We start from the raw sequence: 243,403 nt of genomic DNA on the forward strand, positions 1-243,403 counted from the left end.
CCGTCGTCTTTTAAAATTTCACTTTATTTTGGAAATATAAACACAACGCGTTTCGGGCTAGCTGCCCTTTTTCAAGTGTATGAACTAAATAAAAATAAGAACAATAGCCCCCCCCAAAAAAGGGGGGGGGGAAGTAACAGCAATAAGCAATCCAATAGAGACTAATACAAAATATACATAAGTAAAAAGCATCCAAATGTTTTTTTTGACAAAAAAGTGTATTACACAACATGTTGTCACTATAGCATGGAACTAGCAAACCATTACTCATAGAGAGAATACCCTCCATATGTGTCCTAAGTCAATCAGCATGATAACAAACCAGTTGTTCATGACAATTTAAAATTATTACAGTGAGGAACCAACAGGCTATTTCTCATGGAAAGAATTCACTCCACATATGTCCCACATCCTAACAAACTACTTAGTTTGCGTATAAGGTGGTGATACAGATACATCAAATCTCCCAGGCTAAAATCAGCCATATAAAGAGACTAATGTTCGGGAATAAAATCCATGCATATCAAAAATATAATCAAAATATGGTAAGGGGATATTAAAAAGGTCCTACCTTATATCTCACTTCGAGCTGGATGCTTCATCCAGCCGACGAGGACTGGACCTTTAAATAACATTGGTGACAGTGGATGTTTGTGCGCCTTTTTCGGGCGCATGCGTGGACTGCCGCACGTGTAAGCGGCGTCCGGCAGTATGAGGTGCGCATGCGTTGGCTCGGCTAGCCGTGCGTGTGCGCACCAGAGCCCCGGGACATCGCGCGCACGCACCACAATGTGTGCGCGAATGGCCGGCCCCAGCAGTCGTCAGTGCGCATGTGCCGGCCGTCGCCGAACCGCGCCTGCGCACTGACACCAATGTAAGGAGGTGATTGTCCCGTGTTACGGGCTCCCAGCCAGCGCATGCGTCGAGACACAGGCTCTGCGCTGCTGGCTAAAAGCATGTGCAAGCTAGTGACAGCTGCACGATACATGGTAGTGTTCATAAACCACCAGTAGGTGGTGAATATAGACATTTAGCAGAAATGGTGTAGTGATAAAGCCCAATAGATATATATTAAAATGAACAAGCATATAAAAAGTAATAAATAAATACATGGACTCCTCCATAAAGACAACATAAAGAACAATATAAAAAATATATATAAATATGTAATAAAATTAAAAGAACATTCCCATAAAAATGCATTCACATAAAAAAAACGATCATATATTTATATTGGGACAGATATATTCATTTGTGTAAAAAAGACCGGACTCCCAAGTTACTAATAAATGAGGATGAAGCCCCAATCACCAAGGAAACCTATTCCCGTCAGTAGCATGTAAAATCTTTGGGTCTCTTAACCTGAGATGTCCTCTAAGGCTTCATTTAGACCCGCCGGTACTAGGGAGTTCATTTTATATATCCAGTACATCTCTTTCCTGCGCAGCAGGTTAAATCTATTGGCGGAGGAGGCGGGGATGTGATCTATCGGTACTACTGAAAAATTAGAAAAAGAGCCGTCGTGTGCTGTGGCTGCGTGTCTAGACACGCTGTGTTTAAGGAACCGGTTATTTACGTTAAACCGGTGTTTTGTAAGCCTTTCCCTTAGGGGCCGAATCGTTCGGCCAACATATTGGAGGCCGCATGAGCATTCAAGAACATAGATAACAAAGTTCGACTCGCAGGATAGGTGTTGCAAAATCGGAAAGGTCTCGCCGGTGGTATTGCTGGTTATATGTTTGGCCCCGTTCTTGATACTTCGGCAACATTTACATTTTTTACTATTACAACAATAACTACCTATTGGTTCCTGATTGGGGTTAACCGGTTGAACCATAATATTTTGAGTACGTAGTTTGCTGGGGGCCAAAGTACTCTTAAGTGTGCGTGCTCTTCGGAATGTCAATCTGGGTTGTTTCGGTAATAGAGGTTTGAGGAAGTCGTCTCCTTCCAAAATGAACCAGTGTTCTTTCAGAATCTTCCTAATCCTGGAGTGTGCACCGTTGTAGGTGGTTATAAAATTGATCCCATATGTCTCCTGATTGACCTTGTTCCTGGGTAGGAGGCATTCACGTTGAGTCGAACCGGAGGCGCGTGTCTTCGCTGCATTCACCAGGCTCCTTGGGTAATTCTTCTCCATAAATCTGTTGGTCAAGACTTTACTCTGAGAGTTGAAATCCATGTCATCAGTGCAGTTCCGTCTAACCCTTTTGAATTGTCCGAAGGGGACATTGTCCTTCCATTTTCCGTAATGTAGGCTCTTATAATCTAGTAGGCTGTTACAGTCCACTGTTTTAAAGAAAGTTTTTGTGGAGATCTTGTCACCTGACCCCACTAAAGTTAAATCCAAGTAATTAATTTCTTTTCCATTAGATTCGCCGGAGAAGTGTAAGCCCCATTGGTTGTCATTGAGGTAATCTGTGAATTCGTTGAATTCAAGGTCTGTACCCTTCCAGATAAAAATCATATCGTCGATGTACCTCTTGTATAATATGATGTTGTTGGTCCATTTGGTACTCTTGAGGATGAACTGTTCCTCAAAACTGCCGACATACAAATTCGCAAAACTAGGGGCAAATCGCGTCCCCATGGCTGTCCCCCGTGTCTGCAGGTAGATTTTTTCTTCGAAACTGAAGGTATTGTTCGTCAGAATAAATTGAATGCCGTTCAGAATGAACATCTTCTGTGCGTCTGGCATTGCATCGTCTCCTTGTAAGACCTTTGCAATATTTTCTATACCTTTGGAGTGGGGGATATTGCTATAAAGTGCGGTAATGTCTAGGGTAGCCCATCTGTAATCATTCCTCCACTGCAGGTCTAGCACGAGATCAATCAGATGTGGGGAATCTTTCAAATATGATTCAAGTTTAACGACATGTGGTTGGAGTTGGATGTCGATATATTGAGACAAATTTCTTGTGACTGAATTCAAGCCAGATATAATAGGCCTCCCAGGAGGGTTCTGGCGATTCTTATGAATCTTCGGTAGATGATAATAGATAGCCAGAGTCGGGTTCTTGATCCAAAGGAATTCTTTTTCTTTTTTTAATAAAATGCCATTATCGAAGGCCTCTTGGATCAGTTTGTAGTATTCTTTTAATTGCTCGGGGGTGGGGTCCTGTTCTAATGTTGTGTAATATTCTGAATCGGATAGAATTCTCTCAGCTTCGGCCAAGTATGCTTCCCTGTTTTGTATGACTATCCCTCCCCCTTTATCTGCATTGCGTATAACAATGCCCCTATTTGCTTTCAACATTTTCATTGCTTCTTTTTCAGATCTGGTAAGATTACCCGTTTGGTAGGTGTTAAACTTGGATAGGGTACGGAACTCTTTTGAGACCAAATTATAAAAAGTTTCAATTTGACTGCCTTTATGATGGGTCGGATTGAAAAGGCTTCTTGGTTTTAGATTCGTTGTAGCTGGGCGTATTGGGTTTGAAGGATTGTTGGACCCATTGGGATTCTCCATGTTCTCCTGATTGGTCTGGTCAGACTGGACAACCTTCTTCTTGTCCATTATCGCAAAATGTCTAGACAACGTCAATTTGCGTATATAATTATTTAAATCGATAAAGAGTTGTAAGTCATCCAACTTCTCATCGGGACAGAAGGATAGGCCTTTGGATAGGAGGCTGATCTCTGCCCCGGAAAGTTGGTAATCTGATAGATTGAATACGTTGGAATTCATACTCTGTTCCTCTTGGGGCTGGGGCTTCCGTTGGTTTGTTTTGTTTTTCTTTTTTCCCCCTCTGCAGCCCCTTCTTCGCCTAAAAAAGGAACCGCAGTGGTGTGGTTTGGCATGGTGGGTTCTGAGGTTTTCCTTTTGAGGCTCACTGGATGGTAAAAATCAGAGATCTTCGTGTACTGATTGGTTTCTTTTGCATGATAAGTCACTGGTGTGATGGCCGCAGGTAATTTGGCAAATGATGTTGTAACTGGAGACTGTGGATGTGTGATGTCCAAAAGGCGATTGATCTGAGTGGTTGATAAAGGGGTGCCATAGAGGGAGTCCTCAAAAATATCCGAGCCTGTGGTGTTGAGTGGAATGAGATTAGGGGAGAGAAGGGTTGAACTTTCCTCCTGATTGGTAAATACATCACTGGTCGGTTGGTCACAGTTTTGAAGGGTTGGTGCAATGGGGGTGGCACTCAGATCCGCAGAACATGCGGTCTGTGGGGCGTGGCATGTGTCCCGAGGGTAAACACCTGGATCCCTCTGTAAGGTGATAGGTGGTTGGGATTCATCTTTGTTCATGTGATTAGTTGTTGTATGTCGGCAGTTTTGAGGAACAGTTCATCCTCAAGAGTACCAAATGGACCAACAACATCATATTATACAAGAGGTACATCGACGATATGATTTTTATCTGGAAGGGTACAGACCTTGAATTCAACGAATTCACAGATTACCTCAATGACAACCAATGGGGCTTACACTTCTCCGGCAAATCTAATGGAAAAGAAATTAATTACTTGGATTTAACTTTAGTGGGGTCAGGTGACAAGATCTCCACAAAAACTTTCTTTAAAACAGTGGACTGTAACAGCCTACTAGATTATAAGAGCCTACATTACAGAAAATGGAAGGACAATGTCCCCTTCGGACAATTCAAAAGGGTTAGACGGAACTGCACTGATGACATGGATTTCAACTCTCAGAGTAAAGTCTTGACCAACAGATTTATGGAGAAGAATTACCCAAGGAGCCTGGTGAATGCAGCGAAGACACGCGCCTCCGGTTCGACTCAACGTGAATGCCTCCTACCCAGGAACAAGGTCAATCAGGAGACATATGGGATCAATTTTATAACCACCTACAACGGTGCACACTCCAGGATTAGGAAGATTCTGAAAGAACACTGGTTCATTTTGGAAGGAGACGACTTCCTCAAACCTCTATTACCGAAACAACCCAGATTGACATTCCGAAGAGCACGCACACTTAAGAGTACTTTGGCCCCCAGCAAACTACGTACTCAAAATATTATGGTTCAACCGGTTAACCCCAATCAGGAACCAATAGGTAGTTATTGTTGTAATAGTAAAAAATGTAAATGTTGCCGAAGTATCAAGAACGGGGCCAAACATATAACCAGCAATACCACCGGCGAGACCTTTACGATTTTGCAACACCTATCCTGCGAGTCGAACTTTGTTATCTATGTTCTTGAATGCTCATGCGGCCTCCAATATGTTGGCCGAACGATTCGGCCCCTAAGGGAAAGGCTTACAAAACACCGGTTTAACGTAAATAACCGGTTCCTTAACCACATGAGGACCGCCGTACGTAAATTTACGGCCTCATGTGCTGGTACCTAAAGACCGGACTATTGCCGAAATACATCCGGCCTTTAGGTACCTTTCTGGCGGGGGGAGGGGTGCGGGGGGGACAGGGGTTAGGTGTTACTAACACCTAACCCCTTCCTCCATAACGTCCAGTCGGAACTGAGTCCGACTGGACGTGTTAACCCTTTCGATCGCACCGTCAAACATCACGGCGCGATCGAAAGGGATCCGCCGACAATTGAAAGGGATCGGCACCCCCCGCGGCGAGATCGGGGGGTGCCGATGTCAGTAAAAGGTAGTCTGGGGTCTGGCCAGTGACCCCAGACTACCGGAGCCCCCACATACCTGGTGATCCTGCCAGGCGGTGGAGGAAGTGAGCGATGCAGCTCACTTCCTCTGCAGCTTACAGGACACGAGCAGGCTCATGTCCTGCTCGTGTCCTGTCTGCTATTGTGCAGAATCAGTTGATGCTTTCATCAAAGCATCAACTGATTCAAGTGTCCTAAAGGGACAGATGAAAAAGTTAAAAAAAAAAGTTAAAAAAAAAAAATTAAGTGTATGAAAAAAGTAATAAAGTTCTAAAGTCCAAAAATCCCTTTTTTCTATACAAAATGAATTATATAAAAAAAAGCACTAAAAATTAAAAAAAGCAATGCATATTTGGTATCGCCGCATCCGTAACAACCTGTACAATAAAACTGAAATAATATTTAATGTACACGGTGAACGTCGGAAAAAAAAAACGGAAAAAACTCGCCGGAAGTAATGATTTTTTGTCATCTCATCCTACAAAATATGCTATAAAAAGTGATCAAAAAGTCATATTCACCCCACAACAGTGCCAATAAAAAGCGCACATTTTCCCGCAAAAAATAAGCCCTCAACCAACACTGTCAACCGAAAAATAAAAATGTTACGCCTCTCAGAAGATGGCGATGCAAAAAACATTGATTTATGTCCCCATATGTGTTTTTGTTCAGCAGACTTAGTATTGCATAAAAAAATAACATAAATGAGGTATCGCCGTAACCGTACCGACCCGCAGAATAAAGGACACATGTTACTTATACTGTACGCTGCATGGTGAAAAATTTAAAATGTAAAACTCAATGCAGGATTGATTTTTTTTTTTTTAATCCAGCAAGAAAGAGTTAATAAAATGTATTCTATAAGTTGTAGGCACCCAAAAATGGTGTCATTACAAAATGCATTTCATCCCGCAAACAACAAGCCCTTATATGGCCGCGTCACCAGAAAAATAAAGAAATTATAGCATCTAGCAATGTCAAGGCAAAAACCCCCAAAAATCGCCAAATTATTAGAACACAACTGGCTGCGGCAGGTAGGGAATATATAAGCTGTGCGAGCGAATATCAGGGGACACCCCAGATTTACAGCTTATGAGGGAAAAGACACCAGAAGTGACCCCCAAAGTGACCCCCAGAGTGACTCCCCCAAACATAGGAGCTACTGGGACATAGTAGGGAATTTGGTGTTTGCAATGTTCTCCGCACAGCTTATATATTCCCTCTTCGCCATCCGCTGTGCAGTCACGCCTGCAATACTAATACTCACTACACCCCCTGATAAATTCTTTGAGGGGTGCAGTTTTCAAAATGGGGTCACTCCTTTGGGGAATCCGCTTTCCTGGTACCTTACAAGCTCTACAAACATGACATGGCGTTCAAATACCAAACATCCAAATCTGTGCTCCAAAAGCCGCATAGCGCTCCTTCGCTTCTGCGCCCTGCTGTGCGCCCAAACTGCAGTTTATGCCACATGTATGACACATGTATGACACTGGTGTACCCAGGATAACGGACGTAATGTCATATGTGGGTATAAACTGATATTAGGGCACAGCTGGACGCAAAAGGGAAGAAGGGTTATTGGGTTTTTGGAGCACAGACGGTTTGGTTTTTGGATGCCATGACACTTTTGCAGAGCTGAAACGCCAGTAAAGTGGAATCCCCTGATATGAGACCTTATTTTGGAAACTACACCCCTGAAGGATTTATCCAGGGGTAGAGAGAGCATTTTTAACCCCCAAGTGTTGCTATAACTTATTATCCATAAATGAATACGAAGCTGATTGTGAGAGGTGAAAAATGACAATTTTTCCAGGAATCCGTCATTTCAGTGCGTAATATGTTGTGCCCGGCTTGTATCAGAGATGAACGCTCTAAAAGCTGTTGTGCCCGGGATACCCGCTTACCAGTTTTTGGAGTGTCTCTGCTGACATAAGTTGGGCACAACATATCGGGCACTAAAATGGCGAATCTCTGGAAAATTTTCATTTTTAACTTCTCATTATCAGCTGTGATTTCATTTCTGGAAACTAAATAAATGCAACACTTGGGTTAAAAGTGCTCGCTACACCACTTGATAAATCCCATGAGTGGGCTAGTGTCCAAAATGGGGTGACATGTCTGCAGATTCCACTTTATTGGCAATTCAGGGGCTTTGCAAAAGTGGCATGACGTCCAAAAACCAAACTATGCTCCAAAAACCAAAAGCGCTCCTTCCCTTCTGTGCCCGGCTGTGCCCAAACAGCCATTTATACCCACATATGGCATTAAGTACGTTATCCGGGGTACACCAGTGTCATACATGTGGGTATACACCGCTATTTGGGTACCCAGCAGGGCGCAGATGTGAAGGAGCGCTATGTGCTTTTGGAGTGCAGATTTAGATTCTTTGTTTTTGGACACCACGTCACATTTGCAGAGGCCCTAAAATTGTCCCTACAAAATGGGGTCACTTCTTGGTGAATTCCAGTTTACTGTCACCTGTGTAGTTTCTAAAATGGGGTCACAATGGGGGGTTTCCATTGTATTGATACTTTAGGGGCTCAGCTAATGCGACATGGCACCTGAGAACTATTCCAGCCACATCTGCTTTCTAAAAGCCAAATAGCGCTCTTTCCATTCTGAGCCCCACCATGTACCCATACAGCAGATTATGGCCACATATGGGGTATTGCCGTGTTAAGAAGAAATTGTGTAACAAACTCTGGGTTTTTTTTAATTCTTCAGCTACTTGCAAAATTAAAAATATGGCGCTAAATGGACGATTAATTGGAAAAAAAAGTAATTTTTCATTTTTACGTCCCATTGTTAATAAAATCTGTGAATCAGCTGTGAGGCCAAAATGCTCACCAAACCCCTAGATAAATTCTATGAGGGGTGTAGTTTCCAAAATGGGGTCACTTTTAGGGGGTTTCCACTTTATTGGTACACTAGGGGCTCTGCAAATGCGACATGGCACCTGAAAAATATTCCAGCAAAATCTGCCCTTCAAAAGCCGAACAGCGCTCTTTCCATTCTGAGCCCCGCCATGTTCCCATACAGTAGATTATGGCCACATATGGGGCATTTCTGTGTTCAGGAGAAATTGTGTAACGAACTGTAGTGAGCTTTTTCTCCTTTATCCTCTTGTGAAAATGAAAAATTTGGGGCTAAATTGACAGTTTGTTGGAAAAAAAGTAAATTTTCATTTTCATGTCCCAATGTTAATAAAATCTGTGAAACAGCTGTAGGGTCGAAATGCTCACTCTACCCTTTGATATGTTCTGTGGGGGGTGTAGTTTCCAAAATGGGGTCACTTTTAGGGGGTTTCCACTGTATTGGTTCTCTAGGGGCTCTGCTAATGCGACATGGCACCTAAAAATTATTCCAGCAAAATCTGCCATCCAAAAGCAAAATAGCGCTCCTTCCATTCTGAGCCCCGCCATGTTCCCATACAGCAGATTATGGCCACATATGGGGTATTGCCGTATTCAGGATAAATTGTTTAACAAACTTTGGGGGGCTTTTACTCCTTTAACCCCTTGTGAAAATGAAAACTTTGGGGATAAAGTGACATTTTAGTAATTTTTCTTTTACACATCCCAATGTTAGTAAAATCTGTGAAACAACTGTACGGTCTAAATACTCACTATACCCCTTGATGAATTCTGTGAGGGGTGTAGATTCTAAAATGGGGTCACTTTTGGGGGGTTTCCATTGTTTTGGTACGCTAAGGGCTCTGCAAATGCGACATGGTGCCTGAAAATTATTCCAGCAAAATATGCTGTTCAAACACCCAGTGTCGCTCCTTCCCTTTCGTGCACTGCCGTGTGCCCAAAAATCAGTTTACACCCACATGTGGGGTATTTCTGTGCATGGGAGAAATTGCATAACAAAATGTGAGATGCATTTTCTCCTTTAACCCTTTGTGAATGTGATAATTTTAGGTCTAAATGAATGTATTAGTGAAAAAAAATGAAATGTCTAAATTTGACCTCCATATTATTTTTATTCTTATGAAATGCTTAAAGGGTTAACAAACATCCCAAATGCTGTTTTGAATAATTTGAGGGGTGCAGTTTTGAAAATGGGGTGATTTATGGGGGTTTCTATTATATAGGCCTTTATAATTCCTTTCAGAACTGAAGTGTTCCCTAAAAAATTAGTTTGAGGAATTTTCTTGTAAATCTGAAAAATCGCTGTTACACTTGTAAGCCTTGTAACATCCAAAATGAATTAAAAGACAATCAAAAGATGATGCCAATATAAAGCAGAGATATGGGAGATAATATTTATTCATGCATTTGAATGGTATGACTATCTGCCTGAAAAGCAGAGAATTTCACATTTTGAAAATTGCAATTTTTTCCAAATTTCCATCAAATTTGCTAGTTTTTTTTATAAATAAATACAAAAATATTGATTAGTGTTTACCACTAACATGAAGTATAATGTGTTACGAAAAAACAATCTCAAAATCACTTGTGTAAGTTAAAGCGTCTCAAAGTTATTGCCATTTAAAGTGACACATGTCAGTTTTGAAAAAAGAGGCCCGGTCCTTAATGTACTTCTAGGCCTGGTCCTTAACCGGTTAAACACAGCGTGTCTAGACACGCAGCCACAGCACACGACGGCTCTTTTTCTAATTTTTCAGTAGTACCGATAGATCACATCCCCGCCTCCTCCGCCAATAGATTTAACCTGCTGCGCAGGAAAGAGATGTACTGGATATATAAAATGAACTCCCTAGTACCGGCGGGTCTAAATGAAGCCTTAGAGGACATCTCAGGTTAAGAGACCCAAAGATTTTACATGCTACTGACGGGAATAGGTTTCCTTGGTGATTGGGGCTTCACCCTCATTTATTAGTAACTTGGGAGTCCGGTCTTTTTTACACAAATGAATATATCTGTCCCAATATAAATATATGATCGTTTTTTTATGTGAATGCATTTTTATGGGAATGTTCTTTTAATTTTATTACATATTTATATATATTTTTTATATTGTTCTTTATGTTGTCTTTATGGAGGAGTCCATGTATTTATTTATTACTTTTTATATGCTTGTTCATTTTAATATATATCTATTGGGCTTTATCACTACACCATTTCTGCTAAATGTCTATATTCACCACCTACTGGTGGTTTATGAACACTACCATGTATCGTGCAGCTGTCACTAGCTTGCACATGCTTTTAGCCAGCAGCGCAGAGCCTGTGTCCCGAAGCATGCGCTGGCTGGGAGCCCGTAACACGGGACAATCACCTCCTTACATTGGTGTCAGTGCGCAGGCGCGGTTCGGCGACGGCCGGCACATGCGCACTGACGACTGCTGGGGCCGGCCATTCGCGCACACATTGTGGTGCGTGCGCGCGATGTCCCGGGGCTCTGGTGCGCACGCGCACGGCTAGCCGAGCCGACGTATGCGCACCTCATACTGCCGGACGCCGCTTACACGTGCGGCAGTCCACGCATGCGCCCGAAAAAGGCGCACAAACATCCACTGTCACCAATGTTATTTAAAGGTCCAGTCCTCGTCGGCTGGATGAAGCATCCAGCTCGAAGTGAGATATAAGGTAGGACCTTTTTAATATCCCCTTACCATATTTTGATTATATTTTTGATATGCATGGATTTTATTCCCGAACATTAGTCTCTTTATATGGCTGATTTTAGCCTGGGAGATTTGATGTATCTGTATCACCACCTTATACGCAAACTAAGTAGTTTGTTAGGATGTGGGACATATGTGGAGTGAATTCTTTCCATGAGAAATAGCCTGTTGGTTCCTCACTGTAATAATTTTAAATTGTCATGAACAACTGGTTTGTTATCATGCTGATTGACTTAGGACACATATGGAGGGTATTCTCTCTATGAGTAATGGTTTGCTAGTTCCATGCTATAGTGACAACATGTTGTGTAATACACTTTTTTGTCAAAAAAAACATTTGGATGCTTTTTACTTATGTATATTTTGTATTAGTCTCTATTGGATTGCTTATTGCTGTTACTTCCCCCCCCCCTTTTTTGGGGGGGGCTATTGTTCTTATTTTTATTTAGTTCATACACTTGAAAAAGGGCAGCTAGCCCGAAACGCGTTGTGTTTATATTTCCAAAATAAAGTGAAATTTTAAAAGACGACGGATTGAGCGCAGAGATCCTCTTTTTTGTCCGGTCCATCCTTGCCATAACCAACTTTCTGGCAGTCGCGCAGCGACACCCGTTGCAGACTTAGGGGCCCCCCGATGCAGTTTCCAGCTTATCTAGCATTGCCTTCATCATCTGTATCATAAAGTGATTTTTCTGGTGCGGTATAGCCTCACTAGTAAGCGGTGCCCTCCCCTCCAGCTTAGCTAGCATAGCCTTAAACATATCCAAGACATCCCCGCCAGTTGAGGTCTGTGTAGACCATGCTTGTGAACAAGTCAACTCACCGGTCGGTATGACGGTCGGATGTGCACTGCCTGCGGGTGGCTGCAGCAGCATTGATCCTGTTGCCGATGGTTCCTGAGTGGCTGTGGGCTCCATTCTTCGATTCTTGGATCCCACCTGGCCATGTGACCTTATTGCCGTGTCTGAATCCCTCAAGGATGTGCCAGAGGAGTGTGATGCTGACCTCTCCCTGCTATAGACACGATGACGCCTTCTGCCTTGCCTTAGGGATCTCATGCTAAGCTGCCTCACTGGACTCCCAGCAGATGGTCCACTGAGGGATCTATGCCGACTACCGCGGGGGCTCCTACTGTTATATGTTGGGGTGCTGGACCTAATAGCTGCTTCAGCCTGGCGCCGGGAGTCGCAAGACCTAGTGGTCTTTCTGGATCGTCTAGGCGCATGGGGCGTTATTGGGGCATTATTGCCCAATAACAACTCCCCACCACCGTGGCCTGTGCCAATCAGCACTGAGTTTTCCAAGGGGTCATTGGCTATTGGGCCCAAGCTAGTCGCCTCCCTTGGGTTCCCGCCATACTGGGCCTGGGAGTGCGGGGTTAAATATAACTGCGTGGAGGGAGGGCTACATTGGGGCTGGCTAGGAGGGGGGGAAAGCTATTTGTGTCTGGCTTCCTGCTGACTGCCATGTGCTGACCCCAAGGCCTACCAGGCCCTTGGTCCACCTGGCCCTTTGGGCCTGTGCCTTTTTTTAGCTCCTTTTACAGGCCCGGGTTGCTCTATATGTGGGGGCTTTAACCCTGCTGCAAGTAGGAGGGGGACTTGGGGAGAGCCGAGATGGTGGCTTGGCTGTCCTTGCTGGGCGAGCCATGTGCCCCACTGCCTGCTGAGGGGGGGCCTGGGCTGAATCCCCGCTCTCCTGGAGCAGGGACTCCAGCCAAGCTGTCCCTTTCTGACTTACTTTGAGTAGCAGCTGCTCCACAAGTCTCTGATGGTATTGAAATTGTCCGTGTGCCAGCTCCATAAAATGTGGTTGGAAGGCAGGCACAGCAGGGGAGAGTTTAGTTGCTTTGTCAGCGCAGGCAGGTATCCAAAAGGAACTACCCCGCCCAGCGCTGCCCTGGATAAGCCTGTGGGCGCCCCTCCCCCCTCCCTGGGCCATCAATGAGTGGAAAGCCCCTTGAGGGGCAGGGACAACCCCTGGACACATGGCCACTCAATATCCAGCTGGCTTATACAGCCAGCCAGCTTGCAATACAATTGTTTCAGAGTTGTTGGCCCTCACTAATACACAGCGGAGATACTCAATGGCCGAATAAGATGCCTCAAACACAAGTCAAAGGGGGTTATAGTGATGGATGAACCTTGCAAGATTTATTTTGCAAATATTCATGAGGTCCACCCGCAAATTTCAGCTCAAATTTGGTCTGGAATCGAATTGCTATCTTTGTACTCTGGGGTATTTTCGGAACAGGGGGGTGCAGACAAAATAAAAACCACTGATACTCATCTCTCCTTATTTCTTTTCGGTATATGGTCTTCTTTCCTAAGATCTGTTATTCACCCTCAAGCTCCTGTGGTCTCTTTTGGTGTGTTCTCCCCCCACTCATCTCACGGAGGCCATGCAATTTGATTTTGCTGAGGTCATGACACTTTAATCTAAATGTCAGTAAAGTAGAACAAATGACGGAAAATGGTGAGGATAAGTGAGTCTTTTTTTTTTTTATTTCGTTAACACCTTCCCTATGCTTGTTATACTTTGTGTTCTGAAGAGACCCCAGAGTATAATAAGGGTTTGTGGGTGATGAAGCCCAAAAATCTTGGGTTCAGCTCAACCTAAAATTTTGGTAAACTTTGGAACAAACGTGGCTTAATAAGAAACTCATCTCAAGTGGGAACAATTTTTCTGCTAATGCTAAGACAAAGAACTAAACAAAAGTAATGTAGAAATATGAATACATCTAGGTGTTTCAGATTCTTGTTAAAACTCAATTTTTCAGATTGTTATGAGCATCCAATATCACATTGTTTCCCAATATTTTGATGCAGTTTTTTTAAAAAAATCTGATAGAAATTAGAATCAGTTGCTATGTAGGTATAGTTAGAAGTCTTTCTCTCTATATCTCTCCATATTATAAAAATGAATTCTTGTCTGTCTGTCCGTCTGTCTGTCTGTTCTCTAATGCAAACCAAACGACTGGACCGATCTTCACCAAATTTGGTACAGAGATACTTCAGGTATCCGGGAAGGTTTATGATGAGACTCCAACTCACTCAGACGTACCGTTGATGAGATACAGCATTCAAACACAATGCCCCCCCCCCCTTAGCCAATACAAATCTGCAAGTCTTTCACTCATATTCCAACTGCAATACACACGGTCACTCCACATGCACAATACAACACTGATATCCAAACCAGGCATCAGAGGATTAGATACACAGATCAGCACACAGTATCACACGCCATAGGATTAGATACACGCGTCTGCACACAGTCCCACACACCAGAGGATTAAATATGTGCTTCTGCACACAGTTCCACACACTGAAGGATTAGATACATGCGTCTGCACAAAGCTCCATGTGCCAAAGGATTAGATACACGCATCTGCACACAGTTCCACACACCAGAGCATAAGATATGCACCTCTGCACACAGTACCACATGCCGTAGGATTAGATATGCGCGTATGCACACAGTACCACATGCCGTAGGATTAGATACGCGCGTCTACACACAGTTCCACATGCCATAGGATTAGATACGCCCCTCTTCACACAATACCACACAGGGGAGGATTAGATACGTGTGTCTGCACACAGTACCACACTTTGGAGGATTAGATACATGTCTCTGCAACAGTAGGATTAGATACATGCCTCTGCACACAGTACCACAAGCCAGAGAATTAGATACACATCTCAGCACACAGTACCACACGGGGAGGATTAGATACGCACGTCTGCACACAGTACCACACGCCAGAGGATTAGGTACGCGCGTCTGCACACAGTACCACATGCCGTAGGATTAGATACGCGCGTCTACACATAGTTCCACACGCTGTAGGATTAGATACGCGCATATTCACACAATACCACACAGGGCAGGATTAGATACATGTGTCTGCACACAGTGATACAAGCCAGAGAATTAGATACGCATCTCAGCACACAGTACCACACGGGGGAGGATTACATACACGCATCTGCACACAGTACCACATGCCAGAGGATTAGATACGCGCGTCTGCACACAGTATCACGTCGTAGGATTAGATACGCGCGTCTACACACAGTTCCACACGCCATAGGATTAGACACGTGCTTCTTCACACAATACCACACAGGGGAGGATTAGATATGTGTGTCTGCACACAGTACCACAAGCCAGAGAATTAGATACGCGTCTCAGCACACAGTACCACACGGGGGAGGATTAGATACGCGCGTCTGCACACAGTACCACATGCCGTAGGATTAGATACTCGCCTCTTCACACAATACCACACAAGGGAGGATTAGATATGACCGAGGGTTAGATATGCACGTCTGCACACAGTTCCACACGCTAAAGGATTAGATACGTGTGTCTGCACAAAGTACCACATGGAGAGGATTAGATACGCACCTCTTCACACAACATCACACAGGGGAGGATTAGATACGCACATCTGCATACAGTTCAACACGCTGGAGGATTAGATACGCATGTCTTCACACCGCCAGAGGATTAGATATGCGCATCTACACACAGTACCACACGGGGAAGGATTAGATACACGCCACTGCACACAGTACCACACGCCAGAGGATTGGATATGCACATCTGCACACAGTTCTATACGCCAGAGGATTATAAACGCACGTCTGCACACAGTACCACATACCGTAGTATTAGGTACATGTGTCTGCACACAGTGTCACACGTTGGAGGATTAGATACGCATGTCTGCACACAGTACCATACGCCGGGGTATTGGATACATGCGTCTGCACACATTACCATATGCCAGAGGATTGGAAAAGCGCATCTGCACACAGTTCCACACACCAGAGGATTAGATAAGCACGTCTGTACACAGTACCACATGCCGTAGGATTAGATACGTGCATCTGCTTACAGTCCACACACCAGAGATTAGATACGCGTGTCTTCACACAGTTGTACATGCCATAGGGTTAGATACACGCGTCTGCATACAGTACCACATGCTGTAGGATTAGATACTCGCATCTACACACAGTTCCACATGCCGTAGGATTAGATACGCACCTCTTCACACAATACCAAACAGGGGAGGATTAGATACGTGCATCTGAACACAGTACCACACTTTGGAGGATTAGATACATGCCTCTGCACACGGTACCACATACCAGAGAATTAGATATGCGTCTCAGCACACAGTACCACACGGGGGAGGATTAGATACACGCATATGCACACAGTATCACACGCCAGAGGATTAAATACGCACGTCTGCACACAGTACCACATGCCGTAAGATTAGATATGCACGTCTGCACACAGTTTCACTTACCGGAGGAATAGATATGCGCCTCTTCACATAATACCACATGGGGGAGGATTAGATACAAGCATCTGAACACAGTATCACACGCCAGAGTATTAGATGTATGCATCTGCACACAGTACCACACCAACATAAATTAGATACTTGCGTCTAAACACAGTACTACATGGGGAAGGATTAGATACAGCTTTACTCCAGGTATCCATAACAACTGATCACAGGTTTTTCACTGACATCCAAAATGAGATACACATAATCGCATGACGCTTATGGACATACACACAAACCACATACAAAATACACCAGTGCAAAATTGGACAATTCTTATGGGGCCACTACACAAACATAAAATGCAATATACCCGTGCGAAGCCGGGTCCTCCCTCTAATATATATATATATATATATATATATATATATATATATATATATATATATATATATATTAAAGGGATTCTACCACTAAAACACTTTTTTTTCTAGTTACCACGTCGGAATAGCCTTTAAAAAGGCTATTCGTCTCTTACCTGTGGAAGTGCTCTCCGCCGCGCCGTTCGTTCAAAATACCGGTTTGTACCAGTATGCTAATGAGTTCTCTCGCAGCGATGGGGGCGTCCCCATCGCAGGAGCAGCGATGGGGGCGTCCCCATTGCAGCTCGAAAACTCACTGCAGCGCCGCCTCTCCGGTCTTCGGTGTCCTCCCCTTGCTTCTTCAGCGTACTGTCGGACGCCTGCGCAGTACGCTCTGTTCGACGAAGATTGCTGAACGTACTGCGCATGCGCGAAATAGCGGTCCCAGCCATAGTGCGGGCACCGCACTTTCGTGCATGCGCAGTACGTTCGGCAATCTTCGCCGAACAGAGAGCATACTGCGCAGGCGTCCGACAGACGCTGAAGAGGCAAGGGGAGGACACCGAAGACCGGAGAGGCGGCGCTGCGGTGAGTTTTCGAGCTGCAATGGGGACGCCCCCATCGCTGCTCCTGCGATGGGGACGCCCCCATCGCTGCGAGAGAACTCATTAGCATACCGGTACAAACCGGTATTTTGAACGAACGGCGCGGCGGAGAGCACTTCCACAGGTAAGAGACGAATAGCCTTTTTAAAGGCTATTCCGACGTGGTAACTAGAAAAAAAAGTGTTTTAGTGGTAGAATCCCTTTAATTAAATTGTAGGTAGAATCAATTCAATCTTTTTTTCACTGCACAAGCCATCTTTTTGTACATGTCCTGCCACCACTGAGCGCTGATCAGTGAAATATACATGACTTTTGGATATGGGATGTCCCTCACTCCTTCCTAAAACCACCCAAACTACAGTAAATAATGACTTTGGAATAAATGCACAAAACACTTTATTTTGGGTGTCAAAATGGCCACAGCTTTCTTAAACTCACAGAAGTAAAATAATGACAGAAGGAGGCAGGTGAAGTGCTAGACCATTGGGATTCACGAATACTGTGAGATCCCCAGCTGTCTGACATACAGCACCCGGCCAGACAGCAATAGATACTGTAAGTAAAGGGGGCCTCACGCTCTGGCTTGCAATTCTAGCAGAGCCAGTACACTTTAAGGGCACCAACGACCCTGCGCTTAACCACTGTGCCCGCCCCTGGATGACGTTACTATTATGACATCCTTCAGGCTGGCCATTTCTAAAGCTCAGCCTGTCACCACCATGAGGTTTAACCTCCTCTAGTTAAAATAAGTCCACAATAACTTGCCTGCAACGTCCACCTGACTCCTCAACCGCCACAGAAGAGGCCATTTGACACCTTAAATGGACTCGACCGCCACCAAACTGAGTAGGAATGCACTAGCCTCTAGAAACCTTATATACTATGTAACCCCTGCTAGGGGTAAAGTAACAGCAATAGACAACACTGTATGTGCACCCTGGATTACCTATCCCAGCCCCACCTGCTTCTCTGTGCCCCTGCCACCTAGGGGAGGAGCTGCAGAGGATTGGGGGAGAAGAGGATTGTGGGTCAAGGGAAAACAGGAAAGAGATGAGGGGACCGCATGGTTGGGAGAGCAGAGAGTCCAGGTCCTGCAGACACAGGGTAGAGCACTAAGGACAGTCCTGCCAGCACAGCAGCTAAGACCAGCAGAGGAGGTCACCCTGCAGCTAGACAGCTCTACAAATTGGCTCTGGAAAGACCCCTTGTCTCATCACACAGGCGGACCCTGCCCCACTCCACCAGGACTTGATTGCTGCAGAGCCAAGCAGAATTCTGGAAGTGGATGCACCTATGTGTCTGGGAGTTGTGAGTAGCCACTGCTGAACTGTGTTATAGACTTGTTGTGGGAACTATTTCTGAGGACAGTAATCCTAAGTGCACCAACGGTTCCAGCAAGCGCGCCAACGCCCGCGGCAACAGGGCCCCAACTGATGGACTGAGTTATTTATGTTGCTGCAGCTTTATTAGGGGAGATTTGGTACATGCAGCTAGTTATGTGGAGTGTGTGTGCCAACGTATCTGTGTGAGAGAATTATGTACTATGTGTGGGTCATTGTACATTAAACCTGTGTTCCCCAGAGTTTAGAGTATTAGGGGATCCATTTATATATCATAAACACATGGGTCTAGGGAAAACTAATTGTACACACACTGGGGTTCCCTAGTGGCAAATAACACTAATACTAAAATTTAACTTTTATTAAACTCTTTTAAAACGTCACAAATCAAATCACTTAATAAAAACAATATACACTCTCACTGTGTTCATTTGGAGAGTAGTACAGTGACTAATGTGGTCACTTCCTTGGATTAGGCAGTATTCAGTGTATAACTTTCAGTTTTTACCTATATACATTCCTGCCTTCCTTTATTCCAGTAATTCACCACCTAGTCATACAATGTAATGCTTGACTAATTCAATACAGTGAACAATGGGGATTAGTTAGTCAGTGCTCAGGAGATAAGGCTAACACCCTGCTCTACTTGATCCTGTGGCAACAATGGTCAATCCAGCCAGCAGCAGGTTAACAATAGTTCAATGCCCCATAGCCTGACTAATCCTCCTCTAATCTCAGAAATCTTTCCCCTACGTGTTTCCCTATCTTAAGTTCATCAGGGGGACAATTAGAATCTACACTCACCGGCCACTTTATTAGGTACACCTGTCCAACTGCTCGTTAACACTTAATTTCTAATCAGCCAATCACATGGCGGCAGCTCAGTGTATTTAGGCATGTAGACATGGTCAAGACAATCTCCTGCAGTTCAAACCGAGCATCAGTATGGGGAAGAAAGGTGATTTGAGTGCCTTTGAACGTGGCATGGTTGTTGGTGCCAGAAGGGCTGGTCTGAGTATTTCAGAAACTGCTGATCTACTGGGATTTTCACGCACAACCATCTCTAGGGTTTACAGAGAATGGTCCGAAAAAGAAAAAACATCCAGTGAGCGGCAGTTCTGTGGGCGGAAATGCGTTGTTGGTGCCAGAGGTCAGAGGAGAATGGCCAGACTGGTTCGAGCTGATAGAAAGGCAACAGTGACTCAAATAGCCACCCGTTACAACCAAGGAAGCCAGAAGAGCATCTCTGAACGCACAGTACGTCGAACTTTGAGGCAGATGGGCTACAGCAGCAGAAGACCACACTGGGTGCCACTCCTTTCAGCTAAGAACAGGAAACTGAGGCTACAATTTGCACAAGCTCATCGAAATTGGACAATTGAAGATTGGAAAAATGTTGCCTGGTCTGATGAGTCTCGATTTCTGCTGCGACGTTCGGATGGTAGGGTCAGAATTTGGCGTCAACAACATGAAAGCATGGATCCATCCTGCCTTGTATCAACAGTTCAGGCTGGTGGTGGTGGTGTCATGGTGTGGGGAATATTTTCTTGGCACTCTTTGGGCCCCTTGGTACCAATTGAGCATCGTTGCAACGCCAAAGCCTACCTGAGTATTGTTGCTGACCATGTCCATCCCTTTATGACCACAATGTACCCAACATCTGATGACTACTTTCAGCAGGATAATGCGCCATGTCATAAAGCTGGAATCATCTCAGACTAGTTTCTTGAACATGACAATGAGTTCACTGTACTCCAATGGCCTCCACAGTCACCAGATCTCAATCCAATAGAGCATCTTTGGGATGTGGTGGAATGGGAGATTCGCATCATGGATGTGCAGCCGACAAATCTGCGGCAACTGTGTGATGCCATCATGTCAATATGGACCAAAATCTCTGAGGAATGCTTCCAGCACCTTGTTGTATCTATGCCACGAAGAATTGAGGCAGTTCTGAAGGCAAAAGGGGGTCCAACCCGTTACTAGCATGGTGTACCTAATAAAGTGGCCGGTGAGTGTATGTCTTATCAAGCAATGTGTGGTAAAAACCACAGTTCACAAGGCCCTGATGGTGGACCCTGTTACTTAGAGATTGACACTGGACGTTTTGTCTCCCTGTCCTTTTGTATAGAAGACCAGGGAAGCCGCACATCTCAAACTCCGCCTCCTGCCCAGACACCACCAATCAGAGTGCTCCAGGTCTTGCTGTCAGCTCAGGGGGCAGGGTAGATCACGTGGTACAGCTCTATCAGAGCATTCACACATGCGTGAATTGTAAATAAAACACAGATCGTTTCTTTCATCATACGTTGTTGCATTGATTACATGTATATTCACTCTCACAAATAGGTAGGTATCACTGCTCATTCTCGATCCACATAGCAGAATACTGCTATACTCCATTTATACTATTATATCTGCCAGGCCTGGCATGCATTTATAGCTCATGGTTACAAAAGAGCAACTGCTGGATTGTTTATGTGTTATGTTATATGCTATCTTACCTTTCTACTTTTGCAATTTGCTCTCCTGAGCACATTCCTATTTAATTTTATCCCAATAAATACTCCCCAGTTGTTTTACCCCTACTTCTGTGAGTGTGTACTGAGCTTAGGCAGGGGTTTCCCGAGTCAACCCCTGGCAGAAGAGGACAACCCTCCTGCCTTCCTACAGAGCTCCGAGAAAGATTCGGGTGGAGGCACTGCGCCATAGCGAATTGAAAGATACACACGCCCTTCCTATAGAGTGAGGTCTGAAGGGGTGTTACAGTGGAGGCACTGCTGAGATTATAGACTACTACATGCACAGTTGCCATGGAGAGTTTAACAGAGAGAGAAGTATCCACCTGGTGTGAGGAGATGAACATTGCTGAGGAGCAAAGTTTTGCAATATGCGGAGATCTCCTTGAGGTGATTGATGATGAGGTTCTACAAAGAGTGAATAGACTTCATGAGATTAATCGTCCAAAGGTGGCTGACCGCAGGAATGATAATGGCACACAGTCGCCAGCAGCGCTTATAACTAATGAGAAGGTGTTAGAGCGAGAATACTTTGCATCTGTCATAGCGGTGCCACCTGAACATGGCCGGCAATGGAAAATTGTATGGCCATTGAAGCCTGCAGCCCCTTTGTCAGGATCCAAACAGACAGCCTAGAAGGCCCAGTAGATGTCTACCTCCTACTCCATCTAGGGCCCAGTCTGAGGAACCTTCTGCTACTGCTGATGGGCTTATAGCCGCTATGGAGAGGTTAGTCATGCAATTTGCAAAGATACAGCCTGAAGGAAGTTATCAACGACTGAGAACTTTTTCAGGTGTCACTCCTACCCCAGCTGGTGAAGAGGGGTATGAAACATAGAGAGATGTTGCTCTGCAGTACTGAGTGGCAGTGTACTGATTCTGTGAAGAAGCAGAGAATTGTGGAGAGTTTAAAGGGCCCAGCTATGGAAGTAGTACAGGCTGCTTGGCGAAGTAAGCCAGAAGCAACGCATCACGACTACTTGGCTGCTCTTGAAGATGCTTTTGGGTCACCAGAAGATGCCACAGATCGCCTTTATAAGCTCCGTATCACTTACCAAGAACCAGGCGAGAAGTTATCTGACTATTTATACCGTATTGACAAGCTTGTTCACAGGATTGTATCCAAAGGGGGACCTAATCTTGTAGAAGTGGATCAATGCCGTCTGGATCAAGTTTTACGGGGTGCTCTGACCAATGACCCCATCGCTCAAAGATTGAGGTGCTGTGATAAAGAAAATATTCCACGTTCTTTCCACTCACTACTTAAAGAAGTGCGACAAGAAGAGGTTACTATGGCAGCCCGAGAGCAAACACCAAAAAGGGTTGCCACTTTGACTTTAAAATCTGAGACAAGTGAACGAGAGGAAGAGCTTCTGAAGATCATTAAGAAGCAGTCAGAACAAATTTCCCAACTCTTAAAAAGCAAGTCAGAGGAAGTGGAGCATTTAAAACAGTTTGCCAAGGCGCCCCCTGATAGGCCACTGAATACCAGAAGGGCAAATTTGGATCAGCACAGAGATGACTGGAAGACAGAAGGGTGCTTTGTCTGTGGGGAACTCAGTCATATAGCTCACAAATGCCCAAAGAGGTGGAGTTTTAAGAAATCCTTTCCTCCCCATTCCGAGAACAGGATGTCGGGAAACGAGGGAGGGGGCCAGTAGAGTCCCATACTGGCCCCTGCTCAAGATCAAAGGCATACCCCACTGCTCCATCCACAGTCACACAATTGGGACAGCTACCTGAAGGCCTGGTGGGACCAGCTCCACATGTGTCAGCCTGCATTAATGATCAACCCTGCACTGTGTTGTTGGATAGTGGTTCTCAGGTGTCCATCATTTTTGAAAAATGGTACAAGAAATACCTGCCAGATGTTCCCCTTCAGCCATTATCTGGACTTGTTGTTTGGGGATTGAGTGAACAAAGCTACCCCTACAAGGGATATGTGTCTGTTATGCTACGGTTTCCAAAGACTGTTGCTGGTGTGGAGAAAGAATTACCCATCATAGCACTAGTCTGTCCAGAGGTTGAATCAGACCAAAGATCTGCACCTATTATAGTTGGAACAAATGCCAACATTTTCCGTACATTAGCAAAGTGGTGCCGAGAAATCGGAGGGGATGATTATCTACAGAACCTCACCATTCACCCAACCTGTCGTGCGGCTTATGTGAGAAAGGAGAAGGAAGAAAGAAGTGAGCTAAGTCCTGACTGTTTCAACTCTTGTTTTGAAGATAGTGACATGAAGGAGGATGAAAAGGCATCACTAATCCAAGCAATGATGGAACGTAGAGAAGCCTTCTCTTTGGGTGACTGGGATATGGGCTTAGCCCAAGGAGTAGAGCACCGCATTCGACTGTCTGATGAGAAGCCTTTCCGAGAGAGGTCCCGAAGGATAGCACCAGCAGATATTGAAGATGTCAGGCAGCACCTACGGGGTCTGCTCGATGCCGGAGTCGTCATAGAGTCCAACAGTCCATATGCTTCTCCCATTGTAATCGCCCGGAAAAAAAATGGAGATATCCGTATGTGTGTGGATTATCGAACTTTGAACAAGCGCACAGTCCCTGACCAATACACTGTTCCCAGGATTGATGAAGCGCTAGACTGCTTACAAAGCAGCCAGTGGTTTTCTGTGCTCGGTCTTAGGAGTGGATATTACCAGATTCCCATGAGTAAGGAGGATCAGGAGAAGACTGCTTTCATTTGCCCCATTGGGTTCTTCCAGTTCCAGAGAATGCCTCAAGGGGTGACAGGTGCCCCAGCCACTTGCCAGAGGTGCATGGACCGAGTGATGGGAGATATGAATTTCCGCGAAGTACTGGTCTACTTAGATGACCTGATCGTGTTTGGACAAACCCTAGAAGAGCATAATCAACGGTTGTTGAAGGTATTGGATCGATTGAAGAAAGCTGGTCTAAAGTTATCCCTTGAGAAATGCCAGTTCTGCCAGAAGTCTGTGAAGTATGTGGGACACATTGTCAGCCAAGAGGGGATCTCTACAGACCCAGCCAAAGTGGAAGCCGTAATCAACTGGCCCAAGCCCACCAAGTTGGGGGAGCTTAAGTCTTTTCTGGGATTCTGTGGATACTACAGAAGATTCGTACCACAGTACTCAAAGATGGCCAAACCTCTGACTGCCCTGACACAGGGATACCCACCTCCGAGAGGGACAAGGCAGTCTGAGAAATTAGAAAAGAGGGCTTTCTTCAAGGTTAATGAGCCATTTGGGGAAAGATGGACCCCTGCTTGTGATGAAGCTTTTGAGAAGCTGAAGTCCTGTCTAACTCAAGCGCCTGTGCTAGCGTATGCCGACCCCAGCAAGCCATATATCCTACATGTGGACGCTTCATTTGAGGGCCTTGGAGCAGTTCTATACCAGGATCATGCTGGTATTCTGTGACCTGTCTATTACATCAGTCGAGGGCTAACCCCCAGTGAGCGCAACTACCCAGCTCACAAGCTTGACTTTTTAGCATTGAAGTGGGCAGTGGTGGACAAGCTACATGATTACCTCTATGGGGTTCGGTTTGAGGTCCACACAGACAACAATCCATTGACTTATGTGATGACCACAGCCAAGCTTGATGCTACGGGGCACCGATGGCTTGCAGCCCTAGCGGTGTATGATTTCAGCTTAAGGTATCGACGGGGCACTGCCAACATCGATGCTGACACCCTCTCCCGTTTGCCCAGGCATCGGTTAGATGAGGACGAAGAGACTTGGATAGAAGTACCTGCCCCAGAAGTGAAAGCTCTGTGTCACAAACATCAAGCCAAGAATGTTTCGGTAAGGGGTTGTGCTAAATTCTTGGGGGCCTCAGAGAAAGCCCTTCCCCCATTGTTTTGCCAGGTGACTAAGGTGAATACAGACTCCCTACTGCAATTGACACGCGACCAAGTGGAAAAAGCTCAACAAGAGGATCCTTCTGTGGGAGTTGTTTGATGGTCTGTAAAACGGGGACGAAGACCCGAGAGGAATGCTTTAAGAACAGAAGAGGCGGTATTGCTAACTCGCCAGTTAGAGTCCCTGGTTGTGAGAAATGGACTGCTCTACCGAGAAGTTAAATGTCAAAATGGGGAGGTCCGAAGACAACTGGTTCTACCCATTAAATTTCGGAAGACTGTCATGAAAGCTTTGCATGATGACCATGGGCACCTTGGAGTTGAGAAGACAACTGGTCTTGTTTCAGATAGATTCTATTGGCCCAGAATGGAAGCTGACGTTGAAAGTTATTGCAAGTCATGTGCACGGTGTATCTTGAGAAAAACTCTACCAACGTGATCAGCTCCTCTTGTAAACATCACCAGTGATGGCCCACTCGACTTAGTGTGTATTGATTTTCTGTCTATTGAACCAGATGAGGGCAATGTCAGCAATGTACTAGTAGTTACTGACCACTTCACCCGCTATGCACAAGCGTATTGCACCAGGGATCAGAGAGCAGTGACCGTGGCTAAGATATTGTGGGAAAGGTTCTTCGTACATTACAGGTTGCCAGCACGCATCCACACTGATCAAGGAAGGGACTTTGAGAGTCGGCTAATTAAAGAACTATGTGAAATATGTGGGATCAAGAAGTCTAGAACTACCCCTTTCCACCCTCACGGGGATCCACAACCAGAGAGATTTAATCGCATTCTTCTTAACATGTTAGGTACGTTGAACCCCAACCAGAAGGCACACTGGAGCCGGCACATAAGTCAGTTGGTCCATGCTTACAATTGCACCAAGAATGAGTCAACTGGGTACTCACCCTACTTCCTCATGTTTGGTAGAGACGCTCGGTTACCAGTGGATATCAGTTTTGGAGTGTCATCTGACAATTCATCTGGGAAGACTTACATGAAGTATGTTTCACAGTTACAGCAAGAGTTGAGGAAGGCCTACAGGTTGGCTGATCAAGCAGCTGGTCGAGCAGGAATGCGGAACAAGACCTGCTATGACAGTAGAGTTCGAGAACACATCCTGCAGCCTGGAGATAGAGTTCTCATTGAGCAGCTGGGCCTTCCAGGAAAACACAAGCTTGCCGACCGATGGAGACCAGAACCCTATGTGGTGATAGAGAAACTGCCTGGAGTTCCAGCCTACAAAGTGAAACCAGAAGATGGAGGCAGGGTCATCAAGACTTACCACCGACAACATCTGCTGCCTGTAGGACAGAATATTAGGCTGCAACAGCTGCGAGAAAACCAGGTTCCGTTGGCCCACCGGCCTCCTAGAAGAAGTCGCCGGCATCAGCAAATGGTCAGACCAGTGGTTACCTCTGAAGGAAGTGATAGTGAATCCAGTGGTGAGTGGAGACTAGACTACAGATGGGTTGAAAATCCATGTCCTATCATCCATGAAGGTGCAGGGTGTCTCCTTGATGAGGACAATCAAGAAGAGAAAAGTTCAGAGGCCAGAATTCACTGTCCGCAGTTGGGGGAGAACATAAGAGAAATAGAGTCTCCAGGTGAAGGAGTCAGCGTCACAGAACCGCAGCCTATAAGCCAAGAGCTAGGGGTTGAGGAGGGGGCTCCTGCAGTACACACTCGCCCCAAACGGGACACTAGGCCACCCATGATGCTAACCTATGATAGGATGGGTCATACTAGTGAGGTCCCTAGAGTAATACACCCTCACTTCACAAGTTTGTGGCCATATTTTCCCCCTGTGCCCATGTTGTCAAATGATGTGTGCATGGCTGAGAATGGTGTTAGTCAGGATGCTTTAACACCAATTTGCTTTTCAGGTGGTGACTCTTCACTACATGCGTGGACTTTTGCTGCGACTCACCAGGGGGAGAGTGTAACCCCTGCTAGGGGTAAAGTAACAGCAATAGACAACACTGTATGTGCACCCTGGATTACCTATCCCAACCCCATCTGCTTCTCTGCCACCTAGGGGAGGAGCTTCAGAGGATTGGGGGAGAAGAGGATTGTGGGTCAAGGGAAAACAGGAAAGAGATGAGGGGACCGCATGGTTGGGAGAGCAGAGAGCCCAGGTCCTGCAGACACAGGGTAGAGCACTAAGGACAGTCCTGCCAGCACAGCAGCTAAGACCAGCAGAGGAGGTCACCCTGCAGCTAGACAGCTCTACAAATTGGCTCTGGAAAGACCCCTTGTCTCATCACACAGGCGGACCCTGCCCCACTCCACCAGGACTTGATTGTTGCAGAGCCAAGCAGAATTCTGGAAGTGGATGCACCTATGTGTCTGGGAGTTGTGAGTAGCCACTGCTGAACTGTGTTATAGACTTGTTGTGGGAACTATTTCTGAGGACAGTAATCCTAAGTGCACCAACGGTTCCAGCAAGCGCGCCAATGCCCGCGGCAACAGGGCCCCAACTGATGGACTGAGTTATTTATGTTGCTGCAGCTTTATTAGGGGAGATTTGGTACATGCAGCTAGTTATGTGGAGTGTGTGTGCCAACGTATCTGTGTGAGAGAATTATGTACTATGTGTGGGTCATTGTACATTAAACCTGTGTTCCCCAGAGTTTAGAGTATTAGGGGATCCATTTATACTATTATATCTGCCAGGCCTGGCATGCATTTATAGCTCATGGTTACAAAGGAGCAACTGCTGGATTGTTTACGTGTTATGTTATATTCTATCTTACCTTTCTACTTTTGCAATTTGCTCTCCTAAGCACATTCCTATTTAATTCTATCCCAATAAATATTCCCCGGTTGTTTTACCCCTACTTCTGTGAGTGTGTACTGAGCTTAGGCAGGGGTTTCCCGAGTCAACCCCTGGCAGAAGAGGACAACCCTCCTGCCTTCCTACAGAGCTCCGAGAAAGATTCGGGTGGAGGCACTGCGCCATAGCGAATTGAAAGATACACACACCCTTCCTATAGAGTGAGGTCTGAAGGGGTGTTACAACTACAAGTCCCCATACTACCTGCCCGACAATACCAAGCTATGAATGTTGCTGAAATTGCAACAAAAGTGATCTGGCTGTAGTCAGAAACTAGTAAAGAGAAATAGACTATAATACTGAAATTGCCATAAACCAGTATACATGGGGATATCGCCATACCACAAACTTGTAATTGCCAACCATATATGCAAAGAAGTACCTACTGCCCACTTATGAGGTGTGAGGTCCCACTTATGGTGGTAACTGTATACACATGATACAGATGTATATACCATGTACAAGATAACACCTCTTCAAGGAATACCTCTCCCACTAAAAACTAAAACTGTGGTTTTACATCCATTGGCAACCCTATACCCACTGATACTGCAAGGAAAGACATAGAGAGTATAAAGAAGGGAAGAGAGAAGTACTTGTGGTGCTGTGGCTTCTCCAGATACTACAGCAACCCCAGGGCACTTACTGGAGCAAAATAACCCTTCATTGTTGTTTGATGGGTCACAACCACATCATCAGCTAAACAAGCCATTAAATGATGCTTTGCATGATGAGAAGAAGCCCATGATCTGCTTGAGATACAATAGTCTCTGAAGGCAGTGAGAGACCCTGTAATGTAATCTCTCAATCATTTTCAGAGCACTTGATGACCTTTACCCTTAGCCGCATGCACCGACCCAAGGGCACCAAGACTGAAAGTAGAAGCTGAAATTCTTGTCTTTGCTGGATATGTACCAGCACCATCCTGATGCTGCCTGTTCCGCAAGGAAAGGGGGGGGGGCATAGGCCTATATAACTCCTGCACACAGAGCATGGGGTTATCATGGTAAGCAGCGCTGGGCTCCATTCACTAGCTGGCTGCGATAGACACTGTACTGCATCCATGGCCGTATCACACTGTCGGCAACCATAAGAGAAACATGAGTTGGTCAATATAAGCGGTCATATATCTTCACTAAGAAAAGTACAAATCATCAGAAAGGGTCCTTGAAGCTATTAGATTTTTATCAAAACATGACTTTTTTCTTTTAAATAAAATATTTTTCTCTCCCTCCAGCCGCAATCAGCCCCAGCTCCGAGGGCTCAATTTAGTGCACAGGCATGTGAAAAATGACAGCCATGACCCTAGGGACTTACCCTAACAGGATCTTCTTAAATTTAATTAGTTTGCCGTAACCAGGGGGTCCGTACCTCTGACGGTCACCCCTCCACACCAGGGGGCCATACCTCTGATGGTCACCCCCCCACACCAGGGGGCCATACCTCCGATGGTCACCCCTCCACACCAGGGGGCCATACCTCCGATGGTCACCCCTCCACACCAGGAGGCCATACCTCCGATGGTCACCCCTCCACACCAGGGGGCCATACCTCCGATGGTCACCCCTCCACACCAGGGAGCCATACCTCCGATGGTCACCCCTCCACACCATGGGGCCATACCTCCGATGGTCACCCCCCACACCAGGGGGCCATACCTCCGATGGTCACCCCTCCACACCAGGGGGCCATACCTCCGATGGTCACCCCTCCACACCATGGGGCCATACCTCCGATGGTCACCCCCCCACACCAGGGGGCCATACCTCCGATGGTCACCCCCCACACCAGGGGGCCATACCTCCGATGGTCACCCCTCCACACCAGGGGGCCATACCTCCGATGGTCACCCCTCCACACCAGGGGGCCATACCTCCGATGGTCACCCCTCCACACCAGGAGGCCATACCTCCGATGGTCACCCCTCCACACCAGGGGGCCATACCTCCAATGGTCACCCCTCCACACCAGGGGGCCATACCTCTGATGGTCACCCCTCCACACCAGGGGGCCGTACCTCCGATGGTTACCCCTGCACTGGGCTACACCCAAGGTGGTTGCCAATTACTAGCCAAATTAAAAATAACTTCAAGGACTCATTAAAAAACGTATTTAATGTCAATAGTACGAATTATATTGCACAACAATAGTTATAGTTTAGGATTATATTTAAGCTAAAGTTTTAAGAAAACACATTAGTAAATAACTATATTACATTCTGTTACACGCGTTTGAAGAAGAAGTGGCAAAAAAAAAAAACTTGTTAGTGTATCGCAAACCACCTGTTACATAGTGGCTTGGAAGCACTTGTATGCATCCCACTCCTAAGCAATCATGTCATTTAGGGTTACATAATAAGGCAAGGCCAGTGACAGTAACAAAGTAAAACACTGGCCTAAAAATTGGAGACCCAGACACATAAGGTCCTCTCTTCTACTCGTACTAGATCACTCAGCTAGTTAGACATTTGTGTACAGTATTGTACTTATGTTGGGACTATGCATGAAAATCCCTTTATATATATTTTACACGGCTCACCCTAAATACTGTACAAGCAATAATACTAAGTCATACCAGCTCCAGAATAATCCAGAGTCATGTAGGTAATAAGCAAAGACCTAGCAGCTGTCAGTGGGTACAAAATTATACTGTTATAGGACACCACTGAGAAATATCCCATCACATAGTATATGCCAAAGTAATGGAACCGGCTGCATTATATGATGTAAATAACATAATGATGATCCATATACTTATCTGGATACAGACTGTAAATGCTCTTAAGACACTGGCTACATGAAGACTAAGAAATACAATAATCCGGTGCAGTATTTGTCTGATATCCATTGTCTTAATGTCAGGTACACAGGTACATACTGGGGTTACTATACTTATTAATATCAGGTACACAGGTACATACTGGGGTTACTATACTTATTAATGTCAGGTACACAGGACATACTGGGGTTGGGCCCTAATACAGAGGTCATAAATAGATCATTAGACGCCAAATAAAGGAATACCAACACAAGCTCTTAACTTTTCCGGATACAAACCCCTTCTTCTTGAAGGGGAGCTCCTTGGAGCTACAAAATCTGTCCGCCAATCTGTTCCATCACACCAAATTACCCCCAGCCGCAAGCACTGGCTCATGTCAACCACCATGTTTCCCCACGGTTTACAATTTCAACCAGCTCCAAGAACTCCCCACCAATTAAAAATAACCTGTATACAGTATGGTCAGTATATACACTATGACCTGTATACAGCCCTCAGAAATTACATAGAAATAATCAACTTTAACTTATCCCCAGCATGGTCAGTATTAGCAGAGCTGGAGGCCTATACAGGGAGTATCAGTGCGGCCTCCATCACCCTCACCACACTGTACCAGGCTGTCCCTCTCACCACAGGGTCTCCATTACATGTGTCCTCTCAGCTCCACCATAGAGAGACCCTCAGTCCCCAGGACTCATGAACAATCTGTATTATATAGTAGTATATATGAGATATCAGCTATGTCTGCAGTGTCTATGGTAAATACATGAGGGGACTCTGTGGCTGTATATATCCTGAGGTAATACTGCAGTATATATGATATATCAGCCATGTCTCCAGTCTGTGGTAAATACATGAGGGGACTCAGCCATGTCTGCAGTGTGTATGGTAAATACATGAGGGCACTCTGTGACTGTATATAACCTGAGGTAATACTGCAGTATATACGATATATCAGCCATGCCTGCTTTGTGTGGTAAATACATGAGGGGACTCAGCCATGTCTGCAGTGTCTATGGCAAATACATGAGAGGACTCTGTGGCTGTATATATCCTGAGGTAATATTGTAGTATACATATGATATATCAGTCATGTCTCCAGTGTGTGGTAAATACATGAGGGGACTCTGTGACTGCAGACATCTTGTGCTAACACTGCATCATATACAGTATAGTTGTTATACTACACTAGTAGTGCTGTGTGATGTGAATGTGGTGACACCAGTGCTGTGTGAGGTGATAGACCCCAGTCTTATACTCCCTGATACAGCAGACATGCTTCATCCAGGTCTTGTGATGAGAAAGAGGATGAAGATGGGTGAGACAGGAAGTGACATCTATTCCTAACTCCTCCCTCCTACAGTAACACACTAAGCACCATATACTAAAGCAGAATACACAGATATACACTCCTAAAGCTGAGTATACACAGATATATACTCCTAAAGCTGAATATGCACAGATTTATACTCCTAAAGCTGAATATACACAGATATATACTCCTAAAGCTGAATATACACAGATATATACTCCTAAAGCTGAATATACACAGATATATACTCCTAAAGCAGAACATACACAGAAATATACTCCTAAAGCCGAATATACACAGATATATACTCCAAAAGCAGAACATAGACAAATATATACTCCTAAAGCTGAATATACACAGATATATACTCCTAAAGCAGAATATACACAGATATATACTCCTAAAGCTGAATATACACAGATATATACTCCTAAAGCAGAATACACAGAGATATATATACTCCTAAAGCAGAATATTCACAGATATATACTCCTAAAGCAGAACATACACAGATATATACTCCTAAAGCAGAATACACACCGATATATACTCCTAAAACAGAATATACACAGATATATACTCCTAAAGCAGAATATACACAGATATATACTCCTAAAGCAGAGTATACACAGATATATACTCCTAAAGCAGAATATACACAGATATGTCGATGTGAAATGTAGAAAACAGGGCACTCACCCGCCACGGGATACATAAAACATTCGTTTTTATTTCATCCTCTTTAAAAAAGGTCAAACCTTGACCATCGGGGTACAGAAGACGGTGGTATAGGGAATTAGGTGTAGACAATAAGAGATTTCTATAGACCTAAACGGAACAACGTTGTTTAGTCCTATATTATTTGAAAAGAATGAAGGGGAGGAGTTTAGAGTAGGCTAGGTTATTTTCCCTGCCCCATAGCACAGGAACGAGGATAAAGGCAGTTTATGTATGTAGTTCCTGTTTGGGTCCGTCTCTAATAGATTGATAATCAGGGATCACGACAAATGTTACAGTTTCAGTATAGGAATAGCAACGTAGTTCCCTTTTATAGATCCGTTGTATAGATGTGCTGGTGGCGGAAGGTGAATTAGGAGTAGCGCTAATTGGTGCACATTTAATAAAGGAATTACGCTCTATAGTGAAAAATGTCACAAATTGAGGCTAATAATGTATGATGTATTACATGTTATCAACATTACATCGATTGTGTATTTTAACTTGTTTTTAACTGATGAATGTAATTATCTGAACTTGGGTGTAGTAAGGTCAAAAGTAGGCGTGTTGACCTGTTCCATCTGGATAAATTAATGATGTTGTTAGCAGTTGAAGGAAGCCTGATGAAGTGCGCTTAGCACGAAATGATCGTCGATGTTTGTTTCTTTGCATCATTCCATCTTCTGTACCCCGATGGTCAAGGTTTGACCTTTTTTAAAGAGGATGAAATGAAAACGAATGTTTTATGTATCCCGTGGCGGGTGAGTGCCCTGTTTTCTACATTTCACATCGATATGTCACTGCCTGTCTAGGTTTTTTCACAGTGAGCACCACCCTGGGATTTAATCTATTCCATGGTTTTTTGGCTGTTACAGCCGGAAGATTTGCCAATACTGACACAAGATTGTGAACACGAGCGTTGTCGCAGTAGTGCCGCTGACTACTTCGTTCTTTGCAATACACAGATATATACTCCTAAAGCAGAATATACACAGATATATACTCCTAAAGCAGAACATACACAGATATATACTCCTAAAGCAGAACATACAGATATATACTCCTAAAGCTGAATATACACAGATATATACTCCTAAAGCTGAATATACACAGATATATACTCCTAAAGTAGAATATACACAGATATATACTCCTAAAGCAGAATATACACAGATATATACTCCTAAAGCAGAATATACACAGATATATACTCCTAAAGCAGAATATACACAGCTATATACTCCTAAAGCAGAATATACACAGATATATACTCCTAAAGCAGAATATACACAGATATATATTCCAAAAGCAGAACATACACAGATATATACTCCTAAAGCTGAATATACACAGATATATACTCCTAAAGCAGAATGTACACAGATATATACTCCTAAAGCTGAATATACACAGATATATACTCCTAAAGCAGAATATACACAGATATATACTCCTAAAGCAGAACATACAGATATATACTCCTAAAGCAGAATATACACAGATATATACTCCTAAAGCAGAATATACACAGATATATACTCCTAAAGATGAATATACACCGATATATAGTCCTAAAGCAGAACATACAGATATATACTCTTAAAGCAGAACATACAGATATATACTCCTAAAGCTGAATATACACCGATATATTCTTAAAGCTGACCCAGTCTGTATAAATCTACACAACTACTGCACGAAGAAGAAACTGCAGGAGTTATTGGTTCCCCATCCCAAAGTCATGTCCCCCTTTGCTGATGGCTCCGGTGGTGTCTGTCTTCAGAGTTGGGGAACATTGTTGGCAAAGTGGATGGGATTCAAGCGAACTCCATGCCCACTTTGTGGTAAAAACTGTCCCATGGGGCCTTAGCCTCAAGGATCCTATCTATACTGCTAGCATGTGTAAATTCAAGTGTTTTCCTAAACAAATTTCATTACAAATATGCTTTGCTTCGTTTATCTGCTATGTGAGATTATTTCTCTCATTGTTACATATTGTTTCCTTGGTCCTGGCCTGAATATGACATCAGGTCGAAAGACTTGACTCACTGCTCTCTGGTGTGTCAGATCCTTGTTCTCAAAGCTGTTATCTACGGGACAGGGCAATCATGTATTTATATTAGATTTCTAGTACCCCTAATAAACAATCTTTCATGGTAAAGGCAATGTCTGTATCTACTGAGGTATATGACATCAGGTCGAAAGTGTCCTGTCCATCAGTCAAAGCCTGCTCACCAGCTTGTTGATGAATACAGGACGTGAGAAGAAGAGACAGCAGACAACCTGGTGAGAGAAGGAGATGAGAAAACCCCTTAAGACTGGGGCCGCACAGGACGGAAACGTCACGATTTGCCCGCGGTGTAAACGTCTTGGGAAAAATCGCAGTGTTTTACAGTGCTTGCAAAGTGGATGGGATTCATGCGACTGGCACAGTTTTAGAAATCGCAGCATGTCAATTATATCTACGGAAACACTGACGGCTTCCCCGTAGATATAATGGTAATATAAAGTCAGCGGAGGAAAACTCTGTGAACGTTCTGCGCTGTGGGAAGAACTGCAATGTGTTCCCGTCACAGTTGTTCCCGCAGCGCTTTAGGCCCCACACATCGAAATGCAGCGTAGCGTTTTTTGCAGAAAGTTCGCAGCTTTTTCCGCTGTTAACTTTCGGCCCCTATTATACATATACAGAAAATGCCAGTGTATAATTGACATGCTGTGATTTTCTAAAATGCGGACATTTTTTCTGCAATGTGTGGATGGGATTAGCCTGAATCACATCCATTTTACAGGTACAGAAGAAGCATGGATTTTTCCACATCATTGGCACTACGGCCAAAAAGCTGTGTTTTCGCGGGGACCTTATGATGTTGCAGAAAAGCTGATTTTTTTTTCACATTTTTTTGCGTTTTGCATAAAATCTAGGAGTGGATTGAGCAGAAAGGAAAAGTCTAAAAGCTTTATTTATATTTCCCATTCCTTCTGTAGCCACAACTTGGTAGTGTTGCAGATTTTGGGCCTTTAGCCTAAAGGGTGTTTTCTGTTGACACCGGTATTGAAAGAATTGTTCAATGCCTCATATGTTATACAATATGTCTCTAGCATATTCGCAAGAGACCTACAGCAGTCTGAAGAGAGAAATCTGTAAAAATTACAAATATAAAGGATTGCAAATGTGAAACAATTCAACAAAAACTTAATCAGGAGTCCCAATAATTCTACCATTGAAAAAGTCTTTTATTGTCATTGTTGTAAGATGCATAGAAGCAACAGGAAAAAATATTACTGTACACATATAGCAAAACGTGATGTATTTAGTCCATCATGTATTCAGATCAAGTTTGATGCTATAAACGATCATCAAGTGTATTTCCTGAAGTCAGAGAGCTGAGACTAATTTGTCATTATAAATTATAGATAAACCTAAGAGTATAGTACAGTAATATATCCGTAGATATTAATATAGTATATATAAGATAATCCTTTAATAGACCCACCATGGGGAACATCAGTGTGTTACAGCAGCACAGATAAGCAATACACACACGCACATAGGAGAGAATAGAAGAGACGAGTGCTGCTGGGAACTTCCTGTGCTGGCTGGAATCTCATTAGCATATGAATAAAAACGGACTTATTCAGAGAACACTGAGGCAATTTACATACTAAAGGTAGGTGTGGAATAGCCTTTCTAAAGCCTATGCAAGGCTGTGCTTAGTTAAAAATGACTTTTCTCAGTGATAGAGCCCCTTTAATGTACAATATATGTGGCTGTTTACGTGAAAAGGGCCCAGATCGTCGATACTAATTATAGAGAAAATAGTCCAAAACATATTTGGGTAAAAAAAATCACAATTTTGTTTTATGCAAAAATTTTATTTAAAAATATGTCAAGTTTACAAATTTGTTGAGACTTTTAAGAATTTGTACACTGTTACACCATAACCGTTACAATGATACCAAGAACTCCATATCGACAGTGTGGGCCCTTTTCACATAAACAGCCACATATGTTAATGTATTGCCTTTTATCTATGGTTAAAAAAAATAACCAATAACCAGCTTTCCAGTTTGGTTAGAAGTCACACCATTTTATCATGGGGTGATAGATATTTGGAATCACATTGGATCTACTGTATAAGCTTCAGGACACTAAATAACTTAGTCTATATGGTAATAATTACATACGTTCTGTGATTATGCAGTACATTTTATTTTTAGGTTTACTATTTTTTGCTAATGCACGATATATTTAGAATTATGATAAAGAGTTACTTGGAAGCAAAAATATATAATTCACAATCGCACTAGTCACATAATAAACTATTTGTATTCCTGATAGACCAATAATATCTTACTGAAAGGAGAATAGGCAAAATCTTCACATTATCTGGAATGTGGCTCCTACTACAAAGTATTATATATGAAAGAGAGAAAATGGACAGCTTTACTAATAGAGATGAGCGAGTACTGTTTGAAGAACAGAATACCGAACGCAGATGTGAACCAGGCCTTAGAAATACTAGCTGATTTCAAACTAGATAAGTGAAAATGTGTACAGCCAAAGGCTACATAATGTGAATATATTTCACCACTGGAATGACTAGTTATTATGATGTATAGATTGGAACACAAAGGAATGTTTTAGAAACCACTGCCGGTCTCCTGCTCATACACATTTTAAAATATTTCATTAGACACTACACAATAGTACATACATTTATAGAAAATAATATTTTGTGATTTATGGTCTATAAGAGTCACATAATATGAGAAAACACACAAACAAATAGTTAAACTTGGTAAGTTTTGAATTGCTTCTTTTTCAATCCAAAGTTGGGTCATCCTTTTAGATGTAGCTTGCATTTACCTGTTCATAAAACACAAAAACACAAAATTAAACTTACAGAAGTAAGGGGGGGGGTAGTTTAATATAACATTTACGGTGCCTGAATAGCCTTTTTAAAGGCTATTCACGCATATGTGGGGCTCATCAGCATGATTTTGCTGATAGAGCCCCTTTAATATGAGGCACATGGAGTTACTAAACTGTAATGCACATGGCCATACTTTGTATCCACAATTGTGGATAATATTGTGGAGTATTATATTGTAATGGTCCTGTACATATGGCCGTTGTTTTTGCGGCCGTGTGTCAAGACCATATTGAAGAGCTGCAAATTATGGAGCAGGTCCTATATGTGTCCTGTAGCTGTCCTATATCTAGACTTTTCATGTCCTCAGGGATAGGTGGTATTTAGAGATGAGTGAGTACTATTTGAAACAAATGAATGGGAGCCGCCGGCACTTAGGGGTTAAGCGGCTGGACGCCGGCCCCGGCTGCGTCCATTCATTCCTATGGGAACGTGCTATTCGAAACTGCCGTTAGTGGTATTATATACTGCTAGAAAGACTGAATTCACTGCACTGCCAGCTTTCACAGTATGTGCCCCTTTGCTGGAGATAACGGTGCCTTTAATTTCGGCAGCAATATCTCTCCACTGTCAGAAGAGTGGGTCTTAGGTTTCAGTCACACGGAGGAAAATGTCGTTTTATTTGGCGCAGAATTTTCCACGTTGAAAAAAAAAAAACGCCTCCCATTGATTTTTTTTTTTTTTTTTCCACTAGTGGTCAGTGGGTGACATGACAGTATTTAGTCCTGGTATAGCGGTCAGTGGCTGGCGTAATAGAATTTAGTCCTGGTATAGCGGTCAGTGTGTGATGTGACAGTATTTAGTCCTGGTATAGTGGTCAGTGTGTGATGTGACAGTATTTAGTCCTGGTATAGCGGTCAGTGGCTGGCGTAATAGAATTTAGTCCTGGTATAGTGGTCAGTGTGTGATGTGACAGTATTTAGTCCTGGTATAGCGGTCAGTGGCTGGCGTAATAGAATTTAGTCCTGGTATAGCGGTCAGCGGGTGATGTGACAGTATTTAGTCCTGGTATAGTGGTCAGTGTGTGATGTGACAGTATTTAGTCCTGGTATAGCGGTCAGTGTGTGATGTGACAGTATTTAGTCCTGGTATAGTGGTCAGTGTGTGATGTGACAGTATTTAGTCCTGGTATAGCGGTCAGTGGCTGGCGTAATAGAATTTAGTCCTGGTATAGTGGTCAGTGTGTGATGTGACAGTATTTAGTCCTGGTATAGCGGTCAGTGGCTGGCGTAATAGAATTTAGTCCTGGTATAGCGGTCAGCGGGTGATGTGACAGTATTTAGTCCTGGTATAGCGGTCAGCGGGTGATGTGACAGTATTTAGTCCTGGTATAGCGGTCAGCGGGTGATGTGACAGTATTTAGTCCTGCTATAGTGGTCAGTGTGTGATGTGACAGTATTTAGTCCTGGTATAGCGGTCAGTGTGTGATGTGACAGTATTTAGTCCTGGTATAGTGGTCCTACTATAGTACTATAGTCCTACTATAGTGGTATAGTATTTTTCTGTCAAGATGGGGTGCTGAGTGTACACTAATGAGAAAAAAAATGTTTATTTTTTTTATTTTAGCAAATAGCTGCAATGAAACAAAGAGTGAAAAATTTCATGGGGTCTGAATACTTTCCGTACCCACTTTATGTAGCAAATGAAGCTCTGCTTTCTAATGGAAACCTAAATCAATTGAAAAATATACATTTGCATCTTTTAGTCAAAGAAAAAACGTATTTGTAGCTTAAAAGTATTTTCCCCATAAATATAACCATCTCTACATTCACAGACAATTGAAAATTAAACATGTAGTATCCCTGCCTGAAAACTTGCCCATAATAAGAAATTATGGCTGGATTTCTGACAAGTCCCAGACCCTAGAGAGTCCCTGCATTTATGGTTGTATCCATTGGCAACAGATCAAGACAGCATTAAGACTGGGTTCACATCTACACTTATTTACAGTTTTGCCTGCAAGCAAGCAAGGTTACTTCTTTTTAAGCACATTGGGTTTCCATTTTTCGGGTCCTCAAGCGGATCCCAAGAACGGAAACCCGAATGCTAGTGGGAACCTAGCGTAAGATGGAAAGAGAAAATCTTTACAACAAAGAAAAATGTTTAAATATTTATATTTGCAAAAATGTTTAACTTTTAGGGTCTAAAAATTTAAACATATTTATGTTAATGGGAAACCGCATTAACGGTCATTTACCGTATATACTCGAGTATAAGCTGACCCGAATATAAGCCGAGGCCCCTAATTTTACCACAAAAAACTGGGAAAACTTATTGACTCGAGTATAAGCCGAGGGGGGGAAATGCAGCAGCTACTGGAAAATTTCAAAAATTAAAATGGTCGGAGTTTTTGGGTGCAGTAGGTGCTGGGGAAGGGGAGGGGGTGTTTTGGTTGTCTGTCTGCCCCTTCCCTGAGCTTGAGGACTGATTTTTACTTCCCCCACTTGGAATTCAGTCTGGCTGAATATAGGGGATCTGCAGTGCTCCTATTAACCCCTTCCCGACAGAACAGGAGCCCTGCAGATCCCCTATATTCAGTAGACACAGGGATACCTAATGTGTTTGTGTTTCACAGTCATTTCCTACTTTTATATGTATTCTAGGGAAAGGAGGGATTAAGAACTTTTTTTTAATCTTTTTTTTTTTTTCTTTTGCACTATTTTATGGGAGATTCTATACATTGATATTGTGGCTGGTCATAGACTCCCCCCCCCCCTCCCCCTCAAAATTTTTTTTTTTTTTTTTTGCTGACTCGAGTATAAGCCGAGGGGGGATTTTTCAGGATAAAAACTGGGCTGAAAAATTCGGCTTATTCTCGAGTATATACGGTAAACTTTATTCATAAATCAGAAGTACAAGTGTATATAATAATCTTTGTAATATATTTTATTAGAGAAAATTGCTTCTTTTCCCAATTTACAGATTCCTTTCTTCTCTTCTTTTCTGACCTGCTAAATTCATTGATTGAATCTGTCTTCAGTAAAGACAGACTGCTGCTTATAGAAGTCTATGGAGAAGAGAGGGGTTGAAGCGGAAAGACACAAATGCCGTGCTGCAGCTAAGACTGGGTTCATGCCATTGTTGTTAATGTCCATTGCTGTTTTCTGTCATAAGATGAAAGCAACGGACATTAAACTGCACGCACGACTTTGAAAGGTAAACAAACATGGTAGAAGATCTTTGCTTCTTCTCTTTTAGGCTGAGGCCTCACATAGCGAGCCACAGCAAAAAAAAAAAAAAATGCTGTGGAAAATTTCACAATGGAATGCATTGCATTTTTTCCACAGTGTTTATCCCAGAGAGTCTGAAGAATTTGCCTTTGCAGCCCTCACCGTATTGTTTAATACTCTAGCCTTCTTTCCTGTATATTGCATTCATATATAATTCCGCTTCCTGTCTGCTTCTGAGCAGACACCATCTTGTTTCCTTGTCCTCTGCTATCAATCCCATGAAGTCTTAGCACAACATTACATGGACATCTAGAGACAGTGAGATTATCCTGCTCTCTATATTCTACTACATAATCTAATCATACATATATAGTTAGGGAGGCTGAACTAAAAAGCCAGTACAAGGTGAATTATATTTGTGGGTTTGTGTGTTTGGATGTTTGTTCCTCAATCACACTCGAACGGCTGAATGGATTTCCTAGAAATTTCACACACATCTACATATTGGCCAGGAAGGGGTAATAGGCTACTTTAAAAGTGTCTCACTCACCCCAAAACGCCACCGCGACCCTCGAAAGTTGTTGCCTGGTCCACTGTCGGCCCAGGCATGACGTCAGCGCAGGTAGTTAGACACCACTCCTATTGGTGCATGGCGGTGTGTGGGCGGGATAGGGAGCCAGCACAGCGGCCCATAGGTTGGCGCCGAATTGTGGGTGTGGCCGACGCGCGGGGATTCCTCGCTGAACATGGCCGTTGCCCGCATGCTTCCGAATGCCGCTGACATGCTTCCTGGCCACACATTGCTTCAGGCCGACGTAGCATGCAGCAGCGCATCCGGCCCGAACAAGCCCAGCGGCATCTACCCTTCAACTGTGCGACTGGGAAAGGACCGCACACGTGGAAAGGACACACAGCACTCCAGCATCTAAATGGTGAGTGCTGTGAGAACAGGGATTGCTGACTTGTTTAAGGGGGAGGGGGGAGGGGGGGCACGGGTGATCGGTCGGGGGAGGGGGGGGTTGCTGGTTTGGGGGAGGTGCTGGTGGTAGGGGTTACAGAGGGGGCCGGGTCTCACACCAGAGGGCAGAAGGCAAGTAGGGGGAGGGGGGCCAGATTGCACATGTGGAAAGGGGGGAGGGTAACCGAGGTCACAGGTGGGTGGTGCTGGGGGGAAGGGGTAGATGTAGGAGGTGACTGTAATGCTAAAGGGGGAAAGGGGGCAGGGGACGCAGGTGGGGGGTAAGGGGAGAGGCGGGGGCGCGGGTGGAGGGAAAGGGGAGGGCCGGAGGTGCAGCAGCGGGGCCCCGGCCCACGATGCTGTGGAGGTGACCGCACTGGCCGCAAGGAGAGGGCCATGTTGGGCCACGGGCCGTGCTGCAGGTGGATCGTGCAAGGGTGAGGGGACAGTGGACGAAGTTGCGGGTTATAGCTAGTACTGTATATAGAGAAAGATATGAGAACTATAAAAGACAAATATGTTCATATTGAAAGAAAAAAAAAACTGGGATGTTAAAGTATATTAACTTACCATTGTTAACAAGCTGTTGATCTTTTCCTTGTATTTCTCAGCTCCTGCATCTCTAGTCAATGATTTTAGGTGCTTAATCAACTGCTGCCAGATTTTAGGAGTGTTATTTGGCATTCGAAGCTTGTTAGTTAAACTTCTAAATCTGTTGAAAGAAAAACAATATTTCAGGATTAGCTAAACCAAAGTGGCACACATTGCTTTTAAAAGTTATTTCTTTAATAAACTTAATAATTTGAAGAAGCTTATTAAAGGTCTTCAATAGAGATGAGCGAACACTAAAATGTTCGAGGTTTGAAATTCGATTCGAACAGCCGCTCACTGTTCGAGTGTTCGAATGGGTTTCGAACCCCATTATAGTCTATGGGGAACATAAACTCGTTAAGGGGGAAACCCAAATTCGTGTCTGGAGGGTCACCAAGTCCACTATGACAACCCAGGAAATGATACCAACACCCTGGAATGACACTGGGACAGCAGGGGAAGCATGTCTGGGGGCATAAAAGTCACTTTATTTCATGGAAATCCCTGTCAGTTTGCGATTTTCGCAAGCTAACTTTTCCCCATAGAAATGCATTGGCCAGTGCTGATTGGCCAGAGTAGGGAACTCGACCAATCAGCGCTGGCTCTGCTGGAGGAGGCGGAGTCTAAGATCGCTCCACACCAGTCTCCATTCAGGTCCGACCTTAGACTCCGCCTCCTCCGGCAGAGCCAGCGCTGATTGGCCGAAGGCTGGCCAATGCATTCCTATGCGAATGCAGAGACTTAGCAGTAATGAGTCAGTTTTGCTCAACTACACATCTGATGCACACTCGGCACTGCTACATCAGATGTAGCAATCTGATGTAGCAGAGCCGAGGGTGCACTAGAACCCCTGTGCAAACTCAGTTCACGCTAATAGAATGCATTGGCCAGCGCTGATTGGCCAATGCATTCTATTAGCCCGATGAAGTAGAGCTGAATGTGTGTGCTAAGCACACACATTCAGCACTGCTTCATCACGCCAATACAATGCATTAGCCAGTGCTGATTGGCCAGAGTACGGAATTCGGCCAATTAGCGCTGGCTCTGCTGGAGGAGGCGGAGTCTAAGGTCGGACCTGAATGGAGACTGGTGTGGAGCGATCTTAGACTCCGCCTCCTCCAGCAGAGCCAGTGCTGATTGGCCGAATTCCGTACTCTGGCCAATCAGCGCTGGCCAATGCATCCCTATGGGAAAAAGTTTATCTCACAAAAATCACAATTACACACCCGATAGAGCCCCAAAAAGTTATTTTTAATAACATTCCCCCCTAAATAAAGGTTATCCCTAGCTATCCCTGCCTGTACAGCTATCCCTGTCTCATAGTCACAAAGTTCACATTCTCATATGACCCGGATTTGAAATCCACTATTCGTCTAAAATGGAGGTCACCTGATTTCGGCAGCCAATGACTTTTTCCAATTTTTTTCAATGCCCCCGGTGTCGTAGTTCCTGTCCCACCTCCCCTGCGCTGTTATTGGTGCAAAAAGGGCGCCAGGGAAGGTGGGAGGGGAATCGAATTTTGGCGCACTTTACCACGCGGTGTTCGATTCGAACATGGCGAACACCCTGATATCCGATCGAACATGTGTTCGATAGAACACTGTTCGCTCATCTCTAGTCTTCAACCATCTGACATATACTGTTACAAATACTGTTATGGTACTTTACAAGGAACAATCGTTTGGGGAATACTTACTATAAAATTGATCACAATTATGCAATGTTAGGTTTTACTAGATTTATATACATGAAATCATGTAACACTGATAGGATAAAGGGCAGGCTTCATGTGCTTTATATAATCTGAATATAGTGCTGTTCATTCCAGACAAAAATCATGTTTTTTTGGCATGCTTGTTATGTACAAAAAAAGAAAAACATGACTACTCCATCAATAGCATTGCATCATGTTTGTCCGTTCACTGTTCATTTGTTCTGTTTAATGACTATTATAAACTTTTTTTTCTTGGTGCATGATATTCCTTTTATATGGCATCCTATATTATTTCTAACGTGAAAACTAATAAATAAAAGAATTGAAAAGAAAAAAAAATGAAAAGACTGTGTTGTATATGTATACCATTATGGACAGCATGTAGGCTCACTGTTGCCTTGAATCCTTGGGTTCTTGGGTTCAAATATGACCAAAAGCAACATGTGCATGGAGTTTGTATGTTCTCCATATGTTTGCATGAGTTTCTTCCTCCAGTTCTTTCATTTCCTCCCACATGCCAAAAATATACTGATAAGTAAATTGCTCCCTGTACAAAGAACTCACTCTTATAGATGTTGGGGATGAGGGCCTGTATGGCAGCCACTAACTCCACTACTCCACAGGGTTTCCTGCACTTTGGATCTCTGTGAGAAAAGCACTTCACAAATGTAAGTCATTGTCATTATATTGGAGCATTCAGTTACAATTGGATGCCATAACTTTCTGGAGACAGTCTATTAGAGGAATTAACCTTATTTTTCATACTTTAAAGGCCTTGTGACTATTTGTATACCTGCTAATTAATTTTAACTGATAAATGACAGCGGCGGTCTATACAGTGTTGGTCAAAAGTATTGGCACCCCTGCAATTCTATCAGATAATACTCATGTTCTTCCAGAAAATGAAGCACAAAGCTCTTTGGTATGAATATCTTCATTTATTTTGCTTGCAATGAAAAAAGACAAAAAAGAATGAAAAAAAGTCAGATCATTTTACACAAAACTCCAAAAATGGGCCGGACAGAAGTATTGGCCCCCTCAGCCTAATACTTGGTAGCACAACCTTTAGACAAAATAACTGCGCACAACCGCGGCGCTTCCGGTAACCAGCAATGAGTTTCTTACAAGGCTCTGCTGGAATCTTAGACCATTCTTCTTTGGCAAACTGCTCCAGGTCCCCCCTGAGATGTGAAGGGGGCCTTCTCCAAACTGCCACCAAGAGATCTCTCCTCCCCCACAGGTGTTCTATGGGATTCAGGGCTGGACTCGTTGCTGCCACTTTACAAGTCTCCAGTGTTTTCTCTCAAACCATTTTCTAGTGCTTTTTGAAGTGTGTTTTGGGTCATTGTCCTGCAGGAAGACCCCTGACCTCTGAGGGAGACCCAGCTTTCTCACACTGGGCCCTACATTATGCTGCACAATGTGTTGGTCGTCTTCAGACTTCATAATGCCATGCACACGGTCAAACAGTCCAGTGCCAGAGGCAGCAAAGCAACCCCAAACCATCAGGGAACCTCCGCCATGTTTGACTGTAGGGACCGTGTTCTTTTCTTTGAAGGCCTCTTTTTTTCCCTGTAAACTCTATGTTGATGCCTTTTCCTACTTTTGTCTCATCTGACCAGAGAACATTCTTCCAAAACGTTTTTGGCTTTCTCAGGTAAGTTTTGGCAAACTCCAGCCTGGCTTTTTTCTGTCTCTGGGTAAGAAGTGGGGTCTTCCTGGGTCTCCTACCATACAGTCCCTTTTCAATCAGACGCTGACAGATAGTACGGGGTGACACTGTTGTACCCTCGGACTGCAGGGCAGCTTGAACTTGTTTGGATGTTAGTCGAGGTTCTTTATCCACCATCCGCACAATCTTGCATTGAAATCTCTCGTCAATTTTTCTTTTCCATCCACATCTAGGGAGGTTAGCCACAGTGCCATGGGCTTTAAACTTCTTGATGACACTGCGCACGGTAGACACAGGAACATTCAGGTCTTTGGAGATGGACTTGTAGCCTTGAGATTGCTCATGCTGCCTCACAATTTTGTTTCTCAAGTCCTCAGACAGTTCTTTGGTCTTCTTTCTTTTCTCCATGCTCAATGTGGTACACACAAGGACACAGGACAGAGGTGGAGTCAACTTTAAAGGGATTCTACCACTAAAACACATTTTTTTCTAGTTAACACGTCGGAATAGCCTTTAGAAAGGCTATTCGTCTCCTACCTTTGGATGGGCTCTTCGCCGCGCCGTTCGTTCAAAATACCGGTTTGTACCGGTATGCTAATGAGTTCTCTCGCAGCGATGGGGGTGTCCCCATCGCAGGAGCAGCGATGGGGGCGTCCTCATTGCAGCTCGAAAACCGACCGCAGCGCCGCCTCTATGGTCTTCTGTATCCTCCCCTTGCCTCTTCAGCGTCCTGTTGGAGGCCTGCGCAGTACGCTCTGTTCGGTGAAGATTGCCGAATGTACTGCGCATGCGCAAAATTGCGGTCCCAGCCATAGTGCGGGCACTGCAATTTTGCGCATGAGCAGTACGTTCGGCAATCTTCGCCGAACAGAGCGTACTGCGCAGGCCTCCAACAGGATGCTGAAGAGGCAAGGGGAGGATACAGAAGACCATAGAGGCGGCGCTGCGGTCGGTTTTCGAGCTGCAATGAGGACGCCCCCATCGCTGCTCCTGCGATGGGGACACCCCCATCGCTGCGAGAGAACTCATTAGCATACCGGTACAAACCGGTATTTTGAACGAACGGCGCGGCGGAGAGCCCATCCAAAGGTAGGAGACGAATAGCCTTTCTAAAGGCTATTCCGACGTGTTAACTAGAAAAAAATGTGTTTTAGTGGTAGAATCCCTTTAATCCATTTCCACTGGCTGCAAGTGTGATTTCGTTATTGCCACCACCTGTTAGGTGCCTCAGGTAAGTAACAGGTGCTGTTAATTAAACAAATTAGAGAAGCATCACATGATTTTTCAAACAGTGCCAATACTTTTGTCCACCCCTTTTTATGTTTGGTGTGGAATTATATCCAATTTGGCTTTTTCACAATTCTTTTTGTGGTTTTCCATTGAAGACAAATTAAATGAAGATACTAATACCAAAGAATTTGTGATTGCAATCATTTTCTGGAATAAAATGAGAATTATCTGACAGAATTGTAGGGGTGCCAATACTTTTGGCCAACACTGTAGGACTACATGCAACTCAGTGCAATTATTTAAACTGTCAGTAGCTTAATAGTTAAAATCAATTAGTAACATAACAAAAAGTTAGTGTAGCCGGGACCTTAGACAAACTTGATGAAAAGTTACACCCAAGTTCAGAGTGGTGAAAATATGAAAAGTATGACCAATAACATCCTCTGAGACAAGGCAAGACTGGTTTGTGTTATAGCTCATGTGATACTTGGGGAGGGTAGAGCATTTTGATGGCAAAGGACAGGATGTATAAGAAGACCTATGGGAACTATGGAATGTATGTTTGAATGCAGTTTCCAGAAGGGCACAAAGTCTCAGATGTAAAATCCAGAACAGTGCCAGAACTAGAACACTTCAGTCATTTAAGACATTTAACATATAAGACAGTTGAAGTTATCCACCTTCCCGCAAAAAAACTAGCCTGCTAAAAGACTGGAAACTTCACCAAAGCTACCAGGAAAGAAACTATTAATATTATTATGTGCACATGTAGCCTAAGTCCGGCCCCTCCTTTTTAATGGATGTTTACAGGTTTTATGCTATCTTTTTACAAATTATTCTGTTTTTTAGTAGTGACTATTATAGTGCTCCAGACTATATTGTTTTAGTGTCTTTTTCAAAGATACAAATCATGTGACTGCTACATAATGTATGAGGTGCTATTAGCTTGTGCTGCAGTTGGCGTTATGGAGCGGTCACACTGGAAAAGCTTGGTTTCATTGTTTAATGGCAAATATGTGAAATGCGTAATAGGAGGACCGGTACATTCAACTATCTATTCCCCTTTATTTTTTCTATTGGCTGGTCATGTGCAAATAGCTAGGCAAGTTTTTGTTTTTTTTCAAAACAACTAGTGTCGAGCGAATAGTATTCGTCGAATACCTCGCCGGCATAGGAATGCATGTAATTGGCCAAACACCAAGGGGTTAAACGCATCAAATCTTTGAAGCATTTAACCCCTTGTTGTTCGGCCGATTACACGCATTCCTATGCTGGCGAGGTATTCGACGAATACTATTCACTCAACACTAAAAACAAGATAAAGGGATATACTAACTGGTACATTAAGATAAAGGGATATACTAACTAGTTGTTTTGTGCCTATATGTGGCCACTCTGTGCGGGGTGGGTATAAAATGTGAAGTGCAGCCTTCCAAGGCTATTGTTAGTATATTGTGACTAGGGATAGTGTGAAAATTATGGTTTCATGAAAATTACATTAAACGGGTATTCCCACATTGCATACTCACCAGACTTCACTACTGTAAAATCTTCTTTCTTCCTGGTTTATTGCATCATTTTGTGGGCGGGGTTTCACATGCAACCTGCTGTTTAGCTCCACCCCCAATTAGCGTGTAGCTCCGCCCACCACATAGCGTGATCCTATGGGGCGGCTGAAGGGCCTGTGATGTCATCCAAGGTCCTTAAACACTATATGCACAATATTGGACTATGAAGTACAAGCAGGAGCAACTCCATTCTGTGTTACATACAGAGACTGCCTGTCTCTGCCATAATGAACACAATTGTATTAGCTAACCTGATAACTGGGAGAACAGAAGACGAGTTCAGAAATGAAAGCAGCTCCTCTCCCCTATCTGAGTGCAGGACCTAGGTCATGTGGTGTAGACACAGGAATAGCTAGAAACACAGGCTCGCTCCCGTGCACTTAGCCCCTCCTCCCTCCCCCTGAGAGCAGGCAGATACATCACTTGACTTTTGAGTAGATAAGTCAGGGCTGTGTCAACAATGAATTGAATAAAGTAAGATAGTGGACAAACAAAGCAGTTTTGCTGAAGCAATGTATTTAGGAAAAGTCTTACATCCACATTAACAAGCAGTATAGATAGGATCCTTGTGGTGGGACAACCCCTTCAAGTACCTAAACTGTAGATTAGTTAAAGCATATCTAAACTTTTGAAGACCTTTTGATTTTCTATTAACTTTTGTGTCATTAGTAAATGTTGTAATAAATTTTATTAAACTTTGGCTTCTTTATTTTTCACCACCAAGTTTTACAATGCTTTGGATATATCTGTTTGTAGTGACCTCCTGCATACCCATAACCCAATGGAGAAGCAATGTACAGATTTTAGCTGACAATAGAGAAATAGGGGAAATAAAGAAGCACAGAATTTCACAGAAAAGAGCCAAAGGTTTGTGAGGGAATGCATGGATACACATTCTTGTCATTTGTAAACGCCCATTTTATTCTTTAACCAATTATAATACTTTTTTTTTTAAATGTAGATTGTGAGCCCCACATAGAGCTCACAATGTACATTTTTCCTATCAGTACGTCTTTTTGGAATACGGGATGGAAATCCATGCAAACACAGAGAGAACATACAAACTCTTTGCAGATGGTTTTATGCCCTTGGTGGGATTTGAGCAGCAGGACTCCAGCGCTGCAAGGCTACAGTGCTAACCACTGAGCCACCATGTGGCCCCTCTATAATATATATTTCTATGTGATGTGCTCTGTGATGCTTAAACTGGCATAAAGCCATTATTTCCCTTTATAATCCTTTGCTTGCCATGTGTCTGTGTCTCTCTGCATCTCCTGAGCGCTCGACACTTCAGCACACCTTACTTTAATTCGGCACCTCACAACATACCTGGAGACTGTGAACTATGTGTCTGTGAGACAGGGACAGATCTACAGGCAGGGTTAGCTAGGGATTACCTTTATTTAGGGGGGAATGTTACTCACCCAGCTCTTTGGGGCTCCATCTGGTCGGGAAACAGTACTGCTACACGGAGAAGCGACAGAGCTCAGCACACAGAGATGCAGCAGAGCTGAGTGTGCAGCAGGTCACGGCCCGATGTAGCAGTGCTGGCCGATGTAGCAGTCCGATGCAGCAGAGCTGAGTGTGTAGCAGGTTCAGCTGAACCTCTGATTTCCTCTGTTGACTTTCTGTCTCTATTATACCTATACGGAAAATGCTGTTATTTCCGTAGGTATAATTGACATGCTGCTGTTTGTAAAAACTTTGTGTTTTTGAAATCGCAGCATTTCGGTTGCAGATTTTTTTTATTTTTTTTTTCTGCAATGTGTGGATGGGATTATCCAGAATCCCATCCACTTTACAAGTACTGTCAAACACAGTGTTTTTGTAAGGGGGCGTTCACACTACCATCTGTGTCCGACAGGTAGTGTCCGCTCCTAGTGTCTGCTCAAAATCTGGCACGGACATTAGGAGCGGACACTAGCTGGGTCCGTGACACTTGTCATTTATTTAAATGGTGATCGGGTGCGTTCTTTTGTACTCCGTGCCTGTCCTTCACTGTCCGCATGTAAAGATGTCCGACTTTTCAAGCGGACAGAAAAACCCTACATGTCGGGTTTTTCTGTCCGCTTGAAAAGTCGGACATCTTTACATGCGGACAGTTAAGGACAGACACGGACAGTAAAAGAATGCACCCAATCGCTATTTAAATAAATGACAGGTGTTACAGACACAGCTAGTGTCCGCTCCTAATGTCCGTGCCAGATTTTGAGCGGACACTAGGAGAGGACACTACCTGTCGGACACAGACGGTAGTGTGAACGCCCCCTAACATGGGGTTTTTTGATACTGTGGAATTTATACAAACCTGCTACTGATTAACCCTTGAAGAAAACTAGCAATGGATACATCTTGCATAACTATTGTAGTTATGACTAGAGACTGAGATAAATGTAGTGTATTTTGGTGAAATGTGGTGCATCGGTGGTGCAATAGAGATCGTCTAATTTAGTCTAAAATGTTTTGACATGCTAGACATGTCAGTGAAAAAAAAAAAGGGACCACACACCAACGTGTCAAAATAACGGACATAAAATTCTGGGTCAAAGTAAGCAAAATAAAGGTGGTATCAATGTAGACGAGACAGTCTAAACATACAAAAGATTCATCATCCAGCATCAATCAATGTGATAATTCTGGCATATTTCAATTGCACTGTCTAATTATTACTTATTCTGGGCCATAGTCTTCAGTTACCTGGCATCATGAAGATTAAGGAGATAACCAATGAAGTATTCCTCCACCTTCAGTAGACAATTTCTTATGTTTTTTCTGGTCTGGATTTAGAAGATGAACAGAAAAAAAAAATACAAACATATACTGTTTATTTTTATTGATACTTTAGCAGAATGCAAATCATAACTAATCACCAAGTTATTCAGTAGATAATTGAATAGATTTTATTTTCTTTCATAATCCCTTAGAGTTTGTTTACATAGTGTATAATGGTGTTGTAGTGGGCTATTCTAATATCACAAACAACAAATCTGCATACAATTGTATTTTACTTCAGCTATGGTGAGGTTTCTTATTGTCATACCATTTTTCCGTATGTGACCACACCCTTAACCACTTCAGTACCGGGCCATTTTGTGGTCCAGGACCAGACACATTTTAGGTTTATTTTGTATGTGCAGTTTTGAGGGCTGTAACATTTTTCTCAGACGTCTCATTCAACTAATTTTTGCGTCTTTTTTCGGGGACACATAGGGCTTTATTTTTATGTTTTTATTTTCGAATGTGTTAATTTTTTTTAGATCCAGGAAAATATAAACATAATAGGAGAGAAATTGTGTCTGGTTTTCAATTTTCTTTTTTTTTTTTATTTAATAACACAAAGTGCAACTGAAAAACTTTATAAAATAGTTTTTCCTCTCCATTACGGTAACTTTTATTTTATATGGTGTCGTTGGGTGTGTGGCTATAACTTTTAATAACATCATTTTATTGGTGAATTATTTTACTTATTTTACTTTTTTTTTTTTTAATTATTTTATTTAATTTTTTTTAAACTTTTTAATTTTTTCATATTTTTTTTTTTTCAGATGGTGTCCCCATACGGTCATAAGAGACCTTTGGGGACATCTGATCTTTCTTTTTTTGTACTGGAGGCTGATTTCTCCTATAACTGGGGCTGCTACATTTAGCCCCAGTTGCAGGAGGAATACAACCTCCTGCATGCTGTATACACACCTTATAGAGCAGCTCTGGTAAGATGCTGCTCCCGGCGGATCACGTGACCGCCAAGTCAGAGGGCGGCCGCATCATGGTGGCGCACATAGGTGTATACAGCGCTCATTGAGTGCTAAATACACAGCGATCGAGAAGGCAGGGATGGGAATAAACCTTCCCTGTCTTCTCTCTGGGAGCTCCAGCTGAAATTACAGCCGGCTCCCAGTGAAAGCAGCTGCACGATCTTGTGCAGCTGCTGTGTTCTGACTGGACGTACCGGTACGTCCTGTCAGAACTAGGCAAACACTATCCACTACGCTAAGGCCTCACGTTGCACAACACAGCTAGAAAATGCTATTAAAAAAACAGCGAAAATGCATCACATTTTTTTCTGTTGCATTTTTCATTGCATGTTTAGGGTGCATGCACACTACGTAACGCCGGGCGTGTATGAGAGCCGTACACGCCGGCATTACAGCAGACTGCCGAACACTTCCCATTCACTTCAATGGGAGCGCTCGTAACAGCTGCGTTTACGAGCGCTCCCATTGAAGTGAATGGGAAGTGTCCGGCAGCCCTGCTGTAACGCCGGCGTGTACGGCTCTCATACACGCCCGGCGTTACGTAGTGTGCATGCACCCTTACTGCGATTATCTGTCGTTTTTCTTCCCTTATTAAATCTATAGGGAAAACATAAGCATTCTCACAGGTTAAGATTGACAAGCTTTGTTTTTCCAAAAACACATGCATTTCCACAGAAGACAAAGTGTTGTGTTTCTGCAACGTGGGGCCTTAGCCTTATCTATTATCTAGTTTTGTCTTTAATATTTTCTCTCACCACAGCAAAAGAATATGCCATTAGGGACTGTGCCTTTGTCATTAACAATGGGTTTTTGAATTCAATGGGTTCCTTTTTCTGTGAGCAGTTTGTTCCCGCTCATGGAAAAAAAGAAGCAAAATGCCCTTTCTTGAAGCAGATTCCGTGGCTGATTCAGCTGCGAAATCCACATCGCAAGACTCCTTCTCGACTAGGCCCACTCATTTGGGCCTAATCCGGAGCAGTATGCCGCGACTGGATGCCGGAAAACTCTGTGTGCGCTGCATCGGCATCCAATTGAGGCTAGCCGCGGGAGACTTTTTTTGGAGCAGATTTTACGTGTCACAATCCACTCAAAAAACCCCATGTGAACCTGGCTTAAGAAAGCCACACAAATGCAGTTTTTCATCAATTTCACACCATTCTGAATTTTTCTACAACTTTCAGCTAAGGCTTCATGTTGCGGAAACACAACTTTATTTGTTGAAAATTTTGTTGCTTTTTTTTTTAACCAGAGCCAAGAATGGCTACAAAAGGATATGGGAAATATGTAGGAAGTTCTTATACTTCTACCTTTTGCTCAATCCACTCCTAACTTTGGCTCAAAAAAAATGCAACAAAATCTGCAAAAAAAAAAAAAAGCTGCATTTTTGGGGCAACATGATGGCTCAGTGGTTAGCACTGCAGCCCTACAGCATTGGACTCCTGGTAGGGGCCACACGGTGGCTCAGTGGTTAGCACTGTAGCCTTGCAGCGCTGGAGTCCTGGTGTTCAAATCCCGCCAAGGACAAAAAACCATCTGCAAGGAGTTTGTATGTTCTCCCTGTGTTTGCATGGATTTCCATCCCATATTCCAAAAAAGACATACTGATAGGGAAAAATGTACATTGTGAGCTCTATGTGGGGCTCACAATCTACATTAAAAAAAATAAATAAATAAAAATAAAAAGCATTGGACTCCTGGGCTCAAATCCTGCAAGGAACAACATCTGCAAGCAGTTTGTATGTTCTCCCCGTGTTTGCATGGATTTCCTCCCATACTCTAAAGACATACTGATAGGGAAAAAAATGTACATTGTGAGCTCTATATGAGGCTCACAATCTGACAAAAAAAAAAAAGCTGCATTTTTTGCAATGTGGGACCTCAGCCTTCCAGTATATCATATGGAATATTAAATGATACCATTAAGAAGTACAATTTTTCCTATAAACATTAAATTCTCATTTGGCTTTGTGAACAGAAAAATAACAAAGTTATGGGGTTTGGTAGATTGGATGTCCAAAATTAAGATGGAAAAATGCCTGATTTTTATGAATTTGAACAATTTTTTTCAGCACTAAAATTAATTCATACTTGAAATATAGAGAAAATATAGAGGAACAGTGATTCAGACATTTTATTTATTTTTTGAATTAAATTGAATTTCCTTTGCTGGTACTGTAAAATATAGAAATTGTTCCACTGCGTTTCCATAGGAGTCAAAAATTCCCTAAAAGTGGGACAGCAAAGTCTTGTCATTTTGTCTACCAGTGACATTTGGATGCTGTCACTTGCAATACACAACAAAATATACAATTAAGGCATGTAAAGACTTCAAGAACTTTTTTGAAAAATGGGGACTTCATGGGGAGTTTCATTGAGAACTTTAGGACTTGGTAAAATAAAGAAGTGAAAATGCACATATTTGAATATTATATTTAATATTGTACACTTTAATCTGTATTTTTTTTTTTTAAACAAATTCTAAAATAAGCTTTGCTTCTAATGATTTACTTTACTAATCAAATTAAAAACAAAAATGCAAAGAAGGAGTTACAATACACTTTGCAAAATGTTGCTTATAATGTAAAGAAAATAATAATTAGAAGTAGAATTACAATGAAGACCTCACCTCTGTTTTTGCTTTTTCCACATCGCACTTTATAAAATTAGGAATCAAAATGACCTCTGACAGACTGTCCTTTTGGCTGTCATCCATACATTTTTCCAAAGATTTCTCATTGAATGGACGTTTTTTCTTACCATGGTACCTATGAAATTAAATATTTGTATCAGTTGTTTTTCTACATTTTGACAGCCCTTAACATGCTTATATATGTAGCCATGTAAGCGGTAGGACTAACGTGGCCTATGGCCTACAGAGTCGTAAAGATTTAGAAATGGGTCAGGAGTTCTTTTGGATTAGCAGAACCAGGAAGAAGGCGGCAGGCCGTGTTGTTTGATATATATAATAGACTAGAGGGAGGACCCGGCTTCGCACGGGTATATTACATTTTATGTTTGTGTACTGGCCCCATAACAATTGTCCAATTTTGCACTGATGTATTTTGTATGTGGTTTGTGTGTATGTCCATAAGCGTCATGTGATTATGTGTATCTCATTTTGGATGTCAGTGAAAAACCTGTGATCAGTTTTTATGGATACCTGGATTAAAGCTGTATCTAATCCTTCCCCGTGTAGTACTGTGTTTAGATGCAAGTATCCAATCCTTGTTGGTGTGGTACTTTGTGCAGATGCACATATCTAATCCTCCCCGTGTGGTATTGTGTGAAGCGGCGCGTATCTAATCCTCCAGTAAGTGAAACTGTGTGCAGACGCACGTATCTAATGACTCTGGCGTGTGGTACTGTGTGCAGATGCGCGTATCTAATACTCTGGCGTGTGGTACTATGTGCAGATGCGCGTATCTAATCCTCCCCCATGTGGAACTGTGTGCTGAGACGCGTATCTAATTCTCTGGCATGTGGTACTGTGTGCAGAGGGCTGTATCCAATCCTCCAAAGTGTGGTACTGTGTTCAGATGCACGTATCTAATCCTCCCCTGTGTGGTATTGTGTGAAGAGACGCGTATCTAATCCTACGGCGTGTGGAACTGTGTGTAGATGCGCGTATCTAATCCTACAGCATGTGGTACTGTATGCAGACGTGTGTATCTAATCCTATGGCGTGTACAACTTTGTGAAGATGCGTGTATTTATTCCTCTGGCGTGTGGATCTGTAAGCAGATGCATGTATCTAATCCTACAGCATGTGGTACTGTGTGCAGACCTGCTTATCTAATCCTCTGGTGTGTGGAACTGTGTGCAGATGCACGTATCAAATCCTTCAGTGTGTGGAACTGTGTGCAGAAGTGCGTATTTAATCCTCTGGTGTGTGGGACTGTGTGCAGACCCGTGTATCTAATCCTCTGGCGTGTGATACTGTGTGCTGATCTGTGTATCTAATCCTCTGATGCGTGTATCTCAGTTTGGATATCAGTGTTGTATTGTGCATGTGGAGTGACCGTGTGTATTGCAGTTGGAATATGAGTGAAAGACTTGCAGGTTTGTATTGGCTAAGGGGGGGCACTGTGTTTGGAATGCTGTATCTCAGCAACGGTACGTCCGAGCGAGTTGGAGTCTCATCTTAAACCTTCCCTGATATCTGAAGTATCTCTGTACCAAATTTGGTGAAGATTGGTCCAGTCGTTTGGTTCGCATTAGAGAACAGACAGACAGACAGACAGACAGACAAGAATTAATTTTTATAATACTAGAGGGAGGACCCGGCTTCGCACGGGTATATTACATGTTATGTTTGTGTAGTGGCCCCGTATCTAATCCTCCCCTGTGTGGTATTGTGTGAAGAGGCGCGTATCTAATCCTTCGGCGTGTGGAACTATGTGTAGACGCGTGTATCTAATCTTACTGCATGTGGTACTGTGTGCAGACGCGTGTATCTAATCCTATGGCGTGTACAACTGTGTGCAGACGCGCGTATCTAATCCTACGGCATGTGGTACTCTGTGCAGACGTGTGTATCTAATCCTATGGCATGTACAAATGTGTGCAGACGCGCGTATCTAATCCTCTGGAGTGTGGAACTGTGTGCAGATGCACGTATCAAATCCTTCAGTGTGTGGGACTGTGTGCAGACCCGTGTATCTAATCCTCTGGCGTGTGATACTGTGTGCTTATCTGTGTATCTAATCCTCTGATGCGTGTATCTCAGTTTGGATATCAGTGTTGTATTGTGCATGTGGAGTGACCGTGTGTATTGCAGTTGGAATATGAGTGAAAGACTTGCAGGTTTGTATTGGCTAAGGGGGGGCACTGTGTTTGGAATGCTGTATCTCAGCAACGGTACGTCCGAGCGAGTTGGAGTCTCATCTTAAACCTTCCTGGATATCTGAAGTATCTCTGTACCAAATTTGGTGAAGATTGGTCCAGTCGTTTGGTTCGCATTAGAGAACAGACAGACAGACAGACAGACAAGAATTAATTTTTATAATACTAGAGGGAGGACCTGGCTTCGCACGGGTATATTACATGTTATGTTTGTGTAGTGGCCCCATAAGAAATGTCCAATTTTGCACTGGTGTATTTTGTATGTGGTTTGTGTGTATGTCCATAAGCGTCATGTGATTATGTGTATCTCATTTTGGATATCAGTGAAAAACCTGTGATCAGTTGTTATGGATACCTGGAGTAAAGCTGTATCTAATCCTTCCCCGTGTAGTACTGTGTTTAGATGCAAGTATCTAATCCTTGTTGGTGTGGTACTGTGTGCAGATGTGTGTATCTAATCCTCCCTGTGTGGTATTGTGTGAAGAGGCGCGTATCTAATGACTCTGGCGTGTGTTACTGTGTGCAGATGCGCGTATCTAATCCTCCCCCATTCTTTCCTGTGTGGTACTGTGTGAAGAGGTGCGTATCTAATCCTACGGCATATGGAACTGTGTGTAGATGCGCATATCTAATCCTACAGCATGTGGTACTGTGTGCAGATGCGTGTATCTAATCCTCTATGTGTGGTACTGTGTGCTGAGACGCGTATATAATTCTCTGGCTTGTGGTACTGTGTGCAGAGGCATGTATCTAATCCTCCAAAGAGTGGTACTGTATGCAAACACATGTATCTAATCCTCCCCTGTGTGGTATTGTGTGAAGAGGCATATATCTAATCCTACGGCATGTGGTACTGTGTGCAGACGCGTGTATCTAATCCTCTGGCGTGTGGTACTGTGTGTAGATGCGCATATCTAATCCTCTGGCATGTGGTACTGTGTGCAGATGCGCGTATCTGATCCTCCCCCGTGTGGTACTGTTTGCAGACACACGTATCTAATCCTCCCCTGTGTGGTATTGTGTGAAGAGGCATGTATCTAATCCTACGGCATGTGGAACTGTGTGCAGAGGCATGTATCTAATCCTCCAAAGTGTGGTACTGTGTGCAGACACACGTATCTAATCCTCCCCTGTGTGGTATTGTGTGAAGAGGCATGTATCTAATCCTACGGCATGTGGAACTGTGTGCAGAGGCATGTATCTAATCCTCCAAAGTGTGGTACTGTGTGAAGACACACGTATCTAATCCTCCCCTGTGTGGTATTGTGTGAAGAGGCATGTATCTAATCCTACGGCATGTGGAACTGTGTGTAGATGCATGTATCTAATCCTACAGCATGTGGTACTGTGTGCAGATGTGCATATCTTATGCTCTGGTGTGTGGAACTATGTGCAGATGCGTGTATCCAATCCTTTGGCATGTGGTACTGTGTGCAGATGCATGTATCCAATCCTTTGGCATGTGGTACTGTGTGCAGACGCATGTATCCAATCCTCCGGCGTGTGGTACTTTGTGCAGACACGTGTATCTAATCCTTTGGCATGTGGAACTGTGTGCAGAAGCGCGTATTTAATCCTCTGGTTTGTGGGACTGTGTGCAGATGCGTGTATCTAATCCTTCTGGCGTGTGATACTGTGTGCTGATCTGTGTATCTAATCCTCTGATGCATGTATCTCAGTTTGGATATCAGTGTTGTATTGTGCATGTGGAGTGACCGTGTGTATTGCAGTTGGAATATGAGTGAAAGACTTGCAGGTTTGTATTGCTAAGGGGGGGGGGGGGGACTGTGTTTGGAATGCTGTATCTCAGCAACGGTACGTCTGAGTGAGTTGGAGTCTCGTCTTAAACCTTCCCGGATACCTGAAGTATGTCTGTACCAAATTTGGTGAAGATCGGTCCAGCCGTTTGGTTCGCATTAGAAGACAGACAGACAGACAGACAGACAGAAATTCATTTTTATAATATAGGGAGATAGAGAGATATAATACACATAATGTGCTAGGTTCATATATATTATGCTTGTTGTCTAAAATAGTATATAAGAGCTTAATATAAAGAGCATAATTTCCAGTGTCTGGGAAGATTTTCTATGTTGACCCTTCTATTTTTCTATGAGGGCTGATTCTAATTTTTTTCTATTATACATGAACCTGGTATATAGCACCCTTGTGCAAATGCCAACAAATACCCTTGTATGCTGAGATACTTTCCAAAATGAATCTACTGAATTCTTACATATAACAAGCCAGGAATTACAGACTTGTGATCTGGAAACGGATTCAAAGCATCTAGGATCATATGAATTTCATTGTACTACCTTTTCAGAATTTTGCAGGAACATTCCAGGGGGTCTACAATACAAATTACAACCTTCATTCTTTAATAACACCAAGGAGCATTGCCCATGTTTTAAAAACACTCCTAATAAATGTTCTATGGACATTATTATCCTGACTAGAGATGAGCGAACACCAAAATGTTCTAGGTTCGAAATCCGATTCGAACAGTCGCTTACTGTTCAACTGTTCGAACGGGTTTCGAACCCCATTAAAGTCTATGGGGAACATATACTCGTTAAGGGGGAATCCCAAATCTGTCTCAGGAGGGTCACCAAGTCCACTATGACACCCCAGGAAATGATGCCAACACCCTGGAATGACACTGGGACAGCAGGGGAAGCATATCTGGGGGCATATAAATCACTTTATTACATGGAAATCCCTGTCAGCTTGTGATTGTCGCAAGCTAACTTTTTCCCATAGGAATGCATTGGCCAGCGCTGATTGGCCGAATTCTGTACTCTGGCCAATCAGCGCTGGCTCTGCTGGAGGAGGCGGAGTCTAAGATCGCTCCACACCAGTCTCCATTCTGGTCCGACCTTAGACTCCTCCAGCAGAGCCAGCTCTGATTGGCCAAATTCTGTACTCTGGCCAATCAGCACTGGCCAATGCATTCTATTGGCGTGATGAAGCAGTGCTGAATGTGTGTGCTTAGCTCAACTATGCCGGTGGAGTAGTTGAGCTAAGCACATACATTCAGCTCTGCTTCATCACGCTAATAGAATGCATTGGCCAGGGGCGGTGGAGTAGTTGAGCTAAGCACACACATTCAACTCTGCTTCAATCAGCGCTGGCCAATGCATTCTATTAGTGTGATGAAGCAGAGTGTGCACAAGGGTTCAAGCGCACCCTCGGCTCTGATGTAGCAGAGCCGAGGGTGCACAAGGGTTCAAGCGCACCCTCGGCTCTGATGTAGCAGAGCCGAGAGTGCACAAGGGTTCAAGCGCACCCTTGGCTCTGATGTAGCAGAGCCGAGGGTGCACTTGAACCCTTGTGCACCCTCGGCTCTGCTACATCAGAGCCGAGGGTGCACTTGAACCCTTGTGCACACTCGGCTCTGCTTCATCACGCTAATAGAATGCGTTGGCCAGCGGTGATTGGCCAGAGTATGGAATTCGGCCAATCAGCACTGGCTCTGCTGGAGGAGCCGGAGTGTAAGGTCGGACCAGAATGGAGACTGGTGTGGAGCGATCTTAGACTTCGCCTCCTCCAGCAGAGCCAGCGCTGATTGGCCGAATTCTGTACTCTGTGTCCAATCACCACTGGCCAATGCATTCCTATGGGAAAAAGTTTATCTCACAAAAAACACAATTACACACCCGATAGAGCCCCAAAAAGTTATTTTTAATAACATTCCCCCTAAATAAAGGTTATCCCTAGCTATCCCTGCGCTGTCATTGGTGCAAAAAAAGCGCCAGGGAAGGTGGGAGGGGAATCGAATTTCTTTTAGAGTTTTCCACGTGGTGTTCGATTCTAATCGAACAGAGCGAACAGCGTATTGTCCGATCGAACATGTTCGCTCATCTCTACTTAACACACCATATATTTCCTGGTCACACAGCTACAAATGAACCTTATTAGATGCTTACCTAGCCATACATATGGAGTCTCCACGTTCCCAATGCTCTAAAGTTTTATATTGAAATATACTATAACACACTTTTCTTTGAAACACACTGGATTTTGCACTGTACGTACGGTTTGTGTGGTTTATATTTTATAAAGCGAGTTAAACAAAAGCCACAGTACCTTATTTTAAGACTTAGCACTAATACCTACCAATTCAGTGTATCATCCAACTGATCTCCAATAGCCTTTTCAACAACCTCTGAGGTAATGGAAGCAGGTCTGTCCAGATTACGTAAGATGGTGTTAAGTTCCTTAGCATACTGCTGTATTGCCTTTTTCTGTAAAACACCACATTCATTAAAAATATCAGGATGACGTGAATTGTTCACCGTAAAAAGATTTTGTCAGTATACTATATGTGTATACTGTACGTATGTGTATACTGTACTGTTCATTATTATTTATTCAGTAATAAACATGTATACAAATAATACAGGAGGTCATCTATGTCCTTGTTTATTCTGTGCAGTTTATCTTAGTGCAGTTTCATAAGTGTATTATCTGAAGTATACTAGAATATAACCAGAGAGAATTGACTCATCAAAACCACCGTCCCTGTCCTCATTTTTGGTGATGTTTGCTTTAAAACCTAACACACATGTATTCCTTTAATGGATTCTTTCCACAATAGTTCGATTTTTCGCTTGTGCTGTAGACAACTCATTGGATCACATGCACTATAGACTTTCCTAAATCTGCTGTCACTTTGTAGCTCACATTCAGCCACTTTTTTATTCCTCTGTTATGCAATATTGTGGTCTGGGAAAACATGAAGGTCAATTTTAGACCTTCATCAGACTCTCAGTACCTCAGATGGCCCAGAATCAATAAATGGGAGAAAAAAAATGGAAAAACCATGTTGTAGTGTGCTACCTATAACACATTTTTTTCCAATTTTCTTTGCTGCAACCACTGCTACTGCCAGAGGACGTATTTCTAGAGATGAGCGAACAGTAAAATATTCGAGATTCGATATTCGTTTTGAATAGCCCCTCAATATTCGACTATTCGAAGGAATATCAAACCCCATTATAGTCTATGGGGAAAAATGCTTTGTTTTAGGGGAAGTCACACTTTGACTCAAGAGAGTCACCAAGTCCACTATGACACCCCAGGAAATGATGACAACACCTCTGCAATGCAACTGGGACAGCAGGGGAAGCATGTCTGGGGGCATCTAACATGCCCAAGTACCTGTATTACACCACTATCTCGTCGGGATCCCTGTCAGCTTGCGATATGCAGGAGCTGACTTTTTCCATAGGAATGCATTGACCAGCGTTGATTGGCCGAATGCCATACATAGTACAGCATTCGGCCAATCAACGCTGGTTCTGCTGGAGGCTCGTCTGTGAGAAGGCGGAGTCTAAGATCGGTCCACAGCAGTCTCCATTGTGGTCCGATCTCAGATGTAGCAGTATTGACACAGCTCTGCTCCATCTGAGATGCAGCAGAGCTGACTGTGTGCTGAACCCTGTTGCATCTCAGATGTAGCATTTCTGACTTTGCGCTGAACCCTGCTCCATCTCAGATGCAGCAGTTCTGACTGTGCGCTGAACCCTGCTCCATCTGAGATGCAGCAGAGCTGACTGTGTGCTGAACCCTGCTGCATGTCAGATGTAGCAGAGCTGACTTGTGTGCTGAACTCTGCTACACCAGAGATGTAGCAGATCTGAGTGTGCGCTGAGCTTTGCTACACCAGAGATGTAGCAGAGCTGACTGTGTGCTGAACTCTGCTACACCAGAGATGTAGCAGAGCTGAGTGTGCGCTGAGCTCTGCTACACTAGAGATGTAACAGAGCTGGCCGTGCGCTGAGCTCTGCTACACTAGAGATGTAACAGAGCTGGCCGTGCACTGAGCTCTGCTACACCAGAGACGCACACACTCAGCTCTGCCACACCTCTGGTATAGCAGAGCTCAGCGCACACTCAGCTCTGCTACATCTCTGGTATAGCAGAGCTCAGCGCATGGCCAGCTCTGCTACATCTCATGTGTAGCAGAGCTGTGCGCTCAATACTGCTACATCTGAGATCAGACCACAATGGAGACTGCTGTGGACCGATCTTAGACTTCACTTCCTCCGGCAGAACCAGCGTTGATTGGCCGAATGCTGTACTCTGTAGCATTCGGCTAATCGACACTGGTCAATGCATTCCTATGGGAAAAAGTCAGCTCCCGCATATCGCAAGCTGACAGGGATCCCAACCAGATAGAGCCCCAAAGAGGTAATCCCTAGCTGACCCTGCCTGTACATATATCCCTGTCTCAAAGTCACATAGTTCACAGTCTCATATGACCCGAATCTGAAATCGACCATTCGTATAAATTGGAGGTCACCTGATTTAGCCAGCCAATTACTTTTTCCAATTTTTTTTTCACTGCCTCCGTTGTCGTAGTTCCCGTCCCACCTCCCCTGCACAGTTACTGGTGCAAAAAAACATATACCTCGAAGTCTGGTCTGGGCTTAACAAGAACTGTCCCTGTGGTCTTCCATTTCCTTACTATGTTCCTCACAGTGGAAACTGACAGGTTAAATCTCTGAGACAACGTTTTGTATCCTTCCCCTGAACAACTATGTTGAACAATCTTTGTTTTCAGATCATTTGAGAGCCGGCTGTCCATGTTCGGCGACCATCAAACTTAACTGAACTTGAATTGTTTTGTAGAAAGAAATGGTCCAAAATACCTTCATCCAGGATCCAGGAACTGATTAAAAGCTACAGGAAGCGACTAGAGGCTGTTATCTTTGCAAAAGGAGGATGTACTAAATATTAATGTCACTTTTCTGTTGAGGTGCCCATATTTTTGCACCGGTCAAATTTTGGTTTAATGCATATTGCACATTTTCTGTTAGTACAATAAACCTCATTTCAATCCTGAAATATTACTGTGTCCATCACTTATTAGATATATCAAACTGAAATGGCTGCTGCAAACACCAAAATATTTAGAACTAAAAATGATTAAGATTAATAGGGATGCCCAAACTTTTTCATAGGACTGTATATATATATATATATATATATATATATATATATATATATATATATATATATATACACTCTGTATATATGGTTTCACTATAACATTTGGTATATCCATAGCAACCCAACCAGTTGAACTAAACCCTACTTTAATTTAATTTTGGTGAATGCTGTAAAATAAATAAATACATTTATAAATAAATAAATAAATTTTTGGTCAAAAATGGAATAAAAAAGTTGTATGTACCCAGATAGAGAAACTTTGTTCTCTATCATTCCTATGTTTTCTTCTGTTGTATTAAACTTCAGAAGACCTTTTTTAGATTGTGAGCCCTTTTGGGACAGTGTTTACAATATCTGTAAAGTGCTAAGGAATATGATGGTATTCTATAAGTAAGCAAATGTAAAAAAAAATTGCTACAAGACCCCAGAGTTGCTAAATCATTTTGGACTCTCAAACAACAATAACTGCTGAAGATGTGAATGGCACATAGGCATTCTGTCACAAATTGTAGGCTCAGTCCTCTAATTAAACCCTTCTTGGGAAGAGTTGAATCTTTTCTACATAGAGTTTGCTTACCCACACTAAAATAACCATATAAATAACAGACCAAACGCGCTGCATCCCTTAATCAGTAACTATTAGAGATAAGCGAACACTAAATGACACTGGGACAGCAGGGGAAGCATGCCTGGGGGCATCTAACACACCAAAGACCCTCTATTACCCCAACATCACAGCCTAACTACACACTTTCCACATTCAAAAAAACCTCTATCAAAGTGGGAAAATACCTGGAAACCTTCTTTACTCCCCAAATGGATGGACACAAACCCCAATTTAAGCTCAACAAACATTAACAACCACCCCTTTAAACCACGTTCCCCATGACAACCACAGATGGAATAGGCAATGGGAAATCCTTTAGTCCTCACCCTTAACTGTCATTTTGAGTGTGTGTGTGTGTGTGATGTGGTAAGACCTTCCAAAATTCACTTTTATGGCCCTTAACGTGAGCCCTTCCAAACAAAGTTACAGGACCTTAAGCTGAGCTACCAGCAGAGATTGAGGCCCTTGGCATGAGTAGAGCCTTGCACCAGCAGTGTTTTTGGCCCTTGGAGTGAGTAGAGCAGGGGTAGGGAACGTACGGCTCTCCAGCTGTTGCAAAACTACAACTCCCAGCATGCATACTGCATGCTCTGCTGTTCTTGGAACTCCTATTGAAGTGAAAGGACCATGATGGGAGTTGTAGTTTCACAGCAGCTGGAGAGCCGAAGGTTCCCTATCCCTGGAGTAGAGCCTTCAAAATACAGTGCTTTTGGCCCTTGGAGTGAATAGAGCCTTGCACCAGCAGTGTTTTTGTCCCTTGGAGTGACCAGCAAAGTGTTAGCCCCTTTAAAACTCTTTGCCCCTAAAACAGTGGTTCCAGAACCATCACTCTCTGTTTTGGATTGATGCAGTGGATTGGACTGAGGACCAGACATTGACCTAGATTTTGACTGTCCAATTGATAACATTTTGGCATCAAGTCCTGGGGGTAACTTTTATTTAGAGGACCGCAAAGGGGGAGAATTGGCTGAAACCTCTACTAGCGGTAATAGTCCTCTAATATGGGACTCTACATTACCTCTACTGGGTTCTGATCAGGTGTTAATTGTCCAAACAACATGCTCCAGTACTTTACATGTAGATCAGAAACCACTTTCCCTTCCGACACAAGATTTAACCAAGCTTCATCATCATCATCCTGCTGAGATGGAGACACTAAAGGAAACCTTGCCTTCAAAGGCATGTCCTGGATCTGCGACTGACCCAAATGTAAACACAGAGTCCTTTTGAATGGAACAAAATTCACCAGCAGTGTTTTTGGCCCTTAGGGTGAGTTGAACCTTGCACCAGCGTGTTTCCCGTAACATCAGGCGGGCCCTAAGTTCAGCGCTTTGCACAAAGTTCCATGTGACCAGCTACGCATGGACAAGTGCATGCGGACAGGGACGCTACCTTTCAATCTTGGGACAGTGGTTGAATGTGCTTGAGGCGGGGACCGGGTCGCAAAATGTGGTGGACTGACTTGTTTCCCCACACAATATTCCTGGGAGGAGGGCTGAAACACCACCCTCCTTCGCCGTTAAGTGGACCCCAGCTACGAGCTGGAAACGCTGCAACACTAGCTTGGGGAGACGTCAGCAGGCCGTGCTGAAGCTCATCAGCTTGGGGGACAGACAGCACACTGCCTCTGAGGTCAGGGATGCCATCCTGGATGAGATGGCAATTTGTTTTTCCCCGCTGCCCCTGGGGCCAGGCTTTTTTGTCTTGTTGGAGGGCTCTGGAGCTTTCCAGCTTCCAACACGTTCCATGCTTGGCCCACGTCTAACTTAGTGGTGCAACGTTTTTTGAAAACATACCCAAATGTACAGAAGCTACTGGTGAAAATGCGGCGCTTGTGCGCCCGCTTTTGCAAGTGTACAGGAGCCGCTGCTAGCCTCAAAACACTCCAGCAAGGCCTACATCTGCCCGAACACCGGCTGTTGTCCGTCGTCCACACACGCTGAAACCCTACATACCATATCTTGACCAGGGTGTGTGAGCTGCACAGACCTTTGATGGAGTTCCATCTACAAAACCCAAGGGTTCCTCAAAGTCAGCTCCCTCAGTTTCTGCAGCATGAGTTTCCATGGGGGGCAGAGTTATGGCTAGAGGCAGAGGCATGGATAGGGGTGATGTCTAGGGGCAAAAGCAGTGTGGATGTGGAGGCAAGCTAAGCAGCAAAAACTGGGGGTACAAGCAGAGGCATGGACTGGGGTGATGTCTGGGGACAAAAGCAGTGTGTATGTGGAGGCAAGCTAAGCAGCAAAAACTAGGGATACAAGCAGAGGCATGGAGTGGGGTGATGTCTAGGGGCAAAAGCAGTGTGGATGTGGAGGCAAGCTAAGCAGGGAAAAAGGTGGCTAGAGTCAGAGGCATGTCACAGGACAGCTGCATGACAGAAGCTAGGCCTGAGCCAGCAAGGCCCAAGATGCTCTCTTTTCTAGCTTCTTTAGAAAAATTCCCCCATCGAGGCCACATTCCTCGATGGGGGAGATAATTTTAAAATATATAGGTCGAGGATAAACTGAGTGTGGTTTATACACTTTGCAATGCTACTCCCCATCAGTACAGTACAGCGCAACCCACCCACATGCCCAAGGCTTCAACTGCCTCATTTTAAAACTTCTGGCCCAGGAGATGTTGGCATCCCGGCTTGTGGACACTCTGCCCTTTTTGGGCCTGCTGGCTACTGCGCCACCTCACTGTGCCGTCCACACCAGCACTTTTCCCCAAACATGAGGCGGTCCCTAAGTTCAGCGCTTTGCACAAAGTTCCACGTGACCAGCTACGCATGGACAAGTGCATGCGGATAGGCACACTACCTTTCAATCTTGGCACAGTGGTTGAATGTACTTGAGGCGGGGACCGGGTCGCAAAATGTGGTGGACTGACTTGCCTCCCCACACAACATTCCTGGGAGGAGGTCTGAAACATCACCCTCCTCCTCCTCCGCCGTTAAGTGGACCCCAGCTACGAGCTGGAAACGCTGCAACACTGGCGTGAGGAGACTTCAGCAGGCCGTGCTGAAGCTCATCAGCTTGGGGGACAGACAACACACTGCCTCTGAGGTCAGGGATGCCATCCTGGATGAGATGGCAATTTGTTTTTCCCTGCTGCCCCTGGGGCCAGGCTTTTTTGTCTTGTTGGAGGGCTCTGGAGCTTTCCAGCCTCCAACACGTTCCATGCTTGGCCCACGTCTAACTTAGTGGTGCAACGTTTTTTGAAAACATACCCAAATGTACAGAAGCTACTGGTGAAAATGCGGCACTTTTGCGCCCACTTTTGCAAGTGTACAGGAGCCGCTGCTAGCCTCAAAACACTCCAGCAAGGCCTACATCTGCCCGAACACCGGCTGTTGTCCGTCGTCCACACACGCTGAAACCCTACATACCATATCTTGACCAGGGTGTGTGAGCTGCACAGACCTTTGATGGAGTTCCATCTACAAAACCCAAGGGTTCCTCAAAGTCAGCTCCCTCAGTTTCTGCACCATGAGTTTCCATGGGGGGCAGAGTTATGGCTAGAGGCAGAGGCATGGATAGAGGTGATGTCTAGGGGCAAAAGCAGTGTGGATGCGGAGGCAAGCTAAGCAGCAAAAACTGGGGGTACAAGCAGAGGCATGGACTGGGGTGATGTCTAGGGACAAAAGCAGTGTGGATGTGGAGGCAAGCTAAGCAGCAAAAACTAGGGATACAAGCAGAGGCATGGAGTGGGGTGATATCGAGGGGCAAAAGCAGTGTGGATGTGGAGGCAAGCTAAGCAGAGAAAAAGGTGGCTAGAGTCAGAGGCATGTCACAGAACAGCTGCATGACAGAAGCTAGGCCTGAGCCAGCAAGGCCCAAGATGCTCTCTTTTCTAGCCTCCTTAGAAAAAGCTGGGTAAAAGCAGAGGCATAAACTGGGGTGATGTTTAGGGGCGAAAGCATTGTTGATGTGGAGGGAAGCTAATGTCACGTTCGTGTCTAAGTCCAGACCCAGATTCCAGACTGCAGATTGCACTGCTAAGGAAACAGGGGAAGGAGACTATCCCTGACACTACGGTGGCTAGTTAGGCCCTGCCTATGGGTGGTGGTCAGCTGCCCCCAAGCTAGCCTTGGCCCCGACATCTCCTGGCTCTCTAGCATGAAGACATAGCCGACAGATAGGGCAAGAGCTACAAGAGAGCTAGGGACTGGGAATTCTAAGGTGGTGACCCCTACAGAAATCAAGGTGCAGCTGCAGACAAACAAACAGGATGGGATGTGCTGGACAATGGACACGCAGCACAACACAATACAAAACAAGAGAATGAGGAGAGGGACAGTGGAGAGGTGAGGAAAGGGTTAACACAGGACTGAGGCAAAATAAACTGGAACCCACCTCAAACAACCAGATAGTGCCAAGCAAACAGAAGTGAAGAACAGGGCAGAGTAGAAGTGTGGAGGGACAAACCAAACTCACACACAAACAACACTCAAACTCCTTCCTAGACAGTTGCAACACAAACAAAACACTCCTCCTCCCAGGGCCACAAATTTTAGGTTGGGACCATAAAAACCGGCAACTAGTGGAGCCAGCCCTCTTCCTTATAAAGGCCCCAGAATCCTCCCATAGGTTGATGGCAATAATTAACACCTGAGGTTCGATTCCTGGAACCTCAAGTATGCTCAGAGGACTGATACCAAATACCAAAACCGATGGTCCAGTGGCAAAGAAACCACCAGCAAAACACAGGAGCCCGGATCAAATCCCCAACCAAAACACACACCAACATATACAAATAACAAGGTCATGACAGCTAAATCAGCAAAAAAAACTGGGTAGAAGCAGAGGCATAAACTGGGGTGATGTGTAGGGGCGAAAGCAGTGTAGATGTGGAGGGAAGCTAAGCAGCAAAAACAGTGGGTAGAGGAAAAGGCTTGCAAAACTCTCACCTGTTGGAAGACTTATTCCTAGGTCTGGGACATGTTAATGGCCCCCCCTGGCCAAATTACTGCCACTGAGGGGTCTAGTGTCAACAGGAGGGACAAGTATAGGCGCATGTTGTGGGAGTACCTGGCCGACCCCAGCTCTGTCCTCTCTGTGCCCTACACTTATTTCCTCATAACTTTTTCGGCAATACACAACTCCTGTCAAGTTCCCTTGGAATCTCAGAGGATGTGGCCTAAGTGCTAAAAAACACATATGAGTTCCCTTGGCAATGTGCTGTAAGAGAACCCTGGAGCTGTATTAAGTTACCATAGCATCCAGCATGGCTAAATGCAGCGAAAACATTTGTACCACTTACATAGATGGTAACTTCAGTGCTGCAGTTGGCAATGGACGATGTAACAGGATTAGCTGAGGGATCGATGTCTTAACCACTTTTTGGCACAAAATTAAAGTCCAAAGCAAAGTATGGTGCAAGGATATGATGCAAGGACACCTACACATCTGTCTCTGACACATTGGGGAGTTCACCCTCATCCGCCCTTTTGGCCTGCACCATCATGCGCCTTTTCCGAGCCACTCCACATCTCCCAGGCTTTTCATTACAGGCAGAAGTACAACACTGTTATGTCAGTCCAGGTAGCTGCAACGGGGCTAAGGAATAGCAGTAGGGAATCTCGCCCTGCACTACTCCCACTAGCTATCCCGGTCCCTGCCTCACGGGTGTGGGTCGGCTGTACTCAGGCTAAGCCTGACCCCGACAGCTCCTCTCTCACTGATACCGTAGGCCTAGAGGGAAGTGGGAGAAGGAATGCCCTATAAGATCTCTAGGGACTGGAGACTAAAGGGGGTCACCCCTAATGAACTAGTGAAGCTGCTACTGACAGGGACTGACAAGGGTGTGCGCTGACTAACAACACAAGCAGCACACAGGAAAAATGTGGGAAAGGATTCCCCCAAACCAATATGGGAAGGAACCATACACTAGGAAACAAACACAGGGAAACTGAGTAGAAATCAAAGGATAAGGCAATTCACTCACACAGTCAATTATACACAGAGGGAGGATTGGTGAACACAGAAGGGAAAACACACAAACCAACTCGTTCACCCAAACCTCCCAAAAACCAACCACGGAACTTCCTCTATCCAAGATAACCACCTACTCCTCCTGCTAAGGCCTAGCTCTGCAAAAGCGACACTCAGCACAGAACCATGGGAGGCATGGGTTTAAATACAGAGTAGAGACCACTCCTCCCAGGTGCAAATGGGAGGACAGACTAATCAACCAGGAAATAAAGCTGCCTACCAGCAGTGCGCGCGTGCAAGTCAGAAGGTGTGCACCAATACCCACGACAAGACAACCCCGCAGCGCCAGGATGCCACCCCAGACACCGCGCAGCCAAAAACTCCCCAGGTAAGAAAAATAGAAAGTAATGAACCTAAATACTCCTAACACAACACATTAGAAAGTTCAATAATAAAAAGATAATCCAGCTCACCCAGTAGCACACTTATTCTTGAAGTACCTCTTTCCGGGGTGCACGATACCGATAGACTTTCTCGGTCAATGAAGACTTGTATCAAATAGCAAAAATCCAGCACGCTCCAGAAAGGGGATTGAATAAAACTCTATTTCTTTATTTCTTCATATATAAAAAACATAACATCCTATGTTTTTTAGAGGAGCCGCATCAGCAGATGGAGCGTATCGCTAATGTATGATGCTACGCGTTTCAGGACATAGTCCCTTCCTCATGGCATCGTACAGCAGTACAGTACAGCACAACCCACCCACATGCCCAAGCCTTTAACAGCCTCATCGAAAAACTGCTGGCCCTCTAGATGTTGGCATTTATGCTTCTGGATACCCAGGCCTTCCATCACCAGATGGCAGCTGGGGCACCTCCCTATGCTGGGCCTATCCGTTACTACTTCTCTTCGTGTGCTGTCCCTGCCGTGCACCTGCACGTGTCCCATAACATCAGTCGGGCCCAGAGCTCCGCGCTTTCCTGCAAGGTCCACTTGACCACTGACACATGGACAAGCGCCTGTGGTCAGGGATGCTGCTTATCTTGAATGACAGGCAGGGTGAATGTGGTGGAGTCTGGTCCCGGGGTGCAAACTGGGGTGGCCTATCTCCTCTCCCAGCCCAAAATTCATGGCAGCAGTTCACTGAAAGCCTACTACGCTGCAACCTCCACCCCAGCTACTAGCGGCAAACACTGTAACACTGGCATGGGGATGTCAGCAGGATGTGCTGAAGCTCATCAGCTTGGGGGACAGACAGCACACTGCCTCCGAGGTCAGGGATGCCATCCTGGCTGAGATGGCAATGTTTTTTCCCCTGCTACACCTGGGGCCTGGCATTTTTGCGCCTGTGATAATGGCCAGAACCTGGTAGCACATCTGGAGCTTGCCAGACTCAAACACGGTCCACACATGTCCCACGTTTTCAACTTGTTGGTGCAATGGTCCTTTGAAACCTACACTATTGTGCCTGATATACAGGTCAAAGTGTGTCCATGTTCGTAAGTGAGAAGTAGCCTCTGCTAGGCAGAAAACATTCAGAGCACACTCCTCTCATCTGCGCACCGTTGGCTGGCGGAGGAAGACGAGGGGGTTGGAGTGGCATCTGATGTCCCTGTCCCACGCGAGGTTAGAGGGTGCACTTCAGTGCATCCCATTGCTTCACCACAGATGGTGTGAAGGGGAGTGGAAAATGGAGGAAATGAAGAGTGACCCTTACAGTTGGGGCCAGCAAAGGCATGCCAAGTAACACACTGGCACACATGGCTGACTTGATGTCTGGTTGCTTTTCAAGAGTCAAACGCATACTTCACATCATGGAGAGCAAATAATACTGGATTTTTGCAAGCCTCGAACCCCGGTCTAGGTCTAATGTCTGTTCCTTTGTTATATTAGGGGAGAGGGAAAAAAAATGCTAAAGTGATGCGTTTAGCGTACATAGACTGACTATTAATGTGTATCCCACTTAGTGTTGTTAGGGTTACACACAGTCACAACCTGACTAAAGCTTCTATAGCTGTTAATAAAGTCTACGTAACTTTACAGTATCCAAAAAGACAGCTGGTACCGACAGAGAGCAAGACAAATGTCAACCAAAGCTGTGAGCTCTGAACACCCACAGTGACTTTGGCGTCATCATTATAAGGGAGCGGGTGGTAATAAATAACTTGGCAGTGCCTAAAACCCAACAAGCTTATACAACTATATTTACATTAAGATACACAAATGACACTTTTTAGGAGCATGTCATGAGACAAGCTGATAAGATCTTCCTTTGTGCAGTGTTATTTGAAAGTTAAACGCTGCCTTTATTTTAGTTAAAGAGGACCTTTCACCATTTTTCCCACAGGCAGTTCTATATACTGCCGGAAAGCTGACAGTGCGCTGAGTTCAGCACACTGTCGGCTTTCCCGATGTGTGCCCAGTGTGAAGAGCTTACGGTCCGGTACCGTAGCTCTTCTATGGTCAGAAGGGCGTTTCTGACACTCAGTCAGAAACGTCCTTCTTCACAGCACAGCCAATCGCGCTGTGCTGTGAGAGCCGGGAGGAACTCCCCCCTCCCTCTGCTCGCAGTACTCGTCCATAGACGAGCATTATCAGGGAGGGAGGGGGGAGTTCCTTCCGGCTCTCACAGCACAGCGCGATTGGCTGTGCTGTGAAGAAGGACGTTTCTGACTGAGTGTCAGAAACGCCCTTCTGACCATAGAAGAGCTACGGTACCGGACCATAAGCTCTTCACACTGGGCCCAGATCGGGAAAGCCGACAGTGTGCTGAAGTCAGCGCACTGTCAGTTTTCCGGTAGTACATAGAACTGCCTGTGGGCAAAATGGTGAAAGGTCCTCTTTAAGAACAAGGTGCAGACAGATTAGAACATGTTGTCTTCATTGTCAGAATCCTCTATATAGGTAAGGGGTTTTTTTGGCTGAGCTGTCCGGGAACGAGCACTATATGTCAATAGCAACAAATGAGGGTGGTATGAGGGCCCCAATATATTTTAGGAATTAACACTCAGAAACTGGCACTATATGCCAATAGCAACAATTGAGGGTGGTATGAAGGCCCCAAATTATTTGGGGAATTAACATTAACAACCTGGGTGAAGATGGAAAGAGGCTGAGATGTAGGGTGTATGTATCCACAAATTATTGGGGGACTTAGCACTGACAACCTGGGTGAATATGGCAAGAGCCTGAGATGTAGGGTGAATGTATCCCCAAATTATTTTTGGAATTAACAGTCAGAATTTGCCACTATATGCCAATATCAACAAATGAGGGTGGTATGAAGGCCACAATATATTTTAGGAATTAACACTCAGAAACAGGCACTATATGCCAATAGCAACAATTGAGTGTGGTATTAAGGACCCAATATATTTGGGGAATTAACACTGACAACCCAAGTGAATGTGCCAATACCCAGAAATTTTCCATTTATGTTTCCCGTAATAATTTGGGGATTTCACACTGACAACCCAGGTGAATATTCCAGTGTATACAAGTTAGGTGCGGGGGGCACACTGTCATACCCTATATACCCTTAATCCACATTCTATGGGCTGAGCATTTCAGTGTATACCAGTTAGCTACGGGGTGGTGGTGGGGGGGGCATACTGTTAGAACGTGGATTGAGTGTATATGGGCTGAGCATTTCAGTGTATGCCAGTTAGTTCCGGGGGGTACACTATTAGAATGTCGATTTAGGGTATATAGGGTATGTGGGAATACACTTTCAGTGTATCCCACTTAGTATTATCCCCACCGCGGAAAGCTGTGTAGCGCTGATGCAGCCTGTGAATCCCACCTTATCGTTAGTGGGTAGACACTGTGACATTCTTTTTTTGATTCCCCCTTCAATGTAGCTCTTAAAAGAGCTGTTGGTTTTCTTCTCCTCTCCTATTCTATCCCTGCCTACCCAGAATCTAATCCCTATCTAAATTGACGGACACCTCCGTCCCTGACGAAGTGCAATCTCTGACTGACTCGAAGCTGGGCGGCGCTGTTCTTCTGAATCAGAGGTCACATGTTTTTGGCAGCCAATGGGTTTTTAGTATTTTTTTCAATGTCCCTGTTGTCGTACTTCCTGTCCTACCTCCCCTGCGCTGTTATTGGTGCAAAAAAGGCGCCGGGGAAGGTGGGAGGGGAATCAAGTTTTTAGTCAGTTTAGTCTAGTAACTATGTTTTAGGCTAAGGCGAAAAAGTGCTGAGTGAAAAACTGTGCTTTTTCCTTCTGCACTTTTGACAGAAAGTCTGCAGAGTTTTCCTCTGTGGACTTTCTGCTCTAATTATAACTATAGGGAAACCGCCAGCATTTCCATAGGTATAATTAACATGCTGAGTTTTTCCAAAACGCAACAGATTTCCCGTGGGGTATTTTTCTGCAATGTGTGGAAGGCATTACATCATTTGGACCCTTTAGCTTTAACCCCTTCCCGACATCCTCCGTAGTAGTACGGCGCATGACGGGTATTTAACTAGGGCGGCCACCCGGGAGCCGGGCAGCCACCATAGTCGCCGGGTGTCTACTGTTTTATACAGTAGACAACTAGCGGTAATGTGCCTGGTCAGTGCCTGTACCGATCGGGGACATTAACCCTTCCGGCGCCTAAGTCAAAGCTGACCGAGGCTCCATTTTCCTGGTGGCGCGTGAACGCCGCCATTTTCCTTGTGATCGCCGGCACCTGGAGTAAGCTCCGGTGCCAGTGTCACGTTGCTATGACAGCCGGGAGCTCCCCAGCCTGTCATTCTTTTGCTTCTATTGCAGGCTATGCTAGGTATTCTGCAATAGAAGTGCCGGTATTTTGCAATTCATTGAAATGCATTAGCATTGTAATGCATTACATTAGTGATTAGACCCCCTGGGGTTGAAGACCCCTAGGGGGTCTAACAAATGCAAAAAAAAAGTTACAAAAAAAGTAAAAAAAATATTTAAAAAAATAAAAAATATTAAAAGTTGAAATCACCCCCCTTTCCCTAGAACACATATAAAAGTGCTTAAATACTGTGAAACACATACATGGTAGGTATCCCTGTGTCTGAAATCGCCCGCTCTGCAAATCTATACAAATATTTTTCCTGCACGGTAAACGCCGTAGCAGGAAAAAGAGTCAAACATTCCAAACCGCCGTTTTTTCACTGTTTTGCTTCTGATAAAAATTTTAATTAAAAGTGATCAAATCAATAACATTCCCCAAAATGGTAGAACTGAAAAGTACACTCGACCCCGCAAAAAGATACGCCCTATATATCCCTGTACATGGACGTATAAAAAAGTTATGGGTGTGAGAATATGGCGACTTTTAGAAAAAAAAATTTTAACACAGTTTTGGATTTTTTTTAAGGGGTTAAAATGTAAATAAAACCATATAAATTTGGTATCCCCGGAATTGTACCAAAACATAGAATACAGATGACTAGGGTTGAACGATCGTGTTCGGAAATGATCGGATTCCGATCGGCGATTGAGAAAATTTCACGATCGGAATTCTGAACACGATCTTTTTAGGTGGGATCGAGATCGGTGATATTTTCCCACAATGCTTTGCTTAGCCTTCACACTGAGTATACGCTGTATACTCAGTGTGAAGGCTCCGCTGCAGGTCCATAGGAATGTATGGAAGCAGCCGGCACACAGGGGTTAACCCCTGCGTGTCGGCTGCCTCCATTCATTCTAATGAGACACTAAACTAAACATCTGTAGTAGCTACTTACCTCCAGAGATGTCTGGTCCGGTGCCTGGTGTGTTCTCCTTCTTCCTCTCTCTGCCGCTCCACGCTGGTCTTCTTGCTGCCCCGCCTCCTTAGTGTTTAAAGAGCTAGGAAGGCGGGGCTTAGGAGAGTGTGGGTGGGTACAGGGCGGGGAGACGTGACGTCTTCCCTCCCAGTACTCGCCCACACTCTCATAACCTGGCAGGGAAGGGGCAGCAAAGCAAGAATAACAGCATGGAGCGGCAGCGAGAGGAAGAAGGAGAACACACCGGGCACCGGACCAGACATCTCCGCAGGTAAGTGGACACCAGGGGGAACTAAGTAGCCAGAGGATTAAAAAAAATCCTCTGGCTACTTTAGTGATTCACTACACAGCGTGGATTCTAACAATTGTTAGATTCCATGATGTATGGTGAATAGGATTGCTTTTAAAATCCGATCTCCGATTAATAAAAAAAATCCCATTGACTTGCATTGGGATCGGAATTGGGATCGAGATCGGGTTCGAATGAAAAATGATCGGAAATCGGATTTTAAAATCGATCCTGAAAAAGATCGGCTCAACCCTACAGATGACATGTCATTTTGGCTGCATAGTGAATGCTGTAAAACCAAAGCCTATAAGAAAATCACAAAAATGCATTTTTTCTTCAAATCCACCCCATTCTGAATTTTTTTCCAGCTTCTCAGTACATTATACAGAATATTTAATGGTGACATCACGAAGAACAATTTGTCCCGCAAAGATTAAGACATCATATTGCTTTGGGAGCGGAGAAATAAAAAAGTTATGGGGTTTAGAAGGAGGGGAGTCAAAAATGAAAAACAAAAATCAAAATATGCCATCGGCGGGAAGGGGTTAAAATGCCATTTTTATTCAGCCTCTGTTCTGATCAACTCCAGTTTACTCATAATCTTCATATCTGATATAATACCTATCCCCCTGCCATGTTATTTGTTATTCTTCAATAAAAACAGAGCTTACAAAAAATAAAAATTGTATCTACCAATAAAATGTACAGCTCATCTTGAAAAAACAAACAAGCCCTAAACCAGCTCCAGTTACAAAAAAAAATGTTATGCCTCTGAGAAGATTGTGATGCAAAAGCAATTGATTTTTTTTTTCTCTCCCAAGATAGGTTTTTATTCAACAACATAAACAGCAAAACATTTGACATGTTAAAAATGAATGCCAAAACTAATGTTTTTCTTTATCCTTCCAATCAAGAGTTAATAAGATGTATTCATAAGCTATAGACACTGCACAATGGTCTAACTGAACAATGCATCTCCTCCTGCAAAGAATAAGCTCTTATACTCATGAATTAATAAAAAATATAGTTTATACAATGTAATAGTGGAAAACCCAAAAATTACAACATCCTTTAGTTCATATCTGGCTGCAGTAGGAAGTGAAATGTACAGTATAAGGAATGTATTTTCGAACAGTATATCAGAGTACAGTCCAAGTTTAGAGTTTACAAGGGAAAAGACACCAAAACTGACCTGCCCCTCATCATAGGAGTCAGTGGGGAAATAGTGATCTAACCCCTGAGCTACAGTATGATCAGGCAGTAGTAGGAGCTCTATGAAAAAAACTGTGATGACAAGGAACTGGAAAGATCCCCAGGGTAGCCTAGACAGCCAGGATGTGTCAAGAACTGATGGCGTGTTTCTAACAGGTGGCCTAAAGAATATTCAGCATTACTGAGTAAGAAGAGGGTCAGGGGATAATCGTACACATCAGGGAGAAGGTGTGCCTACATAGGCGGTACGGAGACTTACAAGTCACTCTGCTCCGCTAGGGATTCTGGGTAAAAAATATGCAAATCTATTCTCCAGGATGTAATTAGGAGAACAGTGCACTCTGTACGCCGCCCTCTAGAGGGCAGCATCCTTAACATCATGCATGACTCAGTTAAAAAGTCTACTATCATGATGCGGATTCAATTGCCAAATTAGTATTTCTATTCCAAAAGGAACAGATTCCCAGCTATGGACAGAGTCGTTTCGGTCTATTGGGCCTCCTCAGCATAGCGCAGGGATACTAATTTGGCAGAGTGAGAGACTATAGACCAGGGTCAGGGGATAATCGTACACATTAGGGAGAGTGTGTGCCTACATAGGCGGTACGGAGACTTACAAGTCATTCCTGCTCCGCTAGGGATTCTGGGGAAAAAATATGCAAATCTATTCTCCAGGATGTAATTAGGAGAACAGTGCACTCTGTATGCCGCCCTCTAGAGGGAAGACTCCTTAACATCATGCATGACTCAGTTAATAAGCCTACTAACATGATGTGGATTCAATTGCCAAATTAGTATTTCTATTCCAAAAGGAACAGATTCCCAGCTATGGACAGAGTCGTTTCGGCCTATTGGGCCTCATCAGCATAGCGCAGGGATACTAATTTGGCAGAGTGAGAGACTATAGACCAGGGTCAGGGGATAATCATACACATCAGGGAGAATGTGTGCCTACATAGGCAGTACGGAGACTTACAAGTCATTCCTGCTCCACTAGGGATTCTGGGTAAAAAATATGTAAATCTATTCTCCAGGATGTAATTAGGAGAACAGTGCACACTGTATGCTGGGAAAATGGCAGCGCCCAAGCACCGCCAGTAAAATTGCGCCTTGGTCATCTTTGATGCCAGATGGGTTAATGCCCACGATTGGTATGAGCTCCATCCGTGGGCATTAGCGCATGGTGTCTGCTGTATAAAATAGTAGACAGTGGGCAGCTATGGCTATCATGGCTGCCTTGTTTAAACACCCGGCATCTGCCGTACTAGTATGGCGGATGTCGGCAAGGGGTTAAAATTAATATGATTTTTTTTTTCTTATGTTTTTTTTGCCCAAACATGGGGTGATGTTATTGTTTGAAAAATATATTTCTATCTACTGTATATCCATACACTACATTTATTTATTGTTACATTAAGCAGAAAGATTAATATCTTGCCTCACCTTGTAGTCCTGAAGAATTTTCTTAATCGTTTGCAAGATTTTTTCAAAAATCTCAATTTTGTGGTTTTCCAAATCTTCAAAAAGAATGAGGTATAGAGATACCTGAAATACAAATATAATTTAATGAATATTTTGCTAAAAATAAAAAATGACAATTACATGCGAGGAAGGGAAGGAAGAAATTCACATATTTGAACAAACCTTTCGACCATTTCAACTTTTTTTCCTAAGTAAATTCAGGTGGCTGAGAAAGCCAAATATGGTTACCAAACAATTAGTTATTGATGAATAAGGCCAAATAAGCAGTACGACAGTACCCTAGAACTAAAGTATTCTGAGCACAATCACACTGTGTTTATCTTACAGCTTTGTATCAAAGCAGTAAGGTCTGTATTAGTATTTTCCAGTACTACATTATTATTAGAGATGAGCGAGTAGTGAAATATTTGAGATTCGATATTCATATCGAGTAGATCCTCAATATTCGACTACTCGATTGAATATCAAATCTCATTACAGTCTATGGTCAAAAATGCTCATTTCAGGGGAAACCACTATTCAACTAAAGGAGAGTCACCAAGTCCATGAGTAGCAAGAGGAGAGTGTTTAGGAGGAGCGCTGTGCAGTTAAAGCGCACGGACCCCATAGACTATAACGGGTCTGTGCACTTTAACTGCACAGCGCTTGCAGTTTTGCTAATATTCCGTTCGGAGGGGTCCTCCTGCGGATTCCTTCCGGACGGGAAGCAAGCGCTAAGGTGAATTTACTCATCCTGCAGAATCAGCATTGATTGGCAGGCTCTTCTTTTCTAGTCGGGAGAACTGCAGCTTGCGGCTATGCGGGAGCTGACTTTTTCTCATAGGAATGCATTGACCGCCGTTGATTGGCCGAATGCTTTACAGTGTACAGTATTCGGCCAGTTAATGCTAGTTCTGCCGGAGGCTCATCTATATGGAGGCGAAGTCTAAGATCAACACTGGTCAATGCATTCCTATAAGAAAACGTCAGCTCCCGCATAACCGCAAGCTGCCAGCTCTCCCAACTAGCAAAGAAGAGCCTGCTGCAGAACCAGCATTGATTTGCTGAATGCTATACACTGTGTGCAGACGCGCATATTTAATCCTCTGGCATGTGGAACTGTGTGCAGGATCATGTATCTAATCCTCTGGCGTGTGGTACTGTGTGAAATTGCGTGTATCTAATCCTCCGGCGTGTGGTACTGTGTGCAGAGGCACGTATCTAATCCTCCCCCATGTGCAGTGGCGTAATTACCGCCGTAGCAGCAGAGGCAGCTGCCACAGGGCCCGGGACATTAGGGTCCCGGTGACAGCCGCTACCACTGTTATCATTATACTCGGGGGTCTTTTTGGACCCTCGAGTATAATGATCGGCGGCCCGGGAGTGGTAAAAAAACATAAAAAACACTGTTACTTACCTCTCCACGATCCGGGCAGGCTTCGGTCTAATCGTCTGATGTCTGATGACCCCGGACTGCGTCCCTGTTCATGTGACATCTGACGTCATTGAAGATGGACTACTTCGGAGGCCGACATCGTAGGAGCCGGGCGATATGTAAGTGTTTTTTTATGGTTTTTTTTCCCCCTGGGCCTCCGATTATTATACTCTGGGGTCTGAAAAGAGTATAATAATTCTTTATGGGTGTCCACAGTGGGACAGAATACTGTGTGCAGGGGCCACTATGGGACATAATACGGTGTTCTGGGGCCACTATAGGGGATAATACTGTGTGGAGGGGCCAATATGGGGGATAATACTGTGTGGAGGGGCCACTATGGGGTATAATACTGTGTGGAGGGGCCACTATGGGGCATAACAGAGCGTGCAGGAATGCGTAGGAGGGGGTTGTCGAGGTCTTCGGCGTCGGTATCGGTCGGGAAGGGGGGGCCATGTCAAACGTTCGCCATGGGGCCCCGCCATTCCTAGTTACGCCACTGCCCATGTGGTATTGTGTGCAATGGCGTGTATCTAATCCTCCGGTGTTTGGTATTGTGTGAAGACACGCGTATCTAATCCTCTGGCATGTGGTACTGTGTGCAGATGCGCATGTCTAATCCTTCCCCGTGTAGTACTGTGTGTAGACGCATAGAAGTGTCTAATCCTCATTGGTGTGGTACTGTGTGCAGACGCACATATCTAATCGTACGGCATGTGGTACTGTGTGCAGACACGCGTATTTAATCCTCTGGCATGTGGAACTGTGTGCAGATGCGCATATATAATCCTCCGGCGTGTGGTACTATGTGAAGATGTGCGTATCTAATCCTCCAGCGTGTTGAAATGTGTGCAGACGTGTGTATCTAATCCTTCCCTGTGTGGTATTGTGTGAAGAGGTGCGTATCTAATCCTCCCCCGTGTGGTACGATGTGTAGACACGCGTAACTAATCCTTCAGCGTGTGGAACTGTGTGCAGACGCGCATATCTAATCCTCGGTTGTGTGGTACTGTGTGCAGACACACGTATCTAATCCTCCTTTGTCTGGTATTGTGTGAAGAGGCATGTATCTAACCTTACCACGTGTGGAACTGTGTAGACGCGCGTATCTAATTCTATGGCATGTGGTACTGTGTGCAGACGTGTGTATCTAATCCTATGGCATGTAGAACTGTGTGCAGATGCGCGTATCTAATCCTCACTCATGTGGTATTGTGTGAAGTGGCGCGTATCTAATCCTCCAATGTGTGGTATTTGTGGAGACACATGTATCCAATCCCCAACGTGTGGTACTGTGTGCAGATGCGTGTATCTATTCCTCTGGAGTGTGGAACTGTGTGCAGTTGTGCGTATCTAATTCTATGGCATGTGGTACTGTGTGCAGATGCGCATAGCTAATCCTCTGGTGTGTGGTGCTGTGTGCAGTTGTGCGTATCTAATCCTCCCCTATGTGGAACTGTGCAGACGTGCATATCTAATCCTCCGGCATGTGGTACTGTGTCAAGATGTGCGTATCTAATCCTTCAGCGTGTGGAACTGTGTGTAGACGTGCATATCTAATCCTCGGTCATGTGCATGTGGTACTGTGTGCAGACAAGCGGATCTAATCCACCAGTGTGTGGTACTGTGTGCAGACACGTGTCGAACTGTGCGCAGAAGCGCGTATTTAATCCTCTGGTTTGTGGAACAGAGTGCAGACATGAGTATCTAATCTTCTGGTGTATGATACTGTGTGCTGACCTGTGTATCTAATCCTCCGATGTGTGTATCTAGGTTTGGATATCAGTGTTGGATTGTGCATGTGGAGTGACCATGTGTATTGCAGTTGGAATATGAGTGAAAGACTTGCAGGTTTGTATTGGCTAAGGGGGGGGGGCATTGTTTTGGGAATGCTGTATCTAAGCAACGGTACGTCCAAGCAAGTTGGAGCCTGATCTTAAACCTTCCCGGATACCTGAAGTATCTGTGTGCCAAATTTCGTGAAGATCGGTCCAGTAGTTTGTTCGCGTATAGAGAACAGACAGACAGACAGAAACTCATTTTTTATAATATAGAGAGACTAGAGGAAGGACCCGGCTTCGCACGGGTATATTACATTTTATGTTTGTGTAGTGGCCCCATAAGAATTGTCCAGTTTTGCACTGATGTATTTTGTATGTTGTTTCTGTGTATGTCCATAAGCGTCATGTGATTATGTCGATCTCATTTTGGATGTCAGTGAAAAACCTGTGATCAGTTGTTATGGATACCTGGAGTAAAGCTGTATCTAATCCTTCCCCGTTTAGTACTGTGTTTAGATGCAAGTATCCAATCCTTGTTGGTGTGGTACTTTGTGCAGATGCACATATCTAATCCTCCCCGTGTGGTATTGTGTGAAGAGGCACGTATCTAATCCTCCAGTAAGTGAAACTGTGTGTAGATGCGCATATCTAATGACTCTGGCTTGCGGTACTGTGTGCAGATGCGCGTATCTAATACTCTGGCGTGTGGTACTGTGTGCAGATGCACGTATCTAATCCTCCCCTGTGCGGTATTGTGTGAAGAGGTGCGTATCTAATCCTACGGCATGTGGTACTGTGTGCAGACGTGCGTATCTAATCCTACGGAATTTGGTACTGTGTGCAGACACGCTTATCTAATCCTCTGGCGTGTGGTACTGTGTGCAGACGCACGTATTTAATCCTCCCCTTTGTGGTATTGTGTGAAGAGGCACATATCTAATCCTACGGCATGTGGTACGGTGTGCAGACACGTGTATCTAATTCTACGGCATGTGGTACTGAGTGTAGACGAATGTATCTAATCCTACGGCATGTGGTAATGTGTGAAGACGCGTGTATCTAATCCTACGGCATGTGGTACTGTGTGTAGATGCGCGTATCTAATCCTACGGCATGTGTTACTGTGTGCAGACGCGTGTATCTAATCCTATGGCGTGTACAACTGTGTGAAGACACGTGTATCTAATCCTCCCCTGTGTGGTATTGTGTGAAGAGGCGCATATCTAAACCTACGGCGTGTGGAACTGTGTGTAGACGCGTGTATCCAATCCCCCGGCATGTGGTACTGTGTGCAGATGTGCGTATCTAATCCTATGGCATGTGGTACTGTGTGTAGACGCACGTAGCTAATCCTCCCCGTGTGGTACTGTGTGCAAACACGCGTATCTAATCCTCCCCCGTGTGATACTGTGTGCTGAGACGCATATCTAATTCTCTGGCTTGTGGTACTGTGTGCAGAGGCATGTATCTAATCCTCCAAAGTGTGGTACTGTGTGCACACACACGTATCTAATCCTCCCCTGTGTGGTATTGTGTGAAGAGGCGTGTATCTAATCCTTTGGCGTGAGGAACTTTGTGTAGACGCACGTATCTAATCCTACTGCATGTGGTACTGTGTGCAGACGCGTGTATCTAATCCTATGGCGTGTACAACTGTGTGCAGACGCACGTATCTAATCTTCTGGAGTGTGGAACTGTGTGTAGACGCGTGTATCTAATTCTACGGCATGTGGTACTGTGTGTAATGTGCGTATCTAATCCTATGGCATGTGATACTGTGTGTAGACGCGCGTATCTAATCCTTCCCCGTGTGGTACTGTGTGCAGACGTGCATATCTAATCCTCCCCCGTGTGATACTGTGTGCTGAGACGTGTATCTAATTCTCTGGCTTGTGGTACTGTGTGCAGAGGCATGTATCTAATCCTCCAAAATGTGGTACTGTGTGCACACACACGTATCTAATCCTCCCCTGTGTGGTATTGTGTGAAGAGGCGCGTATCTAATCCTTTGGCGTGTGGAACTATGTGTAGACACGCGTATCTAATCCTACTGCATGTGGTACTGTGTGCAGACGCGTGTATCTAATCCTATGGCATGTACAACTGTGTGCAGACTTGCGTATCTAATCCTCTGGAATGTGGAACTGTGTGTAGACGCGCATATCTAATCCTCTGGAATGTGGAACTGTGTGCAGACGCGTGTATCTAATCCTATGGCGTGTACAAATGTGTGCAGACGCACGTATCTAATCCTCTGAAGTGTGGAACTGTATGTAGACGCCTGTATCTAATGCTTCGGCATGTGAAACCGTGTGCAGATGCACGTATCAAATCCTTCAGTGTGTGGAACTGTGTGCAGAAATGCGTATTTAATCCTCTGGTGTGTGGGACTGTGTGCAGACCCGTGTATCTAATCCTCTGGCGTGTGATACTGTGTGCTGATCTGTGTATCTAATCCTCTGATGCATGTATCTCAGTTTGGATATCAGTGTTGTATTGTGCATGTGGAGTGACCGTGTGTATTGCAGTTGGAATATGAGTGAAAGACTTGCAGGTTTGTATTGGCTAAGGGGGGGGGGGGGGCACTGTGTTTGGAATGCTGTATCTCAGCAACGGTATGTCCGAGCGAGTTGGAGTCTCTTCTTAAACCTTCCCGGATATCTGAAGTATCTCTGTACCAAATTTGGTGAAGATCGGTCCAGTCGTTTGGTTCGCATTAGAGTACAGACAGACAGACAGACAGACAGACGGACAGACAGACAGACAGACAGACAAGAATTCATTTTTATAAGATAGGGAGAAGATATAGAAGGGTTGGTTTCTTCTACCAAGGACTGACTCAGGAGCCCCCCACCAAGCTCAGTACAGACTTAATGTAACATGGAGCCAGAGAAGACTATTTAATATTTAGATTTTATATTAAAGGGAGCCTATCAATGCTTCCAGCTACTTTAAACTGCATAGTGCTGTAGATGCTGTTAGCAGAATAAAAACCATACCTTTCTTAAGTTTCAGAGCCCCAGGGATGTGTAGAAAAAGCACTTTTATTCTTTATTCAAATGAGGATCTAAATGCCTGCCATCGACTTCTGGCAGAGCCGACTGCACATGTGTGTCTGGCCATTTTCTTGTGGCCACTTACATGAGCATACTGGCAGGGCAGATTGCGCATGCGTTGGATTTAGATCCTGAAGACACCATCGCCGGAAGAAGCCATTACAGAGGATGCGTCGAGAGGAGTGCCAGTAGAAGATGGAGGCAGAACTGGAGAGTTTTCAAGCAGTACAGGGAACATCCCCAGGGCTGTTTGAACGCAGGGGAATGCCACAGTGCTGTCTGAAAACTCATTAGCATAACAACAAAAACAGGATATTTACCGAACAGTTACGCAGAGAAAAATTCTAAAGGTAGAAAAAGAATAGCCTTTCTTAAGGCTATTCTGACATAGTGTTTGTGGAAAATGGGATTCTACTGATAGAATCCCTTTTACGATAGAGAGCAGATTAGAGAGCTACAAGTGCCATTGTGATTACCTAGCAATACAACCCCTGGCAAAAATTATGGAATCACCAGTCCCTGAGGACGTTCCTTCAGTTGTTTAATTTTGTAGAAAAAAAGCAGATCACAGACATGACAAAAAAACTAAAGGCATTTCAAAAGGCAACTTTCTGGCTTTAAGAAACACTAAAAGAAATCAAGAGAAATAATAGTGGCAACCAGTAACAGTCAGATTTTTAGAACAAGCACAGGGAATAAATTATGGAATCACGGAATTCTGAGGAAAAATTATGGAATCATGAAAAACAAACAAACAAAATAACACTCCAACAGATCACTAGTACTTTGTTGCACCACCTCTGGCTTTTATAACTGCTTGAAGTCTCTGAAGCATTGACATAATGAGTGATAAACAGTACTCTTCATCATTCTGGCTCCACCCTTCTCACATTGCTGTTGCCAGATCAGCTTTGTAGGTTGGAGTCTTGTCATGGACCATTTTCTTTAACTTCCACCACATTAACTTTGCTGCAGGAGAGGGATTTAGGGTTGGGGTGGACAGGGTTGTGCGGGATGGGGGGGGGATGGGCTGGGCCACACAGACTGGGGGGGAGCGCTCGGGAGGGGGATTTGGGAGGGTTGAGGGGGGCTGGGGCGTGCGGTAGTAGTGGGTCACGAGGTAGGGGGGTTAGGGGGGCAAGGGGCCCGCGGTGGACAGGGGCATGCAGGACGGCGGATGCCCGGGAGCAAGGTTAGAGGCTGCAAGGTCACACCGGCATATACTACACATATACACAGATGTATCTCGCCTGAGACGCAGCGGGACGCGGTATCTAACCAGCAGCGATTGCATACGTTTACGAAGTCATGGGCAAATGCTAGTAGTTATATATAACAGCTCCCCGTTATGTATGTATATGTATATATATATATATATATATATATATATATATATATATATATCTTTTATAATAATCCCCTTATATATAACAGTTGCCTCTTATAGATGGTACCCCCATTTATATACAGCAGTTAAAACTTAGAAATAATACTTCCCCCCTTACAATAGCCCCCTTTATAGTTAATAGTTCTCCCACTATAGATGTTAGCTCCCCTGTAAATAATATTTACCCCCTTGGCATAGGTGGCGCGATACAGTGTCATCATAATGTCCTGTGTGTTTCCACAGGTTCTCTATGGCAATAGCAGAGAGCTCCTCCCTGCTCTGTCATAGTATTACACAGTATCGGTGAGCACAGTGCGCCGATACAGTTGGAGCTCCTGGGATTCAAGCAATCAGGTTGAAAGTTTGAAGCTTTAGATTCCGGGTACCCCTTTGGGGATGGGGACCTTGGGCAATTGTCCAGTTTGGCCCAAACACCGGCCCTGGACACTATGATGCCACAGCTCAGGGATAGTAAAAAAAAAAAAATGGTGGCAGGGGGTGAAAAACATAAAAATTATAGCGATGCTGAAGCTGCTATTGCCGGACACTTTGGCCATTTGAATTTAGCGCCAAAGTACCTGCTCTGAGCTGCTGCTGCTATTGAATACTCCTAGTATCATCTACTCTCGGCAACCATTTTAGTTTGTCCATGAATCCTTAATTGTTCAATTTCGTTAAAAAAAAAAATTAACAATTTGGGATATTCAGGTCCATACCAATTCACTCATCTGGTATACTGGTATATTTATTCTGGGTATCCCTTGCTAAGAACCATCATTCTACACTGGAACTCCCATTAAGAACTGTATTTTTTAACTGCTTTGGAAGGTATTTTTTAACTGCTTTGGAAGCTGGTTGTGCTACTGTTGCATCATCTTCAGTAAACTTCACACTTCCATTCAACTGCAACCATTGTCTCCTGAGTCAATTCGTTCACCCACTATCAAGGGCCAGTGGAGCTGAAGACTACCTCAACTGGAAGCACCCTGTCAGACCTACTACTGCTCCCATCAGAGCATATCTGTCAGGTCTATTTTAATTTACTATCAGGCAGCACAGGATAGAAGGAGAACATATACCTAAGGGATATATATCTGTATAAATGTATATAGTGTGAGAGAGTGAAAGGTGTGGTCTGGGAAGACAGGTATGTCCCAGCCAGGCAGCTAAAGGGTGTTTGGTAAAGACTCACACCAGGGAGGTCAGCTAACTAATCAAGGCCTGATAACAGTCTGTGTGTGAAGACTAGCAGTGTGCCACCACACTGACAGAGCTGACCTCTCCATACCAAACCTACAGAGCAGGTACTGTGCCACCCGATGTTGATGTCAAGATGGGAGACTGGTAGCCAGTCACCTGTATAGTCAGGGACAAGTTTCCTTATGTTTAAGTTAGTTCTCAGCTGAGAAGGGTTTTATTTTGGTTATTTGTGCCTTTGCATAGGCAGTTAATGCACTATAAGTGAACAAAGCCTGAACCTGTGTGCAACCCAGTGTCTGTGTCCCTGTTTCCTGCACGGCTACCGAGCATCTGCCTGAGCGATTCCCCACAATAGGTATATTTTTTATGAGTTTCTATACAGAGCTGACATAAGGAATTTTGGGGCCCCATGCAGGCAAATGTTGCGCTCCCCTCACAATATATTGTGGGGCACATTGACATGAGTGGAGGGAGATTATTGACGTCAGGGACCAAAAATGACAACAAACAGCCCCTCTGCAAAATGTGCATGTATACATTAGGCTTTGCACACATCTGTTAGGAGCCTTCGTTGCAGATTACATTGTAAATGCCAGAAAAAGCTATGACAGAAATCTGACTCACCCAATAGTAAGTTAATGAATTGAATCTACAGTATTGCTCAATTTATTTATTCTGCTCCTGTGTGGCTTTCTTACGGGCTTCATTTTAACGGCATTCACTCTGCAGCGAAAATGACAAGTCGCTTGTATTCTATGTTTCGGTACGATTTTGGGAATACCATATTTATATTGTTTTATTACATTTCAAGTACTTAACAAAAATCTAAAACTTTTCCCAATTTTTTTTTTTTCTGAAAGTTTCCATGTTCTGACACCCGTAACTTTAATATTTCTTTGTATGAAGATGCATAGGGCATCATTTTTTTGTGGGTCCAGGTGTACTTTTTAAGTTATACCTTAGGGAATGTTTATTGCTTAATCACTTTTTATTTAAAATTTCTACCAAAGTCAAAATAGGGAAAAAATGGCAGTTGGGCAGATTTGATGGTTGTTACTGCGGTGGCGTTCACCGTATGGCATAAAATATTGTTAGAAGTTTGTAGATCGGGTCTTTTCAGACACAGGGATACCTAAAGCATATGTGTTTCACTGTAATTTTTTAGTTTTATATGTATTCTAGGGAAAGGGGTTGATTTTAACTCAGAGTCCATTTACAGAGTTTTTTGATGAGGATTTTGGCACTGAATCCATGTCAGAATCGATGTGGAAAAAAACGCCTCCCCATAGAGTTCTATGGGCTCTGCTAGCTTTTTTTTCCGCTAGCAGATTTTTTCTGCTAGCGGAAAAAAAAAAAAAAAGCTTCCTTCAGGTGGATTACGCCTGCAAAAATCAAACACAGTTAATGGAAGGCGGAAAATCTAAGTAATGGATTTGGGCGCGGATTTTGGTGTGGAATTAGCAAAAACCATGTGGAAAAACTGCTAGTGGTTTTTTCAAGGTCCATACACTGTGCTGGAGGAAAAAAACACATTTCCTAATTCCTGAAGCGGATTTTTTGTTCGCCAAAATCCTCACCAAAAAACTCTGTGTGAATGGACTCTTAGGTTTTTTTTTTTGGGGGGGGGGATATGATTAATTTTATTCTTTTTACTATTTTATTATCCCACCTAATGAACGAGATCCTGCAATCTAGTCTCCACAGACTGCAATATAACCAAATTACAGTCTATGGGAGTTTCGCTATGTTAGTACTAAGTCTGGTCTCACATTTGCAGAGACCCTAAAATTTCCCCTTAAAAAATGGAGCCACTTCTTGGAGAATTCCAATTTAATGGCACCTCCAGAGCTCTGCAAAAGCAACCTGACATCAAGAAAGTCCCTCTACATCTATTCTCCAAAAGCTAAAAATTGCAGTGCTCCTTACTTTCTGATCCTTGCTTTGTGCCGAAGCAGCATTTTACACCTAAAAACCCCTTTTTTGGATAGCCCATTTAATAGTGTTTGTAAGTACTTGTGATGTTAACATTTTCAATAAAAATACAGTTAAACAAAAAAAGAAAGGCTATTCTTCCCCTACCTTTAGAATTATTTTCCATGCTGCCATTCTGGTGATATTCCCGATGTTGCCTGAAGACTCTCCAGCGACGCCCTTCTTCTACAGCCGCACACATCCTCCTGCATCTTCTTCCGGCGAGATTGCCTTCACTCTTGTAGCGGCCACAGAAAAATGGCCAACAAGACATGCGCAGTTGGCACAAAGAAGACGTAGGAGGACGGCTGTAGAAGAAAGGCGTCGCTGGAGAGTCTTCAGGCAGCACAAAGGACTATTCCAACATTGTAGTACTGAATAAAGGGATTCTAATGATAGAATCCCTTTAAATAAATAATTTCATAGTGAGTTTGTTAGTGGTTTGTTCAAATACGTCGATGATGGTTAAATATTGATATGTATCCATTTTATAAACTGAAATGTGGTATACTTGCCTTTTTACATAACTGTAATATTGTATACATCATTAACCTGTAGTGGAAATGAAAAGTTTTCATACAGTTTTCTTACCCGATATCTAGGGTTTTTGCCACAGAAATAGGGGTTGAAGACAGCAATTGATCTCACTCTATGTTCTTGTTTATCCCACCTTGCAATTGCTTGGGGCACCAATGCTTCAAGTTTGGTTTTTATCTGTTAATTAAAAACAGAATAGTCTTAAGCACAAAAGGCATATGACTGACCTATGGCTCAATATTCTGGATGAAGAGATGTACCCTGGCATGCCCACCCCCCTTGTTTTCTCATATAACCACTGTCCCCACAGTTTATTCTGTTTTTTCCTCTCCACCTTCTTGTGCAAGACCAAAGACTAGAGCCACTAGTCACTAAAATGACTCTATATCATAAGTGTTAATAGGTACAGCAAGTCCACATTATGGTTACATCTATTGTTCTGTCTTTATTTATATATGGAGCCATTTTCATCTTGCTGGATGTTTCCCACAGAAGTTTTCATGTTTTGTCTGGACCGGGAGGTCTGTTTCCTTGCATTGAAAGGCGCCTTCTCATCCATTTGAATATATATCGCAGGCTGTGGACTTTTTTGTCTTTTTTTTCTCTTAACTTTTGATGGCTTGTGATTGACAGCTTATCTGCCAATCAAGCCTTGGGTGGGTTTTGGACTTCCTTAAAGGGATTCTACCATTAAACTACTTTTTTTTTCTAATTACCACGTCGGAATAGCCTTAAGAAAGGATATTCATCTCCTACCTTTAGACGTGGTCTCCGCCGCGCCGTTCTGTAGAAATAGCGGTTTTAATCGGTATGCAAATGAGCTCTCCGCAGCAATGAGGGAGGGCCCCAGCGCTGAAAGGCCGATGAGCTCATCCCCATTGCTGCCCGAGAGCTCTTTCCTGCGCCGCCTCCTTGTTCTGCAGCAACTCCACCTCTTCTGGCTTCTCTTGCTCTTGTAGTTCTATACAGGAGCATAGAGAGGCCACCCCAAAATGGCCGCCGGCCGGCTCCTGTATTGAACTGCAAGAGTGGCTACCCAAAAATGGCGCTGTCCATATCGGTATAATAAGTGCAGAAAGTCCATAGAGGAAAATTCTGCAGACTTTCTGTGAAAAGCGTTGCAGAATGAAAAATGTAATTAATTTCCGCCTCAGTCTTTTCCGTTTCACTTTTTGGCTGTAACACACTACGTGGGGAAAATAGTGGGATGAGGGGAATTTTTAAAGTCAGTTTTGTTGGAGTCTGTATTGTCAAAATTTGCACCAAATTTATCAAATAGCGTTTGCTGTTTGGTACTTTTGGTGTCTTTAACCCCATCTCATCACAGCCATTTTCCCATTATTATTCCCCACTTCCCAAAAGTCATCACTGAGCTGTCTAAGGACTTAATTTTTGTGGGACAAATCATACTTCATAATGCAACTGTTTGATATTCCATTCTCAGGTACTGTGAAGCTGCAAAAAAATTCAGAATGGTGTGGAATTACAGAAGAACTCAATTTGCACCACTTTATGTGTTTTGTTCTTATGGTGTTGAAAACTGCAAAATGACATGTTACTTACCTTCTGTGAGCCACCATTATTACAGTAATACCAATTTTTATAGACTATATAGATTTGATTACGTTTTAACACTTCAAGGAGGACCTTTCACTAGGGTTGAGCCGATCTTGACTTTTCAGGATAGATTTTAAAATCCGATTTCCGATCATTTTTCATTCGAACCCGATCTCGATCCCAATTTCGATCCAATGCAAGTCAATGGGATTTTTTTATTAATCGGAGATCGGATTTTAAAAGCAATCCTATTCACTACACAGCATAGAATCTAACAATTGTTAGAATCCACGCTGTGTAGTGAATCACTAAAGTAGCCAGAGGATTTTTTTTTAATCCTCTGGCTACTTAGTCCCCCCTGGTGTCCACTTACCTCCAGAGATGGCTGGTCCTGTGCCCCGTGCCTTCATTCTTCGCCTCGCTGCTGCTCCACGCTGCTTTTCTTCCTTCACGTCTCCCGCCCTGTACCCGCCCTCACACTAAGCCACAAGCCCCGCCTACCTAGCGCTTTAAACACTAAGCTGGGAGGCGGGGCAGCGAGGCAAGAAGAAGGAGGGCACCGGAGTAGCCATCTCTAGAGGTAAGTAGCTGCTAGAGATTTAGTTTAGCCTTCCATTCGAATGAATGGAGGCAGCCGGCGCGCAGGGGGTTAAGGCTGTGTGTCGGCTGCTTCCATTCATTCCTATGGAACTGCAGCGGAGCCTTCACACTGAATATACAGCGTATACTCAGTGTGAAGGCTAAGCAAAGCATTGTGGGAAAAATCACCGATCTCGATCTTACATAAAAAGATAGTGTTCGGAATTCCAATGGAGATCGTGAAATTTTCTCGATCGCCAATCGGAATCCGATCTTTTCCGAACACGATCGCTCAACCCTACCTTTCACCACTTCTAACAATTCAAGTTCTTAGAATTTGATTCTCGAACAGTTTTCTCTAGCTTCGACTTTTCCTAAGCAACAAGCACAGTAAGGTTTGGTGCTTGCTGTGCTATTTAAGCTCTGTAATGTCAGAAAGACGGTGTCAGGCAGGAGGGAGCCAATCAGAGCCTGACTCCCAACAGTACACAGGCAGGAGGGAGCCAATCAGAGCCTGCCTCCTGACAGTACACAGGCAGGAGGGAGCCAATCAGAGCCTGACTCCTGACAGTACACAGGCAGGAGGGAGCCATTCAGAGCCTGACTCCTGACAGTACACAGGCAGGAGGGAGCCAATCAGAGCCTGACTCCTGACAGTACACAGGCAGGAGGGAGCCAATCAGAGCCTGACTCCTGACAGTACAGAGCCTAGATAGCAGATCAGGCACCATAAATAACAGCAATGATTGCTCGGGAATGGTGAGGGCTAGAGAGAAAAAATCCTAACTGCGCCAGAATCAGTGGATATGCACCTATTAACAGATGCTAAGGACTGGGGTTGCCTTTTTTTTTTTTTTTTTTATATCCAAGACTTTGAAAAAGAATTTTCTTGGAGTCGTCATATTTTGACGGTTGTAACTTTTTCATATTTCCTTACATGGGGTTGTATAAGGCATCTTTTTTTACGGGACTAGATGTGCTTTTTATTTATATCATTTTAGGGAATAATGTCTGATGTTTTTATTACTGGCCACTCGAGCTGCTCACAGTAGCATGAGCAACATGGCGTTGTCCTCTTGAAAAATGGGTCCTGGGACAGAAACCATACCATACCACTGACTCCAATAGCAAATCTATGAACTGTTAGTTACTTATGCTTTATAAATCAATCACCATTTTCTTATAAAATATACTTACCAAACTAGCTATATCTTCAGCTAACATGCGCTCCATTGTTTCATTTAGAGTTTTTTCTAATGCAGAAAACCGATTACCTATCTCTGGTTCAATGAGGTTTTTAATGCTGTATAATTAAAAATGGAACAGATACACAGTATTTAGAAATTAGCAAACATTTTATAAGGGTATTAAAACCATATAGCACTAATGTGATCGCTTCTATAAACAAAGCTGCTATACGTGAAATATTTATTCTCAGAATTTCACACATCCTCTAACCCAACAGAGAGATATTATATATTAATGAATAGTACCACTGAACAATACATTTAATAGAGATTGTATTTCATTTGTTTTAGTGCAATAAAATGAAATCTAACCAGGTCCAGAAATGTGTATGCAGTGCAGAGGTATTGGTAAGAAAAAAGATTTGCGGTGTAGGCTGATACAGTTAATTACTGCAGTGGACACAGGAGCCTAAGGGCTAGTTCACACGGGGGAAGTTGGCAGCGGATTTTGACTCGGAATCTGCCTCAAAATCCACTACCAAAAATGGCTCACATTGAATTCAATGGGAGCTGCTCGCTTCTTTTTTCTGCTATCTAGTAGTGGAAAAAAGAAGCGAGCTGCCCTATCTAGCCACGGATTCCGTGGCTGAAACAGCTGCGGCTTCCGCGGCGCGAGGCTCCGGCCCATTCATTTGGGCCTGATCTATCACAGAATGCCGCGACGGGATGCCAATGCACTGCACCAGCAACTGGCTAGCCGCAACAGAATGTGTACACGTGGAGTTCATTTAACTCTACGTGAACCAGCCCTAAGACTCCCTGACTCCACTCCCTGTACACACCACTTTAGGACTGAAGCCTACAGTATAAGAGCCACATGTTTTTTTCAGTCATTGAAAACAATTCTGACACCGTATGTTTGTTTTGTTTTTTTAATTATGAAAATAAGGAAAGAAATGAGTCTTGAGATCGAGCCCCACTTTGTGGAAGCAGGACCAGGTGTCACGACCTGAATTTTTGTAATAAAATTGTGTATTTTTCTGGGGTTCTGTGGTCTTCGGGTGGTTTCCTTGCCATTAGTCCATCTGTTTGTGCATTTGGTATCGGCCTTCAGAGTATTCTTGAGGTTTTCTGGAGCGAACCTCAGGTGTTGGTCGTTACCATTATCCTATGGAACGATTCTGGGGCCTTTATTAGGAGGAGGGCTGGCTTCAGTAGTTGCCGATTTTCATGGTTACCAACTGAATTCGTGGCTCTGGGAGTAGGAGTGTTTTTGTAGCATTTAAACTGACTTGGAAGCGGTGTGAGTGTTGCCTTGTGTGTGAGTCTGGTTTGTCCCTCCACACTTCTACTCTGCCCTGTCCTTCAATTCTGTTTGCCTGGAACTTTCTTGTTGTTTGTGAGGTTTTTGCCCCAGTGCTGTGTAACCCTTTCCTCATCTCTCCACTGTCCCTCTCCTCATTCTCTTGTTGTGTATTGTGTTGTGCTGTGTGTCTGTTGTCCAGCACATCCCATCCTGTTTGTTTTGTCTGCAGCTGCACCTTTGTTTCTGTAGGGGTCACCACCTTAGTATCCCCAGTCCCCTAGGCCTTTGTGTTAGAGAGCCAGGAGTTGTTGGGGCCAAGGCTAGCTTGGGAACAGCTGACCACCACCTGCAGGCAGGGCCTAGCTAGCCGCCGTAGCATCAGGGAAAGTCTCCTTCCCCTGTTCGCTTAGCGGTGCAGTCTGCAGTCCGGCTTCTGGGTCTGGACACGAATGTAACACCAGGTTAGTATTACATAATAAACTGCGCGAGTCAGCTTAGACTTTTGCAGTGAAAATAACAGCTTGTCTGTATTTATTAACAAAAACACTATCTCAAGAAATACTGAACAAGAAGATTAGATTTAACAATAAAAAGTTTTCCTCATCAATGAATATTACAGTAGAACCCACTTATCTAATAATGATGACATAAATAGCTATATGCTGGACATCACCCCCCCCCCCCCCAAGAAAAAAAAAAGTCTTGAAAATTACCCCCTTTTGCATGTTCATGTACATGTTCATCAGGGAATGTGGGTAATTACTGAATCCCCACATACATGTACATGATGGTAATTGCGTGGACTCAGAAGCAGAGCCTGTGCAATCGCTGCCGGGTTCCTACTGCAACATATTCCTGGCTGTTTAAGCCTTAGGCTCAGTTCTCACGGAGTAACGGGCCGCTCATTTAGACACGTATCAGAGCGTGGCGCTTCAAAACAGATCCCATTGATTTCAACGGGTGTCGGCTTACACGCATAACACATTGAAATTAATGGGAGGATTTGTAACCCATTGATTTCAATGTGTTACACGCGTAAGCCGGCACCCATTGAAATCAATGGGATCTGTTTTGGAGCGCCTCGCTCTGACACGTGTATACGTGTTGTCAGGGTCTGGGGTTGCTAGGTGGGGTGGCATAGACACACAAGTCCAGTTTCTTTTAGTCCAAAACAAAGGTAGAGTTTATTTTCATGCAAAAAGGTAGTGCAGCAACAAAATACAAAAAATAAATCCCTGCCCGGCTAGGCTCTAACTAAACATAGAATAGGTAACCTCACCTAGACTAATAGAAATCCAAAAGCCAGTAGAATCATTCAGGACACAGCTCCAAAAATATGACCTCTCTGTGGCTCTCCAGCCAAACTCTGTCTAAGGTCTGCAGCTGGAGCAACTTCTTAAGCCTCCTTGACGAGGAGACTCAACAGCTGAGTCTCTGCCGGAACATCCCTAAAGTGTGGACTGGAGGAGGGTGGAATGACAGGTCCCACTACCAACCTACCTGCCATTCCTAAAAATCCAGCCTAGTAACCGGAACTTTGAAATAACACTCAGACAAAAATTATCTGCTGAGAAACATTCTTTCTGGAGTTTTCTCATCTCACCCACCTTAGTAGTCTCTGAGATTTGCATCCCCTCCATTACCTGACCAGCCATCGGCTTACAGTGTCTAAATGAGCGTCACGTTACTCCGTGAGAACGGAGCCTTAGGGTCCATTCACACGGAGTAAACGCGTGCTCATTTTGGCAGAATACACGTGTAAAAATAAGACTTGACTTCAATGACATTTTACATGTGTATTTTGATGTGTTTTTTTTTTTTTACACGTGTAAAATTTTTTTATTGAAGTCAATGGGATTCGTATTTTTTACACGTGTATTTTGCCAAAATGAGCGCCTGTTTACTCAGTGTGGCTGGACCCTTAAGATGCAGTGATTAAGGTATCTTAGGTGTTGGTCAGAGTAACTGACACCCCCATTGGCCCTCCGCAGTACGATTGCAGGATTACGATGGGTTGCCCCCGTGAATGCCAGAATAGACTTTCTAGTCCTAGTCCTGGTGGAATGCTTGTTACAATTCGGTAACAAGCACAATACACTGCAATAAACATGTGTTATAGTGTATTAAACAGGCGATTGAGCCCCATAGTGGTAAACTAAAGTAATAAAATATTGTTAAAAAAAATTAGAAAAACAGGGGCCACACGGTGGCTCAGTGGTTAGCACTGCAGCCTTGCAGCACTGGAGTCCTCGGTTCGAATCCCGCCAAGGGCAAAAAAACATCTGCAAGGAGTTTGTATGTTCTCCCCGTGTTTGCATGGATTTCCATCCCATACTCCAAAAAGACATACTGATAGGGAAAAATGTACATTGTGAGCTCTATGTGGGGCTCACAATCTACATTTAAAAAAAAAAAAAAAATTAGAAAAACACAATTTTCCCCATCAAAAAGATTTGTATGGTTTAAAAAATGTAAAAAATTACACATTTTGTGTTGCTGTGTCCCTAAAAACCTGACAAATATTACAATACTTCATCTGCACAATGAATAGCATAAAAAAAAATAAAAAAAAATATAACAAAATCAGCATTTTGTTTATTCAACCCAAAAAAACCAGAACACAGAATGACCAATAAAGTGGCTTGAACCCTAAAATGATACCAATAAAAACTTTCCTACAATACAATGCAAACACACCGCTCCATTCATGGAAAAAAGTAAGAAATTTATGAGTTTCAGAATAACTCAAAAACAAATGCTTTTCTTAAAAGTAATGAGTTTTAAGTAGTAAGATATTAAAAAAAATCTATACATATTTGGTATTGTCATAATTGTACTGATCCGCAGAATAAATTAATGTTATTTTTATCATATTATGAACAGCGCAAAATTCATAGTGCAAAAATCAGTAGCAAAATTGCTGATTTTTCCTACTCTGTCCTAGGATGAGAGACTCAATTAAAAATGTTAACTAATTCCACAAAAAATAAGACTAAATATGGCTATGTAAACATTAAAAAAAATATATATACCTTTTGCAATATGATGAAAAAATTAAAAATAATGCTGTATCCTTAAGGCAAAAACAGACCGCATTCGGGGTTAAATACAGTAACAACGAAATTGACGCATTTAATATGGAACATCTGCTACTTACCTTCTTGTAGATAACGACATTACTATAGCTTTTGCATCTTCTGCACTTATGACTCCATTTACTTCGTCATGAAAATTAGAGAGTTCATTCCTTACCTACAATATTTAAAATAATTTCAATTTATATTACAATTCTGCGGACATTTCATTTATTATTTAAAGGGGCTCTATCATTGGGAAAAGTCATTTTTAACTAAACACATCCTTGCCTAGGCTTTAGAAAGGCTACTTCACACCTACCTTTAGTATGTAAATGGCCTCAGTGGTTTTTTAATAATTTTTTTTTATTCATAGGCTAATTAGACATTGCATCGTGCACCCCCTTTGCTATTATTTCCTATGCATAGGCTGATGATGATGATGATGATGACTCAGCTTCCTGTTTGCATACACATAGGAGATAATAGCAGAGACAAGTGCTGCTGGGAACTTCCTGTGCTGGCTGGAAGCTCATTAGCATATGGATAAAAACGGACTTATTCAAAAACCACTGAGGTAATTTACATACTAAAGGTAGGTGTGGAATTGCCTTTCTAAAGCCTATGCAATGATGTGTTTAGTTAAAAATGACTTTTCCCAATGATAGAGCCCCTTTAATCCATTTGATTGATCTCAAGTTGGGATACTTTTGGGTGATAAGTTTTTAAATTGAAATTGGGGTTGCTAACTTATAACAGGTCTTAAGGCCAGTGGTGACTATTGGCATTGCCCTCTCCACCATCCAAATTGTACATTATACTATATATTGCCAAAGTTTATTGTTGGGCCTGTTCCTTTTACCGTGTTATGCCCATGTTATGTTCCTGCAAATATACCCATTGGATTATGCAAATACTGAGCCCGTTCACACATCAGGAAAAAAAGAGAAGAGGAATTTGAGGGAGCCCTGTGCATAACATAAGCAACAAAGGGCAAGTCAGCGTGAGGATGGACATACATTCTGCAGCTGAATCAGCCACCGAATTTGCAGTAAGAATCAGCAGAACATTTTTTCAATGTCTTGCGTCAATCTCTATCTCCCATTGAAAACAATGAGAGGCAGATTCAGGACAGAATTTGGAACTGATTAAGAGGAGGAATTCAAAATCAGCACCAAATTCCTCTGTGTGAACTTATACAGTCAAGTATAATATTTATAATTTGGAACAAAATGTAATAAATGTGCCATAATGTTTTATTGTAGTATGCAGTGTTATACCCTTTAAAGGGATTCTACCATTAAAAGATGTTTTTTTCTACTGACCATGTCGGAATAGCCTTAAGAAAGGCTATTCGTCTCCTACCTTTTGATGTGGTCTCCGCCGCTCCGGTCATCCGAAATACCAGTTTTTCCCGGTATGCTAATGAGTGTCCGGCAGCAATGAGGGTGGGCCCCAGCGCTAACACGCAGATGGAGGCACCCCCATTTCTGCCGGAACTGCCAAATCCTGCGCCACCTTCTTCTTGATCTGCGTCCTCCCCTTCTGTGTCCTCTTCTTTGGTCGTCATGGATGACTCTTGCGCATGCTCTGGGTGCGAGACCCTGTTGCTGCGCATGCGTCATCCATGACGACCAAAGAAGAGGACACAGAAGGGGAGGACGCAGATCACGAAGAAGGCGGCACAGGATTTGGCAGTTACGGCAGCAATGGGGACGCCTCCATTAGCATGTTAGCGCTGGGGCCCGCCCTCATTGCTGCCGGACACTCATTAGCATCCCGGGAAAAACCGGTATTTCGGATGACCGGCGCGGCGGAGACCACATCAAAAGGTAGGAGACGAATAGCCTTTCTTAAGGCTATTCCGACATGTTCAGTAGAAAAAAACATCTTTTAATGGTAGAATCCCTTTAAACTGTGGTTTTAAGGGTACAATACCATTGCTAGCAGAAAAAGAAACCCATTGAAGTCAATGGGAGGCTTTTTTTTCAGCACTGAAATTCCACATCAAATACCTCACAATTTTTCTCCATGTGAATGGACCCTAACGGAGTTTTTGAGCGCTAATTTTGACGCTGAATCCGCATCAGAATCCACGTGCAAAAACGCCTCATAGTTTCGCTCGCTTTATTTTTCCACTCGTGGGATTTTTCCTCTAGCAGGAAAAAAGCTTCTGCCTGCAAAAACCAAAAGGGAGGCAGTCAATGGGAGGCAGAAAATCTGTCGTGGATTTGGCAAAAAACACACAGAAAAAACGCTAGCAAAAAAAAAAAAAAAACTAAAAAAGCCTCAAAAACTGCTCCAAAAAAAAAAAACATTTCCTAATTCCTGAAGAAGATTTTTTCCTCGCCAAAAAACTCTGAAATGGAATTGATGAGCTAAGGGTCCATTCACACATTGTGTAGTTAGCTGGAGCAACCCAGCTCTCCTGTTTTAAACTATGGCCCCACGTGGCCTCCTGCAGGATAAAATCGCAGCTGGGAAAAAAAATGGCAATGCATTTCTTCCTGTAGCGAATTGCATAGAAAGTTTGCAGATGTGAACTTAGTCTTAGTGAGACACTTGTCCAATACCCCAATTTATAATATACATATATATATATATATACACACACACACACACACACTGCCCATAATATTGTAAAAGGTAAAAATACAGAAACTTAACCTCTGATTAATAGTTTCACCATAAAAATCAGCCAAAAATGTATAAATTAATTACGTCTCCAATACCTGAAATTCATTGGATATATCTATCAATAGTGGTCTGATGCGTTTCTGTCTACATTTACACCAAAATGTATAGTGCACAACATTTTCATATTTAAGAACAAAATATAACCCGTGTCTTACTTGCAGTTGCAACAACTAATAAAGTACTTGTACTGGCAATCTAGTACTTCTCATCTCGACATACAAGTTGCCAAGAAGAAAGATAAAGAATGACATATCTATATTATTGATGACTTATGTTAAGTTGTAGTATACACTATATAGTTCTGTTTAGAAGCTTTAAGATAGTAGTAATTATCACATATCAAAGTAACAATAGCTGAAATACAATTTTTCTTTGCCTTGGAATAAACCTTTTATAAGCATCTATACAATTTTTTATAAACACATGTACCACACTTAGTTTTACCTGTTCAAGGATGGGTTTCTGTCTCGTTAATGCCAATGCATCTAGATTCATCATGAGGTTTTGCACTCCTGTATATTTTAAAAATAAATCTTCATAACTGGAAACCACTTCATGGTCAGGTTTATCTTTCTTCAAATACATAAAATGTGAAAGAAATAATGTTACAATGTAGCAGTAGAGAAGGCAGAGGTAGCAGTCTCAGGCACCCCCTTCAACCTGGGGGAACCCAAAGATGCCACTATATGAAGGCAACTGGGTTATAAATGTTTTATGGTTAGTGGGTGCCCTTTTCTAGATTTTACTGGAAAATAGGCAAAGGTTGAAAACTGTGTCCAAAACTTATGGCAAAATCCAGATCTAATATTGCACTAGTCCTGGATTTCAATTCATTTATTAATAGCAACAGGAGGAGAGTACAGCACACTTTTGATCCAATAAAAACCAGAGCATTTATTTGAAGCAATTAAGAACATGTGCACACAGGAACAATGACGTGTTTTATCACGAAGGATTTTAAATAAAAATTTAAATTATAATAATAATTATAATTTAATTTATAATTTATAACTTAATTATAATAATAATAATTAATTTTGTTTTTTATATATTTATATTACATTTTTTATTTGAAATCGGCTTTTTATTTTAATTTTTAATAGTGTGGTAAAAAATAAATAGTCCAAAAAAAAAAAAAAAAAAAAGAAGAAAGGAAAATGCTTTTATCACGTTCATCTCACACACCCCTAAAACGTACGTCCGGTTTTAAAAATTTGCTTCACGGTTGGGGATTATAAAATGAAAACCAAACCATGATGTAATTAAATAACTTACCCTTAAGTGCTTAAGGAATGCTTGGTTCACACATCAGTATGCCATCCGTCCCTTTGAATTCAGTTTGAGACTAAAAACGGAATGATGCACATACTGATTACATACTGACACCTTTTTATGCTGATAGCAAACGATGTCAGATGTCAGTCCCCTAGAGGACAGATAAGGGGATTAAAAGTAGCAATTGTAAACAGTAGAGATAAGGACATATAACGTTTACAACTTTCTACTTTTAATCCCCTTATCTGTCCTCTAGGGGACGGACATCGTTTGCTATCAGCATAAAAAGGTGTCAGTATACAATCAGTATGTGTATCAGTCCGTTTTTAGTCTCAAACTGAATTCAAACGGACGGATGGCATACTGATGTGTGAACCAAGTCGAAGTTGGACGTTGAGTTTATTTGACCCGTGATTAACTTGCTTGGACAGGCCTTGCAGTAAGCAGACACTTTTTGTCCCATTCCTGCCACTCCGGATTAAGTCTGGTTAATTTTGAAAAAAGTTCCTTCCAAAATTGCATGGAGATGCGGGTCTTAGAGATCTGAATCATTGTTGCGCTCCCTTCACTGGTATTACAATTTTCCTCTATTTTTGAAGTAATTTTACGGAATGGATTAAGCAATCAGGATGATTAAAAACTAAAATTAAATCACGCTTCACTACAAGGCAGACTTGCGTTGCTGGAATGCGCTGGAATTTTCCCTCTCGTTTTTTTTTTTTAAGTGCAGTGAGGCGGGTTATTTAAATAACATTTCTTTTCAATTTAGACAGTAATTAAAATACTTCCTAAAGGTATTTTAATTATAAATACAAAATACTGAATAAAAAAAGTATTTTAATTACAAAATACAAATATCTGACAAGTATTTTAAACACTATTCTAATTACTTGTATTTTAAATACTCCCAAACACTGATATATATATATATATATATATATATATATATATATATATATATATATATATATATAAAAATTTCAAAGACAAATAATTGCAGCAGCACCTGCAAATCTGGGGATTATCCCACAAATTGCACGGCAGAAACCCCTCTCCAGGCAAAAGGGTTTGCAATAGGAAAAAAAATCCGATCTGTCAGCAACTTGTATGGATGGAAAACGTCCTTTTATTGGAAAAAGCAGTACACCACGTATCGGTCCACACTGGGACCTTTCTCAAATGCACTTGAGAAAGGTCCCAGTGTGGACCGATACGTGGTGTACTGCTTTTTCCAATAAAAGGACATTTTGCATCCATACAAGTTGCTGACAGACCGGATTTTATATATATATATATATATATATATATATATATATATATATATATATAATATGGGGGTTGGGTGCGTGAAGAAGTGAGGAGTCAAAGATGTCTGTGTTGCAAACCTTACAGAGACAAGTCACAGCTGGAAGAAGCGGTCCAGAGGGAAGAGACGGGAAATGTGTTAGCGGAAGTCTCCTGTACCACTAGCACCCCAACCCCCCTTTCCTTGCAGCTTTTCTGCTGCAAAGGGTTTTTCCTACCTTGGCAAATCTCTGTCAAGGTGGGAATAACTGCATCCCGTCACAACGCCTAGGATGGGATATATGGGAGTAGCTGAGCAGTGCTGAACTTCCCTGTTCCGTAACTTTGAGGAGAATGGTAGCTATGAAAACAGCATAACACAGGGAGTTACAGAAATAATATAGCTAAATATGCTACTCTGTTTCCACCACTGTTCTCTATGGGAGTTATGGCAACAATGTAGATGACCACTTCCCAGCTCTTCCTACATGTCCAGCCCTAGGGTCAGGATTTGGGAGCAGTTATTCTCATCTCTTCCCGGCACTTTATTAAGGCCAACGATGTCTTTATTAGTAAACCAGATTTTCCTATGGTGATCCACGTCTTAAAGCCATCAGCTTGTAAATACATTTCCTTATTTTCTTGCACACTTATTACATATTGATTTTTTACAAATTTGAAATATTTATAAAATTAAATCATTTGATATTTTTCAGAAAACAGTAACTTTTACCATTGAAAGGATTGAAGTGTGCAGAACTGGTAATATGTATGAGGTAATAATCCTTTCTTCTAGATCTCTGGATGTTTCACCCTATAAGAGAGAACACGTTTGACCATACTAACATTTCAAAGCTGTAAATGAAAAATGGGTTCAATAGAGAAAAGGCAGAACATGGGTTCCAGACATATACTGTATAACATAATGTTACATTACCAGTCCAGGAGATGGGAGAGGAAGGCAACTATCCAGGGTCCCTCAGTAGAATTCAAAGCGATTGTTATTGCTCTAATTCAGTGATTCTATATTTGGATTTAGCCCTTGGAATATATTGAAAACCTCTACAGCACATGCCATGGTGTTCTGCTTCCATTAGAGGATACTCTAGCTCAGTCATTGGCTATTTGAAGTGCTACACAAGTTAAAAGGGAGTCTTGTTTTCTAGGTTAGTCTATGTATATGCTATCCCCTTAAAGGAGGTTGTCTGGGTTAAACATAATCCCAAACAAGCCCATTACATACTGTACATACTGCATCTGTATGTACTGGAGCACTCATTCTGTTAAAAACAGGTCTAGTAACCTCTCATAACACGGATATACTGTAAAAACTTTTCAGGAGCCTGTTAGTTAACATCGGTCTTTAGCATTGCACGTTTATCACCTAGAATATCATTGTTTAAAGAGGACCTTTCACATTCTCATCAATGTGCAGTTTTATTTATTTATTTATTTTTTGGTTCAAAGTCCGGTTTTATCTACCGCTGAAAATATCGGTGCCGTTAATTTCAACAAATTTTGTCACGTTACATACTTTGTTGCAATGATTGCAACACTTTCCAATACTAAAATGCTTTTCTGAACTTTGGATTATGTACTCATAGGGTAATATGGCTATTTTAAGTTGCAATGTTCGTGGGGAAGTGCAAAGATTTAAGTGACTTCTACAGGAGCCTAATTGTGATAGCTAGATAACTGGGCCAGAGTTGGAAATACGTAAATCAGTTAGTACCAAGTCAGGTTTGACCTGAAAATTCCAAATTCTTAGGTTGTTTTTTTTTATTAAACAATGGAGATTTGTGTCAGACTAATTAAAATGGCTGACGTTTTATACCCTAGGAGACGTATAGGAGAGATGTCTTGGTTCCCTCCATTAGGCCTGCATGTGAAAGGAGGATTTCCACCGGAAGAAGCGCAGAATTCCACTGGACAGCATCATGGTGGAAGTCACTGGAACACTGGAAACAGGTGAGTGTGTTTTTTTTCTTTTTTCACCTTCCCCAGTCTCCTTGCCAAAAATGGTTTATCCTAGACAACTCCTTTAAGGGTTTAAAATTTAACTCTTCAAATAGATTCAGTAGATTTATAAGAGGATTAGATACACAAGTCAGCACAGAGTATCATAAGCTAGAGGATTAGATATGCGCATCTGCACACAGTTCCACACGCCAGAGGATTAAATATGCGTGTCTGCACACAGGTCCACATGCTGGAGGATTAGATATGCGCATCTGCACACCATACCATACGCTGAAGGATTAGATATGCGCGTTTGCACACAGTTCCACATGCGAGAAGATTAGATATGCGAGGTTGCACACAGTATCACATGCCAGGGGATTAGATACGTGAGGCTGCACACAGTACCATACTCCGGAGGATTAGATATGTGGGTCTGCACACAGTACCATACGCCGGAGGATTAGATATGTGCGTCTGCACATAGTACCACATGCCGGTGGATTAGATACGCATGTCTGCACATGGTACCGCACACCGGAGGGTTAGATACATGCGTCTGCACACACTGCCAGGTGCTGGAGGATTAGATACTTGCGTCTTCACACAATACCACACGCTGAAGGATTAGATATGCGCCACTGCACACAATACCACATGCCAGAGCATTAGATATGCACATCTGCACACAATACCACACGGGATAAGATTAGATACGCGCGCCTATGCACACAGTTCCACATACTGGAGGATTAGATATGCACCTCAGCACACAGTACCACATGCCGATGGATTATATACGCAAGTCTGCACACAGTTCCACATGCCAGAGGATTAGAGACACGCGTATGCAGATAGTACCACATACTGGAGAATTAGATACACGCCTAAGCACACAGTACCACATGACGGAGGATTAGATACGCACCTCAGCACACCTTAACACAAGATTAGAGTTTTACTCCAGGTTTCCATAGCAACCCAGCCGTTTTCCTTTACTGCTGAATGTCAGCTTTAAAGGGGCAAGGCGCTGTAGATGACACTGTTACACAAGGTCACATTCACACAGCTTTACTCCAGGTATCCATAACAACCAATCGCAGGTTTTTCACTGATATCCAAAATGAGATACACACGACCACATGATGCTTATGGACACACACACAAACGACATACAAAATACACCAGTGCAAAACTAGACCATTCTTATGGGTTCACTACACAAACAAAAACTGAAATATACCCGTGCGAAGCCGGGTCCTCCTGCTAGTCTCATATATATAAAAATGAGTTTCTGACTCTCTCTGTCTATCTGTTCTTTATGTGCGAGCAAACAACTGGACCGATCGTCACCAAATTTGGCAAACAGATAGATTAGGTGTCCAGGCAGATTTAAGACTGGACCTCAACTATCTTTGAGGTACCGTTCTGGAGATACAGTATTCCCAAAACAATGACCCCCATTAGCCAATACAAACCTGTTAACTGTCACTCCACACGCATAATCCAACACTGATATCCAAACTGAGATACATGCATCAGAGGATTAGATACATGGCTCAGCACAGTACCACACGCCAGAGGATTAGATACACGCCTCAGCACACCGTACCACACACCAGAGGATTAAATACACGCGTCATCACACAGTACCAGACGCCAGAGGATTAGACACACATCAACACACAGTACCACACGCCACAGGATTAGATATGCACCTCTGCACACAGTACCACACATCAGAGGATTAGATATGCGCCTCTGCACAGCACACAGTTCCACACTCCAGAGGATTAGATACATGTCTACAAACAGTTCCATATTTTGGAGGATTAGATACACACATCAGCAGACAGTATCATACGCCTGAGGATTAGATACGCGCATCTGCACACAGTTCCACATGCTGGAGGATTAGCTACATGTGTCAGCACACAGTACCACACACTGGAGGATTAGATATGCACCTCTGCACACAGTACCACACGCCACAGGATTAGATATGCACCTCTGCACACAGTACCACATGCCAGAGGATTAGATACATGCATCTGCTTACAGTGCCAGATGCCGGAGGATTACACACGTGTGTCAGCACACAGTTCCACATGCTGGAGAATTAGGTACGCGCATCTTCACACAATTCCATATGTCGGAGGATTAGATACGCACATCTGCACACAGTTCCACACGCCAGAGGATTAGATATACGCGTCTGCACACAGTTCCACATGCCGGTGGATTAGATACGCGTGTTTGAATACAGTTCCATATGCCGGAGGATTAGATATGCACGTCTTCTCACAGTTTCACATGCTGGAGGATCAGATAGGTGCATTTACACACAGTTCAACATGCCAGAGGATTAGATACGTGCGTCTGCACACAGTACCACATGAAGGAGGATAAGATACATGTGTCTGCACAGAGTACCACATGCTGGAGGATTATATACATGCCTCTGCACAGAGTAACACACATCAGAGCTTTACACCAGGTTTCTGTAGCCACTGCGTACCACTTCACTGCGGTATATCAGCTTTAAAGGGGTAGAGCGCTGTGGATGACATTGTTACGCAAAGTCACATTCATGCAGCTTCAATCCAGGTATCCATAACAACCAATCTCAGATTTTTCACTGATATTCAAAATGAGATACACATGATCACATGACGCTTATGGACACACACAAACGACCTACTAAATACACTGGTGCAAAAATGAACAATTCATATGGGGCCATTACACAAACAAAAATGAAATATACCTGTGCAAAGTGGGGTCCTCCTGCTAGTATCCCTATAAACTGGTAGCGACTAGCCAGTCTAAATATATCCAGGTAGCTTTTTTTTTTTTTTCTTATAAAGGGTGTATAGGCTTCTATCACCAGATATATTGATTTATTCACAACCAATGCAAAAAGGGATATGGAAATTATTTACCCCAGGTAATCTTAATGTGCAATATTGACATACCATAAACTAGTTCCCTATATTTCCATGTCAATCCTCTAATCCTCAATACATTTTGCCTATCACAGAACCATTTAGGCACATCAGGAGGGAAAATCTTGCAATTGGTATAAGAGGAGCAGGGAAGCCAGATAATGCCCATAGCAGGATAATAAGATCGATTCAGGTGCTGCTGTCCCTGCTAAATTCTGTCTAAAACCTAAAGGAAGGCATAGGGAAAAGATTAAGAATGGTGTCATTGATTGGGTATAATTATTTGGAGCACACATATGTATGCATACAATGGAAGCACTGGTGTCCTTAGTGCCGTGATGGTGATCCTATGGCATGCGTGTCAGAGAGGGCACGGAGAGCTCTCTATGCTGGCATGCGTGCGGGCACCCGGATGGCTCACTAACAGGGAATTCGGTACAGCCATGCAAGAACCTCAATAAACTCTTGCACACACCTCCCTCTTGGTCTTCTCTGATGGCTCCAGCATTGTCAGTACAGACGAGACAATGCAAGAGATGCCCCGGGAAGTGATTAAAGATACATACTTGCTTGGCTCAGGATCACTTACAGTGCTCCAGTTCTCTAGTTTCTAAGCGTGATAAAAGTTTATTTTCTCTGCAATCAGAGCTCTCTTTATCCCCACAAAATATGTCTGCACATCTGGTTTAGTCCATTACCAAGTACTGTGATAAGTTTAATAAGCAAAAAAGAACAGATAGATTGCCTATTGTGTATATAAAGTACAAGATTTAACTTACCATTTTCAATATTTTTCTAATTTCTTTCAGCTCGACATCTCTTTTTCTTTGTTTTTCAAGTGACTTTATAGCTTCTTCATCACTGGATGCATACTGCCATTTTGAGTTCTAAAAGAATGTGAACAAACAAAAATAGAAAAATAATATAACTGTAAGTAACCAAAAATAAATGGAGGTGTCCCTATCCAAAAGAGGGCATAGTAAAACTATAAACTTTATTAGAACAATTAAAAGCACTCCTTACAACTAAGATGCAGACACTAGGAAAGGAGGGTAGGTGCTAAAGAGAAAACCTGACCAGATGGTGATCAGTCACTCTAAAACACTGCCTATATATGAAGTATGGCCCTCACAAATTTAGTCTATATTGGTTGAAGCCCAAAAAGATAGTGTATATACAAAAATTATGAACTCGGGCAAGCAACTCTGAGGGACAGAAAAATTGAACCCTCCGTATACTGTTAATACCTATGCAGGGATAATTGATAGCACGATTCCTACACCTCACAACAGTATAAAGGACCTGATAAGTAGCAAATAAGATTGTTGGGAGATCTAGCTAGCATGCAAATACCTAATGCTAGCACATAGGCATCCAGTGGCGGCTAGCTGTTTTTTTGGACCAGATTCTGAGACGGCCTCCACATCAAAATCCAGTCCAAAAATCCCAGTCTGAATCCAGTTTAAGGTTATCACACACTTAACTTTACAGTAATGGCCCTGACAAAAGTCTCCAACAAAGTCCTGACAGCTAAATCTAAAGGGAACTATTCACTACTTATTCTTCTGGGTCTCTCAGCAGCATTTGACGTTGTAAACCACCATGTCCTCCTCACTATGCTTCACTCTATTGGCTTCAGGGATACTAAAATGCCCGACGCCTGAGCAGAGCCAACTGCGCATGCGAGGGCATGGCCCGTGCATGCGCAGTCGGCTCTGCCTAGGCCGGATGCCTAGGCAGAGTGAATTACAGCCGGAAGATGCCGCGGGGACGCTGCACGGAGAAGACTTCTAAAGATAAGAGAAGAACCAGTGTTGATTGGCCGACTGCATAGCATTCTGCCAATCAACACTGGTTCTGCATCGAACCTTCAACTTCGAACAGCTTGTAGTGTTCGATCGAGTAGTGTTTGATCGAATACCGTAGTATTCAATCCAACACCTACTCGATCGAACACTACTCGCTCATCTCTAAAAAGGCTCTCTTTTGGGTTTCTTCCTATCTTTCTGACCTCTCATTTAGTGTATCATTTGCTGGTGCTATTTCTTCTCCTCTGCCCGTTGCAGTTAGGGTTCATCACGACTCGTTCATAGGTCCCCTCCTCTTCTTTCTGCACACAGCCCCAATTCGACAAACCGTCAGCAGATTTGTCTTTCCATACCATCTTTATGCTGATGACACCCAGCGAAATACCTCATCCCGTGACATCACTCCTCATTACTACAGAAAACCAGTGATTGTCTCTCTGCTGTCTCTAACATCATGTTTTCTCTTTGTACACCTAGCCCTATGGGGACTTTTGGAAAAAAAAAAATTGGAGAAATTTGGGATTTTTGTTAATTGTTTAAAATGTAAATTGAATTATACAAATTTGGAATCCCTGGAGTTGTACCGAAACATAGAATACATGTGACATTTCATTTTAGCAGCAGAGTGAACACCATAAAAACAAAACCCATAATGCACTTTTTCTCCAATTCCAATTGGATTTTTTTTAAGCATTATGTACACATTGGTTGGAAGGCTGAGAGGTAATAAACCTTCCATGCCTTCTCTAGGGGAGCTCCAGCTGTAGTTACAGCCAACGTCCCATTTCTGTAACTTAACGATTTTGTGCAGCTACTAAAGGCTAGTTCACATGGGGCAAAATAGTCAGGATTTTGAGGCGAAATCCGCGTCAAAATCCTGCCGTCTCCCATTGAAACCAATGGGAGCCGGTCATTTCCTTTTTCTGCGAGCGGTTTGTTCCCACTCGCGCAAAAACGAAGCTGCCCTTTCTTCAGGTGGATTCCACACCAAATTCAGCACCATTTTCCTCTGTGTGAATTCACCCTTAGAGAATTCTTGCACATGATAGATTTACATAATTTCTGCAACTAAAAACTGCATTCAATACTTAGAAGTTCATGTAAATGCTGGAGAAAGCACTTTTAGCTTTATTAAGAAGAATGAGAAATGCAATTTTTTTTCTAATGTGGTACACACAAGGACACAGGACAGGGGTTGAGTCAACTTTAATCCATTTCAACTGGCTGCAAGTGTGATTTAGTTATTGCCACCACCTGTTAGGTGCCTCAGGTAAGTAACAGGTGCTGGTAATTACACAAATTAGAGAAGCATCACCCCCTTTTTTTATGTTTTGTATGGAATTATATCCAATTTGGCTTTTTGACAATTCTTTTTGTGGTTTTCCATTGAAGACAAATGAAATGAAGATAATAATACCAAAGAATTTGTGATTATAATTTTCTGGAAGAACATGAGTATTATCTGACAGAATTGCAGGGGTGCCAATACTTTTGGCCAACAATGTATGTTGTCAAACATCAGGAGTGGGTCCAAAACACTGAAGAAGTAGAAATCTTTCCATTATCTTTTTTCTTCCTCAATTGCATTCCTGGTTTTCACATAAAAGTATTAAGCAGGACTCCGCCAAGTGTATATATTGTGCAAAAACATGCTGTGCTTAAATGTTATTGCTATATACACCATTGTACTACAAACTTTCACTCTAAACACTGCAGTTTGATGTCCATTGTATCCAAAATCACAAGTTATATATTTATATGATTAAATAATTTATCCATTTAATACCTTTTCTGGATATGCAAAAAGCATAACCAGGTGGTCGCCAGGGTGTTCTTTGAAATGCTGGAGAAAGCGGCTTTTAGAAAGCATGGCTTTTACTTCTTTTTCACATAGTTTGAAACTATATTCTGTTAGCAGAATCACAGCATCTACCTGTATAACAAAATACAGCATGTTAGAAAATTCGATAGACTATATACAATTTCTCTATATTGTCAGGTGAAAATGAAAGAAGTCCAAAGTAAATTCAGAAACAAAAAAATTAAAGCATGTCCAAGAATAAATATTGATGGTTTATACTTAGCAAAGATCATCAATAAGGATGGGTGAAGCTCTGAAGATTAAATTTGTAAGGTGTTGGGATAAAGCAATCCTCTGGTTCAGTCTAAACTTGTTCAGATAGAATCAGAAATGAAATTATTATAATCTGGGGTCTGAAGAGATATATAATACATAAAGCTATCAGTTCATTGCTGTAGTAATCGAGCCATTAGGAAGCTCACTGCATCATCACCCATGAATTTTCTGCATCACATTGACCGTGTTGGTTTTTACAGACAGAATCTGCCTGAAGCAAGCTTTTTTTTTTCCATTAGTGGAAAATTCCACGAATAAAAAAAAAAAAAAAAAATTAAATTTTTTTTTAAAAAAAATGGCGGAATCCATTGAAGTCAATGGGAAGCTTTTTTTTTCTGCACTGAAATGCAGCACCAAATTCAGTGCCATTTTCAGCTTTGTGAATGGATCTTTATTAGAGATGAGCGAACACTAAAATGTTCGAGGTTCGAAATTCGATTCGAACAGCCGCTCACTGTTCGAGTGTTCGAATGGGTTTCGAACCCCATTATAGTCTATGGGGAACATAAACTCGTTAAGGGGGAAACCCAAATTCGTGTCTGGAGGGTCACCAAGTCCACTATGACACCCCAGGAAATGATACCAACACCCTGGAATGACACTGGGACAGCAGGGGAAGCATGTCTGGGGGCATAAAAGTCACTTTATTTCATGGAAATCCCTGTCAGTTTGCGATTTTCGCAAGCTAACTTTTCCCCATAGAAATGCATTGGCCAGTGCTGATTGGCCAGAGTACGGAACTCGACCAATCAGCGCTGGCTCTGCTGGAGGAGGCGGAGTCTAAGATAGCTCCACACCAGTCTCCATTCAGGTCCGACCTTAGACTCCGCCTCCTCCGGCAGAGCCAGCGCTGATTGGCCGAAGGCTGGCCAATGCATTCCTATGCGAATGCAGACTTAGCAGTGCTGAGTCAGTTTTGCTCAACTACACATCTGATGCACACTCGGCACTGCTACATCAGATGTAGCAATCTGATGTAGCAGAGCCGAGGGTGCACTAGAACCCCTGTGCAAACTCAGTTCACGCTAATAGAATGCATTGGCCAGCGCTGATTGGCCAATGCATTCTATTAGCCCGATGAAGTAGAGCTGAATGTGTGTGCTAAGCACACACATTCAGCACTGCTTCATCAAGCCAATACAATGCATTAGCCAGTGCTGATTGGCCAGAGTACGGAATTCGGCCAATCAGCGCTGGCCAATGCATTCTATTAGCCCGATGAAGTAGAGCTGAATGTGTGTGCTAAGCACACACATTCAGCACTGCTTCATCAAGCCAATACAATGCATTAGCCAGTGCTGATTGGCCAGAGTACGGAATTCGGCCAATCAGCGCTGGCTCTGCCGGAGGAGGCGGAGTCTAAGGTCGGACCTGAATGGAGACTGGTGTGGAGCGATCTTAGACTCCGCCTCCTCCAGCAGAGCCAGCGCTGATTGGTCGAGTTCCGTACTCTGGCCAATCAGCGCTGGCCAATGCATTCTATTAGCTTGATGAAGCAGAGTGTGCACAAGGGTTCAAGCGCACCCTCGGCTCTGATGTAGCAGAGCTGAGGGTGCACAAGGGTTCAAGTGCACCCTCGGCTCTCCTACATCAGAGCCGAGGGTGCGCTTGAACCCTTGTGCAGCCTCGGCTCTGCTACATCAGAGCCGAGGGTGCGCTTGAACCCTTGTGCACACTCTGCTTCATCAAGCTAATAGAATGCATTGGCCAGCACTGATTGGCCAGAGTACGGAATTCGGCCAATCAGCGCTGGCCAATGCATCCCTATGGGAAAAAGTTTATCTCACAAAAATCACAATTACACACCCGATAGAGCCCCAAAAAGTTATTTTTAATAACATTCCCCCCTAAATAAAGGTTATCCCTAGCTATCCCTGCCTGTACAGCTATCCCTGTCTCATAGTCACAAAGTTCACATTCTCATATGACCCGGATTTGAAATCCACTATTCGTCTAAAATGGAGGTCACCTGATTTCGGCAGCCAATGACTTTTTCCAATTTTTTTCAATGCCCCCAGTGTCGTAGTTCCTGTCCCACCTCCCCTGCGCTGTTATTGGTGCAAAAAAGGCGCCAGGGAAGGTGGGAGGGGAATCGAATTTTGGCGCACTTTACCACGTGGTGTTCGATTCGATTCGAACATGGCGAACACCCTGATATCCGATCGAACATGTGTTCGATAGAACACTGTTCGCTCATCTCTAATCTTTATGTAGATTGATCCTAGTTCTATAAATATATAAATCAAATTACATGGTCATTGGATCATATAAATGACATATTTGGACGAACAGGGATAATGTTCTTTGATGGTAAAAGTTTGTCCTGTTTGTGAGTGTACAAAACTATCACCCCACATCATGTTGGTATAATTTGAACCATTTAAACATGGAAAGTTTCCCTGAGTCAAAAGACCTAACAGTAGTTGTCTGGTTTGTTTCCTTGTCCCAATGTCAGCCTTCACTAGGATATCTTTTAGATTACGATTAGAGATGAGCGAACAGTGTTCTATCGAACACATGTTCGATCGGATATCAGGGTGTTCGCCATGTTCGAATCGAATCGAACACCGCGTGGTAAAGTGCGCCAAAATTCGATTCCCCTCCCACCTTCCCTGGCGCCTTTTTTGCACCAATAACAGCGCAGGGGAGGTGAGACAGGAACTACAACACCGGGGGCATTGAAAAAAATTGGAAAAAGTCATTGGCTGCCGAAATCAGGTGACCTCCATTTTAGACGAATAGTGGATTTCAAATCCGGGTCATATGAGAATGTGAACTTTGTGACTATGAGACAGGGATAGCTGTACAGGCAGGGATAGCTAGGGATAACCTTTATTTAGGGGGGAATGTTATTAAAAATAACTTTTTGGGGCTCTATCGGGTGTGTAATTGTGATTTTTGTGAGATAAACTTTTTCCCATAGGGATGCATTGGCCAGCGCTGATTGGCCGAATTCCGTACTCTGGCCAATCAGCGCTGGCCAATGCATTCTATTAGCTTGATGAAGCAGAGTGTGCACAAGGGTTCAAGCGCACCCTCGGCTCTGATGTAGCAGAGCCGAGGTGTCAGGATCTTGTTTTATTGAACTCTTTTTTGCCAGCAGTCAAAATGGAGTCTTTTGTGTTTCCTGTCTGTGACTTACCCTGATTTCCTGATTTCTCGATTATTTAGCATGTGTGTTCTGATTACCCAGTTGCCTGAGTATTGGTTTCAGAAGTCTGTCTTCTGCAAGGTCCTCAAGCTTAAACTGACTGTTCCAAGTTGGTTAGTTACCTGCAAGTTGGTTGCTACCTGGAACCACTACCCCCAGCAAGTCCTCCTGCTACTAAGACTTTGCCACCCACCCGGTCCCAAGGAGCCGTGGAACTACAGCCTCCAGCAAGCCCTCCTGCTGAGTATAGGACCACTGCTTCCGGCCAAGCCTCCCTGCCTTCCACAGAACAGACTGAGCCGTGGAACTACTGATCCCAGCAAGCCCTCCTGCTACAAGGACTTTGCCACCCACCCGGTCCCAAGGAGCCGTGGAACTACAGCCTCCAGCAAGCCCTCCTGCTGAGTATAGGACCACTGCTTCCGGCCAAGCCTCCCTGCCTTCCACAGAACAGACTGTAAGTCAATTTGTATATTACTATTGCTAGACTCACTGTTCCCAGCCATTGGTCTCTAGAAAATAGAAAGGGTATTGTGACAGAATACTCAGGCCATGATGACGGAGACCGCTGGTTCAGAGAGTTTGGAGGTACGTTTCAAGAAACTATACAATCTGACTACCTCTATGCATGTTGAGATGCAGGCTCTAAAAGCAAAGATTGATGCAATGGAAGGATCCACTGAGTAAACCTCCCCGGGATGCAGGGGTTGAACCTATGCAAATAGATTCTCTACAGAGACGTCAAAGTCAGGACCGTAAAGAACATAGGCTTCGGGAGGGCTTATGCCTGTACTGTGGTGGTTCGGGTCACTTCCTTATGAATTGTCCTAATCGTCCCCTTAGAACGGCTGCAGCAATTGCTGAATGTGACTTTTCTGATTCTGAGTCGGTCGTTTCGGAGTCAGCTTTGCTTCTGAATGCTGTCATAGCTCCTGTGACTCTGCACCCTAAAGAAAAGGAAAGAGGATCACACTGCCTCCTTCCAATTCAGATATTGATCAACTCTCAGTGGGTTACTAGTACGGCCATGATTGACTCAGGAGCTAGTGGAAATTTCATAGATCTATTGTTTGCCAAGGAGCATGGAATCAAGTTCCGGAAGAGGGCTTCACCGGTGGTACTGGAGACAGTGGATGGATCTCCACTAGTCTCAGGGCCCGTAGATCATGAGACAGTACCCTTGAGGATCCAGCTGAAACCTGATCACCAAGAGACACTTACCTTCATGCTGATTTCCTCGCCACACTTTCCTGTTATTTTGGGTTTTCCATGGTTGCAGACCCAGAACCCTGATATCAACTGGGAGACTAGTGAGATACGTTTTCCGGGAAAGGATCTCCCTGCTAGCATGCATATACGGGATCCGGCTCCAGCTCCAAATGTACCACTTACCAGCATAAAGATTCAAGATCCAGCTCAAGTGCTAAGTTTACCACCTTGTTATGAGATATTCTCTGATGTTTGCGACAAAAAGAAAGCCGATCTACTTCCTCCACATCGTCCATATGATTGCCCGATAGATCTCCGACCCGGTGCATCGATACCTTTTGGGAGCATTTATCCACTAGCAGGGCCAGAACTGAAAGCTCTCAAGTTGTACATTGATGAAAATTTGGCTAAAGGCTTTATTCGTCCCTCTTCATCTCCAGCTGGAGCTCCCATATTCTTTGTCAAGAAGAAAGATGGCTCTCTCCGACCTTGCATAGACTATCGGGAATTAAATAAAGTTACAGTTAGGAATCGCTATCCTTTGCCTTTAATCCCAGAATTATTGGAGAGAGTACGACAGGCCAAGATATTTACAAAATTAGACCTTCGTGGTGCATATAATCTAGTCCGCATCAGGACCGGGGATGAATGGAAGACCGCTTTCAGATCTCGGTATGGGCACTTTGAATATCTTGTGATGCCGTTCGGACTTTGTAATGCTCCAGCCACCTTCCAACACCTTGTCAATGACATTTTCAGGGACCTTCTAGATCTCTTCGTGGTCATATATCTGGATGACATCTTGATTTTTTCAAATTCTCTCGAGGAACATCAACAGCATGTAAAGACCGTCTTGGGACGCCTGAGGGAAAATCATCTCTACATCAAACTTGAGAAATGTGAGTTCCATAGAACTGAAGTGCAGTTTTTGGGGTATATAATCACCCCTCAAGGATTGAGCATGGATTCAAGTAAGATACAAGCAATCCTTGATTGGCCTGTTCCCAAGAACGTTAAGCAAGTTCAACGTTTCATTGGTTTTGCAAATTTCTACCGACGCTTCATTAAGAACTTTTCAGGGATCGTCTCCCCTATTACCCAACTAACAAGAAAGTCAACAGCGTTTATTTGGACCACTCAAGCACAGGAAGCCTTTGACCGTTTAAAGGAAAAATTTACCACAGCCCCAGTCTTAATTCATCCTGATCCTGAACGGGCCTTCATTGTTGAGGTAGACGCATCGGACAGTGCTATGGGAGCTATTCTCTCTCAGAGAACAGGAGAGAAGAATTTATTACATCCATGTGCTTTCTTTTCTCAACGTTTGTCACCCGCAGAAAGAAATTATGATGTAGGGAATAAAGAATTATTGGCCATCATCGCTGCCTTTAAGGAATGGAGGCATCATCTCCAGGGAGCATCACAACAGATTGTTGTCCTCACTGATCATCGTAACTTGGAGTTTATCAGATCTGCTAAATGTTTGTCTCCCCGACAGGCTCGCTGGAGTTTATTCCTCAATCAATTTAATTTTGTAATTTCTTTTAGGCCAGGTTCTCGTAACGGTAAAGCTGATGCCTTATCCAGAATGTACGCTGCTGACCCTACTCCGGGTTCTTTACCCAAGACAATACTGTCAAATTCCAATTTTGTAGGGGTAATTCACAATCAAGATTTGTTGAGAGACATTAAGGAGGCTTATAATTCAGATCCATTTCTTTCACAACCCACAAGGGATGTACGTTTAACTCTAAGGAACGGAGTGTGGGTTCAAGGGCAAAGCCTTTATGTTCCTGAAGCGGTGAGAGTAAAGATTTTGAAGCTGATGCACGATTCCAAGATGGCAGGTCACAGGGGAATACAGAAGACCCAAGATTCCCTTTCTCGTTTTTTCTGGTGGCCAAGTTTTCGAGAAGATGTCAGGAATTATGTTCGCTCATGTGATGTCTGTGCCAGATGTAAGACACCACGTTCTGCACCAACAGGTCTACTGCAGCCTCTTCCTATCCCAACTCGCCCCTGGGGGTCAATCTCCATGGACTTCATTGTAGAACTGCCAACCTCCAAGGGAAAAAATACAATTTTAGTGGTGGTTGATCGTCTGACGAAAGCTGCTCACTTCATACCCTGTGCAGGTCTACCTTCAGCTAAAGACACTGTTGACTTAATTATTCAAAATATCTTTCGCCTACATGGAGTTCCAGATGAGGTTGTGTCTGACCGAGGTGTTCAATTTACTGCAAGATTCTGGCGAGGGTTCTGTGCGGCATTGGACATAGATGTCTGTTTGTCCTCCGCTTTCCATCCACAATCAAATGGACAGACAGAACGTACTAACCAGACTCTGGAACAATATCTACGATGCTACGTCTGCCATTTACAGGATGATTGGGTTGATTTGCTTCCCATGGCAGAATTCTCCTACAACAATTCGCAAAGTGCTTCTACAAAAGTAACACCATTCTATGCTAACCAAGGCTATCACCCAAAGATCTTTCCCAGATTTCCGGTGGATGCCCCTGTGCCAGCAGTTACAGAAAGAATCGCCTCTTTACAACAAGATCTGAATTTGTTAAAACAGACATTGCGCACAGCTCAAGAGAGATTTAAGAACACAGCTGATAGGTGTCGTAAACCAGCACCAACATTCAAGGTAGGAGACGCAGTTTGGTTATCTACCAAGAACCTGAAATTAAGGGTGCCGTCACGAAAATTGGGACAAAAGTACATTGGTCCCTTTAAGATTAGTGGTCTGGTAAACTCAGTAACCTGTCGATTGAATCTTCCAAAGACCATGAAGATTCATCCTGTTTTCCATGTCTCTTTGCTGAAACCTACAATTTCAAATCCTTTTCCGGGACGGTCATCTCCTCCTCCTGGTCCTGTCTTGGTAGATGATCAAGAACATTTTGTTGTGGAGAAGATTCTGGATTCCAGGATTCTCAGGGGCAAGTTACAATATCTTATCAAATGGCAAGGCTATCCTCCAGAAGAGAATTCCTGGGAACCTCTGGACAACATCAATGCCTCTCGATTGATTAAACAATTTCATGATAAATATCCTGAGAAGCCTGGTCTGGGATCGTCCGGAGGCCGCTCCTGAGGTGGGAGTAATGTCAGGATCTTGTTTTATTGAACTCTTTTTTGCCAGCAGTCAAAATGGAGTCTTTTGTGTTTCCTGTCTGTGACTTACCCTGATTTCCTGATTTCTCGATTATTTAGCATGTGTGTTCTGATTACCCAGTTGCCTGAGTATTGGTTTCAGAAGTCTGTCTTCTGCAAGGTCCTCAAGCTTAAACTGACTGTTCCAAGTTGGTTAGTTACCTGCAAGTTGGTTGCTACCTGGAACCACTACCCCCAGCAAGTCCTCCTGCTACTAAGACTTTGCCACCCACCCGGTCCCAAGGAGCCGTGGAACTACAGCCTCCAGCAAGCCCTCCTGCTGAGTATAGGACCACTGCTTCCGGCCAAGCCTCCCTGCCTTCCACAGAACAGACTGAGCCGTGGAACTACTGATCCCAGCAAGCCCTCCTGCTACAAGGACTTTGCCACCCACCCGGTCCCAAGGAGCCGTGGAACTACAGCCTCCAGCAAGCCCTCCTGCTGAGTATAGGACCACTGCTTCCGGCCAAGCCTCCCTGCCTTCCACAGAACAGACTGTAAGTCAATTTGTATATTACTATTGCTAGACTCACTGTTCCCAGCCATTGGTCTCTAGAAAATAGAAAGGGTATTGTGACACGAGGCTGCACAAGGGTTCAAGCGCACCCTCGGCTCTGATGTAGCAGAGCCGAGGCTACACAAGGGTTCAAGCGCACCCTCGGCTCTGATGTAGGAGAGCCGAGGGTGCACTTGAACCCTTGTGCACACACTGCTTTATCAAGCTAATAGAATGCATTGGCCAGCGCTGATTGGCCAGAGTACGGAATTCGGCCAATCAGCGCTGGCTCTGCTGGAGAAGGCGGAGTCTAAGATCGCTCCACACCAGTCTCCATTCAGGTCCGACCTTAGACTCCGCCTCCTCCAGCAGAGCCAGCGCTGATTGGCCGAATTCCGTACTCTGGCCAATCAGCACTGGCTAATGCATTGTATTGGCGTGATGAAGCAGTGCTGAATGTGTGTGCTTAGCACACACATTCAGCTCTACTTCATCGGGCTAATAGAATGCATTGGCCAATCAGCGCTGGCCAATGCATTCTATTAGCGTGAACTGAGTTTGCACAGGGGTTCTAGTGCACCCTCGGCTCTGCTACATCAGATTGCTACATCTGATGTAGCAGTGCCGAGTATGCGTCAGATGTGTAGTTGAGCAAAACTGACTCAGCACTGCTAAGTCTCTGCATTCGCATAGGAATGCATTGGCCAGCCTTCGGCCAATCAGCGCTGGCTCTGCCGGAGGAGGCGGAGTCTAAGGTCGGACCTGAATGGAGACTGGTGTGGAGCGATCTTAGACTCCGCCTCCTCCAGCAGAGCCAGCGCTGATTTGTCGAGTTCCGTACTCTGGCCAATCAGCACTGGCCAATGCATTTCTATGGGGAAAAGTTAGCTTGCGAAAATCGCAAACTGACAGGGATTTCCATTAAATAAAGTGACTTTTATGCCCCCAGACATGCTTCCCCTGCTGTCCCAGTGTCATTCCAGGGTGTTGGTATCATTTCCTGGGGTGTCATAGTGGACTTGGTGACCCTCCATCTAGATTTATGGAGCGGTCAAGAGTTTATCCTGATGGAACATTAAGGGAGGCTTATCATTTCTGAAGGGTCAAAAATAGACAGTCATTACTGGTCCCAAAGGAACAGGAAACATTTAACACTATCCACATCATCAGCACTTATAATGATGATGAACAAGTTAGGAAGGTACTCCAAACATATTGGGGCATCCAACAATCGGGATGTGGGGCATTTGGTTGGGGAGAGGCCAAGTATAACCTTTAGGAGAGGTACAACCAAAAAGGTTAACTAGTCTATAGACATCTGATGCCTCCAACCAGATGTTTGTCCTGGTTTAATTCTACCAATTTAATAGGGACCTATAAATGTGGATCCTATAGAGCCTATCCCTTTATCAACAATACCAAGACATATGTGAATCACAATAATGAGAAGACCTTCTCGAACTGGGCTAAGACCAACTGCAGGACTCGAGGGCTGATATATCTTCTGACATGTAAATGTGGCGCACAATACATCAGAAAAGGGAGTTCAGGAGACGTATTTTAGAACATATCTCCGACATTAATCGGGGTGAAGATACTCTGGTGACCATAAATGTTAGGGAGCAATACAGTAGAGTAGCCTCAAACATAAGTTTTCAGATGTTGAAAGTGGTCAAACTGTCAACGAGAATGGCTGATTTTAATAAAACCTTGAGGCAAGATGGATTTACACCCTATGTACCATGAAACCACCAGGTTTTAACGATCAGCTGTGGTTTCATGTGTTCTTATAAATTTGGTCGGATGCAGGGATGTGATCTTATTGAACATTTCCACACACCACAATATGTATTTGTTTGAATGTTCTCCATCGGCCTCGAACTATCCCATATGTTTCAATTTGAGAAGATCTTAAGTGGGACCATTTTCTTTTGAGTTAGAATTGTTATTATTTTGACCATCTACAGTCATGGCCAAAAGTTTTGAGAATGACACAAATCTTATATTTTCACATGATCTGCTGCCCTCTGGTTTTTATGTGTGTTTGTCAGATGTTTTTATCACATACAGAAATAGAATTGCAATCATATTATGAGTAACAAAAGCTTATATTGACAGTTAGAATGAGTTAATGCAGCAAGTCAATATTTGCAGTGTTGACCCTTCTTCTTCAAGACCTCTGCAATTCTCCCTGGCAGGCTCTCAATCAACTTCTGACCAAATCGTGACTGATAGCAGTCCATTCTTGCACAATCAATGCTTGCATTTTGATAGAATTTGTTGGTTTTTGTTTGTCCACCCGTCTCTTGATGATTGACCACAATGGGATTAAATGGGATCTCAATGGGATTAAGATCTGGGGAGTTTCCAGGCTATGGACCCAAAATCTCTATGGACATTCTGGTCCCATTCTTTATTCATGGCTGTGTTTTTAGGCAAGACTGGGAGAGAGACAATTCCCTTGGCTGAGAAGCAACCCCACACATGAATGGTGTCAGTATGCTTTACAGTTGGCATGAGACAAGACTGGTGGTAGCACTCACCTCGTCTTCTCCGAATAAGCTGTTTTCCAGATGTCCCAAACAATCAAAAAGGGGGATTCATCAGAGAAAATGACTTTACCCCAGTCCTCAGCAGTCCACTCCCTGTACATTTTGCAGAATATCAGTCTGTCCCTGATGTTTTTTCTGGAGAGAAGTGGCTTCTTTGTTGCCCTCCTTGAGACCAGGCCTTGCTCCAAGAGTCTCTGCCTCACAGTGCGTGCAGATGCACTCACACCTGCCTGCTGCCATTCCTGAGTAAGCTCTGCACTGCTGGTAGCCCGATCCCGCAGCTGAAACACTTTTAAGAGAAGGTCCTGCCGCTTGCTGGTCTTTCTTGTGCGCCCTGGAGCCTTTTTGCCAACAATGGAACCTCTCTCCTTGAAGTTCTTGATGATGCGATAGATTGTTGACTGAGGTGCAATCTTTCTAGCTGCGATACTCTTCTCTGTTAGGCCATTTTTGTGGAGTGCAATGATGACTGCACGTGTTTCTTTAGAGATAACCATGGTTAACAGAAGAGAAACAATGATGCCAAGCACCAGCCTCCTTTTAAAGTGTCCAGTGGTGTCATTCTTACTTAATCATGACAGATTGATCTCCAGGCCTGTCCTCATCAACACCCACACCTGTGTTAATGGAGCAATCACTGAAACAATGTTAGCTGCTCCTTTTAAGGCAGGGCTGCGATGATGTTGAAATGTGTTTTGGGGGATAAAGTTCATTTTCTAGGCAAATTTTGACTTTGCAAGTAATTGCTGTTAAGCTGATCACTCTTTATAACATTCTGGAGTATATGCAAATTGCCATTAGGAAAACTGAAGCAGTAGTAATATTTGTATCATTCTCAAAACTTTTGGCCATGACTGTACTTTTTCGCAAACTGCAGTCTAGCATTCTTATATCTCTGTTTCAGCAGTGGGATCCACTTGGATCTTCTGCCATAAAAATTAATTTTATTCAAATGTCGATGGATAGTTTGCACTGACACCAATGCATGCTGAGCCTACAGGAAAACCTGCACTTTTTGGAACTTGATTGGGGCTGCTTATTCACCATCTGGACTATCCCGCATTGCAACCTTTCATCAATTTTTCTCTTCCTTCCACATCCAGGGAGATTAGCTACAGTTCCATGGGTTGTAAACTTGTTTGATTTTGTTGTGCATTGTGGGGAAAGGAACATTAAGATCTCTGGAGATGGACTTATAACCCTGAGATTGTTGATATTTTTTTCACAATTTTGGTTCTCAAGTACTCTGACAGTTCTCTTCTTCTCCTTCTGTTCCCCATTCTTAGGGTGCCTTCACATGGCACTGCACGCCGCTCCTTTAGACACGTATACACGTGTCCGAACGCGGCGCTTCAAAACAGAGCCCATTGAGTTCCATGAGTGCTGATATACGCGCGCTACCCATTGAAATCAATCGGAGGCTTTTTTACCTATTGATTTCAATGGGTAGCGCGCGTATAACGGCACCCATTAAAATCAATGGGCTCTGTTTAGAAGCGCCGCGCTCGGACACGTGTATACGTGTCTAAATGAGCGGCGCACTACGCCGTGTGAAGGCACCCTTAGTGTTGCACATGCAGACAGACAATGCAAATATTGAGTCAATTTCTCTTTTTATTTGCTGTCAGGCGTGATTTTCATATTGGCCACACCTGTTACTTGCCAGTTGAGTTTTGCCCATGATTTTGAAAAGATGCCAACAATTTTTGTACTTTTGTGTGAAATTATGTCCAATTTGTCTTTTTTTTTTTTTTTGTGTTCCAATACACACAAAGAAACTAAACATGTGCATAACAATATATGTGTAATTGCAATACTTTTTCTAGGATAAGTACTTCATTCTCTGAAAAAATTTCTTTGGACATAATTTTATCTGTTCTCACTGTGCTAGAAAACAAACTTGTTAATACTTTAAATATTTATATACCCATTATCAGTAGTAGAACTTCATGTGTCCCCCCCTTTTATATATGCATATTCATGTTTTTTCATATTTTGCATTTTTTGCTATTGTTGTATATGTGATTTTTCCCACTGTGCTAGGTTAGATTATTTTAGCCACCAGAGCTATGATCACTTGCCAGTGGAAATGTGTGCTCTGCTTGACAGTGGTGGAAGTCATCCAACACGTCAATTTGGCTTATACCCTGGAGAGGATGCTGGCATCTAAGAATCACAGGTATCCCAGCTTCGGGCTTAAGTGGGCACTTTGGTCTGATTATATACAGTAGATCATACTGGTGGCATTCCACGCAGCAGGCCCGACCCTAGTAGTATTCCTTCATATACTCCATACTCTGTTCTAGGATATGCACTGGTGGTACTCTTAGCTCGATAAATTTGTAAAGAAAGAAAACCAAAACTAAAGCTATGTGCTGGTACGTTGTTCTGTTTTTTCTTTTTCTGCTCCACTCTCCCCTCCCCCTCTGCATGTGCCCACTTTACTTTCTTCTAGGTACGAACTACTCCTGGGAACTTATTACCTGTAACTTGCAATTAGTACTTATACTCCTGTTGGTTCAAAGCTGCAAACTTATTGCAATATACCGCTATATATTTGTGATGATATATTGTTGGTACTTATTATTCTTGTTCTTTTATTGTAAACATTTTTGCTGTTACTGTAGGCTGCAGAGGGTTAGCCACCAGCGGGTTTATGACAACTAACCTACTTCAGTCACTGCCCAGACTGAGCCTACAGTCACATGACTGTAGTGCAAAACAGCTGTAAAAAACGTCCATCTTTCATGGCCATTTTGCACCCAATGGGCCACTGTTTTCACGGATCCATTATATTGTATGGAGGGATCTGTGAAAATGGCCAAAAATAGTACATGACCTGTATTTTGACGGTCCGAGACAATGGATCGTCAAAATGTCAGTCATGTGAATAACCCCTATTCACATGTATCAATGTTAAAAATAATGCCCGTCACATGGTCAAATCCAATGTTCGTGTAAATATAGGATTAGAGGATTTTTCAATCTCAGGACAGACAGGCCTGGCATGGTCATATTTGGGACATTAAACAACTGGTCTGTTCTTCCAAAACCTCCTGACAGATTTCTTTTTAAGATATACCTTTTAGAATAGCAGTTACTCACCATATTTAATGCATCCGCAATAAAAGCTGTAGCAATTGGATCAGAATCATCTGTTCCCGGCATCTCCAAGATTTCTTTTCCACCATGTAATATTTTGCAGGGTAAATAAACCACAATTTTCTTGACAGCCGCAATCCTTTTTTTGTAACTTTCTTCCTCAGCTTCATCATCTTCTTGAGGATTTGACAGACCTCTCAAAACACTCTAGGAATATATTAATGTCAGAATTGTTTTCATTCAGCCAGTTATGTAACCCCTCATTCACATCTGTGTTGGTATTCCGTACGGGGAAATTCGCATGGAGACCCCCCGAACGGAATACCAAACGCAATTGCAAGTGGTGTGCAGTGAAAGCACACGGACCCCATAGACTATAACAGATGAATCATGCGGACAGGAAAGATAATTGTGAACTACTTTCCTTTTTTTTATTCTTTTTATAATGTAGATTGGGAGCCCCACATAGAGCTCACAATGTACATTTTTTTCCCTATCAGTATGTCTTTGGAATGTGAATGTGGGATGGAAATTCACGCAACCACGGGCAGAACATACAAACGCCTTGTAGATGTTTGTTTTTTTTGCCCTTGGCAGGATTTGAACACCAGGACTCCAGCGCTGCAAGGCTGCACTGCTAACCACTGAGCCACCGTGTGGCCCCCTGTGAACTACTTTCCTGTCCGCATGTTCTGTACGGAGATCTGGCAGCAAGCACATGAACCCCATTATAGTCTATGTATATAGTCCATGTGCAATTGCGATTTGTATTCCGTTCAGGGGGTCCCTATGCGGACTCCCCCAAGCAGAATACCAATACAGATGTAAACGAGGGGGTAGAAATATACACAACTATATGTTCAGTGTACAATGAAAACCATAAGAGACCAAATTATTCACAGAAAAATAATTTGAAGAAAAAAATAATAAAATATATATATATATATATATATATATATATATATATATATATATATCCTCAGGCCATTGGTCCCACATTCTAGAAACACAGTTTTTTTTTCTAGAAACACAGCTTTTTTTATTTTCTAGAAACACAGCTTTTTTTTTATTGCAAAATGCTATAGTTTTTTTGAGCCAAAGCCAATGGCTACAAAAGGAATCAGAAATATAAAGGTGTAACATCTCTGCCTGTTCGGGTCTTTGCGCCACCCTCTGCTCTCACACTGCAATGCAGGAGGTGTGTTCAGTTTGATTCTTTGCTCAGAGTTTTTTGTTGCTCTGTGTGAACACTGTCCTATTTCCTCTTCTCTGTAATTGAATTTCCACCACACCCATCTCCTGCACCTCATTTCCATTTGCCCATCTTAAAAGGATTCTACCATTAAAACTTTTTTTTTGTGGATAAGACGTCGGAGAAATGCTATTCGTCTCTTACCTTTAGACGTGATCTCCGTGACACCGTTCCTTAGAAATACCGGTTTTTACCGGTATGCAAATGAGTTTTCCCGCAGCAATGGGGGTGGGCCCCAGCGCTCAAACAGTGATGAGAAGTGTCTCCAAACGCCTCGTCCTTCTTCGTCCCCGCGTCATGTTCAATGTCTTCTTCCGGTGCAGGCTCGTAACCTAGCAGAGCAGACTGCGCAGGCGCACAGGCCACAGGAAATTGGCCGCTTGCACAGTATTGTTAGTGGCCTAACCTCGTAACCTGCACAGTCTGCTCTGCTAGGTTACGAGCTTGCGCCAGAAGAGGAATTTGAACATGACGCGGCGGACGAAGAAGGAAGCAGCGCTGGAGACCCTTCTCTGGCAGCGCTGGAGCCCGCCCCCATTGCTGCCAGAGAACTCATTTGCATACCGGTAAAAACCGGTATTTCTAAGGAACGGTGCAGCAGAGACCACGTCTAAAGGTAAGAGATGAATAGCCTTTCTAAAGGCTACTCCGACGTCTTATCCACACAAAAAAGAAGACTGAGCATGTTGCTTCTTTTTTCCAGGAGCCGGAACAAACCACTTGTGGAAAAAAGAACTAACCGGCTCCCATTGTTTTCAATGGGAGCTGTTTTTTTGGCCAGGATTTTGAGGCAGATTCTGCCTCAAAATCCTGACCAAAATACCCCGCGTGAACTTAGCCTTGTTCTCCAAGATTTCTAATGATATAACTGTTTGAAATAACCTCCGCACCCTTATTTTCCCTGCATTAGGCTAAGGTCCCATGTGATGTCCCCACAGCAATAAACGCTGAGGGAAAAACCACGATGGCAAAGCATCGCGGTTCTTTCTGCAGTGCTTTATACAGAAGGTTCGCTGAGTTTTCCTCCGCAGACTTTCTGTTACAATTATATCTATGAAGAGACCGCCGGCATTTCCGTAGATATAATTGACGTGCTGCGATAACCAAAAACGCGCCGGTTTTGGAAATTGCGGTATGTCCACATGGCGGTTTTTACCTCAAAGTTGGCATGGGATTCGTTTGAATCCCATCCACTTTGCCTGTACTGTAAAACACTATGATTTTTCCTGCAGCATTTCCGCTGCGGACAAATCGCGACATTTCCCGCCCGTATGGCCCCAGCCTCACACACGATCCTGTACACTACACACTTTGAGAAGCAGGGGACAGCTCTAAATAGTGGAGCAAGGGAAAGAATAAAAAAATGCAGGGTTTCAGAGAAAGGAGCCAAAATGTAGTAATTAGTGTTGAGCGATCAGGATCAGAAAAGATCGGATTCCGATCGGCGATCAAGTAAATTTCACGATCGCGATCGGAATTCCGACCCGATCTTTTCCAGTGGGATTGAGATCGGAGGTTATCTCAAGATCGGCTCAACCCCAAAAGTGACTTTTCCCATAGAAAAGCATTGAGTTGAGGGTTGAGGATCGGGATCAGAAAAGATCGGATTCCGATCGGCGATCGAGCAAATTTCACGATTGAGATCGGGATCGAGATCAGCTGGAAAATGATCGGAAATCGGATTTTAAAATCGATCTTGAAATCTCAAGATTGGCTCAACCCTAGTAGTAATGACACAAATACTGCCAGAAAATCAAAAGATGCTAGAAAGATACACTTTGAAGACACAAGGAGGGAAAACATGGCCTTGTAGTATTATGGATCTATAAAACATGTATTCCTATAATGGTCACATGCAGCTTAAAGGGATTCTACCACTAAACTAACATTTTTTCTAATTGACCACATCGGAATAGCCTTAAGAAAGGCTATTCGTCTCCTACCTTTAGACGTGGTCTCCTCCGCGCTGTTCCGTAGAAATATCGGTTTTAACCTGTATGCAAATGAGTTCTCCGCAGCAATGAGGGCAGGCCCCAGCGCTCAAACGCCGATGAGCGTGTCCCCATTGCTGCCCGAGAGCTCTTTCCAGTGCCGCCTCCATCTTGAGCAGCAACTCCGCCTCTTCTGTCTTTTGATGCGGTCCAACTTCCAACGCCTGCGTAGTAGGCTCCTGTATTGAACTAAAAGAGCGGCCTCCCAAAAATGGTCGCCGACCATTTTTGGGTGGCCGCTCTTGCTCTTGTAGTTCAATACAGAAGTGGCCGGTGGCCATTTTTGGGAGGCCGCTGTATGCTCTTGTATTGAACTACAAGAGCAAGAGCTCTTGTAGTACAATACAGGAGCCTACTGCGCAGGCGTCGGAAGTTGAACCGCGTCGGAGACAGAAGAACTGCTCAAGATGGAGGCGGCGCTGGAAAGAGCTCTCGGGCAGCAATGGGGACGCGCTCATCGGCGTTTGAGTGCTGGGGCCTGCCCTCATTGCTGCAGAGAACTCATATGCATAATGGTTAAAACCGGTATTTCTGCGGAACGGCGGGCCGGAGACCACGTTTAAAGGTAAGAGACGAATAGCCTTTCTTAAGGCTATTCCGACGTGGTCATTAGAAAAAATGTTAGTTTAGTGGTAGAATCCCTTTAAAGAAAAAGTGGTGAATAACTCCATCTAGAGAAAAAGTAAATTTCTTACCTGCAAAGCAAGTCGATCATGTGTTGGATTTTTACCTTGACCGAAATATAGCTCTGTTTTTCCAGCAAATTGTAAAACCTCAGGTGAAAGTGATATATCATCAGGACTACCAAGCTCATCCTGTAAATACATACAATGTTTTTGGTTTTTATTTAAGTGTTACTTATGGTCACAAATGTCTCTTGATTTTTTGCCTTTTATTCACCAGTTGCATTTTTAGTAGGACATGGATCCTGCACTATGTGCCCAGAGATAACTCTACTTTTCAGTGTCTTCCACGATTTGTTCATTATTGTATGTTAACTTTATAGTTTTCATTTCTGCAGTTCTTTGTTATTTGCACCTTCTTTCTTTTTCTTGCCCTCTCTTTTTCTTTTCCTTTTCCCATGGCTTGATATTCAGCCTTGCAATATTACCCTTAAAAGACACAGGAGCTAATACAATATTTGCTAACTCTGTATATTTTGATTATTTTAAATAGTCTTAATTTAAGAATAAAGCCCCGTGTTGCGATAATGCAGCATTTTTGCTGCTGTGGAAAAAAATGCTGCATTTTACAGTACCTGCAAAATGAATGAGATTCTGGATAATCCCAACTATACATTATAGAAAAAATATCTGCTGCATAATGTCAATTATACCTACGGATACCCTTGTGTTTTCCCTATAAGTCTAGGAAAGGAAGAAAATCCACAAAGAAAAATTCTACAAAAATGCAATGAAAAACATTGCGGAAAGAAAAGTGACGTGTTTAGCTGCATATTTTCTGCTGCAATTTTAGTTGCATATTACTACTTGGGGCTCAGCCTAAATGTGGGTTTTTAGTTCACAATTGATCAAGTTTTGAGACCTGCTCAACCAAAAGAACCTTGTTCAGGTTGGTCCTAGATTATACCTATACAATTGGAAATAAATCCCCACTTTTTGGTACAGCTTTACAAAATTATTAAGGTGAAGTAGATATATTCAGTACTACTTAACCCCTTCCTGACATCTTCCGTACTAGTACGGCGGATGCTGGGTATTTAAACATGGCGGCCACCATAACCGCCAGTTGTCTGCTGACACCCAGCGCTAATGCCCGCGATTGGTGCCTGCACCAATCGTGGGCACTATCCCCTCTGGTGCCTTGGTCAAAGCTGACTGAGGCGCCATTTACTGGGGCTCGCGGAAAAGCAAGCTCCGGGACCAGGATCCCGTTGGCATTTTATTGGATTCAATGGATTTATTCAATGGATTCTATTGCAGGCCACTCTATGTAGCCTGCAATAGAATTGCTAATTTTTTTTGCAAAGCATTGTAATGCATTACATTAATGATCAGACACCCTGGGGTTCAAGACTCCTAGGGGGTCTAATTAATGGACAATTTTTTTATTTATTTTTTAAAGTAAAAAAAATAAAAAAATAAAAGTTCAAATCATCCCCCTTTCCCTAGAATACATATAAAAGTATTTAATGTGAAACACACACATTAGGTATCCCTAAAACATTAGGTGTCAGAAAACCCTGAGTCTAAAAATCTCTAAAAATATTTTTCCTGTAAGGTAAATGCTGTAGTGAGAAAAAAAAAAAACCGACCATTTTTTCACTGTTTTGCCTCTAATAAAAATTTTAATAAAGAGTGATCAAAGCAATAGCAATTCCCCAAAATGGTATAACTAAAAAGTACACCCAGTACTTTTAGTTATACCATTGTTATACCAGTGTACTTTTGACACTCAGTAGTCATCCATGTTGACAGAGACTAGTGATGAACCTAGAATAGAGATGAGCGAACACTAAAATGTCCGAGGTTCGAAATCCGATTCGAACAGCCGCACACTGTTCAACTGTTCGAACGGATTTCGAACCCCATTACATTATAGTCTATGAGGGGAAATGCTCGTTTCAGGGGTACGCAAAATTCGATAAAATTATACTTACCAAGTCCACGAGTAACAGTCAGGCTGGATTCTCCTTGAAGTCTTCTCCCGGTGCAGCGTCCCTGCGTCTTCTTCTGGCTGGAATTCACTCTGCCTAGGCATCGGGCCTAGGCAGAGTCGACTGCGCATGCACGGTCATGCGCAGTCGGCTCTGCCCGGCCCGACGCCTGAGCAGAGCCAACTGCGCATGCGAGGGCATGGCCCGCGCATGCGCAGTCGGCTCTGCCTAGGCCGGATGCCTAGGCAGAGTGAATTCCAGCCGGAAGACGCCGCGGGGACGCTGCACGGAGAAGACTTCTAAAGGTAAGAGAAGAACCAGCGTTGATTGGCAGAATGTATAGCATTCTGCCAATCAACGCTGGTTCTGCATCGAACCTTAAACTTCGAACAGCTAGCAGTGTTTGATCGAGTACGAGTATTTCGAATACCGTAGTATTCGATCGAACACCTACTCGATCGAACACTACTTGCTCATCTCTAACCTAGAACATGTCAAAATAGGGGTGGTGGGAGATTCGTTTTTATTATTTTAAAACATTCAGATCCTTTTAAAAACAAATAGTGTCCAGATAACACCTTGAATATTTTCCTGAGGTAGCACTGCATCCTGTCAAGACCTTACGTAACTTATACACTAGTGGCCAAAATTGTGGACATGTTTGTGAATTAAGATATTTCTATGGTTTTGCTATGTCTTTAATGTATTTTTAGTCTATGCTTGTTTACTGTTATGTTTACTGTGTGGAGGGTTATAAACTTTGAAGATATCGGAAGAATTTCTTGTTTCATGTCTTTTTGGACAGGTATGTGAATTTCTTCATTTTAGCCAAACATTAATGATTAGATATTGCTAAACGTTTTACTTTGTTATGCTGTTTTAAATAAAGTTTTATATCAATATGGATTAATTGTTACAACAGCTGAGCTCCCAGCGTGTTCCTGATGTCTAACATTCAATGAAAACAATGCACCGTGTCCACAATTTTGGCCACTAGTGTATACAGTTATCATATTTTGATTCAGTTAAAGAGGATTTTACCTTTATAGTCTCAGAAAAGCTCTGACCAGTTAGAATTTCATATCTTTCACTGAGGCACTCCATGGCTTTTTCTTTAGCATCTTCATATTCATCTGCACACAGTTGAGAGTCTAATGGAGAATACATACAATACTTAATAAATATATTTAACATTATAGATTGAGATTTTTAAACACACTGATGGCTTAAAGAGGTTGTCCCATCACAAGGATCCTATCTATACTGCTTGTTAATGTGGATGTAAGACTTTTCCTAAATACATTGCTTCAGCAAAACTGCTTTGTTTGTCCACTATCTTACTTTATTCAATTCTTTGTGGCCACAGCCCTGACTTATCTGCTCATGAGTCAAGTGATGTATCTGCTGCTCTCAGGGGGAGGGGCTAAGTGCAGGGAGCGAGCCTGTGTATCTAGCTATTCCTGTGTCTGCACCATGTGACCTAGCTTCCTGCTATCAGATAGGGGAGAGGAGCTGCTTTCATTTCTTCTGTTCTCCCAGTTATCAGGCTAGCTAATTCAATTGTGTTCATTATGGCAGAGACAGGCAGTCTCTGTATGTAACACAGAATGGAGTTGCTGCTGCCTGTACTTCATAGTCCAATGTGGGTGGGCGGAGCTACACATGAATTTGGGGGCGGAGCTAAACTGCAGGTTGCATGTGAAACCCCGCCCACCAAATGATGCAAGAAACCAGGAAGAAAGAAGATTTTACAGCAGTAAAGACTGCTGAGTATGCGAGCTGGGAATACCCCTTTAAGTAACCTACAGTACAGGACATGGGCTGTTTTTCAGATTTTTTTCTCCTCCCTTTTCACACAGTTTCCTTACTTTGCCATATCAACACCACCTTTCTCTGTATTTCTTGGTATTTATCATTGGGTGTTAACCTTCCTCTTGTTAAAGGGGTGTGCCTCTAAACATTAACAGAATCCATTTGTTAATGACATCATCAGATTATATAGGAACATACACTATTAAAAAGATGAATAACGCGTAGTTGTTAATTAGGCCTGGACTACACTGATGCATTTTGTATACTTTTTGTAAAAGATTTTTTATAATCCAAGTCCGTTGTGTTTAAATAAAATACTAATTCAACTATTCCCAGCCTTTGTGGCAACACAAATAAAGTAGGACCACACCTGTACATTAATCCAGACCCTAAACCACACCCCTACATTAATTAAGACGCCAGACCCCTAAATTCTGGCCATAGACCAGGCTGTGGCATGAATACAAAACCCCTGACTAAACCCTTAAATAAATACATAACAATCCAAATTATTAGTTTCAAGTCTAGAAGTCCCTAAACAAATATGGACCATTTAACAAACGGCCTAAAAAAAATGCTACAACCTTAAATAAATTCAAATCCTAACCCAATAAATAAGTTAATATCCAGGCAGGACCCCCAAAATACAAACTAAAGATCAGTGCTCTTTTACTAATACAAATGCCAGATATAGACCTCATATCAAACCCACAAAACATAGACCCCAGGCCACATCTCCTCAAGTAACACAGACCTAATACCAGGCCACATACACTTGTACAGCAGCTCACATTTTTGCTGATCTGCCTTCTGGTTTCAGGACCGGTATATCAAGGCAATGTGACATTATCTGTGCAGGTCTTTCTACATGTCTTGCACAAATTAGTGCCAAGAATCACTGTACAACTGTTTGGGCATGTTGGGTTGAAATAAAAACCCCTACAACATTTGGAAGATTTGCCACTTTGTGCTGCACAACTCTGTTTTTATACTGCTTGACTTCGTAGGATGCACGCAACATATAAGTAATGCTTGAGCTTAAAAGGGGTTTTCTGGCCCATAATCTATGTTTCGTATTGATTGATGCATCCACACAGATCAGCTGTTATGGCAGCCTCAGGGTACCAGAAGTTATAGTATTTTGTTTGCACCATTTTCTATGGGACTGTCCTGTTATACTTGCGTGGACATGTAGTCCTTCCGCCTTCTGGTTTCTGCTACCTGTCCTTTGTCCTGCCTTGATTTCCTGTTTCAATCTGGCTACTGTGATCTATATGTTTAAAGTCTATTCCTGATTCTGTATTCCTATTTACATTTAGCATTTTTGCCTGTTTCTGTTCTGCACCACCAATCTTGATGCCCTCATCACTTTGGCTACTCATATTGAACATCCTAAAGAGACCTCCCATGAAAGTAGAGCACCATGAATGGCAACATCAGTCCAAGACTCTTTCCTGCTGTAGTCTTTGTGTAACCCATACAAATAAAAATAGTTAAACTTTCTGTGGTTGAGCATTCATGCCGGCACACAGTCAATGAGAGTCTCTACTATTGCCGCAACTCAATTGAAGAGAACTAGAGAATGGGAGTAGTAGTGGCTATAGTAATGTCACTGTTGGGCCAAGTGCCCTCAACTGACCTTCTTCAGCCCACCTTCCAGGCCAAAAAGTGACAAGGAGGACCTGCATGATATCTGATGATGGTTATAGGGGTGCTCTCTTACCCTGAGCCTTGTGATGGTGTATGGAAGGGCCCTGATGGTGAATGCAGGAATGACTATGGAGGCAGTGATGCAGTTGAAACAGAGTCAACTGTAAAACCAAGAATATATGCAGAATCCCAATGGGGGTAGTAGACTCCCAACTGTTGGGTTTACCCAGGCTTGGGGATGACAGATACCCAGACTGTAATGGTAGATAGTTCCTTGTACTCCACTCCAACAAATCAGTAGCTTAAATCAGCAGGTAGATGGGTCTGGAGGCTGGCTTTAAGTTATCTGGTTCTCTTGTCAGGCGGGTCCCAGAATATAGTTCCTTAATAGGAGGACTTCTCTCCTCCTGTCACAGTGTCTGGGTAGTACACGGGATATCCTTCCCTGTCTGAGGGCTGTCTCTTGGCAGAGTTGGGTGATAATTCTCTCTCTCAGGGACTGACTGGAAACAGTACAGCACAGTGCCGGTACTGCTAGTACTACTAAACTCTGATGGTTCTCTGGAGACTTTTAGTCTCCAAACTCCACAAAGTGGCCTGTAATTGGCCATGGCTGTACCAAGCCTTGAGAAATGAAGGGAAAACCAACAATGTAGAGTTAACCATAAGAGGTAACACATAAGGGATTCTGCAAAACATAAAATACACAAATTACATACATAAATAACCAAAGGCACTAGGAGGAATCCAATTCTCTGGTGCAAATAGATGATAATTGGCACATATTAGGTGCAAGGGCCTTTCTTGTGCCAAAGATGTACCATATTCCCAATTTAGGGTAGTGGAGTCTCAACTCGGGGTGGAGAAGATCCCTCTTCAAAGTGATTTGTTCGTGCAACCCTGTCTTATAATAAAACCTATTTCGCTGTAATAGTTTTCCTGGACCCTGGAATTCAGGGAAGGTGAAACATAAAAAAGATACACAGCATTGCAGCAGCCATTATTATTTTTGTTTTCTTGCAGTTACTTAGGTAGTGTGTGTTGTTTCTAGAAGTATAAGTGTTTGTGTGATCACTGTTATAATTATGACATTATCAACTCTTTTTTATGCCCCCCCTTCAAAGTTTTTGTTATATCAGGGGTCAGCTCAATATTGCCACATCTCACCACTAGGGGTTCAATCATACATGACTTTACCTGTACTAACATTATTCCCCCTCTTCATTTTACTCTGCTAAGGCTTTACTCTGTGTGGCAATATGACTGGAGTTACAAAAAGTGTGTATTTCCCCTGAGAAATCCAGGACAAGTCTTGGAGAAGCTGGGCGTTTCATGTGTTTGTGCAGATACGTAGTAGTAGATGGCCCAAAGTGTTTGCTGTGAAAAGCAAAAAATAAAGCTGGTTGTGATCAGTTATAAAGTGAATCCAATGTGTTTGAATGAGAGTTATTGGAAATTTCTGAGATGCCAACCTTCTGGGTCAAGAGATGGTGATCCTGTGAGCTAAAATGAACCCATAAATTTTAAATATGGTAGAGGTATGCTTTGTAATTATTTTATTTTAGATTATCAATACACTTGTAGCGTACCCAAAAATTTTTATCATGTAAACTCAGAGTAGGGGAGTATAACCTACCCAAAATGGGACGTATTAAAATATAGCCTTTTTGGTTCAATTAAAATACCCAAAGGAACAAACAAACAAAAATTTCCCCATTAAAAAAGAAAGGAAAGGAGAATAGACAGAGTAGCATGTCTCTGAAATTGCTATGTCAATTGTATAGCATTCACAACTAGCAGCCACTAGAGAACCACAGTGAGCAATCTGATTTACTTGTGTGGAATCTCACAACCCTCCTAAGACTGCACTTGTGTCCATATCATTAGCACTTGGCTGGTCACTGGTATCGGTGTACTGCTATGCTAATCTTTGCTTTCTGATAGCTAATTCCTCCTTCTTAACCACTATTGTATTAACCCTTTTCTCATGCTAATAGTGCACTACTGATAACTTGTTTGTATAGCTGAGTAGGGAGAAGTATCAGGGAATCATTGAACTAACAATAGGGCAAGCTAGACACTTATCTCTTATCTCATCCATTCTACCACCTCAATCTGTCACCTGACTGGTTTCAATGTCCCTTTACTATCGGACACATCATCAGAGGTGTAATTTCAGTGAACCGCCAAGTGTTAATGATATGGACACAAGTGCAGTCTTAGGAGTGTTGTGAGATTCCATACAAGTAAATCAGAGGTATGCTTTGGCAAAAAAATGGCACTAGAAGTTTGCTCATGAATATAAAGGGCAGGGTGCACGATTTGTGAAAGATTGCTATGATTACCCCATCTCTACTAATGAGTAATGTAAAGCATGTGTTACAAGCATTAAGGTCTGCTGAAAAGAATAACGAGCATGCTGATATGTCAAGTTGTCTACTGAACATACCTTTTCAGAAGAATGCACAGTATGTACAGACTGCTAAAGAAATTGCAGCTGAAGAAGAATGGTGTCTCATGATGTTGCTAACCGTAAGTAACCCAAAGAATGTTGTAAGTGTGCCAGTTTATTATGAAACCAATGTACTTGCTAGTGGCAACCAGCGAGGCGAAGAAGAACGAGAACACCGGGCACCGGACAAGCCATCTCTTCAGGTACAGTAAGTAGCTACTAGAGATGTTAGCTAGTCTCCCATTAGAATGAATGGGAGACTAGCTAGCAAAGCATTGTGGGAAATGATCACCGATCTCGATCCCACCTAAAAAGATCATGTTTGTGATTCCGATTGCAAATTTTTCTTGATCGCTGATCAGAATCCGATTTTTTCCAAATCCGATCGCTCAACCCTAATGTTGACAAAACGTCTGTACATGTGGCAAAAAGAAGTGAACTGGTATGTGGCACTAGTGAGACAAGTGCATGTGTGCTGGTGGCTGTCCTGGGTCACCAGTTAAGCACACAGAACCTAGCAAGATAGCGCTGACAATTTTTCTTTAAAATTGGAGGTTTTCAATGTTAAAGAGCAGGGGCATAATTATCAAAGACTTGACCCATAGCAAACTTTTGACTTGGGCCCCACACACACACAAGATAGCACCCTCTTTCCTAGCCTTCACACGGTAAAACACCCCATTTACACAAATTATAATGTCCCAAAATGGGCTCCAGGAAGTACAATTTCCCATAGCAGTCCCTCACACAGTAAAATGTCCCATAGCAGCCCCTCCACATAGCATGATGTCACATAGTGGCCTCCACACATCATAATGAAATATAGTGGCCTCCAAACAGCATAATGTTACATAGTTGCCTCCATATAGAATAATGTTCCATAGTGCCTTTTCCACACAGTATAATGTCCCACAATGGTTCCTTCAGACAGTATAATGTGTCATAGCGGGGGGCGTGGCTTGACATGCACGCGAGTGGCAGCTTACCTTAAGAGCTCCGCTCCAGACTCCGGGATTTGGGCTGTTTTCGGTGGCGATATGGGCAAGTCCCGGTCACAGCGAACTAAGGGGGACCCTTCTGCCCCCCCTCCACCTGCTAGGAAGATCCCGGCCTTCTTCACCCCGCGGTCGGGGCATCAGGAGCCCGTGCAGGACGCGGCCTACTACCCGCCGCCGGCGCCATCCTCCTCAACAACACGTGGGCGCCTGCGTGAGCAGTCTGGTGCCTTCTCCTCCTCTATGCCGGACCTCAGCTGCCGGGACTCGACCGCTCCGGGGCCCTCCACGCTGCCTGCAGACGGACCTCAGGTACCTGTTGCTGGCCCTTCTGCTCTGGAGCCGGCCCTCTCCCCCTCCAAATCCCCTGCTCTCTACCACCATAAAGCTCCACAGAGAGCAGCGGCATCAGCGGCACCGCTGCTCTCAGTATCTGCTTCCCCTCCATTTGACCCCAGGACCACCCCTAGGACTCTCCAGTCATCCCCTCCACAGCTCCACCACTCCATATGGCCTCAGGGATCCCTGGAAGGTGTGACTGCATGGGGTGCTAGTCCTCTGCCTGCGCATCCCCTGTCTCCAGCTGCTGGCCAGGATTTGGTACCCCCTGCTCCTGGGTCTGACTTTTCCTCTGTGGCGGGATTGTCTCCCCAGCCACCTGTGAAAGGACACCTGGATCTGCGACTCCTGCCGTGACCCTCCGTGCGGAGGCTCCTGCATTTGTATCTCACCTTCTTCCACCTGAGGAGGCTGCTCTCACCCAGCAGAAGTTTCCAGAACTACAGGCCTTACTAGCCCTAAGTCGGAGGGATATGGACAGTCTTGCATCTGATCTAAAGCGCGCCTGGCGCCAGGACCTGCATGTGGTCCAAACGGACATTTCTGACTTACAACAGCGAGTGCAGACCCTTGAGGAATCTCGATCTGCCGCCTCCTCCTCTCTCGACTTCATCCAGCAGCAAATAGCCGCTCACTCCACGCAACTTTGTAATCTGGTCTCTCACATGGACGATATCGAAAATCGCAACCGCCGCAACAATATCCGTATTCGGGGTCTCCCGGAATCGGTTCAAACTACGGACCTGGTCCCGGTTTTGTCTGGCATTTTTAACTCGCTGCTGGGACGCTCTCCTGATTCCCACATTGAGATGGACCGTGCTCATCGGGCTCTCCGCTCCCGCAGTGAGGACCCTAGTAAACCGAGAGATGTAATTTGCCGGATTCATTTTTATGCAGTCAAGGAGGCTATAATGCACAAGATTAGAGATGTTGGCGAAGTGGACTTCGAGGGATCCTCCCTATCGATTTACCCGGACCTATCCAGATACACTCTTCGGCAACGAGCAGTTTTGAAGCCTCTCCTCTCCCTCCTCCGGGAACGCAGAATTCCTTATTGCTGGGGCTTTCCATTCTCCCTACAAGTTCGCCGAGGTGACCGACTGCTCTCTCTTGCCCATCCGGATGATCTTCCGAACTTTCTTCGATCCCTGGATCTACCAGCTTTGCAGCTTCCTGATTGGTCTTCCCTGCTTTCCGATCCTAATCGGTCCGGCCCTTTCCGCCTGCAATGGGATGCTGCGGACGACCCCGGCCCTCTGCGTTCTCAGAGGCCACAACGCCAGCGTAGACCCTCCTCTGCCCGGAGGTCCCAGAAGTGACTGGTTCCGCTGCTCTTTGGATGTCTGTGACCGGACTTTGTGAGTTTGTTCCATGCCCTGTTTATTCTTGATAACTCTTTCTCTAGTTTTGCCCTTCATATTTTTGCCCACGACTATACGTTGCTTGCCCTAGCCGTCTAGCTGCTTTCTATCTTCTTTGTGTTATTTGTATGTTAAGATGCCCGTGTGTCGGAGTTGGAGCTGCTTTTTATTCTGATTGCTCCTTCCGTTATTTGTGTGTTTCTCTTCTGGTGCTCTGTGTTCAGCCGCGTGGCTTGCCTTCTTCGCCCCCACATAGCTGCGTCCCTGCAGTGCGGGGTCATCTGGAGACTCGTGCTCCTGTTACTTAGCTTTCCCCTGAGGGTACCCCATTAGCCCTCTTTTTGTGTTCTTGTTTGGTATTTTGTTTGAAGTTTTCTGTTCTCCAGTTCTTGTGTGTTACTTGTGTAGTGTCGTTTCTCTTCCCTCCCTTTTGTTCTTCCCATTTGTGTCTTATTTGTCCCCCGTATCCCTCCAATGTCGGATATATACGTCTCCTCTTTCAATGTCAAGGGGCTCAACGTCCCTGAAAAGCGTTCACAAGTACTATACGATGCTCCTAAGTGAAGGGTGCACATTCTCTGCCTGCAAGAAACTCACTTCCTGGCTGCCTGTACACCCACGATTACGAATAGGTACTATCCGCAGTAGTTTCATAGTAGCAGTGCAGCGGGTAAGGTTAAAGGGGTGGCCATCTTTTTCCATAAAAATCTTCCAGTGAAAATCCTAGATTCTTTAGCGGATAGCGAGGCGAGGTACTTATTCCTTATCTGTGCAATCTCAGGTGTTGTTTATACAATTGCTAATGTATATGCTCCCAACGTAGATTAGGTTCCTTTTTTGCTGTCTACCCTGTCTGCGCTGTGATTTCAATCTCCCACTTAACCCTCTGCTTGAGTCTCATTCTCTCCGGATGTGTGGTCATCGGCCTTCCGTGCATGTCCTGCTTTCTCCATGTCGTGTAGGGCGCAGGAGACCGATTTCAAAATATTTTCCAGTTGGTATAGGGTCCCAGCTCTCCTACATGTTATTTACCCCTCCACCTCTGATAGATGCTGGAGGTGCCTCTCCGACCGAGGCACGATGGCCCACATCTGGTGGGGTTGCCCTCTCTTACGCCCTTTCTGGACTGGGGTCGGACAGGTTATTCTACAGGTGACAGGGATTGATTTAGAAGATGATCCAGTGCCACTACTTCTTTCCCTGTTTTCCAGGACGTTTCGTAAATCCACCCGTATGCTTCTTGGATTTTTGTTTGTGGCAGCTCGCTCAGTCATTCCCAGGCTATGGAAGTTCACGACCCCTCCCTCGCTCATTGGTTGGCTGAATGAGGTTCTTGCCTTGCGAACTATGGAGACCCTGGTGGCTGAGCTCCGCCAGGATGACGCCAAAGATCGACAGACTTGGCTCCTTTGGAACCATTTTTATTACCCTGCCGATCCCCCTTCGCTCTTCCCTTCTGTGTCGTCTGTGTAGCGTCTCCCTGTGCGATTTGTGAGTCTTGTGTACCTGTCTCTTTGCACTTGATTGATACTGTTGCTTGACAATTTTCTGTTTTATGCTTTTGTATGTTTTGACTCTGCTGCGTCAGAGCCTATGCTTACCCCCCCTTACCCACCTACCCCCCTCCCCTGGCCCCCTCCGGACCTGGATTGTTGCCACAGGTCTTTTTCCCCTTCCCTCCTCTCCCCCCTGCTGCCCCTTTCCCCTTTGTTGTAAAAAATTTCTTTGGAAAACCTTCAATAAACTTTAATGTTATAATGTGTCATAGCTGCCACTACGGTGTTCGTTACATATATTGCTAAAATTTCAGGTTTGTCAGAAACCCACATTTTTGAGGTACACTAAACATGAACTATTACTATACTCTGGGGTCTTTCAGTCAAACATAGAAACCAGTGTTACTCACCTTTCCTGGGCTCTAGCGTGACTTCTCCAGGACTGTACCCTGGGATACTAGTGAAGCACACAATACTTCAAGGTGCCAACCATCTTGATCAAGAGATGGTTATCCTATGAGTTAAGGCTAAGTTCACACAGAGTTTTTTGGTCAGGGTTTTGGCAGAAATCCGCCTCCAAACCCTCAACCAAAAAACGCCTCACCATTCAAAGTATACAAAACGCTTCTGAATCTTTTCTGCTAGCGCTTTTTTCCACTAGCGGCAAAAAAGAAGCGAGATGTTCATTCTTTTTTGAAGCCTGAGCGTTTTCTGGCTCACGGCTTCAATGCAAGTCAATTTGAGCCAGTTTTTTCTGCTTACGTTTTTTGGTCAGAAACCTGAAGCGGAACCTGAAGCGGTTTTGGCAAAAACCTGATCAGGAAACGCCAGGCGTTTTTCTTTAAGTATAATTCATGACCACATCCCAAGAGGAAATGGATCAGGAAACTCCTCGAAAAAAGGCCTCAAAAAACGCTTCAGGAAACTCCTCACGCGACCCTTGAAATGTCTCACATGTCAAAGCAAAACTACCATTGAAGAAAAGATGAAAAGAAATGAATCCTTTTAGATCTTTGCCCTTTGTTCTTTCCTCCATTAAATTACCTTTAGAGGACCATCAGAGCACACACACAACCTCCATATAGGCCATGTCATCTAAATAAATTTTGGTTCTCAAGTACACAGACAGTTCTCTTCTTCTCTTTATCTTCTCCATGCTTAGTGTGGCACACTTGGACACAGAATGCAAACATTGTGTCAACTTCTCTCCTTTTCTTCTTCAAGTGTGATTTCTATATTGCTCACACCTGTTACTTGTCATGGGTAAGTATGAACAAGCATAAAATGCTTCAAACAAAGTTATTTACCCACAATTTTGAAAAGGTGCCAACAATTTTGTCTGAGTCATTTTTGGAGTTTTGTGTGAAATTATGTCCAATTTGCCTATTTTTGTTTTTTTGTATTGTTCCAATACACATAAATGAAATAAACATGTGTATAACAAAACATGTTTAATAGCAATCATTTTCTGAAAAAAATTAATGGGTGCCAACACTTATGACCCTAACTGTAGCTTCAAGATACAAGCAAAGGAAAAAAGAAAACAAGAAGGAGACTCTACTTCCCCTTACTCAAACATGACAGTGTGCTTAGATTCCTCCCAAAGTGCTGCCAACAAAGATCAACTTTACTTTCCTTGAAGTGGATGAAGGCTTCCAACTAAAGCTACTAATAAAGTATGGGTGATAAAGATCCCAAGGACTTAGATGCTCAGGCAACCTATGACACAAACAAGTGACACAGAATAAGATACTGTCAGCTGTAACATTGCATGCAGGTGCTTACTAAGCCAAGTCATATCCCACAGGGATTCCAAACAGTCATCCTAGATCCATATTAGACCAGAAAGTAAGCTGGTTACCATCAACTTCCTTTTTGCAACGTATTCTTTCATTTATCCTATAGTCTTCATTTTAACCTATATCTCCTTCATATCCTGCCAAGTCTGGGTCTATACTATTCTGTGCATGTTTTGTCTCCCTCTACATGATACCATACTCACTAAGTATCCAATTTTTATCCCTCAAAATAGATCTCTAAAGGGAACTGGCTTATGCGGGTATTTTCATGTGGATCAATGGTAGGGTTTGTTCTGCAAATGGAGATTCAAATATTTGGGAGTATGTATTGCATTAATTACTATTCAGCAAAATTACCTTCTTCCATTGTGACAAGCTCATAAAGTTGCCGTTGAAGCTCTGACTTATCAAAGAATTTCACTTTCATCTCATAAAGAGTCCCATATCGCAAATGAATAATACACTTTGTTGTAGACTCGTATGATCTGCCAGTGTCTTTCCTGTTTTTGAGTGAAACATAGATACATTAAGCAATCATCAATAAGTGTTGTATTTGATATGCACCTTAGGTTCACATGGACTCCAGAACCCAAACTACACATTCCATATCTAATATCTGTGATAAGGGAAATCAACTTATAAATGACTTGATATTGGAAGCTATGATTTTTGTGTTATATATAACAGTATGTCATAGAATCAGATTTTTTTCACAATCAGACCTATTTCAGCAAAGTAACACACAAGCACTCATTAAATATTGGTTGAAACCACAGGTTTTGGAGAAATCACATTCCTCACTGGATCTCAATGCAATGTAATACAGTATGTTGTCAACTGTGGCTACATTTAAGAGGAATACTTCATATTTATAGAGGATATTTACAATTTCTTTGGCTTTGGATGAGTAAGGCTGCTTTCACACGGAGTTAACACTCCGCTCATTCTGACACATAAACACGTTCAGAGTGAGCGCAGTAAAACAGAATCCCATTGAATTCAATGGTGCTACCCATTGAAGTCAATGGGAAACTTTTTTACCTATTGCTTTCAAAGTGATACGCATATTTTGCTAGAAATTGTTTCAGGCACCTTGTTGTATTTGCAGAGCCCCTAGGCTGATGCCCCACATTGCGGAAACGCAGCATTTTTTATTGCAGATTTTTTGTGGTTTTTTTTGAGCCAAAGCCAGGACTAGATTGAGCAGAAGTTAGAAGTATAAGAACTCCCTACATATTTCCGATTCCATTTGCAGCCATTCTTGGCTTTGGCTCAAAAAACTACAACAAAATCTGCAACAAAAAAAGCTGTGTTTCTGCAATGTGGGGCCTTAGCCCTAAGGTAACAAAACAGTTGAAATGCCCCAAAAATTACCCCATTTTGGAAACTATACCTTTAAAGATTTTATTGTGGGGTATAGTGAGCACTTTGACCCTACAAGTGTTTCACAATTTTTTTTTTACCACTTAGATTTGAAAATTAAAAATTACTTAGGGCAAATGGTTGACTTCCTATATACACTGTAATACATGTGTATTGCAGTGTATACTGCTGAAACAGTGATCAAAGCATTGATGGTTCAGGTTCCCTATTGTGAAAAAAGAAAATTTAAAAAGAAAAAGTAGATAAATAAAGTGTGTTAAAAAAAAATTAATAAATGAATAAAATCAAAATTCCCATTTTCTATATAAAATGAAATATATAAAAAAGCTTGAAAAATTGAAACAACATATATTTAGTTTTACCACATCTGTAAAAACCTATGCAATAAAATTGAAACATTATTTAACCTGCACAGTGAATGTTGTAAAAATAAAATAAAATAAAAATAAATAAATAAATATATATATATATATATATATATATATATATATATATATATACACCTCGGAAGTAATGATTTTTCGCCTTCTCGCCTTTCAAAATACGCTATAAAAAGTTATTAAAAAAATCATATGTACCCCAGAACCAATAAAAAGCATAGGTCTTCCAGCAAAAAATAAGCCATCAATCAACTTTGTCAACCGAAAACAGCCAAGGGTGTCATTATGGGGTTTAGAGAAAATAATTTGGAATTAAATTTTTTTTTTCTTGATCTAGCGCTTGACTGGAGATGCACAAACCTCTCAAAAAACACTTGTTTTTGAATCAAACAAGTTCAGTATGAACCACACCTTAAATTGCCTTAAAATATAGTCTAGGAACCTATTTATAAAACATAATGTAGAACACTGTCAGGGCTCCTAGGAACCTATCTATAAAACATAGTGTAGAATACTGTCAGGGCTCCTAGGAACCTATCTATAATACATAGTGTAGAACACTGTCAGGGCTCCTAGGAACCTATCTATAAAACATAGTGTAGAACATTGTCAGGGCTACTAGGAACCTATCTATAAAACATAGTGTAGAACACTGTCAGGGCTCCTAGGAACCTATCTATAAAACATAATGTAGAACACTGTCAGGGCTCCTAGGAACCTATCTATAAAACATAGTGTAGAACATTGTCAGAGCTACTAGGAACCTATCTATAAAACATAGTGTAGAACATTGTCAGGGCTACTAGGAACCTATCTATAAAACATAGTGTAGAATACTCTTATGGCTCCTAGGAACCTATCTATAAAACATAATGTAGAACACTGTCAGGGCTCCTAGGAACCTATCTATAAAACATAGTGTAGAACACTGTCAGGGCTCCTAGGAACCTATCTATAATACATAGTGTAGAACACTGTCAGGGCTCCTAGGAACCTATCTATAAAACATAGTGTAGAACATTGTCAGGGCTACTAGGAACCTATCTATAAAACATAGTGTAGAATACTCCTATGGCTCCTAGGAACCTATCTATAAAACATAATGTAGAACACTGTCAGGGCTCCTAGGAACCTATCTATAAAACATAGTGTAGAATACTGTCAGGGCTCCTAGGAACCTATCTATAAAACATAGTGTATAACACTGTCAGGGCTCCTAGGAACCTATCTATAAAACATAGTGTAGAAAATTATCAGGGCTCCTTGGAACCTATCTATAAAACATAGTGTAGAACATTGTCAGGGCTTGTAGGAACCTATCTATAAAACATAGTGTATAACACTGCCAGGGCTCCTAGGAACCTATCTATAATACATAGTGTATAACACTGTCAGGGCTTGTAGGAATCTATCTATAAAACATAGTGTAGAATACTGTCAGGGCTCCTAGGAACCTATCTATAATACATAGTGTAGAATACTGTTAGGGCTCCTAGGAACCTATCTATAAAACATAGTGTAAAATACTGTCAGGGCTCCTAGGAACCTATCTATAATACATAGTGTATAACACTGTCAGGGCTCCTAGGAACCTATCTATAAAACATAGTGTATAACACTGTCAGGGCTCCTAGGAACCTATCTATAATACATAGTGTATAACACTGTCAGGGCTCCTAGGAACCTATCTATAAAACATAGTGTAGAATACTGTTAAAGCTCCTAGGAACCTATTTGGGCCGTTCATACGGAATAAATGCAAGCTGATTATGGCAAAATAGACGTGTAAAAAATGGCATTGAAGTCAATGGGAGTCTGATTTTTACACGTGTATTTTTTACACTTGTATTTTGCCATAATCAGCTCACGTTTATTCCATGTGAACGGCCCCTTTATCCAGTTTCTTGCTCTTCAAGTCAAACACAGCTGAAGTTATATCAATGTGAACGTGACATGTATGTCTAAGAAAAAAGCAATGGGAAACTCTGAGGTTAACCATACACTGCGCTAACCCTCTAGTTTATCATTTCAAACATTCCAAAAAGTATGCTTTCTTGGGGGAAAAGGTGCTAGCCTGTGGTTTTTCAGACATGTGGTGAAAAGCAATGTTTTTTTTAACATCCTTGTTCGTTCAGCCATCCTCCGGCTGCATGCTACGGCACGGGAGGTGTATCCACTTATGATCCACTGCGCATGGGCCTCTTGTTCTATTCTGTTTTAACACAGCTGAGAGTTTGTTTCTGTGTATTAATCCAGCCAGTATTCTAAGTTCCCTCTGCTTCGTGGAGAGTTAACGTTTATTACTCTATGATTGACATCTTCCCTTCCAATCACATCTGGGGCTGAATGAAGGTTTCCATAGCCGATATACAGAACAGGCGATCTCCGATGGGAATATCTAGCCATGGAGGTGGACTCAGCCTGGTGTCAAAAGTCTAGCTTCTTGTTTTTTTCAGTTTCTTTGGAGTTCTTCCATCTAGATCCTCTATTCTGAAACCTGAGACCCCTCCAAAATCTGGATCTGGCCTGACAAAACCTATGAGGGTTTCTGCCTCTTTCTGGACTTCCTGAGTCTACTGTGCATGGAGCACAGGGGGGCTTCTCTTCCTAATCTTCACTGCGTTACCAGCAGAACGTCTCACTACTGTTAGGAGTATTTTGTGTCGTGGGTATTGGTGCACACCTTCTGACTTGCTCGCACGCACTGTTGGTAGGCAGCTTGATTTCCTGGTTCATTAGTCTGTCCTCCCATTTGCACCTGGGAGGAGTGGTCTCTACTCTGTATTTAAACCCATGCCTCCCATGGTTCTGTGCTGAGTGTCGCTTTTACAGAGCTAGGCCTTAGCAGGAGGAGTAGGTGGTTATCTTGGATAGAGGAAGTTCCGTGGTTGGTTTTTGGGAGGTTTTGGGTGAACAAGTTGGTTTGTGTGTTTTCCCTTCTGTGTTCACCAATCCTCCCTCCGTGTATAATTGACTGTGTGAGTGAATTGCCTTATCCTTTGATTTCTACTCAGTTTCCCTGTGTTTGTTTCCTAGTGTACGGTTCCTTCCCATATTGGTTTGGGGAATTCCTTTCCTACATGTTTCCTGTGTGCTGCTTGTGTTGTTAGTCAGTGCACACCCTTGTCAGTCCCTGTCAGTAGCAGCTTCACTTGTTCGTTAGGGGTGACCCCCTTTAGTCTCCAGTCCCTAGAGATCTTATAGGGCATTCCTTCTCCCACTTCCCTCTAGGCCTACGGTGTCAGTGAGAGAGGAGCTGTCGGGGTCAGGTTTAGCCTGAGAACAGCCGACCTACACCCGTGAGGCAGGGACCGGGTTAGCTAGTGGGAGTAGTGCAGGGCGAGATTCCCTACTGCAATCCCTTAGCCCCGTTGCAGCTACCTGGACTGACATAACAGTACACTCAGCCGGTAAAAAAAAGAAAAAAAAAAAAGGTTCGTTTGCATTATGACGGACCTGAAACAGTTGTACCAGGCGGTGCAGCAGATCTCCACTGAGATGGAGGGGATCAAGCTACGAATGGATGCCATCCAAGCTTCTGGCGTATCTCAAGTACAGCAGTTGGCTCAACACACAGCCTCTCAGGTGGAGGGCATACAGAGGCAGGTGAGTAGCGCCCCTGTGGGTCGGCCTCTGGAGCCAAAAGTCAGCTTACCTGAACCCTTCCGAGGTAAGAGGTCAGATTTTTTCCGATTTCAAAAGGACTGTCTTTTGTATTTCCGGCTACGGCCGTTTTCCTCCGGTTCTGAGGTACAGAGAGTTGGGATTATTATTACTTTATTGAGAGATGATCCCCTCATCTGGGCACATTCGTTACCAGCCGACTCAGCTTGCTTACTAACTGTAGAGGCGTTTTTCTCCACAATGGGGTTACTGTATGACGACCCAGACAGGGTACGCACGGCTGAGTATAACCTACGACGTGTGGTGCAAGGGGATCACGCTATAGAGAAATATTGCACAGAGTTTCGTAGGTGGGCAGCAGAAGTACACTGGAATGACCCCGCTCTACTTAGTCAGTTTGAGACAGGGCTCTCGGACCAGGTTAAAGATCATCTAGTTTCTCACCCTGTTCCTGGAGATCTAGATGAGGCCATGCAGCTGGCAATTAGAGTTGGACGGCGCCTCCGGGAGCGTGGAGACAAGAGTCCTGGGGGGGTTAGCCCTCCTCAATTCTCTGTTTTTGGAGAGGACCCGGGGGACCAACCCATGCAGATTGGGGCCACTGTGCGAAGTGCTAGACCCAAGAGTGAAGGGTCCCGCACAGTACGCTGTTTTGTGTGTGGAGGAATGGGACATTTAGCAAGGGTGTGCCCCTCCAGAGAATGGTTCGCCAAGGAGGGTAATAACCCCAGGTCTATTGAGAGTAAGGGGAGAAAACCTACTAAGGAGGGAGGTGTGCATATTTCCTGTACTCAGACTGCCGGGTTGACCCTTGATGGATGGGTAAATGGGCAGAAGTGCCGGATTTTGGTTGATTGTGGTTCGGCAGTCAACCTTATTGACTCAGAGTTTTGCGAGCAACTAAGGGTGAGTCCTTTGGTCTTGAAGTCTCAGATACCGGTGTGGGCTATTGATAAGACCCCTCTACAGCAATCTGTCATCTCCAAACAGGTGGAGGGTCTGGAGTTTATTGTGGGTGGCCACAGGGAAGAGATTGACTTGTTCTTGTTGTCTAAATTACCAGCACAAGTAGTGTTGGGGTGGCCCTGGCTGAAGCAGCATAACCCTATTATCAACTGGGAGACCGAGACAGTAGTTTCTTGGGGGCATGGGTGTAATGGTCGATGTCTGCCCATATCCGTGATGTCTTTGTCTATAGACAATTTGCCTCAAGAAATATGTGAGTTCAGGGAGGTCTTTGAGGAAAGGGCAGCCAAGACATTACCACCACATCGCACCTATGATTGCTCGATTAAATTTATACCTAATGCAGTGTTACCCAAGACAAGGTTGTACAATCTCACTATTCCGGAGAGGGAGGCGCTCAAAGAGTATATTGAGGGGAGTCTAGAGGTGGGGCATATTCGCCCATCTAAGTCCCCAGTAGCAGTGGGGTTTTTCTTTGTAAAGAAGAAAGATGGAGGGTTGCGCCCTTGTTTGGATTTTAGGGAGATTAATAAAATCACGGTGCGGAATCCCTATCCCATCCCGTTGATCTCGGATCTTTTCAGCCAGATTACGGGAGCTCGCTGGTTTAGTAAAATAGATTTACGTGGGGCGTATAACTTGCTGAGAATCAAGAAGGGGGATGAGTGGAAAACAGCGTTTAACACACCCCTAGGACACTTTGAGAATCTGGTGATGCCTTTCGGTCTAACCAATGCGCCTGCGTTTTTTCAGAATTTTATTAATGATGTACTAAGTGCCGTCATAGGGAGGGGGGTTGTGGTCTATCTGGACGATATACTCATTTACACCCCGGATTTGGAGACTCATTGGGAGAGAGTGAGAGAGGTTTTAAATCTCCTGAGGGTTAACCAATTAAGTGCTAAGCTGGAGAAATGTGTGTTCGCGGTCAATAAATTATGTTTCCTTGGCTATATCCTATCGGACAAGGGGTTCGAGATGGATCCTGAGAAGGTCAGGGCAGTCTTGGAGTGGCCGCGACCTGAGAACCTAAAGGCGGTCCAACGGTTCTTGGGATTCTCCAACTATTATCACCAGTTTATTAAGGGATTTTCTGAGGTTGTGAAACCCATCTCGGACTTGACTAAGAAGGGGGCTGACTGTGCTAAGTGGTCGCCAGAGGCGCTAGCCGCGTTTGAAGAATTGAAGGAGCGATTCTCCTCCGCTCCCATTTTGAGACAGCCGGATGAGAGGTTGGCCTTCCGAGTGGAGGTGGATGCCTCCTCGGTGGGGGTGGGTGCAGTACTTTCTCAGGAGTTCGAGGAGGGTACGCATCCCTGTGCCTTCTTTTCTAAGAAATTCTCTGCCTCTGAACGGAATTATGACATCGGAGATAGAGAACTACTGGCAATAAAACTAGCGTTCGAACATTGGCGTCATTTCCTGGAGGGGGCCAGAAGGCCAGTCCAGGTATTTACCGATCACAAGAATTTGGTTTATCTTGGGTCGGCGAAGAGATTAAATGCACGGCAGGCCAGATGGGCTCTATTTTTTGCGCGGTTCCATTTTACCGTGACTTATGTGCCGGGTTCAAAGAATGTTAAGGCTGATGCTTTATCCCGGTATATGTCGACTGAGGAGGAACGAGAGGCGCCGGCCACTATTCTTGGGGATGGAGTGGTGGTAGCAGTATTGGGCACGAAATTGGAGAAAGCCTTGATCGAAGCGCAACACGCTGCACCTTCCAAGATACCTAGAAACAAGCTGTTTGTCCCAACTACTCTCCGACAAAGTCTACTGAGGGAGTGTCACGAGTCGGTTCTTGCTGGTCACCCGGGGGTTTCAGAGACCATGAGATTGGTGTCTAGGAATTTTTGGTGGCCAGGGTGGAGTAAGGATGTCTTGCAGTTTGTTCAAAATTGTTCGGTCTGTGCAAGAGCCAAGGCGTCGCATACCCGTCCCCACGGTCTTCTACATCCGTTAGAACCTCCTAAGGCACCTTGGACTCATCTGTCTATGGATTTCATCACGGGCCTTCCAGTGTCTAAGGGTTTCACGGTCATTTGGGTAGTCGTTGACCGCTTCACGAAAATGTGCCATTTGATCCCGTTTTCCAGGCTGCCATGTGCCAAGACACTATCAGGGTCATTTATTAAAGAAATTGTAAGGTTGCATGGTCTTCCTGAGGAGATCGTTTCGGACAGGGGTCCGCAATTTGTGGCTAAATTCTGGCGGGCTTTTTGCAGCAGGTTGGGAGTTACACTGTCGTTTTCCTCCGGGTTTCACCCGGAGTCTAACGGGCAAACAGAGAGGAAGAATCAGGATGTGGAACAGTTTTTGAGGTGTTTTGTTCGAGAGAATCAGAATAATTGGGCTGACTTTCTTCCCCTGGCAGAATTTTCCTTAAACAACCATGATTCCAACGCCACAGGTACCACACCTTTTTTTTGCTCCGGTGGTAGACATCCTGTTTTCGGAGTATTTTCTTCCATTTCGTCCCCAGTTCCGGAGGAGGAGCTATTTTCTAAAAAGCTGCAAGGGGTATGGTCCCGTATCCGAGAGAATCTGGTGCGGGCGTCGCACCAGGCTAAGGTCCAGGCGGATAGGAAGAGAGGGGAGTTGCAGTTCCTCCCTGGTGAGATGGTTTGGTTGTCCACCAAGAATATCAGGTTGAAGGTTCCTAGCAAGAAGCTGAGTCCCAGGTTTGTGGGTCCTTTTAAAATCATCAAGATGGTAAATGAAGTGGCGGCGCAGCTGCAACTACCTAAAAGGTGGAAGATAAACCGGGTGTTTCATGTCTCCTTGTTAAAGAAGGCCAAGAAGGGAACGTCTCCAGTTAAAGTTCCACCAGTTTCTGAGTCCGGGGAGTATGAGATATCCCGAGTTCTGGATAGCAAATATGTTCGGGGGAAGCTACGGTATCTGGTGGCATGGAAGGGATACGGTCCTGAAGATAATTCTTGGGTTCTGGAGTCGGATATGTCAGCCCCCAGACTCGTGGAGAAATTCCACAAGGAGTTCCCGAAGAAGGATGCTCCTAGAGAATCCGGAGTCTTCTCCTTGAGGGGAGGATCCTGTTAGGAGTATTTTGTGTCGTGGGTATTGGTGCACACCTTCTGACTTGCTCGCACGCACTGTTGGTAGGCAGCTTGATTTCCTGGTTCATTAGTCTGTCCTCCCATTTGCACCTGGGAGGAGTGGTCTCTACTCTGTATTTAAACCCATGCCTCCCATGGTTCTGTGCTGAGTGTCGCTTTTACAGAGCTAGGCCTTAGCAGGAGGAGTAGGTGGTTATCTTGGATAGAGGAAGTTCCGTGGTTGGTTTTTGGGAGGTTTTGGGTGAACAAGTTGGTTTGTGTGTTTTCCCTTCTGTGTTCACCAATCCTCCCTCCGTGTATAATTGACTGTGTGAGTGAATTGCCTTATCCTTTGATTTCTACTCAGTTTCCCTGTGTTTGTTTCCTAGTGTACGGTTCCTTCCCATATTGGTTTGGGGAATTCCTTTCCTACATGTTTCCTGTGTGCTGCTTGTGTTGTTAGTCAGCGCACACCCTTGTCAGTCCCTGTCAGTAGCAGCTTCACTTGTTCGTTAGGGGTGACCCCCTTTAGTCTCCAGTCCCTAGAGATCTTATAGGGCATTCCTTCTCCCACTTCCCTCTAGGCCTACGGTGTCAGTGAGAGAGGAGCTGTCGGGGTCAGGTTTAGCCTGAGAACAGCCGACCTACACCCGTGAGGCAGGGACCGGGTTAGCTAGTGGGAGTAGTGCAGGGCGAGATTCCCTACTGCAATCCCTTAGCCCCGTTGCAGCTACCTGGACTGACATAACAACTACAGCACATGCAAATCCCGCGCATACACTATAGTGAGAAGTGCTGCTTCCTATGCAGCAAATAATGAAAAGAGAAGGATCTCTTCACATGAAGGGGCGTGAAGCAGCCATGGGGGGTGGGATATTGGATATGACGGTGCTGTGCTCTGAGCACAGTGAGTACGCCCCCTGTGCTCCATACACAGAATTAGCATAAAAGAATAAAGTCTGTATTTCAAAAACAGCTTTGGATAAAAGCTAAAGAAAAGTAGGGATAGAATAGCCCTTCTAAAGGCTGTTTCAACATGTTGTTAGGCAAATTTGCTTAAATCTAATGATAGAATACATTTAATAGGATAAAGTGTATTCAAGCACTCAAGAAAACTTTTTCAGGATGTTTTCATTCTGCCGTCATTGCTCTCTCCAACATGCTATCCACTTTGAAGGCCCTAGACTCCCAAGAGGTGGACTGTCAGGATTCGGAGACTCCACGGCCTTCCTACTATGCGGCGCATGCCCCGGAGTCGTGTCAGAGACTCTAGCAGTATTTAGTACATTAAGGGGCTAAGTTGTCCCTTGATGTCGGTTTGACAGGCAGGCTGTCTGGCCAGTCATTCCTATCTGTGATGGGTGGGGTTATAACTTTGTATCTCAGTTCCTATTTAGGTCTCCACCCCCATATTCATGTGCCTGCTTATAGCATTCAGTTACTGTTTGCAAACTTCCAGATTCTCTATGACTTTATCTGTACACTTGCTACAGTCCTTAAGCTTTGCTTTCCCTCACCCTTCTTGTTCCTTGCCTGCTTATTTTCCTTGTTTATTTTTGTATTCTATTGCTTACCTATATCCACCACTAGTAATACTCGGTTTGTTTCTTTTTTACATCTCAGTCCACTGTTTGGGGCCATTCACACGGTGTAACGCAGCGCTCATTTTGTGCTTATTTTGGCACGGAGCGCCGCGTTACGGGAGTGCTATTTGCGGTCACGTTTACGGCGCAAACGCGGCGTATATGCTCCCGTAACGCAGCGCTCCGTGCCAAAATGAGCGCCGCAATACACCGTGTGAATGGCCCCTTAGGATAACTATAGGGAATCTATTTTAGGTTCCTGTGAGGGGCGTCCTTGTAAGGATGTTACTATGAGGTTAGGCTGGTTCAGTCAGGGGTTCTGTTAGGGAAAGTTTCCCAATCTGTTTCTTCCCGCGTTCCTTAATTTGCACCCAGCCGTAATCAATCCAGGTCAGAGGTTGCAGGGACGTCGGGGACTCTCCTTGGCCACAGATTTCTGGGAGCTTCAGGTCAGTGTCTTACATGGTCCCTGAGGTTTCCCCTGTGTCAACATCTCGATTGCCTGACCAGCTCAACTTGAGCAACTTTCGAATCTTCTCTACTGGGAATATGGACACGTCAGATGCCTCCAAATGGTCATCATCAGATGAATAGTTTTGTAGAGAAACTGAAATACTTAATTGGAAACAGACTTGGAATTTCTTGGTCTCTTAGATATCTGGGAGATAGACTCCTTGATCTCCTTCACAGAGTCCTCTACATAATCCTTCACCAAGACCACCCACATCTTGAATGGAGGATTCCTTGGAAGGATTCCCGCGACACTGGAAACATTGTTTAGCTATATTTTTTGCGGGACAAATTGTACTTTGAAATGTTATCATTTAATATTTCATAAGATGCACTAGGAAGCTAGAAAAAAAATCAGAATTTGGTGGAATTAGAGAAAAACTTAATTTACTTATGGGTTTTCATGGGATTTTCTTATGGGTTTTACTGCATTCACTGCATTACCAAAACATGTAGTTTTTGTCATGTTAAATACTTAAAAAAATATTTTCGTTGCCCCTTTTTTGTTTCCATGTACAGAGCTGTGTAATGCATCCTTTTTATGTGGAACAAGATGTTGCTTTTATTTATACTATATTAGCATATTCCCAACATTTTGATCATTTGTTACTCAATTTTATTTGGGAGGCTAAATGGCATAAAAACAGCAATTCAGCTATCTTTTATTTATTTATTGAAATTTTTTTAATTTTATTTTTTTACTGCTACGGTGTTTGTTGCATAAGATAAATATTTTATAATTTAATCATTTGGACATTTTGGGATGCAGCAATGCTTAACTTGTTTATCTTTGATTTAGTTTATTTTTATTTGAGATCTAGGAAATTTGGGGGTGATATAAATTTTCATGTTTGTTTTTTAGACTGTAATACAACTGTGCAATCCTTTAAAGTGCAGCAGTGTCCACATAGAGCAAGATGCACAAAGAAATTAACAAAGTAGACCAGAGTCAATGTCATAGATATACAGTGGCTTTCAAAAATATTCATACCCCTTGAACTTTTTCACATTTTTGTCACCTTACAACCACTCTTCCATAATCGCCAGATTTGTGGAGTGCACAACTTATACTTGTCCTGTGGACAGATTTTCCCATCTGAGCCATGGACTTCTGCAGCGCCTTCAGAGTGACCGTGGACCTCTTGGCTGCTTCTCTGACCAGTGCTCCCCTTGATCAATCTGTTATTTTAAGTGCACGGCCATGCCTTGGTTGGTTTGCAGTTGTAGAATATTTTTTCTATTTTTGGATGATGGATTGAACAGTGCTCCTTGCGATGCTCAAAGCATGTGATATATTTTTATAACCTAATCCTGCTTTAAACCTCTCCACAACTTTATCTCTCACCTGTCTGGTGAGTTCCTTGGTCTGCATGATGCTGTTTGTTCACTTGTGACCTTTAACAAACCACTAAGGCCATCACAGTACAGGTGTATTTATATTGAGACTAACGTACACACAGCTGGACTCTAGTAACGAATTAAGTGACTTCTACAGGCAATTCATTACACTGGATTTTAATTTAGGGGCTGAATAGTTTTGCACGTCACACTTTTCAGATTTTTATTTGATTAAAATTTTGAAAATCATGTATCATTTTCATTCCACTTCACAATTATGTGCCACTTTGTGATGGTCTATCACTTAAAATCTCAATAATATACATTTAATTTTGTGATTGGGAGTTGACAAAATGTGAAATAGATTAATACTTCTGCAAGCCACTGTAGCTAGGTGTTGAAGACAGTACTTGGAGTCAAAGCTAAAAGACAGTTGTGCCACAATATCATTGTATAAGAATAAAAAAGCTGGTTGTTCAGAATCAGGGCAATACCAGGAGTCAAGAATAGCCATACAAGTTACAGTCTAGTATAGTACATAACACACAAGCAAGATTTATGACTAAATCTCGCAGTGGCCCATTAAATATAAACCAACAAAGCCAAGGAACATTTACTGGGTAAATATCACATGGCAGACAGCAAATGTGGCAATTCTTCATATTCTTATAATTTATGTCAAATTGGGTTCTTTGAAAAAATATATCATTTATAAATATATAACTTACTGTGACAGAAAATAAGGCTCTATTTCCAGTCTTTTCTTGTTGGTAAAATACTCACTAATGCCCGAAAAACTATTTAATGACTTCTCAACATTCTAAAAAAAAAAAAAAAACAGAAACATGTGAAATACTATTTTAAAGCAGATCTGTCAATCTTCTGTAGGCAATAGCATGTCTATATGAATACAAGAAAAAAGAACTGACAAGTTAACTTAAAAACGGGTATCTAGTTTTCCAAAAATATGTTTCAAATAACTGCATAGCGCCATATCGAAAACTTCTCATTTACATGCTGTCTAAAATCTGTTCCATTTCTGAGCTATGCTTACGTCATGTGATTGCAGGTATGCGGCTACAGTCACTGGCTCAGTAACACATGCAAGAAATCACAGCAAACAGCTGCATGTCATAAACCCAATCTAAGGGCGGGTTCACACCTGCGCCCGGTCTCCGCTTTGTGGGTTTTCGTCTTCTGCCTGAGAAACTGGACAGGAGATGGGAACCTGGCAGTCAGGGTCCGCCCGTGAGCTCCCGTCCCCGTCTTCTGGTCTCCAGCATGTCCGACTTTGTGTCCAGTTAAAAAAAACTGTTTCTTCGCGGAGAGACAGAAGACGCTCACGGGAGCTCACGGGAGCTGACTGTTGGTTTCTGTCTCCTGTCCAGTTTCTTGGGCAGAAGACAGAAACCTGCAAAGTGGAGACCGGGCGCAGGTGTGAACCCGCTCTAAGCAGTTCTCCATCCTCTGCCCTCTGTTCAAAGTCCTCTATCCTATTGTGACATGGCAGAGAGAGTGATGCAGACAGCAGAGGTGGTTGTTACTTGTAAAGTACAATAAAACAAGATTGCTGAACATAGGATACAGTATAACAAGAAATATTTCATGAGAGTTTCCCTATAAATCAATATTTTTAGAAAAAAACAAGGGATAAAGTGAGTATCCAAAAAATATAGGGTAGCAAATTAAAACTCAAAAGCTTTTATTAATACCCGCTAAAACATTTAAAATAAAATTGCTCCCCCACAAGTGAACCACCATCACCTATCACAATGTAGGATAGCTAGACTACAGATAGTCACATAGGTCTGATTGGGGGTAGAGTAGCCAACACAGGTATTCCAGCTACTAGGATGTCAAGGGGAAAAAATAAATAAACATGGATCCTCCCCTTCCTTTCCTCAGATCCCTTCAACACCCCATATCAGATCCAATGTGTAAGTTGCTTTTGGGAGATACACAGGACGCTCTTATATACTATTGTTATCTCACTCCTGTGTCAGTATAAATAGCAACTAAACTAGCTGGTTACAATGTTTCTAACTATTTAAAACAGCAATGTAAGATAGCAGAGTGCTTCCTGATACTCCACTCGCTACACTCAGTTTGCCTTTAGCTGCCTGGACTCTCACACTAATGGCTCCAGGCACTGATAACTGCCTAAATTCACAGCACTATTAGCCTTGAGTTCCTGGCCCTCAGCTCTTGGCAATGCTAACTGCTTAACTTTTCAACAATCTTAGCTTCACTGGTAACAGCCTGGGTTAGAATGAACAAGAGACCCTTTGGATATATCAAAGAAAAAGTAGTATAACATTTTTTTTGCTGCCCAGCAAGCCGGAGACCAACATAGATATGGTAGGAAAAGAGAAGCTAAGTGGAAAAAAAATGTTTCCAGCAACACAAAAGAAACCAAAAAATGTATAAAACTTAACTTTTAATGCTCCATAGCACAATAATTTAAAATAACACATCTACATGTGGCGTTTTTTTTGTCTTCACTTTAATGTTTTTGTGATTTTGTGTGCATTTTTTCTATGTGAATTTTTCATTCAGCAGATGTGTTATTTTTAATTATTGTACTATGGAGCATTAAAAGTTAAGTTTTATACATTTTTTGGTTTCTTTTGTGTTGCTGGAAACATTTTTTTGTTTTTTCCATTTGGTTTGCTCCTAGCCGAGGAGTTTTTTTCCGTGCACGCATAGATTCCTGTTTATGGCCACTATTTCATCTGTGAGGCAATTTTAGTTTTTTTGGCTTCACTTTGCTAAGTCCTTGGGGTTAGGGTAACAGTCCCAGGTGGTGTGGATTACTTTTCTTCATCACAAGGACTCTTGTAGGCTTCTACACAAAACAGGTGGAAGTGGTAATCTTGTAGAGTAAAAAGCTCAAGGCGAGAAGAACATGTAAAAAAAATTACATAGGTCGCTGAAGAAGGGTCCCTCAGAGGGCTAGAAAGCGTTAAGGTGGAGGGTGAATCAGTCTCTTCATAGTGGTCTTATGTAACTTCTTCTTCAGTCGCTGTTGTTTGGGTTTGGGACTGATCAGTTCCCAGATTGGTGGTAGAGCCGATGTTAGAGATGATGTCCCAGTTCTCAATTTCAAGTTGGGAGAATTACATTGGGCACTTGCATTTTTCAGATCTTCATTTGTGGAGATAGTAATTTGTTGCCCAGAGAGTGGGAAGGAAATTCTAAAGTTCATCTTTAGGCTTTTGTTGTGTTTGTTTTCTTTGTCAGGGTTAAAGAGTCCTGTGAATGGCTACTATGGAGAAAAGGAGTCAGAAACTCCAATGAAAAGAGGGCTTCTTCAGGAAAATCAGATGCTTTATTGAAGGGTCACACACAAAACGCGTTTCAGAGACCAAGTCTCCTTTTTCAAGTGTTGATTAGACAGACCAAGGAACATGCTGTATAATCACTCAATATAAAGGTAATGCCCCAGGTGGGCCCGCCTATAGTAGGACGCGTGGTCTCCTTTCCCGCTGCTGGAGATACAAAGGCGTACGAGGACTCGTGCATGCACACAAGTGCCGTGCGCCAATAACTGTAATGCGGTTGCGCAGCCTAGCTCGCTGCCGGCACTAAACCGGAGCGAGGTGGCTGAGGCTGCTGCTGACCCGCATAGAAGGGGGAGTGCTTTCAATTAGAACTGCTCACAATGTTGACAGTGGCTGGAGACATGGGACAGGAGATAGCGACGGCCTCTGGAAGGGGCTGGCGCTAGATAGACAGTGTTATGATCTAGTCCACACAAGTGGTTGTCAACAAATAGAACCTAGTATAAAACAATGGAGGGTTGCACTGCTTTTCTCTGTGAAGTGCACCATGCAGTGTATTAAATCTATAGACAGTGGTATGGGGAATGACAGTAAATGAATAACTATAAATATAACAATGGATCTTATCTTAAGTGGTGCCTGAGATATTAGCTCATAAAAACAAAACTATGCAATAAAAATGGCAATAAGAAATAAAAGCAACCACATTATAATATAACATGCACCAGAATTTTGGCACAATTTTTGTTCCTTCTTAAACCCAATCCATTCATTCATAAGTAACATACCGAAGCATCTTGAAGCTGGTGACAAATAGGCTGCATAAAACGTTTGAAGTCCGTTTCCTGAATGTTTTTAGGAAAAGCTTTGACCTTTGACAAGAGAAAAAATAAATAAATAAATGAATAAATAAAGAGATTTTTTTTTGTTTTTCGGTACTTTGTGCGCTTTTCTTACGGGCTTCAATTTTACAGCATTCACTGTGTAGCTAAAATGACGTGTCATCTGTTTTCTGTGTTTTGGTATGATTCCAGGGATACCACACTTATATAGTTTTATTTACATTTTAACCACTTAACAAAAATCTAAAACGTTTGCATTGCAAAATAATGGCACTTCTATTACAGGCTGCATACAGCAACTTGCATTAGACTTTACTGCCAGAAAAGACTGGGAGTCTTCAAAAGGATCCTGGCTGTCATGGCAAAGGGACACCTGCCCTAGAGCTCATTCCGGGTGCTGCTGATCCCCGGCAAAATGATGATCAGCTTTGGCCAGGGGCTTTAATGCCCAAAATTAGCATGGGCACTGATCATGGGCATTAGCGCTATGTCTCTACTGTATTTTGGCATTGCTTTTTAAATTGCTTTTTGCACCATTCAATATACACATATAACAAGAATGACATGAAATGGTATTTTGGGTATTTGATACTTTGCATTCACATATAAAATAATCATGAGGTACATACCATAGCATTTTGTAGTTTGTGACATTTACGTTCTTTAGGATTTTTAAAGTCTTTTTTGTTATCTTTAAGACCATTTAAAAACTGTTTGACCTTTAAAAAAAATGAAAAGAACAAGACGTTAATTTTAAATTTTCTTAACTTTTTTGGGTTCTGATATAATTGTCTTAATTCAGAAATATTGCAATGATATATATATAAAATTTTCTAATGAATATAAGTAACAAGTGGCAGAAGTCAGATTTTGATTCTGTAATCCAGAATGGGAAGACAGTGGTAGGCTCCATTAGGGTCTCTGAAAGAGTGAAAATGATCTCTTCAAAGTATATAGGGTTTCTGACTGACCACTTTCTTCCATGGTACAAAAAGAAGAACCACGCACTCCATAGTAAAATCATCTTTGTGCTTGACAATGCATCATCTCATGCTGCAAAAAATACCTCTGAGAATCAACATCCTCTCCTGAACGCAACCCTATTGAGAACCTTCAGAGTACACACAAGTAAAAGATCTATGAGGGTAAGAGGCAGTTCACATCAAAGCACCAGCTGGGAAGATATTCTGACATCCTGCAAATAAATTCACGCAGAAACTGTCCAAAAACTCAATCAAAGATCAATGGATTCAAGAATTGTGAAGGTGATTTCAAAGAAGTACAAGGGCATCACAATAAATTAGAATATCATCAAAAAGTTTTTTTGTTTTTTTTTAAGTAATTCAATTGAAAAAGTGACTCCCATATATTATATTGAGTGTTCAAGTGTTTATTTCTGTTAATGTTGATGAATATGGCTTACAGCCAAGGAAAACCCATAAGTCATTATATCAGAAAATTAGAAAATTAGGCTTTGCAATTTTTCACTGTGGTTCTTTTTGTGCATTTTTATAATTTGTTGTCTTTCTTGTCTTCCCCCTTCTGTTTCCTCCCCTCCCCCTCCTCTTTCCCTGTTCTAGGTTTGGAGACCTCCCCCTGGACTTCTGCGAGGACCTGTGGGCCTCGGGGTTTCTCTTGTCTGCTGGTGACCCTGCATTCTACATTCTGCTGGTGAGTCCTGCCTTCCTATTAGCTGTCCTAACCACTCTGCTCCCCAATGGCTAAGTGCGTTTCCCTGAATGGGCCTGGATTCCAACAGTAAACGCTGCATGGTACTTTGTGAGCTTTGGTCTCTCTGGGCAGATATTGCATTTCTTCAAGAGGCTTCATTTAATTATCCCACAGAATTTTCGGCGTTCCATGACCGCAGTAAGGCTGGAGTTGCCATTTTGCTTTCCGGAACCTGCACCATAACTTTAACAGTCCCACCTTGATACCCAAGGGCAGTATATTATTTTAGAGGGCCTTCTGAATGGACTTTTCAATCTTTTCAATCTTTTTCAATCTTTTTGGTAGAGTTGGAAGGGACCTCAAGGGCCATCGGGTCCAACCCCCTGCAAGTGCAGGTTTTCCTAAATCATCCCAGCTATCTATCCCAGGACTACCTATCATCCTTTGTAAAATCTACGCTCCTAACTCTTCCCAGCTTTCCTTCGTGGGGTCTTTTCTCGCCTGCAGACCTTCGCTTGGGCGGCCTTACTGCTTGGTGGAAACTTTAAAGGGGTTGTCCCATCACAAGGATCCTATCTATACTGCTAGTTTATGTGGATATAAGACTTTTCCTAAATACACTGCTTTATCAAAACTGCTTTGTTTGGCCGCTATCTTAATTTATTCACTTCATTGTTTACACATTTCTATGGCCCTTGGGATTATCTGCTCATCTGTCAAGTGCTGTAGCTGCCTGCTCTCGGGGGGGGGGGGTTCGTTGGGAGCAGCTCTGAGCTGTTTGTGTCTTTTAAGTAGCGGAGCTTCTCAGATAGGGGAGGTGAGAGCTCTGGGATTTCTGAGCTCTTATCAGTCGGTTTAATTGAATTTGGCTGATAAGGGCTGAGATAGGGAGTCTGTTACCTCTGTATTTAATGCAAACTGACTCAAATCCAACTCTGCTACATCAGCTTCACACTGTGGTAATTCATTTACAACCAAGTGAAGCAAGTGAAACCCCGCCCACCTATGTGCCGAGAAAAGCAGGAAGTGAAGAGAGTACAGAGCCTGCAGGTTAGTGAACAAGCGTCATGGGAATACCCCTTTAATCTTTTTTTCTCGGAACATGCGGACCGGTTGTCCCTCCATGACGCTAGTCTCTCTGCAGCTTGGCCTCGCCAGGGAATTTCGACGCTTATTGCGTTCTATGGCGTTGTACGACCTCTGGCAAGTTACATACCCCTTGACCCGTTCTATTACCTGCTTTTCCCACCCGCATTATACACATTCTAGGATAGATTATTTTTTCAGTTATACTCTGACCTTATGTCTTCGTTTAGATGCTGAGGTTGCTCCTATTTCTGTCACTCTCTCGCAGCGCCGCACCTCCCATGAGGCGACCTGAAGCGAGTGCTTCAGGTGGCGCTATGTCAGGACCCCAGGGAGGGCGGCATTTTTGATTATCTAAGCCAGTCCAAGACAAGCTGTCCTGGACTGGCTTAGCACCGAGCGGTGGTTTGGGGAGGCCACTGAAGCAGTGCTGCTCCAGAAGCCTCCCCTCACGCTCAGGCAGAGAGCAGGTCTTCTCCGTGCCTGCTCTCTGCCAGTGAACGGCGCTAAGCCCCGCCCAGCTTTCTGTAGTTCGCCTCGGGCGGCAAAAGGGGTAGGTTCACCCCTGCTCTCTCGACTACCTTGTTGCCAACTTTACGCTGCCATTGGTGTTTGAACGAGTCCCCGTTACACTCTAAGTCTTCCCGCTCTACCCTGCAGACCCATCTACAGGAGTATTTTAGAACTAAAGAAGATTCGGTCTAATCTATCGTTACCCTTTGGGAGGCCCATAAGGCTGTTATGTGTGGTCACTGTATAGCCCTTTCCACGCGACTGAAAAGAGACCCTAAGTCTAGGGAATATGTTTTTCTTAGTAAGGTGTGCTCTCTTACTGACCGTTTCGCAGCCCGTCCTTCCCTTTCCCTGCTCTGCCAATTGGTTGCTGCTAGGACCGATCTTCGAAAATTGGCTCCCTGCTAGCTCAGACCCCCATGCGGTCTGTGACTCCTCATGTACCCGCTCCATCACCCTGATGCCGTGGCTTTGGCGCTTTGTTCTTATTATGGGCAACTGTACAATCTTCCCACCCGGTCTTCTTCTCCTCTGTCTACCCTTGGGGCTGACCTGTGGGCTTTTCTTGACTCTTGACCTCTTCCCTCTCTCCCATCTTCGGACTTGCAGTCTCTTAACGCGCCTATCTCCTCCAAGGAGCTTGTTGAGGCTCTGGGTAGTCTGTCTAACGGTAAGGCCCCAGTCGCTTCACTTATATGTACTATAAAACTTTTCAGTCTGACTTAGTGCCCTACTTGCGTAGATTGTTCAATGCCTTTTTAGATGGATCTCCCATTCCTCACCCTATGCTCCATTCTCACATCACCTAAGCCTAATAAGGATCTTCAGGAGTGTTCTAACTACAGGCCAATAGCTCTTCTTAATTCAGACCCGAATGCTTGGCTTCCATCTCTCATCTACAAGGACCAGGTGGGTTTCGTCCCCTGTCATCAGGGGGGGAACAACACCAGAAGGGCTGTGGACATCATTGATGTCGCTAACTCTCGTTTTAAGCCTAGATGCCGAGAAAACTTTTGACCATCTGGATTGGTCCTTTATGAGAGGTTTGGCTTTTCAGGGGCTTTTCTCATGGCAATCTCTGCGTTATATTCTTCCCCATCAGCGGCGGTCAAGCTGCCTCATTCCTCATCTCATCTATTCTATATCCATAATGGCACTCGCCAGGGCTGCCCCCTCTCTTCCCTTGTTTTTGCCCTTTATTGAACCATTAGCTCCTAGGATTAGGTGCAACCCTGACATTACTGGTATCCGAGTTTGGGATCGCGATTTTAAAATATGCTTCTTTGCAGATGATGTCCTGCTGTCCCTTACAATCCTCACACTACCCTCCCCTTCTTCTTCTCGACCCTGAAGGAGTATGGCTCCTTGTTGGGGTATATAATTAATTCCTTCAAGACTGAGACCCTTCCTTTTAATATTCCAGACCCAGCCCTCCACTTATTGCGCCAGAACTATAACTTCCAGTGGCGTGAGTGCTCCATTTAATATCTGGATATTCAGTTTTCTTCCTCTTTCTCTACCTTATATTCGGCTAACTATCCACGCCTCTTCAATGAAATACGCTCGCTTATGGACAATTGGCACCCTCTACATATCTCCCTCATAGGCTGTATCATGGCGGTTAAAATGACCCTCCTTCCCAAACTTTTGTATTTCTTTGAAACTCTTCCTGTCGCTGTTCCCCACTCTGAGCTTCGATCCCTTCAGAAGGCCATCTGTCATTTTATATGTAACGTGAAACGTCAACGCATTCCCCGCTTTGTTATGCTGGCTGGCATGGCTGACGGGGGTCTTGGGGTTCCGTACCTCCTTATTATTGGGCTACTCACCTGTGCTTCATTTCGTTTTGGGCTGCCCCTCGTGTATTTACTACGTGGGTTGAAATAGAAAAACTTTGGTTGGCCCCCGATTGATCCCAATGCCTTTTTATGGTCCCCTTCCCCTCCTACCCTACCTGGTCCTTTCCTGGGCCCTATTCAATTTACCAGATCTATCTGGGCCTCATGAAGCAGACTATTTCCTCTTGCTTCGCCTCGCTGCTCCATGGTTTCCTTCCTCTATAAACTACTCCTCCCGGAGGGGCTGGGGCCTTGCTTAGTACACTCTTGGGGTGGACTGGGCTTGTTTCATGTGGCTGACCTTGTCGACCCCTTCTCTTTGGAGCTCAGGCCCTTCGACTATTTTACTTCCACCTTGCACATGCCTAAGTCAGAGTGGTTCCACTATCAACAGATTTTGCACTTCTTCCTAACTATGTTTGGAGCTCTGCGGGTCTCCATCCCTAGAGAGAGATTATGCTGTGCTGGCACGTCTACCAAGGGACTGATTTCTGATATTTATCGACTATTGTCGTCCCCAGAGGGACGGGACCCTCAGATCCACAGATACATGGCTCGGTAGTCGTTTGACCTGGGACGGCAGATATCTCTCCCTCAGTGGCAGATTATTTCGTCTCATGCCATTAAGTCTTCTACTTAATCACTATCACTTATCATGAGACCCAGTATAAAATCTTATTCCACTGGTATCACACCCCTGCTCTCCTCCATGCCCTGAATCCCACTATCCCTTCTACCTGTTGGAGATGCCTCTCTGGTGTGGGACTTTCTGAGACTGCTGTCAGATTCGTCCCTTTTGGTTGGAGGTTCAGTCTCTGTTGGAGGATGTTCTCCTTGTCTTTGCTATTTCTGTATATTTGTACTGCAGCTAAGTCCCTTATAGCTCACCATGAAAGAACACCAAGCCACCCTCTACTCCCTTCCTTCTGACTCGTATCAAGGATATTAAGTGTTTTGAGTCTCTCATGGCCTCCTTGAATAACAATGTGGAGAAGTTTCCAGCTATCTGGGCCCCCTGGGACTTGTACTGTTCTACCCATGGTCTCTGCCCCCCCCCCCCTTCTTCCTTTTTCCTTCCCTTTATATTTCCTGCCTTCGTCTGTTGTCTTCCCCCTTCTTTTCTCTCATGATTTTGTCATTACTACTTTGTAATTTTGCAGTTATGATTTTATGATTTTATGATCACAAACAGGTTACACGTATCTATCTTTAGCGCAAAAATTCTTTACCACAAGTGGGAGATTCTGCAGATCTGTGTCCTTTAGATTTTTCATCAGTAAATTGTCTGGAAAGTCCTGCGATGTAAAAGAAAATAATAGTTATATTACTTGTATGTATTATTACCTGTTGTAGAAATAATTATTATATTATTGTTGCTGTTATATAAATTTACATACTTTGCAAGAGTTTTAGGCATATGGGGAAAATGCTGCTAAGTAAGAATGCTTTCAAAAATAGAAGAATTAATAGTTTATATTGGTCAATTAACAAAATGCAAAATGGGCTCTGTGGGGGGCCATATCATCACTTGCAGGACTCTTTGTTCTTCTTTACACATGGGAGAACCATTTTAACATATAACTATAAAGTTAAAATATTTTCGACTTACAATAGCCTTTCCTAAACTATCAAAACGTAACAGTGCATAGTAGCTACCTAAAATAACCATGTCATATTAAATGCAGTAAGCAGAAATATAAATACACACAAATATATATATATATATATATATATATATATATATATATATATATATATATATACAGTCCTATGAAAAAGTTTGGGCACCCCTATTAATCTTAATCATTTTTAGTTCTAAATATTTTGGTGTTTGCAACAGCCATTTCAGTTTGATATATCTAATAACTGATGGACACAGTAATATTTCAGGATTGAAATGAGGTTTATTGTACTAACAGAAAATGAGCAATATGCATTAAACCAAAATTTGACCGGTGCAAAAATATGGGCACCTCAACAGAAAAGTGACATTAATATTTAGTACATCCTCTTTTTGCAAAGATAACAGCCTCTAGTCGCTTCCTGTAGCTTTTAATCAGTTCCTGGATCCTGGATGAAGGTATTTTGGACCATTTCTTTCTACAAAACAATTCAAGTTCAGTTAAGTTTGATGGTCGCCGAACATGGACAGCCCGCTCTCAAATGATCTGAAAACAAAGATTGTTCAACATAGTTGTTCAGGGGAAGGATACAAAAAGTTGTCTCAGAGATTTAACCTGTCAGTTTCCACTGTGAGGAACATAGTAAGGAAATGGAAGACCACAGGGACAGTTCTTGTTAAGCCCAGAAGTGGCAGGCCAAGAAAAATATCAGAAAGGCAGAGAAGAAGAATGGTGAGAACAGTCAAGGACAATCCACAGACCACCTCCAAAGAGCTGCAGCATCATCTTGCTGCAGATGGTGTCACTGTGCATCGGTCAACTATACAGCGCACTTTGCACAAATAGAAGCTGTATGGGAGAGTGATGAGAAAGAAGCCGTTTCTGCACGTATGCCACAAATAGAGTTGCCTGAGGTATGAAAAAGCACATTTGGACAAGGCAGCTTCATTTTGGAAACAAAAATTGAGTTGTTTGGTTATAAAAAAAGGCGTTATGCATGGCGTCCAAAAAGAAACAGCATTCCAAGAAAAACACATGCTACCCACTGTAAAATTTGGTGGAGGTTCCATCATGCTTTGGGGCTGTGTGGCCAATGCCGGCATCGGGAATCTTGTTAAAGTTGAGGGTCGCATGGATTCCACTCAGTATCAGCAGATTCTTGAGAATAATGTTCAAGAATCAGTGACGAAGTTGAAGTTACGCCGGGGATGGATATTTCAGCAAGACAATGATCCAAAACACCGCTCCAAATCCTCAGGCATTCATGCAGAGGAACAATTACAATGTTCTGGAATGGCCATCCCAGTCCCCAGACCTGAATATCATTGAACATCTGTGGGATGATTTGAAGCGGGCTGTCCATGCTCGGCGACCATCTAACTTAACTGAACTTGAATTGTTTGTCCAAAATACCTTTATCCAGGATCCAGGAACTGATTAAAAGCTACAGGAAGCGACTAGAGGCTGTTATCTTTGCAAAAGGAGGATGTACTAAATATTAATGTCACTTTTCTGTTGAGGTGCCCATACTTTTGCACCGGTCAAATTTTGGTTTAATGCATATTGCGCATTTTCTGTTAGTACAATAAACCTCATTTCAATCCTGAAATATTACTGTGTCCATCAGTTATTTGATATATCAAACTGAAATGGCTGTTGCAAATACCAAAATATTTAGAACTAAAAATGATTAAGATTAATAGGGGTGCCCAAACTTTTTCATAGGACTGTATATATATATATATATATATATATATATATATATATATATATATATATATATATATATATACTGTATGTGGTTAGGGGGATGTTTCCTATCAGTAAATTCTGCAAGAGTTCCACTAGTTACACACTTGCACTTAGTTTTCTGTTCCTCAGCTCTGCTTAAACTATAATGGGATGCGTTGGGTTTCCGCCTGGCAGAACTTTAGGGTAAGTTCACATGGGGTATTTTGGTCAGGATTTTGAGGCCATATTCACCCATTGAGACCATTGAAATCAATGGGAGCCGGTCAGTTCTTTTATCCAGGAGCCGTTTGTTTCGGCTCCCGGAAAAAAGAAGCGACATGCTCATTCTTTCCAGCGGATTCGCCTTGAGACATCTGTCCATTCATTTGGGCCTAATCTGGAGCGGGTGCGCGACTGGATGTCGGTGCACTGCAGCGGCATCCAGTCGCAGCTACCCGTATTTTGAACAAAAACCCTCATGTGAACCCAGCCTTACTTTCTGCATTTTTCAAGTGGAATGGGAGACAGAATCCCTGAATGGAAACTGGGCGCTGGTATGAACCCAGCCATCATCTGTCAACCTTGGGCCTTTTCTGTCACATAGACTGAATGGACTTGGTCGGCAAAGAGGTACAGATTTTCCTATAATTCCTTCCCATATAGCACCATAAGTGTATGGCACAGACATCAGTGCTTAAATGCATTGCGGCAAGAGGATGGAGATGAAGTAATGTATGTATTATAGTGAATGGAAGACTGTAAATTCAAGTTTAAAAAAGGAAAGAAGGAAGGAAAGAAAGAAAAAGTCCAATGGAAGAAAAAAATTGTGTTTCACTCATAAATTGCAAGGCTTGCTAACACAGAACATTTCCAAATCAGATGAAGCTTACATTGAGTATGCTTTATTTCTAAGTAGCTTACATGGTTAGAGGCAGGGCCACAACTCTAATGAGGCGACGTCCTCAGGCGGTACTATTAGGAGGGGCGGCATTGAGGGGCGCTGGTCTGCGTGCTTTCTGTCATGCCCCAGACCATTATTATATGCAGCCCCTCCTGATAGTAATGCCCCAAGCTGCACTGTTAACGAGATTGACGTCTGCAAGACACTGATCTAGTTAAAACCAATTCTGTGACTGTAGACACCGAGAAGACAAACAGATAACACATCTGCTTCTCTGTGTAGGAGGTGTGATGCAATGACGCCACGCGCCTCATAAGCTGAGACGCAGATGTCCTGCGCGCTGTGATCCCGGGAATTGAAGAGGAGATGCAGCTGCATCAAGGGCTCCCAGGTAGGTGAGTATAACTTTTTTTTAATTTTTTTAGGCGAGTTGTGGGTATTTTAAGGGGTCGTTAGAAGAGGGTACTTTATTTATCAACAGGTGTTATTTATATAACGGCTATTAGGGGCATTATTAATACAAGGAGGGGTATTTTAAATACCCCCTTGTATTAATAATGCCCCTAATAGCCCAAAAGACCTTATATAAATACCCCCCGCCCCTTGTATTAATGATGCCCCTAAAAGCCCTTATATAAATAATGCATATCATTAATACAAGGGGGATATTTGTATAAGGGCTATTAGGGGCATCATTAATACATGGGGTGATTTATATAAGGGCTATTAAGGGCATTATTAATATAAGAGAGAATATTTATATAAGGGCTATTAGGGTCATTGTTAATAGTGTATTAATAATGTGCCTAATAGCCCTTATATAAATACCCCCCTTATAATAATAATTCCCCTAATAGCCGTTACATAAGTAACCCCCCTTGTATTAATAATGCCCCTAATAGCCCTTATATAAACACCCCCCTTGTATTAATAATGCCTCTAATAGCCCTTATATAAATATCGTATATCTCCAATAGACATCCCAAAGTCTAAACCAACACGCCCCCGCAGGAACCTCAACTGCCTTGACACCTGCACCCTCTCAGACTCTCTCCTACCACTCGCTGACATATCTTCACTCAAGGACACAGATGCCGTTGCTGCCTTCTATAACACCACCATCACCTCAGCCCTTGACTCTGTGGCTCCCTACACAAACACCAATAGACAACCCTGGCACACCACTCACACACCACCTCCTCACCACACCCTCTCTCCGTAGGTGTCCCCCAAGGCTCTGTCCTAGGACCCCTCCTGTTCTCCATCTACACCCTTGGCCTGGGCCAACTCATAGAATCTCATGATTTTCAATACCATTGCTATGCAGATGACACCCAAATATACATCTCAGGACCAGACATTATCTTCCTGCTGGCCAGAGTTCCAGATTGTTTAGCGGTCGTAGCCTCCTTCCTCTCCTCCCACTTTCTCAAACTGAACATGGAGATAACGGAGTTCATCATTTTCACCCCTCCCCGTATGGCCCCTCCACCTGACCCATCTATCAAAGTTAACGAATCCACACTTTTCCCTGTCCCACAGGCCCGATGTCTTGGGGTAACCCTGGACTTCAAGTCACACGTTCAAACTATCATCACCTCCTGCCGTCTCCAGCTCAAGAACATCCATCGAATCCGCTCCTTCCTCACCCCAGAAACTACCAAGATGCTCGTCCAGGCCCTCATAATCTCCCGCTTAGACTACTGCAACACCCTTCTCCATGGACTCCTAGCAAACACCCTCGCCCTCCTCCAGTCCACCTTAAACTGCGCTGCTTGCTTAATTCACCTCACCCCCCCAATCTTCATCAGTTGTTCCCCTCTGCCAGTCCCTTCACTGGCTACCCATAGCCCAGCGAATTGAGTTCAAGCTACTAACGTTAACATACAAAGCCATCCACAACCTGTCCCCTCCATATATCTCTGACCTAATCTCCCGCTACCTGCCCACACGTAACCTCAGATCCTCCAATGACCTCCTACTCCGCTCTGCTCTCATCCGCTCCTCACACAACCACCTCCAAGATTTCTCCCCTGCATCCCCCATACTCTGGAACTCCTTACCAAGACACATAAGACTGACCCCCACAATCACAGGCTTCAAGAAGGCCCTGAAGACCCACTGTAACATCTCTGCCTGTTCGGGCCTCTGCGCCACCCTCTGCTCACGTGCTACGGCGCAGGAGGCGTGTGCAGTTTGATAATCTGCTTAAAGTTTTTAGTTGCACTGTGTGCAGTGGTGAACCAAACCTTTCTGCTGCCTGAGGCGGATGATAGAAAGGCGTGTAGGGGTGCTAGTGGTAACATTACAGTAGATACAGTGTGTTACATTATGTGATGAATTACCAGAGACGTTTCTGACTAATCGCTCTCATTTTCCGTCTCTTCTCTCTGGACTGCCATGACCACTTCTTCCAGCATGTGATTTGTCTCAGTAAGGTTTGCATCACAGACATCTTTGACTCCTCAGTTCTCCAGGCACCCAACCCATATTGTCCTCACCTACACAAAGCCCCTTAAATAGTGCCCCTTATTAATAATACCTCCCTTGTATTAATAATAGCACTTATATAAATCTCCCCTTGTATTAATTATTATTATTATTGTTGTTTATTTATATATCACCATTAATTCCCTGGTGCTTTACATTTGGGGGTTACATACAGTACACAAAATATACAGGTAGATATAAAACTAACAGTGATTGGCTGGCACGGTGGGGTAGAGGGCCTGCCCGCGAGGGCTTACAATCTATGAGGGAAGGGGGTAGAGACAGAAGGAGAGGGGGAGACTGTACAGATGGCAGTGCGGTGATAGTGTTATTGGAGGTTGTAGGCCTTCCTGAATAGGTGGGTGTTAGGGAATAGCCAGATGATAATTCCCCAGAAGCTGCTGGTGAACCCTGGAGGGAGGGGCACAAGAGACAGTGAGCCCTAAGCTGAAGCCCCCCGCTTTCCCTTCCTATTGCCAGACCCTATTCTAGGTAATAGGCGACAACCACGAAGACAGTCCCTCCCTGAATACGTGAAACACAAAACGCAGACAAGACGAACAACAACAAAGGGAGGTCAGCTAGCCAGGGTTCGGTAACAGTAGAGCGATGCAGTTCAAATCAGAGTCCAAAAGAAAAGTCAGTAGGGAAGCCAGAGGTCAAGGATAAGAATACAAGTAATTTAACAGCAAGAGATACCAGCAAGCAAGAGGCAATAACCGGCACCAGTGTGACTGTGAGCCAAGACTAAATAGGGGAGGAAGAACCCGCCCTGAACCTGATAGGAAGGAAAGCTGTCAATCACAGGCAAGACAAAATCAAACAACTGAATGGACAGAGGGAACAAGGGCAGAAGACGGGTGTGGTGCAAATCCAATTACAGAACTAGAGCCGTGTTCACACAGTCAGCGCCGCACCTCTAATGAGGTGAGGTGAGGCGCCTGCCTCAGGCCGTACTCCGGAGGGGAGGGCAGCCCGGGCAATTTTTTTTTTTTTTCTCTTTTACTTTTTTTTTTTTCTTTGAACCAGCGCAAAGAGAGCTGCCGCTCTCCTTGCGCTGGTTCAGATGTCTATGTATCAGCGTATATGTATCTACATCTGCGTATCAGTCCACATATGATATCGCGTGGTGGGTCGTCTGCGTTAGGTTTTGGCCTGACTGCGCTGTGAATGCGCTCTATTTGAATACTTGATGCCCTTTCCTGGCCACGTAAGGAGGTAAAGATTGACATAGCCACCTCCCGCAATGATTCTGGGGCATACAGTTCTGGTAGGCCTTTCAATCTTATGTTGCGCCTTCTGTTCCTATTTTCTAGGTCCTCGATAAGATCGTAGGCTCTGTTTAGGTGATCGTGATGCAAAGTCAAGTGTTGTGAGGCAGCAGCCACACGGTTGGAAATAGCAGAACAACTTTCCTCCAGCGTCTCAACTCGTCTGTTCATTTTCTGTAATTCGGTAAGTAAAAATTACTTTGTGATGAGGTTGGCTTGGCCGCGCCTCCCCTCATGCTGGAGTCTCCGGGTGCCATCTTACATGCCAGTCAGGGAGATTGAGCAGACTTCTTGCGAAAAAATTTGTGAACTTCTCCCGCATTTTGCTTACTTGTTGGGGTACCCGGGGGTTCTCCACTTCTTTCTCTCCCTGTTTTGCCCATTTTCACTGCTATGAGAGGGGTAGAAGACAGGACTCTGGCTACTCTGGCTACTTGTAGAACGAAGCTACGGGCTCAAGGCTCCATTCATGCTGACGGTCAGGCTCCGCCCCCCCCCCCCCTTAAATTTTGTTCTTTCATGGTATGGTTGTATTTTTTGTTGAAAATATTAATAAAACTTTTAATGTTTAAAAAAACTAAAGTCATTGCCACTTTCATTTCCCAATTTACACAGATTCATAGCAAATGTTTTTTATACTCCCCCGAGTGGGATACGAATGCTAGTCAGACAAGTTAAACTTTGAAGATATCAAAATATGAAAGTAAAAGGTATAGCTACATACTTTTGGCATTTTTAAATTCCTGTTATTTTCAGAATATTCCTCTGCATTATCAGCGGTCATGAGCATCAGAAGGTTTAGAATGTAACTTTTTCCTTTTCCTAAAACAATAAAAAAGAAATAGTTAAAATGTTCTACAAGAGGGATACTTTTCTGATTGACGCCAATGGTGTTTAATTATATTATCATTAAACAAATATATATATATATATATATATATATATATGTGTAAATATAAAGTTACTTAACGTGTCATAAATATCTGGTAAAAGGTATTGTCATTTAAGGTTGTGCCACCGTACATGCATTCCGCAGGAGCCTCTGTTCCTGCACTTCAGCAGCAGAATTACAGGGAATTATCACTTCTCTCTTATTTCACAGCATACATATCATTCAACAAATGCTGTGTAGTGAATAGAGGCAGTGCCGATTCCTCTGTTTCACATGAAGTTGCGGTGGGTGCACTGCCAAAATTAGGCTGAATTCAGACAGAGTATTTTGGATCGGAATTTGACACAGAGGCCACCTCAGGTTCCGGCCCAAAATACAGGGCGGCTGCGACTGGATGCCAAATGAATGGGCCAAGTCGGGAGTGTCTTCAGGCGTATTCGCAAGGCACAATCTGCCTGAAGAATGAGCATGTCCGTTCCGAAATCAATGGGAGCCATCTTTTTGGTCAGGATTTTGAGGCAGATACAGCCTCAAAATTCTGACCAAAATACCCCGTGTGAACTCAGCCTTAACATCTGAATGTTCCCCAGATATCTAAATGGAATAAAATATTATAAAGGGAAAAAAACTTACCTCCCATGGCAAACCAAACCATTCACATGTATTGGCCCCCTCAACCTAATACTTGGTAGCACAACCTTTAGACACAATAACTGCGCACAACCACTGCCGGTAACCAGCAATGAGTTTCTTACAAGGCTCTGCTGGACTTTTAGACCATTCTTCTTTGGCAAACTGCTCCAGGTCCCTGAGATGTGAAGGGGGCCTTCTCCAAACTGCCATCAAGAGATCTCTCCTCCCCCACAGGTGTTCTATGGGATTCAGGTCTGGACTCATTGCTGCCACTTTACAAGTCTCCAGGGCTTTCTCTCACCACCATTTTCTAGTGCTGACCTGAAGTGTGTTTTGGGTCATTGTCCTGCTGGAAGCCCATGACCTCTGAGGGAGACCCAGCTTTCTTACACTGGGCCCTACATTATGCTGCACAATGTGTTGGTAGTCTTCAGAATTCATAATGCCATGCACACGGTCAAGCAGTCCAGTGCTAGAGGCAGCAAAGCAACCCCAAAACATTAGGGAACCTCCGCCATGTCTGACTGTAGGGACCGTGTTCTTTTCTTTGAAGGCCTCTCTTTTTTTTCCTGTAAACTCTATGTTGAACATTCTTCCAAAACGTTTTTGGCTTTCTCAGGTAGGTTCTGGCAAACTCCAGCCTGGCTTTTTTCTGTCTCTGGGTAAGAAGTGGGGTCTTCCTGGGTTTCCTACCATACAGTCCCTTCTCATTCAGACACTGACGGATAGTACGGGGTGACGCTGTTGTACCCTCGGACTGCAGGGCAGCTTGGACTTGTTTGGATGTTAGTCGAGGTTCTTTATCCACCATCCGCACAATCTTGCGTTGAAATCTCTTGTCAATTTTTCTTTTCCGTCCACATCTAGGGAGGTTAGCCACAGTGCCATGGGCTTTAAACTTCTTGATGACACTGCGCACGGTAGACACAGGAACATTCAGGTCTTTGGAGATGGACTTGTAGCCTTGAGATTGCTCATGCTTCCTCGCAATTTTGCTTCTCAAGTCCTCAGACAGTTCTTTGGTCTTCTTTCTTTCCTCCATGCTCAATGTGGTCACACAAGGACACAGGACAGAGGTTGAGCCAACTTTAATCCATTTCAACTGGCTGCAAGTGTGATTTAGTTATTGCCACCATCTGTTAGGTGCCTCAAGTAAGTAACAGGTGCTGTTAATTATACAAATTAGAGAAGCATCACATGATTTTTCAAACAGTGCCAATATTTTTTTCCACTCCCCTTTTTTATGTTTTCTGTGGAATTATATCCAATTTGACTTTTTGACAATTCTTTTTCTGGTTTTCCATTGAAGACAAATTAAATGAAGATAATAATACCAAAAAATTTGTGATTGCAATCATTTTCTGGAAGAAAATTAGTATTATCTGACAGAATTGCAAGGGTGCCAATACTTTTGGCCAACAATGTCGTTCTCTCATAACAATCTACTAAAGTTTCCCTTGTGTATTAGCCAAGTACAGCCACCCATAGTAGCTTGGCACAGTTTCTGCCTCATAATAACTAAGCACAGCTGAGCAATAGTCTCAGTATGTCAGGAATACACCTGCATACACCCCCTTCCCCCCGCGCCCACCTTCTAGCAGAGAAATGCACATCTTCACATCAGCAATACACAGAACTTTGCTTTGCTGGGAGAGAGGTGAGGCCTAGCAGGGAGTGACAGGCCCCTTCTATTTTTTCTCTGCACAGGAGGGGTGGAGGTGTATGCCCACTGCTCATTGCTATTTAGTGAATAGAATTGGTTTCCATCTGAAGATGTTAATTCACAGAACCTGATTTATGACAACCTAGAGGGTGTTATAACTGAATAAAAATAAAAATTTGAGCTACAAATATTTTTAATTATACAAAATAAAATTGTATCACATTACCTTTAGTAATAAAACTAAGAAAACCTGACAGACTTTATGAAAAACTTACCATTTTGAGATAGCACGGCAAACTTTGTGTAAGAGTTACTTAATTCTTCTAAGTATGATTCAATGTTTTCACTTTGGATCATAAGATCGAGTCTTTCAGGGGATTCCGCTCTCATGTCATTAAGTTCTCTTAAGCACAACTTCAGCTTGTACATTTCAAAGTCATATTCTGTCATATAACAAAAACAAAGGTTTAGTAATATCATTTATGTATTTGAATAAAATTTCACTTTTATATTAATTCGGGCTCCAGGGCTCAAACAACACTGGGGGTGTCCCCAATGCTGCAAGAGAACTCTCTCCAGCACCTCCTCCATCTTCCTCAGGAACCCGCCTCTTCACGCATCTTCTTCTGGCGCTGGCGGTTAAACTTATAGGCCTCGGGCAGAGCCGACTGTGCATGTTTGCGGCCACAAGAAAAATGGCCACTTACACAGTAAGTGCCCATTTTCTTGCAGCCTGTGGGCATGTGCAGTCAGCTCTGCCCAAGGCCCGAAGTCTAAAAGTTTGACCGCCCACACCGGAAGAAGACGGGTGAAGAGGGCGTTCCTGAAGAAGATGGAGGCGGAGCTGGAGAGTTCTCTCGCAGCATTGGGAATGCCCCCAGTGCTGTTTGAGTGCTGGGGCCCACCCCCAGTGCTGCGAAAGAACTCATTTGCATACCGACGAAAACCCGGATTTATACCAAGCAGCGGCACGGAGAAGACATCTAAAGGTAGGAGAAGAATAGTCTTTCTTAAAGCTATTCCTACGTGTCAAGGAGAAAAAATTTGATTTTAATGGTAGAATCCCTTTAATCACAATATACAATAATGAAGTGATGTCTTCGGGTCCTGTCTTCCTCCGGCGCTCGCGAACTGCCATTGATAAAAAATGTTGTGGGTGCATGCGCAGTAGTATGCTGCTACTACTACTACTACAGCTACTGCGCATGCACCCGCGACATTTTTATTAATGCCAGTTCGTGAGCACCGGAGGAAGACGGGACCTGAAGACATCGCTGGAAGAGGAGGCGTGGCTGAAGAAGACGTCGGACCCTGAATGCCCGCCCACCGTGCACGATAGATAAGTTTAACATATTCTTTTTTAGAGTTTTATTTTAAAATGGGGGGGGGGATAGTTTAATATAACTTTAGCGGTGCCTGAATAGCCTTTTTAAAGGCTATTCACGCATATGTGGGGCTCTATCAGCATAATTTTGCTGATAGAGCCCCTTTAATCTCTAAAGTGGGGCAAGATATCCCTATTTTGCCAGTTACAGACCTATTTCTTTGTTAAAATGAGATATTAAGCTATATGCAAAGTTATTAGTCCCTAGGATCAAGCCCTTCCTGAAAAACATAATAGACTCAGATCAAATCAATTTTGTTCCTGAACCTGAGGGACAAAGACATTTCATCCCGCATTGTTCAATTAATATATTTTTGTTCCAGTAACAAAAAGCAACAACTGATTCCTCTCAGTACAGAAATTTATATCAGCAGACTTCTCACTGCACCTCCTTCTTCGAAAATCATAGTTAACACATTTTTGTTCTCTTTTACGATGAGCAATGGCACCAGACATGTGTACCCCTTATCACCTTTTTTTTTTAATTTACTGTAATAAAGGAGACCCATATGCAAGCCATTGTATCTGGTGAAAAGGAACAAAAAACAGCTCTAGTAAATATCTAATCCTGTACAAAGACTTCCTGATGTGCAACAGGTTTTTACATTCTTCAAGGCAATATCAAATTTCCAAAGTAACAATGCTAAATCATAAGTTCTCATGATCACATATCAGGTAGACAACGTGGCGGCAGAAATTCTACCTTCAATTGGAGCTCCTGACAATTAAAATATTTAAAAACACTTATAAAAAAAATAGAAATATTAATTGTCTATTTTTGTCAATTTACAAATTGAAGGGAATGAGCAAAAAAGAAATCTAAATCCCATCAAAATTTGGTGGGACTGTTCTTTGGAGGAAGAGTCCGGGGGCTAATGACCAGACCTCAACATCATCCAATCTGTCTGGGATTACATGAAAAGACTGAAGGATTGGAGCAAGCCTACATCCACAGGAGGTCTGGGCTTAGTTCTGCAAGACTAGAGATGAGCAAACAGTAAAATGTTTGAGATTCGATATTCGTTCCGAATAGCCGCTCAATATTTGACTATTCGAATGAATATCGAACCCCATTATAGTCTATGGGAGAAAATGCTTCGCTACAGGGGATCCCACCATTCGACTCAGGAGGGTCACCAAGTCCACTATGACACCCCAGGAAATGATGCCAACACCCTGGAAAGCAACTGGGACAGCAGGGGAAGCATGTCTGGGGGCATCAAGTACCTTTATTATGTCGGGATTCCTTGCGATATGCCGGAGCTGACTTTTTTGCATAGGAATGCATTGACCAGCATTGATTGGCCAGTCTACGGGATTCGGCCAATCAACACTGGTTCTGCCTGAGGAGGCGGAGTCTAAAATCAGTCCACAGCAGTTTCCATTCTGCTCCGATTTTAGACTCCGCCTCCTTAGGCAGAACCAGCGTTGATTGGCCGAATCTCGTAGACTGGCCAATCAACGCTGGTCAATGCATTTCTATAGCGAGATATAGCAGAGCTGGCCGTGCGGTTAGCCTGGCTACTCCGGACAGATGAAAGAGCTCTGCACTACACCCAGCCATCCCTCCAGCTACTCCTCCTGTAGTAACACGACTAGCTCAGCTTGGCTATTCCTTAGTACTACTTACACAGTCAGCTCGGTTATTCCTTAGTGTAATAGCCCAGCTGAGCGTGTTAGTAATACTACGGAATAGCCAAGCTGAGCGTGTTAGTACTACAAAACCCAAACCCCCCAACCCCAAACTCCCCCGGTGTCCGCTTACCTGCAGCTCCCTGTTCTTGGTCCACTTCGGTCCATGGTCCGGGTTTCAGAGCGCCCTGCCTCCCTCTCTCCCTCTATAAGACTAGTTGGGGAGAGGGGGCGGGGCTTAGGAGAGTGTGGGCATGGAGTCTCCCCGCCCAGTACCCGCCCACACTCTCCTAAGCCCCGCCTTCTCTGTAATACTAGTCGGGGAGAGGGGGGCAGCGCTCTGAAACCCGGACCATGGACCGAAGTGGACCAAGTACAGGAAGCTGCAGGTAAGCGGACACCGGAGGGGGGTTTGGGGGGGAAGGGTTGGAGGTTTTTTTTTGGGGGGGGGGTTGGGGTTTGTAGTACTAACACACTCAGCTTGGCTATTCCTTAGTACTACTAACATGCTCAGCTGGGCTATTACACTAAGGAATAGCCGAGCTCAGCGTGTTAGTAGTACTAAGGAATAGCCAGCTGAGTGTGTAGGAGATGTAGGAGAGCTGGCAGATATGCAGCAGACTAACCCGCTCAGCTTGGCTATTCCTTAGTACTACTAACACGCTCAGCTTAGCTATTCCTTAGTACTACTAACACGCTCGGCTTGGCTATTCCTTAGTACTACTAACACGCTCAGCTGGGCTATTACACTAAGGAATAGCCGAGCTCAGCGTGTTAGCAGTACTAAGGAATAGCCAGCTGAGTGTGTAGGAGATGTAGCAGAGCTGGCAGATATGCAGCAGACAAACACGCTCAGCTTTTAGTGAGTTTGCCACCTGGTGTTCGATTGGAATCGAACACCTCGAACGGCCTGATATTCGATCGAATATTAATTCGATTGAATGCCATTCACTGATCTCTATCCAAGACGTTTGGAACAACTGCCCTGCCGAGTTCCTTTAAAAACTATCTGCAAGAGTACCAAAAAGAATTGCTAGAAGTTAAAAGTCAAAGGTCACACCAAATTTTGATGGGCTTTAGATTTCTCTTTTCTTCAATCACTTCATTTTGTTTGATAAGAAAAATAAACTACTAAAACTTCTAATTTTTTAATTTTTGCAGGATTTTTTCCTTAACTGACAAAAACATTTGCACAGTACTGTATGCTAACTTATTTTTGGCTGAGAAATGTCTAAATCAGTAAAGCACTGGCGACAATTCTGTAAAGTGAGGATGCAGCTGCCCTGTCCTTGTGTAAGTTGGTGTAGGTCAAGAGACAAAACAAGGGTACTTGTCTGTGTAATTTGGGGTGTACGTGATCTGCCTTGGGATGTCTATTCAACAGTGATTAGTAAGAAATACAATCACCCTTTTAAATGATCTACAACGGTCACTACGCAACCACAGAGGGAAGAAGCTAACAAAGTGGTTCCAGCTCTCTAATGATTACTACTCGTTTTTGCCATTTAAACTGCTGCTTTTCTGAATGTTGGCTCGATGTTCATTTACATTGTACCTGTAACTTGGCTGTACAGTGACAGCCGTGTGGGTTTCTAACTTTAGATTATATCTATAGCAGATCTGGTGCAGAAATTCCTATGACTAAAATCTGCTCCAAAAGTATGATTTTTTATTTTTTTTTCTGAAAAATGTGCATGTACATTTAAAGTTTGGCTAAGTTCACATCTGCTCACGGCTCTCTGTTAATCGGGACCACCAGGGGACCCAAATGATGGAGAGCCAGACCGCTATATCAGCAGTTACTCGTGGAAACCAGCAAACCCCATTATATGTGTATGTTGGGTATCTGCCGTTTTTATACTGAAACCAGTGTTGATTTCTAGTGAAAACTCCGAGTCAGATGCAATATATCTTACCGCAGATGAAAACCCACTGAGGCTAAAGTCCCGCGTGGTGTCCCGCAGCAAAAAAGTACTGCGGGAAAACTGTGCTTCCTGCAGTGCTTTAGGCAGAAAGTTTGCAGAGGTTTCCTCTGTGGACTTTCTGTTTCAATTCTACCTATGGGGAAACCGCCAACGTTTCTGTAGGTATTTTTGACATACTGCGATTTCCAAAACTGTGTCCACAGTGAGGATTTTAACGCAAAGTGGGCATGGGATTCGCTAGAATCCCATCCACTTTGCCCTGACTGTAAAACGCTGCAATTTTTCCAGCCACGTGGGGCCCCGTCCTGAAAAGGCAATAATTAGAGATGCAATGTTCGATTTGATACGAACACCACGTTGAAAATGCACTTAAAGTTCATTTCCCCTCCCACCTTCCCTGGCGCTTTTTCTGCACCAATAACAGTGCAGGGGTGGTGGGACAGGAACTACGACAACGGAGGCATTGAAAAAACTAGGAAAAAGCCATTGGCTGCCGAGGACATGTGACCTCAGATTCAAACGAACAGGCGACATCAGCTCCGATTCATTCTGTGCTTGCACTTAGTTAGAGAGAGACATCTGCTGAGGGCTAGTTAGGTTTTAGATTCTGCTAGGCAGGAATAGCAAAGAAGAACCACAACAGCTCTTGTAAGAGCTACACTAAAGGGAGAAGTTGAAACCAGCTTGGCACAGTGTCTACCCACAAACGCTAAGGGAGGGTTCACACGGTGTAACGTGCCGTGTGATGTGGCACGTCTACGCCGCGGGACCGTTTGCGGGCCGTACACGCTCCCATTGATTTCAATGGGAGCGTGTACGGCCCGCAAAGGGTCCCGCGGCCACAACATCACGGCCACAAACTAGCGCGGCGCATACGATCCCCGCTCCCATTGAAATCAATGGGAGCGTGTACGGCCCGCAAAGGGTCCCGCGGCATAGACGTGCCACATCACGTGGCACGTTACACCGTGTGAACCCTCCTTAAAGTGGGATTCACAGCAATTAAGCCAGGCTGTATCTGCACAACCCAGCTTTCCACGGTGGGGATTAAGCTAAATGGGATACGCTGAAATTGTATGCCCATATACCCTATATACGCTTAATCCAGGGTTCAACAGTGTGTGTCCCCCCCCCCCCCAAGCGGTATACACTGAAATTCTCAGCCCATATACACTATATACGCTTCAATCAGGTTGTCACGGTGTGTACCCCCAAAAATCAGTGGGATATTCATTCTAATTCTCAGGCTATAGACGCTTCATCCAGGTTGTTACAGTGTGTACTCCCCAAAAAGAAGTGGGACATACATTCTAATTATCAGGCTATAGACACTTCATCCAGGTTGTCACGGTGTGTACCCCCAAAAAAGCAGTGGGATATACATTCTAATTATCAGGCTATAGACCAGGGGTGCTCACACTTTTTCAGCATGTGAGCTACTTTATAAATTGACCAAGGGATAAGATCTACTACCCGCTTCTTGTGGGGGGTGCCGGGGTGCGCCTGTGGGCGGGGCGTGTCTGTCGGTGGGGGCGGGCATGTGGGCGGGGCTGAGAGTTATCTCTGGACACTGGCAGGCTGGGGCTGTGGCAGCCCCGCCTGCCAATGTCTGGCGATGACTCTCAGCCTGCGCTGTGAACAAGCAGCACCCCGGCTCCCTCTATCCCTAAGAGCGGGGAGCGCATCATCCCCCGGAGCTGCTGCTGCCCGGCCTGCAAGTGTCCGGAGTGCTTGTTCACAGCGCAAGCTGAGAGTAATCTCCAGACACTTGCAGGCGGGGCCTGCAGACACGGGGGATCCCTGGTTGCATCCCGCGATCGACCCATACATCCTTCGCGATCGACCGGTAGATCGCGATCGACATATTGGGCACCCCTGCTATAGACGTTTCATCCAGGTTGTCACGGTGTGTACCTACAAAAAAGCAGTGGGATATACACATACCTCCCAACTTTTGAAGAACTGAAAGAGGGACAAAATGTGCGGCGCGCGTAGCGCGCTGCGGCAAATGTAACTCCGCCCACTTTTTTGTTGACTCCGCCCACTCATTAATTTTTCATGTGCCCGCACACAATATAATCCTCCTACAGTCACCCGTAAATTATATGTCCCCCCTCTATCTCTTCCCCAGTTTCATATACACCCTTCATCTCCCCCAGTTTCATGACCCTCTTCCATCTCTGCCCCCAGATTCATGTCCCCCATCTCTGCCCCCAGATTCATGTCCCTCCATCTCTGCCCCCAGATTCATGTCCTCTCCATCTCTGCCCCCAGATTCATGTCCTCTCCATCTCTGCCCCCAGATTCATGTCCTCTCCATCTCTGCCCCCAGATTCATGTCCTCTCCATCTCTGCCCCCAGATTCATGTCCCCTCCATCTCTGCCCCCAGATTCATGTCCTCTCCATCTCTGCCCCCAGATTCATGTCCCCCATCTCTGCCCCCAGATTCATGTCCCCCCATCTCTGCCCCCAGATTCATGTCCCCCCATCTTTGCCCCCAGATTCATGTCCCCTCCATCTCTGCCCCCAGATTCATGTCCCCTCCATCTCTGCCCCCAGATTCAAGTCCCCTTCATCTCTGCCCCCAGATTCATGTCCCCCATCTCTGCCCCCAGATTCATGTCCCCTCCATCTCTGCCCCCAGATTCATGTCCCCACATCTCTGCCCCCAGTGTCATGCCGTCCTCTCCATCTCTGCCCCCGGTGTCATGCCGTCCTCTCCTTCATCTGCCCCCAGATTCACGTTCCACCTCCACATTAAACTTACCTTCTCCTCTGCTCCCTCGCCGCTCTCTGCCCGCCTCTCTCCCTGACACATGCGGCTGAAGGAAGGAGCTGACACAGGTCAGCTCCTCGCTTCGCCGCTGCGTGTCTCTCTCGCTGACACATGCGGCTGAAGCGAGGAGCTGACCTTTGTCAGCTCCTCGCTTCGCCGCTGCCGCCGGCTCCTGGCATGTAGACGCGATGTGTCACATCACATGTCAGCTCCTCGCTTCAGCCGCATGTGTCAGCGAGAGAGACACGCAGCGGTTAAGCGAGGAGCTGACCTGTGTCAGCTCCTTCCTTCAGCCGCATGTGTCAGGGAGAGAGGCGGGCAGCGGCGAAGCGAGGAGCTGACCTGTGTCAGCTCCTTGCTTCAGCCGCATATGTGTTCAACTCAGATCTGCGTCCTCTGGACGCAGATCTGAGTTGAAATCGGGACATACCTCCCTCCAACCGGGACCGCGGGACATGTCACCCAAATCGTGACTGTCCCGCGGAAATCGGGACGGTTGGGAGGTATGTATACATTCTAATTATCAGGCTATAGACCAGCAACCCACCCTCAGTGACGATGACGAGACACAGTTGCCATCAGGGCAGCCTGTTGCCATGTGCGGTGTGCAGGAGGAGGAGGCGAGAGAGGAATTGGCAGAGGAGGTGGTGGACGACGAGGACACTGACCCGACCTGGACAGGGGGGATGTCAAGCGGGGAAAGCAGTGTCGATGTTGAGGGAGGGCAGCTAGAGGCAGAGGCATGTCCAGAGGCAGAGCTCAGCTGCTTTGCCGAAACCAGGCCACACCAGAATGGCCCAAGATGTTCCCTATCATAGCCAGCCCAGAAAACTCCCCATCGAAGGCATGTTCCTCGATGGTGTGGAGATTTTTCAAGGAATGCGCGGAAGACAAATATAATGTGGTTTGCACAATTTGCCACTCAAAACTGAGTAGGGGCTCTGGAAAGAGCAACGTTTCGACCACTTCCATGCGCCATCAATTCAATCCAAGCACTGGGCTCAGTGGGAGAGAGCAAACACAGGACAATCATCGTCCAGCGTTGCCGCCACTGCCTCTCCCACTGTTGACAGTGCTGGCGCTGCAGTCCAGAGCACCATCCAGGACACCGCAACATCTGACTCTGCCACTTTGGGGACTTCCCCCTCATCCTCTCCTGTTCCTGTCTCAGCTCATTCTCCTGCACCATCATGCGCCTCCTCCCAGTAACCCACCATCTCTCAGACATTTCAGCGCATGCAAAAAAAAACAGCGCTAACCACGGGCACATCTCCAAACTTCTGGCTCAGGAGATGTTAGCATTCCGGCTTGTGGAAACTCCGGCCTTCCAGGACCTGATGGAAGTGCAGCACCTCGCTATGCCGTCCCTAGCAGTCACTTCTTCTCCCGTCCCCCCGGGGTGTGCTGTCCCCGCCTTGCACCAGCACGTGTCACTCAACATCAGGCGGGCCCTAAATTCCGCGCTTTGCACAAAGGTCCACTTGACCACCAACGCGTGGACAAGTGTATGCGGACAGGGATGCTACATTTCGCTGACGGCAGACTGGCTGAATTTAGTTGAGGCTGGGACTGGGTCACAAACTGGGCCAGGGTACCTTGTCTTGTACCCTGCCTATCATTCCTGGCAGGGGCTTTGAAACAACACCCTCCTCCTCCGTTAAATTGACTCCAGCTATGAGCTGGAAACTTTGCAGCACTAGCGTGGGTAGACGTCAGCAGGCCGTGCTGAAGCTCATCAGCTTGGGGGACAGACAGCACACTGACTCCAAGGTGAGGGATGCCCTCCTCGGTGAGACAGCAATATGGTTTGAGCCGCTGCACCTGGGCCCAGGCATGGTCGTGTCTGATAACGGCAGGAACCTGGTAGCAGCTCTGGAGCTTGCCAGCCTCCAACATGTTCCATGCCTGGCCCACGTCTTTAACCTAGTGATGCAACGTTTTGGAAATCCATATCCAAATGTGCATGAGCTACTGGTGAAAGTGCGGCGCTTGTGCGCCCACTTTCGCAAATCTACAGTAGCCACTGCTAGCCTCAAAAAACTCCAGCAACGCCTCCATCTGCCAGAACACCGGCTGTTGTGCAACTTCCCCACACGCTGAAACTCAACATATCATCTGTTTTTTTGTTTTTGTTTTTTAAAATGTAGATTGTGAGACCTACATAGAGCTTACAATGTACATTTTTTCCCTATCAGTATGTCTTTTTTTGTTTTTTTTTGGAATAAGGGATGGAAATCCATGCAAACACAGGGAGAACATACAAACTCCTTGCAGATGGTTTTTTGCCCTTGGCAGGATTGGAACAGCAGGACTCCAGCGCTGCAAGGCTGCAGTGCTAACCACTGAGCCACTGTGTGGCCCCTCACATATCATCTGTTGAGCAGAGTGGCTGAGCAGTAGAGACCTTTGATGGAGTACCATCTCCAAAACCCTAGGGTGCCACAAAGTCAGCTCCCTCAGTTTCTCAACCATGAGTGGCCATGGATGGAAGACTTATGTGAAATCCTACAGGTGTTTGAGGAGTCCACCAAGAGGGTCAGCTGTGACGACGCACTAGTGAACGTAACAATCCCGCTCTTGTGTGCGATGCGAGAATCCCTCATTGCCATCAGTGATAACACAGATCACACTGAGGAGTCAGGGATAGCGGCAGAACCGTCACAGCAGGAGAGTAGTTCCATACACCTGTCTGCTTCACAGCATTTAATGACGGAGGAGGAGGAGGATGAAGACGTGGCAGATGATATGATTGTGACACAGGAGGCTACCGGAGAAGTTCAATGCATCCCATTCTTGCAGCACGGATGGGGCGAAAGGGAGGAGGAGGAAATGGAGAGTGACCATTCTGGTGGGGCAGCGAAGTCATGCCAAGTAACACTCTAGCACACATGGCTGACTTCATGTTGGGCTGCTTTTCAAGTGACAAGCGCATGGTCAATATAATGGAGAGCAACCAATACTGGATATTTGCAATCCTTGACCCCTGGTATAAAAATAACATTGTGTCTTTTATTCTGGTAGAAGGGAGGGCCAATCGCATTAATGACTGCCACAAGCAATTGGTGCAGAACATGATGGAGATGTTTCCATCAAGTGTCGTTGGCGGCAGAGTGGACAGTTCCTCCATGAAGCGAACAAGTGCTGTCCGGTCCACACCCACAAGGGATACACTGTCTAAGCTCTGGGACATGGTAATGGCACCACCTCGCCAAACTCCCGCCACTGAGAGGTCTAGTGTCACCAGGCGGGAAAAGTATAGGCGCATGTTGCGGGAATGCCTGTCCAACAACAGCCCTGTCCTCTCTGATCCCTCTGCGGCCTACACGTATTGGGTGTCGAAGTTGGACCTGTGGCTTGAACTTGCCCTATATGCCTTGGAGGTGCTGTCCTGTCCTGCCGCCAGCGTGCTATCTGAAAGGGTTTTCAGCGCAGCCGGTGGTATCATCACGGATAAACGCAGCCGGCTGTTAGCTGAGAGTGCCGACCAGCTGACTTTCATCAAAATGAACAGCCACTGGATAGAGCCATCATTTTCGTGCCCACCAGTGTCAAGCACCCCAACATGAATTGTCATGTCTGCGCTCAGCCTCTACAATTCCTTCTCATATTCCTCCACCATCTGTGTTGCACAATTCTGATCATTCTAGGCTCAATCCACCCTGATTTCCCCAAACTCTGCTGGTTAGAGGCTGAATCCACCCTGATTTCACCAAATTCTGCTGTTTAGAGGCTGAATCCACTCTGATTTCACCAAACTCTGCTGGTTAGAGGTTGAATTCACCCTGATTTCCCCAAACTCTGCTGGTTACAGGCTGAATCCACCCTCATTTCACCAAACTTTGCTGTTTAGAGGATGAATCCACCCTGATTTCACCAAACTCTGCTGGTTACAGACTGAATCCACCCTGATTTCCCCAAACTCTGCTGATTAGAGGCTGAATCCACCCTGATTTCACCAAACTGTGCTGGTTAGAGGCTGAATCCACCATGATTTCCCCAAAATCTGCTGGTTAGAGGCTGAATCCACCCTGATTTCCCCAAACTCTGCTGATTAGAGGCTGAATCCACCCTGATTTCCCCAAACTCTGCTGGTTACAGGCTGAATCCACCCTGATTTCCCCAAACTTTGCTGTTTAGAGGATGAATCCACCCTGATTTCACCAAACTTTGCTGTTTAGAGGATGAATCCACCCTGATTTCACCAAACTCTGCTGGTTACAGGCTGAATCCACCCTGATTTCACCAAACTCTGCTGTTTAGAGGCTGAATCCACCCTGATTTCACCAAACTTTGCTGTTTAGAGGATGCATCCACCCTGATTTCACCAAACTCTGCTGGTTACAGGCTGAATCCACCCTGATTTCCCCAAACTCTGCTGATTAGAGGCTGAATCCACCCTGATTTCCCCAAACTCTGCTGGTTAGAGGCTGAATCCACCCTGATTTCCCCAAACTCTGCTGGTTACAGGCTGAATCCACCCTGATTTCACCAAACTCTGCTGTTTAGAGGATGAATCCACCCTGATTTCACCAAACTCTGCTGTTTAGAGGATGAATCCACCCTGATTTCACCAAACTCTGCTGGTTAGAGTCTCAACTCACTCCAAGGGCCAGAAACACTGCTGATGCAAGGCTCAACTAAGTTAAAGGCCCTAAAACTCTGCTGGTAAGAGGCTGAAGTCACCTAAAGGGCCTCAATCTCTGCTGGTAGCTCAGTTTAAGGGCTTCTAACTTAATTTGGAAGGGCTCACATTAAGGGTCAAAAAAGTGAATTTTGGAAGTTCTTACCACATCACACACATATCCACAATGACAGTTCAGGGTGGGTACTGTTGGATTTCCCATTGCCTATTCCATCTGTGGTTGTCATGGGCAACGTGATTTAAAGGGGTGTTTGTTAAGGTTTCATTAGAGTAAGATTTGGGTTTCTGTCCATCCAATTATGAAGGAAAAAAGGTTTCCAGGTATTTTTCCACCTTCATAGTGGGTTTTTTGAGTGTGGAAAGTGTGTAGTTGTTAGGCTGTGATGTTGGGGTAAAACTGTGACTTGGGCTTGTTAGATGCCCCCAGACATGCTTCCCCTGCTGTCCCTGTTGCATTCCAGAGGTGTTGGCATCATTTCCTGGGGTCATAGTGGACTTGGTGACCCTCCTGAGTCGAACATTGGTTTCCCCCTAAACGAGTCTTTTTCCCCATAGACTATAATGGGGTTTGATGTTCGATTGAACAGTCGAGTATCGAGCGGCTACTCGAATCGAACTTCGAACATTTCACTATTCGCTCATCTCTAGCAATAATAGAGTCAAGTTAATTCTCTATGCCACAGTATGCTACAGCTGCAATTTTGAAATCCTCAATTCAGATGAATGGCACAGAAATCTGTGTAACAAATCTGAAAATACTCTTAAGGGTGCAGCCACATGAGATGAGTCTGCAGTGGAACTTACATAGTGGAATACTATTGTGGAATCACTGAGAGTATGATGGATTACTGCAGATTTCACCCTTAAATTGCAAAGAGTATTAATGATGGAAATAAATTTAATCTATAAACTGGTGCAGATTTCAATCCAGGCACCCAGCAGAGGGTGCACCTCTTTTATGAAGAAGTATGTGCCTTCATATATAAGCATACTCTCCACTTGGTAGGGCATATGAAAATGCTAGTCTTCAGAAATCTCCCACACTAAGGGAAAACTGCATGTCATCTCTGATCCCTGACAGTCTAGGGGTGCATGCACACTACGTAACGCCGGGCGTGTATGAGAGCCGTACACGCCGGCGTTACAGCAGGGCTGCCGAACACTTCCCATTCACTTCAATGGGAGCGCTCGTAAACGCCGCTGTTACGAGCGCTCCCATTGAAGTGAATGGGAAGTGTTCGGCAGTCTGCTGTAATGCCGGCGTGTACGGCTCTCATACACGCCCGGCGTTACTCAGTGTGCATGCACCCTAGCTCTGTTTTTATTTAGTAAATTGATAGTTTATGAGGCTGCTTGCAGTGAGAGAAGACGGTCTGCTATCAGAGCTGATAGTTTGTATAAAAGTCAGGGAGAAAGTTTTACAGTATATTGGGACAATGTAGATAGATATACTGTATACATATGGGCAGTGGTGGGAAGAGAGGAGACAGGTTTAAAGATATGCCTCTAAATGTAACAGTGTGCTGTAGTCTGCCTGTATAGTACAGGTACAATACTGATTTTCCTTAGCAATGCTCTAAATGAAGAAAAACTTTAGAAATAGTTTTTTTTTTGCTTTTTTAAATAAACTTTTTAAATAAACTTTCTCTAATCCTACTGTGTTTGGATGTTTGGATGTTTGTGAGTTTGGATGTTTGTTACTCAATCACGCTAAAACGCCTGGACGGATTTGCGTGCAATATTCCACAAACATACTTTTCCCTTAGGATTGAGTCACAGGCTACTTTTGGTGCCACTAAACAACATGGCTTCCTAGCAGGAGACTCACAAAAGCAGGACTCCTAGCCCCAGCTATAGACTCACACACTGCCTGGCATTTCCTGCCTCAACCTGCCTGCATACTCCTTACTGTCACCTCAGGAGTAGCCCTCACTCTACTCACTCACATTTACATATAGCTTTCCACTGTCATTGTCTGTATCACTACATACACAATATAACACATCACATTGTCTGTATCACTACATACACAATACAACACATCACATTGTCTGTATCACTACATACACAATATAACACACCACATTGTCTGTATCACTACATACACAATATTACTAGAGATGAGCGAACACCAAAATGTTCGAGGTTCGAAATTCGATTCGAACAGCCGCTCAATGTTCGTGTGTTCGAACGGGTTTCGAACCCCATTATAGTCTATGGGGAACAGATACTCGTTAAGGGGGAAACCCAAATCCGTGTCTGGAGGGTCACCAAGTCCACTATGACACCCCAGGAAATGATGCCAACACCTCTGGAATGACACTGGGACAGCAGGGGAAGCATGTCTGGGGGCATCTAACACACCAAAGACCCTCTATTACCCCAACATCACAGCCTAACAACTACACACTTTACACACTCAATACCACCTCTCTGACAGTAGGAAAACACCTTGAAACATGTGTATTTGGCACTTGCAGTGAGGAGAGCTTGTCACCAGCAGTGAATTTGGCCCTTGTAGTAAGTTGAGGTTGGCACCAACATTTGTTTTGAAAATCAGGGTGGATTGAGCCTCTAACCAGCAGAGTTTGGGCAAATTCATGGTGGAGGGAGCCTCTAAAAACCCCAGTTTGGACCAATTCATGGTGGAGGGAGCCTCTAACCAGCCCAGTTTGGGCAAATTCATGGTGGAGGGAGCCTCTAAAAAACCCAGTTTGGACCAATTCATGGTGGAGGGAGCCTCTAACCAGCCCAGTTTGGGCAAATTCATGGTGGAGGGAGCCTCTAACCAGCCCAGTTTGGACCAATTAATGGTGGAGGGAGCCTCTAACCAGCCCAGTTTGGACCAATTAATGGTGGAGGGAGCCTCTAACCACCCCAGTTTGGACCAATTCATGGTGGAGGGAGCCTCTAAACAGCCCAGTTTGGGCAAATTCATGGTGGAGGGAGCCTCTAAAAAACCCAGTTTGGACCAATTCATGGTGGAGGGAGCCTCTAACCAGCCCAGTTTGGACCAATTAATGGTGGAGGGAGCCTCTAAACAGCCAAGTTTGGACCAATTCATGGTGGAGGGAGCCTCTAAAAACCCCAGTTTGGACCAATTCATGGTGGAGGGAGCCTCTAACCAGCCCAGTTTGGGCAAATTCATGGTGGAGGGAGCCTCTAAACAGCCCAGTTTGGGCAAATTCATGGTGGAGGGAGCCTCTAACCAGCCCAGTTTGGACCAATTAATGGTGGAGGGAGCCTCTAACCAGCCCAGTTTGGACCAATTAATGGTGGAGGGAGCCTCTAACCACCCCAGTTTGGACCAATTCATGGTGGAGGGAGCCTCTAACCAGCCCAGTTTGGACCAATTCATGGTGGAGGGAGCCTCTAAAAAACCCAGTTTGGACCAATTCATGGTGGAGGGAGCCTCTAAACAGCCCAGTTTGGGCAAATTCATGGTGGAGGGAGCCTCTAAAAACCCCAGTTTGGACCAATTCATGGTGGAGGGAGCCTCTAACCAGCCCAGTTTGGGCAAATTCATGGTGGAGGGAGCCTCTAAAAAACCCAGTTTGGACCAATTCATGGTGGAGGGAGCCTCTAACCAGCCCAGTTTGGGCAAATTCATGGTGGAGGGAGCCTCTAACCAGCCCAGTTTGGACCAATTAATGGTGGAGGGAGCCTCTAACCAGCCCAGTTTGGACCAATTAATGGTGGAGGGAGCCTCTAACCACCCCAGTTTGGACCAATTCATGGTGGAGGGAGCCTCTAAACAGCCCAGTTTGGGCAAATTCATGGTGGAGGGAGCCTCTAAAAAACCCAGTTTGGACCAATTCATGGTGGAGGGAGCCTCTAACCAGCCCAGTTTGGACCAATTAATGGTGGAGGGAGCCTCTAAACAGCCAAGTTTGGACCAATTCATGGTGGAGGGAGCCTCTAAAAACCCCAGTTTGGACCAATTCATGGTGGAGGGAGCCTCTAACCAGCCCAGTTTGGGCAAATTCATGGTGGAGGGAGCCTCTAAACAGCCCAGTTTGGGCAAATTCATGGTGGAGGGAGCCTCTAACCAGCCCAGTTTGGACCAATTAATGGTGGAGGGAGCCTCTAACCAGCCCAGTTTGGACCAATTAATGGTGGAGGGAGCCTCTAACCAGCCCAGTTTGGACCAATTAATGGTGGAGGGAGCCTCTAACCACCCCAGTTTGGACCAATTCATGGTGGAGGGAGCCTCTAACCAGCCCAGTTTGGACCAATTCATGGTGGAGGGAGCCTCTAAAAAACCCAGTTTGGACCAATTCATGGTGGAGGGAGCCTCTAAACAGCCCAGTTTGGGCAAATTCATGGTGGAGGGAGCCTCTAAAAAACCCAGTTTGGACCAATTCATGGTGGAGGGAGCCTCTAACCAGCCCAGTTTGGACCAATTAATGGTGGAGGGAGCCTCTAAACAGCCAAGTTTGGACCAATTCATGGTGGAGGGAGCCTCTAAAAACCCCAGTTTGGACCAATTCATGGTGGAGGGAGCCTCTAACCAGCCCAGTTTGGACCAATTAATGGTGGAGGGAGCCTCTAACCAGCCCAGTTTGGACCAATTAATGGTGGAGGGAGCCTCTAACCACCCCAGTTTGGACCAATTCATGGTGGAGGGAGCCTCTAAACAGCCCAGTTTGGGCAAATTCATGGTGGAGGGAGCCTCTAAAAAACCCAGTTTGGACCAATTCATGGTGGAGGGAGCCTCTAACCAGCCCAGTTTGGACCAATTAATGGTGGAGGGAGCCTCTAACCAGCCCAGTTTGGACCAATTAATGGTGGAGGGAGCCTCTAACCACCCCAGTTTGGACCAATTCATGGTGGAGGGAGCCTCTAAACAGCCAAGTTTGGACCAATTCATGGTGGAGGGAGCCTCTAAAAACCCCAGTTTGGACCAATTCATGGTGGAGGGAGCCTCTAACCAGCCCAGTTTAGGCAAATTCATGGTGGAGGGAGCCTCTAAACAGCCCAGTTTGGGCAAATTCATGGTGGAGGGAGCCTCTAAAAAACCCAGTTTGGACCAATTCATGGTGGAGGGAGCCTCTAAACAGCCAAGTTTGGACCAATTCATGGTGAAGGGAGCCTCTAAAAACCCGTTTGGACCAATTCATGGTGGAGGGAGCCTCTAACCAGCCCAGTTTGGGCAAATTCATGGTGGAGGGAGCCTCTAAACAGCCCAGTTTGGGCAAATTCATGGTGGAGGGAGCCTCTAACCAGCCCAGTTTGGACCAATTAATGGTGGAGGGAGCCTCTAACCAGCCCAGTTTGGACCAATTAATGGTGGAGGGAGCCTCTAACCACCCCAGTTTGGACCAATTCATGGTGGAGGGAGCCTCTAAACAGCCAAGTTTGGACCAATTCATGGTGGAGGGAGCCTCTAAAAACCCCAGTTTGGACCAATTCATGGTGGAGGGAGCCTCTAACCAGCCCAGTTTGGACCAATTAATGGTGGAGGGAGCCTCTAAACAGCCAAGTTTTGGGAAATTCATGGTGGAGGGAGCCTCTAACCAGCCCAGTTTGGACCAATTCATGGTGGAGGGAGCCTCTAAACAGCCCAGTTTGGGCAAATTCATGGTGGAGGGAGCCTCTAAAAAACCCAGTTTGGACCAATTCATGGTGGAGGGAGCCTCTAACCAGCCCAGTTTGGACCAATTAATGGTGGAGGGAGCCTCTAACCAGCCCAGTTTGGACCAATTAATGGTGGAGGGAGCCTCTAACCACCCCAGTTTGGACCAATTCATGGTGGAGGGAGCCTCTAAACAGCCAAGTTTGGACCAATTCATGGTGGAGGGAGCCTCTAAAAACCCCAGTTTGGACCAATTCATGGTGGAGGGAGCCTCTAACCAGCCCAGTTTGGGCAAATTCATGGTGGAGGGAGCCTCTAAACAGCCCAGTTTGGGCAAATTCATGGTGGAGGGAGCCTCTAAAAAACCCAGTTTGGACCAATTCATGGTGGAGGGAGCCTCTAACCAGCCCAGTTTGGACCAATTAATGGTGGAGGGAGCCTCTAAACAGCCAAGTTTGGACCAATTCATGGTGGAGGGAGCCTCTAAAAACCCCAGTTTGGACCAATTCATGGTGGAGGGAGCCTCTAACCAGCCCAGTTTGGGCAAATTCATGGTGGAGGGAGCCTCTAAACAGCCCAGTTTGGGCAAATTCATGGTGGAGGGAGCCTCTAACCAGCCCAGTTTGGACCAATTAATGGTGGAGGGAGCCTCTAACCAGCCCAGTTTGGACCAATTAATGGTGGAGGGAGCCTCTAACCAGCCCAGTTTGGACCAATTAATGGTGGAGGGAGCCTCTAACCACCCCAGTTTGGATCAATTCATGGTGGAGGGAGCCTCTAACCAGCCCAGTTTGGACCAATTCATGGTGGAGGGAGCCTCTAAAAAACCCAGTTTGGACCAATTCATGGTGGAGGGAGCCTCTAAACAGCCCAGTTTGGGCAAATTCATGGTGGAGGGAGCCTCTAAACAGCCCAGTTTGGGCAAATTCATGGTGGAGGGAGCCTCTAACCAGCCCAGTTTGGACCAATTAATGGTGGAGGGAGCCTCTAACCAGCCCAGTTTGGACCAATTCATGGTGGAGGGAGCCTCTAAACAGCCCAGTTTTGGCAAATTCATGGTGGAAGGAGCCTCTAACCAGCAGAGTTGTGGGAAAGCAGGGTGGAGGGAGCCTCTAACCAGCAGAGTTGGTGGAAATCAGGGTGGAGGGAGCCTCTAACCAGCAGAGTTGGGGGAAATCATGTTGGAGGGAGCCTAGTATTAGCAGAATTGTGCAACGCTTATGGTGGATGAGTATGAGGATGCGGAGGAATTGGAGAGGTTGAGTACAGACATGGAGTTTCATGTTGGGGTGCTTTACACAGGTGGGCACAAAAATGAAGGCTCTATCCAGTGGTGGTTCATTTTTATCAAAGTGAGCCGGTCGGCACTCTCAGCTGACAGACGGGTGCGCTTGTCAGTGATGATGCCACCGGCTGCACTGAACACCCTCTCAGATAGGACGCTGGCGGCAGGACAGGACAGCACCTCCAAGGCATATAGGGCAAGTTCAAGCCACAGGTCCAACTTCGACACCCAATACGTGTAGGGCGCAGAGGGGTCGGAGAGGACAGGGCTGTGGTCGGAAAGGTATTCCCGCAACATGCGCCTATACTTCTCACGCCTGGTGACACTAGGACCCTCCGTGGCGGCACTTTGGCGAGGGGGTGCCATCAAGGTGTCCCAGACCTTAGACAGTGTGCCCCTCGTTTGTGTGGACCGGTGAGAACTTGGTTGCCTACTGGAGGAACTGCCCTCCCTGCCGCCAACGTCACATGCTGGAAACATCTCCATCATATTCTGCACCAATTGCCTGTGGCAAGCATTGATGCGATTGGCCCTCCCCTCTACCGGAATAAAAGACGAGATGTTGTTTTTATACCGGGGGTCAAGGATAGCAAAGATCCAGTACTGGTTGTCCTCCATGATTTTGACAATACGCTTGTCGGTTGTAAAGCACCCCAACATGAACTCAGCCATGTCTGCCACAGTGTTAGTTGGCATGACTCCTCTGGCCCCACCGGAAAGTTCAATCTCCATTTCCTCCTCATCCTCCATGTCTACCCATCCGCGCTGCAACAATGGGACGATTCGAAGTTGCCCGGAAGCCTCCTGTATCACCATCACATCATCGGACAACTCTTCTTCCTCCTCCTCCTCCTCCTCCTCCTCCTCCATTAAACGCAGTGAAGCGGACAGATGTGTGGACCTACTCTCCAGCTGTGACGGATCGGATGCTATCCCTAACTCCTCTGTGTGATCTGAGTTATCCCTGATGTCAATCAGGGATTCTCTCAGAACACACAAGAGCGGGATTGTAAGGCTCACCATCGCATCCTCAGAGCTCACCCTCCTTGTGGACTCCTCAAAGACCCGTAGGATGTCACAAAGGTCTCTCATCCATGGCCACTCATGGATGTGAAACTGAGGCAGCTGACTTTGTGGCACCCTAGGGTTTTGTAGCTGGTATTCCATCAAAGGTCTCTGCTGCTCAACCACTCTATTCAACATCTGAAACGTTGAGTTCCAGCGTGTGGGGACGTCGCACAAAAGCCGGTGTTGTGGCACATGCAGGCGTTGCTGGAGAGATTTTAAGCTAGCAGCGGCTACTGTCGACTTGCGAAAGTGGGCGCACATGCGCCGCACTTTCACCAGTAGCTCTGGAACATTGGGGTAGCTCTTTAGGAAACGTTGCACCACTAGGTTGAAGACGTGGGCCAGGCATGGAACATGTTGGAGTCCGGCAAGCTCCAGAGCTGCTACCAGGTTCCGGCCGTTATCACAAACGACCATGCCTGGGCCCAGGTGCAGCGGCTCAAACCATATTGCCGTCTCATCGAGGAGGGCATCCCTCACCTCGGAGGCAGTGTGCTGTCTGTCCCCCAAGCTGATCAGCTTCAGCACAGCCTGCTGACGTCTACCAACGCCAGTGCTGCAACGTTTCCAACTCGTAGCTGGGGTCAATCTAACAGCGGAGGAGGAGGCGGTGGCGGAGGAGGAGGCGGTGGCGGAGGAGGAGGCGGTAGAGGAGGAGGAGGAGGGGGGTGTTCTTCTCGTGTCCCTGCCAGGAATGTTAGGCGGGGAGACGAGGTACACCGGGCCAGTTTGGGAAGCAGTCCCAGCCTCAACTACATTCACCCAGTGTGCCGTCAGTGAAATGTAGCGTCCCTGTCCGCATGCACTTGTCCACGCGTCGGTGGTCAAGTGGACCTTTGTGCAAAGCGCGGAACTAAGGGCCCGCCTGATGTTGAGTGACACGTGCTGGTGCAAGGCGGGGACGGCACACCGGGAGAAGTAGTGACGGCTAGGGACGGCATAGCGAGGTGCCGCAGTTGCCATCAGGTCCAGGAAGGCGGGAGTTTCAACAAGCCGGAACGCCAACATCTCCTGGGCCAGCAGTTTAGCGATGTTGGCGTTCAAGGCTTGCGCGTGTGGGTGGTTAGCAGTGTATTTCTGCCGCCGCTCCAATGTCTGAGAGATGGTGGGTTGTTGTAAAGAAACGCCTGATGGTGCCTTTGATGGTGCAGGAGAAGGAGATAAGACAGGACCAGGGGAGGATGAGGTAGAAGTCAACAAAGTGGCGGAGGCAGATGAAGTGGTGTCCTGGCTCGTCCTCTGGAGTGCATCGCCAGCACAGTCAGCAGTGGCAGTGGCAGAGGCAGAGGCAGTGGCAGAGGCAGTGGCAGTGGCGTGAACGGCAGGCGGCCTTTGTCCTGCCATTGCTGCCTGCCACTGATTCCAGTGCTTGGATTCCAAATGACGGCGCATTGAAGTGGTGGACAGGTTGCTCTTCTCAGAGCCCCTAATCAATTTCGAGAGGCAAATTGTGCAGACAACACTATATCTGTCCTCGGCGCATTCCTTGAAAAAACTCCACACCTTCGAGAAACGTGCCCTCGAGGTGGGAGTTTTTCGGGGCTGGGTACGAACTGGAACATCTTGGGAGATTCCGGGTGTGGCCTGGCTTCGCCTAAGCTGCTGACCTCTGCCTCTGCCTCTAGCTACCCTTTTTGGTGCTGCACCTGCCTCAACATCCACACTACTTTCCCCGCTTGACATCCCCCCTGTCCAGGTCGGGTCAGTGTCCTCATCATCCACCACTTCCTCTTCCAACTCCTGTCTCATCTCCTCCTCCCGCACAATGCGCCGGTCAACTGGATGCCCTGACGGCAACTGCGTCACATCATCGTCGATGAGGGTGGGTTGCTGGTCATCCACCACCAAATCGAACGGAGATGGAGGAGACTCTAGTGTTTGAGCATCTGGACACAGATGCTCCTCTGTTAGGTTCGTGGAATCGTGACGTGGAGAGGCAGGTTGAGGGACAATGAAAGGAGCGGAGAACAGCTCTGGGGAGCAGGGACAGTTTGGGTTATTGTTCTGTAAAGCTTCGGAATTTTGGGAGGAAGGAAGACAAGACTGTTGGGTAATAGGAGGAGAGGAGGCAGAGTCTGACTGGCTGCTGGACAATGTGCTGTAAGCGTTCTCTGACAGCCATTGCAAGACCTGTTCCTGGTTCTCGGGCCTACTAAGGTTTGTACCCTGCAGTTTAGTTAATGTGGCAAGCAACCCTGGCACTGTGGAGTGGCGCAATGCTTGCTGCCCCACAGGAGTAGGCACGGGACGCCCTGTGGCTTCACTGCTACCTTGCTCCCCAGAACCATTCCCCCGACCTCGCCCACGGCCTCGTCCACGTCCCTTTCCGGGAGCCTTGCGCATTTTGAATTCCTAGTTAGAAATTGGCACTGTATACCAGTAGTAAAAATTGTGGGTGCACGTAACCCCAATATATTCTTTGAATTCCCAGTCAGACACTGGCACTATATGGCAGTAGCAAGAAATGAGGGTATTTGTATTCCCAATATACTCTTTAAATTCCCAGTCAGACAATGGCACTGTATACCAGTAGTAAAAATTGTGGGTGCACGTAACCCCAATATATTCTTTGAATTCCCAGTCAGAAACTGGCACTATATGGCAGTAGCAAGAAATGAGGGTATTTGTATTCCCAATATACTCTTTGAATTCCCAGTCAGACAATGGCACTGTATACCAGTAGTAAAAATTGTGGGTGCACGTAACCCCAATATATTCTTTGAATTACCAGTCAGAAACTGGCACTATATGGCAGTAGCAAGAAATGAGGGTATTTATAACCCCAATATATTCTTTGAATTCCCAGTCAGACAATGGCACTGTATACCAGTAGTAAAAATTGTGGGTGCACGTAACCCCAATATATTCTTTGAATTCCCAGTCAGAAACTGGCACTATATGGCAGTAGCAAGAAATGAGGGTATTTATAACCCCAATATATTCTTTGAATTCCCAGTCAGACAATGGCACTGTATACCAGTAGTAAAAATTGTGGGTGCACGTAACCCCAATATATTCTTTGAATTCCCAGTCAGAAACTGGCACTATATGGCAGTAGCAAGAAATGAGGGTATTTGTATTCCCATCATACTCTTTGAATTCCCAGTCAGACAATGGCACTGTATACCAGTAGTAAAAATTGTGGGTGCACGTAACCCCAATATATTCTTTGAATTACCAGTCAGAAACTGGCACTATATGGCAGTAGCAAGAAATGAGGGTATTTATAACCCCAATATATTCTTTAAATTCCCAGTCAGACAATGGCACTGTATACCAGTAGTAAAAATTGTGGGTGCACGTAACCCCAATATATTCTTTGAATTCCCAGTCAGAAACTGGCACTATATGGCAGTAGCAAGAAATGAGGGTATTTGTATTCCCAATATACTCTTTGAATTCCCAGTCAGACAATGGCACTGTATACCAGTAGTAAAAATTGTGGGTGCACGTAACCCCAATATATTCTTTGAATTACCAGTCAGAAACTGGCACTATATGGCAGTAGCAAGAAATGAGGGTATTTATAACCCCAATATATTCTTTGAATTCCCAGTCAGACAATGGCACTGTATACCAGTAGTAAAAATTGTGGGTGCACGTAACCCCAATATATTCTTTGAATTCCCAGTCAGAAACTGGCACTATATGGCAGTAGCAAGAAATGAGGGTATTTGTATTCCCAATATACTCTTTGAATTCCCAGTCAGACAATGGCACTGTATACCAGTAGTAAAAATTGTGGGTGCACGTAACCCCAATATATTCTTTGAATTACCAGTCAGAAACTGGCACTATATGGCAGTAGCAAGAAATGAGGGTATTTATAACCCCAATATATTCTTTGAATTCCCAGTCAGACAATGGCACTGTATACCAGTAGTAAAAATTGTGGGTGCACGTAACCCCAATATATTCTTTGAATTACCAGTCAGAAACTGGCACTATATGGCAGTAGCAAGAAATGAGGGTATTTGTATTCCTAATATACTCTTTGAATTCCCAGTCAGACAATGGCACTGTATACCAGTAGTAAAAATTGTGGGTGCACGTAACCCCAATATATTCTTTGAATTACCAGTCAGAAACTGGCACTATATGGCAGTAGCAAGAAATGAGGGTATTTATAACCCCAATATATTCTTTGAATTCCCAGTCAGACAATGGCACTGTATACCAGTAGTAAAAATTGTGGGTGCACGTAACCCCAATATATTCTTTGAATTCCCAGTCAGAAACTGGCACTATATGGCAGTAGCAAGAAATGAGGGTATTTGTATTCCCAATATACTCTTTGAATTCCCAGTCAGACAATGGCACTGTATACCAGTAGTAAAAATTGTGGGTGCACGTAACCCCAATATATTCTTTGAATTACCAGTCAGAAACTGGCACTATATGGCAGTAGCAAGAAATGAGGGTATTTGTATTCCCAATATACTCTTTGAATTCCCAGTCAGACAATGGCACTGTATACCAGTAGTAAAAATTGTGGGTGCACGTAACCCCAATATATTCTTTGAATTACCAGTCAGAAACTGGCACTATATGGCAGTAGCAAGAAATGAGGGTATTTATAACCCCAATATATTCTTTGAATTCCCAGTCAGACAATGGCACTGTATACCAGTAGTAAAAATTGTGGGTGCACGTAACCCCAATATATTCTTTGAATTCCCAGTCAGACACTGGCACTATATGGCAGTAGCAAGAAATGAGGGTATTTGTATTCCCAATATATTCTTTGAATTCCCAGTCAGACAATGGCACTGTATACCAGTAGTAAAAATTGTGGGTGTATATAGCCCCAATTCTATTGCTAGGGGACTTGCAGGGTATTTCTGGGGTGAAGGTGGGGGGGCACACCGTTGGAACGGGTATCGGGGTATATATCGGGTATACGGGAATACACTGACAGTGTATTCCATTCAGGATCCTGGGAAAGCTGGGTTGCGGCGATTGAGCCCGTCAGTGCCACGTTACACTGACAAGCTTCTCCCTGGAATTTAGCTCTTACAAGAGCTGTTGGTTGTCTTCTCCTTCCTATCCTAGCCTGTCCCTGCCTACCCAGAATCTAAGCCCTAGCTAGCTGGACGGAAACCTCCGTCCTCGGTGAATTGCAAGCTCAGAATGACGCGAACCTGGGCGGCGCTGTTCTTTTAAATTAGAGGTCACATGTATTCGGCAGCCAATGGGTTTTGCCTACTTTTTTCAACGTCACCGGTGTCGTAGTTCCTGTCCCACCTACCCTGCGCTGTTATTGGAGCAAAAAAGGCGCCAGGGAAGGTGGGAGGGGAATCGAGTAATGGCGCACTTTACCACGCGGTGTTCGATTCGATTCGAACATGCCGAACAGCCTAATATCCGATCGAACATGAGTTCGATAGAACACTGTTCGCTCATCTCTAAATATTACACATCACATTGTCTGTATCACTACATACACAATACAACACATCACATTGTCTGTATCACTACATACACAATATAACACATCACATTGTCTGTATCACTACATACACAATACAACACATTACATTGTCTGTATCACTACATACACAATATAACACATCACATTTCCTATCCCACCAAACTTTTTAAAGCACTTTTACAGTTTCACACGTCTGTGTCCGCCCAATTCTCAAATCACCGCAGACGAAGTCGCGGGTAAAAGCTAGTAAACTATATTACAAAGAAAACACATCCCCAAACCACAAAAAAATGAAGTAACAGTTTTAATAAACAAATGCAGTTAATATATTGCATAACTTGGTTACAATACCTGAAATAAGAGGCTGTGGAACAGTTCGTCTTGTATCTTGAACTTTCTCAACTAAAATATTCTTTACAGTTGTTCCTGCTAGTTTTTTCTCAAGGCTTTCTTTAAATTTACTGCAGAGATTTTCATCATTTGGGAGGGGGTTTTCAAATTTAACAAACAAATTGCTGTCAGTGCTCCTTGAAGAGGCTTGAGAAGCAAACTGAATATCTTCTAATGTTAGTCCAACGCTATTTCCAGCATGTCTAATGGCATTTGTTAACATCTCTTCTTGAAGTCTGTAAAGAACACGAATGGAGTTTTCTGCTTTCATAATGGGGCAAATAACGTTCACTTCAGTACGTCTGAATCCATCAGAAAGGCGAATCCATTCTTCGTACCTCGGTCTCTTGCCAGAAGATTCCATTTTCCCGTGTTTGTCTGCAGAATGTAAGTTGTGAGATCAGTAAGCTCTTAGGAACTGTTGTTCTCTCTGGGTTAAAACAGAAAGCGCACAGTACAAATACACAAGGGTTAATATTGTAACCAAGGTAGTAAAAGAGAGGCGTGTCTGGATAAGAAACGAAAACTACAGGGACACAATACTTAGAAGGATAAAGAGAAAGGAAAACAGCCTGCTCTGACACAGTGCGATACCATAAATTAACTCTTTAATGAAAAAATGTACAGAATTGTAATATGTGCAAAGAACAACTCAGCACTTTCCTAAGGTGATTTGGGGAGAGATTCTTCCAGTAAGTCATCGGTCCCCTTGCTCTCTGTCCAGCCATTCTCAGTGGAGTTAATCCTTGCTGAAGTTACCTCTTCTTGCTTCCTCCTGGTCCATTCTGCATACAGCTGCAGCAGACCACGGTAAGTGATGTATTTACTGGTAGGGGTTTTCTGGCAACAGTGCTGTGTAAAGTATGAAGGGACAGGCAGCAGTCTTGTGTAATGAATGAAGCTGATTTAGACTGTTGGCTACAGCAGTCTTGTGGATAATATATTTTGCACAGGACTGCTTAAGCCAGGATTCTACACCACTTCTTTCCTTAAAGGGGCTCTATCAGCAAAATCCTGCAGATAGAGCCCCACATATGCGTGCATAGCCTTTCAAAAGGCTATTCAGGCACCGTAAAAGTTAAATTAAACTACCCCCCCGTTTTAAAATAATAACTTAAAAAAGAATGGTCTCTACTTACGGAACGTGCACCCTGGGCAGGCATTCAGGGTGCGCCGTCTTCTTCTTCCCCGCCTCTTCTTCCTCTGACGTCTTCGGGTCCCGTCCTCCTCCGGCGCTTGCTCGCGGACACTGATAAAAAAAAATAGCCCGGGCGCATGCGCAGTAGCCGTAGTAGAAGCCGCGTGCTACTGCGCATGTGCCCGGGCTATTTTTTTTTTTATCAGTGTCCGCGAGCAAGCGCCGGAGGACGGGACCCGAAGACGTCAGAGGAAGAAGAGGCGGGGAAGAAGAAGACGGCGCACCCTGAATGCCCGCCCAGGGTGCACGTTCCGTAAGTAGAGAACATTCTTTTTTAAATTATTATTTTAAAACGGGGGGGCTAGTTTAATTTAACTTTTACAGTGCCTGAATAGCCTTTTTAAAGGCTATTCACGCATATGTGGGGCTCTATCAGCATGATTTTGCTGATAGAGCCCCTTTAAATAGGGTTGATGCAGTCTGCACCTCTTCAGTCCATACACATATAAGAGGCCATTCACGTCACTTTATGCTAGGTTCACTTCTGTGTTCAGGTTTCCTTTTGGGGACAGAATTCCCCAGTTGAGAGCAGGTGCAGTTGTGAACCTAGCCTTATAGAGGTCCGCCTGATTGATACATTTTTATAAGGTAAACAGTAGAGATGAGCGAACAGTAAAATGTCCGAGGTTCAATATTCGTTTCGAGTAGCCCCTCAATATTCGACTACTCGAATCGAATATCGAACCCTATTATAGTCTATTGGGGGAAAATGCTCGTTTCAGGGGTAGGCAACGTTCGATCAAATTATACTTACCAAGTCCACGAGTGAGGGTCGGGCTGGATCCTCCGAGCAGTCTTCTCCTTGCAGCGTCCCTGCGGCGTCTTCCGGCTCTTCATTCATTCTGCCAGGCATCGGGCCTGGGCAGAGCCGACTGCGCATGCCTGCACTACAAGCGGACATGCGCAGTTGGCTCTGCCCAGGCCGGATGCCTGGCAAAGTGAATGAAGAGCCGGAAGACGCCGCGGGGAAGCTGCACGGAGAAGACTTCTAAAGGTAGGAGAAGAACCAGCGTTGTTTGGCCGACTGTATAGCATTTGGCCAATCAATGCTGGTTCTGCATCGAACTTTTACATTCGAATAGCGAGTGGTACTCGATCGAGTACGAGTATTTAGAATACCGTAGTATTCGATCGAATACCTACTCGATCGAGTACTACTCGCTCATCTCTAGTAAACAGCTATAAAAGCACATATCAGTCAGTGAACCCATTGCCCCCAATAAAAAAAAAATACATTATGGTACAATTGTGTGCCCCTGGCCGTTATTTCAAATGGACATAAAAGCATGTACTACCACGCTTTTCTGTCCTTTAACAAAAACAGATCTGCAACGCTCGTTTCCAATTTACTGTAGTTTTCTATGTAAATAGATGCAAACTATTTGCAGCCGCTTAAGCATTCTCTTTGTGATTTCAACCCTTGAATAGGGAACTCTCCCCCATTAGCCACAACCCAGCCCTTCTTTTTCACACTTAAAGGGATCCTATCTTTTAAACACAATTTTTACTCCCTAACACGTCGGAATAGCCTTAAAGGGGTATTCCCATGTACATAACCATATCTATATTTGTAGATAATTAAAAGTTAAACATTTTTGCAAATATAAGTAATTAAAAATTCCGCAGCGTTTTAAAGATTTTCTCTAACCATTTTAGTGGATAGGACCACTAATGCAGAAACTTTCTATGGTCTGGGACTTGTCAGGAACCCAGCTATTGTTTTCTTATTGTAGCCGGGTTATCAGGCTGGGACACTACATGTATCAGAAGATATCCCGGCCACAATAAAGAAATCATAGCTGATTTTATGACCATAGAAAGGTCCTGTATTCATGGTCGTATCCACTGGCAACCGATCAAGACAACAGACTGTGACCACAAGATATGTAGAGAAAATTTTTAAAACCCTGCAAAATGTTTAATTACATATATTTGCAAAAATGTTTAACTTTTAGTTATCTACAAACTTAAAAATAATTATGCACATGGCAATACCCCTTTAAGAAAGGCTATTCGCCTCCTACCCTTCCTTTTCTTCTCCGCGCCACCGTTGGCCTGCAATCCCGTTTTTTCTCGGTATGCAAATGAGCTCTCTCGTTGCACTGGGGGCGGGCCATCACTTAGTGCCAACATGACAATCCATTCAGCTAAATGCACTTTGCTGATAAAGCCAAGTCTGTTATCTCTCTAAGTAAACACACAGATAACACGGAGTTCATTCTGTACAAGAATCTGCAGATTATCTGACCTGCAGAAGTGTTTGTCCTGTTCAGCAGGAGAGAGAGAAATACAGGGAGTGAGAAGCAGACACTGCATGCACCCTGGTAGAAAGGCTGAGATGGGAGAACCCCTTTAAGTAACCTACAGGCATACCCCCATCTCATTCAGGGGTCCTAGGACTTCTGGCTTCATTATCAATCTCGCCTCTTGGTGAAGGAGGGACTTATGGCACCTCCTGCCAGATTATTGCAGACAATCTAAACCCTAAATCCCAACACTTCTGGGTCATCCCCATGTACATCTTTCATTATACTGAATAAGATGGGGGGATCCGTGACCTTTTGAGATAGACTTAAAGTGTTCTCAGAAGAGTATATACAGATTCCTGATGGTTTTGTTTATGCAAAAGCTATTACAAAAAATCACTAAGTATATGTATCTGGTCTGTGCATATTGGCATGGATGGCACATGTATGATATCCTTGTGCTGCCCATACCACCACAGACCCACTAATTTGCATAAGTGAGTCTGGGCCAAAAAATGGAAAGGAATAGGACCTGTCCTTAGTGTTGCCTAGACTTATGGTCTCATGCGCAGACCCGTGAAGATACACAAGTGTGTGTATGTGGCCATTAGAATATAATGGATCAGTGTGCTTGCCATAAAAAACACAGCTAGCACACTGACAATGCGCACATTCATGTGCATGAAGTCTAAGGGTAATAAAGGGTGATTGTTCAGTATTTTGTTAATAAAAGGCGATTGTTCAATATCTTACTCATCTCAGTATCTCTCTGAATTATGTACCAATTATTCAGAATTGCTGAATGCATCACATCAGCTTGAGGCCTATAATGGAAATAAAAGGTAACTATATCAGCCTTTCTTACTCTTTTGTTTTTATGTGCTTATTCTAGCAAAGAAGTCTGACTCTAAGGGTGCATTCACACTGAGTATACGCTGACAGATTCTGAACTTTAAAACACGTTCAGAATCAGCGTGTACAAAGCAGATCCCATTCATTTCAATGGGAGCCGGCATACGAGCGCTCCCCATTGAAATGAATGGGCTGCTTTTTTCCCTATTGATACGCACGTATCACATTGAAACCAATAGGGAAAAAAGCAGCCCATTCATTTCAATGGTGGGGAAAGGGAGGGGGTGTTTTGGTTGTCTGTCTGCCCCTTCCCTGAGCTTGAGGACTGGGTTTTTTTTTCTCCCACTTGGAATTCAGCCTGGCTGACTATAGGGGATCTGCAGTGCTCCTATTAACCCCTTCCTGACGGAACAGGAGCACTGCAGATCCCCTATATTCAGTAGACACAGGAATACCTAATGTGTATGTGTGTCACAGTCATTTTCTACTTTTATATGTATTCTAGGGAAAGGAGGCATTTACAACTTTTATTTCTATTTTATTTTATTTATTTTATTACATTGCTTAAAGCCCTTTCTTTTTTTTTTCTTCACTATTTTATGGGAAATTCTATACATTACTATTGCGGCTGGTCGGAGATCCCCCCCCCAAAAAAAAAAATATATATATATTTTTCCTTGACTCGAGTATAAGCCAAAAACTGTGCTGAAAAACTCGGCTTATACTCGAGTATATACGGTATACTAAAAAAAAACTAAAAATTAATACAATCAATGCATATTTGGTATTGTTACGTCCATAACAATCTGTACAATAAAACTGAATCAATATTTAATGTACAGGGTGAATGTCGGAAAAAGAAAAAAAAACGGAAAAAACCCGCCGGAAGTAATGATTTTTTGCCATTTCACCTTACAAAATATGCTATAAAAAGTGATCAAAAAGTCATATGTACCTCACAACAGTACCAATAAAAAGCACAGGTTGTCCCGCCAAAAATAAGCCATCAACTAACACTGTCAACCGAAAAATTTAAATTTGAAAGAAAATATAGCATCTAGTAATGTGAAGTCAAAAACCCGCAAAATCGCCAAATCATTAGCACACAACTGGCTGCATCAGAAAGGGAATATATAAGCTGTGTGATCGTATATCAGGGGACACCCCAGATTTACAGCTTATGAGGGAAAATATACCAGAAGTGACCCCCAAAGTGACCCCCAGAGTGACTCCCCCAAGCATAGGAGCTACTGGGACATAGTAGGGAATTTGGTGTCTGCAATGTTCTCCGCACCGCTTATATATTACATATTCCCTCTTCGCCATCCGCTGTGCAGTCCCGTCCGGGATACTAATACTCACTACACCCCCTGATAAATTCTTTGAGGGGTGCAGTTTTCAAAATAGGGTCACTACTTTGGGGAATCCACTTTTCTGGTACCTTACAGGCTCTACAAACATGACATGGCGTTCAGATACCAAACATCTGACACTGTACTCCAAAAGCCGCATAGCGCTCCTTCCCTTCTGCGCCCTGCTGTGCGCCCAAACTGCAGTTTATGCCACATGTATGACACGGGTGTACCTGGGATAACATACGTAATGCCATATGTGGGTATAAACTGATATTAGGGTACATGTATGACTCTGGTGTACCTGGAATAACGTACATAATGTTATATGTGGGTATAAACTGATATTAGGGCACAGCCGAACACAGAAGGGAGGAAGGGTTATTGGGATTTTAGAGCACAGACGGTTTGGGTTTTGGTCACCCTAACACTTTTGCAGAGCGGAAACGCCAGTAAAGTGGAATCCCCTGATATGAGACGTTATTTTGGAAACTACACTTTGCCGAACGTACTGCGCATGCCCGCGGCCATAGTGCCGACACCGCAATTTTGCGCATGCGCAGTACATTCCTCGAAGTCTTTGCCGAACAGAGCGTACTGCGCAGGCGTCCGATGTATAGCTGAAGAAGGAAGGGGAGGATGCAGAAGAAGGTAGAGGCGGTGCTGGAGTCAGTTTGCGAGCAGCAGTGGGGACGCCCCCATCACATTTCCAGCCCTGAGGGACGCCCCCATCGCTGCGAGAGAACTAATTAGCATACCAGTACAAACCGGTATTTCTAACGAACGGCGCGGCGGAGAGCACTTCTAAAGGTAGGAGATGAATAGCCTTTCTAAAGGCTATTCCGACGAGTTACCTAGAAAAAAAAGTTTTTTAATGGTAGAATCCCTTTAATAGTTTTAGGAGTGCAGGTCTCTGACAACACAAAGTGGGGGCAACATATTGGGCACTGAAATGGCATATTTCTTTAAAAATTTCAATTTTCATTTTGTACATTAATTTTTGGAAAGCATTTTTAGGCTCAAAATGATAATACCCCTTGATACATTCCTTGATGGGTGTTGTTTTTAAAATGGGGTCACATTTGAGGGGTTTTCCATTGTATTGGTACTTTAGGGGCTCAGCAAATGCGACATGGCACCAGAAATCTATTCTAGCAAAATCTGCCCTCCAAAATCCAAATAGTGCTCTTCCCATTCTGAGCCCCACCATGTTCCCATACAGCAGAATATGGCCACATATGGGGTATTGCCGTGTTCAGGAGAAATTGTGTAACAAACTGTGGGGGGCTTTCTCTCCTTTAACTCCTTGTGAAAATGAAAACTTTGGGAGTAAAGTGACATTTTAGTAATTTTTAATGTATACATCCCAAGGTTAGTAAAATCTGTGAAACGGCTATAGGGTCAAAATGTTCACTATACCCCTCAATGAATACCTTAAGGGGTCTAGTTTATAAAATGGGGTCATTTATGGGGGGTTTCAATTACTTTGGTAACTGAAATCTTGTTTGAATGCGCAATGGGCCTGAAATATCTGCAAGCAAAATTTGTGTCTTGAAATCCAGTTGGTGCTGCCATCTTTTTGGGCCCTACCGTGTGTCCGTACATAGGATTAAGGCCAAAAAGTGTACATTTTTGAAGACGGGAGAAATGGGGTCATCTATTTTGGAGTGTGTTTCTTCATTTTCATGTGTTGTATGCAAAAAACTGCCTTTAAAATGACACTTTTGTGTAAAAAATATGAAAATCTTTTAACACAAATTTTTTCAAACTCTCTGGGGTCAAAATACTCACTATACCCCTCAATGAATACCTGAAGGGGTCTAGTTGATAAAATGGTGTCATTTATGGGGATTTTCAATTGCTTTGGTAACTCAAATTTTGTTTGCCGTGGATTTGGGGGTGTATTTTGCCCCTGAATCTGGAGCAGAGTCTTCCAGGAAATTGCCTCCCATTATTTCCAATGGGAGGCAAAGATCACAACAGGATGCGGAAAAAAAGACGTGGCCTGCTCGATCTTGCCGCAGGTTGAGACTCCCTTCTAATTGGGTCCATTCAGGCCTAATCAGGAGGGGGATCAAATCGCTTCCTATTGTCAGCTTTGGCTGTTGGTATTAGAGAACTCATTTGATGAATTCAGTGGCTTTGCTCTTTCCATTTCGCACACTAGTCCCTCATTGCTACTAAAGTTCAAGAGACTTTCCATATAGAGATACTAGCATCTGTTTGCGTCTTCGTCTGCGGGTTGTTGGCGTTGAGGATCCGCCTATATTCAGCAAATTACTGCTGTCGAAGGTTTGCCTGCTCCGGCATTTCGGCAGCTCTCAAGCTGTCCTGCTGCTGACCTTGTTCCTCACACCGTGCCTGTGATTGTTCGGCATCTCAGCAGCTCGCTGGGACGCCATATAATGAGCGTGTTGTTGGCGTTGATGATCTGCCTGCTTCGGCGTTTCGGCAGCTGTCAAGCTGGGCTGCCACTGAACTCGTTCCTCAAGCTGTGCCCATGATTGTTCTAGTATCTCAGCAGCTCGCTGGGACACCATATTATGAGTGTGTTGTTTGCATCGATGATCCCCCTCAGCTCTGCTTGAGGAGAGCTACCTTCATAGCTCTCATTGTTTGTGACAAATTAGATTTTCTTTATCCAGGTATGTTGAAAATTGGAAAATTGCCAATTTGGATTAAAGGTGTTTGCCCATGTCAGTTTGTCATCAGTGCCTGGAGCAGATCAGATAATATGCAAATGCATGAACACAAACCATTGAGGGTTAGCGTGTGTGTACACAGAGAGATGACAGCCCTAGCTTTCTCAGAAGCTGAGATAAGAGCAGTGTAATATAGTATGTGAACATAAATTCATAACAGTCGTGAAGCCATGCCATTTACTGGGATAAAAAGTAGCCTGTGTCTTAATTGAAGTTACATTCTAGCTATCTGCCACATTTCATTCAAATCCATTTAGCCGTTTTTGCCTGATTGAGGAACAAACACATTTATAATATTAGTGGGATACACTCTTACATCGTTGGTTCCTGAATGTCTGTCTTGGAGGTGTGGCCAGTGGAAGGGGACACAATGTCTATAACTTCTGGACTTCTGGTCAACAATTCTCTCCCATTTAACCAGTATTAGTGGCATTTGACTGACACAAACTCCAGAGGCCCTACTCCTGTTTATGATCCCTACTGGGATCTCCAAATACAAATAATCCCTTATTAGGGATTTTGCAGGTACCTATACACGCCATCCTCTGCCACTGGAAAACAAGAACAATACCATGGGTATACCTGTCAAGATTTGTTTTGGGTTCTGGTGGTTCGGTCTTAAGATTTGTTAGGTTGGAACAAATTCTGTATAAACCACAGCTTAAATTGACTTAAAACATAGTGTATGACACTGTCAAGGCTCTTAGGAACTTATATATCCAATGTCTAGCTCTCTAAGGCTAGGTTCACATATGCGCTGCCCTCTCTGTCATTTGGATCTGCTGGCGAACCCAAAATCATAAAGAGCATGCCCACCAAAACAGTGGTTATCCGCGGACTCCTGCAGACCCAATAGACTATAATGGGGTCTGCCAGGTTTCTGACGTTTATATACTGAAATTGGTGGAGACAAAAATCCTCTATGCAGGTCTTTTCTCTCTGCCAATTTTCATAGGACTCTATGACAGTCTACAGAGACTCCGATGCAGATGTGAATGAAGCCTAAGGCAAACACAGCGAAAGTTATGCCAAAGTGAAAGTATGTCAATGGAAAAATGGATGGTAAGCAGTGGATACAAACTGCTAGATTAATCACAAACTGGACTGCCACTTGATTTTACACAATTAACATTTAAAACAGACCAAATAGTACCTTTTTTTTTGGGGGGGGGAGGTGCTTGCCGTGGTTTTTTAGATACACATGGCGGTTATATTGCAAAACACTATTGTTTTAAATAGCAATTTGCCTGTTTAGATGACTTGTCAGTGCTACAGGCATGATATTATTTAGGAGACAAATTTGTGGCTACATGCCTAGTTAATATGTGGTGAAGAATTGGCATTTCAAGAAAAAAAAGGCACAAAAATATCCTTTTATGGGAGCAGCATGCCTCACGAGTAGAGATCAACGAGTAGTGTTTGATCGAGTAGGTGTTCGATCGAATACTACGGTATTCGAAATACTCGTACTCGATCGAACACTACTAGCTGTTCAAAGTTTAAGGTTCGATGCAGAACCAGCGTTGATTGGCAGAATGCTATACATTCTGCCCATCAACGCTGGTTCTTCTCTTACCTTTAGAAGTGTTCTCCGCACTGCGTCCCCGCGTCTTCTTCCGGGTGGAATTCACTCTGCCTAGGCAGAGCCGACTGCGCATGCGCGAGCATGCACGTGCATGCGCAGTTGGCTCTGCCTAGGCCGGATGCCTAGGCAGAGTGAATTCCACCCGGAAGAGGACGCGGGGACCCTGCACCGGGAGAAGACTTCAAGCAGAATCCAGCCCAACCATCACTCGTGCACTTGGTAAGTATGATTATATGGAATGTTGCCTAACCCTGACACGAGCATTTCCCCTCATAGACTATAATGGGGTTCGAAATCCGTTCGAACAGTCGAACAGTGTGTGGCTGTTCAAATCGGATTTCGAACCTCGGACATTTTAGTGTTCACTCATCTCTACTCACGAGTATTATTTTCAAATTAGAAGAAGAAATGGTGGGATTATTAATTTATTATGCTTACTTATAAAGCGCCATCATATTCCGCAGCGCTTTACAGACATTGACAGTCACTGTCCCATATAGGGCTCACAATATAAATTCCCTATCAGTATGTCTTTGGTGTGTGGGAGGAAACTCACGCAAACATGGGAAGAACATACAAACGCCTTGCAGATGTTGTCCTTGGCAGGATTCAAACCCGGGACTCAAGTGCTGCAAGGCTGCAGTGCTAGCCACTGAGCCACCATGCTGCCCGTTACAGAGTTACAGTGAAAAAAAAAATTGTTATACACTGTTAGAGTGTCTGTCTCTTGAAAAGTGAAGTGGAAAAGAATTGTACTTATGAAAAAGATACCAAAAATTGTCCCTTTATGGTAGAAGATGCAGCGCCAATGAATGACAACTACAGAATTTGAAGAATAATTTTTGACACATTATCAAAGTGGCAGCTGAAAAAATCTAGAATATACATTGAAATGGAAAGGATCCAGAAAATAACCTGGATTATTCTGCCGGTTATCCCAGTATGGAAGTACATGCCACATCAGCATCATATTGGCAGAGAGGCAATTTCTAGAAAAATTGTGGTATACTATCAGAGTGCCTGGCTTCCTAGCTGATAAAGCCAGAGTATCTGCTGAAATGGAACAAATTCTTTGACCCTGAGGACAGTACTCGGGAAGCAGAAGAGAAACTGGATTAACCTGCCAGTTATCCCTACATGAGAGTGATAAGGTCATAGTTGCGTTTATGACTAATTGACCATTCTCTCGGGTAACTGTCGTCATCCTAATTAATAAGGGTGAGGACCGGTGGTCAAGAAATCACCACTCTGTGTTGGTATTCATTGTTTTCTCAGCTAAAATGTATACTGACGCACTTTTTATTAAGACCACAGAGTTAAATAGTATCAGAGAAAGGAAGTGATATAACAACAACGTAAGCATTCATATTCATTCCTGATTGGTATGATCAAACAGATCAATCAAACAGAAAAAGTTTAAGGAGTTCCATATATAGGCAGCTACTCCCGATCCTGCGTGGTGACCTTGGGGCGCTGTCTTGTGGCAGCAAGCCAAGCATTTGTTTTTCTTGTACCCATCTTGGATGCAGGCGCCATCTTATTATATAACATTATACCAGTTTCAAGCATAAGCAACTACATCTAGCATTCAACTTTAAGGATAACAATGTTTTTTCAAACATTACATAATTATAAACTTTACAAGAGCAAATCTCATATCAAGAAAAATTTGTGCATACAATGTGTCTAGCCTGCCTGCAGGAGAATGCATGTAGTAATCATTCATCATATACTGAGTCACTAAATGTGCACTTCACCTTATAGTCAGAATTTTTATGGCTGAGTTATAGATTACTAAAACTTGAATGTCAGAAAAATTCCCTGCTATGTATTCTTGCATTAGGGTTAAATTAACTACCAGAGTTTGATTGTTAAAGGGGTTGTCTGGAATAACTAGAAATCCCTATACTAGTCTAAACATCCTTCCCCCTCCTACTTTCTAAATAACATTAATTAAAAATGAATAGTTACCTATATCTCTGGGGAGGAGTACAGGAGAGATACTGGAAGAACCATCTTGCCGGAAGAAGCATGGAGGGTAAGTATATAATATAGGTCCGGGTTTGGGCTGAGTAAGTAGGGAAGGGCGGGACAGTTAGAGAGACAGGGAGGGGGTGTATGGGGGAGGGAGAGGAAGGAGGGGGGAGTAAGGTGAGAGGGGTTAGTGAGGAAGTTACATAGCAGGAAGCTGAGCATATAAACAATAGCAGGAGATACCAGCAGCTCTCAGACACCCAGAAATCACAGAAAACACACTAAAAGGTTTATGGGTGCATTTAGTAACCCATTAGTAGCACTAACAGACATTTAAAAAAAAAAAAAAAAAAAGCAACAACTTTTTTCCCTGAAAAACCCCTTTATATCTAATGTGACTAAATAATATTGCAATAAAGAGCAATGCTGAGATGAGGGGGAGGTATGATACTGTATTTATTAATATGATATACTGACATTTAAGGATTGTTTTAAATGTAAATAGCAAATAATCTCTAGGTGTACCGCAACGTAACTGTATGTCCTGGAGAGAGCTTCATGAGAGCACCGGGACGTACAGTCACGTTCCAGCTCCCAGGGCTTCTTGGTAACTCAGCTCTTGCTGAGTTCACACTAGCGTTCGGGTCTCCGTTCTCAGCTTTCTATCTTCTGCATGCAGAAGACGGAAAGCTGTCAGACCGGGTCCGGCCATGAGCGCCGGTGAGCGTTTTATGCTCTCCGCCGCGAAACCGTTTTTTTAAAACCAGACACAGAGTACTGCATGTCCGACTCTGTGTCCGATTTTAAAAAAAACGGTTTCGCGGCAGAGAGCATAAAACGCTCCCGGGCGCTCACAGCTGGACACTTTTCAAACCCATTCAAATGAATGGGTATGAAAGAATCCTGCAGGTTTCCGTCTCCTGCCCTGTTTTGTGCAGGAAACGGAAACCTGCAGAATGGAGACTGGGCGCAGATGTGAACGAGCCTGTACTCAGCAAAATCCAGAATAGAAGAAAAAAAAAAATCAAAATATGCAGGTAAGGGCTCGTTCATATCTGCGCCCGGTCTCCGTTCTGCGGGTTTCCATTTCCTGCACAAAACAGAGGCAGGAAACAGAAATCTGCAGGAGTCTCTTATGCCCATTTATTTGAATGGGTTTGAAAGATGTCCGGCTGTGAGCGCCCGGGAGCGTTTTATACTCTCCACCGTGAAACTGGTTTTTTAAAATCGGACACAGAGTCGGACATGCAGTACTCTGTGTCCGGTTTTAAAAAAACGGTTTCGCGGCGGAGCGCATAAAACGCTCACCGGCGCTCATGGCCGGACCCGGTCTGACAGCTTTCCGTCTTCTGCCTGCAGAAGACGGAAAGCTGAGAACGGAGACCCGAACGCTGGTGTGAACCTAGCGTTAGAAACATTTCTAGTTAAAGTACATCTAAACTAACATATATTTATAGTTGCCCAAGAGGTTATTGATATAAGAATATGTACAGGACACCTTATGTCAGTGTTCTGTGTAGAGAAGACTGATTACGGTTCTAAATTGCGGCAAAACCTCAACATTTTTGTAAAAAAACTCCACAGATTGCTATGAAAATTGTTGTGAAAACCACTACAAGAAAACAATGCAATTACACCCCCAGAGATTTACAGTGCCCTATATTTATCAACATCTGAGCTACTTGTACTTTGCTGTTTTGCTTTTCAGAAGAGGCAGGTTGTGGCTTGTAAAGTCTTTCCACATCACATTTGTCATTGTCTAATTGTCATTGTCTAATTACAGAGGTGTTGAACGTGGTTAAGAATTTTTTTTTTTTAAGAAAAACAAAGGTCACAGTAGAAATTTTTGAACACTGCAACATTTTAAGGGGGAGTTCACACTATCATTAAAATCTGTTGCTGTCTTCTGTAACAGAATGCCATTAAACTATTGCAGAGAATGGACGCAGATTCTGTGTTCGTTCACATTGATACTAAGGCAGGGTTCACACTACTGTTGGATTCTGTTTTTAAGTTGTCCATTTAAAAAAAAAAAAAAGGTAAAGTCATATCTGCAGGTAAACAAACAAACGTAACAAACATGACAGAAAATAGTGTCCGCCATGTTGTTTACATTAGTGTCAATGGGAACAAATACAGAATCAGTCTATGTATGATCTCTGCAACAGTTTACTGTTTGTTGCTGTCATCCTAGGACAGACAATAGCAATGGACATTAACAATGGTAGTGCGAACACCCTGTAATAAATGTTACTGAAACAAGTGAAATTGGAGAACAGGGTTGGATTATGTAGTATATGGTGGTAGCTTTTTTTGGAATGAATACAGAATAGCCCATAAAAAATTGCCTAAGACTAAGTTCCCACGTATCAGTGTACGGCTAGTGCTTTGATGTCATTATTGTGGCCTGCACCATATCCAGGCATATTGCATACTACAAGTTATGTTTTTCCCTGACACAGGGAGATATTTAGTGTCACTGATGTGTCAGATGACAGAAAATAAAGGTATGTCATAGTTAAGTAGGGTATCCTTGGTACAATAATGTCATATATGTGGGCATAAACTGCCGTGTGGGCACTTAGCAGGGCACAGAAGAGAAATGCTGTTTGATTTTCAAAGTGTATATTTAGAAGTTTTGGTTTTTGGGTACCGTGTCATGTTTGCAGAGTCCCTGAATTGCCAGTAAAGAGGAATCTGCCAAAAAGTGTCCCCATTTTTATAACCTGCACACCTCAAAGAATTTATTAAGTGGTGTAATGAGCATTAGTATCCCAGAAGTGAATGTGTAAGCTGTGCAGAGTACATTGGGTACACAAAATTCCATGCTATTTTCCCACTAGCTCCTATGACACATGGGGGGATTCTGGGAGGGTCAGTGCTGGTGTATTTTCCCTTGTAAGCTCTAAATCTGTAGCCAGATGTACATTCGCACAGCTTATACATTTCCTTCTTTCTGTAGACAGTTTTGTCCTAATGATTTGATGATTTTTTTTTTCTCTTGACAATCTTCGCAAGCTATATTTTTTTCTGCCAATCTGGCCATATGAAGGCTTGATTTTTGCAAGATGAGATTTACTTTTTAATTACCGTATTTTTCGGACTATAAGACGCACTGGACTATAAGATGCACCTAGGTTTTAGAGGAGGAAAATAGGGAAAAAAAATTTTGAAGCAAAAAATGGTAAAATAATTAATATATGGGAGTTGTAGTTTTGCAACAGCTGCAAGGCCACATTGACAGGTGACCCTGCAGCTGTACGGGGATGCATAGAGTGTTTTTTTTTGCGGGGCCAGCTGTACTTTTTAGTTATACCATTTTGGGGAATATCTATTGCTTAGATCACCTTGTATTGAAAAAAAACCCGGTGGTTTATGATATATGATATATATATATATATATATATATATATATATATATATATATATATACAGTCCTATGAAAAAGTTTGGACACCCCTATTAATCTTAATCATTTTTAGTTCTAAATATTTTGGTGTTTATAACAGCCATTTCAGTTTGATATATCTAATAACTGATGGACACAGTAATATTTCAGGATTGAAATGAGGTTTATTGTACTAACAGAAAATGTGCAATATGCATTAAACCAAAATTTGACCGGTGCAAAAGTATGGGCACCTCAACAGAAAAGTGACATTAATATTTAGTAGATCCTCCTTTTGCAAAGATAACAGCCTCTAGTCGCTTCCTGTAGCTTTTAATCAGTTCCTGGATCCTGGATAAAGGTATTTTGGACAAACAATTCAAGTTCAGTTAAGTTAGATGGTCGCCGAGCATGGACAGCCCGCTTCAAATCATCCCACAGATGTTCAATGATATTCAGGTCTGGGGACTGGGATGGCCATTCCAGAACATTGTAATTGTTCCTCTGCATGAATGCCTAAGGATTTGGAGCGGTGTTTTGGATCATTGTCTTGCTGAAATATCCATCCCTGGCGTAACTTCAACTTCGTCACTGATTCTTGAACATTATTCTCAAGAATCTGCTGATACTGAGTGGAATCCATGTGACTCTCAACTTTAACAAGATTCCCGATGCCGGCATTGGCCACACAGCCCCAAAGCATGATGGAACCTCCACCAAATTTTACAGTGGGTAGCATGTGTTTTTCTTGGAATGCTGTTTCTTTTTGGACGCCATGCATAACGCCTTTTTTTTATAACCAAACAACTCAATTTTTGTTTCCAAAATGAAGCTGCCTTGTCCAAATGTGCTTTTTCATACCTCAGGCAACTCTATTTGTGGCGTACGTGCAGAAACGGCTTCTTTCTCATCACTCTCCCATACAGCTTCTCCTTGTGCAAAGTGCGCTGTATAGTTGACCGATGCACAGTGACACCATCTGCAGCAAGATGATGCTGCAGCTCTTTGGAGGTGGTCTGTGGATTGTCCTTGACTGTTCTCACCATTCTTCTTCTCTGCCTTTCTGATATTTTTCTTGGCCTGCCACTTCTGGGCTTAACAAGAACTGTCCCTGTGGTCTTCCATTTCCTTACTATGTTCCTCACAGTGGAAACTGACAGGTTAAATCTCTGAGACAACTTTTTGTATCCTTCCCCTGAACAACTATGTTGAACAATCTTTGTTTTCAGATCATTTGAGAGTTGTTTTGAGTAGCCCATGATGCCACTCTTCAGAGGAGATTCAAATAGGAGATCAACTTGCAATTGGCCACCTTAAATACCTTTTCTTATGATTGGATACATCTGGCTATGAAGTTCAAAGCTCACTGAGGTTACAAAACCAATTTTGTGCTTCAGTAAGTCAGTAAAAAGTAGTTAGGGGAATTCAAATCAATAAAATGATAAGGGTGCCCATACTTTTGCACCGGTCAAATTTTGGTTTAATGCATATTGCACATTTTCTGTTAGTACAATAAACCTCATTTCAATCCTGAAATATTACTGTGTCCATCAGTTATTAGATATATCAAACTGAAATGGCTGCTGCAAACACCAAAATATTTAGAACAAAAAATGATTAAGATTAATAGGGGTGCCCAAACTTTTTCATAGGACTGTATATATATATATATATATATATATATATATATATATATATATATATATATATATATATATATCATATCATATATCATATATCATATGTCATATATCATATATAAATATATATATATATACATATATATATATATATATATATATATATATATATATATATATATATTTTCTAGGGACAGGAGGTGATTTAGAACTTTTATTTATATTTTTAAAGCTTTTTTTTTTTTTTTTTTTACTATTTTATTCCCCCCCGGGGGCTTGAGCCTGTGGTCACTTGATTGCAAGTCCCATAGACGGCAATACAACTGTATATAGCCGTGACAGGCCTGGGAGCCTCATTAGGCTCCCGGCTGTCACCCGAACAGGTCGGCTCCTGCGATATCGCCGCGCAGGAGCCGGCCTGCAACTTCACAGGTACGGGGCCAGTGGGGACCGGCCCAGGGGGAGAAGGGGCCACGGATACTGACCCGGCATCCGCTGTACTAGAGAGGCGGATGCCGGGGAGGGATAGATGCTGGCACAGGTGCCGGGGCCTGAGACATCGCTACGATCCTCTGCCCTGCATGAAGCCAGCGGCGGGGGGACGGAGGAGCGGAATAGAATCACCCCTGCCGCTGCTGGTTTCATGCAGGGCAGAGGAGTGCAGCGATGTCTCAGGCCCCGGCGTCTATCCCTTACCGGCATCCGCCTCTCTATTACAGCGGGTGCCAGGCGCCACATTCGGACTATAAGACGCACCCTTCTTTTCCCCCCAAATTTGGGGGGGAAAAAGTGCGTCTTATAGTCCAAAAAATACGGTACACCTTTTTGGGGTGCCTATAAATTATTGAATACATTTTTTTAACTCTTTCTGGGTGGGATGTAAAAAAAACCCCCATCAAATCTGACATTGCTTTTTAACATTTAAATTTTTTATCTTTATTCTATGATTCTTTGGGTCAGTACAATTATGTACATACCTAATTTATGGGGGAGGGGGTACGTATTACTAATTTTGCAGAATAAAATTCTATTTAGTGAAAAAAATATCCATCTCCTGAAAGGCATAACATTTTTTATTTTTCTGCTGACAGAGCTGGTTGAGGGCTTATTCTTTGTGGAACAAGTTGTGCTGTTTATTGGTACCATTTTGGTGATCATCTGATTCAATGATAATGACAATGAACACCATATGCTAGGTATGGATGTGGCCTGCCTATAAAGATCATGGGGAGAAGGAATAGAATGGTCTTGCTCACTTGGTGCCACCGCCAATTCTGTTTTTCTAAATATAAGTTGGTGATTCCATTTCATGTGAGTATGGAGGGGCCTAGTTCTCACACATGCGCCTGTGCACCGATGGCTAATCATCTGCTTGCAGATGTTACATCTTGCCATTGATTTGTCATTGCGTAATGTACAAAAAGATTCCCATACAGGAGATGAATGCATGCAGGAGTAAACCTAGCCTCTGTTTCGTCTAAGGCAAACTATAGAAAGCCCCCCCACCCCCCGTAAAATAAAAAAAACCTAACCCTGCGATCTTCGTCTGCATGATGTGGTCCCACTAATTAAAATTGTAGGCTACCCTTCATTTACATATAAAAAAAACCTGTTTGTTTTGGCGTCACAATGTACTGTATATTGCCTTTCTACTGGCTCATACAGCAAATTGCTTTGCTTTACTAACACCAACACATAATATGTCCCCCTTTTTTGGCACTTAAAGGGTTTTCTGGCCCAAAATTTTTTGAAAATAAGTATTTTAGTGCTATGAATGGGTTAATAAGTGCAACAAGATACCTTTAGCAGTGATTTCCTTTAACATTTAATTTCTAAGTTTCTCCAGGAGCTCCTGGTATTCTCTGCATTTGTTTACATGAGTACATTCCTGCTGTCTTAGCCTACCTACCATAAGTGCTGTTCACGCACTTTTTTTTGGCCCTCATATAGTATATGGCCCCCTTTTTTGGCCCAAACACAGACCCCTTTTTTTTGGTCCCGACTGAGTATATGACACACTGTTTCTGTGGCCTTAGCTCAGTATATGATCCTCTTTTTCTTGGCCCCCACACAGTATATGACCCTATTTTTTTGTGGCCCTCATACAGTATGTCTTCTTATTTTTGGTCCTCACAGAGTTTAAGACCCTGTTTTTTGTTCTGGACAGGAGCATGGGTAGATGAGTAAACTATTAGCTGCTGTCTATTGAAATAATCCAATAGGTTTCAGCCGATTAAAAAAGAATACTGTCCTCCAGTTAAAACCAGAATGCATCACTTGAGGCCATCGCCTCAGGTTGCTTCATAGCAGATTTGACTCTGACTGCATGTAGCTGTTGCTGCTAAAACAGTGGAAACATGTCTTGCCAGAGCTACCACCACCTGAGCTTGCCCTAGACCAGACCTGGGTAAAGCATGGCCCGCGGGCCTTATCCGGCCCTCTGACTGATTCAGTCCGGCCGGCATAGCTTGGCTAGGGAGGCGTGAGATGCAGAGTGGAGTGTGTGTGTCTATATGTGTCTGTCTGTCTGTATGTGTGTGTCTGTATGTGTGTGTCTCAGTAACCTAGGGGCAGAGATGGAAGGGGAATGTTATATTGGGGCAGAGTTGGCAGATGGAAGGGGGGGGACATGAAACTGGGGGAGAGATGGAGGGGGGACATGAAATGGGGCAGATGAAGGGGGATATGAAACTGAGTGAGAAATGGAGGGGGACATGAAACTGGGGGTAGATGAAGGGGACACTTAAACTGGGGGAACATTAAAATGGGGACAACTGGAGGGGGCATTAAACCATGGAGGTAGCTGGAGGGGGATCTGTCTGCCTCTAATTGCCCCCAGTTTAATGTCATCCTCCAGCTACCCCTACGGTTTAATGTCTGCTTCCAGTTGCCCGATTTTAATTTCCCCCTCTAGTTGCCCCCAGTTTCATGTCCCACTCCAGCTGCCATTCATTTATTGCCCCCCTCCAACTACCCCCACTGTTTAATGTCCCCCTCGAGCTGCTCCAGTTTCATGCCCCCTCTAGTTTCCACCAGTTTAAACTGGGGCACCAGGAGAGTGTTCTAATATTGTGGGGCAGTTGGAAGGGAACATTATAATGTGGGGACATATAATGTACGGGTGACTGTAGGAGGATTATACTTTGCAGGGAGCACATGAAAAATGATTGGGAATGGGTGGAGTCAATGTAAAATTGGGTGGAGCTAAATTTGCTGTGCCATGGCTCTCTAGCATAGTTTCAATTTCTTATGCGGCTCCGTGGGAAAATTAATTGCCCACCTCTGCCTTAGACTCATCCCAGACAGTAGATCCAATGGAATTCTTTGCCCTCACAATTCCTAACAGATTATCCCCTAGTGTCCCTGCCACCACGACTACCAGTAGCACACACCCTGCCTCTACTATCTCCACCTGTGTCAGTGAAGATGAACCTATAGGGTTGACAGTAAAGAAAAACGATATGGTAAATTACAGTATGTGTTACAATAAAGGAGGAGATTGCAAGGAGGAGATTGGGTTAACAAAAAATTCACCTAACAAATAGAGATATTTTCAGATTAGAGGGTTGTGTCACATTCTTTATTGCATCACATTGTTATAATTCTATAGATGTGTTGCAAGTTTTGCTGCTGTCAGTTCTGTGCAGCAATTCACACTGTTTTTCGGGTAACTACGGTTTGCAGTGCACCAGCATCCAGCCGCGCACTCCGCTCCGGATTAGACCCAAATGAATGGGCCTAGTCCGGAGGGAGTGTCTTCAGGTGGATGTCGTGAGGTGAATCCGCCTGAAAAAATGAGCATCTCGCTTCTTTTTCTGGGAGCTGGAACAAACTGTCTCCCAGAAAAAAGAACTGGCCAGCTCCCATTGATTACAATAGGAGCCGTGGTTTTGGTCAGGATACGGCCTCAAAATCCTGACCAAAAAAACTTGTGTGAACTCAGCCTTATACAGCACAGATATTCTCCCTCACTCCTAGCAATGATTTCTATCATTATCTAAATGTAATTGAGTAAAGCTGATTTAATTTTGTTTTGTTCGACTTCTTCTACTTCTATGATTCTCTAGCTCTGTGGCAAGCTTTGCTTCAGATGAGCCTGCAACCTCACTACACCATCATCTGAACATCTTGTACTCTGACCTACTGTCTGCTTCCCTTTCCCTTGTAGATTGTAAGCCATCATGGACCTCTCTCCCATTATTCTAATAGGTCAATTTATTATTGTAATGTTGTATTGTCTGTAAATCTATTTAGCTTGTGCAGCAGAATAGAATTAATGGTGCTTTAAAAATAAGTAATCATAACTAGAGATGAGCGAACACTAAAATGTCCAAGGTTCGAAATCCAATTCGAACAGCCGCACACTGTTTGACTGTTCGAAAGGATTTCGAACCCCATTATAGTCTATGGGGGGAAATGCTCGTTTCAGGGGTATGCAAAATTCGATAAAATCATACTTACCAAGTCCACGAGTGACGGTCGGGCTGGATTCTCCTTGAAGTCTCCCGGAACTGCGCTCCCGCAGCGTCTTCCGGCTGGATTTCACTCTGGCTAGGCATCGGGGCCTAGGCAGAGCCGACTGCGCATGCGCGGTCGGCTCTGCCCGGCCCGACGCCTGAGCAGAGCCGACTGCGCATGCGCGGGCATGCCGTCGCATGCGCAGTCGGCTCTGCCTAGGCCGGATCCTAGGCAGAGTGAATTCCAGCCGGAAGACGCCGTGGGGACGCTGCACGGAGAAGACTTTTAAAGATAAGAGAAGAACCGGCGTTGATTGGCAGAATGTATAGCATTCTGCCAATCAACGCTGGTTCTGCATCGAACCTTAAACTTCGAACAGCTAGTAGTGTTCGATCGAGTACGAGTATTTCGAATACAGTAGTATTCGATCAAACACCTACTCGATCGAACACTACTCGTTCATCTCTAATCATAACACATACTCTGTTTAACACAGCATATTTACATAAAGATACGAAGTACACTACTTGTACATTAATTGAATTGTGCACATTTATGAAAATATGCGGTGTTACACTGTTTGTGTTATTATTTTTTATTTTTTGAGCATCATTATGCCTCTCTAACTAAAGAAGTGTAGAAATGAAACACTTGAACCAGAACTCCTCTGGGGTGTACTGCGTGGAGTCTATATTTTTGTGATATTCTATTTGTATACATAGAGTTTTAAGCCGATGGCCGGTCAGATAATGGAGGGGGTGTACATCTTGCCCAGACTACTCAGGTGGGTGAGATGAGAAAACTCCAGGAATGTTTGTTCTCAGCAGATAACTTTCGTCTGCTGAGCATTCTGGTAAATGCTCAGTACTGGGCTGGATTTTTAGGAATGACAGGTAGGTTGATAGTGGGACCTGTCATTCCACCTCCCTCCAGTCCACACTTTGGGGATGTTCCAGCAGCGACTCAGCTGTAGAGAGTCTCCTCGTCAAGGAGGCTTAAGAAGTCAGCTCCAGCAGCAACACTTTGGCAGAGTTTGGCTGGAGAGTGAAAGAGAGAGGTCATATTTTTGGAGCCGTGTCCTGAATGATTCTACTGGCTTTTGGATTTCTGTTATTCTAGGTGAGGTAACCTATTCTATGTTTAGTTAGAGCCTAGCCATGCAGGGATTTATTTTTGTATTGTTTCCTTTGTTGCTCCACTACCTTTTAGAGTGAAAATAAACTCTACCTTTGTTTTGGACTAAAAGAAACTGGACTTGTGTGTCTATGCCACCCCACCTAGCAACCCCAGACCCTGACAGAGTTTAATGGATTACTAATAGAATAACGAACTTTTAACAAATTGCTGGATTGCTGCTGTGGTTTCACTTTAACTTGAATCTGATAACTTGCTTGCTGAAAAGCCAATAAAAATGGATTCCTATTAAGGAGCAACACAAAAAGAAACGAAACTTAGAAAAAAGAAGGTGGAGTAGAAGAGAGGCATGAAGGAGCAGCACAATAAGAAACGAAACTTTAAGCTTAGAAACCAAGCTGAGACATGTTAACCATTAAAAAAAACCCAAAAAATTCACAGTAGTGGGTAAATATCTTGTTTCTTGGTTATAAGCATTTAGTATCTTGCACCACTATTTATAACTAATAAAATTATTTTCTTTGTCACTGTCACACTGATGTTTTTGTAAAAACACTAAAGAGCCCAGAGAAGAAGAAGAGTAGAGTAGAAGACATAAGAAGCTCAAAAAGAAACAATACTGCAATCTTAGAAATCAGCCAGAAAATTACACTGATCGACAATTTGCTATTACCTACAAGTAAGCAGGTTTTGAGTAAAATGTCTATGAGGGAGTCAAATGAGAATGATAACTCTCACACTAGCATGTTTGAGGAAATTGACACTATATGGGTGTATATAGACTGGCGCACATTTATTGAAAATGGAGATAAAATGCAGGCTCTGAATTGAGTTATAATAAATATGTCAGGCCAAGTTGTCTCTGATATGACCCACCAGACTCCACCCACTTTAATAGAAAGTGGTAAGCAATAGAGATGAGCGAACAGTAAAATGTTTGAGGTTCGATATTCGTTTCGAGTAGCCCCTCAATATTCGACTACTCAAATCGAATATCGAACCCTATTATAGTCTATGGGGGGAAAATGCTCGTTTCAGGGGTAGGAAACGTTCGATCAAATTATACTTACCAAGTCCACGAGTGAGGGTCGGGCTGGATCCTCCGAGAAGTCTTCTCCGCGCAGCGTCCCCGCGGCATCTTCCGGCTCTGAATTCACTCTGCCAGGCATCAAGCCTGGGCAGAGCCGACTGCGCATGCCCGCACTACAAGCGGACATGCGCAGTCGGTTCTGCCGAGGCCCGATGCCTGGCAGAATGAATGAAGAGCCGGAAGACGCCGTGCGGAAGCTGCACGGAGAAGACTTCTAAAGGTAGGAGAAGAACCAGCGTTGATTGGCCGACTGTATAGCATTCGGCCAATCAATGCTGGTTCTGCATTGAACTTTTACATTCGAATAGTGAGTGGTACTCGATCGAGTACGAGTATGGAATACCGTAGTATTCGATCGAATACCTATTCCATCGAGTACTACTCGCTCATCTCTAGTAAGCAAGGTGCAGAACCAAAGATGTGTTGCATCTTTGGCACAAGAGGGAACCTTGCACCAAAGAAATAAGACATTAAACCCACACACACACACACACACCATTGTTTTTTTACTTGAACTTTCAGTAGTAATATTCATAACAATGGCAGGTTGTAACAAAATGATCTGGTTTTCTTATGGTTGTGAAAATCATAACATAAAATAAGCATTGGGGGCGTGGCTTGGCCATGGAGGAGTGAGGACGCTCGTTGCCTCTGCTCCGTCTCTGGCCCTAGGTGAAAAGCTGCTTTCTCGCTGACCGACACAGCTTTACCTTACCTGATGATGGGGAAGAACCGTAGGCCTTCCCAGCGATCCTCTTCTACCCCTCCGGGACCTTCATCCATCACCCGCTTCCTTCGGGTGCCGCGCAGTGAAGAGGTCTCCTCGCCGTCCGGATCCAAGATGGCGCCCATGACTGCGGCCGCTCCACGCGGCCGGCCTGCTGCATCTCCGACTCTCTCCCCGGCTGTCTCCGATGCTGCGGATGGCTCCTCTCCGGTCCCCAGTGATGGCCTGGATGCACTCCCGTCCTGTGGCTCCCATCCACCAACGCAGCTCCCCTGCAGTCCTACGCTACTCTCTCCTGGTGTGGGTGCCGATGGTCAGGTAGGCCAGGACTCTCCTCTGCCCTCCCTTCTGCCTGCACTTGGTCCAGACAGCTCCTGGCCATCTCTACCGCCTTCTCCTGCTGCCCCTCTGATGTCCCCTGCTCTGGAACCTTTGGCTGCTACCCCCACGGCCCTTGCCTGGGGTGAGGACGGGTTTGCCTGGCTCCACTCTGGGTCTTCCTCCTCACAGCCGGCCCTTGCATCCTCTCCGGGCCCCTCTGAAGTGCCCATGGCTCCTAGGACAGTGCCCCTGAGTCAAATGGCCCCGGACTGTGACCAGCCTGAGGACTGTAGCCTATCCCCCTTGTCTGCTGCTCCCAGGGGTTCTGGCTCCCTCCCTATTGCTCCCTCTCGGTCTCCCCAGGGCCATCCAGCGGTGTCTGCTTCCCTGCCGGTCCCTCCCGGATTACCTTCAGCTCCTGTGGATTGTGGGCCTCATTTTTGTATTGCTAATGACTCTTCTGGCTCTGGTGCTCCCCCTGTCTCCATTGCTGCTACTCTTGTGGAGTTGCGCCGCCTTAGCGCCCACTTGGCGGCAGTCCCCACCAAGTCTTATATGGAGGATTATGTGGCGCGACTTGAGCAGTCTTACAAATCGGAACTCTCTGCTGTCCGCTCTTCTGTACAACAACTTGAAACCAAGGTGGATTCCCTTGAGGCGGCCTCTGCCTCTCACGAGACTCAGCTTTCCTCCCATGAGGCTACCATTGCTTCCCACACTCAGCAGCTGCGGTTTCTATCTGATATGTTGGATGACCTGGAGAATCGCAATCGGCGTAATAACATTAGAGTGCGGGGCCTTCCTGAATCCGTTGAGTCACAACATTTGGATGCTACCTTGTGCACCATCTTCAATTCCATTCTGGGGGCCCCCTTGGATTCACCCATTGAACTTGACCGCGCGCACCGCTCCCTGGGTGCGCGCTCTCCTGGTGATAATAGGCCTCGTGATATCATTTGCAGGGTTCACCGCTATCAGCTGAAGGAGGCGATTATGCGCAAAGTCCTGGACGCCCCGAAGGTTTTGTTTCAGGACACTGAGTTGCAGCTGCTGCCGGATTTGTCTCGCCTCACTCTTGCTAAACGGAGGGCTCTGAAACCCCTCTTGGAAGTGCTCAACCAGCATCAGGTCCCGTATACATGGGGCTTCCCTTTCCGCCTGCAGGTCCGTCATGGTGGTCGTGTTATCTCCATGTCCCATCCGGATGAACTTTACAATTTTGCTTCTGCCTTGGGTCTGCCATCGGTTCCTGCCCTCTCCTGGCCTCCGTTCCCTGGTGATCTTCTGTCGGCCCCTCCTGCTCGTCCTCAGCGGCGCTCTGGAAGACGTCGTAAGACCCGCTCCCCGGAGGGGGCGGACCTGTTTCTGGCTGCTTCTGGCGCTTCCACCTGATTGCTGTAGTGGCTGCTGTCGTTCCTGTTCTTTTGAAGTGGACTCTCTGTCTATTTTTTGGGACATTTGTGGGAGGGTTTCAGGACGTGTTTGACTTATGTCTTTTCCCCTTTTTCTTTGGGGGGGTTCCCATCCTTTCCACGGCATAGTCCTTTTGTTGGGTCCGCCCTTCTTATTCCTTCTGTTTGGACGTAGACGCCCTAGGAGGCGTTGTGCGGACCCCTGATGTTCTAATTTGTTGGTCAGCGTTTTATTCTGTGTCAGTTTATTCGTGATTTTGGTGTTTTCGCCTGGGGCCCTGGGGCGGGGTGCCGGCTTCTTTGTTGGAAAAGCCCGTTTCCCACCGGGGTCTCCACGCTTTCTGTTTGCGTGGTCTTTGGCAACTCTTTTCTTTGCCGTTTCCCCACCTTTTTTTTTGTGTGGAGTTCTTCCCTCCACCCCACTTAGTTGGTCTTGTTTGTCTCTCCTTTTTTCTCGTCTTTGGTGTCTCTTTTCCGTTTGTTTTTCTTCTCCCTTTTCTTTTCTCTTTGGTTCCCCTTGATTGTTCTTCGTTTGTCCCTTTGTTGTCTCGTTCTGCTTTTTCCTCTTCTTCCTTTTTTCCTTGGCCATGTCCTCTATTAACTTTTGTACCTTCAATGCTAGGGGTCTCAATGTCCCCCAAAAGCGTAATCAGATTTTGTATCAGTTGCATAAACAGTGCTCACATGTCCTTGTTTTGCAGGAAACCCATTTTAAGAAGGACCACGTCCCGGATATCCGCAGTCGTCACTTCCCTAAGTGGTTCCACAGTGTCAACCCAGTTGCTAAGTCCAAGGGAGTCTCGATTGCTATCCACCGTTCTCTACAGCATGAGGTTCTGGACACCTGTATCGACCCCGAGGGTAGGTTCCTCTTCTTGAAATTGCGCACCGGTGGTACGATTCTCACCGTGGCTGGTTGCTACCTCCCAAATCAGGGTCAGTTAGCGTATTGTAGGTCCCTTATCCGCAGATTGGCAGATTTTAGTGAGAGGGTCGTGGTTTTGGGTGGTGATTTTAACTTTGTCCTGGACCCTCAGGTTGACTCCTCCCCCCCGCGCCCCTTCCACGCTCCCTCGCAATTGCGCCGCTTGTTGTCAGCCCTTCATAACTCCCAATTGGTTGATGTTTGGCGCATTCTAAACCCTCAGGGTCGAGATTATACCTATTTCTCCCCGGCTCATAACTCGCATAGTCGCATTGACTTTTTCCTGACTAGCCATCATGCCCTTTCATGGTCCCCGGTAGTTCGTATTGACTCGGTCCTTTGGTCGGACCATGCTCCTGTCCATTTGTCCCTGGACATTCCTGGCCTGTCACGGCGCCCCTTTAACTGGCGCTTGAATGAGGGCCTTTTGAAAGACATCCCTTGTAAGGAGGCTGTCAGGGAGACCATTAGGAGTTTTTGGCTCGATCATGCTCTTGATCCTACTTCTCTCCCTATGCAGTGGGAGGCTATGAAGTGCGTGGTGAGGGGGGTTCTTATTCAACACGGCGCTCGTCTTAAGAGAGAGAGAGCCGTTGGAGTTACTGCCCTTTTAGACCGTATTCATGACCTTGAGCTGTCTCACAAACAGTCCGGCTCCCGTTCAACCTTTACGGAGCTTCTTAATGCGAGGGAGGAGCTTCGCGCCCTCTTGGACGGGAAATATCTGCGCTTTAGGGACCGCGTTAAGAAACATTACTATGAGTTTGCTGATAAATGTGGTCGTTCGCTGGCTCGTCGTCTTCATCCGCGAGATTCCCCTACGTATGTTCCGCGCCTGCGTACTGGGTCAGGTGGTCTTGTTCATAATCCCACTGACATTGCTGCAGAGTTCCGCTCGTTTTATTCAAACTTGTACGATATTCACGGTCATTACGCGGACTTGGATCCGTCGGTGCTTAGAGACAAGATCCGACAGTATGTAGCCGACACTGCTCTTCCCTCTCTTTCTTGCTCTGACGCGGAAGCCCTTGAGTCGCCATTTACGTTGGAGGAAGTCACCGCGGTAATCCAGTCTACTCCTGCGGGTAAAGCGCCGGGTCCGGACGGGTTCTCTGCTCGCTTTTATAAATGTTTCAGTTCCCTCCTTTCCCCGGATCTGACGCGGGTGTTTAATAGTGTGGGGGATTCGTCTCCGTTCTCTGCGCAATCCTTGTCTGCCCTGATCACTGTGCTTCCTAAGCCTGGTAAGGATCCTGTATGCCCGGGGAGTTACCGGCCTATTTCCTTAATCAATATTGATGTGAAATTGTATGCGAAGTTGTTGGCGAATCGCCTCTCTTCCTTCATGCCCGCTTTGGTTCATAGTGATCAGGTCGGCTTCATTCCGGGTCGGGAAGCGCGTGATAATGTTTGCAAAACTGTTCTGGCCATCTCTATAGCCCGCTCCTCTAAGGTTCCTCTTTGTTTGCTTTCGATCGATGCCGAGAAGGCGTTCGATCGCATTCATTGGGGTTTTCTTCGGGAGACCCTTGCACAGATCGGGGTTGGCTCCAGTTTCCTGGGCAAGATTTTGGCTCTCTATGGGAATGCATCGGTGCGGGTCCGGGTGAACGGAGTGATCTCGGATTTCTTTCCGGTCCGCAACGGTACCCGCCAAGGTTGCCCCCTCTCGCCTTTGCTCTTTGCTTTGGTGATGGAGCATCTGGCGGTGGCCTTGCGTCGTTGCCCCGATGTCCACGGTATACAGTTGGGATCCCGTACGGTTAAAGCGGCGCTATATGCGGACGGTCTTCTGCTGTATGTCTCTGAACCACGGGTTACGTTCCCGGCGGTCTTACGCGAATTCTCCCGCTTTGGTGCCCTTAGCAATTTTAAGGTCAATTTATCTAAGAGTGAGGCTCTTAATGTCTCACTTCCCCCTTCTGAGGCTGAGTTCCTGACTCGGTCTTTCCCGTTTCGGTGGCAATCCTCCTCCTTCAAATACTTGGGGATCCGCATTTCTCCTTATCCTGCTTCCCTGTTCCAACTTAATTATCTCCCGCTTTTGGATACTATTACCTCTGATCTACGTTCTTATGGAGCTCGTCTCCCCTCTTGGTTTAGCCGCATTCATGCCCTTAAGATGGATGTCCTCCCTCGGTTCCTGTTTCTTAGCCAGGGTGCAGTCATTGTTTGGGAAGTTTGTGTGGGGTTCCTCTCGGAGCAGACTTGGGTTCAGTACTCTTGTCCGGCGTAAATATAGGGGTGGCGTTGGTCTTCCGGATGTGCGCCTTTACTATCGTGCCTCGGTTTTGCTTCGTCTGTTCGATTGGCAGTTCCGTCGCCATGATAAGCAGTGGGTTTCCATCGAATTCGATCTGATCTCTTCTTCGCTATCCTCTTGGCCGTGGATCCCTCCGCACTTTCGTCCTAAATCCCCCGGCCTCTACGTTCTCCCTTCGCATTTTCTGAAAATATAGGATCTGGTATGTTCTTCTGGCCGCTTGGCCCGTGTTCCGGGCCCCTTAACTCCCCTCTTCGACAACCCTATGTTCCCTCCTGGTTGCTCGGTTGACCGGTTCCTCTGCTGGGACCGAGTGGATTATACTTGTCTCCAGGAGGTGGCGGGTGATTCTCCGCTCCTTCCTTTCGCCCAGCTGTGTAGTTCTCATCCTGACCTGCGCCTCTCGTGGTTGGAGTACGCTCAACTCCAGTCCTTTCTGAAGTTTTCGCTTACTCCTCGCCTCTCTTCTCCTCCATTAGCTCTAGAATCCTATATTGGGCGTCAGACCCCCCCCCCCCTCGCGCCCTTTCGCTACTGTATGATGTTCTCCTCTCGGATGTCACTGCGGAACTCCCCCCCTACGTCGCCGCCTGGAACGCCGACCTTCCTGTGGGTTTGTCATCTGCGGATTGGGACCGGTCCTTTTTGCTTTCTCACAAGCTGGCCCTCCCGTGTAGCGCTCAGGAGAGGAATTATAAGATTCTGTCCTGGTGGTATAGGTGTCCAGTGCTTCTCCATAGGATTTTTCCCGCAGTTCCGGACTTATGTTGGCGCTGTGGCTCCGCTAGGGGTACTATGTTGCACATATGGTGGGACTGTGACGTTCTGCGCCCCTTTTGGGACGCGGTGTTTTCTTTGTATTCCAGGGTCAGTGGGCGCTCGGTGACTGTCTCTCCTCAGCTGGCACTTCTGTCGGTTATCCCTGGTAAGCTGTCGGAGATTAAGAAGGACCTCCTGGGTCACTTTCTTGTGGCCGCCAGGACCGTCATCCCGAGACACTGGCGCAGCCCTACCTATCCCTCCTTGATTGAGTTCCTTCAGGAGTTCCTTCTTATTCAGCGGATGGAGACCTTGGTGGCGGAAGATTCCCCTGACTATTCCAAGTTTGAACTTCGTTGGCGTCCCTGGGTTATGTTCCAGGAATCGTCTGCCTTCTCTACTGCCTTCGCATGAGTGTGACATGGCCGTCTGTTTTCTTTTCCTTTTCTTCTTTCCTTCTTTTGCTTTCGTAGAGGTTCTTTTAGTCTTCGTCTTGTGTTTGTTTGTTTGTTTCTTGTCTATTCCTTTTCCCTTTTTTCTTTTCTTGTTGGGCTATATCTGGTTTGTGCGGAGGGGGGTCTTTTTGGCCTCCCAGCCCGCGGATTTATATGCTTCTTCATTGTTGCTCGACTTCATTTTTGTTGTCCGTTTTGTATTATATTGAAAAATCTTTAATAAAACCCGTTTAAGCATAAAATAAGCATTGAATACCTCAAATAATGTACTCAAGTCAATGTATATTATAGCAGATTGCACTTGCAATGTGTTTCTGGAGTCATTTGCAGAAGATCACAAATCTGTCAGGCAATTAGTAAAAGGGAGTGTGCCAGCAGAAAAAAACGGTATCAAACTAATCACAGTAAGGTTGCTACTATACAATTCTTATTTTATTGAACCTTTTACAACATTTTACATAACAAGGTTCACCATATGACTGTAATTACAGAAATTAGTGTAAATAAAGTTTGATAACAACTTGTGGTGGTGAAACAGGGATTCCCTTACCTGTAAAAAGAAGGGAGATATGGTATAACATATTAATAACATACAACTTTTGTACAATGAACAAAATCATCAACTAGTTGATAAATGCAAGATTACGAGAGATCGGAAAGGGTGGGGGGGGGGAATGAAGATTGGGCAGTTTAAGGGTGATTGTTAGGGAGTGAATGGAGGCCAGGAGGGGTATGGGACTGCACAGAGGATAGTCAAAATTTTTAGTTCAAGAGGAGTAATGCCACCATGGGGTCCAGATCTTCATATACAAATCATGAGTCCTCTTTCCAACTGATCAATTCTTCGAATCTTGCTATTTGGTGTATCTTTTCTTTCCATGCCTGGATAGATGGGGGAGAGGGTTGTAGCCCCTGAATTGGTATAAGGGATTTGGCTGCTTCTAATAAGTGTGTCACAAGGTTTTTCTTTGATGGGGGGGTATTTGGGATATGGTTTAGCTAAGAAGATCTCTTCAGGACCTAAATTAAGTTGTTTTTTTTTTTATCTGTGATGATGGTTATGTGCTCCAGGATCTCACACCAATACTTTTGTATAGTTTCGCATTCCCACCATATGTGCAGCATTGAGCCAGGTGCTTTTTTACATCTCCAGCATGTGTCCGAATTTGACAGTTGCCTTTGGAAGAGCCAGGTGGGTGTTCTGTACCATCTAGCCAATATTTTGCAATGTGACTCTTGCAATCTCGTGCAAGTGGAAAAGCCGTGTGAATGAGATAAGATAAATTCTGTTTCTTGATCTGTGAGTGTGATTTTGAGTTCTGACTCCCATGACCTGAGGTAAGTGGGTTTAGAAGGTCTGTCTGAATGTGTCAGGTATGATTTGCATGTTGAGATCTTTCTGCTAGAGCTCAGAGAGCTTGATATGTTTTTCTCGAATGGGGTCAAAGGCCTCTGAAAATTCTCTCATTGCATCACGTTAGCAACTACCTGTTTGAAGTTAACGTGGTCTAGGAAGTTTAAGTACCCTGTAGTTACTTTTGTTTGTAACTCCTCTAAAGTGAGAGGGGATCCATTGTGTAGTAGGTCTTTTGTTCTCAAGCAGATGATATTGCAGCATTGTCCACATATGACAATAGTCCACATATAATATCTCTTGGTGGCTCTCCCTGTTTGGGTTTTGCTCTTAAGGCTCTGTGTATGCGTTCTATTATTATCCCCTGGGCTCTTTCCTTCCCCAGTAAATCAGTAAAGAGACTGTCGGCCATTTTGGGGAGGTCTTCAGGCAAAAGGGTCTCTGGGAGGCCCTTAATTCTAATATTTTTACGCCTAGAGCAGTTTTCTTGATCCTCCACTAGTAAAAGGGATTTATCAGTCATGTCCTTATGTTTTTGAAATTGATCAGTAATAATATCAGAATGTGCTCTTACCGCCTAGTATGCATCTTCCAGTGCTTGTACACGCTACCCCAGGGGTGAACCTGCCCCTTTCGCCGCCCGAGGTGAACGCGACAGAAAGCCCCCCCCCCCCCCGGAGGAGGGGGAGGAGCGGGGACGGGGCTAAGCGAAGGGGCGGGGCTTAACAGTGTTCGCAAGCAGAGAGCAGGCACGGAGAGGACCAGCTTTCTGCCAGAGCGTGAAGGGAAGCCACTGGAGCAGCGCTGCTCCAGTGGCCTCCACAATCCACCGCTCGGTGCTAAGCCAGTCCAGGACAGCATGTCCTGGACTGGCTTAGGTAAGCAAAAATGCCGCCCTCCCTGGGGCCCTGGCATAGCGCCGCCTGAAGCAGTCCCTGCAGGTCGCCTCATGGGAGGTGCGGCGCTGCCCCACAGATTGTATTTCAGTCTTTATTTCTGACACTGCCTTGGCTAAGGCTTTCTGAAGGAACATCTTAGACATGTGGACTATCCCGCTGTCGCCTCCGTCCATGTCGGCAGCACCTTCTTCCTCAGAGTCCTCCATGTATTCGCTCTCCTTCCTCCAGTCCGGTGCCATTTTGTGAGCATGTCTCCCTGCTTGGTGACTCTAGGGGTGCTCGGTCCCTCCAGGGAGCGAACCCTGTTAGTTTTGCCCATTATTGCCCGGCTGTAAAGAAGTTATGCGAGGTATAAGAGGCATGGACTGGAGGAGCTCTAGCTCTGAGCATCCTTCGCCATGCGCGGTCAGGCTCCACCCTCTGTTTCCGTAGATATAATTGGCATGCTGCGATTTGCAAAGCTGCAACGGCGTTTACACCCAGTGGGGTCCCAGACTTAGGGGCGTTTCTTCTCATGTTGGCGCTTTGATCTCCACTAACCAGCCCTAACTGTTGCCCAGCTCTGCCTTCCATTGCTTGGGTGAACTCCAAATTTATGATAGTTTGCATGCCCTTGCCTCCATCTGAAACTGGCCTCAGGACTCTTCCGCATGCAGCCTGACATCACCTGGTATGTGCAGTGCAGACAGTACTATGCTTGCCATGGAGATGTAATTCATGTAATAGTTACAGTTCCATGTATAGAACCGTGAATCTGAGGCAAAGCTCAAGACAGTTCCTATTTCTGGCCATTTTGCATCCCAGGCTCCTTGAACGAAATGTATAGGTCCGTGGAGGCAATCAACAAAAATATGGTATCGCTATTATTATGAAGACCCATCAGAAAATAGCCATGTCATTTTTAATGCAGAATGAACGCAATGAAAACAAATACCAAAAAAATAATGACAGAATTGTACATTTTTCCAAACAGATCACCAAAAATGTTAATATAAGCTAATCAAAAATATTATATGTTGACAATTACTATAGAAGTACACCTTGTTGTGCATACAATATTCTTTCATACGGCTATGTGACAGAAAAATAAAGTTATGAGTTTTAAGGTGGAAAATATGAAAACAGTTGTTGAACTGTACCCCCCCCCATACTACTCTGCGTCCTGAAGGGGCTAGATTATAATAACATTAACAAAGTGTGGTCAGTTATAAGTAATGACACACATGAAGATTTCATAATTCATTTCTGATTCTGATTTGCTCATCTGCATACGTTGTTCATACCTACATTCCACTGTTGCCGCACCTGCATTCCAAATTTTGTAGACCACACAAAACAAAACCTCTCAAGCATGGATTAAAATACATTATCAATGGATAATTAACCAGAGTTGTGGAACATGGACTTCATGTTCCTGACACTCCCTGCAAGTTATAATTTGCACCTGAAAGAATATTAGCATTTATTCATTATTGTTCTGTATTCTTGTAACCATTACTGGGTATCATAAAGTTTTAGAACTTCAAGGAGAGAGGTTCCATTGTTGGCAAAAAGGCTCCAGGGCGCCCAAGAAAGACCAGCAAGCGCCAGGACCGTCTCTTCAAAGTGTTTCAGCTGCGGGATCGGGCTACCAGCAGTGCAGAGCTTGCTCAGGAATGGCAGCAGGCAGGTGTGAGTGCATCTGCATGCACTTTGAGGCGAAGACTCTTGGAGCAAGGCCTGGTCTCAAGGAGGGCAGCAAAGAAGCCACTTCTCTCCAGAAAAAAACATCAGGGACAGACTGATATTCTGCAAATGGTACAGGGAGTGGACTGCTGAGGACTGGGGTAAAGTCATTTTCTCTGATGAATCCCCTTTCGATTGTTTGGGACATCTGGAAAACAGCTTATTCGGAGAAGACGAGGTGAGCGCTACCACCAGTCTTGTCTCATGCCAACTGTAAAGCATCCTGAAACCATTCATGTGTGGGGTTGCTTCTCAGCCAAGGGAATCGGCTCTCTCACAGTCTTGCCTAAAAACACAGCCATGAATAAAGAATGGTACCAGAATGTCCTCCAAGACCAACTTCTCCCAACTGTCCAAGAGCAGTTTGGCCATCAACAATGCCTTTTCCAGCATGATGGAGCACCTTGCCATAAAGCAAAGGTGATAACTAAATGGCTCAAGGAACAAAACATAGAGATTTTGGGTCCATGGCCTGGAAACTCCCCAGATCTTAATCCCATTGAGAACTTGTGGTCAATCATCAAGAGACGGGTGGACAAACAAAAACCAACAAATTCTGACAAAATGCAAGCATTGATTGTGCAAGAATGGACTGCTATCAGTCAGGATTTGGTCCAGAAGTTGATTGAGAGCATTGCAGAGGTCCTGAAGAAGAAGGGGCAACACTGCAAATATTGACTTGCTGCATTAACTCATTCTGTCAATATAAGCTTTTGTTACTCATAATATGATTGCAATTCTATTTCTGTATGTGATAAAAACATCTGACAAACACACATAAAAACCAGAGGGAGCAGATCATGTGAAAATATAATATTTGTGTCATTCTCAAAACTTTTGGCCATGACTTCTATACCCCCAAAAACCTATGTGGGATACAGCTATTCCGTCAGGCTATATACACTCAGTCCAGCTTTCCTCGGTGTATACCCCCAAAAACCTAAGTGGAATACAGCAAAGTATACGCTGAATCCAGCTTTCCTGGTTGTATTCCACTCCCAAATAAAAGTGGTATACAGCTAAATATAAAATAACATCTCTGTTTATGGGCTGAAGCTGAATGGTGGGCCTGACTCTGTATACGCTGCTGGGGCAAGTGACAGCTCCAAAAGAGGGGGGGTAAAAGCATTAATCCTGGGGGTGGCATGGCTGAATTGGCACTAATGGGCACAAAATAACATCTCTGTTTATGGGCTGAAGCAAAAGAATGGGGCATAAACTTAAAATGCAGGGGCCCCAATTTGTCTCTAACTCAAGAGAGCATACACACACAGGTTCAATCATGCAGTTACAAGTAGAAGAGTGGCTCTGCAAGTGACAGTTGGGGTTCATTGTGTACACTCTATGCCACCAAAAAGGATAACTGCGGGGCGTACTTGCACCCCCTCGCCAAATTCACCCAAACCTCAGCTGGGGGAAGCCTCCACTCACCCCAAGGGCCACAGGTCCAACTTCTACACCCAATACATGTAAGGCACAGAGGAATCGGAGAGGACAGGGCTGTGGTTGGCCAGGTACTCCCGCAACATGCGCCTATACTTTTCCCTCCTGATGACACTAGGCCCCTCAGTGGCGGTAGTTTGTCCAGCGGCGGGCATTAACGTGTCCCAGACCTTGGTGAGTGTTCCCCTGGTGATTGTGGATCCGATGGCAGTTGTTAGCCTCTTGGAGGAAATCTCCTCTCTGCCACCAGCAAGGGTACGGAAACATTTCCATCATATTCTGCACCAGTTGCTTGTGGCAATCATTTATGCGGTTTTGCCTCTCCCCTACCAGAATGAAGGACAAGATTTTTTTTCTTATACCGGGGGTCGCGGATTGCAAAAATCCAGTATTGTTTGCTCTCCATGAGTAAACTATTCCTTTGTCTCTTGAAAAGCAACCCAACATGAAGTCAGCCATGTGTGCCAGTGTGTTACTTGGCATGACTTCGCTGCCCCCAACTGGAAGGGTCATTCTCCATTTCCTCCATTCTCCACTCCCCTTCACACCATCTTTGCTGAAGCAATGGGATGCACTGAACTTCCCCTCAAAGAACAAAAGAAAAAATAGGTGAGTATTAGAGATGAGCGAACAGCGTTCGATCAAATTGATATTCGATTGAATATCAGGCCGTTCGAGGTGTTCGATTCCAATCGAACACCACATGGCAAACTCACTAAAATTTGATTCCCCTCCCACCTTCCCTGGTGCGTTTTTTGCACCAATAACTGTGCAGGGGAGGTGGGACAGGAAATACGACAAGGTAGGCAGTGAAAAAAAATCAGAAAAAGGAATTAGTGGCTGGAAACAGATAACCTCCAATTTAGATGAATGGTGGATTTACCATTCGACTAATTTGGGACTGTGAACTATATGAATGTGAGACAGGGACAGATCTACAGGCAGGGTTAGCTAGGGATTACCTTTATTTAGGGGGGAATGTCACTCACCCAGTTCTTTGGGGCTCTATCTTGTCGGGATCCCTGTAAGCTTGCGATATGTGCGAGCTGACTTTTTCCCATAGGGATGCATTGACCAGCGTTGATTGGCCGAATGCCCGTACAGTGGCCAATCAACGCTGGTCAATGCATTCCTATGGCTCGGGACTACTAAAGGAATAGCTGAGCTGAGCGTGTTAGTACTACTAAGGAATAGAGATGAGCAAACACTGTTCGGATCAGCCGTTCCGAACAGCACACTCCCATAGAAATGAATGGAAGCACCTGGCACGTACACTTTGCTGGCAGCCGGTCGCCGTGCCAGGTGCTTCCATTCATTTCTATGGGAGCGTGCTGTTCGGAACGGCTGATCCAAACAGTGTTCGCTCATCTCTACTAAGGAATAGCCAGCTGAGTGTGCAGTGTGGGAGATTATCCTATTCACTACACACTGTGTAGTGCTTAACCCCCTCCCCCCGGTGTCCGCTTACCTGCAGCTCTTTGCTCTTGGTCCACTTCGGTCCATGGTCCCGGTTTCAGAGTGCCCTGCCCCCCTCTCCCCGACTATTATTATAGAGAAGGCGGGGCTTAGGAGAGTGTGGGCGGGTACTGGGCGGGGAGACTCCCCGCCCACACTCTCTTAAGCCCTGCCAACAGAGTGTAGAGGTGTAGCAGAGCTGAGTGTGTGCTGAGCTATGTTACACCAGAGATGTGTGTGACAGGAGGAATAGCCAAGCTGAGCGCACGGCTGGCTCTGCTTCATTTCGCCATAGGAATGCATTGACCAGCGTTGATTGGCCAGTCTTACAGCATTCAGCCAATCAACGCTGGTTCTGCCGGAGGAGGCGGAGTCTAAAATCGGACCAGAATGGAAACTGCTGTGGACAGCTCTTAGACTCCGCCTCCTCATGCAGAACCAGCGTTGATTAGCTGAATGCTGTACACTGGCCAATCAACGCTGGTCAATGCATTCCTATGGGAAAAAGTCTGCTCCGGCATATCGCAAGCTGACAGGGGATCCCGACATAATAAAGGTACTCGATGCCCCCAGACATGCTTCCCCTGCTGTCCCAGTTGCTTTCCAGGTTGTTGGCATCATTTCCTGGGGTGTCTTAGTGGACTTGGTGACTCCTGAGTCGAATGGTGGGATCCCCTGTAGCGAAGCATTTTCTCCCATAGACTATAATGGGGTTCGATATTCATTCGAACAGTCAAATATTGACATGCTATTCGTCACGAATATCAAATCTCGAACATTTTACTGTTCGCTCATCTCTACTAATGTCTAAATTCCCGCCTTTATACCATATTGTAGTTGTAATGTGTTTCAATATTAGAGTATTTTCCCCTGTTTGTGATTAGGCACACGTTGTTTTTTTTTTAGTTCACTGGAGTTTGAAAACTACATGTTTTTCTCATTTAGTTATTCACATATTTTCGGCTCTTGTTTCTGTAATGATTAAAACTTTGTCTAATTTTGTGCAGCTGCAGATTCTGCAAATATATTCATAAACATGACTGTGGAGTGATATGCAGACCAGTCAAATGTTTAAAGATGTTCTTTTGAAAAAGATTATAGTCCTAGAGATTTCTGGTCTTTTCATAAAGGACACGGGCAGTACCAAGATTAATACACAGACTCTAAGGCCTTATTGACACACCCGTTTTGTTTTTCACAGGCGTATCAGCCCATTTCTAGCATTATTCACATAAAATACACCCATGTCAAATCCATTTTTTTGAACAGTCTGTTTAAGAAATCTTTTTTTACACCCATGATAGTCTATGGATGAGGCCCCAAGTTACGGAAACGCTGATTTTTTTGTTGCAGATTTTGTTACGTTTTTTTTTTTTGAGCCAAAGCCAAGAATGGTTGCAAAAGGAATGGGAAATATATAGGAAGTTCTCCTTTGTGCTCAATCCACTCCTGGCTTTAGCTTATAAAAATGCAAAATCTGCAACAAAAATAGCTGCATTTTGGGTATATTCACATCTATTTCTGTATTAGTCAAAACAGACAATTTTTAATAGACTGTTTTTTTTTTTCTGTCCATGAAAAACAAGGACATTGAATATACTCATTCTCTCCCATTGTTTTTAAAATAGACATTTTTCATGTAACGCTAGGTTCACACCTGTGTTCAGCACTCCGTTCTGTGCTTTCCGTCTTCTACATGCAAGAAGACGGAAAGCTGTCAGACCGGGTCCGGCCGTGAGCGGCGGTGAGTAGGGTTGAGCCGATCTTAACTTTTCAGGATCGATTTTAAAATCCGATTTCCGATCATTTTTCATTTGAACCCGATCTCGATCCCAATTCCGATCCCAATGCAAGTCAATGGGATTTTTTTTTTAATCGGAGATCGGATTTTAAAAGCAATCCTACCCCCTGGTGTCCACTTACCTCCAGAGATGGCTGGTCCTGTGCCCCGTGCCTTCATTCTTCGCCTCACTGCTGCTCCACGCTGCTTTTCTTCCTTCGCTGCCCCCTCCCTGCCAGGTTAGGAGAGTGTGGGCGGGACGTCACGTCTCCCCGTCCTGTACCCGCCCACACTCTAAGCCACAAGTGAGGCAAGAAGAAGGAGGGCACCGGAGCAGACATCTCTAGAGGTAAGTAGCTGCTAAAGATTTAGTTTAGCCTTCTATTCGAATGAATGGAGGCAGCCGGCGCGCAGGGGGTTAAGGCTGTGTGTCGGCTGCTTCCATTCATTCCTATGGAACTGCAGCAGAGCCTTCACACCGAGTATACATCTTATACTCAGTGTGAAGGCTAAGCAAAGCATTGTGGGAAAAATCACCGATCTCGATCCCACATAAAAAGATTGTGTTTGGAATTCCGATGGCGATCGTGAAATTTTCTCGATCGCCGATCGGAATCCGATCTTTTCCGAACACGATCGCTCAACCCTAGCGGTGAGCGTTTTATACTCTCCGCCGCTAAACTGTTTTTTGTTTTAATTTGGACACAGAGTACTGCATGTCCGACTCTGTGTCCGGATTAAAAAACCCGGTTTCGCGGCGGAGAGCATAAAACGCTCACCGCCGCTCACGGCCAGACAGTTTTCTCACCCATTCAAATGAATGGGTATGAAAGAGTCCTGCAGGTTTCTGTCTCC

General features: G+C 44.2%; 1 protein-coding gene across 1 annotated transcript; it reads right to left on the reverse strand.

The window, feature by feature from the left end:
* Nucleotides 1-37,658: 37,658 nt before the first annotated feature.
* On the reverse strand, nt 37,659-203,835 carry LOC142183515 (uncharacterized). Its single transcript, XM_075258664.1, has 25 exons — nt 203,373-203,835; nt 177,578-177,745; nt 174,839-174,936; nt 167,329-167,394; nt 161,621-161,710; nt 160,938-161,021; nt 157,597-157,688; nt 144,386-144,528; nt 133,166-133,275; nt 130,203-130,322; nt 126,268-126,471; nt 112,242-112,388; nt 109,427-109,534; nt 104,477-104,557; nt 101,629-101,757; nt 98,571-98,665; nt 94,118-94,223; nt 90,839-90,961; nt 79,400-79,501; nt 61,363-61,490; nt 55,028-55,166; nt 51,344-51,423; nt 42,442-42,583; nt 40,664-40,750; nt 37,659-37,679 (listed from the first exon to the last, which is right to left on the reverse strand). The coding sequence occupies exons 1-25, from the start codon at nt 203,773-203,775 to the stop codon at nt 37,659-37,661; spliced, it is 3,066 nt and encodes a 1,021-aa protein (XP_075114765.1). The 5' UTR covers nt 203,776-203,835.
* Between the last annotated feature and the right edge of the window lie 39,568 nt (nt 203,836-243,403).

The sequence above is a fragment of the Leptodactylus fuscus genome, chromosome 1, assembly GCF_031893055.1.
Source record: "Leptodactylus fuscus isolate aLepFus1 chromosome 1, aLepFus1.hap2, whole genome shotgun sequence".
NCBI classification, from domain to species: domain Eukaryota; kingdom Metazoa; phylum Chordata; class Amphibia; order Anura; family Leptodactylidae; genus Leptodactylus; species Leptodactylus fuscus.

Coding starts and splice junctions, on each gene's coding strand:
- LOC142183515 (XM_075258664.1), bottom strand. CDS start 203,775: ATGGAATCTTCTGGCAAGAGACCGAGGTACGAAGAATGGATTCGCCTT. Junction 98,666..101,628: donor AGAAACCCATCCTTGAACAG/GTAAAACTAAGT, acceptor TAAATATTGTAG/GTAAGGAATGAACTCTCTAA. Junction 55,167..61,362: donor TTGGATGATACACTGAATTG/GTAGGTATTAGT, acceptor TTAATTTCATAG/GTACCATGGTAAGAAAAAAC.